Below are 288,358 nucleotides of genomic sequence, written 5' to 3'. Positions count from 1 at the left end.
ATAGAGTAAGGTGTCTCATATTTATATAAATTAGTGACCCTCTTCTTGTGTTGTCACACTCAGTCTCTCCAGCCTGTGCAATACAGATGGAGATCTTGCACACCCCTGCACTCAGACTCAGTCTGCAGTGACTTGAGTGTTTCCATAGGACACGATGAAATACAAGAGTGGTTCATTACCTCACAATAATGTGAAGGTTAATGAGTGTCATCACTCTACCTGTACAATGTTCAGGTTTACAGATCAGTTTGAGTGCAAACCAGATATCACAGTCAATAGGAAGTGACCTTTCTCACCCTGTCTACCTGGTTATGTTGTCCATGTGATTCCCATTTTCATACTGCTAACGTTTTTACACTGGTCCTTGTTCTTATGATTAACACAACTTCTCTTTCTGCTGGAAATACAGATTTCTGCATCTGTTCTTAGCTGATCAACTTTGCTGCCTGTTTTCAGTTGAGTGTCGAAGATGAACGAGGGGCTGAGAAGCACCTCGGTGTCAGACACAATGGGATTAGGAAAAAAACACAATAGGAGTCAAAAAGGCAGGCTCATTCTGCAGCTGGGGGAGCAAGAGACAGTTCTTGGACTTCCACACAAATAATCTTCATTGGGATTTCTTGTGGTGGATAACCAGTAACAGAAATCTGTCACATAGACAAAAACTGTAACATAGAGTGCAATTTAAATCCTTAATGAAGCTACAGGGCAGCAGAGCTGTACCGACCTGCAGATGAATTGTACAGAACCCTCCCTTGGCCCCATCCTAAGCATTGAACAGCACATTTGCCCAGGTACTCCAGAGTAGCTTCCAACAGAAAACATTGTGCTACTTGAGTTATTGTTCATCTCTGCCTCCCTCCAGTAGCTAAAAGGAGAGGGTAAATCATGTTTAGCCTCTGTACCTGCCAAGCAGCACTACTGCTTTGGGAAGCTGCCTGTCGCCTCTCCTGTTAACGAGCACAGAACTCGGAGCTCCCGGCCCGGGAGCAGCAGCATCAGCACATCCCCGGTGCTCCTCCTGGTGTGATAGACACTGAAGTACCTGTTAAGTCTTGTGGCTGCATGCCAGCATCCAAACGCAGCAAGTTCACATTCTGTCAGAATACAGCTCTGACCAGAAACTAAATAACTGCGTGAGCTTTGAGAAATGAAAGAATGCAGGAGATGATATCAGCAATTTTCAGTACATTGAAAATAATAGAACTTTCAAGAAATTAAATTAGGAGGTTGCCCAGTTATTTAAGTTCTTTCTGCAGTCTGCCTAGAAAGGAACAGTGTCAATGGATCCTCATCCCAACAAGCTGTGAAGCAGCTGCTCCAGCCATGTAAAACTTCTTGCCCCTGGCAGCAGAGAAGGCTAACAAGGTTTTAATACAAGGATGATATAATACAAGGATAGCCAGTAGACTGAAAGAAGAAATCATAACCTTTCATTGAGTGTTTTGAATAAATTAGAAAGAGATCCTAAGAGATAAAAAATCCCAAGAGAGCTAAAAGGCTACTAGGGAGAGACCATAGTTCCTACATGAAGTTCTGAGACCAGATGTGATTAATTGTTTCACTGATGAGACACGTGTCTCATAAGTCATTTCTAGAAGGACTAAATGATCTATCTTCTTATGCGCATTTCTCCACTCTGTATTTACCTGTGATAATTTGGGGTTGCTGTGTGTAACCTTATAAGGTGCAAGCCAATGACTCCTCCTCTCTCTTTGATGAAAAATTACACCTCTGGAAAAAGACAATGAAGCAAAAAGAAAAAAACTGTATTAAAAAACAGGTTTATTTTTCCATGTTCCTGTTATTAAACATTAACTTTTCATTGCTTGAAAGCTTTACCCTAAAGTCTAGTAAATATAATCAAGCTCTAATTAAATGTTAATGTAGATTCAGTGTGTTAAAAATTCATAAGGAGTGAGCAGATGCTGTGTTTTAGTCAGCATGGTCAAATCGACAGGATCAGATCCCAGCTGTGGGAATCCTGTCACTTGACACAGCAGCAGAGCAGCTCCTGTTGGCTGTACATTCTGAGCCACTTCTGTGGGTGCCAGCTTAGGACAGAGGCAAAGGTACAGCCATCTCTGACCTACAGTCTGTGTTCAACCCACGCTGGAGTAGCTGGGCCATGCTATTGGTAACTGATGTAAGGGTGCAAAAAAGGAACTGACCATCTGCATCTACTGACACAACACAGACTCTCCTATCTAGACTATCTATGACTTTCTAGAAAGTCTCACTTTTGCATTTTAGTGATCAGTTTTAAGTTCCAATTCTGCACTGTGCTTCTACTTGACATAATGGTCATTATTTCCAATAACATTTGTATGAAAAAATCATTTCTCATTAAAAATTTTAATTTTGAAACTGTTAATAAATTATGGCTCTGGAGAAAGGTCAGGTTTTCTCTTTCATAAAACTACTGATGAAATGCCAATAAGATTACAAGATTAAGTTTTCACAAAAGCTTTTATTATTGCATTTGTCAGTTCTAAATGAAAATTAATATATTTTTCACTAATAGAAACTGACTAAACTATTACTTCCTCTATTATTGCTCATTTACCTATTATCTTGGTCTGATTGTTGTTCACAATTTAGGTTAGATATGTAACTGAATACCTTACTAGGCAGTGCCACCACATAGTCCTAAAATTTCTTCTATAACATCTTTTCCCACCTTCTTATAATTGGTACCTAGAACTGTGCCTGACCCTTTTGTGTGTGCTATGAAGTTGCAGGAAGTTTCCTTATTCCTTGCTGTGGTGAGCCTGCCCATGCACAAGACAAAGCACAGCTCTTCTGCAGCCATCACAGCCTGAATAATTAATTATCTTGGTGGGAATAACCCTGACAGCCATTTTGCTTGACTCATGACCTTGTGCTGTGTCTGCACAAAAGAAAAGTGTTACAACCAAGACTCTCTTTAAAGTTTTATGTTCTGCAACAGTGCTGAGTCAGGACGTGGTTACTATTGCAAATGTATGCTGTGTGCACATTTTTCCTACTGTTTTTGGTTCCATGATATAAAGAAAGGCAAAACCCAGCAGAAATTATGAAATAGCAATGTCTGTCACTATGGTTTTTCATAGAATCATAGACTACTTTGGATTGCAAGGGACCTTTAAAGGTCACTTAGTCATTAGTGGAAATATTTTCACAATCATTATACCTGCCTAAAAAAATGCTGAAAGTCATTATTTCTTTACATAAAATGAGTCAAGCAAGCGATTATTTCCACAGATGTTTTAAAAGTGTGTTGTCTCTGAGGGAAAGTTACTATATACAGTACTTTGATTAAACCTTAAGATGCTTTTTCTGAGATACTACTCATTATTTCTCTGAATTCCTTCTTTCCTTTATGTGCATATTCCTGAGTTTTACTAACACAATGTGAAATTTGTTGCAGACAGGCTTCTTTGACTTTTTTTTTTTTTTTTAATTAGTTTTTCTCCTATGGTTTTAATTTTGTTACAAGTAGAAATTGATTTTCCAGGTATTGTCAAATATCAATATGATGGAAGAAGGTAAAGGTTCTGGACAAGCTGGGCTAATTTTTGCTAATTGTGTTAATGCATAAGATTCAGTTTTCCTTAATTCTGGCATTGAAGATTCCCTGCACCAGTCATTACATGAGTGGGTGTACAGTACAGTAATGCATGTGTGTTTGGCATCTGGTGATCTTTCCTTGGGTGGTTGATTTACTTGCCAGGGAAGAAACAGGGAGTGGGGCTATATCTCCTGGGCTACCTCCAAGGGGAATATGCTGTTCTGTAAATATGTGAGCTAGAAAGCTGGTGGCAGAAGTAAAACACATCTATTGCAGACAGAGTGGAAAAAATAGGATTCTTTAAGCACATGAAAAGTTCATAAGAAATTGTGGGTCTTAAAGAAATTCTTATTGATGTGTTGTGTTGAAATGCCTCTCAAGGGATTTTCTCTAGATCTGCATTTGTATGAAAGTGCCTCAAATTTGTGTTTTCAAATATAAGTGGGTATCATGGAATCTACTTTGGTTCTATAATTCAATGCAATCTCCAACCCCTTAAAAAACTCCAACAAACCAAATCAAGCAAACAAAAACCCCACCCAAACCAACCAACCAAAAAGTAAAAGAGGAAGAAATCCTACCCCCTCTTCTTTCCACTGGAAGTAGGTAATGTTCTCTTTCCTTTTGCAACATAGGTTACCTGACTTCTGGATGAATCCATAGAAAGTCCCCATTCCATATTCTTTAAGTGTGAGCATTATAAAATAGCTCATGTTCTTACTGTTTCTTTTGCTTTTTTCTTCTGACAGGCACTGTGCCTGCAGATCCCAGATGTAAGAAAAGTTGCTTTAAAATCAACTTCTGATGGAAACAGAAGCCTGACTCTTCTCCAGCATCCACATTTTACTGGGCACAGAAACATCCTTGTGTTTCTAGGCCTGATTTTTGTAGGAAGCATTATTGTTGCCAAAAGTGAGAAAAAGATCTGACAAAGGCAGCCACACCTCACTTGAACTAGCTGGCCCATTTGTAAAAGGTTTTGGAGTTTGAGAGTGGTTTCTAAACAAGATGTCACCCAAGTATTCAGTGACGTGTTCAGTTCACCTTGAAACCCATATTTAGTTTTTGCAACACCAGTGCCTTTCAGTTAAAATTCCTGTCCAGATGATATGCTGAGAATATGTTAAATTCTATCACCATGTCTTTTGTAAAAAAGAGATCGCCAATCTTGTACATTTTAAAGTTCTATCAGATTTTCAGTTTTATTTAATCTTAATACTTAATTAATTCATAATCCAATTTTTGTTTTTAAAGCACAATAACACCATAACACCTTTTGGGAAACAGTATGGGCTGAAGTAGAACATATTAGCTTGATTTTTTTTTTCCATCTACTCAAAAGATTACGTAAATAAATATAAAAGAAAAGGATAAAATCAAATTAGAAACAAATGTAAGAGAACAACCAAATGAATAAATGAATGACAAAAATAACTTTGCAAATTGGGCTTTTATATTCTGAGATGCATTATTCTGATAGTAAAACTTACCCATTTTTAAAAAACACATTTTTGTTTCTCAAATACATGGTGAGAACAGAGATAGTTTCTTTTCTGTGGTCAATTGCAGTTCAAAGTCACTGAAAACGGTTGCAATCTCAGTGCTGTTTAAATCAGTGACAAAACCTCTTCAGTGATTTAGTTAGGTTATCTCTCTTAATGCATCTTGGAACAGAGGTGTGTTTATAATGCAGCAGTTTCTCTGCAAGCACATTTTTACAGTCACATGCATTAGATTCGTATGTGTGGTTTCCACAAAGCTGAAATCTTCCAAACAACTTTGCACCTTCTTTATTTTAAAACTTGGATGGGGGGAGGGGGTGTTGGCTTGTTTTTTACTAATTCTTTCAGTGCATTTCAGGGCTCATTTACATATATACAGTCTTTCCTTTGGAGATCTATCTACTTACAGGCATAGGTTTATGCTATGTAGTAGGACATTCAAATGCAGGAATGCTTTGTTTCCTGCTGTATACAATATCGAATGAAAATTGTTGAAGTCACAGCAAAACCAAGTTGAATACAGGTTAAGGAGCATTTACCATCTTCAATATTTGTTTTGGAAGTGAGTTTCCTCAGCATTTTATTTTCTGCTGCACTACTAGCTGAAAGCAAGGAGCATCATCTCTCTGTCTCTTGTTCTCACTTTAACACTCCCCATGGGACACACCTTTTTGCAGGAGCAACATAAAAAGAGTGGTTATATCTCTTCATGAAGCTGGTTGCTAAAATCATTAGAATTATTGCAAGCTGGAGCAGAATCTGGTCCATGCAGTTGACTAGGCTTTCTCTTGTGCTTGACTTCAAGCACCAGGAAATAGAATTTGTGTATTCAAATGAGGAAAAGAGGGAAAGAAAATACTACAGGAAGAGATTTAAAAAAAAAAAAAAAAGAGTTGGATATGCCTGAAGTTGTTTGACATAGACAAAAAGTTTGGTGAGCAGATTTCCATGAAGAAGGCGGATTCCTGAAGTGCTTGAGTCTGACTGTATGCCGGGAACCACAGTATTGTTGTTTAATTCCTGCAAGTAAATGGACATGCTGCTCAAGTACCTGAGTGTGGCCTCTGATTTCTACTCCATTTCAAGATCATCAGCAAAACCCCACAAACTGATTTTCTTTACAAGTGGTTATCAATTTAGTGGCAAAAAGGAATGCAAAAGCCCTGGATTTTCAAAGACTAGAGGAGAGATTCCTTTGCTTCGTGATAGTGAGCTAATCCATAGCACTGCTGCTTTGATAACGACAACAAAAATGGACAAAAAAAAAGCACTTAGTACAAAAACTTGGATTTATATAAAGCTTTCTGTACAAATAATTATCTTGGAACACTTTATTCAAGAGTCAGAGAAAAACAAACATTGTCTTAGCTCAGGGGGAAAAGGTGTGATACTGACATAGACTTATAATATGAAAATAATTTGCTACACTTCATTATTTTCATAGGGGAAGAGAACAAGCAAAAACTGATGATGTTAGCAGCAAGCAATCACAGACAGGCTCCAAGGAATTTCTTGTTGCCTAAGCTGTTGTACAAAACATATTTTTGACTGTGATTATTTGCATCTATTTTACACTGGATACTCTTCTTACTTCTTTTCTTACCAGCTCTCCAGATTAAATTTAATTACAATACAAAGCAACTAGATTTGTGCCTAGAGTAGAAGTCAATAGACTGCAACAGCATTTAAGAGATTAATGTGCTCTGTGAGTTAAAAGTTCAACTTTCTAAATGAGGATTTCCATGAAATTACTTGTTGAAATTATCAGTCCAATGTACACAACAGCAAGGCTGGGTGTGCTCCCCTCATTAAAAGCAGCACATGTTGATATGGAATCAAGGGAAAATTTTTTTTTTTTTTTTTTTTTTTTTTTTTTTTTTTTTTTTTATGGTTGAGTCAATTTCTGGGACAAATGTGATGAAATGAACTGCTGGGACCAGCAACAGGATTAGGGTCAATGGACACAAACTGAAACACAGGAAGGTCCATGTGAATATGAGGACAAAATTCTTTGCTTTGCTTTGAGGGTGACAGAGCACTGGAACAGGCTGCCCAGAGAAATTATCTCTCCAGAAGGAGAGGAGTCTCCCTCTCTGAAGATATTGGAAATTCCCTGAATGTGACCCTGTGCTGCCCCATCTGGGTACATTTTCTTTAGCAGAAGGCTGAGCTAGATGATCTCCAGAGGTCCCTTCCAACATAACCATTCTGTGATTTTGTGATTTGCTCCTACCTTTGTTTGCATTGGTGATTTCTACAATGCCTGTTGAGTTGAGATTAGCTGTAGAGAGGAAAAAAAGTAAAAAATGCTAATTCTACTTATAACTTCTTATAAAAATCCATGTCTTTCCTGGTTTTACCTCTTATTCTATTGTTTTTTTTCTTTCCATGCCAGACTGCCTAAATTTTGAAGGTGATTCTGGTGAACATAGAAATTTCTAAAAGGTAGTTTTAATCTAGTACTATGTCTCAAAATAAGAAGCTAGACTGATAAGTGGGAAAATATATTTCACCTAATATCCTGGATATTACGAGTGGGCACTCTCAGGTGCCCAGTCTTCTTCCTTATAAATAGATTTTGTTGCAAAATTAGCTCTTTCTTGATTAGATGTAGTTTAGCTGCAAGCATACATGATATCTGAATAATAAACTGCCACAGTAAGCAATGCACTGTTTTATGGATATGTTCTCAAAATCTTGACCTATAAACCCCATTTGACCTCTCTAGCAGCCCATTTAGCAGTTGAATATTCTAGAATTCACTGGTTTTCCTCTAATTGTAAGGTGCTTTCAGGTCTGTTTTTCTTCCACATTGTGAAATGTAAATTTTCCTAAAAGAAAACTTTAATATAATTTTATTTGTAGTTTTCATATCCATGGTGAATCTTCTGCTTGCTTAGATACAGGTTGCTTTAGAACAGACAACCTTTGGATTATCTAGGTAAACCTAGGAATTTCCTAGTTTAAAATATCAGCACTTGTGGAAGGGGTTGTATTTTTCTTAGAAATTTTAATATGAAATTTTTAGGCCTGTGGAAGGGAGAGCATTGTTTTCCATGATTAACCACTGCTGTGCATTTCTTATCTCTCCCCATCCCATTCTCTTTAATTGTCCTTCTATAGGTGCTTGGATTCTCTGATTCCAGACTCCCAGTCACTCTTAGTCTGTTCATCTTAATTACCACACCGAGTATCAGAGCTTTGGCAAATTCCTTAGAGTCTGAGTCAAATCCTTTGTACTTCTTTCTGAGGGTATGTTTATGTGATGTCAGATGAGTGAGCTAGTTTGTTTAATGAAAATATCTCCTACAGTTGGAGATTTATGTTGCTCAGCTGAGACACTTTAACAGCATGTATATGTTCCTTTTCTGTTGTTATGACAGGCACAGTTGATTAGCTGAGCCCAGTTACATCTTTTGTATGCAAATTCTGGGATGGTAGGCACTCTCTTGTCAGCATTCTGATTTTCAAATCAGCCCAGAACAGTGCAAGGGTCTTCACATGTGAGCATTGTGTCTGGCTTGCTGTGCCACCAGCCCTCAGACAGCAAATATCTCCATGAACATCAATCATTTGCAACCTTTGTTTTTGCATCCACTAGGTTCTTCACTGCTTGAGGTTTGCATTAAGTTTTTTTTGACACAGTTGGAAATTTCATCTTCTTCCCAAACCTCGCAAGAATCTACATCATCTGTCATCTGTGGGGAGATAAATGATGGATAGCAATGGCTGATATTCCAACCAAATAAAGGGAAAAGGGCTGGCACTGAAATCAGACTGGGGGAAGGGGGGGAAGCAGGGAGGAGGGTGGAGGGTGGTTCTTTCATTTGTATTTTCTTTTACACAAACTTCTTGGCATTGGAAATGGCAATTGGCACTAATTACATCAGGAAACTAACAACCATTTCCCCAAGATGTATTTACTAAAGCATGATACTATCAAAGCTGCTCTTAACAGTTTTACAGTACAATAGAATCAAGTTTTGGTCTCTCACGTGCAATCAATATTCTTTTTGAGCTGACTGTTTTTTATTTCAAGAAATCAAATATAAAAATCTATACTACTTTCCCAAAGTTTTTCTTCTCCATTAAACTTTTCAATGTTAGAATTGAAAAATAGACGAAAGAACACTGATTGTAGGAAGCATTAACGTTTTAGGAACTCTAAATTCATTCTAGATTAACATTTATATTTTATCACACCTTTTAACACTGGATGTATTGAAACAGGAGGGCTTTTCAATTATTTAACCGAAAACATAGTCTACATAAAATTTCTAGTTCTGTAAAAATCATCTAAGGCAATCATCAGGAACTAGATTTTGGTGGTATTTGCAGTAGTGTACTACTTAAATAAATGGAATTATCTAGACTTGTAGTTCAGATGCAGTACAATTTGAAAGTATTTCAAAGCATAGACTTTTGTAGTTAATACAGGGGTTTTTATGGTAAAAGGATATTTTATTCTTAATTTTTTCTTAGATGTAGCAGTTTTTTCCACTTAATAAAAGACAAGAATAGCAATACTAATAGTAATATTAAAACAATTATATGATAAAAAGCTTCAATGACCCAATTCACCTTTACCATATGAAGACATCGACAGATATTTTCTTACTAGTTGTTAAAATAATTTCTTTAGGATACCCATGCAGTTTTATTATAATGTTCATCTGCTTTTGATGAGGCTTTCAGGAAAGACAAACCGTAGTTGTTACAAGAGTTAACATAAATATCCAAGTACAGTATTTTGTGTTGGACCCTCTCTGGAGCCCATGGGAAGATAGGAAGGTTGGGTGAAGCATGTGAAATCAACCAATGCTAAATAAATCACTGATAGAACTTCTGTCTGTGGGGCAAGAGAGGGTCTGAAAGAATGGATAGTCTGTTAAGGATGTTGGGTTCAGATTCTAGAAATAGGCCCACATGAGCAGAAGTAAAAGGCTTCTAAACCAGTTATTATGCTGTTGTTGTTATTGTTGCTGTTATGATGATGATGATGATGATGATGATGATGATGATGATGATGATGATATTGACAGGTTGAACAAGTTGAGATTGTCTATCTTGGAGAAGAGAAGGATGCATAGAAACCTCATAGCAACCTTCCAATATCTGAAGGGGGCTTGCAAGGAGGCTGGAGAGGGACTTCTCATAGGAACTGTAGTGATAGGACAAGAGGGAAGGACTTCAAACTGAGCCATGGTAGGTTTAGATTAGATGTTAGGATGGTGGGGCACAGGAGCAGTTGCCCAGAGGAGTTCTGTATGTCCCATCCCTGGCAGAGCTCAAGGCTGGATGGATGGAGTGTGGACAGCATGATCTAATGAGAGACATCCCTGCTGGGGATGAGGGGATTGGAAATAGATTTTTTTTAGGTTGCCTTTCAACACAACCCAACCACCATTCTCTGATTCTCTTATTATTATTAATTGCTGTTGTTGTCAGTAGTAGTAGTAGTAGTAGTAGTAGTAGTAGTAGCAGCAGTAGTAACACTATTACTACTACAACTACAACTGCTGCTACTACTAATTTTCCAGAAGCAAATGCATTAAAGAGACATATCCTTCTAGATACAAAATATTTGCTTTAAGAGGAATAACAAGAGTCTCATATATTTAGTAAAGCAGAGCAGATGTTCTTTTCCTTCCCCTTCTAAGGAGGGCAGGCAATTGCCCTCTTTTTATTATTTCAAAAGACTGATTAAGAAACTGGTTTTCTACCTGGTTTTGGCAGTCATTGTCTTGGCTGGCACAATGTCATAATTATGCTTCTATAAATCTTTATATTCCACCTCTTACGTCCTAGGTGAGGTGGCTATCCTGTCATAACTTGCATCTATCCAAACTTATTTTGAAGAAGAACATAAAAACACACCCATTAATTTTACATTAAACAGAAGCAGAAAATATGGTGAGAATTCATTACTGGTTTGTTTTTTTTTAAATCTATTAATGTCTTCCTACACTCTCATAGTACTCAACACACACTACTTTAATCAGCTTTAAATAAGCATCTATTCTATTGGAACAATAATTACATTTAAAGTTTTTTAATATCCCGGGTTACATATTTTCTGCTGCCTAATTATCTTCAGAGTTCATTATGTGCCTATATTGTTATCCAACAGAAGGATAGATTGTACCAAGCTGCTGCTTATGCTGGAGGGATTGAAGTAATTTCCACATACATTTTGAGGCAGTCTGATATGATCTGCTCTCGACAGCCAATATCTTCCTGCTGCATGTCCAACAAGAATTATTTTCCCCAAGATGGCTTATTAAAAAGGTGTATAGATGTGCCACTGAAGTTCTCAAATTTTCCCTGACAATATCTCTCTTTTTGTATTATTTTATTATTATCCCTCACTCAGGATTTCCTGGAATAAATTATTTGAGTCTCAATTAGTTGCTGCAAACGAGATTTGAAGCTATTAGCAAGCCCTTGGCAAATAGCTGAGCATTAGTATTTATTACAGACACAGATGCATGAGAAGTGCAATCAATTTTGTCTTTGCTGGATTTCAACTTCAGTGAATTGTTCATTGATTTTGGAATTTGAGAGGATTCTAGGAAACTATTAAACAAATGGGCAATTTTGGGAACCTTTTTATAAGGCATATGGTGACAGCCTAGACAATAGATGTCAAATCATTGACACAGAGATCCTTTTCAGCTTCACTTGGTGCACATGATCTTACACATCATAACGTGCTTGCCCATGATAAATTGTGTTCTTTAGGTAATTTCTCCTTCAGGTATGAATGGGAATTAAAAACCAAGATAAAAACATCTCGCGTATGGATTTTGTTTGTCAAAATTTTTCTCCCCCATTAATATGCTATTATATTTAAATTTTGTTATTTTAGTGTCGTGTGGTGACTTACCTGGTGCATTAGAATTCCAGAAATCAAATCAGTTTTAAAATAAATTCTTCTTCCTGTGTTTTGGACATGCAGTTATTTTCCCCTTTGTATCATGTATATGGAATTATTTGACAAGTTTCATGGGTTTACACAGTTAGTTTACCTAAGGCACATTCTCTGAGTTTTGTGTGGGACACATCATACAGTTTTGCTAACAAGGTGGAGATACACATTTTTGCATCAGATTGGATTTCCAAACCAGGAAAATGCTAAAGAGAAAGTTCCCCAAAAGAAAACTCCCAAAATGCATTGAAACGTATAAGTGTATAAACATCTTCTAGAAACTGTCTTTCAAGCACTTTGAAAATGTGACTCTGTCACATAATTATTCATCAAAGAGTTAGATTTTATTGTAGTCTATTCAATATTTGTTGTAGTGTCTCATTTAGAAGAGCATTAATTTTCTTTTCTATTGATATTGTCATTTTCATGGGCATGAAAGAGTGTGCGTATTGCTTCATAAAACTTTTTTTTTTTTTGCAACAGGGTAGGAAAATAAAGAGAAATCTTTTAAAACAGGATTAATTTTTCACTCCAGGATGCAGAATTTTTTTATCTCAAACTTTATGCTATCTTCTATTGTCAGCAGTGTGTATAAGCCTATTTTAAAAGCTTAATATATCTCATCAGTAAAAATTATGTCTTCAAATGCAAATCTATACATTTCTCCCAAGATAATGGTTCTTTTTTATTACCTCTGCACTCATCTATATAAATCTTAACATCATTTTCTTTTAAGAATGTAAGGTTGTTTTTTTTTCTCAAATATAAACTATAGGAAACAATATAATTGCAACACACAAAGCTTCTTCTTATGCCAACCATCATCTCCTATATCTTTTATTTTCTTATGGCATGGTTTTTGTTTAAAAATTAATTTTTGATGTTTTTTTCTTAAAATGGGCTCTTGCTGCTCTTGCTGCTTGAACTGAAACACTGAAATACAGGAGTATAGGCTGTCATTAATCTCAGGGATTCTTGTTCAGATGCTGTAATGCTTCTTTATCAAACACAAAGGTTTTGTGTTCACTGTGTGTTTTTCCCCTTAGTGCTAACCCACATTCAGACCAACCATATTTTTAGTGATTGTATGCTAGCTGAGCATTCCCTTTGCATTTAATTTTCTTAGTCTGATATGTCTTCAGAGAAAAATGGGTGTCAGATAGTAAATTCATCATCATTTCCTACCAATAACTCTTCATGGAATTTTAATTTTCTAAAGATGTGAAGACTTTTTTAATTAACAAATTTAATAGTTGCATTTGTGAATGTCTTTTTAAAATACAATCATTATCCCTAAATTGAAGTAAGCTTATGAGATTTTTGTACTATACTAAAGATAGTAAATAAATATTTTTATTCATGATCTGTTTAAATACCACTCTAAAATAGGAATCAGTTTTTCACTTATGTATTCAGTCTTAGCTTAGCAGGAGAAAAACACTGTGGGTTAATGAATAAGGAAAAGAAAAGCTATCCTGGTATATCTCCTCCTATTATACTATTAAGTAACATGATCCACAACTACCTCTTGAATCTGAATCTGCCTTGTTGTCAGAGGTGATAAATTCTTATACCACTTTTTTTACTTTATATAAAACTGCTACTGTACACTCATGTACTAGCACTGCCTGATATATAAAAATTTTTTAAAAGAAAAGTTTTAGGATTTTAAGCATCCCAGAAGACCTTTAATGTTTCCCTTTAATTATCTTTTCTTCTTTCAATTTGGTTGCTAGTCCTCCTTGCTGCCTGTGCCTGTTGTTCCTTGCAGAAGATACCATTTAGAGTTTTCAGGCTGTGATGCTACTGAAGTAGGACCTATTGCCAAGGAGAGATCCTATTCTGGGTTCATTTATCTCTTTAGGACCTTTTATCTCAAAGTGTAATTTCAGGCTATCAAGAATGTTTACCTATGAACAAAGTTGTGTGCTAGTTTTCTTTGTATCACAGGGCTATAACTTTATCATAAGGCTACAGATTTTATCATATCACTTGAATGGGAACATCAGCAATGGATTTTATTAAATTAGCTGAGTACTGCATTGACTGCTTTGTAATGTGGTGGAGGAAAAATCTTGAAAAATAACTGCTCCTTGAATTTACAATATAGCTTTTCATACCCTAATGACTCTCGTTAAAATATCATCCATGTTTTCAGAGCTGTGGAGGCAGGTAATATTCCTTTAAGGAAATGCTAGGTGATTTTTTTATCAAAAATTAGTTCTTTCCACTTTGTTGCAGTGTGTTTTGGGGTTTTTTATCTCAAATATTCACTTTCTGAGAATTCCTTACTTATTTTAATTGGGATTCCCTTTAGAATTAAATTGGGATTTGTCTGCTGCTATCCACATATTGCTTTTTAATAAGAAATAATATATCTATTTCCATCTGGTCTAATTGCTTCATGCAGGTGATTTCTACCTTTGGATTAGATATCTTTCTTTCTTTAATTCTAGTGAAACTGTGGCTCTTTTATAGTTTTTTCAGTTTCCTCTGTGGTTTGTACACATTTTTTTCCCCTTTGGCAGTTTCTGCAGAGCTCTGAGAAGTAGACCCTAGACCCACCCATGTGGCCTGTACAGGTGAGGGGAGCATCATTGTCAATGAATCTGAGAGTTTCTTTAGGCTGTTTCCAGCTTCAGCTAGTTTATCAAGTGCTTCTACCTTTCTCATTTTTTGTCAGTTCCCAGAAGATTTGCACCTTGGGTGCCATTGATTTTATTTTAGGTGCAGAATCTCTAATATCCATCTTTGTGACAGAAACTTGCCTGCTCAATGTCTAGATTTTTGTTGGTGGTGTTAGTTTTTTTGTATCAACATAACCCTAGAGACTTTTCCAGTTACTCCCTTCAATGCCCAAAGGGAATTCAGTTTCTTTTTTAAACAATAAGGTTCTTTATAGGAACAACATTCCATGCTTTGTCTCAGGGATCTCCAGAGACTTTTTGGTTTTGGGAGTCTCAGGTTTCCAAAGAACTAAACTGTGGATAGGGACACTGTTTCTCTGCCAAATATAGGATTATGTTATTCCTCCATTGCAGGGAATGAAGAGGAAGTAGACCAGTGGACCAAGGTAATCTCTCTAGGGCTTAGATCCTTTCACTGAATGGAGCAGCCTAGTTTAGCTCCAGATAAGTTAAATGACAGATGATTTTTAAAGTAATTTTTAGTTGTAAAAGGTCACATAATACAACATTGCTATTCCCATGATATCACTTGAGTCCCAAGAATTTAGTGGATAGAAGGAAGTGAAAATACTCTTGCTTCTACAGGAGGAAGTACTTCCTTGGTACTTTCCTGTATCAGATTTTTAATTATTTTCCAATTTTCTCATGGAGGAAAGTGTGTGTGCTTATTGACATTGCCTGGGCTATTCTTGTTTGAAATATCTGCTTCCACAGGCCAAGGGAAACAAGAGACCATTAGACCTGACAGGTCACGTGCTGGTGGGAAGTCTTGTTCTAAGGCTCACCAGCCACAGTTTCAGCAGTCATCCTATCTCAATTCCTAGTCCTCAGCAAAAACTGTGGGACACATCAGTGCCAACACCAGGGGATGCACCAAAGGAGGGCTGTTTTGCTCCTGTACCTGAAGATAAGTTTCAGTGAGCTCACTCAGGGAGAAAATGAGGACTAGTCCCTGTCCACACCTAATGCTGTTAGTTAAAGAAGTCTGATCGTCCCTGAATGAAAGGATGAAAATTGCTTTGCTTGAGGAAAAACAATATTGAATTCAATTGTGTAATACTGCACACCAAATTGACTACAACACTCCCTACAGTTAAGTCTGTAGTTCAGCTGTATAACAGCTGTATTACAGTTCAAGCAAGAGTTTACGAAGCCTTTTAAACAAGATAGAACATAGTGTGTTTGGTATTGTTATGGTGTTCCTATATAAAATAAAAATACCAATAAATAGAACCTGAGATTCAAAATTTATTTTGTCATTGGTTTCCTTCAGGAAAATCCGAGGTATTCCCAAGCCTGATCTACTGCAAGTCTCTTTACTTATTATTTTACAACAAAGAGGGGAAAACTATCAACAATTACATTAAATCCAGATGGTGAAATAGTAAATCAGGCTGATACACTCACTTAAAATACTAAATTTATAATAATTGAATGACACAGCTAAGTCAAATAAAGCAAGAAATATTGTTAATGGTGACAGAAATGAACACAATAAATTTTTTGAAAGTTAATATATTTTAGTGATATAAAGAAGACTATTAAATACATCTACTGAAATTTCCTTTAATTCATCATTAAGTAAATAATAAAGTGAAAAGAGAGTAAAACAGCTGTCGACTAACCTGATTTGGACTTAATTTATGAATAGAAACATGCCTTCTCATAAAGACAATTCTGTCTTGGGTACTGATATCCTCAGAGGACTGATCAGATGAATAACTTATGGCTAAGTCATGACTTTTAGTTTTACTGAAAAATTTCAGTAATAGTAATTAAAAAAAGTTTGACTCAGGACACAGGCAGTGTGAAAATGGCCAAAAGTAATCCTTACAGAAAATTAGAAATGATATCTTGCTTTGACTTTGAATTTTTAGCCACTTCGCTTCCATCCCAGCATGATGTCTGCATCTAAATCTATTGTTGTTTCAAAACCTGGGTTTTCTCAGGGTAACTACTACTGGAAAATCTAGAAGAGATCAAATTACCCAGTTTTAAGTAAGAAGCTCTCTCTCACTTGTCTCCAGTCCCCTAGTCTCAGTTCCTTAATTCTTTCCCTGCCCTTCTCTGTTCATATCTGATCATCCTGTGTTGTTAAATACTAATGCCTGCCTTGGAGGAAAACTGCCTGTTGGGTTGTGCAAACTGTGCTGCTAAAGAAGTTCGGGACCTCAGAGGATAGGATTGGCAGCACATATGGAATAGGCAGGGATAGGAATCATTTCTCTGACTTGGAACAAACTGACTTGTGCAGTGGATCACAGCCATGTGGTAATGTCAGCATCCATGACTGAGTGTGGTCTCTTCCCTCTCAACACACGGGTGAGATCTGGGTTAGGAACTTGGCAGTAGAGGCCTCAAGGAAAGTTGTGACAAGTGAATGTGAAACTTAATGGTTGAAGTCCTGGTTTCTGGGTGGAAAGAGATCGAAAGAAGCAGAGAGAATGGATGTTTGATTGTGGTGCAAAAGGACAAAAATATAGGGAGATACATTCAAAGATATAAGGAGATAAGGGGTTGTTTGGGAGATGAAGTTTTGTAACTGAAAATCATCCTCAGATTGCCCTTGTCACAGACAATCTGTGACTTACTAATACATTTTCTTTAAAAAAAAAAATCTAACCAGAAAACACCTTGTTTTTTTCCCACACCATCTACTGAACACCTTCTTTTACCTTAGGAGATTTTCATGTATCACTTTTCTCTCAATACCCTACTTCTCTTTCTATGGATGTGGAAATTTTTCACTCTTGTCCAAGGTTTTTCTGAGAACACATAATGAAAGAATAGATCTCTTGTTGCAGCTCTTTTTCTATTCCTATATACCCCAGAGGAGTTTTGCAGTGGAGAAACTGAGCTTACAAAAGACTAAGAATGCAAGCAAAAAAAATTCTTTAATAGAACTGAAAGTTATTAGAGAGACGTAGCTTTTCGTCATTAGAAGAGCACAACTTCTAACAAAGGATAGTTTGCCAAATTAATACTGTAGCTACTCACTTACTCCTTCAAATAATTATCCTTACAGATAATTATCAAGGAAATAAATTAGACTTTATTCCCTCTATAGGGAAGTCTGAAAGGAAGTGGTATTAAAGGGAGTGTGACATAGCAGATACTTCAACAAGTGCTCTGTAGTTAGAACCATGATTTCACATAGACTCAGTCTTACTCTCTGGCAGTTTAACAAGACTGTTCACTCTTCCTGAAGTAGCCATCTGATAGTTTTTCCTGTTGTATGCTGTATGCCAGATATCTGTTTTGCTTTCTGGGTAAAACTCATGTCAAACCTATGTTCATTCTTGCTTCTCTACTTTCAATATTAATCCAAGGATGAAATTTTAAAAGTTGCTTATTTTACTATTTAGAAAATTATGGGTAAGCATGAAATATATTTCATTACTTGAATATCTGCATCTTTGCCATCTGAAAAGAACACTTGTTCAATAAGAAATGCTTATGGCTGATTCTCAGAGGAAACATGGCTATAAAAGTGTAATAACATTTGGGCGCTTCAAGATTTTATCTACCTGAGATTTTCTCATTATATTACAGAACTAGATAGAGGTATAATATAATGCAGATATGACCTTTGTGTAAATGAGAAAACCTGAACTGAGCAACTTACTATATTCTATACCACAAACAGTAGTGCAAAACTAGAATATCCACTGTGTTAATTGTAGAAAAGAAAAGGAAAATACATAAATTTTGAACATCCTTTTGAACAACCTTTCCCCTTGGAATTTTTTCAAGACTTGCTTCCCCTCCTGGGATGTAGCATAGCAGTTATCTGACCATGCACACAATGGTTCCAAGGTGAAATTAACACAATATTCAAAATGAAAGAAAAGCTTTCCTAAATCTAATGTAAACTCCTGACAGGGTTAAGACTATTTGACTAACTGTGTGCTGTTGTAAAAGGCTTTATTGAGTGTTTAATGGTAGCAAAACTATTTTTTATGCAAGTGACTTCCCTGTAACAAGCAAGAAAAAACTCTTCTAACAGAATGGCACATAAGCCTTTATTTCCCAGTGGTTACTTCTGCTTTTATGCAAATGTTCTATTGAGTCAGTGGTTATCTAGATGGGTAAAACTGATGCACAAGAAAAGAATTATTTTTAAAAAAAATGAACATTTACTCAAGGGAAACATATTGCCTAAGATATTGCTTGCCAAGTTTTTAGTTCAGATCCTCTGCTAAAATAAAATAGCTCTCTAGATTTTTTTTTAATAGGAAAACAACAGTATAAATTTCCTTATCTTTTTTATGTTGTTAAGAATATAAACTATGATGATCGAGCCTTCATGGAATTTGACATCACTTTCATAGATACTATTCTGGTAGTGAGCAACCTAGTTTGTAGAAAATGTACGTCAATTTTTTTGGTTACTTGTATGTGTAGATACTACAATAAAGAAGTCAGACAATGTAAAGGACTTCAGGAAGTTCAACAAGAGGAAGGGCATAATTCTGCACTCAGGGATGAACAGCCCTATGCAGAAATATATGCTGAAGAGCACCCAGCTGGAAAGGATTTAGCAGAAAAGGACCTGGGGTCCTGGTGGCCATCAAGCTGAACATGAAACAGCACTTTGGAGAAAATAATACCAATATTGCCCTGGGGTGCATGAGGCAAAATATTGCCAGAAGGTTAAAGGACATGATCTTTCCCCTTTACTCAGCACTGCAAAGTTATATCTGGGATTCTGGGTCCAGTTTTGGGTTCCACAGTATTACAGAGATGTGGACATATTGGGGACACCCCAGCAAAGGGCCATGAAGATGCTGAAGGCACTGGGGTATCTCATCTGTGACAAAAGGTTAAGGAAGCTGGGACTGTTCAGCCTGGAGAACAGAAAGCTCACGAAGACCTTGTAAATGTGTATAAACACTTAAAAGGAGAGTGCAATGGCACAGAGATGGTGGAGACAGGGTCATTGCAGTGGTGCCAGTGACAAGACTAGAGCCAATGAGCACAAGCTGTAACGAAGCAGGCTCCTGCTGAACATCAGAATACATTTTTTTATAGAGAGGGCAACCAAGCCCTGACACAGGTTGCCCAGGGAAGTTCTGTAGTTACCATCCTTGGCAATATTCAAACACAACTGGAAATGGTCCTGCTTAACTAGAATGTTGAACTAGATGGCCTCCAGAGGCCCCTTGCAGCCTCATCTGTTCTGGAATTTTGTCAGTGCAGACATAAGGTTACATGAAGTTATATATATACACTCTCTGTGTCTGTACAAAGGGTATTTGTATTTCTGTATAACATATATTGATGAACCTACAGACAGCATTTTTCACAAAATGCAGTATAATGAACTACAAAGACATTTTAACTTATAATTAAATGCAATAACATTTACTGTGACAATACAGACGGCATTATTTGAGGTGGGGGTTTATTGACACATTTTCAGTGCTCTTTGAGGGGTTTTGTCTCCTGAAAATCTTATTAATTCATGACAGGGCCAGTATATTCATCCAGTTTTATCTCCAAGGAATAATATCGAGATGACTGGGAAATAATGTACTGGTCTGACAGAGACTAAGTACCTTGATATAGAGTTTGAATTCTTTGATGCAGTGAGATAAATTGCTGAGGTTTATTTCGACTTTAATGCTTTTTCATGATAGCACAAACAAGGTGACCATTAAAAATAAATAATTAACTAGATCAAACTGGTATTGACAAACTGAACTCCTTTTTGGCTGGATTAGAAACATTTTTATCTTTGTCTTTCTGTGCTGGCTATGTTACATTTCAGTGTGTATAATTTACATTTGAGGAGAAGGAAGAAGGTGTACAAGAATGTTTCATTTGTAATAGATACAAGATTTTTAAACCCAGCATAATTTAAAAACTTTCTGCTGTGTCTTGAAAGCAGGAAGAGCTTTTAATGTCTACGAAAAAATTTGTGTCACTGTCTCAATGTTACTATCTTCCTAAATGCTTCTCTGATCAGGATATTAAAATCAAAAGCATAATTCAAATAATTTAGCATAAAGTTTTCTGTCATTCATTATTTCTGCATCACTTTTTTGCCCTCTAACTTGTGATACAGTCACGATATCATTGAAGGTAATTTTTGTTGCTAGAATTTTAGTGTATTTAAGTGCAAATAGTGAATTTTAGTGCATATAAGTGAGGAGAGAAGGAAAATAAAATAAGCGGGCTTTAAACCATAGGGCTGAAGTTAAGAAAACAAGAACCTAGAATTGGATAGACAAGTGAATAGAAAAGTGCATTTTAAATGGATTATAATGAAAAGCAGACCCAGAAGGGCCAGAGCAACCAGCAGGTGCAGCCTGTAGAGGAGACAGTGCTGTGGTCTCCACTGCAGGAGAACCAGCACAGCATGTACAGACCAGCAATCATGTCCAGTGATTCCATTGTTTATGACTCATCCAAGCAAGGATGAGCAGCATCTGAAGGCAACCACAAAATAAACATCTTAAAGTTGTAATAGGCTGTCTTGTGCCATTTCTCCTCTTTGTTACCTTCTGTCATGTGTGTAGATTAATGTAAAGTTATTTCCTACTCTTGTTGGAGTCTTTTGCTATGATAATAAAGTATGAGAATTTGAATGTCTAGCGTGTCCTTGGAGTACAGGAGCATTTGACATTTTCTGTTTTAGTACCTAGTTCTGCCTTCCCCAGAAATGAGTGTGGCTATAAACGTTGATGAGTGGAGTGAGTAGCCAACCAAAATTAAGAACATCATAAAGGTCAAGGTAATTCACCACTACCATTCTCAATGTGCAGTATTCTAGCCACTAAACACTATCACAAACTCTCCAATACAGGAACACAAAGACTCACGTGTAGGGTGCAGAGCTTTGCTTTGGTTTGTTGGTATTTTTTCTAAAAAACATAGTGACAAAAACAACAAACAGAGGAAAAGCTTGACAAAGCACTTATAATGCATGTATACAAATTAATAATCTGTGCTGCAGATTAGCTTCCATCTTCTCTGCATCAGAAACTACTTTTGGAAAGGGGACATAACTGGATAAGGCCAATGGAAAACAAAATCTGTAAGACATAGGACTAATAAACCAAAACTTTTCTTCATAGTGTTTAATTTTAATATTGAGTGGCTTTTCTCATTTGATTGGGGTTTTTTTTATGGCTGGTTGCTTTTTTTCTTTAATCTTATTCACATCAAAATTTAAAATCGGCAATCAACTGTAATGGCATCATTCTAAAGACAAATGGAAATATGACATTTGTCAATCCAGCCCAAAATCGCTGCAAAGAATTTATGCATGTTCTCATAAAACACAGCTGTGATATTGCAGTAATTTGAGCCAAAAACAAACTGTAATTTTAATGACAAAATGCTTCTGTTGTGTAAAGTTTGCACAAAAACATGGTTATGTTTAGTATTTTGATCTCATCAAACTGGAGAAAACTGCCAGTGGACCCTGGGCATATGCTTCTATTATTAAATCTAATCTATTTGCACAGTAGCTGCACATCTCTTAGTTCACTGAGCACTGCAAAAATATAGGCACACATTTATTTGGAGCAGATTCTCATACAAGAAGAAAAAAAATAATCCACACATTGGACTGGCAAAAGCCCTTGAGTAAAAAGCGTTTCATTACAAATAAAAAGCTCAGTGTAGAGAGGACACATGTCGCTGCTGCTGCTCTGACATTTCCTTAAACAGGGATTCATGGCCACCATCTTCAAGGTGGCATGCTGTGCTCTCAGATTGCACAAAGAATAGGAAAATAAAGTCAGCCTATCTATGCTTTTCAATTAGATTTCCAGGTATTTCCAAAATACCTGTGCCAAACTGACTTCCTAAAAGAAAAATAATCAGATTTAATGGGAGTGTTAATGAAAATGGTGTCATTTTGAGTTGTGCTTACAAATAGGTTTTTTTTTTAAATCAAGAACTAAAATCTACTTATTTTTATTTTAAAAATGAAATATAATTGCTTATATTAGGTTATATATTAGATTATATTGTCCTTTTAACTTAGCAAAATTCTAATGAGGATACAGTAAGTAGGTGGATTTTGCTGAGACCTTCAATTTTAAAACAATCATATTTATTTAAGATTTCTTTTTGTACTTTTTTTGAAATCATGGAGGTTCAGTTCCAACTTTTATACAATCTTCATACTTTATTTTACTGAGTTATGTCAAAATTTCTGTGAAAGAATTAAAAATGCTACAGTGTTGTTAAAATGGATTTTGTTTTGTTGTGATTTGTTTTGCTACAAGTAAAATAAAACTCGTGTTGTCTATATAACTTAACCATGGAAGAAATAGAACAGGAAACAGTTCTGGGTGAGAAAATAAACACAAAATGAAGCCTAAATCCTACTCAACAGCAGATTCCCCTACCAATCAGATATAAATAAAAATACATTTTTAGATACAGTGTTTAATTGTGTTCTTCATTTTTCCTGTGTGTTTCTCTTCTTCCTCTGACTGAAATGTACCTTGCTTTGAGGACAACTTGACATCCTGTTCTTGTCATTTTTGTCATTTTTGCCTCACAGATAGTGGCTCCTGAAGGCAGATCCCATTGGTTACTGACCAAAAAGGAATGCAAATATTATTTGTCTCACTGGTAATAAATTGATTTTAGGATCAGCCGTGCCTTTATATCTAGATTAATTTTTCATTAATTGAATATCATTTCTTAAATAGAATTATATAGAAAAATTAGGATGAATCTTAAATCATCATGAATCTTAAATCATCCTTTCCCATTGTTGCCCTAGAACTGGCCTAGAAACATATTTAACTAATGTCTTAATACATCCTCACACTGACAGACTTTTTACCTTATACCATTAATACTCTTTACAGTACCCAGCTGGATGAGTTTCTCTGTACAAGATCCCTCAAGTAATTTGTGGAGGTGGAAGTTTTTAAGGACAACTTTAGATGCTTTAAGGAAAGTGGAAACATGGAAACCTTCTATCAATCCTTCTTGAAACTTCCATCTGTCCCACTGTCTTGAGGAAGATAACCCAGGTTCTGCCAAGAGGGTAGAGGACACATGGAGTTAGTCTGGGATTTGTGCTTCACTTAACAAGTATGTTTTAATGAACTTCAGAATTTTGATTCAGGACTGGTGGCCTAGTGCCCTGTAACCTGAAAAGGGAAGGCAGAGTTGTTCTGGTGCTTCCTGAAGGTCTTGGTCTGGAGATACCCTAGTACCACACAACACAGATGGGTTTTTGGGTCATCAGAACTTAGCTGAGCTCAGATTTACTAGTAAATCCAGTAAAAAGTTCTTCACAGTGATAATGGTCAAAAACTGGAGAGACTGCATAAGGAGGAAGGGAATTTCCATCCTTGGAAATACCTACAATTCTTGGCCAAGGCCCTGAGCAGCCTCATGCAATTTCAAAGCTCACTCTGTATTGGGCAGGAGATCAGACTTGGTAGTTTCCCAGAGTTCATCCAAACCTATGCAATTCTATGATAGGATCCTGCAGACCCTTGAGCTCCAGAGATATCTTAGAAGAGTATGGGGGGAATTATACAGAAGGGGCCAATCTTGACTCATCTGCCATTGCCTTGTGCACTAAGAAGAAGTAGTCTACACTTGATAAAGGCTTCAGTATCTACTGATGCACAAGCTGCTGTAAAGACATAAAAATATTATTCATAATTGTCTGTTAATAATTCTTTGTTTAACCTGATACTTTTTGGTGGCAATAACTGAAGAACTAAAAAAAGTTAAGAGACTCAAGAATTTCATCTGTAACAGGATTTCAGTTGGCTTCAGAAAGAATTTCAAAGTGGCAATTCTTCTTTCTCAAAATTCTTTGATAAATACTGTACTAGACTCTTTTATACAAATCTCTCTATCTGCAGTGAGCATGGGACGAATGCTTTTTGCATATGACAAGAAAGGACTTTACTGTAGTAGTGAAGGGGTCACATTTCTTTTTCTGAAAGGAGGACATTTCATCACGTAGATTTTTAATACATCTTTTTCTTTTCACACCTTCACAGTCTCAAATAAAACTGGAGGAAAATTTAAGAATATATATTTCTGGTATTTTCTTGTAGCTCAGATGTTCAAATATGGTAACTGTACTTCTGAAGTAAGTGTAAATATAATTTTCTGCTTAAGATGCACAAAGGATTTGGGAAACAGGTATTCATAGATGGATTATTCTTTTTTTTTTTGTTTGTTTGTTTGAAATCCTAATAGCTTTTTGGATGCTAAAAAAAAAAGAAAATTCAAACTTTTAATACTATCTGTACTTACTGAAGGTTGCCATAATCTGCATTTTTCCTGCCTGTAATATGCTGTGCTTATCATAGTAACACAGTGATATTTAAGAATATTACCCTTGCCAAAATGTGGCTGAGCCTAGCTAAAAATGATTTCTTTGTTTTGCTGACATGAAAGGAAAAGAGAGGAAGTTGCAAGGGTCTGGGGATGGAATGGTGAAGTCTGGTGAGGCAGGACATGTTTCAGTAATTCTCTACCAGTTTTATTTGCATTACACTGTGATGTGTGCCCTGTAAGGAGGTGGGGAGCAATCTGATCTGGATGTATTACTAAAATATGTTTCTAAAGTAGCCTAGAAAGATTGACTGCACAGTGGAGGAGGAGCATGCTGCACAGAGAGGAAAGGCTCCCCTTATCCTCTGAGGTGGGTGTGGGAAGAGGGAGAAGGGGACCCTCCCTGTATCCCTTTAACTACATCTTGCTGTCCATAAAAACACCAAATCATAGTATTTGTCTTATTCTCTCTCCCCTACAAACCTAGACACTGAGAATAGGAGTAATTTCATCTAATTAGTTGTCTGAAAGTTCACATTTTAATCAATGTTATTACTTGCTATCCATGATTGAAAAAGCCTAGAGGAATAGAAGAGAGGACCTCCATTGTGCAATTATCCCCATCCCCTGGAGACCAATTCAGGCCACATAACACAAACATCTCTCTTAAAATGAGATGAATAAGTCTCCAGAGATGCCCTTATTTCTCTCCACTGACTGTAAAGGAAGCAGTAGACACCTAGCTCTGATAAGAGTGACTGGATGCCTAGACAGATTCATGTAAAATGGATTTCCTTCTAATTTTCTCATATTACTGACACTTACAAGTTAGGGTAATGAAATTAAATTCATATATTACTTTAATTTGCAGGCACAGAAGAAACATTCTTTTCAAAGCTACTATTAAAGGTGAGAATGTGTACTATAAAACTGTCTTCTAAAAACACAAACAATGATAACTTTAAGAAAACACAATTTAAAATACAACAGGGGTTTGTACTAATTTGGGTTTCACGAGAGGTAAAGTAAGTTCCTTTATTTCTCTTTGTCTAAGACCCCATTTACTTAACATCCAGTTTTTAGCAGAAATTATATTAAAAAGAGCAATAGAGATGATCAAGTATTTGGAATAGCTTATATACTGTGGGAGATGAGGATGACCAATACTCTTCAACCTGAAGGAGAAATATGAGGGAGAATAAAATAATTACAAGTATAAAAAGTAGGAAAAGAGAAATTGCACATTAAAATTTGTTTTGAAATTACTAAGAGGAATGAAACGATCATTAGGAGATAATTTTGAAACAGAAAAAAGGAATACCATTTAATAGCATCCTGTTTGAAACAGAGGACTTCTTTTCAGTGAGATGTTGCTAGTGACAGTAGTTTATGCAGACCCAGAAAGCATTTAGTTTTATCAAAGTATATCAGATATAGTTTCTTCAATAGCCCACAAAATAGCTCATTGTCAAAAACTTTCATGATATTTCAGGAAACATATCACAATATGCTTTTTCTATCGTGTGTATTTTCCTAAGATTCTTTACATAAAATATTCATAAAGAATTCATAAAGAATTCTAGATTGTCAACTGGATAGGTATGTAACACTTTGAATATGTTATAATTACAAACTTAAACAACCAGGTAAATTCACTGAAGCTGACAAAACATTTTGAAGACAAGTCTTACTCCTCTGGTATGAGGCATTTGACTATGGCTTGCAGTGAAAAAAAAAAAATCATTGATTTCTCTTTAATTTTGTTTATTTTCAAAATCGTATACTCAGAAAAGTCTTCAATTTCTTTCAAATCAGGCAACCTAGATAAATGTCCTATAAGTACCTTAACTTGCAGTTTTGTCACGAGTGTTTGCTCTTCCTTACTGTTTTATTTTTAATAAATATTGTCAGTTCGGCTCCCTGCCAACATGCTGTTAAAAACTCAATGTGACAACTGTGCTGCTAGCACGCTGGAAGCATGATAACTGGGATGTATTTAATGCCTGATTATAGACTTATGACAGAAAAAGGACAATTCTTTTCCAGTTTTCCAATATAGTATCGATATGGGAGGAAAAGCCTGGAAGACTGCTGCAATGGAATTGCACAGCTTTTGTCTTAATCTTTCACTGGTCCCACTGAAACCAAGCTTTTTTCAGCTTCAAACTACTCATCTGTAGTTCAATTTTTAATTTTTAATTTTAAATATTGCATGATATGTGGAAACACTAGCAATAGTGACAATCCACAATTATCGTTCAAAAAATTTCTTTGGGACTTTGACCAATGGATTTTGTGCTATTTGTTATGTTTGGGGTATTCTACTTACCACTGTAACTACAGAAAAGGGCAATTTTCAGTTTAGCAAGTCAGAAATTATTGAGGTTTTTCTCTTGTGTTCACCCCTAAAGCCTTCAATCAAATTCTCAACCTTCAATTTTATGTGGATGGAGCTTGAATTTTTAACTTGCTGTAGTTTTAAAAATTTCTTCCATTTTGATGCTGATGGACTGGGGGCATTTCAACAGCCCCCTCAAAGATTTTCACATGAAAAGAATATTTGCATTGGTCTTTAAACTATGGAAAAAAAATGTTGGAATATCATAGGCAATACAGCAAAACACATCAGTAAATAAAATAAATAAAATATCTTCTATATCAAAATCTACAGATTGGTCTGAAATAATCACTCCAGATCCTCTTTACTGTCACTTGAGGGAAGTATTCATGCCTGAGATTGGCTAACTGACATCTAAACAAATCAGAGTTATTGACTCCAAAGATTCTCTACTTCTCTCTCATTTCTCCAAAGAGACTCTCATGTGGATCAGATTTTTCTTTTGTGCTCATTGAATGTCTGGGAACACAATCCCATTTTTAAAATGCAGCAGCTAAATCAAAATAACCAAGCAGGTGCTGCTTTACCTGGTATGAGCACTACAGTGAGTGAGCATTTTGGTGTAAATCCCCTGAGCACTAGTTAAGAGATGCTTGCTCTACAGCAAATCCTTTATTTGTGAAAGTGAAAATTCTTCTAGTCCTTCTTCCTAGCCTGGAACTCTCCCAAATATTGAGTATCATTGCCAATAACACAGTTGAGTTTGAAACAATCTGTTCCTTGTGTAAATTGCAGCAAGCACTTTCTTCAGTGACCAGAGACAGTTTTAGTGACTGAAAGGTTGATATGTTTTGTTTTCTAGCTACACAGAAACCCCTAGAATACGCTCAATGTTTCCATAATGTTGAAACATTGGGAGAAACCAGCAAGCCTCTGACATTTTCTCACCTTTTCCTCTCAGGCAACTACACCTAGGATCAAACTGACTGCTTCTGTAAGGTGTAGGTTAACCTCTAAAATATTCCTGTGAACCCTTTGTCTTAACATTTTTTAACATGGTAATGATCAAAACAAATTGATTTTGTTTTTCAGATTGCTAAGAACCTCCCAACATTTTCTTCAGCATCAGTGTTGAATAAATCATTGTAATGTTCCCCTGCAGTGAATTGAAAATTAATTTACACAGTGAAGATGATCCTCCTAATAACAGGGTACATGGAATGGGGAAATTGGAAATCATTACCCAGCAAACATTATCTGTATTATTTTTGTAGCTGCTTTAGATTGTATTGTAATAGAAAATTAGGAGACTAGCTGTGAAGAAGTTTAAGAGGGTACCCTGAAGAGCTTCTGCTTTAAAATTGATTCTTTAAAAAAGCATTAAAAAGCTATTGGAATTGATTGCCTGCTAATATAAAGGAAAAACTCTTTGCCACCATTTGTGTTAAAAAAGAGCATCTTCATTCATGCATGTTATTAAAACTACTGGCCTGAAAGCCCCTGTAGAAAGATAAAGGATATGGATGGGATATTAAAACAGCAATCTTTACTTTATCTGGGATTTAAAGTTAATATGTCGCTTTTATTAATTCAGGAGGAGCTATTAGTTAGTATGTCAAATAAGGGATTTACAATTAAAATACTATAGAATAGAGGTATCTTTAGTAAACAGTGAACCAGGAATTCTTCATTAATCTTCCAAGCATGAGGTATACCCCTGCAAAGGATAAATCCTGCATTTACAGTTTTCTTTATTGCCTAGTTTGCTATGCAGAAACAATAAAAGCCAGAGCTGATAATACCCCTGATTATCTTCTGTAGCATCCACTGCTGTGGGGTAATAGTGAATCAGATCTTAGCCAGCCACCATATCTTGTTTCCAAAGACTCAATTGAGCAGCCTTTGGAAGATGTTGCTGTATGTAATTTGTTGGTACTATTTAAAAATTACATGGAAATATAATTTCTTTTCTTGACTTTGAACTACTCAGAGCTTTTCATGGTATTCTGATTTCTAACACATTTGGAACAAATTTCCCTTGTCTCTTTTAATTTGGGATAACAGGAACATTAAGGGGAAGTGAACATTGAGGAGGAAAAGTCTTTATAATGATCCTTTTAGATAAATAAATGGTATGAACTTTAAAGTAGCAATTTGCATGGGTGCATTCTTCAGTTTTGCTTTCATTTTAAAAGGGAAACAGAGATTATGTTGGAAGGAAGACCATTTTGGGAACTTTGTCAAACACAGTAATCAAGGTGAAGTCCCTGAGGTAAAGTTGAAAAGAAATGCAAGTTGATGAAACTATATTGATGAAACGATTGCAGATTCAGAGGCCAAGGGAATGGAAAGAGTGTCAAAGCATAATAGCAGTCAATATGAAGACTGAAAGAAATAGCCTGATCAGGAAAGTGACAAGCCAGACATAGTAGAAGAGCACCCAAGCACCCAGCTGATAACAGCAGCCAGTGTTAATTTATTTTGGATTTCAAATGTCTGAAGATAAAAAATAAAATAAATTAAAAATAAAAAAGTAGCACAACCCTGGTACAAATTAGGTCAAATAGAAATAAAGTGTGATGCAAACTGAATAAGGATATTGCCTGCTACATGGACATGATAGAAGGACAATAAATCTTTTTCTAATGTTCTGTATTGTTATGATGGGAATATAGATTTGTTTTCAACTCAGCCTAAGAACAAAGACTAATTGTTAAACTCCATAAAAGTTCAACCTCAATTAACATTAAGTGTTCTTAACTTTTGAAATATTTAACTGCTTTCATCTGCTATCAATAACCAAACTTTGTTAGCAAATACAGGTTACCTACAGTAGTCTTCACCTTCTGGTGTGTTTGTCATTCAGAAGTTTGGAGGATGATAATGAAGAAAATTTACCACATGTCTTTTGATAACAATCAAAATAAGAGAAAAAAAAAATACAAAAATTACAAATTTCCTAGGCAAATACGACGAGAATTTTAAGATATCATATTTCCCAAAAAATTTCCTTAACCTTCTATATTTTGCATTCAAAAGTCTGTTGTTTCAGATTTGATAACTTTAGAGTTGTGTTATCTACATGTACTGGTAATAGGTGAGTTAAAAAAATCCCTGCACAGAAAGACAACTACATGCATAAGTTTTCACATGGTAATGTGGGATGCAGATTTATAGCATTTTTGTTATTCTCTAACAACAGGCTGAGTGCTTGCTCTCACTCTGCAGTAAAAGTGGGACAGCTTATTCCTCACCGAACAAGAAAACTACCTACATTTACCATGGCATAAGTAAAGGCAGTTATTGCAGAGTGTCTGATATCATAAATTCAAACTATACCTTACACCCCATTAACCTGTTGAAAGACTGGGAGTCCTGCATGATAAGCACTGTAAGAACACACAGGAATAAGTTTCCTTTGTCAGACAGAACAAAGAATACAAATGACTCTCTGAATCATAGAAATCAGATGACTTGCTCAAGGACAAGATGTGAAATTGCAGACCTAGGACTTGAATATTTATCTTTGAAATTTCCCTCATAAGGCCATCCTTCCTAACCTCAGTAGTACAAATCCTCTTCTGGAAACAAAATTTGTATTCAAAAAATACACATATTCTTTTAATTCAGCACTTCAATAGCTCGCTGAAGTCACATCCCTACCTAGATCTAAAAAAGGAAGTGCAGTGTAGTCACCAAAGGGCCACTGTAGCAACCCTGTGGGATGTTCTCTTGCTCTGCTGCTCAACAAGACCCAAGAGATTCTTGGTTAGGTCCCAGATGGACAATTTACCTGAGGCTCTGCCCAGGAATGGGAAATTTATCCTTTTTTAAGGTTTTTTTGAGGCACAGGAATCTTAAGCTGGGCTAATGCACACATTTCAGCATGAAGTATTGCTCTACTGCATGCTGGGAAAAAATACCTCAAAGTTAAATAATTGCACATAAGAGCCCTTACATCAATGCATGACCTTTATGACAGAGATGGGTGATGATTTTCTGTTATGTTGTAGACTATAACAGTGATTTTACAGATTTATGCTCTCTTTCCTGTGTTGTACTATCTTATGGCTTCCTTGACATAGAGATAGACCTGGGTCTTCCTCTAGCAAAAAGACTTAATTCTACTTTTCTCCTTTTCTGTTTATATGGTTACACAATCTTCCTAATAGCAGCCTCTATTTTTATTGAAAATTGGCATGAAAGCCTAATTTCAGACATGTATTGGACATTCAATTGAAACTTCACTTTGGAACTACAGAACAAATCAGCATTCCCTTGTAATTAAAATAACAACCTAGTTCTGACTCTTGGCAGTTGTTAATGGCTATCTCTATTTTTCTTGTCTTTTTTCCCCTGCAGTTTCCATAGTGAAGCAGTGGTCACAACACACCTGGCAGCTTCAAATGTTCAGATGCCAAGTTTATCTTTCCGCTATTGGCATTAGTTTGTAAATCTAAAGTGATTTGAAGTGTGGATTGTGCCTAGAAAATATGTTCCAAGTGACAATTTTCAGAGAAGAGATGCTGAGCATCAACAATTAACCTCCCATTTGAAATTTATTTTGGGTGATCACAGGTATCATAATTAAAATTATAAACGAATTATGGCATTAAAAGAAGCTTTTTCTACTTGGAATTCATGAATGAAGGCTTTAATAGTTAATGTTGAATATTTAAGTTAATCTTCAACTGAGATTTTCATTCATCTCCCTTGGCAAGTGGTAAGGCCTCTGATCCCATCTCCACTGATGGTTAACAGATAGAAGTGGGCTAAAAGGTAATAAGATTTGTTTTTCTGGAGCCCTCAATTCCATCTAAAAGTGCCAGAAGGTACCCTCCTGACACCTTTGCAAGACAGACTGTATCATTTTCTCCCCAGTTTCCTGCAAAATAAATTGAGGATCAAAGAGGTTAAACTACTTGCCCATGGATTCATACAGAAGCCTGGGGCACAGCCAGGATTAGAATATGAACTTCCTCACTCCCACGCTCTGTTTTTCCACAAGACCATTCTACACTTGGTAAACATCAGATTTTTAACTCAGCCATGGAGAAAATACTGCAGTAAAGTGATTTGTGCCTTTCCATCGCTCAGTATGAGCAAGGAATCTCTTGAGCCAAAGAAATGGCAGTATTTTATAAGGAAACGATGCAAATCTTAAATGTTTCTGATATTCTTCAGTGTTCTGGGACTATCAAGTATTTATTTATAGGTCATATAAAATTATATATGTTGGATGATTAAATAATTGAAGAATTCATAAACTCCAAGAGTAGGGTTCACAGTGTCTAAAATGGCAATCAAAGTCTACACCTAAATTATTGCAAGATGGAAATATTAAGTCTAAAAATATTACTGTCTTTGATGTATGGCCTACTAGTGTCTGATATTTCCCTTTAATAAGTCAAAATATTATTTTTAAATTCACTCCCTCTTTTAAATTACATTTCTCCCTGTAAATTACAATATTGCATCTCTCTCCTTGTCAAGGTAGAAAGATGCTATGCATATCCTTTTTCTCAAATGGCATAAGAAAATTGTTTGGGTTTTTTTAAAATCTAATCTTGCCATCTAAACCAACATCAAAATCCAAGAGAACACAACATATATCCAGTGTGCTCCAGATTTGCCAAACTGCAAAATCAAACATTTGCTCTAGAAAAGAAAAGCCAAGTCATTCTTTTCATTAGAAAGTCAATATTTTATGGAAAATTGAGATGCTGAGAAATGCATTTCACAAATTCAACTTATTCGCCCCACCTTTTTCTTTTTTTTTTTTTTTTTTTTTTTTTTTTTTCTATATTTTATCTGAATTGCAATGAAACTAATCTGGATCCTAGTTCTGTACTGTCCTTTAGCTTTTTCTTTGTGAATTCAAAGAAATGAATGGCAGTGAGATGGTAAATTTTAAAACGTGGACATGCTAATAATTAAGAAAACCCACTAAAGAAAATATAAACACATGTTAGCAATTTGAATCTACAAATGATATTTAAGAAAGTGAAGGGCATATCACTTATTTTCGTTTTAAGCTCATTTTAAGTATCTTGCTTGTTCTCCAGTGGCTTCCTTTGCCAGTGGTTATTGTGAGTTACTGCAGCTTCATGCTGTGAGAGAAGTACTAAACCACAAACTGGGAACTTAATCCCAGGCATTCTGTTTCACTTATTCATCATTTTGGGGCATGGAGTAAAAATAATGAAGTACAGTGGAGAGGATATTTTTTGTCAGGCAAATAATGACCTACTCATGAATTCCCAGTAATATGCAAGTATTATTGCAAGAATGAAATTAAAGGTTTTAAAATAATTCTTAGTGGGGGATGCAAAATAATCAAAGGCATAAAATGTCACAAAACAATTGGCAGAACCTTACCAGAGAGATCATGAAAAACTGATTTGGTAATTTACCTTGGAAATGAAAGGAGTTTCTCTGAGATATTCTTTTAAGCATTTCATGTGATGTTTTGGAAGAACAAACTGGTTAGCATGGAGAAGTTTAGAACTAGCATAGAAGTTAAAGAGTATAAGAAAGGGAGAAAATAGTTAAAGATACTGAAGGAAGATTACCAGTAACAAATCAGTTCTGGAAACAATCTAATACTTCTTTCAGTGACCTTGTTGCAAAAAGATAGCTTGTTTTAATGTAATTTACTGATGTCATAACATTGGGAAAACACCCTCAATACAAAAGAGGTTTGGAAGACCTGATGACCTTAGAGACTTGCATAATAGTAATGAGATAAAAATTCAATCAAGCAAAAGGCAATGCTATACACTTAAGGGCTATCATTAAGAACTTATGTTATTAGCTCAAAAGATTAGAAAAGAAGAGAATCTGTGCTTACCAGTAATGCCTATGAGCCATAGTGATATTCTTGAAAAGGCAAAGGTAATTCATATTTATGTCAGGCAAGGCATTTCAAGAAGGAGCCATGGCAACTGAGTGTCTTTACACTAGGTACTTCTGGTTGCTTTTGGAGAACAATGAAATATTTGGGACCTCTCGGCAAAGACCAAGGGAAGCTCTAGGAGTATCAGAGCACCATGAGTCTTAGATGAATACAACTGGGTTGGTTTTGGGTAATCTAATGAAGCAGAGGCTAAATGATATTGAATTAGTATCTATAAATACAAAGACAGGGAAACACCAGGACAAGAAAGGATCTGTTTAGACTAAAGGGCAGCATTGGCACAAAATCAAATGGATAGAAAGTGACCATAAATAATTCTAGTGTGGAAATCAGAAAAAGGTTTCTAGTCATTAGGAGAAATATATTCCATGTAATATATTCCCAGTAGACTTTTTGCCTCCCCATCCATAAGTTTGTAGAAGGGATTGCAAAGAAAAAATATTTGTACCAGCAGAGATTGGAGCCCAAAGATCCAGGAGTTTCCATACTAGATTGAATGCCCATTCCTTTCTCACTAAATAAAGAAAACCTGCTGCACATGAAATGTCATACTACAAACCAAAATACATTGAATCTCTGTATTTGCTGATCAATGGGTCAAAATGTGAAGTGGAGGAACTAAATAAAAAACAAATTTTTTGCAAAAAGGTAAAGATGTCCAGCTGCAAAATGCTTTATTAAGTTCCCTCTTAATTAAAGAGATTGTGCAGAAAGGCAAATCCTGTTGTGTAACCTGTATAAAAAATACCCAATGATTTAAAGTTTCTATGTGACTCCTTTAAATTTTATTAGAGAGTTGTGCCAGCATGGAAAAGGATGCTGCCTGAACTTTTAGACCATTATTTATTTATTTGTACTTGGATTTATGTCAAAGCAAGACAGGATGAAGCACTAAACTTTTTACTGTAATGAACCTTGGCGTTTGACTTCCATTATAAACAATGTGAACTAAAAATGCCTGGAGGCACTATACCTTGTGCATCTGGCATTTATACAGCAGATTACCAGCACTCTTACTGACCTTGGCAGCTCTGCAGGGGACACACTGTATATTCATTGAGCTGAGTTGATTTAAAAAATCTCTTGTCAGTGCACATCCGTATCAGGGTGAAGCTCAGCTTCTCTCCATCATTGTGTCAAAGGGATTCATGTGATCTTCATCATGCTTTCAGCAAAGCACATTTGTGAAGGTATGAAATCAGATGGGGAGTGTATTTAAAAGCCCTCTGTTCCAAGCCTCTTAAGCTCTTACCTGTGTGTGTAACTCACTGTGTTCAGTGAAAAAAAAAATTTTTTTTGTAACATAACATTTGAGGGCCTTCAAGATCAGAGGGTATAAACATTAAGGGCCAAGATTTCTCTAGACTGTTTGCAATTGTGTGCAATAGCTGTACACAAGAAGCTTTCTACTTACATGTTCTGTGTAAAAGTCATCTCTGGCACTTCAAAGGAATAAAGTTTGAAAAGCAGGCCACTGTCATCAGACTTGCTGGATGGTAATCAAAGGCCAACTGACATGAAAGGTTTGGAAGAACAGATGTAGCACTCAAAAGCAAACAGAGACCGTGCTCACTTTCTTTGCTCACATTTAGCTGCACCTTTAGGAATCAAGTCTACAAAAATTTCTAGCACATCCGGGCCTTCCAATATCAGAAATACTTTAAAACCAGAGTCTGGGTTTTCCTGCAATGCACTACTTTACCTGAAGTTATAATAGTGGCAGCTGTAGCAATTCCTAGTCTCAATTTCCTCCACTTTTAAGTTCTACTTATAAGACGACTTCAAGTAATAAAAATAAAAAGAGTGAAAATAAATTCTTTGGCAATTCTTCTAGCAATTTATTTTGTGCATGTTTACTTCCAGTAAAGTTTTAAAATGGAAAATTGGTGGGTGCTTAGAACCCAAACCCTTTTGATTTCTGTGAAATAAAACACTTATTTCTCAAAAATAAAGGGCCAAAATTATGAATACTCTTCTAAGTATGAAAGAATGTATTTATGACCAATGAGTGTTATTACATATAAACACATTAATACGTATGTAAGCCATTTGATGTATATTAACCTTCAAAGATGCTCAGAAGATATTTTTCATTACACAGTGAAAGGAATATCTAATAGAAGTAGATGCTGTAACATAGCCTAACATAACATAAAATTTAGACATAATGGAATCTATAACACTTCTTTTGAATTTACCATTCTAGAAACAGACCTGACAATCATACATACTAAATTTCTGAAGAGCTTTTTTCATGAACTTAAAGAACAGAAGAATCTCTTTGCACAATAATCTTTTCTTTCATTGCATAATGCAAGAGTCCAAAGTGCTTGCTATGTCAGATATAGCTATCTAAAATGTGTTCTAAGCATGGCTGAAAGGATTGTATATACACATTTTGAAGTAGTACTTTAACTGAAGGATGCACACATTTTCTGAGAAGTATCTACCAAACAATTATTCTTACTTTTTTCTATTATTTTGTTCAAAATTTGTCATAGATACTTTGCCACAAGCAGAAATATGCCAACCCAACATTCTGCAGCTTTATTCTTGTAGTAGAAAAATGAAAACTAATCTCTCTTCCAGTCCCAACAATACTAACAAGAGAAAAAAATGAGAAAATGTTGGCTTTTCATTTACGAAATCATTTTCAGCAGTCAAAAATTGATCAAAATATTCCCTAAAACTAATTAACCAATTGAAATTAGAAGCAGCCCTCAGTATTTCACTTATTTAAGCAGGCTTTGTTCATTTGACATGTTTAATTTTGGCTGCCAAGCACAAAATGAGCTTCCTAGCCATTTAATTACCTGAAATTATGAGTATCTTCCTGATAGAGAATGCCAGTTAGATAGTCAGGGTAGACCTTCTGGCTTTTATTCCAGAGTTTTTATGTTGCTGATGTGGCATAAAGCTGACCCACTTGCTTCAGTTCCCAGTCTTCAGCCTTTCTAGAAAATATTCTTGAGGGGAGAAGCATAGGAGCAAAATGGGGATTGGAAAAGTAAAATCCGTGTGCAATGACGCATTTGATCCTTGCCCATGAGAAGTGTGTCCAAAATTGCAAGTTAGAGTATCCTAAAAACAATCTTAAACTAGGGAGCAGATTTTCTTCACTAAACAGGAATTATAAAATCATAAGGAAATGGCTGAGAGGCCCCCTCCCCCTAGACCCTCCTTCAGGTACTTTGAAAGAATTAATTCTCTGCTGACACCAGTATAAGCATTCAAAATATCAGATTTCCTACATATTGAAGAGCGTGAAAAAATGAATGCCTCTTTTTGAAAAAATTCTTTCCCATTTAATGACAACAAGAGAAGGTTATTTGAAAAAAACGTACATTTCTATTCTCCCTTTGCAGTAATATTTTCTACTAAGTTAACAGGTAAAACAGTCTCCTATTTTTCTGCTAGAACCAAACTTGTCATGCTTATTGACATGAAGGGATTAGAGTCTGGGTAGGGGAGGTATTGATGAGTAAACCAATGCCAATTAGCACTTATTTTAATGCTTAAAGGGCCTGCAGAGGAAACGAGGCATACCTTACTGTGTTGGTACTGCAACAGCTCCTCCAGGTCACACACTGAGGCAGCATCCTATATAAAATGCAAAAACAAATAAAGAGACATTGTTTCCCTCGGTCCTGTTTTTTTCAAATACAATGTTAGTTATTGGAAGTACATTTAAACAGTTTCATTTATCTCTCCAACCTATTAAATTTCAAGAGATGCTTATTCATTTCTCCTACATATTTCTGAGTGTATTCACTCTAGGTGCTCTGAACTTGAACATTTTTGCAAGTTCAGAATGCCTGCCTCGTGCAACTTGATATGCAATTAATCACACTGGACTAGGGTTATATGTTTAACACTTTGTCTGTATTTTGCAAAAAATCATGCTCTCCAGAGGTTGCTCCATTTACAGGGTAGTAATGTATATACGGAACTTTCCATCAGGAAACATGTTTGAGCAGATATAAATTGCTTTACAGCATTTCATTGGCTTCAGAATACAGAAAAAAAAAATTCCAGCCAAACAACAAAAAGGCCCACAAATTTTTTTCCACTAATGAAATAGAGTAACTTGCTTTATAGAAGTTTTTAAGGGGGAAAAATTAATGAATAAGTGCTAAAATATATTCATGGTTAAGCTCTGATTTAGTTTAGCATGGCTGACACGTGATATACATTCACAGCAGGAATAAAAGAGAAAATATAATGAATATTAGCAGGAAAAAATCAGCAAGTGAAACCCTTGAAGATTATTCCTTTTTTCTACAGAAAATCCAAGCACCAGCTTCTGCTCAGAAGAAGCTCTGCATCAAATCAGGGTGAAGATACCATTCAATGCTCTGCCATAGCAGACACTCTGCATGGGATTCAGCTGAACAAAAAGACTTAGTCACACAAAAAAAATAGTCATATCTGTGCTGAAAATCCTATCTTTTTGAACTAAACAGCTACATTTGGTCAGATGAATCATGCAATAAAAATGCCTTTCTCTCTCCACTGTGCTGCTCTCTCCCAGAGTTTATGCAGATGTCCATGCCGTACACTTTGACATTTCTGTGATAAGAATCCCATCCTAGTTACCACCTCAGACGAGTGGCTGAGCTCATCTGCAGATGCTTGCAATGCCTTCTGACCCTGCTGGTAATCCAGCTCTGTATTCTTGAGCAGCTGTGCACAAAAAACTCTCTGATGTCCAGCCTGAGCCCATGGGTACTGTAGCTGCCCTGTCTCTACTGTCAGGCAATTTCTGTAGGACTCAATGAGTCCATGTGGGAAGAGCACTTACTGACTGGATAATGGTACACCATCTCCAGTATAGAAGAATAAGAAAAATTACAAGTTAAGATCTTCAGGAAAAACAGAAAAGGGAATCCAGTAAAAAAATAAAATCACATCTAAAACACTCAGAAAATGCTTCAGCTCAGTCCATAGCAAATAACTGAAAATTACATTGTAAGGTGAAAAACTATAAATAATTTTGGTGACTTTTATAAACCACAGACATTCTTTTTCATACTCTAAACAGAAATCGTCACAAGGCTGACATATACAATCCTTCTGTGGGTGCCCTGAGCCCTCACTAGTCACCATATCTCTATAGGTATGAACTACACTTCTCATGTTCTCCTATGAACTCAAGAGGATGTGTTCAAAATGATACTGCTCAGCCTGGTTTTTAAATTATTTTACACATACTTCACTTAATCTTCTTCCTCTCTCATTCCTCACAGAAATGGATAAAAGTGATAAATTGACCTTTTTCTTTGACTCAAATGTAGGAACTCCCTGATACCGCTGATGCAGCCCTTTGTCTTCTCTCCTGTTTTCAGTTCCACTTGCACTATGGACACTAATTGAGATGGAAGAGCACAGCTGTTCATTAAAACACAATGTGTACAGCAACTAAGTCTCCTAAAGGAGTCATTCCTTCAATCTGTTCCAATATGTATTTCTCTTTATATGTTTATGTAAAAAAAAAAAAACAAAAAACAAAAAAGACTACTAGTCTAAAGGTACTACATTTTGCTAGAAGTATATTAATTTGTAATTTCCAACCCATAATTTCTATCCAAATGACACTGGAAGGTGCTGTCCTTGAAAACAACATCAATTCAGAGAGAAATATCGAGATAAATATGCTACAATATCTGCAAGTAGTTTATAAATCACACATGTATTTTGCTGGAGCAAAAGTATCTTCTCAAGAATGTCTTGCTTTGGCAGCACCAGCTGCAGCAACCCAAACCAGAGGGGCAGAGGGGAAATAAGAACTACTAACCATTGTTTCCCCCAACCAGTCCCCCAGACTTCAAGAGTTTTTAGCTCAAGACATTTTCTGAATCATAGAGTTGTTTTGTCTGTTTAGTGGCCTACAATGGATATTTCTTAACATTTTCCAGTGTTCCTTGAAACCATGCATCAGAACATTTCTTGGTGAGAAGCTTGTCAGGTCTGCTACCCAAAAATCACAAACTGTGAATGCACCATTTGGGAGGTAGAATCAGGACACAATAGTAAGGCAAAATTAACTAAGAGCCATCCATCTTTAATTCTCTCATCTTAATTTATCCAGAAAAAAATATTGAGACTTTTTGCAAAACAGTTGCACATTCAGATACAACCTATTTATGAAATATTTCTTTATTCTGCAGCAGTATATAGATTGCTGAAAATTTTCTATCTCTAAATGGCTCTTTTGCATTACTGCTAATGGTCATTCTGTAAAGCTTTGTCCCATTTTTGTACAGATGTGATCATTTGATGTCAGGGTCAATGTCATTTGTCCAGAAATTTACAAGGCTGCCATCACTGTGTCACTTCTCAGTTTGTTTGCTTGGTTTTGGCAGAATACCACAGGAGGAACTTTAATTTTCCTGCCTCATCCCAGTAAACTACTTCCCAGATCCTTTCTCAAGACTTTTCCTCTGAGAGTATTTCTTTTCCTTTGAAGAGCAGCCAAATTGTGTTTTAACAATTTGTAAGCTGCATAAGGGGCAAGCTACCAAATCAAAGTTTTAGGCCTGGACTGTACCTTTTTTCAGATCAGCTTTGCTATTTGCTCAGATCTTTTTTCATTTTGAATCCTTTTGTCTGCAAGAGAATCTACAGCTTATAAATCACTTTTCAGAAATAACCACAGCAATATCTAAAAGAAAAGTAGAGAGCTTTGCATTTCAATTTTAAAAGGAATCATTTTCAGAAGGATACTATAAGAGCTAGTAGAAAAAATGATTAATCACTTCAAATTATTTTTTAAGAAGAACAACTTAATAAAGATTTTTTTTGAGAAATGATGAAAGCATAATGTTCTAATTTCCTGAATGAGTTGCAAATTGTCAACAGCTTTCATTTTAATAAACATTTTTTTTCCTCACATGAAGTTTATTTTAAGTCTCAGATGCCTAGGTTTCAAGGGCTATCGATATAGATAGTGCAAAGAAGGACACAGAGGCAGTGTCTTTGCATCTTAATTATAGCAACCCTATTCTTTCCAGCACTGAACCAAGCTACACCCAGAGGATGGGGAGATAAATGTGGGAGCTGTAAGCTTGACGTCTAATATCTGCTACTGAAGATTTGGGATTTGATTTAGTGCCTCTATTGGAAGGTTTGAAAAAAACAGGTCTTCCATCTTCTTTTAATAAATTCATTTTCAGACCTGCAATTTACCTTTTTGGCAGATTTACGATTCAGAACAATGGGCCTTTTTTTAGTTGGGTAATTTTTTTGGGCTGTTTCTGTTTTCTCTCACATTTACAAACAAAAAGAGTGTTTGCTAATTTGCAGAATAGGGAAGCAGGAGACACAAGTAGCTCCCTGGCTGGAGAAACTTTGCCTTGATTCCTGAGTGCAAAAAGGATGGGAGACCGACATTTATTGTTAGTGATAAAATGATACTTACAAATTACCAGGTCACATAATATTAGCTCCATATACACCTGCTATACTGGAATTTCTGAAAAGCAACAAATTCTGAGGTAATGTAATATAAATAACTGCTAGCAGAAGGGAAAAGGAATTTTCTTCAGGAAGGAAAAGAATACCGCAGAAATACAACTTTGTTTTTATTTCCTTTTAATCTTAGAATAAAAGGATGTGTGAGCAGGAAGAGAGGAAGTGGGTAGGAGGTGCTTAAAAGGACACGTACAAGCTCTGGGGTCAAGTGTTCCTGATGAATTTGAGACCAGACAAACTCAGGACACCAAGGTTTAGCCAAATTTGTAGAAGGCCAGGTGTGTATCACCATAAAACTGAAATAGGATCCTAGTAAATTAATCCTGCTATCTATGCAAATAAAAGTAAGTATTCTGTGCTCCAAGTTCCATTTATTTAGTAGGAAGCAACTGCTGGGAATGTCCCTTGGTGAGAAACCAACTTTTGGCTCCTTTTGGTCCTTGCTTGCACATAGATCTAGACAGGGTACCAGGTTGTGTGATGACAGACCACATGGAAGAGTGTGGTGGCTGCTATGGGCAAAGACAACAGGATTACATGTCCCCCTCCTCTTAGGGACTTTCTGAGCTTGTACCAAGAGCCCACTGGTGCTGCAGTGTGACCTTCCACTTCTGTTGGCCTCACTTTGCGTTTGGCCTCCTCACTGTGGATTCCACTGGGTAACTATGAGTGACTGTGAACTGGGTGATGAAACAAGCAAATGTACCATGCAAATAGCTACCAATACCAACAGTAAGATTATTTTAATAAGAAAAACTTAATAAACAATGGTTATTCCAATAAATCTTGTTTATGATCTCCTCCTCTGTCTCAATAACTTGTTGGGGGAAAAGGAGGTGACAATAGCAGCCTAACCCTTCTGCATACATGAACTTCATCCTGCTTGGTGGTTGTTTTGAGTAGCACATATACTGTAACTGCACAATCTCAAAAAAAGTTAAAATCTAACTCAGAAAATTAAAAACGGTGACAGAGCTTTTGGGTCAAACACAACAGTTTCTCTATTGTATTGACCTTTCACAAGTCTGCGTGCCTTGAACACTTGAGTCAATCAGTTTTTAAATAAATTTTTAATTGCTTTTAAATAATCTATGAAGGAGGAAGAAGATAATCTGTGTCCTATACAGATATAGATAGAATCATGCAATCTGTCCTCTGTTGACCAAGAGAAAATAAACTGCCGAGATAGATGCAGTGATTCTCTAGCTTGTATCACCATAAAACTGAAATAGCATCCTAGTAAATCAGTCCTGCTATCTATGCAAATCAAAGTAGATATTCTGTGCTCCAAGTTCCATTTATTTAGTAGGAAGCAGCTGCTGGAAATGTCCCTTGGTGAGAAACCAACTTTTGGCTCCTTTTGGTTCTTGCTTGCACATAGATCTAGACAGGGTCCCAGGGTGTGACTGCTCCATGTACACATACCTGCTCTGACTTCACTCTTTCTTGCTGTTAGTACTGCAGAGAGAATAAGTAGGACCATAGTATGACAGATGCTTACAGGCTTTTTCTTTAGGGAAAATATCTTCTATGCATCAGGACGTGTGACAGGAAAAAGATACGGTAAGTCTTCAGGTTGCTCATGGGTCAATAAAAAGAATGTGGTTTTATCTATATTATATCTTTATGTTCATTTATATGCTTTTCTGCAGATTGTAGGGAGAATTTTGGAATGCTGCTGTGTTGAGCTTTTTTAAAAGTAATTAAATGACAGCATTATTCGTGTAATAAAATGTTTGTATTCACTTGCTTCAAATTTCCTCTGAAGTTTACTACATTAAGGGAAGAACAGCTGCTTTTATATTTGCATTAAATTTTGTTGATTCATAGTAAGAATCAGGGTTGTATTCTTGTTCTCTTGATTCTTGCTGTCAACATCCTTTTCAGTAAATGAAAGTCCCATAGGGCATCTTTGCCTTTCCTTTTTACGCATTTGTCTAAATCCAGTAAGAATGGAAGAAACACTTAGGCTTTTAAAAGCAAAAAACTCACAAAAATAAATTAAAAAAAAAAAGAAAAACAAAAAAACAAAAACCCAAAACACCTCACTACAAACAGTATCATTAGGACAATTAAGGACTTATCCTCCACTCAGCATGCATACATTACTCTGATTAAAATTATCAGGAAATACAGGCTCATGGACTGGAGAATAGGTCCCTTAGCTCAGAAGAGAGCATTACTCTTGTATCTGAATGTGTCCTTTCAAAAAATGACCCTTAAGTTTATCCCACAGCAACTATTTTCCCTTTTACTGCATATCTGAAACTATTTTAGTTTGAAGTGCTGTCAGGAAACTAAAATCTTGTTATAGAATTCCCCACAGAGTTTGAACCACATGTTTAAAGAAGCACTTGATATTAATTGCAAGATATGTGGAAATAAATCCTGTGATATCCATCTCACAGATGGCAAGGGCCTATATGAATGTAACAGGGAACAGAGTCTATCCAATTTTTCTCCTTGATGCAATACCATACAAGAATGCTTTTGGAGAGAGAGAAAAAAGAAAAGGAAGAGGAATTGAAAGATCATTTTGTCCCCCTATTTTTTTTTTTTAATTCTTCATGACTAATGGTCTATGGAAAAATTCCATATATATACTCTGCAGTAATTATAACAAAAATGAAAATTTTTATATGCAGATATGGGATCTAGTTATAAAAAACAAACAGAAAACTCCAAACCAACAACCCAAACTGAGCCTCACAGAAGCTTTACAGAATCTTAATTCTGTTCCAATTTTCCACATTGTATAGGGGAGGAAACCTATTTTAGCAAGTCATTTACTGAAACAATCTCAAAACCTATTTCATTAACTTATGTTCCTCATATCAGCCAGCAAGGAAAATACCCAAGGTTTTGCTTTCTCAGCTCTTTTGATGGACAAAATATTATACCTCCCTCACAGATGTGCCATCGTGTGGAGCTGCTTTCAAAACAAGTTTAAAGATATGTTAGACTAGCAAGTAAATTCAATCACTCTGTTTAGCAAACAGATACTGAAGCACAATGTCTTTTTCCAGTAGAATTGAGACTTGTTTCTAACTTACTGTATAACTAACTTGAAGGCCACCAAGTCATTTCCTCCTGTGTATGCTAGAGATTGTCCATTGATTGGATACAGATACGCAATTCACTTGTGTATATACAGTTCAATATCTCTTTGATTCCTCTGTGTGAAGTCTCTTATCTCTTCACTAAAAGATAGATGTGTTTAATCCTGGTAGAATGTGTCTCTTGTAGAAAGTTTACTGAGAATGGAAAGTAATTAAATAATTGCTGTGTGGCCTAAGAAGGTTAATGCTCTTCATTATTCTTACAGAAAAAAAATCTACTTAGGTCAACTGGAGTATTTTAGTTGGCTTCACAGACTTTTATGGCTAAAATGAATCATTAAAGCTTCTACTCTGAATGCCTTCACATTACATTTCATCCAATTAGCTTTCCAGTGTGTTCACTAACCTGTTTTGGCTAAAGCTTATCTTTCAAAAAGGCATCCAACCTTGATTTTATAACCTTAGAAGTTGAAGGACTAGTCACATCGATACATGTGCTGTTTCAGAGATTAAAATCTGTGAGAAAATGATGTTTGCAAATTTAGGCTTTTCAAGCATAAATTCCCTTGAATTTATATTTCTAGAAACTGGCTAGTTTTTTTCTTATCATTGATGAGTTTTACCCTTTTAGCATCCATTATCTTCCTTGGAAATTTATTTGGGAAAACAGGCAATTTCTCAGTTCTCCTTTTAACAAACAAAACATCTTTCTTTGTCTTCATTAATCTCCAGTTAATTCTAGTCAATTTTCAGCTACCTTGAACTAGTTTCTCTAGTTTAGAATGTCTGTAAAAGACACAAAATACTTAATTCTTTTTCTTCCACAGTTTTTAACATAGATTTAGAAACCACAGCAAAAGAGCAAATTTCAGCTCACAGTTGCATACAGATGTAGAATTACCTAAATGTATCCAGAATATGCATCAGTCTTTTCTAATCTATAAATCTAAAATTAATTTTGGCCTTTTAATATAACACCACAAAGGACAGTTTCTTGTCTGCTATAATCACCTCTTGGAATTGTTACTTTCCAGAGCTGCAGCCCCTCATTCTGTACTCATAGTTACACACTTCAGTTTTACATAGGTGATATAAACCTATGCAAATGTGGTTCTAACTAATGGTACTGCTATGTATGTCAAGCTTTTTTCTACCACTCTTCAGCTGTCTGTCTCCTTCATTTAGTACTGCACAGGGTGCTAGTAAGGCACTAGTACCTAATACTAGCACCTAACACTAGCTCCTTTTCACTCTGCACAAAGTTAAATGGAATATAAGGACTAGTGACTGGCATGGGTGAGTTCCAAGCTAGTAAGCCTGTACATTTGAGTGAAAAGAGTAGGAAGTGCTGCAATAGAAGATATATTACATCATTCTCAAATGCAACTGTGCCAGCAACAGCAGCTGGGAAGAGTATGGGGTTCTAATTACAGATTGCATCAATCTCTGTGAACAGCAGCAAATCTCCTTCCTAAGTTTCAGGGTTGCAGCTTGCTTGGAGAGGCATAATGAGTTAGGATTAAATGTTCACTTACAATAGGATGACATTATAGGATGTAAGCAGATGTTGCATGTAAGAGCTTTAATGATGTATATTTCAGTGCACCAAAACTTCAAACTTCTAAAATTAAGTCTTTATAAACCCAACTCTAAGTGTAAGGATCCCTGCATTTATTTTGGGATGCAGAATCGGTGATTGGAAGGATGTTCTCCGTGCATGTTAAGTAAGATTATAAACCAGTTAGAAACTTCTTAAAAGAAATATTGGAAGAAGGAGAAAATAAATATTTAAATATGAAGAGAAATGGTGGCATTACAATGCTAGAAGTCAAAGATTACCAGAGAATATGAAGGAGCAAGCATGTTATCGTATTATGTCTCCCATCACAACATTAATCCCCAAAGATTCCAAATTAAGATAGCACTGTTCTAGTCACTTCAATTAAGACTGTTACTAACAATGCAACTGTAGTTTTGGGCCATTAATGAAATAATGTTATATAAATCTGACTTCAGAGTGAACATATTAAAGGCCAAGAGTTGTTTTCAACCCCATCTCCATTTTGTTTGCTTTTATTCCTGTTACTATGACTTCATCACTGGTGCTGGCTTCAGGGAAAAAAAAAAAAAAAAAAAAAATATATATATATATATATATATATATATATATCCTCCTTTATCAGGAAGACTATTAAGCAAAAAAGAGCCCACTGAAAACCCCTTTAAAGGTTGTATAAATGTCAGTAATAAGTGTTAGGTAGATTTCCTTTGCATCATCTGTACCATGAAACCAGATATGCTGATGCACTTGTTCTCCCCTCTCATGTTTAAACACCAACATCAAAGCAGAGGATTTTTCACGTGGGTGGAAGTCTTAGCAGAATTACAATAAATGGTGACAAGGGAATTATTGAGAAGCAGAAGACTACATATCTAGGCCAGGCTTCTGCTTCAAATAGATGACAAACCTGAGGCACTCCTACATCAGAAGATCATAAAGGTCAACACATCTGAGCTTCCACTGATCCCCAAGTTCTTCCAAGAGCATCCTCTCACAGAGGGACACATGGCTACACAGCACCACCCAGTAAAGAACATCTGAGACTTGGGGCTGCCTAAGTGGCCACTAAGTGTGGTCTTCACAATCAGGCAGCTACAACCAGACACTGACAAACCTTCTTCTTATGACAAGAAAAGATCTAGTGCAAGAGTATTGACAGTGTCAACTGCTGACAAAAACATTGTTTGGATTTTCCATAGAGGTAGCTCTAGAGGACAAATTAAATGCAAGACCTAGAAAGCCAAGATAATTCCCTATCTGCTGTTTGATGAAAAGGAGTTTAAAAGGGATCTGAAACCATTTTTATTTGATATTCTTAATCATTTCTCATAGAGCAGATATCTATGAGCAGAAAATAGCATCATGCTTAATACGTTTTTTTCATTACTAACAATAAAGAGAATCATGAATCTACAAAATTTTAAAATGGCAAGTAAAGCTTTGAAATATTTTTAATGGAACTACTTAGCTAAATTTTATGGTAAAACCCATGGTGCTCTATAGAAGCGTGTCTCAAAATAAAAGAAGTGCAGATAAATCATGAACACTATCAACAACTGCTACTTTCTTCAGCAATTACAGCGCTTCAGAACAGACTTTTGCTTCTACATTCCTCTTCTAGTGAGATAACATCCACATATTCATCCTTATGAATGAGCTGCCTTGAATACCATTCATGTCAATAAGGAGTTTTTAAGGAGTGTTGGTGTCAGGGAGCAGCAGGAGCTGCTCTGTGAAGGAGGATGAGCAGAGGGGGACTTTAGGACAGACTGAGTTCATTGACTGCATCACCCTGGAAGCAGCTGAGCAGGCCAGCAGGGCAGGGCTGTCACTGCAGTGCATCCTATCAACAGCCCAGTGGCAACAGGACAAACGGGAGGTGACAAGACAAGTCCAAGGTCAAGTCAGTGCAGGAAATTCAGCCAGCATCAGCTGGGGGCTAGGCACAGACACATCTACATTTTAGCTCAGCAGCAACTGCAGGCTGAGCTGAAATGAGGTGTCCAGGCCCAAGAGTGCAGTGTGGAAGAGCATCCCAGAGGGTCCCAGGTGAAGCTACTGAGAAACACTGTGAATGACTGGTGCCCTCGGGGCGTTGACACAGAGATCCTCTTTCCTTTTTGCTTTTTTTTTTTTTTTTTTTTTTTTTTTTTTTTTTTTAATGCTAAGTAAGCTGCTTCTGGCATGTACTTATAATTACTTTTCTTATATTTTGACTGACATGTACAGCTGTGCTCTTCAAGTACTTAAAATTCTTATTAACACGGGGTTTTTTCATTTCAAAAAGAGCAATATGCAATACCTATTCATAAATAAATATGAAATTGGGTCATATTAGTTCAGTGACAGCAGTTATTTGTGCTTCAAACCTTCCTTTACAAAATTAGCTGGAAAATAAAAAGGAAAATTCTCTCAATGGCTTCCTCTACAGAGGGTCAAGGGTTTCTTCAGCCACGCACAATAAAGACCAAATTACTGAGCCACAGAGTCTCCAGGAGCTACAAAAAGTCCAATGCTTTCTGAGAGATCCTCCCTCCCTGCTTTCCATTTGTATGCACACACCTGCTTCCAGCAGCATGGCTCCATCCCTACAGGCACTTCCCAGGCACAGTATGTTATTTTCATTGCTATGGCATGGAGAACTTGAATTTAACACAGAGATTACTTTTATTTAAACACTGCACAACTCAAGCAGTGAGAGTTTGGCTTCAACTGCAGACCAGAGCCTTGGGCTTCGAAAATAGAAGCCAGACTTTGTTCTCTGTAGCTGCAACCCACTTCCTGGCTGGAAAAGAGCAACTACTGCATGCAGAACCCGTGCAGAAGTTGTGCAGCTTCACAAGGATAGATTTTTATTGAGAAAAGTCACTGCATAGAAAAAATCCTACTATTACTGAGGTACTGAATAATCATGGTGAGCAAGGAGCAAGGACAATTAGCTAAATTTAGAGGACAGATTCAAATCTCTTCACCTTACATTGCCGATTATGTCTATTTTAGGACCATACTTGCCAACAGAGATATTTCCACAGATAAATTAGAGCACTAGTGGCCTCGAGGTGCTGAGTTTTTTGTCTGCTGTCCATACAAAAAGTCTAAGTGACTAAGAGGTCTATGCTAGGTGATTCAATCAGAGCTTAGAATAGTAACTGGTAGAAATATAATTTCTGGAAATCTTTCATTTTCTCCACCCATGTGTGCTGGGTGGTAGAATAAGGTACTCTTTCTTTGCTCATATTTCATCTGAATGAATGATTATTCTTTCCCCCATTCAGGCTGCTCAGGAGTTTGTCGTCTGACCAACACAGGTTTCTCTATGCCTGGAAACAGTACTAGGAAGAGATATAGCTGGTGGCATAGGGATCATTTTGATAGTCTAGCCCTCTTGTAAACCCAAGAGCTTGGAGAGATCTGAATTGTCTTGTATTTATTCTTCATTTTCTGTTTCCTCTGCACAGTAGTAACAAAATGCATAATACTGCCTTGAAAGAAAATTTTGGTTTTTTACTTCTTCTCCTAGACATGTAATTTATCTAAAAAACACTATTTTTCTTTGTTCTCCCTCTTAATTAGCCCTCTTGGAGTCTTATTTCCTATTTTGATTCATATGCATGCCCACCTTCCTTTGATGTCTTCTGCTCTGTGGTCACCTGTCTGGAAGAGCACTTTTCCCTGTGCCATTCATTAATTCTTGTCTCAGCAACCAGAATATGTCCCTTTATTTGTGTTTGCTTTGGCATGCTTGCTTTTTAGTTTTATATCTAAATGTTGTTTTTCTCCCTTCCTGTCTTTAAAGATTCAGTTGACACAGAGAAAGCACCACAAGTTTCATTATACCAGGTTTCTAACACTACTTTCAGATTATTTATGTCAGATCTTTTAAATCAGTTAATCCAATACCCCTCAAGTCAAGTAGGTTTACTGTGCTCCTGAAGAACTGATTTTATCATCTTGTCAGTGTTATAAATGCACTGTCTGGTTGTTCAGTCAACATCTCCATTAGAAATACTATTCTTATATCCCAATCATTTTAAATTACAATTGTACCAAAAGCTGGCCTATAAGTACTGGCCCACTTACACTGCTTTGTTCATATCTGAAAAGGAAAAACAAGGACCTTGTAAAAGCTCTTACTTTTCTGAATCTAAGCAAAAGACTGGCATGATAAAGGCCAGAGAAAAGCTGCTGCCTATGCTGCCTTCTTTTCCCATTCCAAGATAATATTGCTTCAAAAACCAAGTGCTGTTCTGATACTTCATCTTTAATTTAGACTACCCTAGAATTTGTCAGCTTAAACCAGAGACTTAGCACTATTTCTATGCAGCTTTTTTGTACTTAGCGACAGAGAATCCGTTCTGCTGTGGAGCAGTAAACAAGCTCACTGCAAGATGCCAATTGGGAATCACAATGGGAAATAACTGATCTCCTGTGTGATATTAGCTAAAACGGTGTGTCCTACAGCCAACCTTGAGACTTGCTAAAACATTGCTTTGTGAGAGATTAACTCACACTTAATACAGGATGTAACAAACACCATACATTATCAGATATGACAGAGGCATTTTTAAACAATTTTAGTTTGTTGAGAGGTGATTAAAGCTAGCAACCATATATATCTGTCAAGAGATGCTGTGTATTAATAGATCACATGTGCTTGTACATATGTGTGTATGAAGGTAAAATGAAGTTAAAAGCAACACGAAATCTTATTTCTACTTTTTTTTTTTTTTTTCTACCAATACTAAATACTGAAGTTGGTTATTTTAGGCAAAAAATACACAGGGTCAAATTCACCTGTTTTCTCAGGTGTCTATGGGGTGCTATATAGCTCATGGTGAAACAAAAGAACTGTAAATCTGAAATAGCTTGTAAAGGGGCAGTGGTGGTTGTGGTGGTGATGTTGAGTTTCTGAATATTTTGATTTAGAAAAATAGTCTAAGGCACTTAAAAAGTGCTGATGATATTTGCAAGTAACTTTAGTGAAACACTTTCATTACAGAGCAGTAAGATTGAAGAGGAGAAACTTTAGGAAAATCCATCTCTTTTACATCTATCAAATACTTGACTTGTCTCAAAAAAAATAACAGAAAGACACAAACCAAATCAAAACCACCCATGAGACTGTAATAAAAGCTCAGATCTAGGTCTTACTGGGGTTCTGATTTTATTTGGTGGCAAAAAAGTGTAAGATAGAGAACTTATTTTAAGATTAACAGCTAACAAACTAAGGATAATGCACCACCCTTGAGTTATTTTCAGCTTATTCAGGTCATGGAAAAGGTAAAAAGAAATTGTGACAAAGAGAAAATTATATAAAAGGGAATCATGACTCAGGATGCCTGAAAAATACCTTCTTCCTTTAAGCAGATTAGTTGGAACCACATGATTCAGAATCTAATGATTGTTCTTTTTGCAAGCAGATAAGGAAAAACTTGCTATTTTCAGTTGCTTAGTGCTAAAGTTATCCCAAATGTTCCTGCACAAAGCATGATTGTATTCAGTGTGAAAGAATAATGTACAGAAAATAAAGGAACTCCTACAGGGAGAAAATAAGAATTATCAACATTAGCAATCCAAGTCTCTCCCAATGTCCTATTTCACACAATCAGGGGGCTGTAACTGGAGACATATCAGCTTACACCAGTCAGCATTACTTCATTTTCTCTTGCTACCCTCTGGCTGAGAATTTCTGTCTTGTACTGTTCAAGTTGCTCTGCCACCTGTCAGTGTTATCTTGATAAGTACCTTTCCTCTCCCAGTTAAAATGCATGGTGGGTCATGCATATGAAAAGCATTTCTATTTCTTGCGGGTGATCAGAGCACACATTATGTCCTGGGGTTATCAAAAAGCCCCTATGAATATGTCCAGCTGCTCCATGGCTGAGGTGATGCTTAAAGCTGCACAGTATGGGTTTCAGTTATTGCTGTGTTAACTGTTTTCTTTGACTGGGAAACTTCTATCAGGGAAAGCTATTATCTGCCTTGCCTCCCGGACAACACCATGAAGCACATGATTCTTTGCTGCTATTTTTATAAAAGTCTTGCAACATTTTATTTACCTGCTTTTCCCTTTGTGTACATGGATAGATATAGATATACATTAAGTTCCCTCATTCATTCTTCAAGAGGAAAATTAACAATAGCAGTTACCCCCATTTCTTACTTAATTTTCCTTATAGGCCCAGATCCCCTTTTAAATAGCATATAAGCAAAATGTGCTATTTGAATACTGATAATGTATATCCCCAGACATCACTGTTACTTGAGGGGAAAAAATGATAACAGAAGTACTATTTCCAAGCAACAAATTCACGTGCAATATTCACTTTTCTGGTCCAGATAGTTTGGAGGCAACCTGTCCCCTAGACTTCAGTGATAGGTGGGATAGCAATGTCTGTGTAAGGTCACTAACTTTTACATGTCTTGAGAAAGGAAAAGGCAATATCTGTCAAGGTAAGAAAGTGAACATATGATGGAAAAACACCTCTCCTCTCCTCTCCTCTCCTCTCCTCTCCTCTCCTCTCCTCTCCTCTCCTCTCCTCTCCTCTCCTCTCCTCTCCTCTCCTCTCCTCTCCTCTCCTCTCCTCTCCTCTCCTCTCCTCTCCTCTCCTCTCCTCTCCTCTCCTCTCCTCTCCTCTCCTCTCCTCTCCTCTCCTCTCCTCTCTTGTTTTGGTGATGCTAGAGCCATATGAAACTGCTTCATGAAGTGCTTCATGCTGGACCTTCACAGTAATTTTGCCATTTGGGACTCAGATGTGTTTCAAGGAGATCTCAAAATACAGTAAATACCGACAGACTGTGATAATCTTATATTTTCTCTGTTTTGTGTCAGACACGATTCACTGTGTTGTAAGATGGGTAAGCTTATAAAAAAAAGGATATTTCCTCCACAATGCAGTTTTTTCAGGCTCTACATGTAGACTAATGGTAGGCAAGTGGGACAGCATGCCCCAAGGCCCTCCACTTGAAAGAATTAGAGTCCAAACTTCTTACAGTACAATATATCATCATATACATAAAATGATGAGAATATTTCATCATATATGTAAGATGTGCAGAGGCTACATAGCTGTGAATATGGTGAAGAAAGTAAAAACTAGGCCTGCAACTCTTGATCCTTTGTAAATCATTATCCCAATGGAAAGGCCTCACACAGGGGAAAACACATTCTCAAACTAAAGTCTGTGGAAAGAAGATTATGAGTCTAGGTCCCATTTAAACCAATTCAAACCAATAAACAAAAATGGAACAAAATTAAAACAAAATCCACAACAATCTATTATCGTGCATTGCATATTTGTAAGGGTCTGAGCAAGGGAACTCTGCCTAATTTCTGTAACTTCATCAGGAGTCAAGAATGAGTTCATTGCTATCTCTTGCATCTCCTATTCTGAAAAATGTGTGCTCCAGAAGAAATAGCCTAAGGAATTTGTATTCTATGCCCCTAATTTTCTAGAATATTAACAGTGAAGCCTAAAGCAACTTGGATCATATTATGAACTTGTTTAAAGTTAACCCAGGGCCCTAAGTGCCACCCAGAGGGGATTCTTTGAAGTCAGAAATTCTTGGCCAAAAATGCAGACTTACATTGTTCAAGCCAAGCAGTGTAGCAAAATGAGGTCAAATAATATGTACTGAGTTATTGACATTCCTGTGGTTTCATAGCCTAGCTGATAAAGTTTGTACATATTGTAGAGCTTTCCAATATCAATATGATTTTCTTTCAGATAAAGCTTGGATCAGAAGGGCAAAGGCTGTGTCCAACTTACTTTTGAACAAAACTGTCAATGTTTGCCCATGTGCAGGTTAAAAGCCTTGTAATAGTGTGCCAGGTGTGTGTGGGGGGGTTGTTTGTGTTTTTCTCTTCATTGTCTACAAGTCATATATTTCATAGGGAAGCTGCCTAAACTAAATCTGATATCCAGTATAACTTTGGTTTATTGCTGCTTTCTGATTCAAAGAATTTCTAACCCATGTGTTACTTTAGCTTTGGGCTTTCATAGTAAATATATTAGAACTTTTAATTTTTCTGAACTCTTGAATGCTTATATGAAAGCAAGAGGTGTTATCTCTTACAGGAAATAAAACATGAAAGTTCTTATGAGAGAACAAATCAGCAATCAAGTGCCAAGAGCTGAACCATAGGAAATGAAAGCCTCTTACATTTTAAGCAGTGTGGATGGAATCAAAAAAGATGAAAAATAAGACAGTGGAAAAATCCCACAAAAGAGAGAAGTCAAGGCAAGAGGCACATCCGATACGATCAGCAGCACAGTGCACTCATTATCTAACCAGGTATGTTTCACTGGAATCCCAAGTCGTTAGATGTGCAAATATTTTGCCTTTTGAAAAGCTCTGAATGATCTGATAACGGGCACATGGCAGGGTATAATTGTCTCTCGCTTTTTTCCTGGCTTGTTTCACTGAATGGCTCAGGACGAATCGCTTTTTACCCCTCACCATCATCTAAGTGTGAATAATTATAGCTATCCTACTTCACAAAGGTGGTATTAGGAACAATTTAATTGATGCCTGTGCAGTGCTTTTAGAAACTTGGGTGGGTAGATCAATGCCAAATTAGAGCAGGCAATTATATTCAGCCTGAGGGGGAGAAATCAATATCCATATGGCAAGGCAAGAGGAATACTTTCCTGAGCCTCTTTTAAATCCCCCTTACCCCACTCTTACATCCCTGTATTTTGTTTACTTTCTTGGAATTACTTCTGGACAGCACTGGAAAAGATGAGAGCACAGCTGGAATCCATGAGCCCATATCTGTGGAAAACCACAACCAAAATGAGAGTCTGGAACAGAGGAGAAACAGAAAAAAATGGTCAGAGCTGAGCTCTTCCATATTATGCAGATTATTTAGACTTCTCCACTTTTACACATACACTTGGACTTTTAATCAAGTTTTATCTTTTAGGGGAGTATTATAGTTCTAAGGGAAACTGAAAATGCTGACATTTTGTTTTTGCATTTTATAGCAAAATATTTTCTTTTCTGAATGACTGAATGACTGAAACTTGAACATATTTACATTCTGTAAAATTATTTCTTACATGAAATAATAACTAATTCATTGGTTTTATCTTAGGAAGTAAAAAAGGTTTCTTAAGATAATTTTTATTTCTAAATACTGAAATCCAACTAGTAAATATTTTCAAAATATTAGATTTATCTCAAAGCAATGCTGAAAATTGAAATATAGTTTTATAGTACTTTTCTCATGTATGATATGGGTAAAAATCCCAAGAGATAGTATGAAAAAGCACACTTTTTGCAAAAAGGAAATAGTATATAAAAGTGTGTGTTTATATATATATATACACATAAGTAAATCTGTTGCATTCATAGAACTTGGATCTTAATTTTGCTGTGATCTCTGCACCACTCCAAAGGGTTCAGAGAGTTCTGTTTTTCCAAGAGGTGAGAACTATTCTGGGGAGAGGGTGAGAAACAGCAAATGCAGTGATCCATAGTTATTAGTACAATTCCTTTGGGAGGAGGAAGGGAGGAGCTGGCAGCTGAAATTACTTTAGGCTGGCCCTGAAGCTTGAGCTTGCCTTCACTTCTCAGATCCAGGGCCAGAATTAAACAGCAGCTCAGATTTGGGCCTGGATAACACTCGATATGAATACAGGCAGATATATTCCAGGAAAATGCATATACACATGTGTGTTCACTTTGTGTTCCTGGGAACCACTAGGGAGGTTTTTGGATCAAGACAGGATTATATTTGAACACTGGTCTTTGTTTTTTCCTTCTGATTTTTGTTGTTAATAAAATATAAATGTATTAACACAATACAAATGTACAATGTTTTGCAAACTTGGTGCAAAAACACATTGAATTTCCACAAGCTTATAACGCTGGAAACTTTCAACAAAAAAGCATTTTTATCTGAAATCTTTCTCTTTTCTGTTGATGCTGCTGCTGGTTTTGGGGACTTACAATTAAAAGTTAAGTGGAAGTTTTTGTTTATTTTGCAATAGAATTCTTAAATATTTATGAAGGACCTTAAGTCTAACTAGCCTTGAGGAAATACAGATGAATTAATAATTTATGTGGTTGTTTTGCAGAAAATTAAAGGTTGGGAACAAGTGTTTAAAAATTAAATCATCCACAATATAAGAGAGCAGATGTTATTTTGTTAAAATCTTGCTAACAACAAAGTACTATGAGGTGTTATCTTCTCCTTGGTCCAAGTGAAATCTTAATGATTCATTACATTTGAGCAGATTCTAAAGCCTGAGGCTAGCTAATGTCAGAATAATGAAGAGGAACTTCAATTATGTAGCCCAGATTTTTTTATTTATTTTTGTTTTCTTTTATTGCTTGCAGTGAGAGAGTCTATCTCTGTATTGCATGGTGATTTGTAAGATGTTACACTCCCACAAAAATCACTGCATATTTCATTAGTAATCCTACAATGGAATCTCCAGCAACTAAAATGTGTGTGCATCTACCTGTGTAAATAATAATAATAATAACAGTCATCAGTGTCATTATAATGAGATTTTAGATGGAAAAGAGATGCTGAAATTGCATAGCTTAATAACTTGAAGATTCTTACTCTTTTTATCCCAAATTACTTAATTTTTCTTCTTTCTTTTTTATAAATGAAAGCTGTCTCTTACTCTCACTTACTCTGGACAGTATAGTTAGCCAATTTCTGGTCAGCATTATAAGTCATACACATTCTATAAAGAGTTTTCTTCTTGTCCTTGATAAGTTAAAGCCAAGCATGCAGCCTTTTGGAGCCACATTTTTACAATAAAATTTTCTTTAGAAGTATATTACCTAGATCCTAAACACCAGTTGTTAGTCCTACTTCTGGATCTGTTTGCAGTGCAAGGCTTCTACTAAGATCAAGGCAAATCCTTCAAAACAAGCCAACCAACCAATAAAAAAAAGGTATCAGATCAGAACTTGGACAAAGACTCATTCTATTAATACAAATTCTGAGAGGTCTGTATGTGCAGAAATGTAAACCAGGATCTGGAAAATTCATGCATTAGTTTCTCCTCTCATTTCCTTGCTGGTCTGAGTGTGAGTGCAACTGCATATATAAAACTCAGTCATTTTGGCAATGTAAAGACATAAGCATATCAATCTGTAACCACAACTGGAAATATAAAAGAGATTTCTTTACCCTTCAAAGATCTGTACAGCAGAGCAGATGAGAGAATTTTTTGCTTAGATTCCATCTAATAAGAACCCAAAGGATTTCAATGCTATTAAAAATGTAAGTTGAGGCAAATTCAATTTAAATAAAAAGTATATGTAGGAAAAATATAGTCATAAAGGGGTGCTCTTTCAAGATACTCTGTGAAGATTTAGCAATGTGATTCTTGAGATGCAAATAAAGACAGAACAGCTAAAAATTTGTACATTGCTTGACAACATAATTCAGCTCTGGAGTTGCATATTTTTTGCTCAGAGGAAGGCAAGTATTGGCAATTCATCTGCACTGGTGCTAAATTATGGTTGGTATAGATATATAAGACTGTAATTGCACAGTAATAATAAATGAGAAACTTTCACAAAAAATACATACATAGCAGTTCATAGACTCAGTCAGCTCAGTTTTCCATCTAAATGTTCATCTTCAATCAGCATTGCAAAAATCAATCTCTCTTTCATTTTTTTATTTTTCCTGTTCTGAGGTGCTGTTTATGAGACTGACTATTCCTAGTAATTTCAGAGGAAGCTAGGTTTGCCTAACACATATCTAAATAAAATGGCAGCACTCTGAATGAATGGAAGTATTTGAAATTAGAGTTACTTTTTGAAATATTAAATGTATGGGACATAATGAGTGGATTGATTTTGTAGCATTAGACATTTGCATGCCTTGATTTTTTAGTTATATGTTTCCATATATGTAATATTTCCATTTTAAAGTGTTCTTTCCTCCAACCAAATGAATGTCCTGTTCCAACTACTGGGGTTATTTTCCTCATTTATTGTGTCAGTACTAATCAAAACAGCCAAAACATAAATCTAGTGCTTAGTTCTTAAGGGTTCATTGCCAACTATTTTGTTCTTGCTTTCCAGACACAAAACTTAAGGATGTGGTCAAGTTCTAGGGGTTTCTTGCATGATGCAGAGTACTTGTGTGGCAAGAAGTAGTAATGCAAAGGTAAAATATCAAAAATGTTGAGACTTTGAAACAGCTGGTTTGGCATGCTGTGTGATATGGCTGAAAGCCAGAATTATAGCACACAAAATCATCAGTGGTCTGAAATAAGTTCTTGTTTACTGGTGATTGAGTGGGGAAAACAAAGAAAATCTTTTGTTATTTGTCATGGAACACAGGAGAATATCTAGCATGCCTCAGAATATCTGGCAGCTCATAGCCAGCATGCCTCACACACTGAAGTTCAAGAGACCAATTTGTATTCAGTTCATTACTCAAAAGAATCTGAAATTAAAATCTCTACATTCTTCTTTCTTGATAAAATTTCTCTGAAATCTTTCTATGAAATATTTTAGTTGCAATTAAACATCATCTCATAACAAGGTAAAAATACTTTTGGACAAAGACTGTTAGCTACTATATAGCTAAGTACTATCAAATTTTATGCCACTGCACCTCCTAAACAGAGTAGATTTCAAGTTGTTCAGATGTCTGAAGCTCTGCTGACACCAGTAAAACAAACCCCCTTATGACTGATTCAGTTGAAATTCTGACCCAAAAGATGTAAGAAAACTGTCAAGTGTTAAATGAAGATAACTTAAAATTGTATTGCTCAAAACCCTCTTGTTATCTAGAAACCAAAAGTAACAAATAAAAATATTTTGAGAACCTGATAATGTATCTGACACTTCTTCCAATTTCCAAATGATCTGGAATTCACAAACAGCTGGTTTGTATAATATCTACAAGCATTGCAGATTAGATGCAAGCTATCTCTTTCAACAGGACTAGCCAATCTGAAAGTGCATTCTCCTTTACATTTTAGCAGTCATGTCTCATTACACAGCTAATGTTCTATTACTCTGTCTAATGTAACATGACATGACTGGTAAAATTCGAGGAAGCAGACAATTTTTCATATTAGAAATCCCCTCTTCCTCTCTCTGAACTGGTTGTTGATTCCATTTTGAATTCACCACACCACAATCTTGCCTAAATCACTAATATGGGAGAACTGTAGATCTTAGCAGCTATCTTACCACCAGAGGAATGAAAAGCCAAACTTGAACAGCTTGGCATGTCATTAAAAAAAAAAAAAAAAAAAAAAAGAAAAAATCATGACATATGATGTTTGTTTCTTTGAGTTTGCTTTGAAAGCCTGTTTTGGTTGAATACAAGGTTTTTCTCTTCTGTTTATGTATTCAACTACCCACACATGCAAAATATGATCAGGTTGTAGTTTTTTAATTAAGAAAAACATCACTTAGATAGATATTAAATAAAATATATTGCAAAGTTTGATAATTTTTTTAAAGCTGAGTACTTAGGATTGAGAGCAGATGGAAATATCTTAGTCCTGCACATATTTTATGTATATAATCCTCAGAAAAAGTGCAATTCCCATTAATTTTGGTGAGTGGTATGTTTCAGTAATGATTTTGTACTGTAAGGAACAAATACTCCTTTGGCACATCTGCCTGGAGTTTGAGAAGGGCTGTGTCCCAGCCTGAATGGCAGCTACACCATAATCCTCATGTGCACAGATTTGATTCTACCTGTTGGCCTCGGCAGAGCCAAGGTGGATACAAGATGTTATTGCAGTTTTATCTTTGGGACCAATACATAGACTCAGGACTATGGGATATCCATGCTCCCTGAGTTCTATGTGAGGACAGCATTTAGGAAATAAAACCTCAAAATTTATGTCTGAACCCAACTAATTTGGATATGACAAATGTTTTTGAAACAGTGAAACACAGCATGATCCTTCTTTTAGGAACATGAAAAAATAACCAGATTTGTGTAGAACATTGCTAATCACAACAATCATTACTTAACACCTCAGGTCATTTTTATAATCTCAGAAGTGACCAGGTCTGACCAAGTCATATATAATAATAGGAGAAGGATTACAGGACCAGGGATGCAAATAAGGCTAGTAAGAAGTAGCAGAAGTCTTAAAAAAACCAAGTTGTCCCAAGTTTATGGCAGTCAGGTTGGCTAGATCTCATGAATTTTAGTCTCTGTAATCAGTGACACCAGCATCTCTACTTGTACATTGCTGGAAACAAAATCTGTTAATGATATTGTTTAACAAAGCCCTATCACAGAAAAAAAAAAAAAAAGGCTCTAAATAAACAAGTTTCTGCTCTACTTTGATGTCAAGTGCTTCTTTCTTTCTCTACTTGTTCTATTAGCCAAACAGACTTTAGAGACAAATTCCCTATCTTGGAAGTAGTTGGGTTAGGTATGAATTGGGCAAAAGTATTTTGTATGATAGAACTCATCTGTGATGCTTCAAAGATGCACAGTCATGAAGGAGGACTGCAACAGCTGTGCCTTTTTCTACTGAGATTTTGAAAAGCTTCTGAAAATTAGAAGAGGAAATATAGCAAAAGAATTCTTTTTTGTTCAATGGCTTTAGATACATTTTATTATTTTTGATAGCCATAATAACGTTTTCTTAATTTAAGTGTACATAATCTATATATAGCATATTTATACTTGGCACCAGAAAATCATTAATGGTATTTTTAAATAAAAAAATCTGCTATAAAAATTAATTTTGATATGTGGACCTTTTATAAAGAAAGGCTGTTATTCAGTTTAAAAAGAGGAACATTTCATGCTGTAGTACTAAATATTATAAATGTAATGTATTGCAAAACCCAGAAGATTACAAATTTTTATAAAGTGTCAAGTTAAATAGTGACCAAAATTATTACTTGATGTATTTTATTTAGGAAAAAAAAAAGGGATTTAATATGAAGAATAAATCTCATACATGTAAGTTGGTGGCTTTTTTCAGTTGCAGAGCCATTTTGAAAGACTGGAATTAAAGAATACTCTTGAATTTTGCCCCAGTGAAAATAAAATAGATTTTACTGCAAACTTTTCACTCAGGAAAACTAAATCTTTTATCTACATATTTTTTTTATCTTTTTGAAATAAAAGAGATAATGCAGGAGAGTGACAGAACTTAGTTTTTCTTAGTCATACTGCTAATGAAAAAAAATAATGGAAATGAAAGATAGAGAGCTGTACATTAAGCGTATGCCATAATGGATTAAGCTTTCTTTATGTAACCACTAAGATATTTGATTTTTTTTGCATTTCTGAAAACTGTAGATTAGAGCTTATCAAAAGTGTATTGGCACTCCACCTGTCTTTTTTCTGGACATTTTAATTTTTAGCTTTCCCAGCTTTCTCTAGACATCTTTTTTTATTATTTAAATATTTTAAAATAAAGCATGAAAATGAAATATCTCTATGCCAGAATCCAACAAATAAAGTATTTCAGCTCCTTTTTATTTAATTCTCAACTCATAAAATTAATATAACATGGGGTTTTGTGAATAAAAAGCTGGACATGAGCCAACAGTGTGGTCTCACAGCTCAGAAGGCCAAGTACATCCTGGACTGCATCAAAAGAGGAGTGGCCAGCAGGTGGAGGGACATTCATAGGTGGGAGGGATTCTCCTCACCTACCCTGCCCTCTTGAAACCCCACCTGGAATGCTGCATCCAGCTCTGGAGTCCCTAGCACAAGGAAATGGACCTGTCAGAATCCAGAGGAGGCCACAAGGATCTCAGAGGGCTGGAGCACCTGTCCTATAAAGACAGGCTGAGAGAGCTGGGCTCGTTCAGCCTGGAGAAGGGAAGGTGCTGGGGAGACCTCCAGTACCTTAAGGGGGCTTATAAAAAGGAGGAAGAGGGACTTTTTTTTAGGCAGATAGTGAGAAGACAAGGTGCAAAGGTTTTAAAATGAAAGATCAGGTGTTAGGAGGAAATTCTTTAGTGTGAGCATGGTGAGATACTGGAACATTTTGGGGGTGCCCCATCTAGAGAAGCTGGGGATGCCCCATCACTGGCAGCATTTGAGGCCAGGTTGGAGGAGGTCCTGAGCAATCTCATCTAGTGAATTTCCACAGCAAGAGGCTTGGAAGTAGATAATCTTTAAGGTCCCTCCCAGTCCTATCCATTCTGTGATTCTATAATATGCACTCAGAATACAGTATTTACTGTGTAATGCATCTGTCTGGCAGAGTAGACACTAAAAATATAGACAGTCCCTGAGACATCCATTCTCAAAAACTTAATCTTTACAAATGCCTATAAAATGAGTTTACATAAACAGAGACATAAATATTGTATTGCTCTTGAAACAAAGTGGTTTAGATTAACAGTTTTCAGGTGTTTTTGATTAGCAGCATGATCTCATAGGGAGCTTTTTAAAAAAGGGAGAAGGACTTTAACAAACTATTCAGCTTAACTACTACCCAAAGAAGAACTACCTGCAACTAAAAATATTTTTCTCCACACATCTCCAAATTTCAGTGAAAGAAATTGCCTAATCTTCACAAGAAATCTGTGTCCGTACATAACCACCATAACTACACCTTTTCTCTTACAGGCTGTAAGCTTTACAAAAGAAACAGTTCCTTGCAGAAGAGAAAAAGAAGGGGAAAATTGTCTTTTGAAAATGTGTGTTTAGGGGAATGAAAAGCAATAGCCTAAGTGTTATCTGCTGTGGATTCCATCAGGAAGAAAAGTGTTTTCTTCTTCTGAAAGGCAGAGATTTGCCATTTATTGAGAGAAACATTTTTTATTCTGCATTTTCCCTGAAATATTATCCTTAAAATAGACCATATTTCTGGTAGTCATCTCCTTTTCTATATCTCAAATGTACTAGGTTCCTAGCTATAAGTACATATGTGCATATATGTGTCTGTATGTACACACACACACACACACACACACATTCCAATCTCATACATATTTTAACTCTATTGAAGAACATACTTTTGCTATCATGTCAGTGTGCCAGCTGAATCGGTATCCTTTTTTACTTTGCTGCCAGGACTATTACAATGAAATTGTCTCCACTTTTGATCTCATATTATGACGATTCCCGAATCTCTGACAACTCAAGGCATTATGATATACTCTTCTTGCACTCTTAAAGCAGACACAGAGAGCAGAGTTCTCTGTAGAGCATAAGTAAAGATTTATAGACATGCTGAAAGAACACTTTCCCTGCTGCCTTCTTAAAATAATTATGACTTTCCATGAATCTCTTTATAAATCAAGTGTAGAATGACAAAAGCATAAGGAAGTAAGCCACAAAAATACCATTTACAATAAGCTCGAGTGGACTTATTTAAGCAGCATATCACTTCCTTGGTGAAAACTGTATACAATTATTTCAAGAAGACATATATGCCATAATATGAAAAATAAGAATTTATTGTGCCTGCCACTATGTTTCAAAAGCTTGCTTTCTGCCTTGATTTTTGTGTTACTAAAATACTTTCATATTATGGTACTAAATATAAAAGGAATGAACAGATATGTACTGAAAGACACACAAAAGGACACTATATGACACAAAATAAACATAATAGATTGACCATTTCTAAAAGTAATGAAGAGATATTATTATTTAGAATGAAAGTAAGCATCCTTGAAATTTTACTGAATTCAGGCTGCAAGAGAAAACTCAGATTTGTTTGATCTAGCAGCGGCAGCTACCTGACCTTATCAATAGGTGGGGTTAGGTATCTGCTCTGTGTTCAAGGGTATCAGTGGCATTCTACACTGCTGTTTCTGCCTGAGTTTCATATTTGTTGCAGATGTTGAAGCATATTTTCTTTTTCCAGGGTCAGGTTTAAATGAGGGAGTTGGTATTTTTTGTTTGGACTCAGATGTTTATTAGTTCTTATTTATATTACAGTCTCAAAAATTGGGAGTTCTACAGCACTTCAAGCTAGCAGACTAAAAATGGAGCTCTATCTCTCTCTCAAGAGGGCCTTTTAAGGGTAAACTGCCCAATTATGAAATGCTACCTAAATTATTTTTACTTTTAACCCAATAATCAACCACCGGTGACTTGCAATGTGGACTTTTCTACCCAATCACACAATATCACCTAGATCCATGAAGAAAAAGCTGAAGAAGAAGGACAAACCTCCACCCTCAAACCTTCATTTCACTTTATGTATATTACTGTATTCTAAAACCTTAAACTCTAAATTTTCCACCATGTGATATTACACACTTCTGTTCAAACTACATACCCATGATCCTAGTTATATCGTTCAATTTTGGAAGCCTTCTCCACAGCCTCAGGTCAAATGCAGTGTTCTCCTGGGTGTCAGTGCCTGTTAGTACAGAAAGTCTAAAATTCTCTGTGGTCAGGGTCCCAACAGCAGCAGCAGCACATGCTGCTGAATTAATGCCCTTTGTGCTTTGTGCTAATTACACAGAATGAACCCATTCAGTATTAGTTGTGAATTTGTTTAAAAACCACCCTTATCCATATAGATGGCAAATGCAGAATTTTGGTCCCAGGTGCTCTCTGGCAGCCTCTCTCAGCTTAGCAGTGCCTTGTCAGGCTGTACAACCCTCCTCACTGCTCAGGTGCCTCAGCTCACCACCTCAGCCCTCACCCAGGGCTGACAGGCAGGGTTCCCTCTCAGCCTCACAAGCGCTGGACAGCACACACAACCCTCTCCAACAACAGGGTTTTTCCATTCAGTGCAGGGCACCCTACTTGTGAGGTGTCATCAGCAGCCCTTCCAAAGGAGCTGCCTTGGCTCACAGCCATCCATAACCACTTCCCTCAGCACTCACATCTCCCTGGCTGTGTGCCTCCACAGGGGCAGGTAGGCTGGGTTATCCCATTCTCCTCGGGTTTGTAACCTCCATTTTCCTGACCTTCAAACACTGGCTTGACCTCAAATGCTGTCTGTGGTTTCGTGGCATGAATCTGATACCTGCATTTTAGAGATTGCTAAAGCCATTCAGACACACTCCTGCTGTTATGTAGCAGTACATTCACTTTAATATACTCAGATCCAGTAAAAATCATTAAATGTAGGCACTAAAAGATGATATGGACACGCAAAAGAAGTGAATAAGAACAAGTGATCTAAGGGATTTTTGTTATTAAATTGCATTAAGCCAAAATATATCAATTTGTGTGATGACTTCAAATAAAGTTATAACATAAATCCTAAAGATTTATGAACTACAGAGGGTCAGCACTCAAAACACAGTTCTTATAGCAGACATGAATGACAAAGCACTTTAAATATAGGACTCTGAACAGTAAAATAGAAAAAGATTGTTTTTTGCAAAGAAAGCTAAATAACTCCCAGAAGAAAACAGGGGTTCTAGACCTAATAAATTACTTTATTTTTGCTAAACCAAACCTTCCACACTCTGATAAACTTCTATGCCAGCGGGTCTTGGTGGATAGTAAAGCTTTTTAACAGCTTGATTCCTTGAGAAGAAGTAATTTTATTCCATAAAATAAAGCATTTCAGGTGTTTATGTACTTTGCAAGACAGGAGTCCGGATAGCTATTTAAATCCTGTGTAAGTTTCTGCATGCTGGGAGTAAAAAAGAAAGTATTTAAATGACATTTGGTTTGCAAGTGTTGTCATGTTAGCTTCAATTTCATTTAAGCTAACTAGTCTGTGAAGTAGTAGTGCCCTATAAACCTTACAATTATGGGAGTCTTTAAATAAGATAAAGCAGAGGGAAGAAACATGATGGAAAAGAAAATGCTTTCAGATTTTCAGAAAGGATCTTTCAGGCTGTTAGCAAGACCTGTGAACACATCTGTTTAGATTAAGGCAGCAATGAAAGTTGGGCTCTTAGGCTTGTAATGTTGTCACTGCAATACAGATGCTCCTCCCTTGTCAGTGAAGAAAATCATAGCTAGAAATAAACTGAAAGAATAAAACTCCTGAATCTGGGGCAAAAATTCTCCATAAAAGCAATAGATTAATAATGCTTCATTCATCCTACCAAAATTTCTCTCAACAACAAAGTGGCCTAAGAGGATTGTAGATTCAGTGGCTCTTCTGTGAGCTCACTAAGCCATAGGTAGGAGTGTTTTCTGAAGTCCCAGTGCCCTTTACAAAAACCTTTGCTTAGGTAAAGAACAAAACTGACCAACCATGCAAGAACCAATTTTGTTTTCTTATTCCTTGACATACAAAGAAAAGCAAGGAAAAAGATTGAAACATATGGAAATGCTGGCATGCAGAGGTATATAAACTGCAGATGAGCAGGACATTTAATTTATTTGTTGGGTTTTTTTTAATATTGCATTTATTTCAAAGTTTATAGAGATTTAGCTTTATTGCATTGTGTATGACAATTTTCCCTTCCAGTTGGGCATAACCACAATAAAAATCGTGCCATGTTTTATAAAATCAAATATGAAAATGTTATATTTAATACTACTAACTGGGCTTTAACTATTGGAATCTTCCCTATATTTTGACTTTCTTTCTACTTGGCTTGCTGGTAAAAGATAAATATCAAGTATCTGTAACTGCATATAACATGGAAAAATTGTGCTTTCTTCTTCTCTGTTTTATTAATATGAACCTGCTTTTTTTTTTTTTTTTTTTTTTTTTTTTTTTTTTTTTTTTTTTTTACTGAAAGAGCAACGCTAATGGCTGTCACTTTTCTTTACAACAGCTAACATGGCAAATTATGGAGTTTCATAGTGAGTTTCCAGATAGGAATTAAAGTAAGCAAGGCTAAATTCATATCCATTTTATTTTTATCAAATTCAGTGAAGACTTGATGTATTTTAATATGTGTTTACAAATATGTGTGAATATTTTATATGCAAATTGAGAACAGTGAACAGTCTAGATATATTATCAACAAAGTATCATTATATACTATTATATTACACAGAATATATTATTGTTAAATATATTTTAGGTATGGATATTTCAGCATACCAGTCTTCAATTTGTAATGACAGCAAAAAATCCAATTCTATGGGATAGAAGAAAAGCTCAAGACAAAGTCTTTGTATAATTTTTTCACCTTTTAGAAGAAAAAAAAATATTTTTCTCAATGTTTTCAAACATCAGAAAATCTCCTTTTTAAATGTAGGCTCTTTAACACTTTATTCCAAAGTGCATTTTCTGTTGCTCTTCATATTACACTCTCAACATATGACACATGGCTTTTGTGTAATTAAATGTGTTACTCTTGATGCTCATACAGAAAATATTCACATTTTAATGGGAAGCACTGTGTGGATGAAAAAGAAAAGACCTTTTTGTCATCCCTCATTATGTCAATTCACCCTAATAAATTAACAGGGAAGAAATATTCTCCCTATTTCCACAGCACATTCTATAGCTCTTCCCCTTCAGAGCATTGAGACCAATCTCTGTGTGGAAATAGTGCAGGACTACTAAAAAAGCACTTTGCAATCTGGTGTCTGAATTTCTTTCTTGTAAACTCTGTTTGGCACTGGATTAATATCTAATTTTGCTCTGACAAGAATAAGCAAAGCTTATGCCTGCTAAAAGGCTTATTTAGGCTGAATATGAGAACATTTGTTTCTCTGTGGGAAATTTATATATATATATATATATAAAGCTAAAAAAGAGAGCTTGGGCTGTGGAAAAAAGACAACACTTGAAGATTTGGTAATGCTGGCTGTTCACAAGCTGTGTGTAAAAGAAATTATAAAAAGTACATGAATGTTTTAATAATCCATCTCACACTATGCAGTATATATGAACAGTCAAAAATGAAATAGAGATGTATGAATTATGTTGGCAGAAAACATAATGGAAAAGGGTAGCAAACAATATATACTCTTTATTATATGAAAAGTGCCTTAACTATCACTGCTAATTTATTTTGATTCTAATGCAACCAGCGAGAAAATCACCCAGGGGTTTCAGTGAAAGAACTTGGGGTCACCTAACTCATTGAAGAGTTCAGCTCAAAAGTTAAGTTTTTGAGAAAGCCACAGTCATTCACAGACAGGAAACTAGAAAGGATCACCTTGATTTAATAAAATATCACATATTGTTAAGTATTTACCTCTTCTAGCATCAAAGTAGTAGAGTATTGTATGAATATTTAAACAGCCACAAATAGGTTTGGTGACTTTTCTGTTGGGGACTTTTTTCAAGCAGCTGAAAATGCATTCTCATGGCAATAAAAAAAAAAATTTAACAACCATTCCTTCTCTCCTAAGGAACTATTATGAGACCTTTTTTTCCTTATCCACATATTTATTTGACAAGATAACATTTTTTCCTTCAGACATTGTACTGGATTTTTCTATTAAGTCATTGGCTAGATATATTTGATATTGTACCCCATGGCATACCATTAATATATCTGGAAAAAGTATTCAAATTAAGATAGAAATTGTAAAATTGGCAAAGATGTATTTTTCAGGGATAGCAGCATACAAAGGTTTCAGAAAATATTATCAAGGTGGATCCTAGTTGAGTTCTGCAGAATGCACTTCAGGAACTCATCTGATTTATTGCTTTCAATCAGACACAGGTTTAGATCCATAATGATAAACCATGCATGTGGAAGGTAGGACAGAGGAGATCAGAAATGAATACCAAAAGATGTGGATGAGCAGAAACAGGAGTAGATTGAAATGCAAAGTCATGCACATGGAGCTAATAATAAAAAGTTCTCTGGTATGCTGAAGGCTTATCAGATAGGAATGTTTTGTAGAAATGGGATGTGACAGTCAGTTTCTTAATGAATGAACTGACAGGGTGATGCAGCATAAAATTCTCAAACAGAAACTGAAAACATGTTGCAAAAGGTGAATCTGTCAGAGACAGGCAAGCCCTGGTATCATTGCACTAGGCCCAGGTTAAACATTTACTGCAATACTGCATTGAGACTTCTAGTCAGCAAGGTAACCTTGAGAGAGAAAACGTAGAGAGAAGATTATGGAGGAACACAAGAGAAAAGGATCAGTTTTAAGGATGACCCTGAAATTGGTTTTCTGGTAGGAAAATACATAGGAAAAATGAAGCAGATAGGGAGGTGATTGAGATCCATAAATATGCCAGTGAATAAAGACTAAAGAGCTCATTAAACCATAGTACTGAAAAAGAGAACATTCTAGGTGGACATAAATGTGATGAAGTGGAATTTGAAAAAGTTCCTAGCCATTACACCTAGCAAATTTTACAGTGTTTTTTTCAATTATATTACATAGGAAGGAAATTTTTGAAAGAAATATTTGTAGCCTCTTATGAATGGGATTATTTGGCATATGCTGGAGCAAAGAGGGAAATAGGATACACGACACATGTCCCTTCCACTCTCACCAGTAAAATTTCAGGTGCATCAGTGCTTCTAAGTGACTCTCAAAGTGTAATATATGGTTTCATAATACCTAAATATACTGACACTGAACACATGTATTTATTGATGTGTAACTCATGAAAAAAAATTGAATAAAATGGAAGATCAGATTACTAAAGCTGGACCTGGAAGATTAAAATTAATTTGTACATCAGCTTCTAAATATGGAATCTAGAAGGACTTTTTCCACTTTAGATGATGTCACCTGCAGTACAGTTGCCACTAATCTCTATCTAGTTTAGCCAGCTACGTGTGTCATGAAATGTAAATTTACTAAGCATGTGATTATAAGTGTTTGGATTTGTTCCCAAAAAAATCTGTTAAATATGTCAGCAAATGTAAACAGTCACGCTCACAGGCAGCACTTGAAATACATTATTCAACACATACTTGTATATATTTACTGTGTTTTTTCCCAAAAACTTAGAGTCTGCTTTAAAGAAATTCAGCGATTTCCATTGTCCAAAGTTTGTTGTGGATCAACAGTTCAAGGAGGAAAACACGTCAGCAAGGAGAGAGTGCCGAGATGTGCATGATGGATTTTCTGAATTCTGTGGAGAAGAGCAGAGGCCTCATCTCTGCAGCACCTCTCCACTGTGAATGAGATGTGTGGATTCAAGTAGGCACCTGGATCAGTCAGAGTTGAGTAGCAGTCTGTAGTTTGTCTTCAAAACTAACTTAGAAAACTGCTGATGATTGCAGACATGGTGAAAAAAACAAGGCTTTCAACTTTATTCTCCACAAGTCTGACCTTAACTAACCTGGTTTTGGATTACAGACTAATCAGATGGGTTTTTATCTAGCAAAGCAATTCCTTGCCAAAAAGATCTTAGCCAAAAAGATATCAATTCAGAGGGGATAGTCACTGGGTGATTGTTACAAAATCTCATACAAATAGAAGTTCCCACATGTGGGTTTTAGTAAAGATATTGACACACACACATACACCTGTGGCCAACAGCCCCCCCCTCCAACCCCATCCTTCCTATTGAATATCAATCAATCCTTGTTAAGGTAAAGGGATTTGGTTTCCAGGTTCCTTCAAAAATGAGTATGAAAACAACTGTCACATTTTATGTCCCATTTAAATTCCCTGAAAACATAATTCAGCAAGAGAATTTTCTTATTGTGGACAATAAAGAAAGAAATAGACAATTTTACTTTTTCTTCAATGTTTGTTCCAAACCAGAAAAGAGGAAAGGTTATCCTGGCATTGCTGCTGTTAGAAAACGTTGAAAGAGAAGGAAGTGCTTCCAGCCCCCATCAATTCTGAGCAATTTCCCTCTCCTCTAGTTCTGCTTGGATCCTTTCTCCTCCTAAAAGTGCAATATCTTAAGTGTTCAAAAAAATGAGATGACAGCACCAAAAGTGAAGTAGGCTGTCAATTTCAAAGCTGGTAAATTTACAGGCACTTCTAGACAGTAGACAAACTTTTCCAGTTTGGCTCAAAAATAAATGTTCAGTGAACTTTTCAGTAGCAGGTTATTCTGGGATTTAAGGTTTCACTATGCTTGAAGAACCTACACTCACTTATTACCTCAGTCTAATGCATAAGTGGGTTCCAGGGTAGCTTGGACAAAAATTGTGAAAATATCTCTTTTTTTTTCCTGGAGGGTCTCTCATCATTGCCTCTGGGAACAAAGTGGGATGAGTTTAAAAACAATGCTGTCATCTTTGTTCTTGCTGCCTTTTATTACCATTGTTATTTTTAGCACATATACAGTGAAAGAAGTATCAGTATGCATTTCAATTAATGTTTCATTCTTTAACCATTTGAATGATGGCATGAGAAGCGGGATATTATCACCCTGCAGTGCTATAAAACTCTAGTGATAAGCTAGAAAATTCACTAAAAATTATCTGGTCATCTGCTTCTCAAAAGTTATGAGTGTTTTGGTTTTGAATGGCCTACTTCAAAGCCTGTGTCTCATTTGTAGAAGTGCTCCCCTCTCAGCTGAAGCAAGCACACAATAACCTTTCAAAGAGTAAAATGAAAATTCTTAGATAATTTACATTTACACTCAAAAGTGGTGGATATTCATTCTTTAAATGGTTATGTCTCAGTTTCATCTCTGCAGTGGGAATGGTGGCAGCACTGCAAAGTAAATTAATTTGTGAGGTATGTAGATGTCATATTGACTGGTTTCAGAAAAAATCTTCTGAAAAGGCAATAAATACATTTTCCCAATAGAGTTTAAATAAATTGGTAAAAAGTGTCTGATTTGCCCAAAAGTCAATGAAAATAAAATAAAGCATTATACACCTGCTTAGCCATTAAGCAGGACTCATCTTTTCAGTGATATACAGTGTTGATGAAAGAATAAACAGTTTATGTTTTTGCAATTTTAAACTGTGTTATAATGTATATCCACAAATAGGGAAGAAGTTGAGTAGAGTTAGTGAAGGCTTAGTTCTAATGCTGCCTAACACATGACAGCAGCATTTTACTGGAATAAGAATTAAGGGATTTCCTTCTTCCCTTTCATTTTCCTTCTTCTCTTTCTCTTCCTCTCCATTTTTTGTCTCTTTTCTATTCTCCAAAGAAGAATGAGCTCAATTATCTTAAAAAGTGCTCTGACACCAACAAGATTGACCATTGAAACTGGGAAGTTGGACCTGCAGGTAAGTTTCTGCCTGTAGAGCTACTGACAGTGGCAACAGATGGTCACACCTTGTGTGGAGCAGCACCAGAGGAGAGTGAGGAGCACACTTTGCCAACAGGTTTCACAGATATTTATTGATAGCAGTGAAATGCTAAGGTTTGGGATGATTGGTTCATTTCCAAGATCTGCATGGCAGTATGATCCAGTGCTACAGACTTTTCTGTCTCTTTTTCTGCTTTTATGTCTTATTCCAGCTCTCTCTCTCTCTTCCCCCACTTCTGTGACTTCATTCACATCTTCACATCTTCGCTGGCTTTTTTCCACCTGACTTTTTCACTTAGCCAGCTATGGTCTTCAGTATTTTGATTTCTCCTTTTTCCCTTATCAGCATATCCAGAATTATAAGCTTCTCACATAGTTCTCCCATATGACTGCCACACAGTCAGATCCCTTGTCTCTTCTCATACTCCTTTTCTGCACCTAGCAGTTAGTCATCTGGATTCAGTCTCTTCTTTACCACTTCCTCACAGGTGTCAGAACTTTCTCCCATACCTTTAACAATTAAATCTCTGTCACTTCATCCTTGCCAGCTTTCCAGTCTCAAGAAATCCAGAGAAGACTTCTAGCATTCTGGCAACACTGGAACAGCCTACTTTTCAGTCCATCTTGGGCTCTAAACAAAACAAAGAGCAGAGGAAGAACAGAACCTCTAGCCTAAGAGCAACAGCATTGGGAGAGCCAATTCCAGGCCATTTCTGAACATACCTGGGTGGAGAACAGCTAAACATACACATTAAATTGCATAACCCTAACAAACTGCTAATTCATCTGTGCCAACTAAGCTTCCAAATGTTCATGAACTGGAAAAATGTAAATGAATTTTCACGGAGATACCAAGTCATCCTCAACTAAACCCTACCAACTGTGTCTTCTCCGTTATCTGAAGGTGCTAGAGTTATTAAAAAAAAAATAGACCTTAAAATTAATATATTAGCAAGAAATATAAAAAAATATTGTCCCTCAATCTCATTCTCAGATATAGCTGAGCCATTTTGGTTGGGTATGATAAAACTTGCAGCCTGAGACAGAACTTCCACACACTGAATTTCAGGCTGAATCACTGAAGTTTTTCAAACTTACAGTAAGCTGAAAGAAGTATAAGTGTCAAGAAGAAACATGGAGTGGACAGCAAAATAGTTGAGAATTATTCCTCTTATGTGCAAACCTCAGCTTTTTTCTCAATACTTATCTGAATGGAAAACAGGAGTCAGTAGGGCTTGTATGTTAGTTTTTAACTGAACAAAGTAAAAAAAAAACATCATAAATCCGTGTGAAAATGGCAAAAACTAGCGTGGCTGCCCAATGACCAAATAGCTCTGCACATATCCATAGATCTTCCATTAAAATTAATGCTATGTCTTTGCATATAATCTTTTTTTCTTCCTAAAGGGATCATGCATGGACATTTGAAGGAAGAATTTGATTCTAAGCCTAGTAGTATCTTTGAATTTTTTTCCCCCAAAATGAAAGTCTCTCCTTAACATGCTGGTCACATTCCCCTACAATTTTAAATAAGCTGCCTCTCAGCCTATTATTGTTTAGTATGTTTTCCTATATATTCAGAAAGAGTTTTCAAAACTCTCAGGTGCTGAAGATAAGCCTGCAAAGCAAAGCTTCAACAAAATAAAGAAGGAGATTGTATAAATTCTGAAATATATCAAGGTTAGATTACCTTTGTTGCTTTGTATATCTAAGATTTGAATCGATTTTTCTGGTATGAAAACAAAGGGGGGAAGGGGACTTCTGATGTAATGCTTTGCAGAAACCAGAAAAGTCAATAATATGCAGACAGCTCAAACATATAGTATTTACTGATTCAGTGAAGCATGATTTTAATGGGTTATGAAGGCAAATTCCAACCTAATGGATGTAAATTTGTTATAATTTTTAAGAAATCTATTATTTTAATGCACAAGTTTACATAATCCTATGAGATTCTTAAACACCTTAAGTATTTAAAAAGTTCTTAAAAAGCACATTTTTTTTTTCCAAGAAGTAAGTCAGTCTGCCATAAGTTAAAAAAAAAAAAAAAAGAGTTGGCATATGAGATGCTTCACATGGAACAGAATGCAAGTTTTAAAATTTGGGAGACAATTACATAAAATATACATTTATGACAGACCAGATGTTTAAAAAGTAAAGAAACACTGTAGTTCAGTTTCCAGAACTATTAGTGAAACTTGAATTTTAAACTAAAATCTTGGTTCCATAGTGTTATATATAGAAGAGTAGACATCCTGCACCAATCTGCGACATTTTCTCTGACATTTTGACTTTCCTAGGAAATACTCTTGAGTGTCAAAACCTCACTTGGTTTCAAGTTGTTAGTGAGATTGCAAACCAATGCAGTCATACAGCAAGTGTAATAAAGGCTGGGCATTTAATCTTACCATTTTTATCTAATTTTGCAGAGAACAAGTTTTATTTTTTATTATCAATGCCTGCTTGTAGTAAATGGTGCATACTTCTTCAAGTTAGAGTACTGAAAATGAAGCTGTTGGATAATAGGTTCTGTAGTAGAAAAATATACAAAAGAAACAAATAGAACTTTATTAAAGTATAAAATTATGGGTACCAAATGCCAGTTACTTTTATACCATACGAAAGGTGGGAATTTTGGATAGACAGAAACCTCACAATTTTACATCAGCTAATGTCAATGTGATTATCCTACACAATATATGCAAAGATGGATCAGTGTGTGTGACACCTTATACCTCTCCCCTGCTACAGTGGCTCTTAAGTAAGGAGAAAACATTGGATTTAGTGAAGAGAACAGAGAAAAAGAGCAAACAGCTAAAATATATTTGCTTTCAACCATCTGACATATTATCTACAGTAGCAATAATCATTCATTAATTTTTGGACTAATTATCTTCCTGCAATAGGTGGAAATATAGCCTAAATTTAACCCTACAGTGTAGATTTATATTTTTTTTCCATCTCTAACATCTGCTCTTGAAGCCAGGAAGTCTCATACACTCAAAATTTTATGCTAATGTCACTTATTAATTTTATTACTGATCTTAACAAAAATGGGATCAATACTATATTTTCTTGGATTAAATAGCCAGTAAAGAAAGAGTTTTGGGCCTTTCCCTTCTTGGGCTAGGATGGAATGATGCCAGCTGACTAAGTCTGAGGAGCTTGTTAGGGTGACAAAAAAAACAGCACTAAAACTTTTCCTCCACTAGAACTCACAGGGTCAGTCCTATGAACTTAGATCCTTTATCATTTCCCAGAATCCCATGTTTGGTTTTTTTGAGAGGACTTTTCCTAAACCACAAAAGATTTATAAACAATGTGTGGAGGTCTTGAGAGGGTGCAGGTGTTATCTTACACTCTTCATTTCTAAGAGCAGTAGGATGTGTTTGACAGCACAGCCTGACCATGGCAAGAGGATTATTCCAGGTCCTCTTTCCCGTTGCCTCCTCCACATAAGACTGTTTGTTTACAGGCCCAGCTACCTCTGTAACATACAAGCTTCTTGAATTCACTGTTGTCACCAGCTAGCCCTTCTCCCCATCCCCACCACAGTTCCCATTGTTTTTCCCCAGATCCTCTTGTGATCAGTCATCCCTTTTGCACACACTATCTATGCTTCACTCCCTGAAACATAGTTTGACCTAGCAGTGACAGATTCAACCTCTCTGAATGTAGACTTTCCAAAACAAATATTTTGGACCACAGACTAATATCCTGCACAACAAAGACAAACACAGAAAACATTGTATGCTTCCTTTTATTTTTTTTCCACCCCACAGATGTATTTCTACTTCCTAAGTTGTTAGTGTAAAAAATAAGGCGCAAGGCACAACTTTCATATTCTTTCTGTATCAGTGCTTCTATGACTTCTCCTCCAAGTGGTAGCACTTTTTTATAGCACTTGGCAGGAGGTTGAGAGCTGTGTTTTTAGCTTTGCCTCATTTTTATTTTAATCTTCAAATGATTTTCAAAAATGTTATTTATATAAAAGTTATATATAGAGTATGTATACTTGCACAAACATTTATGTATGAATATATAGCTTTACACAGAATGTTTTTGAATAAAAGGGCATATATTTGTATACACATTTATAACACATGAAAGGGAGAAAAAGGCCCTATATATCCTCTTTTTATACCTTTCCTTTGATTACATAGGGTTTTGATTGGTTTCTCTCTATAAAAAGGACTGGAACTAAAACTTTGAATTCTAGACAGTCTAAGTAGTATTTAATCCTGTGGTAAAGGGAAAATTATGCAAAATCCTTCTTATAAAATAAGAATTTTAAATATGCCTCTCCCCACCTTTATACATATTGCCTTAAGCATAGTACAATGTTTTTGCCCATAAAATGAACATAAAGTAGCTAAAAACTCACAGCATTATTTCTTTCTCATAATTTTTATTGTTGATACTCTGTTTTTAATTGCAACATAGGAGAGGGGAGTTTACTATGAAAAGAAAATGGCTTGTCTTTAAAATGTAAGAATTTAATCGTGTGCTATTGTTGCCTGCCAACAATGAGCTAAAGAGGTTAATGGATCATAGGTCTGGCAAACAGCCACGCTGCCTCCGGCTCGATACATTTAACTGCATAATCTGGGTTAAGATTTGGTGCTATTTTTTAAATCAGGGCATGAACCGTTGATAAATAAAAGGTTTTATCCAATCCTTTTTGTTGTTGTTGTTGTTGTTGTTGTTTTTAATTTTTATTTTTTTTCCCGAAGACAGAGCCACTTAGACTGATCTCGAAAGGCAGGATGAGCGATGAGAAGCGGGCGGGGACACCCCTTGCTCCCCGGTGTGCCCCGGGATAGGGCGCTGCCCCTTAGCAGCCGCCGGGCACTCCCTGGCATCCCTCCGGCCGGGCATCAGCGCCTGCTCCCCCCAATTCTCCCGGGCTGCCAAACTCGAGGGCCCAAAACCTCAGAGGAGCGCTCCCATGGGTCCTCTACAAACACCCCTTTCCCCAGGAAATTCCATTTGGAACTCCGAAACCACCACTTGCAGCCACGCCTCCATCAAAGGAGTCGGGTGGACGGAGTGTGATTGATTTGGTTTCGTGGATTATTTTTTTTTTTTTTAAAGAAAGACAGACCACAGAAAAAGTATATAGCTCCACCTCTCCCATCCTGCATGTTCCTCGGGTACACTGTTGGAGGAGCCAGGCAGCAGCGGCAGCGTTATAATGCAAATCACTAAGCGAGCAACTTTCAATGCTGTTGAGGCTATTTTTGATTTCTCTCCCTAGAACGGGCTTTTTTTAGTGTGCGTGTTGCTTCCCCCACCCCCCCCCCCTTTCCATTTGAGTCTTATACTCATGCCCTCCATCCCTTCTCCGCTCGCTCCCCTCTCCTCCCCAGAACATCCAGCAGCCGTGATGCAGTCCTCGGTGCTCTCCAGCGGGTCACTCCGCTCGGGCAGGGGGTGAGCAGCCGGGCGAGGGAGGATGCGCTGGGGCACCGCACCGCTGTGCTTCATTCCTCCGCCGCCGCTCCTGGGCCCGCCGGCAGCTCTCGGGGGCAGCCGGCTTCCCCCCTGCGCCCCTCGCTTCTCCCCTCCAGCCGCGTCCCAGCGCCACCCCGATGCCTGGGGGAGCCCGTTCGCTTCCCGTGGAGCATCCGGAGCCGGCGGAGGGCCCTGCCCGGCTCTTCCCGCGGCCGCAGGGCGAGCCGGCGGCACCTGCCCGCGTTGCCCGCCTTAGCGGACTGGGAGAGAGAGAGAGAGGGAGGGAAAAAGGGAGGGAAGGAGGGAGGGAGGGAAGGAAAGAGGGAGGCTCCTCCGTGCGCGGGGAGCGGCTCCGGCTCTCAGCCGGGCGCTACCGGCAGCGGCAGCTCCTGCCGTGCTGCACCGCGGGCGGTGACGGCTCCCGGCGCGGCGGGACCGCAGCTCCCGGGCGGGGGGCTCAAGCCTCGGCCGGGAAGTAGAGACAGAGTTGTGCGGTTTTTTCTTCTCTTTCCTAGTGACTGGGCTTTTTTTATAGCCATTATTTTTAATCCCTCCCCCCGCTCCCCCCATTCGCCCGGCGGTGCGTGTGGCGGCGGGGAGGATGCGCGCCTCCCCCGGGCCGATCCGCGGCAGCTCCCGCCGCGGCTGCGGGGCGCTGGGGGCCGCGGGGCCGGGGGCGCGCTGGGCCGCACCTGGCGGCGCTGCCATGCGCGGGCTGCGCCCCCTGATCTCCGCCGCTTCCCGCCGCCCTTCCGTGCCCGAGTCTCCCTTCGCCCGTGTCCAGCACCGCGCACACACGCACACGCCGGCACGCACGGAGGCACTCACTCACTGACTCTGCCGAGCTGCCCAGGCTGCCGAACAGCACAGCGCAGCGTAGCGCAGCCCGCCTGGAGCCCCCTCCCTCCCTTCTCCATCCCTCCTTCAATCCCTCCCTCCCTCTCTCCTCCTCCTCCCTCGCTCCCGCCCGCCGCTCTGAAGGATGCCCGGTAAGTAGCGACGAGGACCGGCACCTCTGCCGGTGCGTGATGTGAGGGGTGAGGGACTGCCTATACCGCTGCCGCCCGCCGGGGGGGCCGGGGCGGGGGGGCGAGGGGAGGGGAGGTGACAGCGATCCGAGGCAGGAGGCGGCGGGGCTCGCCGTGTGCTCCTCAGAAGGACTTTTGGCTGCGCGGCCGGGGCTTGGATGTGGGCGCCGAGGGACGGGGTCTGTGCACCGCAGCGGGCACCGGCCGGGGCGGGGGCGCTTCGCCTGCGCTGCGGGCTGCTGCCTGCAGCACCGCGGTGAGTACGGGGCTCCGCGCCTCGCCGGGGTCCCCCGGGTGCGGGTAAGGTGCGGAGGGTGCCCTGCCGCGCTTGGGGCTCCCTCCTTGGCGGCTCTGCTCCGCGCCGTGCTGGGACCCGCACGCCCCGGGTACTGTCCGCTGCTACTCCTCGGTTTTGGCCGCGTCCCCAGGGGCTGCCAGCGCGGTCCGGTGATTCGGGAGCCGCGGTGTCACCGGTCGGACACGGGGACGGGGCGCCTCACCTGCGGAGAGGAGCGGCCAGGTGCTGCGCGCCGGGACACGGGAGCAGAGCGGAGCCCCGCACCGCAGCGAGAGGGTGCCTGCGGCTCCCTGCCCGCTCCCCGTCCTGCAGCTCTGCCCTCCTGCGCTGCACAGGGTCCGCCGGGAAAGCGCTTGTCCCTCAGGGAAGCGTAATGTTTGTCAAATGTTTGCTATCAATTAGCGGGTGGCTCCGCTCAGCTCGGGTCTGCGCACGGCTAACTCCGCTTAGGCACGGGCTCAGCTCCGGCTACCAAATGCCAGGAGCACCGTGCAAGGGGCTTTTTGTTCTCTTAGTCTGCCTGATGCGATTGTGGGAAACACATATGAAAGCTCACAGTTGCTGGCGATTTTTAAGTGGACTTTGGTAAATCAATGAAGTCTTTTTTCTTACTTTTACTGTGTGTACTTCGACAATGATCTATTTTTACTGTGTTTTTCATCCTGGGTATGATAACTTTGCCATTGAAGTCAATGGCAAAACTCCCAACTGACTTCAGAGGAAGGCAATTATGGTCAATACGGATTGAAAGGCACTGGGCAGAAGATAGATGGCACAGTGAAAGAGATGTATAAAAGAAACTTCGTCTTAAGAGCTAGCTCTCTAACCTAAGAGTTAGGGTTTTAGCAGCACAGTGTTCGAAATGTCTTCTAGATTTTCGTTGCCACTTTGAACTGGAGAATATTGGAATGATTTCTTGATGTCTTGGAAATAAAGTGGGGACCATCGTTTTACCCACAGACATTGCAACATATTACTTAGTAACTTTTTCCAGTATATCTTTTTTCTCACTAAAAAGTTGGAAACAGTTGGAGACAATTAGACGGGCTCTCATTGACTTCAGTGGCTTGTGGATCAGGCCCAGAAAGGCTCAATAAAAAAGTAACAAGAGAATTTTAGTCATGTTTATAAGGGAAGGTGTTGCATAAGCATTTAACTCATGAACACCCTCCCTCTAGAGAGGAGAAAAATCTAAATGTACATTAATTTTTTATCCCATTTTATCCAACTCTTTCACAGCACAGTTACAAATAAGAAAGAATGCTTCTGATTAATAATTAAAATGCCCATATTCGTATGGATTACAATGAAGATTTTATGCAAAAAAATTTCCATTAGCAAATGGAAGTTCTAGTTCACAGAACATCCTCTGTTCTGTGCAGTATTTAGATTGGGAGCAGTCAGATATATAATGAAGCACCAAATGGCAAAAGATAGACTTATTCTTGTAACCTGACTAACCACTTTCAACTGCTTGGAATGCCCTAAAAAAAAGAAGTGTGATTTTTAATTTTTTAATTTTTTTTTTTCCAAATCTGAGTGTTGAAAGAACCCCCAAGCCCCGCCCCCCCCCCCCCCCCCCCCGTCATGCTGAATTTGGTCAAAAACTTATCAAGTATCAGAAATATGCCTATACTCATGAAAGATGTGACTATTACATTGATAGGTGTGTTGGGGTGGCACTGGCTGGATGCCAGGATCTCACCAAAACTGTGTTATCACTCTCCTCCTCAGCTAAACAGGGAAGAGAAAATGTAACAAAAAGCTTATGGGTTGAGATAAGGACAGGAGAATCACTCAGCAGTTACTGTCACATGCGAAACAGACTAATCTTGGGGAAATTTGTTTAATTTATTACCAGAGTAGGAAAACAATAAATAAAAGCTAAATCTCAAGCATCTACCCTTTTCCTTTCAACCTACTCTCTCCCCCCTCCATTTTTCTTCCCAGGCTCAACTTGACACCCTTATTATCTACCTCCTTCCTGACAGTGCTTCTAGGAGACAGAGAATGAGGACTGTGGCCAGTTCATCCCATGTTGTCTCTGCTGCTCTTTCCTCCTCAGGAGGAGGACTCCTCATGCTCCTCTCCTGCTTTGGTGTGTTGTTCATCCCATGGGAGATGGTCTGCCATGAACTTTTCCAACAAGTCCTCCCATGGGCTGCAGCTCTTAATGAGCTGCTCCATGGGGCACCTTCCACAAGGTGCACTCCTTTAGGTGCAGGCTGTTCCAATGTGGGTCTCTCACAGTGCAGTACTCCAGAATAGGGTCCTCCCTCCACGGGGTCACAGGTCCTGTCAAAAGCCTACTCCAGCATGAGTTCCCAAGGGGTCACAGCCTCCTCTGAACATCCACCTGCTGTGGCAAAGGCTCCTCCTTGGGCTGCAGGGGGATCTCTGCTCTCCCATGGACCTCCATGGGTTGCAGGGGGACATCCTGCCTCACCATGGTCTGCACAGGGGCTGCAGGGGGATCTCTGCTCTACCATGGACCTCCATGGGCTGCAGGGGGACATCCTGCCTCACCATGGTCTGCACAGGGGCTGCAGAGGGATCTCTGCTCTGGCACCTGGAGCACCTCCTCCCTCCCATCTGCACTGCTCTTGGTGTCTGCAGAGCTATTGCTCTCACATACTCTCAGTTTCTGCTGAGTCCACTCTGACTGCAGTTTCTATTGCTCACTCCCCTCTCTGGCTGCACTTTCTGCTCGGGGTCTTTTCTTCCCCTCTTAAATCTGTTGTGCCAGAGGTGCTGCTACCACTGCTGATGGTGCTCAGCCTTGGTCAGTGGCAGGTCTGTCTTGGAGCTGGCTGGCATTGCCTCTGTTGGACACAGGGACAGAAGCTTCTGGCAGCTTCTCACAGAAGGCATCCTTGTAACCCCCACCACTAACAAAACACAATACAAGAAGAAAAAAACCTTTCTGAGTTATGGTCCAATAATGATGTTTCCCTTTCAAGCACAACTTTCTGTTAATAGGCAAATACGAAAAGTTTGAAGTGCTGCATCTCTTGTTCAGCTTTTTGCAGGCATCTGGTGGAATTGTCATTGTAGTGAACTGAATGTGTCACTAATACTTAACTGTGAAAAGATTAAGATGTTCATGTTACAGCGGGGAAAAAAACCCTGCAAAATGGACAAATGCTTCACTGATTATCTCTTCTCTCCTTGCAAATCCATAGGCAAGACAGACACCTCCTTCTTAAAATGCCATATTGTAGGTTTCTTTCTAATTTTCCTGTGAATTCAAATGTTTCTTTTATCATGTGCCATATATGGAAGTAAAGGGTACATATTTTATGGGACTTTAAATGGAGTAAAATTTTGTTTGAGCTACTTTGTTGCTTCCTCTATTATCCACTCTATCTTCTGTTTGCTAACACATTGTAATTCCACAACATATTTTTCTTGACAATACTTCTATTTCAAGTCAAATGTGAAAAATATGGTAATTACTTTAATATTAAAAGGTTTGGATTTTTTTTTTATTGGAAGATATGGCAGGGTGTGGTGATGCTGCTTTTTTTTAAGATCCAAAGCAATGCTCTTTTCTTTCTTTAATTAAGAGAGTCAGCAGTTCTAAAAATGAACATATTACTTGAAAAAATATTTGTGTTTGTCCGAGAGCCATTGTTTGGAAATCTATGGGGTTTTTTTCATTTTGATATTTTAGTACTTCTCCTTCAAAGATGTGTATGAAGATTCAGACAGATCTTGTGGACAACATCTCCAAAACAGAAATTTAGGTTTTTTAGGCTTACCTGTAACTGTAGAGTATATAAGATCTGAGTGTTTAAGGCAGAGTTGAATGAAGCCAGATAATGAAGTACCAGGAAACTCCAGAACATGACTCTGAGTAACCATTACTCACTTTTAGCAGCTTTATAAACCTCATCCTGTTTTGAGGAGTAAGTGCTGTTCATCTTTATTCAGATGAATATTTCAAGACTATTTTTGCTGTCCCTTGCCTGACTCAGAAACATGTTTATGCCCTTGTATTGCTGTGGTTGTTAAGTGAATGGTAGCAAGCATTTACAGGTCTCTTGGTATTTGAATCTAGGAAGCAACATCACTGGGACTCTTGAAAGTCACCTGAATTTTGTCATTACTACACTTCTAAGAATATTTTCAAAATAAATTTTATTATTTGTTAGTCTCAGAACACATTCACCGGATAATTTATTTAGGACTGTATTCTTCTATCTAACAATTTAAGAACAAAAGCCTCCACTGTAGCTCAAATCATTCAAAATATTGGTTTTAGGTTATACATTGTACATATGGAACCTGGCATGTAAAGCAGATGGTATGTAAAATTATGCATAGCATGTCTGGAGAGCCATACAATATCTAAATGCAGTGCAACAGAACAAGGAAAGAGTGTCACGTGCAACTCAAAATATCAATCACTGGACTATGTCTAGTCTCAACTGTGCTTTGCTTTCTCCTGTGTGTGTATTTTTGTGTGTGTGTGTGTGTGTCTTCAATTTTCTCTTACTGCAACTTGATAATATGATCTTCCTTAGAAAAACATGCAGACTGACATGATATGCTGCTGGCTAAATGAAATAAAAAGATGGATATACAAGAAAAACTAGCTTAGTTCAGTTTAGGTGCAGAATACAAATGCATAGAATTTTAAAATAATTTGAAAAAATCAAGAACAGAAATTTCAATCTTTTGAGGCAAATGGCCAGACATCACTTACTACCAAGACTGTTTTTCTCTTTTATTTATGTTCTTGGTTTGCCCAACACAGCAATAGCACTTAACAGTACTTCTATCCTGTTGCATAAGAACTGTGTTATCTCCACACTCTCTCTCTCTCAAGTATGACAAGTTTGTAAGCACAGGTTTTTTTTTCCTGAACAAACAAGCATTACTGTGCATTGTTAACACAATCAGATGAAATGGTAATTGCAGAAAGATTCACATCAGCAAAACCCTTAAATAAATATTATTCTTTAAGCATGTGCTGACCTCAAGGGGACCTAATCACATTTTGTTGAACAAAGATGCTTTGGTGATCAAGGACCATGAAAGGTAATAATTTTCTCAAGTTTATTCAAATGTAAATCTGTGGTTATAAAATTTTGTCAGCACCAGACAACTTTAAATTTAATTTTCAGGGGAAAAAGGTTTAAATATTTCTACTTTTTCTTTTAATATTTTGTATACTTTAGAAGTATTGGAAGCAATCAACTGTTTTAAAATGGGTTGCACAGCTGTAGTCCTTCAAATTTCTAGTCAAAATCAACTTTTGTAGATAAGATATGAAGGATGAAGTTCATAATGAAGGACTACTGCAAAGTGAACTTTACATATAATAATGAACTAACATTGCACAGGGTAGACTTTAATAGCCAATTCTGTAAGATTCAGACATTTTTTAAGGAGACAAATTGAAGGAATGTCTCCATGGTTAAACTGTTGAATATTCCCAAACAAAGGATTTTTATGGTGCCTGAGTTGATATACAATGTTTCACTCTACAAAATTAGTAAATAAATAAATAGGTAATTCCTTTAGTTTTTGTTCACCAACCTTCTCAGTCCTTATGCATTTTATTTGTTGCAACAGTGTTGCTTGAGAAAATACAGCTTTGTGTCTGGGGGACCAAAGGAACACATTTGTCCTCATACATTACAGAACAGTGTCTAACAATTTATTTCTCTTTTGGAAATGAAAGAACTTTTATCCATTCAAATCACTGTAATACAATCTTGTATTATAATGGCTTGAACAATCTTGACTGCACACAGTTGCTGGAGTCTCCAAAGGACTGTCATAAATAAAGCTATTAGACTGTATTATAGCAGACACATATTCAGAGTCTACCAAGGGATGACAGGATTCTACATTACAGCAGCAAATGGTAAAAATTGTCTGTGATTTACCAAAACTTATTGGTAAAAGGACTTAATAAACTGATTTATCATACATATATATGTGCTATTTTTCTTTTAAAGTATGCAAATGAAACATTAATATTAATGGATTAATCCTATGTAGAATTAAGTGAAAAATGAGACGACAAATAAGGGATTTGTCCTCCACAACAAGTGTTAGAGCTTGCTCAGCAGTGTGTAAACTTTCTGCAGTAAGTGATGGACATTCAACCTACATCAAAACCTCCCTTTGCAACCTGACATTGCTGCTGTGATGGCAGCCTTAGAAAACTGGTATCTCATGAGAGATAAGTCAGTTCACATCAATGGATGTGGATTTACACTGCATCCTGAAACCTTAGCAGACAGGTTTGTTTTTATTTTTCCTCTTACTGTTATAGAAGGCATGAATTTTCCCAGGTATGAAGACAAAAATGAGTTTGGCAAAACCCTGAATGAACTTAGAAACAAATTTGGAAGTGGAGGAGATATATCAAAATGAAGTAAAAATATATTTAAGTATGTGCTGTGTTGGTGGTTTGTTTTTTTCAAGAGAAGGAAAAGTGCACTCTTTTGTGAAAGATCCCTAAGACAGAAAAAAAGTGCAACTGAGGTTAAAAATAAAATTATGAAAGTTGAGTTACCTAACATGTTCTGGCCATGGGAGAAGTAACTAAAGCTGACATAACGACAGGATGGGAGCCTCAAAAGAAGACTAAAGCCAGAAAATAACCATTTCCCATGTTGGAAAACCAGATGGCCCTAACAGATTTTGTGTGCATTTGTATACACATTTATCTGTGTGTATACATGTGCATACATATATACTTTTTTAAATATCCAAATCTGTGTGATGCCCTACTTTGATACTGGCTGATTTCTTCATCTCAGCAGGGATTTGCTGGTTCTTCTTTCTGTCTGACCATGAAGTTACAGAGAAAGATTTGATAACACAGTAAATAGCTGAGAGTAGTTAAATTGTTTCCTGAAGGTAAAACAGTCAGGTCCAATGGGTCCCCTGCAGAATGTTTGAATGTTTTAAACCCAAGGCTATAAATAAGAAGCAGAACAAAAAAATACCCCAAAACCCACAAAAACAATAAAAACCACAAAAACAATCAACAACAAAAAAACAAACCAGACAACAAACAACCAAGCAAGAAACCAACCAAAAAAAAAACCCAAAAAAGTAATCAAATCCTGGAAAAGGAGAAAACAAAATGAATCTTTACTTCTGAAGCCAATGTTACATTTTGTCTTGAAAGACATGAATCTGAATGATATTTTGCCAACTACAAGCTAGTGTCACCAACAATCACAGTCGAGATCTTCCTGTTTAGACTTGAAAAATCAACTACAGTCTTACACTGGAGAAATAAAAAATATTTTCTGTGAATGCATTGTGGAGCTTTTAGGGAAACTGAAGACGACAGTGGAGCAGAGGAGTATTTAATACAGCATTTTATTTAATATAGCAAATAGATATATAATTTTTTATTATAAAATTTTGATGCTAAAAAGACTGTTGAATGGATTGAGTGGAGCTAACTTTGGCATGATGTCTGAAGAAAGATCTGAGGAAAAATATTTTAGATAATTTGCTGCTGCATGTCCTCACCTTTGTAAGTGTCGTGTAAGTATAAATAATGTCAGAAGTGGCAGCAAATCCTTCCTCTTTATAATTTCACATTCCTGCCTCTTGTAAAAGGATTAATCTCAAATCTAAAGTAAACCAGATTTGCAGCAGGAAAAAGTCTGCTGAGGTAGAATCTATCAGTATAGTCAAACAACATGTCTTTATTTGTCTTCTGGTGGAAAATTACATTCCTGAGTGGTGATGCACAATCTCTATAAAATAATCTATTATAATCTTTTTGGCAAATATTTCTGAAAAAGAAAATATGACTGATAAGCTTTTTACCAACCACAGAGTTTCACTCAGAAGCAGAAAAGATTTGAGGAGAACGAGTGAAAAATTTGTCATGGTGTTAGAAGTACTCAGTTTGCATATGGAAAAATTCTGGTTACCACTGACATTGCTAGCCACTCTTTCAGCATGCTGTATTCAGTGATTCCTGAGCTAAAAATGAAGTTCATTTCCTTCAGGTATGAGGAAAAACATGGGCTTCAAAAAGTCAAACTGTGCAACTGCAGAAAATGGAGCTCAGGACTTCGTTCCAATGTGCCTAAAAACATATTTCATTTCTCTGCTTGCTTTCCCAGCAGTTCCTTCAGGACTGCTCCCTGGCTGCTGGAGAATAGATTTAGGTGACTGTGGAGCAGCAGCTCTTTCCTCCCTTATATTGGACCTACAGTGTTGTAGCTGCCCTTGCTTCCCTCCTGGTGGCAAACAAAGGGACTATTTATGGTGCAGATGCCTCAGAAAGGTTTTTGTACATCTCCACCTTACACAACTTAATAGCAAGAAACAACAAAGGATGAATTTCATGACAGAAGCTTTACTTGTGAGCATTATCCTTGAACAGAAATTATTTTAACAAAAATAGATTGAAAAGATTTATATGTCATTAGAATTTGTCATCTTTCTTCTTCTGTAACAAAGCAAACTAGACAATTTTGCTTTGTTTGTTTCAGAAACAGGGTATATAAGGGTTTTTTTAATGGTAGTGCATAATTTTTCTTTTGTTTTCCACTACTCTTTTTTTGTGGAAGCAAGAAAGTATTTCAATGGGAAAAAGAGGAGAAAGATAAGAAAGGGATAAAAGTATTTTCTAAACTTTCTAACAATTTCTCTTTTACACAAAGCAAATATATCTGAATAATGCCTCTTTGTCATTTATCACCTTGAAAGAATCTTAAAAGAATTAAATTTAAAAAATCAATTTTTCAAATGTCACTTCAGAATGGATCAAAACTTTTTATCACAAAAGTCTTATCTTTGATGATATCCAGTCAGGTATCAAGTAAAACTTGAAGCTGGTTCAAATTTCTTAGAAATTTAGGTTCTCCTCACATATAAGTTAATTTAAAATTAAGCTGTCTGTAGAAAAGATATATTTTCATACATTTTCTGTGAACTGTGATAATATAATAATTAAAAGATATATTTTTTCATTTTTTTTAATCTGTAAGGTGATTTTCTTGTAAAAATAAGAAAAAAATAAAAAATGAAAGTCTCCAAAATATTGACACAAAGTCCTTGATCTGTCCCTAATAATTTTTTTTCTTCCGAGACTTTGAAGATTTTAAACTTACGTTTTTAACTTTAGAAAAAATCATTTGAAAAGCTCCAAACATTTTTTCCTGATGAGGAGAATAATACCTGGCTCATTTCCAAGCAGAGACAACATTGTGTAGATTATGGTTTTAGGCTAATGGATAAAGCAGAGTTATTAGCAAAGCAACCAGGTGATTTCTTTGAAAGGCAGTGGAGATTGCTCAGTGGAGGTTGATTATTTTATTCTTGAATGCAGCTAATACATTGAGGAAGATTTTAGGTGAGAAGAGAAAGAAAGAGGAAAGGAATTGTCTCTGCCATAACTAAAGACAGCAGTGAGGGGAGATTAAGTGTGTCATGCCCTACAGCTGAACAACATATAGGCTCAGGATGTGTGTTTAAAATGTGGGTAAAAGCTTAGTGCACAGCTGGGAAGATCTGCTTTACTCAGGGTGGTGTTTGAGTGCCTGGATTGCTGTTTGTGTGAGCTGACAGGTGTCAGTAAGTGGTGTTTGTGGAGGGACAGCTGCCTCCAGACTGGGCTGTGTCACACCAGAGCACTGGGTCAGTGTGGAAAGCACAGCATGGACAGGCAGTGCCAATCCCAGCACGCTGCTAGGCAGGAGCTGGCCACTCACATCTGGTATCCCCCAGGGACACAGCAGAACAGATTTGTCAGGGTTTGTCTCCTTTATTCCAGTAATTAGGAGAGATTAATTGGGAATGTTTACTGTTGGGAGACTAATTGGGAATGTTTGTTGTTTACATGTTTGTTTGTTTGTTTGTTTTTTCTATTACAGCTGCATTTCTGCTCCTTGTCTGTAATTTTTATGAATAAATTGAATGATGCAAGGCCTCCCTCTAGCCTGGAGGCCAGCTAAGCACAGCTACTTCCATATGGTTAAGCTCCCTTAGCCTCCCAAGCACAGGCTGCATCTAGCTGCCTCTTGGGAAAAGCCCCAAAGCAGGGCTCGTGCCCTGGCTGTGCATGGGAAACCCTTGGGAGACAGCTGGCCAAGCAGCCAAGATCAAAAGAGTGTCAGGGCCTGCCCTGACATTTTATGTTCTAGGAAAAAAAAAAATAGTTCCAGGGCATGAATTCATGCCCTACTATCATTTAACTCTCTTCCATAGATGTAAGCTTAATATTATTTAGGTCAGTGTGATTCCAAACACACTGATGTTGTTTATTCACTTTACTTGTTGGGAATTAACTCAGTTGATTTAAATGGTGCTAATACACCACAGCATGATATTTTTACAAATAGCATAAGAGGAGCTTAATATTTGTAACCAGTCATTAGCTGTGGAATATGTAATAACATTCTGAAAGCAGGGGAAGATTTAAATGTGGTAAAATGTTTTAGAAAATGGTGGCTACTCTTCTCTGTCCTTTTCTGTATTACTAATAGTTACATTTCTTATCAAATGCTAGGCTTATTTTATCCAAAAATTGTTGTTATAGGAAAACTATTAGCTATTTACAGTCTATTTGTTTTCAGAAATTTTTATAGTATTGAAAAATCTGGTTTTTTAAGGTACAAAAAAGGGAGAGTACTTTTAATGCATCTTTTAAAAGATGCATTACTAATTTTTGCCAAGAAGGCAAACAGTCTCAAAAATCCTTATTGACTGAGTATCAGTATTCTCTGTTTCAAGAAAACAAAAATAATGACAAATTTTTTAGGGTGAGTTCTCAGAAATCAAACTCCTTTAATCTTTAAAATATACACCTTTTAGCTAGCTGGAAATTATGCTTACACAGGGTATTTGGATGCAATTTTAATATGTAGTTGAATGACAGTGATCTAATTACATAAAAATAATATTTAATTTAGTTGCGGGGGAAAATACATTTAATTTATAGTGACTCTTGTAACAAATTTTTATTTCTTGATATTTGCCATCACTGTGCACCTTTTGCGATCTCTAAAAGTCATCTTTTCTGATCTTTCTTTATCTTTTCTTGGTGAGCTTTTGCGGGGTTTTATTATTCTTTCACTGATGCAGGATAGCACAACTTCAAAAGCAGTGAATATTAATCTGGGTGTGGATACATTGAAATGATGCCTAGAAGAGACTCTGCTTCTTGGCATAGTCCTGCAATATCAATTTTGTGGTTCATGAGTTGCATATGTAAATTACAGTGCTCTTGGGGGAGAGTTACCTATCAGAGAGATAATAATTGGCTATCAATGGTGAAATTAATTGCCTCCAAACGCTGCGACCCCAGGTGTGTGATATGACTGAATCTCAGGGGCAAGGTCATGAGGTCCCAGTGCCTTCTCTGGACATTACTTCCAGTTAGGGTTTCAGTAAGCTGCATTTAATACCTCTGGAGATTTCAAATTAGGAGAAAGAACAAATCTTAATATTTTAGCAATTTCTCTAAGAGGTGCTTTTAGTGCAATTTCAAGGAGTCTGATTTAATTTTTGCATAGGCACATATATAATGAACTTGATGTAACCAACTTTGAAAAAAAAAAACCCCTGCATCTGAATCTGATAAATAGACAATAGTCAAATATCAGTTTCATTATTCAGCAGGAGCTATTAGGCTTGACCAACAAAGAGGTGAAGACTTCTAGAAAATTGAAACTTAACGAAGCATACCAGGATTTTTAGCTTAGCTTAGTTTGGAAGCTGAGATGATATATAAGTCACTTACTTTGTTTAGTGAAATCACTGAGTTCCCTAAAATTCTTCATGCTTGGAAAATTCTGTGTAGCTTGCAACTCCATAAATATATTTAGAAACAGTAGGGTAGGAGCAGATATTGAAAGATCCCTTGCAAAAATTTGAGAGAGGTACTGTATGTTTATTCATTATATATATTTGGATATTGATTTCTAATTTATACTTTAATATATATTGTACATACTCTCACCTAAATAGAAAGGATTTTTTTCTCCCAGTTATTATGGCATATAATGGTTAAGGAGATCTGAAAGTGTTCTAAAAAGTTTAAGTTATTTTTCACTGATACTTAAAAAGGAATAGTTAAGTAAGTAGATCTAAAGCCAGCCTGGAGCTTCTTTGGTGTGTGTCTGAAGCATGTCTACTAACTACAACTGCAATTCATGATCTAAAGAGCATCCTGCTCCTTGCATCCTGCTGTAATGCCTCTGGTGCCTCTGCCTTTATCTCTTCCTTCCCTTCAGTTTGGTCTGCAGGGATGATAGCTCTCAGTTGATGAATACAACTCATGCAGTCCAGAAAAAGAGGGATTCATACCAAGCAGTTGCTAATGCGTAGTGAACTAGTAGCCAGCCTCAACTCTGAGTCAGACAAAGAATTTACCATAACTTTGAGACTTCTTGAGGTTTCTTTCTTGCAAAGGTGAGGCTTTTTCCTCCAACCTGTTTCTTGGAAAAAGCTCCAAATTAAGATCCAGCTTTGCAAATCACTTTGCAGATTGCTTTGATATCAAAACAAAACATTGTATTTTTCTGCAATAAATTGTCTATTAAATATTTCAGTCCATTTGACAAAGGTACTTTGAACAGATGTTCGGCTGAAACATTCAGGGAGAAAGATCATGACACATTTGGTGACAATGTGGTACTGGTGCCAACAGCTTCCTATAAGCTGTGAAAAAACCAGATGTTACTCTGGCCAAAATTGTGCCTTCCTCTTGACTGCTTTCAGCAGGGTGCAGGCCTGGCTGTGACCCCCACTCCCTGAGCTAACCTTGAAGCTGCTGTTGCAGTGATGGAGACCTCTCAATTAGCCTGATCCTGCAACTGTTTGACACATGGTACAGCAGAATTGTCCTTGCCTGAGTGTGGCAGCTGCGCCTCCAAAGTGATACTGTCCCCTTATAACTCAAAGTGTAACTCTGTCATACAGACACTTAGTGCAGAATGGCTCTTAAAAGGCATTTTAATCTGCTGGCATTTTAGTTCGTAGGCCTCTGGGGTCAGGTTGAAAAATTACACTAATGCTGAACTTACTCTGATATTCTGGGCAGCCTTCTGAATTTTAAATAACTATCCTCAGAAGGCTACCCTTTTCAAAAATTATCTTAAAGACTGCACACAGAATTTTAAGCTAAGTTCAGTTACCACATATGTAGACTGCATTTTATAAAAATGTAGGGTAAGAATCTCTGAATTTATGGATACCAGCAGTTATTTTAGTTTTCATTATCAGAGTATCTGTTCCTACAGTGCTAACTATATGAGTTCTGTGTTACACTAATTGTTAATATTTGCATCTGAATTAACTGTTCTGCATTGCTGGTTTTGTCGCTGACTGCCTATTCAAATATGTGGGATTATTTTGAAGCCTATATAGGAACTGATTCTTTTATAGTCTGGAAATAGGCAAGGCAAAAGATGCACATCTATCTTTCCAACCAATGGCTCTTATTAATCCATTTCCTTACATGTATATATAGAAAAAAATTAAATTACCACCTCTTTGCCTTTGGAAATATTTATGCAAGTATTTAATATTTTTCTTATTCAGCGTTTGTTGCTTCTCCCAGTGATCTGCTTGGATTGTTACTGACTCTCATCATACCCCCCAGCCTGTGTTTTATAGCTTCTTCTTCTGCTGTGCCCTCTTCTATTGCAAAATTGATTAGTTGAGTTTGTACAGCTCAACCCATTGGGCTCCTCTTCTGGTCCTCCACCACCCATCTCCTCTGATCTGACCCTGCCCTCAGACTCTTTCCAGAGTGCAGATTGCAGTGGGCATCTAGCCATGGAATGGGACCAGATTTTGGGCACAAAATGAACCCCACTGCTTCCAGGCAGGGACTGACACCCGCTAGCCATCTGTTCTGCCTGATTGTTAGGGGTAAGGGCTACCCAGAGGTAGATTTTAGCAAGGCCTTGAGCAGGTGTACCTTTCTGATTTATCTGAACCCTCTCTTGCTTGCAGCCTCAAAGACATGCTAAGTGTTCTATACTCTCAGTACTGAAATCAGACTTTGAAAAGCTGTAAACATTTCCCATTTCACAGCGTATCTTCTTACTCAGCTTGACTGGAGCTGTTCTCCTTTGGGAGGAGGTCTTTCTGAGCCAGAGGGAAAGGAAGGATGAGCTCAATATATTCCTTGTTCTACCAGCTGCCACCAAACATATTCATCTTCCCTCCAAGGAACTGTGAGTCCAGATCCATTCACACTGTGCACCCTGATGAGACAGAGTGACATCTTCCATGATAGGTGATGAGGCTGTGGTTCCAACCTCAGGGTTTTTTTAGGCTTTTTTTTTCTTTTTTTGTCACATCTAATGAAGAATGCCAAAGCAGATGTGTTTCACTGTTGTACTTTCAGGACAGAGTGAAATTAAAAACCTAGGATGGCAGCTGCAGTGAACTCTTGTAGCATGCTGGACACCTGGACTGCGAGGAAAAGTAATTCTTTGGCTGCTCCAATAAGTCACAGTCTTTTCTGAGTGCTCCAGCAAGCTCTAGGAAGAAGGTTTAGCAACTTCTCATCTACACTGTTTTGGAGAAGCCTTGTTCACTCTGCCATGTGTCCAGCCTTTTGCTAGTTAGCAAAGAGTTTCTAGAATGCTACTTCAGCTCCTTTTAAGATTGTATATCTTATTTTTAGATTGACAGCAAACTGTGCCTGGCAGTGACATCTGCAAGCTATTCTTTCTGGGGCTGAATGGTGGCTTTTGTGTTAGATGTGTGATGCATAAACACACCAGTTCTGCTCTTTGAGTGGAAGGAGGGCACAGTTTGCTTCAGAGGGTTTATTTTATCCTTGTCCTAGTCTAACATCATTGCCTCCACATGAACTGGGTGACTCTGATTGTTAGTTGAGGTAGGCAATGGTTCTGAGTCTGCACTGGAGCCTTTAGGTACAAATATATCCCAAATAATACAGGTAATAAAATAATGATAATGCTTCATATTATTTACAAAAAAAAACCAAAAAAAAAACCAAAAAAAAAAAAACAGGAGGAAATAAACCATTATTTTAGTAAACAAATTGTTCTGTTAATGCCTAAAAGCATACAGATGTGTAGAAGTATAAAAGATGTAAAAATATATCACAAAATCCCTATCTTTTGATGCTTTGCAAGACTTCTTTTTCCAAAGTTTTGGTTGTGGTCCTTAGGAGGACAGAGTTCTGTAAAAATATTCTGCCTGATTAGTAGTTCGTTTTCTCATTTTGGGAAAATCTTTGCTGAAAAATAAAAAAACCCATAACATCAAAATGTAATTTCATCACCCTTCACTTCCTCTTGGGAATTACAGCTACCCCTCTTTTTGTGAACTGCAATTGTGATTTTTATCCAACAGATTCAGGTCTTGAATAACGAAATATTGTATTATTTGCTTTCATAATGCTAGTGGACCACGTCAATTTTTCATTTATATGAGGAATGACCTATGCTTTCTTATCCTTTCCTCTCTCCCAGAATTTGACACAGAATTTCAATGTTACAGGAAGAAAATAACATTACATCTACGCAAAAATAATTCACTTCATCATATATCATTCTTAGCAGCATCACACTTTCACCTTTTTCAAAATTAAAAGATGAATTAATAAATTGGTGTTTGTTCCAATGATAATGGAAAACTATGACTACTTAAACAGGCTCATGCCCTCCCTGTAATTGAAATTTGCAAATATTAATGAGATTATACCAGTGTTCTGTCAATAAATATTATCAACTGAGTTCATTTGTGTGGAGGTCTTGGGATCTCTGCAGAGTGATTTTGCACTGACACTCTAAAGGTTTCATATTAGACCTAACAGATCATGACCACCTTTTTTAATTAACTCAAGTCCTCTCAAACTTTCTATAACATGTCAAGGGGTATAAAGTATACATCTCTTGCACGTGTAAGCAGACAGGAGGAATGCACACTGATGTGATGGCTGCTTATGAAGACTTACAACTATTTGGAGATGTACAGCTGCATCCCTAGCAGAAAGTAACCAAGTGACAGATAATCTAGATCTGTCCCAGGTGTAACTTGTCCCTGAATGAAGAGATATCTCTCCTGGCCAAAAAACATACAGCACTGGCTCTGAGAGACATAGCTCTGAGCTCCTACCTCACTATTAGGTGGCAGCTTTGTTTGTAGTTAACAAACTCTCTAGTTATTGTAGGGAAAAGCTGCTGGAGGAAGCTGAATCCTTTTTGCACAGGGCCTGGCACAGCCAAAGCTGAAGGCATGTATGTACACAGAGAGCAGGAACAGTGCCTGTGACAGCTCCACTGGGTGTCTCCTGCCATACAGAAATCACCACTGGGCAAGTTCTAACTTCCTGAGGTATGTTTCATAACCCTGAGGAGTAGAAACATGGCTTTCAAGGGATTATAATTTCTGAAAATGTCCCTGAACAGAAATTTCCAGAATCAGCCTACTTGGGAAGGTCAAGGAAAACAGTTTCTCTTTTTATCACTGAAGAAAACTCCACATGCAAATCATTAAAAAGCAAAGTGATTGAATATTTTTGATGCCTATGAAAACTGAAATTTCAGAGCAGAAAAACTGAAAAAGATGCATCCAAAATTGTCACACAAATGTATTTTCCTTAAAATGCATTTGTTCATTCCAGTGATGCCTGACTAAGCTCCAGCTTTTCAAAAAGTATATAGTGAAAAGATTTTTTTTTTCTGAAATTATTTATAAATGTAGCTCTCTCTGTACTTTTGTAATAGTTTGGAATATCCTGGGCATTCAAAGAAATGAAAGAGATCACTTATCCTCTGTATTTGGCATGAAGGGTGTCTTAATGCACGTTTCAGCTTTTCATTGTAGAAGAATGCTATCCTGTGGATTGCTTACAGAAAATGGGAGAGGCTATATCTGGTACAGGCAGTCAAATGACATTGTGTAGTACACAGTCAGCATATTTCAAACTAAGAAATCCTTTTTTCTTTTGTTACCTTCAAGTTTTCCTTGGAAACATTGCCAAATAACCGTGGAAAGATCCTACTAAAAGTACAACTAGTGAGAGAAACCTTAAACTGTTATTGTGCAAAACTGTAAACTTAATAAAAATAACTTATTGCAAGTATTGCCTCCCAATTTTCTGTGTTATGTGTTTTGAAAAAGGTCAGACTGAATTATCATATTTTTCCTCCTGACCTTAAAGTCTGTGTCAGCATGTTTTATTTTTTATTCGAACCTGGCACAGCATTTCTCTGGTGATTTTCTGAAGGTTCTATCTTTTATTTTAAAATAAAAGTAGAAAATCAAGGTGGGGGTGAGGGCCAGGTGGAGGAGAGAAGCATAAATCTCTGGCTGTGACCATCAAAAAGAAAACTTTAAAATACACTCAAAGAGTTAAGATTTTGCCTTTTTTTTCTTTATTTTTTTTTTTTTTTCCCTTTTTTGAAGAGAAAGTGACTGGCACTTGAATTTTCTATTTTATATAATTTCATTTTAGGTGTGAATAGTATATTGCAAAGCTCTTTGTATATACACAGGGCCTGAGTCTGCCTTTGTGCTGTGAAAGAATTTCAGTCCATTTCATACTTCCTTGAATGCCACCACAAAACTAAACCACCCCATTTTTTCCCAGTTAATTAAGAAAAACCTTCTATGCTGTAGGAGACTTTCTGAAAAAACATGACTTGAAGATAATTTAAATAAGGAGAGATGCCAAAACTAATCAGTATCCCATCATTCAAACACTTTTCCTAGTGATAGAAATTCATAAAATCATGGCATGACTTTCAGTATCATCTCTGAATTTCTTTCACACCGAGGATATTTCCCTTGTAAAATAATGTAATTTTGCAAAACTGTATCTATGACTCCATAGTATGTGAGTTCAGAAACTAATACTAGAAAAATAATCTTTGCTGCATTCATTTCAGAGAAATAAGTATGTTATTGATAAATAAAATATATCAAAAAGTTATTGCAGAAACCATTACAGTTGATTTATCTGCCATATTACAGAACTTCCTGGTTTTTTATAAATTTTAGATTTTAATTTAATTATTCTACAGATTACCAAATCCTATCACAGAGTTCAATGTAGGATATGAACAGGGTGAAGGGCAAAGCTCTCCAAACTGAATGTGCACAAGGTGCTTTTCACTGTGAACTTATAAAAATACCTCCTCTTATTTTTTTTTTTTTAATTTGTCATGCAGAAAGTTATCAAATCTGTGAATTTCATAGGAGCATATCCATTGGCTGAGCCAGTGTGAATATTCTTGCATGAGATTAAATGCTTAGACTCATATTTCAGCCTTTTAATTTCTTTACATATATAAACCAGGTCATGCACATGTATATATTCTATTTCAACAGAATTTTCAAAATGTATTGAACTATTGCTACTTTAACATTTAATATTAGTTTACACACACACACACACACACACACACACACACACACATATGTATATGTATGTATATATATTTATTTATTAATTTATTTCTCTTTAGGCATTTCCAGTTTATAAATTGGAATAAAATTTTTTACACTTATCTATCAATACAGTTCATTATTTTTTACATTCCTGTAGATTGTGAATTTGAGCAAATCAGGCTTTCATCTATCTGAGTTATTGGATTTACCTTCCTTTTGTATATCTAGGCATTTTCATTTTTCAAAATACCGTGTTTACAACTATTTATAAGGAGAAAAAAGATACCTAATAGAAGTGAAAGTGTTCAAATATTCAGTAGAAAAGATCACTGCTCTACTAGCAGGACAGAGATGTCTGTACTAGAAACAGCCAACATCTGTAATTTTTTTTAATATGATTGAAACCACAGGCTTCTCTCTTGTAAGACATACACTATTTCATAAAACTTTCTCGTCTTTAGTTCTTACATCTGCCAGTAACTGAAACAATTTTATTGGAAATTATCCATAATAAAATTAAATTATTATGATTTTCAAAATAATGAACTTGCTTTTCAGGATATTCTTTCACAACATGAGCTTTAAGAAATATTTTAAAAGAAAACAAGAAGAAACCTCCTCAAGTTTTGCTATATCCCCCCAAAGAACTCTTAAGGTATTTCCTCTATTTAAAATAAGAGAACAAGCTGTTTGCCTTTTCCATTATAGTGGGTATTCCACAGTATTTGCTTGTTGCATTGTGGGCAAAAAGGAGAATGCTGCAGATCCCATTCCCAGTGTGGTCCCATCAGCAGTCTATTGCTCTCACTAAACCTCTGCGATGCTTTTGGAAGACCTTGAGATCTAAAGATTTGATCTATCATATAAACAGCTAAATGCAGCATCCATGGCAGTAATTCCATATAGAAGTAAAGGTGAAGTCTAGGGCAAAATGTATAAGCTACTTTATCAGATTTTGGAACAATCTGAACATTTGTGGTCAGGTGGACACCTGTGGTGGGCACCTTCCTGTGTGGCATTAATGTGAACATGTATAGTCAGGGAAAAGTGTGGAAGGGCTCTGAGGATGCCAGAAAAAGGCCAGAATTTCAACTCAAAGGAAAAGTAGTGATTCTTTTCATTAAAAATATCTTGTATGGCTGGCTGGACCTGTAGGTGCCAACTGACTAAGCATAATTTACCAAGCAGAATTTGGGTCTGGATTGAAAGAGAGGCAGAGGAAAAGAAAGCAGATCTGCAGTCTGGTAGTGATGGCTGCATCATTTTTGCTACTTTCTCAAAAGAACCTGTGGCATAAGAGGGAGGGAGTTTTAATGTGTAACCAAGAGAGCCCACTTCTAGAGTGTAATATCCCCTACACCAGTAAGTAAGCTAAGTGAGGATGGGGCCTCTCTCTGACCACTGTCCTGTGATCTGAGATTGATCCCACCTGGGGTGAAAACATGGGGAGACATCAGGCTCTCCGTGGTGACAACTCTCCTGTATGTGATGCAGGGTGTGTCATGAGCAGGGCTCCCAGCATGACTGCAGTGTAGGAATCCCTTTGAGATGCTCAGGTTGGACAAATTTTCAACAGCTGCCTTGGTAGCTAATTAGCCCTATCCAGGCTTTGATATTTGGTTCAGTCAGTACACGATGAAATGATTTATTTACATATTTTCCACCTGTTGCCTGTTTTTCTATCATCCCAGGGTTTATGAAAGTGTAATATAGTGCCAAGGTTTCCTGCAGTAATAGTGTGTTTAAGCCAGTACTATTTAAGGGACTCCAATTTTATAGTACTAAGATCCAAACCAGACCACTCCTAATTTTTAATTTTTTAACTCTATTACATTTTCATCTTGCTTTTTCATGAGTTTTCTTTCCTGGGAGGAATTCAGAGAAGTCCAGTGCAATAGCAGAAGAAATGAAAGTACATCATCCTAATGGAAGTGATTTTTTTCTTTCAGTTGATATTGAATGAGATATCCTGCCTTTGTTAAAAAAAAAAAAAAAAAAAAAAAATAAAGAAAAAGGAAATAAAAGGACTAGGAAACTTAATATGTTTCTTATTCTTACAGTGTCATTTATACTAGATTGTTAATCTGATTGTAACATCAGGAAAAGGTCACTACAACCAAGAGCCCTGTTTCATCCTTCCTTGCTTTGCAAACTTTTGTACTTAAATTTCCTTTGCATATTTATAACCCTTCTGCTATTGTACACAAGTAACTGATATTTCTGCTAAATCTTGGCAGTAGATAAATTTGCATAGTGAGTTGGTACTTGAGTTTGTGAAGGAAAAATAAGAAGCAGGAAAGGACAGGAAATTGCTTTTGTGATATGTTAAAGTACTCTAAAATGATCCAAAACCAAACCATCCCCACAATGTGGAGCTTTCTTACAGCTACACACTGTGTCACTTGACATGTCAGTGGGCTGTAATTTACCACAGAAGTGCATTCTGTTAGGCATTAACTAATAAAAATCCATAAAATATACTTTCTTCCCTTTTCTGATTTTCTTCACCCTCCACAATAATTTTGGACTTCATTGTTTCATGTCTGCATAGAGGGCTGATGGTTATGTCGCTGGGAAGGAACTAAATCCCTGCTTGTCCCTCCAGATGAATGCTGGATCTCTTCAGTATTTGGCAGATTTCTGCACAGTTGATAATGTCATCTGCCACTGCCCCTGTGATGGACTGCAGCCTGCAAAGTGACTGCCACCATTATGTTGGCATGCTCACCCCTTCTGGCGTGGCAGGTGTGCACTAGCTGCCTTCAAGGAAGGGAAGCTGATAACTGTTTAAGCTCAGAAGCTAGCGTGGAGAGTCTCCTCCTGGCCAAACGCTGAGGGCAGACGTAACTGCAGGGCAGCACAGGTCCCCCAGCCCTACAGCAGGGAATAACTTATCCCCCCAACACCAGCAGCACATCTTCAGAGGGTGACTGCAGAACCTCGCCTGCTGTGGGTCTGTAGCAGCCCAGAATAGCCCATTTCCTTGGAATTGTTAGCATCTTCTGGGTGGGGATGGCTGTCTTTGCTTGTCTGCTCTAGCAAATCCCAAACACCTCTTTTCTCTTTAGCTGTCAAGTCCTTCCCACCTGTAAGATGATGGTGTGATGAGAGATGTGTGGCTTTGCACTATAAACCAAACAAGAAAAGCAAGAGAGCTATTTAGCCAGAGAATCCCTAGGATGTTCCAAGTTTATGTTAGAGTTTTTTAACAAGAGTGGCTAATTTCTTACCTGGTTTTTTAATTTTATGATGTCTATAGTTGAACATAGTTCACCAATAAACCCATTAGTTGACATTAAATCCCTAAATATCCCTTTAACAATTTCATTTGTGTATAGATTCTCTTAGAAACAGACAGAAGGATTTTTCAGACATTAAGTATTAATTTTGTAATTCACATGTAACTTTCCATAATCATGTAAATGTAAGTTCTAATTAACAGTGTAAAAATCAAATTATTCTGTTAATCCGTGACATACCATTAAATGTGATATTTTAACCATGATGAACTATAATTATATGAAATATAATTAGATCAAAATAATGTCCAGAACATTTGGTATAAAAAGAAAAATATATGGCTGTGTACATAGGCACCATTATGATAAATTTATTACAAAAAAATCCAAAAACTAGTTTGTTCTAAGCTGGTTTAGTGGTCTTGTTCAGAACATGGCAGGAGCAATTTAAAAGGTTTATCAGTTTTATCCACAATATACATAATGAAACTGTCAAACTGAATCATTAGTATACTAATTTTGGCTCTCTTAATAGTCCTTTTTGTATTGTATATTCTTACACAATCTTACAATGATGGGGAATGTATATAATTGTTGGGTGCACTAACAGCTTGTCTATATAAAAGGAGAACAATTTTAAAAATAACCACTGCTTTCAGATGTGCAGTTTGAGAAACCTTAGTCATCCAAAATAAGAAGAAATTAAAATCCAGGATTATGATGTCAAACCAGCAACTTACCTTTTTACTAAGCTGTAAAGTAAGTAAGCAGCCATATAACAAATGGCAAATTCTTAAAATTACCAGGAAAGTTTTGAAACCAAGAGATTAAATGTTAGGAAACGTCACAACCAGAGCACTTTGTTTTCAGCCCTCTTATAAGGGTGCATTATGATTCAGACTTCAATAACATGAGTGTACAGTAGTTTTTCTGAAGGGATCTTGACTCATCTGGTATGATGATTAGAATGGGCTCTCTAGTGAGTAGTGCTTCAATTATTTTTTTCTTTTTTTCCTTTGTATTGTTTACCAAGTCAGCCTATGCCTTGTTCACTTCACGCTATAATGGTCTTATTTTGAAGATAGAAATCCTGACTTTCTCACTGGATTTTTTCAGTGTTCATTGTTGAGATTTGCAAAAGTCACTGATGTAATTATTAATTTTCATATATCCTAAAGAGTAAACAGGTTATCATTAGTATAATTTTTGCAGTTCAGAATTTAAGTTCAGCTAAATGTTAGGACATGAATTAATTTTTTCTATTCAGCTTGAAATTCTATATACTATAAATATACTATAAATATACTATAAAGATATGAAGGCCTCAAAGAGAAAATGAAGGAACAAAGTAGAGAGGATACCTGGTTTCTTTCATATGTATTAAAAAAATCCTGAAGGAACAGTCCAGCTGTGCAAATGTTCATTTCCAGAAGTGTTCATTTCCAGAATATGACTCATTCAAGCAAATTTTTCACTTTTAAAGCCAGAACCAAAGAACTAATATTCTTAAAAAAAAAAAAAAAAAAAAAAAAAAACTTACTAACCAAACAAACAAAAAATAACAAAACAAAATAAAATATTGAGAATTCCACTTTTTGAAGTATGGGATTCTGGGATGGGGGGAGTTTGCGTACATGTGTATGTGAGGAGAGTGCAATGGTACCTCTCTAATCTGTGAGGGAGCAAAATACCCAGAAAATGAGAGCAGATGGGACCATGGTTGGGTGATATGATAACACTAGAATGGCCCAACTTTTTAAATGTAGATTGGCTTATTTATTTGTGGGGTTTTTTGGTTGCTTTTCAGTTTTTATTGCACTTCTATAAACGTCCATAAAAATGCTAACAAATAACAGATGTAGAGGTCTATCTAAGATTTATATTGAAGAATTGTTATCACTTCAAAATGCTTGGAATTCAAATGACAGGCCCTTTTTTCTCTGCATTTGAATGGCGTATTTCATCAATAAGCTACATGTATGTAGTGGATGTTTGCAATAATTATTTGTGATTCTCTTGTTTCCATGCATCTCATATTAGAAATAGCTACTCTATAGGGTTTTTTCCCTACCAGAAGTTCTTTGTTTGAAAAGTCTTTTGTTTTATCAATTACAATATCAAATTCCAATTATTACTAAATTTGGATGCAATTAAAGAATTTTCAAAAAATCCAATATCTTTGGGTACGATTATATCTAGTAGTTCATCTCTGTGGTTTGGTTTAGTTTGGTTTGGTTTGGTTTGGTTTGGTTTGGTTTGGTTTTGTTTGGTTTAGTTTTGGTTTGGTTTGGTTTGGTTTGGTTTGGTTTGGTTTGGGTTTGGTTTGGGTTTTGGTTTGGTTTTGGTTTGGTTTAGTTTTGGTTTGGTTTGGTTTGGTTTGGTTTTGTTTGGTTTAGTTTTGGTTTGGTTTGGTTTGGTTTGGTTTGGTTTGGTTTGGTTTGGTTTGGTTTTGGTTTGGTTTAGTTTTGGTTTGGTTTGGTTTGGTTCCCCACCACCATCCCCAAAAGGAACTAAAGAAATTAAGTCCCCATGTGGCACTTTGTTTTGTATTCATATGGGCGTTCTTTTACAAGATCCTCAGCTGTTAGTGTCTTAGGAAAAATATGCTTTGCTACTTTTTACAAGAACAGGGATGTTAAACTCTGGTGTCTTGGCCATGTTCCAGTTTGGCTAATTAATATTCCACATAGTGTTTCTAAAATTTCAAATTAAAAGATTGGTTTTTAATTTAGACTAGTAGCAAATAGAGTATCATATACATATTGCTCTGCAGAAAAGGCTGCATTTCTTACTGCAATTTAGTATCAAGAACCATCATCAACTCTGAGGAAAAATAGTTGTGGGAATGTTAGTATGCTCCAAGAAACTAACTTACCTGTTGCAGGATATCAGGTCTTTGACTGTAAATTCTAAATCATGCAAAAAAACAAGTTTAAATGAGTCATGTGTGGTACATATGGTACAGTAACATGACAATATCATCGCATAAAGATGAACAAAAATGGGTTTGAAGATTCCTGTGACCTTACTGACCCCTAGGAGGACAGAAGTAATCAGTGTCCTTGGGAACAGATGTGCCCAGGGTTGTTAAGTGGTGCTCTTGACTTGGGGGGAGATGGGGTGATGCACACACTTGCCTTTCTATTGAATGTCACAGCTGGCCTGGGCAGATCAGAGCATCTGGTGCTCCCCCTGAAACGCTGCTCTGCAGTCCCCTTACCACAAGCTCTGTGTTCTGCTTGATTCCCACACCTGTCACTTGCATAATAGAACTGAGAATGACCCCAGTGCAATACAGAGACTAAATTATGCAATCTGTAACAGCAAATTTACAGTTTCAAGATCCAACCATATAATTGTATAAATGGAGATGGATCTAAAAATACAGTAATGCAGCTGTGTTTCATCTTGTGTTTTAGGAGACAACAAAGGATGAGTCTGCCCTTAATGAACCAGTTCTCTCTTTTCCCACTCTCTTTTTATCTTTCAGCTATAAGTACTCAGCAATCCCACCATAAAAGATGTAGAAGATCAATGTTGTATTTGATTAATATCCAAAGTTGTTGAGTTTTTTCCACTGGTATAAGTAAGATGAAGGAAGTAGTGGAAGGACTCAAGGAGCTTTATCCAAAGAATTCTTGTGATGTGATTTTTAAAGGTGTTTCTGATATATTTTGGTGTTGTAAAATGCTAACCTGAGGACATGCCATACATTTCTGAATTACACAGTAACCCACATCAAGGTAACTAGGATCAAGTTGAAATCTGATACTGAAGACTACTGGCTTCTGAATTTGGGATGGGCTTTGGCTGGGAGATTTCAGATGGTGATCTCTTTAGGACACCTGGTTCTTCCACCTTATTATGTTACATGCTTCATAGAGGTAACTGTAGATTTCCTTGTCATACTTGAGCCAGAACCATCAATCATCCCATATTAATGTAAAAAATATTCCTGTTAACTTGGGCTGCCAACCCATTGGCACCTGAATTTTCAGAGCTTTTGATACAGTCATTTTATCTGAGCCAGTCTCCAAATGGCAAGGGCTAGTCTTAAATCAAACTCACATAACCCTGGGGAAACTGAGTGCCTCACCTGCTTTAGCACAATGACATGGCTTGGTCCTTGTCTGTCACCTCCACTTTAAAGAACACTGAAAAGACACTGATTTGAGGAGTGAATCTCACTGGAAAAAAGAGTTTGAAGACAGCCTTGTGAGAAAAAAGGATAAGATAAGAAAGGAAGGAGGCCATTTTACGTCTGGGCAGCACAGCTTTGCCATGAGCGAATTGCTTCTCTATTTGGAGAAAGAAATAAGGCAGAAAATAAAAATACTTGGGTAAAATAACACTTTTTTGGACTGGTAGTGGTCTTTTGAGCAGGTGTAAAAACCTGATGGTGGAGGAAGAGCAGAGATCCTGATGCCACATTATACTGCAGCTGGCTCCTGTCCTAGCCTGCAGCAAGGCACGAGTATCAGCAGGATCAGTGAGGAAAGGAGTGACCACTGCTCCTACATATTATCTCCCCAAACCCCAATGACTCTTGTCAGAAAGTTTTAAGAGCATCATGATTCCTGATGATACTGTGCCTTTTTTAATATCAGAGTTTTGAGACTTCCAGGTGCATTGCCCTGTAGTTATTACCCACTGGTAATAACTGCTTGGACGTCATCAAAGGGATGACGTCTGCAAGTCACCAAAACAATATTCAGGCTCAGAAATAAAAGAAACCAAAGTATATTACTACAACATGTTGTCCTTTGGAAGGGTTATTTATTCAGTGCAAGTGTCACAGACCTCTGTCTCTCTCTGCACTCACTCTGCCAGGATAGCAAGAGAGAGAACAATATATTCTTCCAGTGTAGACATAACTACCTTGTGTCATCAAGTCCCCATATTGTTACTGAGTCTCTTGAAAACTCCAGCCTCTTGGCACTGGCTATTACTGGGAAGAGTCTGGTGGGTGGGTGCTGGAGCCCTTCTGTGGAACGTGGTGCACAGGGAAGCTGGAATATTGCCAGTGTGGTGGCTGCATGGGAGCCCATCTTTTGGGTCACAGAGCCAAACTGACATCAGAAATAATCTACCCCAGCAGGGCTCTGCCTCTGGAGTCAGACTGTGCCAGAGTCTCTGGTGGGTCTGGAGACAGATGCACAATTTAAGGATGGCTGTCACAAGGGATGAGGTTCAAAAGGACTGGTTGCAATGCTCTGACACAGCTCACTCCTCTCCTTTTTGTTTGGGAGAGTATAATTATCTGGGTCACACGTTACCATCATGTAGAGGAAATGTGCTGTGACAGTTAGATTTTTTCTGTTGTATACCTTATTTATCTGACCCTATTTAGAGTTTTGACCATTTTTCCTTTCATTTTTAGTTCTTTTCTCTTGATCTAGAGGTTATTGTAGGTGAATGGTAGTGCTATGGGTCAGGCTATCTTTTCCAGGTAAGAACAGAAAAGGACAGACAATCAATATTTTTTATGTGCCATAGCTATTAATTTATAACTGTAGCACGAATTCATTTCAAATAGCCTTTTTAAAGTTTACAGTAATAGAAATGCTTGTAAATGAACACCAAAAAAGGTAATTCTCTAGAAATTTTATGGTCTAACTTCACTCCTGTGACATCCCATACCATTGCCCCGATTTCTAAAATACATGAAGTTATGTTCATTAAGAGAAAACAGATGTACTCATTGTCAATGAGGCAAATGATCTTAAAGTAGAGAAAAAGCAGGTTTTCAAACCATAAGGACCCACATAAAAGTTTTTTTTTTTTCATAATGAAAGTATCATGGGCTAATGTCTTATGAAAATGTAGTAAAAAATCAATAAAGTATGTCTACAGTTTTGAAAGTTTCATAAAGTAATTCACATTCTTTTTTATAAGATGCTAACTCTAAGAATTTTGCAAGTTACTTTAATGATAATTGTGATCATTGTATTCCATTATGTATTCAGAAACAGTAGTGGAATTTTGTATTAGTTTGAATAACTGAAAGCTGGAAGAGGCATTTATGCAGTCCACAAATGCATTATGAAAGTACTTAATCTGAGGCAAACACAATTGTATATGCTTTTATTATGTACTCTTTTAGATTTAGGTATAAGAGAGTATCTCACAGAACATTTTAAGATATTAGACAAAATTGAATATATTGCCTTAGTTCATTTTAATTTTAAGTAGTGGTAGGGATTTTTTAAGAAAATGCATTGAGGGTTCTCTTTAAAAATTGCTGGATCTTTTTAGTAAGAAAAGTTTTGCCAGTGAATGCAGGAACTGTTATGAGGTGGTACATTAAGCTACAGCTTCTTTTAGCAAATAGCTATTTTCTGAATGGCAATTTATTTTTTCCCTCTGAGTTTGCTTAATGATGTTATTCATAGAGTGATAATTTGTCTCAGTGTGGGTCTGCCTGCTCCAGGGGAACTCAGCAGGGGCTGGGAGCTGCTGCCTCTCTCAGGTCACTCCACTGTGAGGCAGCAGCTTGTATGCCTATGGAAACTCATGAACATCCAAACCCTCCCCAAAGGAATATCCCCCCTCAATTCCTGTTTTGTTCCTTGCTTGATTGTTTTTTATTTCAATACCAGGTAGCATCTTGAAACAGCACAAAAGAAATTCGAAAAAAGCTTCTACACATGGGTGTCTCCAGTCAAATATGGATTTTTATAAGGGGAGAGATTGTTTTCTGGCTTTTATGAGTGCAATAAGTAGTTTTTTGACACTTCAATGCAAATCTGACAACAGATAACTAAAATATGAAGGAAGAAGATATTTTTATGACAAAGGTGTGTAGTGTAGAGGCCCAGTAGGCTGTTTCATTACAAGGTGCCAGTCCAAAAGTCAGAAGGGATTATGTTCTTTATTGAACCAAGGAAGTCTGATTTTTGACCACAAAATAAAACAAACAAGGAAATTAATAAATACATAGCTTTCAATATCTCTTGACATGTCTCTTCAATGTCTGGTTTGTGCACCTGGAGGCAGTGATCACATGTATGTGACAACTTCTTAATGCTGACAAAAATATTACTTGACGTGTTATGGCCAAACACGTCTTCACATCTACAATTACACTTCATTTCTCTGATTTTTAACCCTTGGAGCTTTATTTTTAGTGGCCATTATTTAAAAAAAAAAAAAAGAAGTATGTTTTCACTGTTTTATCAATTCTAGTTATAAGAAGAATAAGAGATAAGTATTTTCCTTTGACATTATAGAATAATTTGTATGTGGCTCAGTGGTTTATCCTGTAAAGTGGACATTGTAATATGATCATTGATTTTTTTCTAATGACTTTGAAGAGCCCACAAACATAATACTTTATTAGGAGGATGTCCTGGTTTTGCCTGGGATAGAGATAATCTTCTTCTTAGGTAGGGTGCTGAGTTTTGGATTCAGTATGAGAATAATGTTTATAAAACACTGATGCTTTGCTTGTTGCTCAGTTGTGCTTATCCTAGGTCAAGGACTTTCCCCATGCTCTCTCAGTGAGCAGGTATAAGAAGCCAGAAGAGAGCATGGACAGGACAGCTGAGTTGAACAGGCCAAAGGGATATTTCACACCACAGAACATCCTGATCAGTGTATAAACTGGAGGGACTTGTCCAGGAGCCAGTGATCACTGCTCCAGTTGAGCCTTAGTCAGCCTTAGTCAGTGGGTGGTGAGAAATTATTGGTATTAGAGTTATTATATTTTATTTTGTTTCAGTTATTAAACTGTTTTTACCCCAACCCACAAGTTTTACCTTTTTTTTCTGACTCTTCTCCACATCCCACCTTGTGGCAGGACATAAATGACTGTGGTACTTAGCTGATGGTTGGGTTTAAAGCATGACAGAGGAGCTGCAAGAAGATGTGAAATGTAAAACTGAACAGCCTTGGGAGAAGTAAAATTGTCCCTCAATTTATTCTGCCTTGCATGGCCCTTTGGAATTTATCATCTCTGTGTATAATCCTCCTTCTTTTACTCTGTCATCTTTAAATAATATCTCTGTTTACTGAGTGAAATCTTCAACAGCACAGTATTAGTACAGAGAAGTGTGCAACTGTCTTAGCAAGGCCTTAATTAATTTCTTTTTTTAAATTATACTTTGGCATCATCATTCCTTTGGATTTCCTAGAGTACAGACAGCTTCCAATTTAGGAGGAAATAGCCTAGACATCCATAGAGATAGAAGGAGGGGAACTGGATCATGGACAGTTTTTTGACAGCAAAGATTTAGGAGAAATCCTGAACCTGTGGGTTTGCTTGCAGTTGCTCCACTAAGATGAATGGGAGACATATAGGTTCAGTGAGTTTGAAAATGAGGTTATATAATCTCTGCAGGGGTCCTTGCTTTTGTTTGTGCTCTCGTCCCCAGTGCCAAGCAGGAGCCACATGTGTCAAAGAGATTATAGTTTCCTCCTAATGCTTTGTGTCTTCCACCCTTTCTTATCTTGAAATTGGAGTTCACCCATTGCCTTGGACTGGATTCTTCATGCACTGTGTTGATTATACAGCTACATTTAGACAGAAAGAAATACATCTTTTGGGGGAGAAGGGTGACAGGAGAGTGAACTATAGCTTGTTCTGTTCAGCACTGAGGTTGTCTATAGTGTTATTCAATATAGTGCAATTTCTTGTAGAATCATAGAAGGCTGCAGTTTTTCCTTAACTTCCTATGTAAGAAACAAAATGCCAAATTACATTATTTCTAGCATAGAATTGTTGGGAAAGGTGCTTTTTCTTTTCATTTATTGGTTTAGTCAAAAGCATTTCTGCAATAATTAATAATTGAGACTCATTTTAACTTGGTGCTTAAAACTGATTGTTAATTTCTCTTTATCACAATAATTACTCAAAAGAATGAAAATTTCACATTGCATCTTCCAGCTCATTATAGACCAAGGATATATGGATGAATGGATGCGTTTGTTACTTCTGGAAAATGAAATTCTTATAAAAATTATTTCAGTGCAGTTGTGTAAAATGAAATTTAACAGTGGTAGTCCAATAAAAAAGCTTTAATATTTAAACAAAACCACATGTGAATAGTTAAAATCTAGAATTATCTTTTCTCTGGTACTACTGTAGACTAATTTAGGGAATATGGAGTGAGTTGGTCTCCATTTTCTTCCCTACCAGAATTATTTACTTAAGTTCCAGTCAATTACATCTATGCAATGTCATTGCAGGCTTTAAAAGACAGTGGGGTTGCCTAGAATTATCTTAGGGTTTAATTTTGCCTTTGGAATCTCTATTACCAGTGATGGTGTGTGAAGAGGAAAGAGCACAGCTTGGTTTTCAGAAGCCAGGGTAAGTTTGTTTGGCTGGCACTTAGGAGCAATAACATGCAAAGCCTTTGTAAGCTGGTCACAGACAATGTGCAAATCCCTAGAAAACAATAAAATATATTTAATACATTTTAGAATCTAACCCTGCTTTACTTGTAGGTACTGCAAAATTTGTGTTGTGAAGTGACTCTAAAATATTTATTTACATGCCTTAAGCTAAAAAAGTTTATGGCTAAAAAGAGCAAGATCATATTAAACAAAACAATGGGTTCCAAGTATTCCATCTTTCCTCACTGAACTCAGCAGTAAGATCTTTTCCAATAACTGAATCCACAATGAATAATTGGTGACAGATTTTTTCTAACAAAAGATGAAATAATTTTCCTAAGAAAATTATAAGTCCCTAAAATAAAGCTGAAGATTTACTCTACTTATGTTGGATCAGTGTATTTTATGTGCACTTAAATAAACTCCCTAATTACTGAGAGGACACTGCAGGTGATAGTGATGATAGGTGTGGCATAATTGGACCCTCATGAATCCTCTTAAAAAAAGTTGGTCTACTGTCCTGCAAACGAAATGCCAAAGAGTTTGGGTTGCCACCAGTCTTTGAAGAAATGTCTTAACTGCACAGTGTAATTAACATTTGTAAAGATAAATATGCTAAAGCTTTCCTCTTGATATTGCTCTAAAGATTTAACAGTAGATTTGTCCTAAGGAAACCCTGAGCCAGGGCAGAAAAATAAGAGTCCTCTTCAAACTCTGTTGGTTTGTAAAGCACTTACACTTGTGACTTCTTCATGTTTTGCCCCTAACTGATGTGAGTACTGTGAACTGATCAGCATCTCCTTTCTATTTCAGGGACTTTGCAGTCCACTCATCAGTTTTTGTGTTCTTATCCCTATAGACACTGATCTCACTTTGCTTTTCATTGCTTCCCACCCCAGGCTCATTTTTCAACATTTGATGTGATTCATCTTTTTTTTCCCCAAGTTTTCTTTCCCTATACTAATATTCCCAATGTCTCTGCTATCCTGACACCAAGATTTGTCACACCTCTTCTCATGTACCTACAGCTTTGGGTCCCCATGGCCAGCCTGGGGACTGTTTTCCTTACTTCCATGGAAGCTGCAATTTCTAATAGTGCCTGAAAGTTACTCTCTTCCCTCATGGCTCTTGCACTTTCCAGCCCCTCTTTCCTTTTCTTTTAAAACTTATTTTTGCCTCTGAGAGATGTATAATTTAGAGCATCAGCCACAAAAAGTCTGCCAGGATGATGGTTAGACCCAAGATGAAAGTAGTTTTGCTGCAAGGTATTAGTTACCAGTTCTATTCTTGGAGCTGCAGGGAGTTGGAAAGGTGCTTCTAGCTGCTTAGGTAAAAAGTGGCAAACACTTGAAATTTTTTATGGTTTTACTTTTTTCTTCTGAAGGATCATTAAATTTTTGCCCACTGATTCTGGAATTTGAAACAGGGATCACATGGGATGTGCAAAAGTGCATGGACAAAGAAATGTATTAAGGTCAATCAGATTTCTTATAACCATAGTGGGCCAGTAAACAAAAGTAAATGTTCCTGTTTGCCTTCCTCCATTCATAAGTAAGCAGATGAGTAAAGAAATAGGATGTCATTTTACATAGTTCTTAGAGGTAATTATGGTTATCCACTGAGGCTTAGTTCTCACCAATGGATTTATGAAGCATGCTCAGATTATCTTCTTGCTTTGCATGACCAAATGTCTTTTTTCTTTTTTTTTTTTTGTTGTTTTTTATCTTTCCATGGTTATAAATAGTAAGATTGAAATTGATTTATCATAACTTTCAACATCTACAGTATTTCAGTTAGATGGTCTTTAGAGTTGAAGAAAAGAAAGATGCATTTTTGGGGTATGATTCATTTGATCCTTTTCAGATGTCTACTTCAGGAGTGGATGAAGTATACTAAAGAAGTGCCTCCACTACAAACCCAGAGGAACTAGGTCAAATATGAAACTCCCATTATAGTCTTTGCACTTACTTAAATTAGGAATTTCATCTTGGTCGCTAGAACCGAATAATGAAATCCACTTCTGTATGGAGATCATATGCAAGTAATCTCTATCATGTAACCCTTCAAACATGTCTAGTCCAATACCCCTGCCATGGGCAGGAGCATCTTTCACTAGTTTAGATTGCTCAACTCCTCATCCAATCTGACTTGAATACTTTCAGGGATGGAACATCCAGTTTCTCTGAACAACACGTTTCGGTGTCTCATTGTAAAGAAATTTCTTCCTTACACTCAATCTAAATCTATACTCTTTCCATTTAAAATCATTGTGTGCTGTCATGACAGGCCTTATTTAAAAGTTTTTCTCTTTCTTATAAGCTATCTTTAAATATTGAAAGGCCATAATAAGGTCTCCCTGGAGCTTTCTCTTCTCCAGGCTGAACTCCAGCTCTCTCACTTTTGTCTTCCTAGAAGTTCTCCAGCCCTCTGATCATCTTCATGGCCTCCTCTGGACTGACTCCAACAGGTTCACATCCTTCCTATGTTGGGGGCTCCAGAGCTGGACACAGCACTCCCAATGGGATTTCATGAGAGCAAATTAGAGGAGGAGAATCACTTTCCTCAGCCTGTAGGTCACGCTTCATATGCAGCCTATTTAGCTTTCTTGTCAATGATGAACATTAGTCTTTGTGTCTTTTCCCACAAATGAACTCTATTTTCAGTGACAGCATATGATTGTCTAGGGGAAAAATGTTAGAAAAAGAATAAAGGATGAAGTAGTAGGAATCCTCCAAAATCCAAAATATTATATATAATGATACCTTAAAAATAAAATATAATACAATAAATCCAAAATAATTTCCAATATATCTTACTAAAACTAGCAGAACTTTAAAAAAAAATTGTCTATGACAGTTTCTTTACTTAGACCATGTTTGCCCTTAAAACAATTTGCTGACATAGCTGGGCTAGGAAGAAGTGAGATGTTTTTACCATGCTGAATGACATAAGTATGATAGCAACTTCCTGGACATAGAAATGTTTCTTAAAGAGCAAAAGAAGCCAATTTGCAAGTACAGCTTATTCTATTCCTGGAATGAAACTCGTTTTGCTCTTGCTCTATCTCCATGATCAGGATTTGCCAATATAAACAAATGTTAGGATCTGATTATTAAGAAATGCCTCTGCCTGAATTAAGGTGCAAAGGAGAACATATGCCAAAATCAATAGTACAGATTTTATTTGACAGTAAATGTGAGGTAGAGAGAGAGATCAAAATAGGAAGGAGGTGTGGAGGAGAGTGAGAAAAAGACTGAGAGAGAGAGAGAGAGAGATTAGCAAAGATATCACCATGACACGGATTCTAATGGAGTCCCACTGGTGCTCTTCTTTTGGTCTTCTTGGTGGTGGAGGTCCTGATTGTTCTTCTGGAAGTACTGCTGTATGCATCTCAATCCTCAGGTGTCCAAGGGGTGTTCGCTGAAGTTCCCACAACTTGGGCTGGCATGGGCGGAAGCAGAAATTTCCTTTCTCACAGCTCCTCACAGTGGGAATTTTTGTCCAGATGCAAATCAAATCTTTACCTCCATTAGACCTGGAATTGGCTCCTTCCTGCTGTGCCATCTGCACTTTGTCTAAAGTTCTGTTATAGTAGCTTATCCTGTGGGGGGAGTGTTTTGGGACATTCAACTTTGCTCTTTAGGCTCTTTAGGCCCTCACAACACTGTATAATGCTTTTCCAGCAAACCCTTATAAATCTAGTGAATATCTTCTGCCTTTCAGAACCATCAATCCTCAAATTCTTGCTTTTGATATCCTTATGAATCAGCTCCAATGAAAAACCTCTTTCTTAATTGACTTCATTAAAATATCTCCATGTCATATTTGGTACAAGTTAGTTTGACCTTTTGTTGAGCACCTTTTCTGCTGTACAGCCAATTTATACTGGTGTCTTGAGTGGTCACTTATCAGATTTGTATTCAATAAAGATGTGCCCTATAGCTGAATGTGCCAAAATGTTACAACTTCCTCACTTCATTTCTGCCAAACAGTATGAAGATTACTTAGTAATCTTTGGCATATTGTGTTTTGTCACTATGCACGACCTGAATGTATCCAGACATATGTTATACAGAGCCTTTGTCTCTTCCTTTTCAGTGGGTGGGAGAAAGTCAATTACTTATCAAGAAACTGATATGTTTAATTCTTGAGAGTATTTAGTTAGAGAAGATAGAAGAATATGCATATTCAAGACATCCTTTTTGTGCTATCCAGGCAATACCTGTTTCCATAATCTTCTGAAAAGTTCACAGAAATTATTGCTAGCATTGAGAGAGGAGCGTGCACACTGATTTGTGCACTGGAAAAGAGTAGGTCAGCACCCCTCACAGCAGCACCTCTCCCACATAATTTTGAGTACATCATCTTTTGCTGGAGTCAGAGCACAGCTGGGTTGTTAAACAACATGGTCTTGCCAGTTTAGGGAAAGTAAACTAGTATAAGCAAAGACAGGGTTTTGAATTATCTAAATCTACAGCTCTAAATTCAATTTGTAAATTATCACATTTTAATAACTTCAAATCAGGTTGAGTCTTTTTTATTGTTATTGCTCAATTTAAACAGGCAACATGAAATTACAAGGAAAAAAGCCCAGAACCATTTTTAATGAGAACATTCATATGAGGCACTATACCAATATGACTTATAAATAAAAACATCTGTGTCCAGACAAGCCCCTTAAGACAAGGAATATTTTATAGTTTACCAAGTCATCCCTCCTCTTCTGAGTGTGTGAAAGCTGTGCTGCTGTGCTTGGGGGGATTCTGATTTATACCCTGTGTTAGCACAAAGCCCATTGGAGGGGTGGTTGCACCAGAATTTCCTGTGCATGAAGCTGTCCCAATGGCTACCTTTATTCTATAAACCAAAAAATATCTCTGACAGTAAAACAGCTTCTAACTCATTTATAGGCTGCCTTGGAAAAAGAGAAAGCCTGTTTCCTGCTGCTTGGACACTCTCTTCCAGCAGATTACACTGTCTCCCCAGTTACTCCAGTGTGACCATTTTATTATTCTTTACACCTATAAAAATGATCCAGGCTAAAGTCAGAGCAAGGGACAGTTTTGTGTGACAGAAACATGATACTGTTCCATCTGAACTGAGATTTTCCTCGGGTTCAGCACTGCAAACCCAGTGTGATGAGAGTGCCACCTAGTAAAAAACAAATAAGATCTCAGTCAGTTGTGTCTAATAGATATTTTTATGAGAGATGTGAGAAAATCTCATCTTCTGCCAAGCCCTTAATGGTGTTTGCTCTTACTACTAAATCTTGCAATATTCCTTTGGGAGGTTTCTAATACATAACAGACAAAAAATCACACATATTATGCTGGAGATTCCTCATAACTTGCCTGCCCTGTTCTTTTACCTTATGAGTTATCTCAAAGTTAACTCTTTCAATAGATAGGGGAGTATGAGGTGAAACAAATTTATTACACTGTTATGATGTTAGGTTATTGATGGCTGTCAAGTGCTGTGCAATTTAGGTCAAAGAGTGTAATCCACACTCTTAAGTGGTGCAAGCCATGGTCTGAAGAGAGAAGTTCCTGCATGTATTGAAGGTTTCTTTAGGCAGTGAAAGTGGTGGGGGCTAGAGATATGCTATGCCACTTATGCTGATTCAAATGGAAGGTTTAATTACCTCTAATTTTGTTATATTGCAGTACAGCAATGGAAAGAAGTATCTGTTGCTTTGCTGTTGTCTGGCAGAGCTGAGGAACTGACCAAAACAAGATAAGTTATTGCAAACAAGGTTCTGTCTGGCACCTGGGGCTATTTAATTAGCCAGAGACTGAACTCTAATGAGAACAAATCACTAGAGGAGACATTTTTTCTTGTTTCTTTCTGAGCAAGGATAAAGTGAAAAGTTAAATGAGGTAAAAGTTCAGATAAGAGCTCATGATTTTTCCATAAGAATAGGAATTTTTTTTTTTTGCTTTCTTTCTTTCTTTTTCTGCTGTCTCTGCGCTGAAACCTTTGGACCAGAAGGAAATGAGCTGACAGCTGTGTTCTTCCTCACGCAGGGGTGAACACTTTGCAGCACTCACTGCTCCACACTTGTCACTGCCCTGCTGAGCAGCGTGGGTGTGAGAAGCCCCTCCCCAGCTTCCAGCACAGAGTGAAACAGGCTACTGAAACAGTTTAAACTGCTAGCCTGAACTAAGCTGATTTTATTGTATTCTATTAGGAAGTGATTGTATAAACTGGGCAGCTGGCTCTGCAGGGGGATCAGACTTTCCAACTTTTCACCAAAGTTGAAAAATCAGCAAAAAGGAACAGGATGTTTGGGTGTCTCTTCAGAGGCCATCAGCTGATTTTTTCCCAAGTATGCTTCAAGACTGAGTTGTGGACTAGTTCAGTATCCTTTGGCTAGTGCTTAGCAAACACGACAGACCCTAAATATGCATTAGCAGAAGAGTGAGTATGACAGGCAGCCAGTTGTTTTGGGAAGTATTAAATAAGGGCTAATTCAAGGCATGAGCAAACTGATCGTCAGTCAGAGGAACAGGTAGAGCAGACTCCCACAGCTCCTCTCAGTTAGATTTCTAACCTGAGTCACCAACACAGGCAACCACTTACCTGGGAATCCCAGTGAATCTGACAATCATTATTACTGCTCTTTTTTGTGGGAGAATATTATAGAAGGAGTGGGGCTGAAATGTCTTGGCAGCAGAGATCAGATGCTGGTTAAGCTGAATTTAGGACTATGTTGGTTTTGAGCTTGTTCTGTCTGCTGTAAATGCTCTTCTCTTTGATGGCAATCAAATGTTCACACTGATATTAACATGTCCACTATTAAATTACTTACAATTGACACACTTATTTTCTGAAAAGATCCAAATGTATCACTGAATGATTGCTCTTTACAGCTGTTGTACACACAGAAATGAAATAGTTGGTGAGACTGCTCTTTCTCTATTCATTTCCTTTCATAAAACACTAAAGTATTTGGAAAAAATTGCAGATTTGTTCCCCTTTCTGAATTCACTTCTTATTTGGACAGCAGTTTAAATTACCAAAAATAGGAACAAAATAGCTTGCAAAATACTGATGTAATAATAACAATGCATTTTTCAACCACTGTCTCAGTATAAATAATTCTATGAAATACTGAGTAAGCACATACAATGAGTCCAACAGTGAGTAGAAAAACCTACAGCTACTTTAGCTGCACATCCACTGTGTACATCCTAGACACATCAGTTAGGTTAAAAAGTGCATTTTGGATAATTTCTTCTCCAATACATACCTGCAAATCAGTTTTACAAAAGACCTCTAAGTCCAAGCCAGCATGACTTCAAAATCTATCTTTGTATAACTTTCATCTTTAAAATAAGATTTCAGTGCTGATGGCCAAGAAGTTTCCTTCTTGGAGCATCAGAAATCATTCAGCTCCTCTGCAAGTTCAAGAACTTCAGACTTAGCTCACTTCTTTGGAGACAAAAAAATGCTGTCATTCCCTCAATGTGCTTAACGAAAAAATACATTCTCTGTGAAAAAAGCTAAAAGATTGATCTGGAGTTGTGCTTCTGGACTTACTGTACCTGAGTAAGTTTTCCTTATGCCTTAAGAATTATTTGACCCCAAGTGATTAGATACAGTTTGGCTTACTTTTCCATTTCAGAACTTTAGCCAGATGAGAAAAGCAGCCTTACTGTTAGACAAGGACTAGACCACTTACACTGATGAATTACTTAATTAGATCTTTATAGCAAGTATATATTTGTAATATAGTTGTTTTGATGGATAAAATTCCCATAAAAGGCTACTTATTTCTTAAATATTTAAATTATAAACACATTTGTATCAATGTTCAGACCTGGAAGTTTGATCCAGCATTCTGGGCCTGAATTTCAAGTGCAAACAATATTTAGTTATTCTAATATTCGTCTAACATTTCATTAATTAGATTTTTACATAAGGAACAAATGCAAGAAAAGTATTTGTCTGAAACAGGCCAGCCTTCTTTCCCTTGTATCTGCAATTATCAGCTGAGAATCTTTTCAGTCTGGATGGCATGCAGTGCGCTAGTTATTCACTGCTTGAGATTGGAGCTTAGTTCTGACTGAAACCATGAATAAAATTGGCTTAATTTATTTTGATTGTAGTAAGTATTTATCTGTATGACAAGCCTATCAAAGACGTAGGCATAATTTACAACATTTCCCAAGGTAGCACTTGTAAAACAACAAAGGTGTTGATAGACCCATTTTATGCTTTTTGGCAGGCTTTTGTGAGGAAACTTGCCATGTTGTGTCTGCATTATGTTGTTCTCACATCCAGTTAATGGTTTTCCTACCACTGCAACAGGAGACCTAAGAACTCCTTAAAAATCTCCAAAATCACTAGAAGTCCAAATTTAAACAGAATGTTTAACTGGAAATATGGAAGGTCAAGGAAATAAACTTTTTTTTCTTTTCAATAACAATTTAAAATTAACTAGAGGAACTTACATACAGACTCCAGTACATTTTTTTTCCAAGTTTGTATTTTTTTTTTCTCTTTATATTATTGTGGTCTCTTATATATTTTTTATTCTTGTCGTCATTATTGACAACTGCATTTTGCTACCATAGTGAAGTGTCCCATGGAGACGTTAAGAAATTAAGCTTCTTTTGGCAGATTCTCTAGTCTCAGTTTTCGAATTTGAATTTGAGTCATAACAATAATTTTAACAATATCTCATATTAAAGGAATTCCACAAACTTGAGACACACAAAAATCTTCCAGCTTGAAAACAAACTAATTTGCCTTTTGATAGTGTGAGTCAGCAGCACTTCAGGTATTGATTCCAAACAACACAGGCATTGGAGGCATATGATGACCCAGTTTTAAAATGCATATTGTTGATTAGAATAGTAATTTAATTTTGGTGGTAGAGTGAACAACACTGGACCACGTCCAGGCCCTTAAAACAGTTAATGGCTGCCCTTCTCCAACAGATGGCCACTGTGTTTGTTTTATGGGATGGTCTGGGTCCATGCAGCTTTCTGTATCACCATCTTATTACAACTAGTTGTGTTGCAATTGGAAGAATCACTTCCACAAGCAGATGACATGATGGTATAATTTATACAAATACCAGCATGCAGTCAAACCACTGATGAAAGTAATGAAAGGATTAATTTCTAGTGCTTTAAAGAAAGTGTTGGAGTCAAAGAGGGGAGGTTATTACCAGTTGCTCATTCACTGATGGACTAATTTTTTTTGTATTATAATAAATTTGGTAATTTTTGATAGAAAAAAAGTCATAATACATGCTTACTACTATTTATCTTAATGGTACTGCGACATTAGATTGCAGCATGAATGAAAAGCTGATGTGTTTCAATGCCTTGGCAGCTTGCAGTGACCTTCAGGAGAAATGAAATGCTCTGTTAGCTGAGGAAACAATTGAGCTGAAACCAGTCAGGCGCAGTAAACTCAGAGATAGTCTTTCCAAATTAAAAGCTGTTACTAGCAGCTCAAAACAAGGCAAAGAGTCAGAATATAACATCTTGCTGGAAGGTGATTTCATGCTCAGATTAAAGGGGGAGGAAGAAAAAAAGGCAAAGTTCAGATCTAAAGGAATTCCCATTAACTTGAAGAATTTGGAGATTAGAATGAACATTAATATCCAAAGGTAGCTGATGTATGAACATGCTGTAGAAGCCATAATCTGTTGAAAATCACTGAGATAAATTTAGGCTACTGACCTTTTAGTGCATTAGGGCATGAAATAAATCACTGGCTGCAAGTAGTAAATTTTCTACAATCTAAATGCTTTCCAAGTACTTCTAGCTGTAGAATTTTGCAGTCAAGAGCTCTACATATCAGGAATAACCTTTTAATATTTCAATTATGCCTGAGTATTCCTGACCCAATCCTGCATTGTTGCATACCCCAAATTTTTGATAATACCAATGAGTATTTCAGACAGTGGGGAAGAATAAAGCTTTAAATCAGTCAGCAGTGTCCTCATAAGTTAATGGTTATTTACATACTGATAAAGAGTTTGGCTTAATCGCTAATAAATTTCCACTGATTTCAGCTACAGGGCTTAGAAATATACTCAGTATTAAAATTCACTTCATTGGATCCCTTTCTTTACTGGATCTGTGCTGCTTTACAGGTGAGGAGCCTCAAGAGGTGAGCCCATACTGTGGGAGCTGAAAGTTCCAGTCCATGCTTCAAACATAACAGTGTTTCAGGAGCAAGTGTTGTAGTCCTGATTATTGTGCCCAGCTGAAAATGAAGTTTTCCTTTTGTCTGTTCTAACAACACCATTGTAAGAAGTCTCCTGAACTGCAAACAGTATTGTCACCTCCTTTCTGTCCATTCCAGATCCTTCACTTTAATAGTTTTAAAGAAAAAGTGTCTTGATGACTTATGTTGGGAGTAAAAAATTACATCTTCTGCTCTTCTGCATTTTCCTGACTCTTATGTCACCTACACTTTTCTCTTTGCAGAAAAAATAATCCACACAGCACACATCTATCTGTAAATGTCAAAGTGAATTCCTCAAGGTGTCAAGTTTTTTCCCTTGATAATTGAGTTGGGTAGAGCATTGACTGGGGAAGCATGGGCTTTTTCTGGGGACCTTAGAAACCACTGTTCCCTTGGAAACTCAGAGGAATTATTGGGTTCAGAACTTTCAATATAAGATTTTGGAAGAGATAAAGCCAAGTGCTGTCTCACTGCAGCTTGACATAATGTTGGTTTTATTTTGCTTGGTCTCATCACAGTACCCCTCTCTTTGTGAGGGGTACTGGAAAACTGTATGGAAGGAAAAAAATTTGCAGTGTCAGCTGAAGCTCAAAGCTCATTTGCTTCACCAGGTCAGCTGTGGCTCCCACCTTGGCTGGGGCAGTGAATAGTTCCTCTTCTCTTACTACTGACAAAGGTTTTAGGAGGGTGGTGATGAGCTTTTAGTAAAACTAATTGATTTATGGAGTGTTATTCAGGGAAGGATCCTGTATGTTAAAGATTTCAACAAATATCTGCAATTAGATAATTATCAGATCATTTTTTAGGTTGGATTTTTTTTCTTTTTAATATCCAAGGGATCTATCCAGTCATTCCTGATTTCCAGTGTTACACACTTAGTGCATTTTCCCTTCCCTGAAATGACTGTTCAAAGCATAAGCTTTTATACTGCTCAGGGGAATACTGCTCCCCAGACAGCTTTCTTGTGAGACTTTCAGAGAATAGCATGGAGGAAGTTATTTCCTGCACAAATTTCTTAGCAAACCCAGAGAGCTGAAAATTCCAGGCTTCCTTCAGTTCTGAGGTCATACAAGCATCTAAAGAGACTAGAGAGGTCAGGCATCATGTATTGGTTGCTCCTTAAAATGAGTGCATACATACATAAATACATAAACACATACATAAATATATATATATATAAAGCTACTCAGGTTAACAACAATAATGGTAATAGGAATAGACACATCTGCCTTTCAATCTGCCCTTAATTTCTGATAACCTTGCAGTTGAGTAACCATCTTCTACTGTACCTATTGTCATCCAGACCTCTTTAAGTTTACACTAAGATGACATCCAATGAAGGGTTCTTTACTCCACAACATCAATTCAGAAAAAAGAAGCTAAAGAAAAAAGCAACACTTTTATGTCTCTTTTTTTAAATTGAATTCTGTTACTACTTCTCAAATTTACAAAATCTATTTATAAAGCTCTTATATTTGGCCTTTCTTCAGTGTTTGTCTTACTCTATGTCCACAGAAGTTTGGAATCTAAAGCCATAATGCAGCTGCCCTTTCAGCACATTGCTGGAGTTCAGAGCTCTGTACAGCTTACTTGGCTCTCTGCACAATGCCCTGTTTGGCAAAGGTACTCAGATAGAATATTCTATTTATATGGTGTTCTCAGAGTTTGGTGTGCTACAGAGTGGGAGGATCAGGAGCATGCTATTACAATAGCTGACCTTGCATTGCATGAATCAAGGCAATGAATAAGTTACTAGAATTGTAAGGTGTGCAGAAATGGCAACACAAAAGAGGAGAGGGAAAGCTAAAAACAGAAAGAGGCAATGAAAACACAGAAGCTGAAGAGCATCCTCATCAACAGCAATCACCAAATATGTATATACCTTTTATTTCAAGCTAATTTTCACAAGGATAAAGAGTTTTTTCATCTCAGCCTCCTTTGTTACTGATTTTTTTTTGTTTCCAGTACTCTTCACATCTTATGTTTTTCTTCTTTATTTTTAATCTTCCTACTCCTCCGCTTTGGGGATATTTTGAAATGATGTGTAACATAATCCTTTCATGTTTGACTGCCCAGCTTGGTAAATTGTTCAACTATCAAAACTTTATCTAAGTTTGAGATTACCAGGTATCAATTTTAGGTGAGTATAACATTCCAGGAAAGCAAGGGATTTATCTGCAATTTTTCAGAAACTTATGTTTCCTTATCTAGCAATGAGTGAGAGACAAAGGACTGATTGCTGTTTAGGGGGTCATGTGCTAGTCTTACTGGGGAAAATATTTATGCTTATAAAGACATCATAAACAGGAGGCTTGGTAGTCAGTATATTATTTATTGGATAACAAATCACTACTAAGCATATAAGGTTTGCAATAGAAAAAGACACATCACTCTTTGTGTTATTTAGTTTCTCTTAAGCAATTTTGCAGGTATTCTTTTTAAAAACAGAGGATACAGCCAATAGAAGAAGGCCACAAACTGCAACAGAGGTCAATACAAACTGAAAATCGGCTAAAAGTTCGAAAGAATATTTGTCCAAACAAATTGTATCAAGAATTCATAATTTTTTCTGACATCGAAAATGTCAAAACTGCACAGCAGCTGGAAGAGCACAACCTGAATAATGACTCTGATTTTTCTGTATGTCCAGATAGACAAAGCCCAAAAAGTCCAAATTTTGTGTAGTCCAGAACAAAGGCCTTTTAAAATTAATATCTTAATATGTGCCAGTTTGGATAAAGATAAATTTATGTATATAAGCTTCAAGGGATTGAAAATCTTCATGTAGATGTTTCTGCTACATAAAGTATACTACAACATTATAAAGAGGAACACCACTAACACAATCTTGAATCATTTTATAAAGAGGAACAGCACTAACACAAATGCTGATGCAGTCTTTGTTCTTGCCCATGTACAGTAAGTGAATGACATGAAGGGTGTAGTCCACACTCCAAGGGGACATCAAATGCATACAGTATGCCTTTGAAATACTTGCTTTATTTATTGATGAAAATGCATTATTTTTATAACAGTGTTTATTAATTTAAATAGAAGTGCTTCCATGTATGCATTGCAAGGGTCCTCTTGAAATCACAGCAGAGGCTGCTGCATACTCCATTATTTAAACCTGCTCTACTTTTGCTTTGGGCTCTTTGTTGTCTTCCATGAATTCTTTCCCTGTCTACCATCTGTTGTATTCACTTTCTTTTCTGGAGGAGACTTATCCATTTGCTCTTACTGATCTGGAAATGAGGAATCAGTAGTGCAAATTCAAAAGGCTCTATTAAAATCAAGGCACTTTGTCTCACTGTATTGACTGTACACTGCGATTTGCTCTGCAATGTAAAGCATGGCTGGGCCCATTTAGCACTGAGAAGGGAAACAGGAGATTCCAGTTTTAATACAAGCCAAGAAATTATGGTGAAACAGTTGGCAGAAGTCAATCTACAAAAACTGGAGGAGCAGAAAGGCTTAATTTAGTCCTTTTGTCACTATAAAAAAACACAGTGGGATTCCAAGAAAAAACAGCCACCTTCAGCCAAGACCAATCTTTCATTTTAGAAGAAGAGAAAGAGAACAAGAAGAAAGTACCTACTTCTGTCAGCCAGAACTCTTTCTGAAAACTTCACAAGTGCTTCCTGGAGCCACTTGTACCTATTGCTCTCCTCAGTGAGCCTTCTTTCCCATGCTGATAGTCTTTCTAGTCACTCTTTGAAGCTCAAATGTGACCTTTGAAGCTCTAGCTCACGACAGCAGAGGGCTAATTTGTTTATTTTTAATTTCCAGTTCTTTAAGCTCTGTCTCTGTTTTAGACGCAGTACTTAAAAACCTACATTTCCCTGAATCCAAAATGAGCAGTGGGAAGCATCCAAAAGGGTTCTAAATATGAAAAGAAAATTGAATTCATCATTTAGTTGCACTAATTAAAGTTTTTTATTTGTTCAAGTGCCTTCATTGTTTATTTTAATATCAATATTTTATTAGACATTGAGAAAAGAAACCGCAGTTCTTAGAAAAATGCAAATCCACTTTTGTTGCTTTAAATAAAAATGCAAATTCCTTCTTCCCACTTATCTCTTCAAAAAGAGAACACAGCAAAAAAAAGGAAAGAAAAAATTCTTTCTACGACTACCATTTCCTTCTGTGTCCTTGGCCACACAGTAAAGTTATGTAGGTACAAACCAGAAACATGAATTAACATTACCTTGGTGAATAGGTGAAAATATTGTGGATATTGTTTTCATCTTAGCTGTGTATTTTATGATACAGCAGGGGCCAGATTTATGAATGAAGTCACCCTTTCGCTGATATAAAATGATGGACATATGAACACAGACAGAGGTCAAGGCATAAACTAAATCACTTCACTTTAACTTCATTAAAAAAAAATTCTTATATTAACCCTCATTTCAGGCAGTGTGGGTGCCCACCTCTTCATGAAGCTGCTTTATAACTCTAAAGAATTTAAAGCTCTTCAGGGAAAGGATGTCATCCCTTGTCAGGAATTAATGTATTCATATGCTTGAAGCATAAAGGACATATCTACAGTGCAGCCACAGAGACAATTTCAGTGTACCATGTGGGCACAGATCTAGGGTTAAACTTTATAGACTACTACTAAATTGTATGTAATGGCAACATAAACCTTGGGAGAGGGTAATTTACCCTAGTTGTGTGAAGCATTTAGGCATACTCTATTTTAATGTCCGTGCAGGTGCCTATCTCAATATAACTCTCAGCTTTGACATATTAGCCAGTGACCAGGTGACAATATGTTACCAGGCATCAGTGGCTCCATGATAACAGTGCATTGTGCATGCTCCATTTCCCCATGATAAATGGGAGGTGTTTGATATGGGTAACCCTCCTTAAGGAGAGTAAGCTTCTTGACATGTACCGAGGATGCTGCTGCTGCTGCTGCAGAGTAAGAGAATGCGTAGGAACATGGGAGCAGCTCATTCCCAGGACTTCATTTCTGTGTTAAAGATTTATGTGAGATTTAAATCCAATTTAAGTTAAATCAGTGCAGTTCCGCCCTGCAGGTGGAACGTTAAGATTGCTGCATTAGTGCACACTAAAATCTGTATTGGTGCAATCTATGATTTAAGCAGTCACCCAGTGGTAAGTACACATGGGCATATATTAGTTCTGTCCCACCTGGCAAGGGAGTAAGTCACACCAGTCTAAGGCCAAATTTACATTGCAGGCTGTATTGGCATATGTATATTAGCCAAAATCCTGTCTGTGCACACTCTGGTAGACACAACTGTAATAGTGAAGGCACCTGAAAGTATGTAAAAAAGGCATTAAGTTAAGAATGTAAAGATTTTTTTCAGCAGTAATCTACATTTGAAGTTGTTGCTCCTCTGGTCATTCCAGATATAACTTCTTTGATCAAAACAGTATAAAAGGCAGAAGTTTTAATTAAAAAGTCAACAAAAACTATTTTGACAGTATATGTTATTCTGTTCAAGGAGATGGCTTAAGTTGTACCTGCAAAGAAAGATATTTTATCAGAGTGGTCTATTTCTGTACTACAAATGAGTGGCTGGTGTAATTCTATCAGTGCAGCTGTTATCACCAAACCTGCTAAGTGCAGCCAGGCTCTCAAGATAACTTATTTATCATAGGAAGAGGAAATATGTTCTGGAGTAAAGTATACTCTCTGTAATACAGTTTTCCTGATTTAAATTTCCTTGTCAAGAGAAGTATTTTGCTTGTCATATTCTACCACAAACAACTCTTATATTAGTTCTGACCTTAAAAAACTTTTTACTGTGTAAAAAGTCTTATCAGGTCTTACAGCAACATATCGCTTTCACTAAAAAAGTTAAAGTAATAGCTGCAGTGTCTATATAAAGTTCGATGATAAAAAAAGTTCTAAAAAAAAATGTTCTATTAAAAAAATCAGTCTAGGGCCAATATTTAGGCTCCAAAACTTTTTTCTTTGGAAGTTGTAACTGGTTGCTTGTTTTTTTTTTTTACATAAGCACTTAGCTTTCAGATATGGTTAATTTGTGATGCCCTATAGGTTTTCTTTGTAGCTTTTTTTTAACTGGAATAAATAAAGATTTTATTTTGACTGCACCTCTGCTTTCTTTGCCGGAGGTCATATCACTCTGCTGCATCCTGAGAATCCCAAATTTATATTCAAATTCTGTACAACATAAGTTTCACATAGCTATATTGACAGATACAGTTACCATACAGATAAAAGTCAAAAATTAGTTGAGTTTTTTAAGTTTGGTTTGGTTTGGTTTGGTTTGGTTTGGTTTGGTTTGGTTTGGTTTGGTTTGGTTTGGGGGATTTTTTTTAACAGAATAATCTACAGGCTTAATTTAATAATGACAATTGAAGAAAATGCTCAAAGTAAACCTATCTCTTCAGACATGGCTGTTTTGGGGTTTTAGCAATTCCCTTAACTACACTCTATATTTCTTCTTCATTTCTATTCAGAATTTATCAGCTATTGCTTTCAGCATTCTCAGGAATCTTGTCCTTCACTGTTTTTGCCTTAGATGAGGTGTCTCAGACTAAGCTAAAAGTGTTATTATTACACATAATTTTACTCAGTTTTTCTGAATGACAAGCTACTTTATCTCACATTTATCAAAAGAGAGATATTGTCTGTCTTCACAAAGAGTCAGGACCTCATAGTTACTGTATCATGTTGAAAATGAACCTCCAATACAAAGATTCCCTCATCTTGGCATTGCTAATACATACCTGAAATGCATTTATAATCAACTACATAACATTGAAGAGTTACTGTATTCTCATGTGCATCCCACATCTCAGAAAACTTACACACCAACAAAAGCAGGGGCAATTTGATGCTTACCTTTGCATAACCTGTAAAAAATTAGAAGTGTAGCAGGGGTACTTTTCAGAAAGAGGCAGAACTCAGTAGCAGTCATCTTCTCCAACTATAAATCCAGATGTATGAAGATGCTGTGACTTGGCAGCCACCTTTGTTTGAGTATTTGGTGATACAGATAGGCAGCACTCACATGGTGCTAGCGGGATCACAAGAGAAGTAAATTTAATATTTTTTATAGATACTTAAACTTTTCTGAAGAACTTTTCATAGACAGTAGCATTTTTTGAACAGCTAGTCTTTATATGAGTTTTCTATTGAGTAGGCAGCTTTTTCTCCTGGAGAAAAGTATAGAAAATATGAAAAAATGAGTTCACTGACAGCTGTCCAGAATCCTTTAGTTCAAGGAGGAAAAAATAGCAAGCTTAAAACTTATATGAGAATTGTGTCCTTTTTAATTCAGATTCCATAGAATTAGCGGCAGCATATATTATATGAACACAGTTAAGAGTAAAACATAATCTCTTATCTCTTAAAAATGTTTTTAACAGTCCAGACAGATTAATGGTATCAGTTTCCCTCAGCTATTTTGGTTCAACGAAATGATTAACTTGTTTTTGGTCATACAAGTAAATTTTATACTAATGGCAATGTAGAAACAAAAATGCCCTGTAATTACGGGGCTCTATGACATCAGTATTGTAAAAAGCCAAGATGCCACTAATAGAAAGAATGTTGGCAGACTACATTAGCTAAGAAAAACCCTGATTTTATCTGAAGACACCATCTATAAGATCAGCCTTTGGGGTCCTCCTAGGCCAACATCTCCCAGTTGAGACTGAAGACAAGTCTGACAATGTAATGACAGTACAGCTCAATCAAAACAAGGAATTCTGTGAACTGCAAAACTGAAGATATTGCATGAAGATCTGTTATCAGATAACTAGATTTGTAGCAAAAGCTGTATGCATATTGCAGTCATCATTAAGGTATGCTTAATGTAAAGGAATACCTTTTTAGAGAGTTCTAGTTATTGTGAGCTGCATATTATTTGAATAAACTAGCTAATGCAAATTGTTTCTGACACTGCAGGCAGTTTTTAATGTACCTCCCTACTCTACTGTAAAGTTCACCTTGTTCAGTGAGTTCAAGGAAGACACTGGGGGGCAAACCAAATGTTTAATAGGCTAAAGAAGAGAGTGCTTCCTCATGGGTACAACCCATGCAGCATGAAGCACAGAAATTAGCTTGTAGATGAGTTCAAGAACACCCTCATGTTCTGAGCCTGAGCAAGCCCCACTTGTTTCTTCCTATAACAAGGACCTGTCACTACACTGGCAGTGCAGCTGCTGTCACACACAATGCACTTGGCAGGGCAGCCTCACCTGAACTTCTCAAAAACCACAGGAGAGTGTCCAACAATAAATTGGTTTGATTTTGTGGCTACTTTATTTCTGATGTATGCCAGCCAAAGATCCCTGTAGTTCTTCTACGAGTCAATCTTTTAATTACTAGTTAAGATTTTGATGATACCACTTTGCACAATGGCCACTGCACACAATGAGTCCCCATTTCTATGATCATATCCTAAAATAACTTCAATATTTAAGGTCTAGTCTGTTACTTGGCTTTTCTCTTTGCTTAAAAATACTTTTTAGAATGAGGATGATTATTTGTGGAGTCATTGGAAAACACCCAATATTGGAAATGTGGTTTTTTGAATGAAGGAGAGGGATTTAATCAGGATATAGAAGCAGTCTTTTTTGAGATATGACTTTGACATGTAATTTGTCCTGTCATTAAAATCTGAAGGAGAGAGTAGAAGCATATTTATGTCAGATATGTAAGTTATTTCACTTTGACAAAACTACCAACTCTAGCATTGACACCAACAGTCATAGTGTAAAGGAACATGGACATACAAATATACACACCCAACACACCTCTACTGTGGGAGTGATATTCCAGGAAATGCCATAACTAAGGTGTTTATAACATCTTCTTGCAGTTCCCCAAGGTGTGTATCAGGACACATGGATCACACAGTTCAGCCTAATTTCTATGCAAGGCACAGAAGTCCACCATACACAGCTCATGGTGTCCTCATAGTCCAGTATGCCTTTATCCAGGACTCTGTAAAGCTATTTTTATTTTGAATATAACAGTGTGTTTTTTCTTGTGTTTTTCCCTACTCAGATATTCATTACCATTTTGCCTGAGTGATTTGCAAATATTAATAGTTCTTCTTCACAAACACCTCTAAAATATGAAGTATTAGTTCCAATTTAAATTATACATAGGGGGATTAAAATTAAAATTGTCCACTGATTTAGGAAGTCGTGTTTGAGATGTTGAAAAAATAGAACTTTTGCAAAATTATACAGCAGTTTGATTAATCAAAACTCAACATTTTTTGCACCTGCTACTGTTGGAATTTCTGCAAATCTGACACCGGGATAATGTGAGCAAGGAAAAAATGAGCAAAGATTAATCTGATTAAAACAACTCTCAGACATTCACATACAAATTCTGTGACTTAATCATATCTCCAGCATGGCTTTGCCATTAAAATATGTTCTATTCCAGTTCTGGAATAATTTACTTTATCCCTAAGCATCTTCCATCCTCCATTGCAAAATCTAACCTGCTAAGTACATTGATTTCTTTTTTTCCCCATGAAAATATTTGTTTTCATGTGAGAAAAAGTAAAAGAAACATCTTTGGCACTAAGTTCATATCTGTACTATATTTGGGGACGTTGCTCCCAAAGCCCTGGGGACTCTAAAATCCAAATACTTATTTTTCCCCACAGGCATTCATTATTTACTTTCTACTTGTTTGTTTAGTGTTTATTTTAACATTGGTGTTTCCCAAGCCTCTTTCTTTGAAAAGACTGGAATTTACTGAAATGTTTCATTCTGAGACAAATACTTAGGATAATCACTCTAAGCCCCTATTATTCAAATCTGTGGAGGTTGCAAACAACAGAAGTTAAGATTTTTCGATGAAAAGTATTAGACAACTTTACATTTTCTGTTATTGAAGCAAATTTCTGACTATGACCTGATTAATAGCTGTAGAGTTAATAAGTATGCAGAAGACATAAAAGGAATCGATCAGCTCTCTGTGGAATCTTTTGAACGGCTTAGTAGCTTTGGCACAAATTTATTTTATGCTGTTGCTTTTTAAAATGCTGTACACACAAGAGAAGACTGGAGAAATAATCCTGTTCCACTTATAATTTTTTAAATTTTCTTTCTCTATTTATATGGGAAAAAGTCCAGACTTATAAAGTTGACTGATTTGACATTCATATATGACTCTTAAACACCTAGCAGTCCTGAAACTGTGTTTTAACAATTCAAAGCAGCCTGAAGTGACCAGATTGGTTTTACTTGTATACTAACCATAGAATCATAGAGTATCTCAAGTAGGAAGGGATCCAGCTAGGATCATGGAGTCCAACTAACTGTTCCTCAAAGGACTACCTAAAACTAAACCATATAAATAACAGAATCCTGAAGATGTTCCTTGAACTCTGACCAGCTTGTGCTGTGACTTTTCTGGGGAGCCTGCTCCAGTGACTGACCAGCCTCTCAGTGAAAAACCTTTTTCTCATGTCCAAACTGAACATCCCCTGATGCACCATCATTCTATTTCCAAATGGCTAAATAACTTCTGTTTAAAAATATATATATTTGAGTACCTAATTATTTGATCTCTAGGGAAAAAAAACTAACTGGAAAAGGTTTAACTTTTGCAACAAGTCATTCTCATCTGCTTCCTAATCTCCTACATGGCAGCTGTGAAAGGTGGAGTGTACATCCAAATTAGCTCAAACCTCTCTAGATGAAACACTGAAATGTCTGACTGTCCTATCCTATGGTGTTCATTTTGAGTATTTCAAATACGGATATCTTTGAGTCTCCAAAGTGCCTTGATTTTTCAAGAACTGCCTGTCTCCACTTTGAGCCTGTAATTCAGCTCCAAGCCATCTGGAATGAGCATCCAGTATCACACCTAACAACTGCAGTGCACTCAGCTCTGTAAAGATGCTGTTTGACAGCCTATAGCGAATCGCCTGCTTAATTACTGTGAGTTTCTACAATTCAATACTGCTGATGTTGACAAGCCAAGTGCACACAAATGTGGATATTCAAGTTCGAAACATTTTCGATTCTTTTACTTTAAGTAGCTCTTGCTTAATGGCTTTTTTATCCTTTTGCTAAAAGGAATCTTCATGGAGATACAGGATCCATGAAAAGATGCAACATTCTAAAACATTTTTGCTACTTCCGACAAAACTACATTAAAATAAGTTTTTTAAAATTTTGAAGATATGCTGTGAGTATAGATATAACCAGACATTTGCAGTATTTCAGAACAACCCACCAACTAGTAGAAAACCAAGATATAGTACCCAAACTCCCAAGCTCAGATAAGCCATGCACATTCTGACAGGTTCATGTCTAATCTGTTCTTAGAAACCTTCACCAAAGAGGACTACACAACCTCCCTAAGTGTTCTAATCTGCTGCCTGTCTACACCATTCACAGGTCTAAACTAATGCCTGAATTAAGTCTCTAGTTTCTTCATGCTCCTATTCTGTCAGGAGCACATTATGTGTGAGATGTCTCCCTCCCTCCCCACAAGTGGCCATACATTCCTGCCTCCCTTTGAGCCCTGACATTTATTTATGCCCATTCTGCAGTTTTTTGCTCTGACTATAAATCAGACTGATGAAATGGCATGTTTTTATTTAAAGACTAGACTTTTTTTTTTTTTTTTTTTTGAGTGCTTCATTTTGCAAGTCCAGTTTAGAGGTCAGCTGTGTGAAGAGCTAAATCAGCATAACTGAGAGGAGACAAATCTCCTAAGGGGGAACTAGAATGAATGGCTAAATGTAGAGAAGATGAATAGTGTTTGGGCTGTTAAAAATGGCATAGTTAATGTTAAACCACAGTCTGCAGGTCATCATCACAGGATCAGCTCCTTACTCGCTTTCCTGTTCCCAGTGGGTTCCTGATCAGTAGTAGAACCTAAAATAGGAAGTAGTCAGGAGGTTATATTATAATGGATGAAAGATGCAAAAAGATGATGGAGCTCAACCAGTGTGACCACATGGATATCACAAAAGGTGTGGTTCCCAAAAAATTTGCTTGCTCTGTTTTCCCTCTCTTTTTTCCAGCCTCATTTACTCCTTCCCTCTTTTTTCACTTATCTTGCCCCCTCCCTTGGATGAATTCTATTGTGCCTCCAGCCTCCCAGTAACCTGGTAAAAATGCAGTTGCCCCTTTTTCTGGGATGATGGGCTGCCCTGGTTCAGCAAACTGTCAGATGAGCAGCAACAGCTGAATCTGTGCTTAGATGAGGGCAGGAGAAGGAAACTGCACTGTCACTGTGTGTGGCTGTCCCATCAGAGGGGTTTTAAAGTCCCTTACACCATAGGAAATAACAAGGTGTTCTTCATTCCTTGTGCTAAACCACGTGCCAAGAATGGTGTCCTGTCTGCATGGCTTCTCACCAGCAAAACCAGGATTTGGAAAGCTGTGGCTGCTGGGGTTGCAGTCTAGTTCAGTCATGCTCCATTCTCATTTGTTTGATTAGACCCATTGAATTCAAGTAAGCTCTGCACAGTTAATAAGTATTCACACTGGAAAAAAAAAGACTCTCTAAAGGGTCATTATTTTAATCAATAGAACGAACTTCATTTTCCTTAAGTCTAACAGAAACAAACTGACAGCCAAACAGGCAAAAACAAAATACAGTCCAAGAAAAATCAGAACATAAGAAATATACAGCAGTGTTTGAAAAAAATATGGGCAAACCTTGCCTTATTTCTTTCCCTGAAGGCAGTGACAGATTTGAGTGTGATCCCAAGTCCGTCCCTGAGATAAAGTTCAGCATACCCTCAGTTGTCCACTCGGGGTCTTGGTAGATGGGCAGCCTCCCTCATCCTTTAGACCTGTTTAGAGAGAGGAGAACCAGCACAAGTCATCAGGAAAGGACAAGTGCCGAGAGGAAAACCTCAATCAGAGGGCCATTAAAGCATCTTACTGTAAGAATGCCTCAGCAAGCTAGACCTGGGCTTTGATGCTGGAGCTTTTATACAGTTTGTTGTGCTAAAAATAGAAGTAATTTGCAGACACCAACATTGGAAATCCTTCTTTCCCCTGAATTCCATTTTTAAGTGTTCTTTTCTTCACTAGAACTTGAAAGATTTTTTCATATATTCCTAAATATCTTCAACCATTACCTTTGTCCAGGTGTTTAGATCATTTAATTTTAACCAAAACAAAACAAATACATATACCAGAGGATACATATAATTTTATGTCAGATATAATCTTGCATGAATGATTAATGAAGTGCTCTTTTCTTCTTACTATTTAGCTCCGTGTTGGCAGCCTCAACAGCAAAAGATTACGGTCATTATTTATGTGGCTGATATTTCACATTTGTTTTCGAGCTTGGGAAAAGTGGATTGTACGTTTGAAAAACAATAGCTGGCTATAGTTACTGATTTACTATTTCTTCCCTTTGAACTTTTTGTTAAAATTAAATTGGTGTTATGGCTTGCTTATCCTATAGAGTTATTGTGTTATATAAGACTAGTTAGAGACTTATAAGACTATAAGACTAATCTTATATACAATAAGATTTTTTTAAAAGTATAGATTGTTGAAATATTGATTGTGTAGATATTTTTGCTGAATTTATAAAAAAAGGAATCTGTACTTGCATTGTATTTTTCTATGGTAGTATTGCATTATGTAGTAAGAAAAAAAATCAGTTTAAAATCCAGTTGAATATTCTATACCATTATTTCTAGTGGACATATACTGAAACAAACATAATATTTCTGTAGTGAAGAATTGCTCATTTAACATCCCTCTGTCAGCTTATAACTTTCAGGGAAAAAGTCCACTTCTGCTTAGGATTGTCATATTGTTCCGACTAAATTAAAAGTTTGAATGTTACCCTTGAAGCAACAAATTGCTCCAATGACTTAATTATTATTATATGTCTTAAAGCATTAATCAATGCAAGAACATTCCTGAGAAATGTTCTTGTTTTTAATGACTATCCATAAATTTTGAAGGTTTTTGCCTCAATGCAAGTGTATGTCACTGTCACTTTTTCAAACCACCCTTCATGGCATGTTTGAAGAGAAATGATACTTTCAGTGTTGCAGAATAGTAAGATCCCTTCTTAGTTGCTGCAATGGGGATGTTGAAACAAGCACAGAAGTCGACTGCAGTCATTGTAATTGCTTGCTAATAAAAGTGTATTCCTAGTTAATCTGCATGACCAAAGAATATTGATAGATTGTCTCTTATCTTACATTTTATACTGTAAAATACCAATCGTGACAGTATGAATTTCCTTAGATATTGAACAGATATGCAACACATGCCTTTTCTTAGTTAAGTCAGTTTTCTGGAGTCTGAGTGTTTATCAGTATACAAAAGGTTGGCTAAAATATTTTTTCTTTATTTTGCAGTCTAATCTGACTGGGTTCTTCTTAATGCAGGACTGGTTTATCCAAAGTTTGAGGTAGGAACTAGAGTTTGTAGAGGGACTTTAGAATCATACTCTACTCCTTTAATATTTTTTTTAATCTGTATCTGGAAGAAGTTTTTGAACCTTCCTTTTTAAGTCTAATCTAATGCTAATTATTCTGAGCCTGCAAAAAGAACAATAACAAAGTATTTGTCATTTTCAGCCCCCAGCATGATATACAGCAGTTATTGTTTTGGGTACAGTGAACACTTTTAAAAGCTGATTCATGCAGTGTTTAGCATATCTTTTTAGACTGCTCTTTTGAATGTCAATTAGATTGAACCAGAAAATTTAACAGCAATAGCTAAGTGTAAGAAAGGATTTAAGTGTATTATTTATATCTTATGTCAACATGTCATTGCACATGTATGAAAGAGAGAAGAGGATGAAGGTTAAAGAGAAGCATGATTTGTAATTACCTACTGAATTTTAGTAAGAAATAAGACTAGAAAACTAAATAAACTAGAAAGCTGCACCACCACAGAGAGTCTTCAATAATTTAGGTATTCATGAAAACTGACAAAAGGTGTGCTGCTTATAATTTAAACACAGGTTGATCCTTGCTATTTTAAACTGAAAGCCAAAAGGAGTTCTGAATGGAAAAAACAAAGTAACAAAGCAGAAGACCTTGAAACAGGATAGGAAACTGGAGAAAACACAGTCAATTTCGTACTATTTATTCCATTTTAGTTTAATACTTCTTGTAATAGCACAGAGAGAAGTTGCTGCTTACAAAGGAGTCCACTTCACATTACCCATTACAAGATCTGCAACGAGACTGCTATGCTAGATGAGAGAAGAACACCTTTCTGTGGTTAAGATCCATCCTCAAGAAATTCTTGGTCTGTTTCTTCTGAATTTAACTCAGGGAAGTTTCCTGATGTCAATCACTGCATTGCACACAGTTGTTGACAAAGTCATAGCAAACTCTACCAGCAGTGGGGTTGGGATAAGATTCTGATGAAAAGTACCCTGTAACTTGTCAGATACTCTCTCTGGTATCCAAATTTTCAGCGTTGTCTCAAGATAAAGACTCATGTGGAGAAAGATACAATTTTTAAAGGCAAAAAATTTAATTTGAATCAAGTGCATGCTTGAATTTACTCATTCAAACTGGTTGATGTCCTTGGTCTTTACAAATATTTTACAATATAGATGAAATTGAACAAACAAACAAAAAACACAGTCAAACAAAAGAAAAAAAAACCGACCTCACAGTAGTCTGAAAATTAGGAGTACAAGTAAGAATATCTAGAAAATTAAGAAATCTAAGAGTTTTTTCTGGTTCTGGTCATTAGTAATACCCAGAGTTTCACAAATAACTTATTATTTAATTGTCTTAAAATTTTAGGTATACTGTATCTAACATCACAAATGTACTGATGAACCAGCTTCTGAACTCAGTATTTCTCCTTCAAACCAATACAAGACTTTAGAATTTAGTCTATGTTTTATAAAGAAAGAACATCTTTTAAGTGATAATTGTTTTGTTAGATGTAGACATTTTGTTAGGGGATGGATAAATCACATTAAAAACACCAAAACTTGCAACGTTTCCTGGAAATTCTCATCATAATTTATGATGACCATACTGCACGTGTTAGTTTTAGAATGTGCATATACTTTGGCATTTCAAAAAATCAATACTTAACCTAGTAACACTAATTATTTTTTTATTGATGATCTGATGACTACTCAGTTGATTTTGGATCTTCCGATAAAATATATTGTTGGGATTATTTCAGAGTTCAGAAGACTGTGAGAATGCCAAAAACCACAAATATAATCAATTTTAAAGGTCATAAAATGATGTAAAAGTGGCTGAGATGGTTGTCTATATGAGAGCATTCTAACTATAGAGTATATTAAAAACAAACAACCAGGAATTGCATTTCATCTTGTCTCAGAAATCAAATAGTGCAGCAGGGCAGAAAACTAAAATGTTTTCTGAGAGAAGTTAACTAATGGAAATAACCTGTAAGGGAAAGTCACGAGCTTCCACATTAAGAGGAATAAAAACTTAAATATGTCAAAAATATGTGAAAGTCAACAGATAATCTAACAATATGTAGACACCTGCAGACTGGATGTGTCCTGGAAAGAAGTGTGTGGCTGCACAGAGGGTGTTACTCAGGGGACTTCATTTTGCCTTGTTTGAGTTTCCCAAGTCCCAAGAGAAGTGGGGCAGGGAAGAAAAAGAAATAAGAACATTTTTACAAAGCTTGTGAAAAGAGGTTTACAGGTTAAAGGACAGAGAGGCCTGAGGAATGGAAGATTAAGATAAAAACTAAACACGAAAGAATGCATTCATAAGAGGAGCATGAAGGATGATAATAGCTCAGTCTACTGAAAATCAAAGATACATAAAAATATACCAGGGCAAATAACACTATATATAGTATTATATATATATATATATATGAATAATAATAAATAAAAATAGCTAGAAGTCACATTAAAGGAACAAAATATGATGTCATTTATGCAAGAGAGACATAGCAATTACATCTTTAAATTCAAATTGCATAAATACTGCAATAAAAGATATGCTTGTCCAAATACAGACAGTGGAACAAGGGATATATTTTTTGTCTCATACATCACATTTTGACTTCAGGCTTAGATCTCTAGTAGACTGTAGACTCAATACAGACCAGATGGATAAAACTTTTTGAGAGTATTTTTTATAATATTTGGCCGAATCCCCCACTGGCTGTTGAGTGTTTTGACTGTGGGTAGAGAGTGCTGCAGGGATATGATGTCCAGCAGTTTCTAAGAATGTGTCTGTGTGAAGACTTCAGTACAAAACTTCAAGAAAATATTTGAGGGAGATGATTTTCTGTACAGACTCCAGCCAACAGAAAGATATTCACTGGTACTGTGAGAGCTGAAGGCAACATGAATGAGAATGACAGTGAACTGACAGAGTTCTCAGCTTTTCAGAAAAGAGCCCAGAGAACAGAATAACAAACAACAAATGAGCAGGCAGGGAGCAAACACTGAGATTTGAGAAGGAAGCTTAAGGGGAAAGGAGGTAGGTGGAACAGGCAGCTTTCAACAAGTAATCTAAAAAGTATAGGTTCAAATTGCTCCACTCTTATAGAAAAAGAGCAAGGGACTAGTATGGCTAAATCCAAGGCTGTTTAATGACTGCCAGATAAACAGAAAAATTAAGGAAAAAGACAAACAAATTGGATTGACATGAACAAAATGTAGGAGCAAAGCAAAGACCACAGAGACTCTGCACACAGAGCTAGGAACAACACAAAAGCCTCTTTCTCTCAGGAAAAAAAAAAGTGTATTTGTAATAAAGTTGACAAGCAAAAGCTGAACTTAAAAAGGAGAGAAAATTTACTAGTAGGTAGTTCTTGGAAGTCCAAATAGTACAATATTGTCACAAATATATTGACTAATAGGATATCAGTCTGATAACAGAAAAATGATTTATTTAATTTTGTCATTATGGAACAGTAGGGCCTATAAAAAACAGAAATGCTTTAGTGAAGTTCATCACATGATGTTTTAAAAAATGAGGTTTTTTTCCTTAAAAATCATAATAAAGTTACAATAAATATATAAGCACATTGAGATATTTCGGCTTGCCTTTAATTGGAGGATATAAAACAAATACTTTGCAAATACAATATTAAAAAAATTAATTATATCTAAATTCATGTCAGACTTTTTAAAAATCTAGATAAAATCAGTTTGAGTATCATTTACATAATTTCAGAAGCTGTCTGTTTAAAATTGAGGGAAGAGAATAAATGTTCATTTGCTTTGTCATACATATATGGATGTCTGTGAATATGTAACCGAAGAGAATTGCATTCCTTCAAAACACCTGAAATAAAATTGGAAACTTCTGTCTCCTTTAATCAGGCTGATCTCATCAAACAAGCTAGGCATACTTAGAATTGGATGCATTGGTGTGAAATTTTGTGGTGCTTGTGTATACTTGCTAAGCATTACTGGAACAGAGTAATACAAAATATTGAATTCATTTTTCTTAGGAATAGCTGCACCACCACTTTTCCTGTCTAGTATCAAAGATATCTGCTTCCATGTGGGACTTGTCTAAAAGAATATAGTTCCAAACTCAGGTGGTTTATAATAAGTTTCACAGCAAAATCACTCAATCTCCCTTTTTTTTTTGTGAATCAGATTCACATCCCATTCTCCAGAGATTAGATGCAAATAATTTAAATCAAGTTTTTTCAGACTTTATACCCCTATTGGACCATGTAATTAATTTGTTGTAGATGCAGTAAAAGTCCAGTGACATCAAAGTCTTACAAAGTTCTCCCACTCCTTTTTTTCAGCCTGATCTCTAAAGTAATTTTTATAATATCTTGGTATCTCTGATGCCATGAAATGCAAGTCAGAATAATAAGTTGAGACAATGTATTGGTGGCAGCAGAAAATTTCTTTCATTTTCTGAAAGATAACTCTGTTTGGGATGACTCATTGGAGGTTTACTTTTTAAAAAAATTACTTTACCTTTAGAATCATTGCAGGAATGATTATAGCAATCGTTAGCAAAAATTGGCACGGAAACAAAAGTGGAATGCATTTTTATGTATTTGTCAGTTGTATACTCATTAGCAATCTGTATTTACTCTACCACTACCTCCTAGTCAAACTCATAACAAACATTAAAATAATCAAGAAATTAAATGAAAAAGTCAAAATTCACAGTGGCAGGTGAAACACAGATTGTTCTGTGTTGTGGTTATATCACAAGGACTAAGAGGGGAAAATGGAGCAGAAAAGTAAGGTAAATCCCATGAGGAAACATCTGACTTTCCTGTTCAATCTGTACACTTGTTAGAACTTATTTAATTTCCTATATATAATAAATGAGATTTAAATTATATTATCTATAGCCTAAAGCAATAAGCATTTATTTTAGTTTGTAAAAGGGTAAACTATATTTTGCTGTCTGATTAGTACTGCATTATCTCATTTTTTGGCAAGTATTGACTAAAGGAAGAATTCTGTCTTCTTCCATTCTTCTACAACATTATTCTCCTCTGACAGGAACACAGATAAAAGAATATTAAACTTTCAATATTTTATTTAAAGTCCACTGCATGGTCAAAATGCAATCTATGGGGCAGAATATACATTTCAGTTTTCTGGTTGTATCTGGAAAATTACCCATTGATATGTTTGGCAATTTAGTTTCTACAAGACACCTACAATTACACAAACAAAGCCTTTTCTGTAACTGTTTCTAGATTCAAAGCATACTCATGGAAATTACTTGGGCAGGTTTTTCTTTTATATGGAATACAAAGCAATAAAATAATTGTAGTAAGGAATCACTTATTCTGAAGCAAATTGTATTTTTCTTCCAGTGAAAGCGAGTGAACAATGCATTGCAGAGATTGTTGTAGGTCCTTGATTTCTACTAAAACCATGAACAACAGTTGGTGCTCTCTATGAATAGTGATCTCTACTACTCTGATCAATTTTTTATTTTTTTTTTACTAATCATTGAGGGAATGGAAATCCAAAGCTTTTAGGTATTCAGATTTTTTTTTGTAGTTTTGTAATTGTAATTACCTCTAGCCATCTGACCACCCCAAACCATAGAAAGAGTCTTGCCCTATTGGTGTTTTAATGCAGATAGATTATCCAGTCACATTTAGTGGGAAAACAATGTTCAAAGTTTTCCACATTAAATAATTAGCAGTTTTCAATCATATCAGAATGTGACACTTAAAATAAATTTTGTTGGAGTCTACATTCCAAGAGCTCTATTTGCTAGTATGTTTATTTTTTTTATATTGAATTTTAGGTGTGGTGAGATCCATTGGATAAGTGAAAACCTCACATCTTAGAAAGGCATCAAACCAGAGAATACTGAATAAGGCATAAATTAAGGGGTCAAATGTTACTGATGCTGGTCTGCATATCAGTCTCTAAAAGGAGAAAGTAGTTCCTTATTTCATTTGAAATTATGCTTAAAGCAGCTTGGAAAAGATTAAAAAGAGAAGTGTTGTATTTTGAAATGCTATTGGAAATACTTCACCTATTAATAGAACATGTGCTTACTATTAAAACAACCAAAATTGTAAAATAGAATTACCAAACAAAATCAACCAACCAGAAACACAAACGAACAAACAAAAGCCAAACAAAGGGGGGTGGGGGGGTGAGTGGAGATAGTCAACAAAACACCAAAGTCCTGGACCTTGCACTAGAGAATCTCGGATTTCCACACATTTTACTGAGGGCTCAAAGATCCCCAGTGCTGTAAAGCCTAGAGTGCCATAGATAGTGTGTTCAGCCCAGCCAGTTTCTGTTTTCCTAGCTTTCCCTTCTGCTGTTTTAAAGAAGACCGTGCACGGAGTGTTTATATACAACAACACTAATTACTAATTTGAAGTTAAAAACAAATCTCCCCAGTATAAATTATCTCTGGCCAAAGCTTGCAACATCTCAAAAATGATCTTACAAACCCATGCCCTACCCTAGTGATTATGTAATATGCATCTGTGCAAACCTTTAACAAGGTTTCAGAGTCAGGAGACTATAGATACTGAATCAAATTTCTGTGGATTCTCCCTGGGGTCAGTGACAAACCAGCAGCTGTGTTTCCATCGATATAGTCCGTCTGTTGCTGATGCAAAAAAAAAACAAGTTTGAATTCTTGTGACTCAGCTCAGGCGAGACAGTAGGGTGGGTGGGTGACTGGGTTTACAGATTTTAGACCAGGTGTGTTGTTGTCAGATAAGCAGAATGGAAAATGCTGATGCTTAATTGCTGTCTACTTGCATTGAGAGGGATGACACAGTAGAACGAGGAACAAAGGCTTACAAGGTAAGTAATCCTGTTTAAATTGTTCTATAATATAACAACATTGTCTTGAGATTAGAAAGTTTGTAAAATAGGCTAGATTTGTGCTATCTTATGAAATCTTTCTATTAGCTAAAGCAGCAACTAATTTTTATACTGTTTTCTGCAATGTGATTGTATTTTTAATGGTGTCCAGGTAAAGACTAATGCAGTAAAAATTTTCACTGGCAATGGTAATGAGATTCATTGATATCTCTTTTTTCTTCTGTGGGAAGCAAACCAGTGGGAGCCTTCAAAAATCCAGTTTAGTTGTCCAATTCTCAAGGGCCACCTCCAGCTTTAATAATTTATATCAGTGCAAAGAGTAGCCTGTTGGAGTCAAGGTACTTTACTTTCCATTCTTTTCCCTGTCCTTTGAGCAGCTGCCTGCTGGGAGATGTCAGGAGGGGTGCTTGTTCCCTGACACTTTCCTGTAGCAGTGACCTTTATGCATGGAGAGCCCAGAGTGATTCTAGTAATGCTAAAAGACTCCAACAAAGGAAATAATATTATAAATAGTCTTATGATGATATTTATCATACCTCAGATGGCTGTGAAACCTTCAAAACACAATGCATTTCTTAAATATGCCATTTCACGTTACAGATATCTTAGTGCAAGGGTTTGTTTTTTAGAAACAACCTCCTCTATAAAGCCAGTCTAAAGCCTCTTGAACTAGACAGCTTCAAAGACTTGAAATGAGAAGTTCAATGAGCTTCTGATCAGGTTATGAATTTCACCCTGCTTTTCACTGTTGACTAGCATGTGGTCTACCTGCTGGTCTACAAGCCACAGGTTTGTAAACATTTGTGTCTAAACCAGAGGCATTTCTGACCTGACTAGATCACTCTCATTGTGAATTTAACAAAGTTAAAAGATTTATAAAGAAATATATTTGTTTAAGTAATTAAGTATATTTAAAGTTGAGAAGGCAATTGCACAGGCCATCTCCACATTGAACAGATTGGCTTGGTAGAATTGTTCTTTGTCTGCCATAAGTTGTGTGTCTGATCATATTTTCACAATTTAAAAAGCTGCACAATTTTGTGGGGTAAAAAACCAAAACTGAATAGTAAGTCCAAGACTGAGCAGTTCTAAATACAAATACTGCTGACATATAGCTCAGTTTTAACTGAATCACACTGTCCTAGATCTACTCACAAGTTATAGAGAAAAAGACAGTTTGCCTAGATCTAAATAATAAAGACATTAGAAGCTCAAATGCATCTCTTAAATTAGCAGCCAGTGCATTTTTTAACTGTCATTATTGTGAGTTCGCTTTAGGATTTGCCCCATAATATTCAGGAAATGGCATTCATAACTTGCTTTAGTTTCAAAATGATCTCACAAATACGTGATTTCACATAGGCTGTGTTTTGGCAGCCTTGTCTCAAGGTGACAAAGGCACAGATAACAGAAGCAGTACTGCCATCTGAAAGAAATGTTTTTATATCACTATATAGAGGTGGAAGAACTCAATGTTACTTAGATATTACACTTAAGAACACCTAAGAGAAATGAAGAAATCTTTTTATTTACTTAGCCTTATGTGGCATGTGCAGGTGTGGTGCAATCTGTATTTCCAATTTGTTTCTTTATTAATATCAGTGCTCATCCAAGTTCCAGTGCCATATGAGTATCCTGAACATCTTACTGACATTACATTTCCTTTTCCCTATCCCTTTGAGAAACCTCATGACACATATGGTGGATAAGAAAGCAATTTATTGTACAATTAATAATCCTCAGTTGTTTTAATGTCTAACCTTTCACATTCTTTAAAACATAGGTATATCTCAAAGGATTTCAACATCCACCTTTTTTCAACTTTCACACCAAAGCTAAAAAAGCAGCTAAGCAAACTCAGTAATAGACATCTTTTTACCCTCCCTTTGAAGCAACAGCCCCTCCATAAGCAAAAATCTGACTAGAGGGCAAGCTGGAAGGTGGGAAGATATTTACTCAGCCATATCTAATGAACCCAGAAGGGGCATCCTAAAATTCAGTCTCTGGCACTTAAAAGATTGGTCCTGGGTTATTTTTGAGGATGGTCAGCAGTGTGCTGCTTGAGTCAGCCCTGTGCTGTTGCAGCAATGAAGGCTAAACTCAATTGCCAAGTTATTTGCAGTCATTCAAGTAAAGTAACTGCAACCCTCATGTTGGTACTTGAGAGACTTTACATGGAGAAAGGTATCCAGTTTTAGGCCCACAATACATGAAAGATGTTGACATGGTGGGGCAAGTCCAGAGGATGGCCACAAAAATGATAAAGGGGATGAGGCACATGAAGTGTATGGAAAAGCTGATACAAGGAAAGGTGGAGCCAGGCTCCTCTGAAAGATGCAAAGCAAAAGGGCATGAGTTATAATAATTGATATTTCAGTTAAATACTGTGAAAACCATTTTTTGATTCTTTCACAGTAAGAAGGGTCAAGCCCATTGAGAGACTGCCCAGGGAAGCTGGGAGAGGATTCTTCTCTGATGATATTTAAAACTTGACACCATATTACCCTCAGTAACATGATCTAAATTTAAAGTAAGATCTAAATCTAGCAGTAGCCCTGCCTTGAGCAGGGAGTCAAACCAGGTGACCTCTATAGGTCTTTTTAAATCTAAGCTGTTTTATGATTCCAGTAAAAGCCTACATGCTTCCCAACTTCATAACCTTCCCCTACCAGCACACTCAAATCTTTCTTCTCTGTTGAGTTACAAAGAGCTCTTTGTTTCCTATGCCAATAACTCAGAGCAGTCAAAAGTTTTGAATTTTGTCTCTCTAAAAAAAAAATACACTAATTACTTTCTTTACTACCTATGGATTTACTAAAACACATACAAATTTGAAATTCTCCGTCATCCTGTCAATGAAAGTGTCTACAAGCTATATTCAATTTGTTTCCAGATACTCTCTTTGATTCCAGACAAGCCAGCTACCCAGGCTGCCTTTTTGACCTAATTATGTGCTCTAAAATCCAGAGTGCATCTTTTTCTAAAGCACACTTGATGTGATATGGATTTATTATCTGCTCCACATACAGAACAGCAGGAAATCAATGGGCACACAACTTATTCATCTTCCAAGAGCTGATAATAAAAACAAAAAAAATCAAACTACTGACCATACATTCATATTTACTCTCCAAAATGCAGTATGTACAGTGTGGAAGATTAATAGAAGGGGAATGAAAGTTGTTTGTAAATTTTGAAGGCAAATCATCTGCTAGTATAAATTATTTAAACGTTCTCAAAGTCAACAGAGCTATGAAACTTTATAGCAGCTACAAACCTGTCCTTTACAAGTCTTAATATTCCACATTCTAGTTAGATTTTGAAGCAAAAGACTTTAATAATCTCCTTTAGAGCTCAGCCAAAGCTCACCAAGGTCAATGAAAACGTTCCCAGCAAAGTCAAGGGAATTTTGATCACAACTATTACAATTTAAGTTGTTTGCTTTGCAATGTCTACCTTAGTCCTGTCAAAATGACTTTATTTATCTGTGGGGAAAAAAAATTGAGAAACTCTGGGATATCCAGTGAGATTATTTGAATATATATTAATGAATTAACCTTAAGATTGCTTCAAATGCCTTTTCAATCCAAAGAAAGAAATGTCATTAACCAAGTTTGATGCCTTCTGGACAACATTTTTATGAAAGATACCTCTTTTTCCACTTTTGGCTACTTTATGCCAATCTCTCATTCTTTCTCTCTCCCCTCACTCTGTTTTTAACGTTTACACATACACACATGCCTGCTTCCATCTCAGTTTGTTCAATTAAACAATTCTGATGGATAACCCAGAAAAGTGCTACATTGGTGACTGAGAGGCAGTCTCTCACTCAAAGCAGTGTCTCAGAGAGCAATAAAATGTTCTGTTACATAAACCAGAAAATTTTGTATATGGTTAATGGGAGAAACACACCATCAAAAATCTGTATCTCCTTTGTCTTGCCACAGCAGACAGATCTAAAAACCTATCTCGTTCTTTTATTTGTTTCCCTAGAGAGTCAAACTTGAACAGCTTCCCACACAGCCATAAGAGAAGAAAGAAATGGATTGGAGGAGAGGGAGTATTTTGGGGTTTGGCGTTTTTTTTCAAAACCAATTACCCTTTTGATCATATTTTAAAATGTTAAGTAATAGAACTGCCACATTTGGATATGATGCCACATAGAAACTGCTCACACAGACCCTTATTTGCCACTAAAATACAAACATTTGACACTAATTTCAGATTAAGTATCTGAGTCGTGAAAGAGTTAGAATTAATGCTCAATTGCTGTGCTGTGCTGATATGTAACTGTTAAGAGAATAATAGTCACTTAAAATAGCATGAAGGAGAAGCCAACACTTGTTTTAAAAAATGTTTTTTGCTACTCAGTTCTCTATCATTATTCATGCAAATCTTACATTAATGAAGGCATTTTTTAAACTTCAAAAGTGTTTTTTTCTAAAGAAGACCTTTTTAAACTTAATTCAAAAAGAACGTTTGAGGTTTTAAATTTCAATGGGACTGTTGTCAAGGACTAATGTCTGCAGTATTGGGGTGACAGTTTATTAGTCCCTGATGTAGGGCTGTGAAAGAAGTCTTTTGGCTGCTATACTTCTTCCTGCTAGTAAAATTCCACAACAATAGATAAAAAGCATCTTTTTTAACATTATTAACATTTTTAGTCATTTGTGTTGCCCATATTTCTCTGGTATTGCACCACAGTCTTGAATTATGATGCAGGTCTACAATGAACACCTATTTTCATAGGTATTATTGGAATCCTTGCTAGTATCAATAAGCATTTAAATTATCAAATTAATTAAAGTAATTTAATTTAATTAATTTTTAAAATACTCATTCAGGATATTTATTCAGGGTAGGTTTTTCAGGTGAAAAACAAGGAAGTAACAGCTTTAGCTTTTTTAAAAATTTTCCTTGATTTAAATTTTTCAAGTAGCACACAGATTCTTCAGGTATAATTTCAGCTAGATTTTGTTCATGGAGAATCGTGTAGGGACATTTGATCCAGTCTGTTATCAGTATTCAGTACTTCCAGTGGAAGAAAATGTTCATTTTAACTGACTTGATCTTTTTGTTAGGAGAGTTCGATATCCTGAATTTGTGGGGATTGAGCTGTGGTTATAATGTTGGTTTTTTTCAGCAGATTAGGACAGATTGAGATGGATTCCCTTTAAAGGGCTTTAAACTCAGTTTTCTCTCCTAGAAGAGCAACAGAAATGGGATGATGCTGAGTGACTGGTGTTTCAGTGGATAACATTTTAGGTTTAAAAATGAGCAAATAGGTGAACTCACTATTTTCCAGTTGTGGCAAAGCCTGCCTCGTGCAGGAGCACAGCAACAAAGAGAGTTACAGGTCTGATTTGTACACATTGATCCAGAGAAAGATTTGAATCCGACTATTAAAACTAATGCCAGCTGTCTGCAGCACCCCTGGGACATATATGCCAGATGGAGTTTGCCAGAACAGTATAACCATGTCCCATCCCTGCCAATATGTTCCTTTACACCAGTGGGACCTGGGGAAAGCACTTGAGCTAACTATGACACAGGGGAACTCCTTGGCTAGGGCTTTCCGCTTTCTTTGTCCAGAAGATTCAATGGAAAAACAAGTGAGGGGGAAAAAAAACAAGCAGTGACTCCATCTTATCAGTTATTGTAGCTTTTCAGTATGTTTTCTTTGTGTTGTTTGTTTTGCCACTATGGGCTCAGTACCACAGCCTGTTATCTGATTGCTGCTTAAATCCTTTATGAGAGATTTTTCTGAGGACGGATTTCTGAATTCCAAAATGGTTGCGCTTGAATTGAACTTGATTTCCAATTCATCAAGCAGTGGGTTGTACAAATCCACTGCTAAATATGACCATTCTCTACTCATTTCCACTTGCATGAACTGCACTAATCCTGTTTTAAAGGTAGTGGAGCTCTTCTGCAAGCTGAAGGGCCGGGGACATCCAAGTCTCTTTAATCTCTTAACCAGTGATGGGCTAGGACCATACTGGTGGTCGTTTCATCTGATTTAATAGAGGCAGCTTTTAACACAGCCAGACCTAAATCAGTGGTTTAAATGCTACAGACAAGCTCTTTTCTACTCTGTCCTTCTGGGACCTTGGCTTTCCCTATTTCTAGAAGGGTTTTTCTAAGTTTCCAGCTATTTAAAAAGCACAGATGTTGTTTCTTCTCTTCCCTGTCACTGGTGCGTGGAAAGTGGAAATCTAACAGTGAGTTATTATGCTAAAAAATTCTGCTGTCTGCTTCTCAGGTGCACATCACAAAAAGACTAATTTATATGGATTTTCCTGTTTGTTATCAGAGGCAAAATAAGACTCTGATATTCAGGTATGTAAGTGGTTTTTTTTAAATTTTCTTTTCTCTTCTTTCCTATATTGTGTACAGGGAGAAAGAAGGATTGTTACAATACTTTACAGCTATAAGAAAAGATATGTTATGATGCCCTGATTGTAAGCCAGTAATTTAAAGAAGTCTATAAATTTGCTTTTGAATAGGGAATTTATGTGTCTTGGGAATTAACTGTACACAGGTGACATGATGCTTTGTACTGCAATACAGAGCATCATGTCACCTGTGGTACAGTTAACATCACTAGCTATTTTCACATCACTTAGGACATCTGTGGTGCACAGTCAAAACTGTTTTTTATGTTACCCTTAAGTTTACTGCGTTGCTGTTTTCTCATCTACTTTTAAAATACATATACTTACAACACACACCTTCTGTGTTACCAATGTTTTTTCCATTTTCTGGAGCCCTCCAGAAATTATCCCAAAAAATCAGGAGCTGTTTATAACACTCCTGTGCATGTGTGATGAAGGCTATAATAACAGGGCTTCTAACAGGTGTGTTTGTGCAGGAGGTTAGAACAGCAAACAGCAATGAATTTCCAGCAAGTGTGTCCAATGTATGAACTGTTGATTGGTGAAGCTCCCTTCACCCTTCGTTACTGTGAGCAGGGCTGGAAACCGTGAAGAGGAGAGACCTCTGTGAGAAGAACATGTCCCCACTGCTCTATTCATGGTGAAAACAAAACTGGGAGCTACTGGCTCAGACCACTACATAGGACATACATACTGGAATCCTGGAGATCTGCAGTCATGCACTGACCCCCAGGTAGCAAGGAATTGTCATAGGTGGTGCACTTGTGTGTTTACCTGCTCCTGTGCATTTTCCTATTGGTGTGAAAGGCTCTGCTGAAGTTCTACTCTCTCAGAACAAGCCCAGCTGCTGTTTCAAGGCAAGAGGCTGCATAATACACTCACTCCCTGCTGCAGGCTCCTTTCAGCTGATCAGTCATTACTGCAAGCACACAGCTAGTGTCTCTCACCCCAACACAACCAACTTTCCTTCCTTCTTGTAAAGGAAATTGAGTGATCCCAGTGTCAAATATTGCAGTCTATTGTGGTGAGCAAATTTTGCTCACTGTTGTTTTTGGTTTTTTCCCTTGCCTGCCCTCCTAGCCCCTGAATGGTAAGCTACTGGTGAGCGATCTGGACTGTCTGGCTCTCTGCAGGCTATTTCCTTTTGCTTCACTTTTCATTTTGAAAAATATGCAAACTTCCATCTGTTTCTTTAATACAATCCTTCTGAGATCTATGTATGCATGAGCTGTTTGTGCTGAAGAGGCAGGTTTCTTAAGACCGTATCATTTTACGTGAATGCATTTTGACATTGGTTTTCTGCTTTCACGTACTCATCCTACCTGCATATTGTGTTTTGGGTGCCACTCAGAGAGTAATCATTAAACTTCTATAGTGCTTGCAATGCAATTGGACACCAATGTTAAGTACAAGCAGTGGCAAAGCTAATCAACAGTAAAATCTCAGGTTTCTGTTTTTAGCCAGGGTGTATGTGCCTCTGCTGTACAGCAGATGTTTCTGCCTTTGAGGCAATTTCAATGCTGAGCTATTTTAAAGACAGATTATTCTACATGAACAAGTAAATTCATAATTAATTCTGCTTTCAACTTTTAAAGATTTTTTTTTTTTTTTTTTTTGCCACTGAGGGAAAAAATGGAACTGCCTAAAATGAAAGCTCTGAGAGTTTATATAATACTTGTTCCATCAGATGGTGTTCCAGTGACAAAGGATAATTCGTTCTGACCAGGGATGGCTTTGATTCATACCTAACACTGAGAGGTAGGATGTGAGTCAGATGACTAAAGGCTGTCATTATATAACTGAAGAGATGCATGTAAACTAGACCCCATTAGAGCACGTTGCCTCAAAATTCTTACCTCTCTCTAAGACAAGTGATGTTGAAAGCACTTTTCTGCCTCCTGTCTTCCCATACAAATTGCATTTAATAATTAAACCTGGGACAAAATTCTTTTAGTTTGGAGACAACAACTAAGCAACCTCTCCTCAGAATTGTCTGCAAATTTATTGCAGTTTCTGGGTACCTTCTTTAGGGTAAGAGAGGTCATTTTCCTGAGTAAGAAATAAACAGTGTTAGCATTGTTTATTTATAAAGTTTATTCCTAATGTTTATTTATAATATTTTTATTTGTAATGTTTATTTATATTTGTTTATTTGTTTATTTATTTATACTTTATTGTATGCACTGGTATGTTTCTTGGAGGAATATTTTTATGTCTTCTTGTGATGTATATGGAAGGTGCTGTGGTGATTTTTTATGGTACTTCCTTGTTCTGGCATCCTGGAAGGAATTTGGGGGAAATTTGAATTACAAAAGGTGTTTTCAGTGCTGTGTCCTTGCTGCAAAATGAGACAGGTGTTGTTCCAAATAGAACTCTTTAGTTTTTAGGCAGTCGTGTTTAGTCACCCAGATAGCAAAGGCTTAAACATCAGTAAAATTGGATGTTTCAGTGGATAATATTTTAGGTTCCAGACAGATAAAAATGGATGGAAAAAGCCACAAAGGAAAGTGCAGACTGAGCTGCTCTTTCAGCAAAAGCTGCTGAGATTCATCAGCACCAGGTGAGCTGAGATGTCTCTATGGCTCTGTTCAGGGCTGTACAGCAGGAGTGGTACAGCTGCCCTGGAATGGCACAGGGAGATGTGGGGCAGTTGCCCTCTGCATCCTGCCCTAGTGACTCAGCCACATTTCTCTCCCAGAGGATGTGACCCATAGGTCTTAACTGATGTATCTGAGTGGAGCACAAGGACACTACTCAAATATTCCTTTGATGTGAGATGCTCTGTTCCCATTCTTACAGCTCTTGCACCTTTGACTTTACCTTTTCCTTTACCTCTTCAATGGCTGTAGTTTTTGTGAATGTTTATGTGTGTGTGTGTGTGTGTGTGTGTTTCAAAATGTTGTGATTATGGTTGCTTTCCTTTCAAGGGTTGTTGGTGTTCAGACTGTAGTGCTTTGGAAAAAAAAATATAACTTAAAAGTTATCAGAAAACTTTTAATTTGAAGAATGTGATCTTGCAGATACAACTCTAAATGGGGCAAAGTAAGTTTTGGGTCTTGGAATTGCTTCTTTTTTCATCACATTGATGGAAGAGCCTCTGGTGCTGTACAGTGTTAGCAATCAACCCTTAGGGAAGAAAGGAAAAATCATTAATTCTGACAGCAGAAGCAGTGGCTCTGAATGGCCTTATGGATTTCAATTTCTTTTTCTCATTCCAATGTGTATATTTGTAGTGCATATTCTTGATAATTTCTGTTTTGAAGTTCATATGCAGCTTCAGACAATACAACAACATCCCCCAAACATCTCTCTCTTGCTAAAAGTTTCTTTGGTTAATATATTATTTTAATTGTTTATAGTTTTCCAAAATTTCTATCTTCCATAAGGGAGGCAAAGTGTAAGATTTTTGGGCTCTTTAGTTCCACTCCATTTATGTAGGTACAGGTTCCTTTTTCAAATACTTATATCCTTATCTTCTGTAAATACTAAGGCAATGTTGGTCCTAACAGATAGAAAAAAAAAATATATATATATACCAAATAATTTAAGACACAGCTTTGGAATTTTGGTGCCACTGTTTCCCTCCAGAGTGCCATCCTTCTTGTAGAATAGAAATTAGCATGTAAGGGGAAGATGGGGATGGTGCAATAAAGAAGCAGGATTGGTTTTGGAAAGCAAAAACTCTGTGTCACTTGGCTAAAACAGGAAGTGACAATCAACCATATTTTATTATATATACATGGAAGATAACAGCTTGCAAATGCTGTGTTCACATAACCCCCAGTCAATGAATGACTCAATGTCAAAGAGTGTTTTTCATTTTAAAAATGAAATGTTTCAGACACAGAAAAATTCCTGGAGGCACCCATTCATGCTAACCAAACTTGTAGACCAAAATAAATGGATTTTAGTCCTTAACAGGAGAGAAAGATAAAAAATGTGTGGCAATGGCAGGTTCCTTCACTTTCCCTCCCCTTGTAAGAAGCAGCTTTTGCTTTCAGTCGCCTTTATTAATTTTGTGTTGAACTAAGTATACTGTCAAATTTTTTGTCCAGATTGCTCAAAACAGTATTTGGCCAAGCTGACAGCAATTACAAAAGCCTTTATTTGAGCCCAAATTATCTTTTCATAACTGCTCAAGTGTCTCAGAGAATATGAAACAAAACTGAATAGATTGCATTTTTACAACTATTAATGAACCTTCTTTCTATGTATATAAACTGTCAAAAATGCTAAAACAGTATATAACAATCTCTTGCCTATTTAATATTTCTTAACATTGCCAGATACCATCAGTTTTTGACAATCATTCATGTTATGTCAGTTTTAATACTGTTGAACATGGTACATATTTCCCTTGGCTTTAACTGACATTTACTATTTATGTGAAGTGAGTTTTCTTTAATATAAATGAAGGATACTTTTTCCTTATACACTTTGTAACTTTTTTTTCCAGACACATGCTATATTGTAACCTTGATTAATTTTAGTTCTTGACTTGTTCACTAATTACTTTTTGAACAACTTGAATAAATTAATATGTGGCTGAGTTGTGTTTTAGCTAAGAAGAATCTAAATCAGTACATACAAAAGACAGACCAATTCCCAATTCCATAAAGCCCTTATTTTTCAAGCCTTAAGTCCTACTTGCTTCCTATTCGTTCTTGTTCTCTTCTCTGCTTTACACCAGGTATCAAATTTAGCAAAACTACAAGCATGTGCTTAATCTTTGCTGTTCAAAAATCACAATCTAAAAATAAGTCAAAACAAGCCAACAGCTCTTGCACTTGTTTTTATTTACCTTCTGGTTTTATATTGTCTGATAATATTTTCAAAATTTAGCACAGATATTGAGGCCAGAAGTGTGCCTAACAATTATAACTCAACAATTAAGTAAAAATAACTCCTAGAAGCTAGTTCTTTAAGAAAAGCACATTAGGACACTCACAAAAATTATGAGCACTCTCAACATTGGGTTGTCTCAAATAAACTACTTAATGCTCAATTATGGATTACATCTAATAGCAAAATGAGTAAGCAAATGTTTTAACGGACTACTTCTGCCAGGCTAGCTTTTCCCTAGGCTTCTCTTAGGCTGAATATGAATCAGCTCTGCTCCAGAAACTACATAACTATGTCTGTGTGTTCCTAATTTGCTCTGCTGTGTCTCACTTACTGTCTGCCTGGTTTGGAAGGCTGGTGGGTCAGAATGCCTTAACAGGAGACTTTTGTGTTTTGGGTACTTAAACTGGAACCTTTTTGCAGTTCAGATTTCTTTCTTATTCTTTTAAAGATGTAATGTTTTTCATTACAAACTGTACCCTCTACTGTAGTGGATATCTTTGCAGTAGTGATTGCTTTGAATAAGCTTCATTTTCATTAGACAATGGGTAACAATTCACTATTCTGAGGAGTCTCACTAACAGTTAATATTTTATAAATACTTGGCCATTATGTATTGCAGCATGCTATTTTAAAAGCAGCTCTTATTCTATCATTCTTATGGGAGAACAGGGAGAATAAAAGGTAATTGTGTGATGCTTCACAAATCTGTATTTAAAGTGATTAAAAATTGGGATGATGCTCTCATTGTGAATCTTCTTAGTGATGACAATTGATAACAAAAATACACAAAGAAATTGAATTAAGTATTGCACTTTTTTAATATCTTTTTTTTCAATTGTATAAATAATAGCTTCATTTTCTTTTTTAATTTATTTCTTTTTCATATTCCATTTAATTGCCTTCATATTGATCAAAGCAGCTTGTGAGACTTGAGTTACAACTACTGAACTAGAAAGTTTACTTCTCACAGTTCCAATTCTTCTCTGATTATGGTCTATTAATGTTACCACATACTTAGAAGTGCTTGTGAGGCAGAGGCTTACTTCTGAACAGAAGCTGTAGGAAATATTGGAAAGACTGAGCATGAACAATTAAGTTATTCTACCAGCATCAGCTGTAATCCTGTTGCTACTGTGTATTGCTCACAGTCTTCAGGACTCTGCACATAAGCAAAGTATTTAAAAGTCAGATGTTAGGAAAGGGCTTCTGCCAGCTCCCTCCATCTTAGCACTGCCTGAGGGTGGGATTTGTTTGACCTAACTCCAGCTGCCAGAAAATTAGGTGTTTAAAAGATATCAGTCACCTATTCTGGCACAAAGGAGACAGATTTACGTGCACAGAGATTTATCAGCAGGCTCCATAGCTGGTGGCATGTATGGGCAGTCAAAGTAGCTTTTGGGCAAAGATAAAAACAGGAGAGAGAGAAAAGGGAAAATGAAAAGTTGCCCTGGTGGCCATCAGGGGGGAGAAGTGACAAGATCCACAGCTGAGCACCCTCAGGTCCTGCTTCCAATCAGCATCAGGTGTTTTACATGCACACAAACTTCAGTAGTACCTGTACAGATGTCTTCAAGACATGCTCAAGCTGTCAGCTTTTATGGGCACAATGCTGTTAATTGGGAGCAGGTGCTGCAACCAATTAAGCTGTCTGTATGCATTCCATTTGGTCCACTGAGTAACCAAAATGTCGGGAAAGGATGGAGGAAGGATGACTCTCACAATGGTGATGGTCATTCCCACAAGAACAAGAAAATATTGTCATAAGAAAATGCAGAAACACTTGTGACTTCACAACTGAGCTTCAAGTGAAAGACAGGCTGTAGAATTGCAAGTAGAAAGCCCTTTGTGATAGAGAACAATTGTGTAACACTACCTTGGGAATGGATGGATCACACCAGGGAAATGCATCTCTCCACTGGCTGCAGAGGGATTCCTATTGAAGTTTGTTGTTTGGCTTTTTGTTAATATGAGTTGAATCCTACTCCATATACACACATTGACAGCATGATACTTTTAATATGAAGTTCCTTATTTGCCTTCAGGAATCCTCATGGACCGTGCTCTTGGTAATACTATATTTTTCTTGGTTATACTTATATCTATCTTTAGCTTAGCAGCTTTTAGTAGAATACTTCTATTTATATAAAAATGACATATTCTCTTAGCAACTGACACTCTTCTAAAATGATCTGAGAAAATGGTCTTGTTCACACTCAGCAGTTGCAGCACTTCAACTGTGCCAGGAAGCCAAAAAAGTCCAGTATGCAATAACTGAAAATTATGTCTAAATATTTCAGCAGCTCATGTTGTTATGTCATCAGTTATATCTAGCTTATCCAGGCTTATTCCCATAGGGTTTAATGAACTGCATAGAGTGGTAGTACTTCAGACCCATTAGCAGCTGGAGATGTAGAACAATTTCAGTAGAAGGAATCCCTTCCATCACAGAAATAGTTACACAGGCACAATATGTCATGTAGAGCAAGGCTAAGAAACCATTGTACAATGATTTACTGGCTACAGCACTGGTTTTTTATTCTCTTTTCTGCTTTCTACCACCTGCTGTATCCAGTTTTTAAGCTAGACTCTTTTTTTGACGGAGCATCATTCATGCAGATCACTGTCCTGTTAAGGTTATTTTGATATATTTCCTTTGTGTGACTTCCTCTGTGAAGATCAGGCTCTTCACCCAAGTCTACAAGGTTGAAGAACTGCCTGCTGTTTTGACTATGATCTCTAGTTCATGAGTGAAAGGACTAGTAGGAGTAAAACTAGTCCCTGGGCTCTTTGACACATAGTACCTCAAGTAGAGTGAGCTGGCTTACCTGATCCCAGCTCTTGTACTGCTCATCTGGGCCTCATTCAAAGTGGCCACTCTCATCTTTTGATGGGTGTATTAATCTGTAGTTTATAGCACCCAGCACAAATTTACAAACACACACATGCAGTTGCACCCAGGAGTTAAACTCTGACTCTCAGACTGACATAATCAGTGATCCAAATATCAATTGTGGGATCCAGCAGCAGCTTCTCTTCCCAAGGAGTATAGATGCTATTTCTATCAACAATGAGTTATTTGTATTGGTGACCAGCAGTGAGCTTGGCTGGTTTGTGTGAAATGTGTAGATAACACCTTAATTGGTCATGTAGTAGCACCTTTTAAAATATTTTTGTTAAATTGTTCTGTTTTGCAGGTATAAGTATTTAACAGAATAATAATTTCTGACAGCTTAACTAAGTTTGAAAGCATCAAGCATTGGCACTCAGATAATGACACTGGCAGGAATGTTTTTACTGCATTAGATGCCAATTAAATTACTGATTTCATAATTATAAATCAGCATGTTACAGTGGATAATTAATGTTGTCACACTCAAGCTGAGATACTTTATATAAGCATAACCCTTTCCTCTGTTGATTTGCTTATTCAGGAAACAGAAAATATTGCATATAATTTTTAATCTTTTAATACATATATTTTAGGATTCCTTCTCCTGCCTGCAGCCATAGCAGCATTCTGTGCTCTAGAATGGTTTAATTTAATGAGTGTGGACAATGTTCAGAAGGGACACAATGCCCTCCAGGAAGAGAATTTTATATAAAATTTAGGCTAGTTTGGTGGGCAAAAGAAGAAAAACAAAGCACTTAAAAATAATTGCCAGGTATAGCATTTTACCAGTAAGAAAACCTGCTTAAAAAAACAAGTTGTTTGGAAACTCACAATAAGAAGGATTTGGTGCAGGTTTGTTTGCTAGTGTGGAGTTGCTGTAAATTTTAAAAGAGATCATAGAGAGGTAGTACTAGAATAAGATCTTCAGTTCTATAACTAAAAAGTTCCCTTGATCTTTTAGGCTCTTTAAACTTAGTTGTGGTCAAGGTGGTTCATTTTAAATTGATAAGTCACAATAATAAATGTATAGAGAAACTGAAGAAAAAACACAGGGCAGACTATAGATTAAAACACTATTGCCCACCTTGAGGGGAAAATAGAGTCTGATTTTCTCAAAAAAAAAAAAAAAGAAAAACCAGTGATAGTTGACCATGTATCAGCACAATAATTCTACTTTTAACCATGGACTTTTTCTACTGATTTGTGCTAGGAATTGGGAAGCCAAATCTCAAGGCCATTCCCATCTTCAAGGAGTTTAAAATCACAGCTGCCTTTATCAGGAGAGCAAGGCAGGCTACTGGAGCTGGACTACTATTTTCCAGCTCTCTCTTCCAATTGGGCCACACTAAAACCAGGAATGCAGAAGTGATGGGACCAAAAATACAAACACAAGACACCAATTTCTGCTTAAAAATGGAAGACACTGTTGCTATCAACTAGACATGGGGTTTCATCTTCTGCTTTCAGAATTCTTTGTGCTTCTGTTATGTTGAAAAGAGACCACAGTTTCTTTCAGCATGGTCATAAAAAAGAGTAGCCCTAAGATGGGCCTTTCCTCAGATGCACATTCTAATTTGTAAGGAGATCAGGCCTGCATGGGAGACAAATATAATCAAAAGTTACTTTATGATTGTCTTCACCATCTACAGCTTCTAATGCCATCACTCTGCAGCATACCTGTCAGTGTGCTTTCCTTTTTAAGCTCTTTGATTTATTTGGTTTTCTTTCTTTGCCAAATCACAAAATTCTGGTCATAGAGTAGAACTGCTTTCCTGACTGCTCCATAGGATCTTGTAAACATTGGGTTTGATTGTGGAGCCAAGAGACTGCCCAATGTACATGACAGAGCAGAGTGGCACCTGCTGACCCAATAATTCATATTTACACTGAAAAGGATCAAAGGAAATACTTTATGATTTTATAGAACTAAAAAGACATTATTTTCTCATTTCATGGCTTTCTGAAAATAGTGTATTAATTTAAAGAGGTAAAAAATGAAAACTAGTCTATTTTAATCTAATTGTTCAGGATTAAAGTAGAGAAAATGTTATTCACTGTTAAATGTCTTTATCTTATAGTAGAAAGATAATTGTGATGCTTTTATGAGTAGACAGGAATGGTACAATGACTGGTTAATCCCAGTTTTCTGCATACATAGACATTCTCTATTTTTGACATCAATACAGTTTTCAAACATTTACTTGAAAGAGTTAGTCCTGGGTTGGGTTTTTCGTGCCATTAGTACTTTTGTAATCCACAACTTTTAAAATTGAAAACTAAGCCTAGTTTTGATTACCCAGACAAAGGCAGCACTCTCTTTATAAATATGTATATACCCCCAAGTTAATCAGCTCACTGCTCTGGAATTAGCTGACTTGTTTGCCTTGGTGTGTCGCCAATTAGCAGGAACCCAGGGCTACTGTCAGTTGACAGCTGGAAAGAGATCCCAAGTTCTGCAGCATACGGTTTGCTATGTTGTACAAAACCCTGAGCTCACGCTATTAATGCTTTAATTTGCTTATTAGAACCTTCGTCAGCAATCTGTCTGCTACCTTCTAATGAGCAAAATCCACCTCTAGAACCGTGCAAGGAGCTGATTTCCTCAACATAATGCTCTTCTGATGTTTGAAAAAGCAGCTTTTTGCTTGGTGTTATTAAAAGGAGCTGTTGAATAGAAAAACAAAGCAGGAAAAGTCACAAGAGATAAACAGAATGGGGGAAGAAGAGTGAAGGTAGTTTTTTGTTCAGGAAATTGCCTGATTCAGAATTATTTCCAAATAACCTTTAAAAGATAATTAGATGTTTGTCGATGGGACTCTAGCTGTAAAATAAAAATACACACTTTAAGAACTAAATGTTTATTATTATTTAATAATAATAATAACAATAACAACAAATAGTTGGATTCAAATAGTTTTTCAATAAATGATTGTGAATAGTTGACTTTTTTCTAGCATAGAATACATATGCACAAATACAGTCTACTGACATAACAGGTACAATATAGAGAAAACAGTTTACTTTTTTAAGATTTAGAATAAATCATAGTTGTTTTCTAAGTCTGTTTATTCTTGAAAAGTGGGGTAAATAAAACACAATCACCCTAGACAAGAGGATCAGAAAGTTAAGTCCTACAGTAGTGAGCAACACTAAAGTTATTTACTTTACATCTTTAACTTCATTCTTCTTTATGAAAGAATATATTCTAGAGATCATATCCTATATATCCTTATATATATTTAGAGAGAGAATACAATTCTCCTTACATTTCACATATGATCTATGAGAGCAGTGCTGATGTAGCATACCCCTGAAGTCCCTGCCACAACTTGGGAATGAGCAGCCAGTCAGAATCTATGACACAGGATGTGGCTGGAGTCATGACTTCTGTGAGAATTACACACAAACAACTCAAGATTAGTATTGATCTATTTTTGCATTATTTACAGTTACCCTTGAGTCCATATGCATGGTTTTGATGGTGCTTAGCTGCATTAGGATTCAAGCTAAATATCACATTAGAAGCCCCCACCCCAGGGAGAAAAGCTTTCTGAGTACAGTATAATGGAAAACACATATCTGCAGAGTGCTAAAGAGGACTACATAGCCTCCTGTGCTGGCTGCTAGAGAGATTAACACATGACTCTGCACAGTATTACATATTTGTTGGTAAGGTAGAAGTAATATATGTAGCTAAGGGACTAAAATGAAAATTGCCACATTTCCTCCTTTCTTTGGAGAAGTTTCATCAGTGAATGAAAACATCAGGAAAATGATAATAGAAATGAAGAAAGCTTCTTTCCACAGAAAAATTCAAAAACAAAATTTTGACAGGAGTGAAATGACCTTGTTTGTTTAATAAGCTTAAATATGCTCCTGCTGGCAGTGCTCCTATCTGTTGAAGGACAGATAACAATCCTGCTTCTTATGTCAGCTTTTACAATCACTGTCACAGAGCTTGTCCTGTACTGTCTATGGGAGCAGCAGCAGGGAAAAGTGCAGAGTAGAAATCAGTGTTATTTATGAAGAAAGAGATTTTATTGTGAGTTAGAGCATTTGAAATGTACATATCCCTCATCTGGGTTCTGGCAGTCTGAGCAGATCTACAAGTGGAACTGCTGAGCCAGCATTATCACTGGTAAAGCTACACAGACAGATCTGCAGTGCTAGAAAAAATGTTACCTGTCTTGTCCATGGGAGTGGCTATCAGCCAGTGATCCACAGAGAAAAGGGTTGTGTGTAGCACCAGTTTAAAGTGTTAACATTGGTGTCAGCCAATTTTGATGGGGCAACAGAAGATGTGGGGCTGGTACCAGAGTGTACCACTTTTTTCCAGATTTGGTCTGTTTTCCTGTATGTCAGCTGAAAGGATAGCAGTCAGCAGAACAGCCATAATAATGTTCTCCCTTACCTGTGATAATTTTCTTTCTCAGGGCTTTAGAGGGCAATACCTGTTGCAGTATCTCTAAGAGCAACTCCAGTTTCCTAGTGAGTTTAATACCTTGAGTAATAGATACAGGAAAATGTCAAGTTCCTTACTGCATAAGAGCACAGGACTTGCTAGTGTAGGATCCATTAATATTTTTTAATTCTTCTTCAGAAACCACAGCAATAGGACAAGGAATAAAGAATTCACACTGAAATAGGGAAAATTTAGGTAGGTATGCAGAATTGTGAGGTGGGTGAGGCACTGGAATAGTTTGTCCAGAGAAGTTGTAGATGACCCATCCCTGGCAGCATTCAAGGCCAGGCTGGACAGGGTATTTAGCAACCTGGTCAAGTAGGATGTGTCCCTGTCCATGGCAGGTGGTTTGGAGCTAGATGACTTTTAAGGTTCCTCCCAACCTAAATCATTCAATGATTTTCTAAAAATGATTGTTGCTGAACAAATACACATAATAGAAAAAGTGAAATCGATAACTATCATGGTTTAGGAATAGTGTTATCCAATTTAGTGCTTCTGCTAAGACCACTCTTCTGCTTGTTCCTCCCTGCTCCCCTTAGCTGGAGGCACAAGAGGCAAACATCATAGGTTGACATATCCTAGGGAGCTACTAGCAGGAATTTACAGGAGTCAAAAGCATCACCAGTGGTGAAAAAACCCCAAAACTCTCCATTGTTACTTGGCCAGTTCTAGTGTTGCTTTTTGAAGATTTCCTGCAAGACTTTGCGTGGTATCAAAGCCAAAAGGAAATAGTTCTTGTCCCTTAGGGCTCATAGAGTATTTGTTTTTTTACCAGAGCCAAAAGAAATTATTAATAAAACTACTTCTTAAACAGAAATCATTACATGTCAATTTCTGAGAAGTGCTATGTTACTGAGATACACTGGTGGAGGAAATAACTCCATTAAACATACGGAAAATAATGTTTTATTCTAAATAAGCTTGTCTTGTACAAAAAAAAATGTCCATTTTAAAAATTTCCTAACTCTTCATAAGCTTTTGTCACATTTTGTGAGGTTTCACTGTTCTCTGACCTGCAAATCTTCAGCTCTTCGACTTCAAAGAAGTTGGATGTCATTTCATCCAGGACTTGAGTAGCAAGTGTTCAGGGGGAAAAGTGTGCCTGGTGTCTATTCCTGGAATAGAGGAAGTAGAGGAAGGAAAGGAGAACCACAATAGGAAAGACAGTCAAAAAATGAGAGTCTATCCTTCTCTTTGGATGAATTCTGATCCCAGGTGAAGGTCAATAAAGGAGAAAAAAGCTGTGGAATTTGTATGTGATGGTGATCCCTTTGACTGGAGATAATTTGGAGGACGTGAGCCTGAACAGCACCTTTGTGCCTAAACAAACAGGTTCTGCTAAGAAAGCCTGAGAGCATGGCCAGGGTTATGCTGCTCCTTCAGCTCAAATGTTTCTCCATTGTGTTGCCCAACACATACAGCTCCAAATTTCTCTTCAGCTGGAAAATAAAGCAAAGGAGATTTCTGACTGCACCATCTGCTCAGACCAGTCCCTTTCTGCAGACTTCCTGCAGGTTTTCCTTCCTGGAAGTCACATCAGGGTCTTGCTGGTTGCTCTTGAAGAGATATGACAGTTGTCAATCAGTTAAAAATCCTTAGAACATCACAGAAGGATGATGAAAGACAAAGTCCAACCATTATCAGCACTGCCTATGTAAGCCAGGAGAGCTGAGAGTGCTTTCTGCTGACCCAACTGTTCTGCAAGGCAGAAAGTCTGACAGATTTCACAGAAAGCCCTCACCCACCTCCCAGAGCACATGTTCACCATCAGCATTCATGTCTGTATGCACTCCCTGAATGTGATGTGAAACCTCAGCTGAGGTTCAGCCTTCTCATCAACAGGAGCAGTCACACTGCTGAGAAATCAGAAAGGTCTAGCTGGACATGGTGGGAATATGTGTCTCACAGATTTAGGAAACTCATTCTTTGGATAGGAGAACCAAGAAAACTGCTTGTAAAAGCTGATAAAATTGAGAGTTAATTTCAGTTCAAAATTATGCTATAGTGACATAAAATTTGGGGCAGAAATTGTTGTAAAATCCATTTTAACACCCCAGCCTATGCAGATATTGGTTTCATTCTCTGTTTTCTGATCTCAATGCTTTTTTCTAGACTCTTTTGTGTTTGATCACACCTTGTTAACTTTTTTTCCCCTTCTTCCTCAGTGCTCACTCCCTTGTGGGTTCATTGTAGCTCTTTTTCATATGACTGAGCTTTGCACACATCTGTGCACAGTGCAGGAGCTTCTTGGTATGGTTATTGGCCAAAGACTGTATTCACACAGCTAAATCTTTGACTCTAAACAGTTTTCTTACCAGTGGGGAGTGCTAAATATCTAAAAATCTAGATCTTTTTCTCTGTTTACTCCTTGAAGCTTTGCATAAGAATTATTTCACATATTCTTAAAATGGATGTCACAGATCTCAGTGAAATTGGGAGAACTCACAGCTACTAATCAACAGTTCGAGTATTTTTTGTACTGAAATTAATTTACAATTACACACATGTGCAGAAACAGCATAAATTTTTAGTAAGTGATATTTTTTCCTAGGAATAGGTCAAAGATGCAAAACACCCAAAAAGTATACTTGTATCCCTTCAGACCTGGCTTTCTATACAGTATTTATTGTTTTCTAAATATGCAATAACACTTGCCAAGTATTGCATAAGAAGACATGAGGGATGCTAAAGATATGTCAAAAAAATCTTTCACTGAGGTATTTCTTAAATTAATCTTTGAGCTCTAAGCTTAAAGCTTGGTAAGGCATCTCAGTTTAAGGAGGTGCCTTATTTAGGAAATGGACTCCCTTGTGTTAGATGATCAGCTGTCATCATAGATTTTGAGGTTTTACACTTATCATATTCCAAGCTCCATGGAAATTCTTTGAAGAATTCATCTTAATATGCCTTCAGATTGCATTGAAAACCTATAATGTTGTCTTGTGTCTTTAAAAGCCATTGGGTTATGGATTGTTTTCTATGCATTTTTGATAAAGTGGCCCAGAACAAGGAAAATAAGTAGTTATTTGTCAACTAATCTCATGAAATTTGTATTGACTATTTAACTGCTTGCTTTGTAGAGCTAACCAACATCATGTAAAAATTCCCAGCAGATCCATGAATAAGAAATAGTTTTGTCTAATACTTCTGCAAAGCTTCTACACTTTTTATGAGAAAATAGATCCTGGTTTATTCAATGGTAAATGGTAAAAATGTCATTGCTTAGTTTGATCATTCAGTTTTTTCCCTAATGTGATTGTCATATTAGAAAAACCAAACTTGCAAAGCTGAATGTTTCTAGCAGCTGCTCTTGGAACCGAGGCTCCCTTGGGACAGTGGGGAGGAAATCCTCAGTGTCCTGCACGCAGCCATAGATGCACCTGCTAAATCAGCTGTGCTCCCCTGCTCCAACAATAGTGTGTCTGTTCCATGAGCTCTGCTCCATGCCACCCAGCCTCTTTGGACCCTCATCTCCTCTTTAAAATATGAATAAATCAGTTTGGTGCAGCCTGAGTGCAGGACAAAGCAGAATATTGCATATGGGTACAGATCACACCATTTGTCTGGTTTATCTACACCAGTTGCATTTCCCTTCACCATGGGAAGCTTGATGTGCTGTATCCCTGCAGCTCACCCATCCCACACAAAAGTGTGTTTTCTTCCTGATGAAAAAAGCTGAAATAACTAGACTGATGTTTCTCTACTGTTTATTCCCCTTCTGAAAATATGAAAGCATGCTCTGAGAAAATAATGAAAGATTAGATAAAGTAAAAGAGATACTATGAAACTACCACCAATATATATATATATATATGTATACACATATATGTATATTTAAACAATAGAGTGGATGCTAATCTTTCAACCAATCAAAATGTTGGGCTGCTTTTCATTTTCATATTTTCTCAAATATTCATAGCTACTTTAAAGAAAAAGAGAACAATTATATTTCTTTTGAGGGCATGTACAATAGGGCACTAGAATATGAAAACTAGTTTTCTGTGTTGTGTAATCCTATTCTGATAGGGGGAAAAAAAGATAAAAGAAGTTAAATGGTTTGGGGTTTAGTTTGGGGATTTTTAAACCTATGATTCACTGAAGAATGTCTTACAAAATCTTGTATTACTTGTTACAGCAGTTTTTTATGATGATTCATAGCTGTGACAATTCAGCCTATTGATATCAAAACCACTTTGTGCAAGTGCTCTCTGCTCCTTTGTTCCACTGACAATATGCAAAAGCCCTTCTTATATCGCTTTGGATGTTCCACTATTTGAAATTTCTATCTTCAGTCAACTGTTTAATCAATATATTTTATAAAACAACAAAGTTTAAAGATTGTTTTCTGCTGTACCAGGCATCACTAGCATAAGGAATGACAGTTGTTTTGTAGGTTTAAGTTTAAAACAGTGGTTTTACCAGCTGTTGGGGAAAACTGCAATTACATTTCCTTTGTGTTTACTTTCTGGATAGGTTACAAAATTACTGTAATTATGTAGAATAGAACGTGATGATTATATGGTTGGCTTTTTGCATTTCAAAACTATAAAGATATTATAACAACATCACCTGTTGAGTTGCTCTCACAGGAAAGTGAAAGGTACAAGTTTCCTTTTGGCCTCAAATCAAGCTGTTTGTGGTATATTGCAGGTCAACCTGTGGAGGTTGTAACCACTGCAGTAAGTCCCCCAGAACAGCTTTGGAATATGTCATCCCTGAATAAAAGGTATTCAATTTGCAAACAACCTTGGAAACATTGAAATGAGGGTGAATCTGTTTATCTGGCCTGGCAACCAACATCTCATTCAAATCTCGTTCCCAGCTAGACTTTGATCACTGAAAAATTAGAACAAGCACCTTCTTTGTACTATTGATAAAGAAAGAAAACCATGTGAGCAAAATGGGTATGTTTTTAACTGCTGTCTGGACAGGTAAATTATTTTTTCTTGCATAGATTACTTCTATAGGTTACCTTCTTGGATAACAAGAGTTTTGTATCTGACACTGGTCACGGAATATTTTTAATGAAAGAACTCGATGACCTGACCATGATGTGGGTTCCAGTTCTATTGAGGTGTAAGAATAAAAGGATTTCTTTAAATAGGCATAGTCCTGACTCTCATCTTTGGCATATTCCCAGCTTCTAAACCAAACAAAGCAAGTACTTCTGACAAGTGGCAGGAAAGTACACTGGGTGCCTGGGGCTTTGCTCTCTTTTTTGGGGAGAATAAGTGTCCTACTTAAAATTGCTGCAACCTAAGGAGCCTCACTGTGCATAACTTTTGAATTCTGGATGGGGTAGTATCAAATAAGTCATCCAACAAGTGCTTTTGGCAGGGAAGGGTAGGAAATGGAAACCAAAAGGAAATTTCAGAAATGGGTATCTTTAAAAGGGTTTGGGTTTTTGCTTGTTTTGTTTTTTGTTTGGTCTTTTTTTTTTTTTTTTTTGTAAATGGAAGCCTTGTTTGAAACCTTTTTTCTTCTCTCTTATCAGCTTAGCTTTCCCTGTAAACGTAGAGTCTAAAACTTAACTGCGAAAAATATAGCAAAGCTTCTTTACTAATGTCAAGATAATCTTTGAAACATAAAACCCAGAGGATAACAGTATGAATGCTACCTCTAAAACTGGGTCACTCATCACTCTTCTTAAGAAAAGTTATACTTCCGTTCTTACATTTTATCAGAAAAAAAAATACTACTTTGATAGGACTAAAAAATGCTGCTAAAACAGTAAGATATATTTAAAATTATTTTTATTATTGCAATCTATCTTGTTTCTCAGAAGTTTTCTTCAGAATTTTTGAGGGATTACCCAACTAGACCCTTCTCTATTACTCTTTCTTCTTAAATGCTATATCTTTATTTGTATGTGCAGTCCTAAAACTACCTAACTTGTTTCCCAGTTTTTAGTCAACTGAAAACTTTTCCAGAATACATTCTGTGTTGCCCTTTCTTCATCTCTATGACAGTAATTATCTCAGTCTATACTAAGACTGAAACACAGTGGTGAATTTCTTATGCCCTCCTTTTGCTTGCAATGTGGTTGGCTCTGGATGAGGATGTTGAATGTATTTAATGCTAATTCAGCACTTCTGCTCCCTTGGAGAAAAGCTAAATAAAGTTTGAAAGTGGGGGGTGGGAAGGCATATCTTAGGTGAATGAATGCAGCATTTTTTGTGGTCAGCCCTCATTAGTGGAAATCAATGTATCATCATTGACTTCTATGGAGGTATGGCAAATGACATCAGCTCAGAGCCTATATGCAGTGAGGATATTTGCATTTGTTGAAGCTTTCTGTTGAAGTTGAGATCTATAAAGCTTTCATATGGAACAGATTTGTTGCACTGGGAGTTCTTAAGGCTTTCTCTTTACAGCATTTGGAATTTTCTGGTTTTCATACTTTAGACAGTGCTATCATATTTCTTGTTTTGCTGGGATTTCCTAATTAGCAATGCTGAGCAGGAATTGTTTGAAATGCAGTGTGAATTGCTGTATCTTTGTCCATATTGCACATTTTAAAATTAATCTGTTTCATCAGAAATGTGTCTGTAGAAATTAAATGACCACAGCTGCTACACCTGGGTTCTTGAACCTGAAAGTTTGTCTACACAAGTTCTCATTTGAGAGATATAGTTCATTTGCATATACATATTTGCAAATAGGATTATTCTTTTGACTTTCAGCAAAACTAGTTTGAAAAGTTTAAATTTTCTTTCCCAAAATAGTAAGATAAAATTTTGCATAAATTGTTTGTTTGTTTGTTTTGACTATGTGTAATTTTAAGCTTATTTTATGACAAAATGAGTCACCACAAGACCTACAACTGGTAGGCAAGCTCAGCTTGAGAAAGAGAATTGGAGGTTATATGCATGCTGTGAGAGCAATAAGCCCAAGGGCAAAGCCTTCTGCTCTGGAGAAATGAGGGTTAGGTCCTTTGAACCATCTGTCTCACAGGCCTCCAGAGAAGACTATAAAAAAAGGAGTAAGCACTAACTGGACATAGATCTTCTCAGATACTGATTTAAGGATGATTCTCTCTTTGTAGCCCTGGAAGTATTCCTTCTAAATGGAATAAACTTGGTAGATAAAACCCCTTCTTCAGACATGTATCAGTCCCTACCTGTAATGATATCATACCTGTTTAGGGCAGGGTGTAGAGAATGTGGCTGAAAATGTGTCTGTATGCTTAATTCAACTCTGCCTGGTGCCTTTTTTATGCCTTGATGTTGATTTCTTAAGAAAACTAGAGGTAGAAGTGGAAGATTTATGGACATCAGAAGTCACTTCAGCCTGAGAGCAAGGAGGTGTAAGGTGCTGAGCTGACATCAGCATTTTGGAAAACCCACACCACTATTTCCATTTTCTGGCATCCAACTGCCTCTGACATCCATTTCAGTCTCTGCTGCTGTATGCAGAGAGGTTTCAGAGAATGGCCATTGATTATCTTTTTGGGTGACATGCTGAGCCAGATCCACCCAATGTGCCACTTAACCACAGCTGTTGTGCAAAATTAAGGGGGAATTGTAAGAGAGCTCCATGTCCATAAACACCTGCTTTGGAAAGGTGCTGTTTTGCTGATGAGTATTTTAATTTGTGGTGTTTTCAGTGTTGCCAGTGTACTTTAAGCACAGTGTATTTTGTTGGAGTTTTGTAAAGTCCGGAGTCAAGGGAGCACATAAGAACCTCAGTTTTCATTGAGGAATTAATTGAAATAGACCTCAAGTTATAGGAAAAGTAAAACCTAGAATGCATGCCCTAATTGGACAGGGAAGACCACCATAAAAGAATAGAAAATAATGCCTCTTTTATCAGATAAGGGGGCAAATCCTCTATTTATATTTTAATTCAAAAGGAGTTTATCAGGTGCAAAAGATTTTTTTACTACAACATTGTGAGAACTCCTAAGAAAAATTGTTTTTCTGCATGTCTTTAAAGCTCATGGGTTGAGTAATACACAGGTGGAGCTAAATCAATGCTCTTCATGTCCAGCTTGTTATGACAAGATGAAAAGCTAACAGAGCCTCTGCTTAACTATTTGAACCCCATTTGCAAGCTCCCTATGCAAAGTATTCAGATTAATGTTAGTGGAAGTTCTGACTGAGAAAGGCCTAGCAGGTCTCCTTTAAGTCTGCTTGGCTGCATCATGTAACTCATAGTTTCAGATTAATTAGGAGATGCTAGAGCTGTAAACTAGTGCTGAAAGAGAAGATGTACTAGCCAAGACTTGTGGCTAAACAAACTTTCTGTGCATTCACAGAACCTCTGTCACTCCTCTCCACAGCCTGCTGAAACATTATCACAAGTAGCATTATTTCAGTATGTTTACATATTGGGCAGTTTCTGCTCATTTCAAGGTCTTGTGTTATTCTTACCACTCTGGTGCCTGAATACCCTAAGGATGCACACTTAATTTCCAAAAGTGGTGTGCATGAGAAGTAAAGCAGTTATTCACTAATGTTATTTGGCTTCTAAAAAGCCAATAAATTTTTCAGATAGCACTAATCTTGATATGTTAAATATAAATAGTGGAAGATATTCACCAATGTGAAAAGAAAGTCTTTTGAAGCATTCTTCTTTGTTTCTCAATGAAGCACTTGCTTGCCTATCCTCGTCAGTCTTCATTTATCAAATCTCTTTTTGAGTTGTTTTCCCTAGCCTTCCTATTTGCTCAGCTGATGAAACTGCACAAGCCAAAGACTGCAATTCTTGATGGTCTGTTCTAGAGGTTCTGCTGGTTTTTGCTAAAACTGGAAAACACTTGTGCATAGAAATAACATGAGCTTATACTATTTTCATTTCAGTTGCTTTCTCAATTTTTAATGAAAGCTGCCTCACTTTTTTTGAGGAAAGATTTTTTTTCAGGCCTGATTATTTTTTAAGCAGTATTGGATAATGAATATTGTGTGCACATGTAAAACTCTATATCAGAGATATATTGCTGGATTGATACTGCTCTCATTCTTCCAGGTAATCACAAAAAAGCAGCAGTTCACCTTAGAGCAGGCTGAAATTATATTTTTCCTTTCTTTTTTTCCTATGAGAAAGGATGGTATATTGAAACTGTCTGAGCAGTACTTTTTTTTTTTGGTAGTCTTAAGTAAAGAAAATATGACCATGGGGAGGAACTATCTTATCCCAGTAGACATGATGCCAATCTCTTTTGTGCCAAAGTAAATCAAGAATAATTTTACCAATGTCAGTACAGCCACATCAGTGCAATTCTAGTGGGAATATGGAATATGGCACAGTATCTCTGTAAAGAATAATGAAAAATTGCAGTGGGAATTGTTGTGCCTGTGTATCTCTGCAGGAAATCAGTGGAATTTGGTATTTTAGAAGGTTGAATAAAAGAAACTTCTAGTTTAAATTAATCAGGCCTGAGTTAATTAATCTGACATGTGACAGGAGAACACTGTGAAACTTTAACTGTGTCATCTGAGACTGGACTGAATATCTCTCCTCTGTAAAGGAAAAACATACTTCAAATCTGCTGTTAATATGATAATGGTTGACAGAATTTGGGCAGGATGGGGACTGATATAAAAGCGGATTGGAAATAAAGACTGCTGCTCTATCTCAAATGTGGCTGTTACATGGTTCAGAGCAACTCTTTCTGTGTGTGTTAATGACAGAAACCAGGAAACAGCAAGATAATTTTGTTAGCACAGGCAGGTTTTTGGGTTTTTCGTGGCTGACACTGTCTTCACTCAAAGTACAGAACCAATTTCTGAAGAAGTGTCCATTTACACTGCTTACACGAGTGACTGGGTAGTGACAGGCTGCTTTTTGAGCCTGTACAGAGAGACACACAATGAATCCACACCCAGCGTGCTGCCTCGTGCACCTGGCAGCTGTCCCTCTGTGCCTGTGGAAAACTCCCATTTCCACACCAGCTGCAGGTGTCACAGGGGGCTGCTGATTCTGCAGGAGAGAGAAGGGGTCCAGAGCAAGGTATGAGATCAAAGGATGCTGCCTTTGAGGAGGGGGTTGAATCAGACACCAGGATGTTCAGTGCACCATTACATTGTTTTCACTGCCTGGAAACATATTAAAACCCTTCACATTGAGAAGATGTGAAGCTCCTATAAACACAGATTAAATAAATAAGCTGTGCAGTCAGAGAAATTAGAACTGAAAAGTATTAATTAATCTAATTTATATGCTCATCAGCTTTGGGAGTGAAACTGATCAAGGGGAGACATTTAACTGATTTTACAACTGGCCTGTATTTCATCCCCAAAAGAACCTACTTTAATGGACAAACATACTGAAAAGATAAGTTTGCATTCAGGTTATATTTACTGCTCTCTTCAATCTGTGCATCTTTGTAAGTCAGCTCAGGTCTGAAGTCACGTTTGTGTGGGACTGTACTTCCTCTGGAAAGTTGATGAGGCTGAGACTCTTTGGTCTTGTGCATAAAATCTGATTTGGGATTCTAAGATCTTTCCTCTGAGCAATGCCTAGCATTTTTGTGGGAAGCAGCATTTGATCTGCCAGGAGAGCCAGGACTTCTGCTCACAGGGTCACCTGGGGGCAAGAGGCTTCAGGGTGCCTCAGGTCCAACTCTCACTGAAAACAGCCACACAGCAAGCACCTCAATGTCATCCAAATGCCTCTCATCCTTCCACCATGGACCTTTGAGGAGAGCCTTTTAGGAAGTTTTTCCATCTTCTCCACACCCTCCTCTCAGGTGGCTGCAGACCACAGCCAAGTCTCTCATTAGCCTTTCTTTCTTGAGCTGAACAAACCCAGTTCCCTCATCTTCTCCTTGTATCTCATAGGCTGCAGTAATGGGTATTCCTGTGGATTTCCTTGTCTCTGTTTAAAATCCTGGATAACTGAAATATTTGGAAGCTGCAGTTGAGAGGGCAGGGAACATGACCAAAAATATAACTGTCCTCCCACTGCCTAACACCAAAATAAAGAAGAGCTTGCCTGTGAACTCATGGATTAGGAAAGACAGTACCCAGGAGAGAAGAATCCCTTAAGATGGTTTTTCAGCTTTTCACTTACAGATTATATCAGGTATTGGATGGTGAGGTGTAGTAAGTAGCTGTGAAGAGATGAAACAGCTGATACTAATAAATACACACATTTGGAATGTAAAAAAATCCATAGCAGTAATCATAATAGATGCTGATTTTACCCACTTTCTTTTGCCCAAAAATAATTTGTGTTATGAATACATGTATTTAAATATATTTGGACATTAAAAAAACATATATTATGAGAAATAAATTCATAACAAATGTCTTCTTTTTAGATATGGGTACCTTAACTGCATTCATGAAATCCTTGGACAGGGTTGTCAGTTTGCAGCGTGCTGATGAGCATGTGTGAGTCCCCCTGGCCCCTGTCATTTTCTCACTGTCACACAAAGCTGTTGAGGGTCACAATGCGTTGTAGCCTTCCCTTCCCCGTGAGCACAGTATACCCCTGCTGCCAGGGCTGTGATATGAGTGCTGTCATAGCTCCATCCTCTCCCTGTGCCCTTTTGCACTGTGCCTCATGCAAGTGTGATGAAAGGCATCTTTCTGCACCCAGGCAGGGATGCTGGGCCATTGGCTGCTCCTTTTTCTGACTCGCAGAAAAAACAGGTTTCCTGCTAAGAAAATTCACATTGGCCTCGTGTCTGCAAGGGGGTCTCTCCCCAAGTGGAAATTCATTATTTATTCCCTCCAAGAACAAGTGATTTCCTTACAAAGCTGACCTATTTCTGCAGATCATGCGACAGAGTTTCTGCTGCTGTAGCTGTCTGTACAGTTGTGCTAATGTGCTGGATTTACATCAGTAAAGCAGCTACTCTTGTCACAGGTAGCAATTTGTACTGAATAATTGCTGCAGAGCTCACACACAAGAACCCATGTAAAGTGTATATTGTACATATTTACTGTACATATGAAATATGGTGGGTTATAAGAAAATACATGGCCTTTTGAGGTACTTTGAACAGTACTCAGGTATAAATGAGATTTTGTGTGCTGAACATACCCCTGTTCCAGGGTACTTCAACAATATTTGTTCAAGATTAATTTATTCTTGTTTTTCTTATTAAATATTTATTGCAGCACAGCCTTGTTATTTAAGACTACTGCCTCAAGAGACTTGCTGCACATTTCACACCTTTTTTTTAAATGTAATTTTAGTCTGATAATTTTTTTGACTTGTTATAAATTTCTTAGTGTAGACTCACTGCACTAGGTTTACACCATAGTAACACATTACTCAGTGTAGAATGCTGATCTCACCTTCTGCCTGACAGTTAAATAGAGGAAAAAGAGGAGATTTGTGCTTATTTTGAAATGTGGACACACTAGCACAGTGTTTACCAACTTTTATTACCTTGATGCAAATATTCTCAGCCATGTTTTATCACACTGAAAATTAGGTTCAAAAGAAAAAATAGATCTTTTTTAAAATGTGGGTTGCTAGTACTCAGCTTTTTGGTTGCAAATCATTGAGATGCTTGAAATTCATTCTACAAGGCAACCAAAACTGGAATTAGTCTGGAACTGAAAAGCTGGTGATGAATGCAGTGGTGTGCTGGCCATTGCGACTTCCACGGCTTCACACATCTCTAAAGCATTTTGAATAACAGCTGAAAAGGTAATATGTGGCATGTCAAAATTTGCAAGGATAGAGGGTTTATTCCCTGAGGGTAAGTACACTTCATATTTATGCAGCAGGTGGGAAAAGCAACCTGTAGAAATTCCTCCCAGATTCCATCAAGAGCTCCTGGACTATGTGTGGTCATCTCTGGAAGACTGTGCTGCAGGCTACCCAACACTGCTGCCCCAAGGCTGCCTGTCAGAAAGATTTATCCCAGATACACAAACATTGGAAGCTCTGGCTTCTTAGACGCTGGGGCAGTCTGATTATCAGGGTTGAACTGGTGCCACAGGCTCAGAAATTTGGGGGTCTTCTGAAAATTATTTTTATGGAGCAGAGGGAAGTCAGAGGAAGCCTGAAAATGAAAATATGTATAAGTGAAGGATAATTGATTTTATTTTCTTTTTCTTTGTCTCTAGTCACACAATTATGGCTCTCTGTACCTATTTTCATTACATTATGGTAAATTCATTATTCTTGTAGGGACCTACTCTGATGAATTGAACCTTCCAGAGTAGCTTTGACACTTTGAGAGCTAATACCTTCTGTCTAACTCTGTAGAAATGTTAAATATGATTCAGCTCTCATGGTTTAATCTAACTCCATTTTATTTTTCATTGAAATGGAGATGGTATGGGCATGTGGCCAGATTCTGTGTATTATTTGAGGAAGAGTAACAGTCATGTGTATAAAGAGAAAGTCACTTACAATGTCCAAGTATTTAGCTGTTTGCTGTCTTTCTAAACTAGAAAAAAAACATTAAAAAAAACCCCAAATAATTGAAAATTTCTTTTTAAATTCTTCCCTTGCAGTATCAGGAGACTTGTCATCTGTTTTTATAATATTTCTTGCAGGATGTTTCATTTTTAAAAAATCCACTGTAGCTAACAGATTCAGCAAAGGGAATCTGTAAACCAACTCAAGTTCATTATTTAAAATAAATAAACATAATCTTCAGCAACTCATATTTTTGGTGTGGACAAAGATTCTAGTCTTAGGTAGAGTGGATAAACACACACTGAAAATGGGTAGTCACTAAATGAGACACTCTAGTGTTCTTATTACCACAAACAGAAACACTTAAATTAGAAATCAGAAAAAAATTATTATGTTTTCCCATTTAATTTGATTTTTCACTTCATATGTATTTGCTTAAACTGTTTACAATAAATAAATTGATGATATTTGTGATCATTTATATATAATTACATATATTGATGTTCACACATATTCCACATTGAATTGTGGCTTTTACTGGTAGATCTGTCATTCTTGAAATTTATTGTATATAATTAAGGAGTCTTCATCAGATAATGCAAGATAAATTCCATATAAGTTTGAAAACAATCTATTCTTTGTAGAATATATGTGTTCATTTAAACTGAACAGTATCCATTTTATTAATAAGTCTAGATACTGTCAACACATTATTGAACTAGTCTCCTCAAGCGTGATGGGAAACCAGTCCTTTCTGCAAATACAGAATGCCTGTAAAATGATAGAACTTTTAACAACATTATTCTTAGGGAGCTTCACTACTGCCCTGGAAAAAATTAAGTCATTTAATTCATTCAATACACCTAGGAAAGAGGGAAAATATTTATATGCAGCCTTTCTCCAAATGTTTTCAAATCTCCCTTTTTTTCTCTGAAACCCCAAAAGTAGTGATAATTGCCATGCACAGCACTTAGAATGCATTTTATTTTCCTTGTGAACAGCTCAGCTGAAAATCCTATAACTCAGAGCATGACTTATTTGTGATACATTAGGAGCCCTTGAGAGCTCTCTCTTAAAGGATTTATCATTTTTGCTTCCCTCACTGTCTGTGTCACACATACGAGTGATAACAAACACTCTTTGGATCTAATGCTACAATCTATATCTCTAAGTATCACTGGCATCAAAGAATCAGACCATTATGGTTTTCAAAGTCTCATTCACACAACTAAGAGACAAGTTCATTGTCTTTTTCATGTGACTATTAATCTCCCCCCAGGGAGAGCCTGTACGTTCACAGAGGCATTTTCTAGGGTTTGTTTGTTTGTTTGCTTTCCAGAGCCAACTTATTAGCTCTCAAAGATGCTGTACATGATACTGGCATGATTTCTCAGAGCAGCAGTTGAGATGCTTTATTAGTTATTTCAGCTGAACATTTACTCTCTGAAACTGAGCTATCAAAAGAGGGCTTTTGGGACACTATCAATTCGGTCTAATGTATGAGCTCAAATTATTATATCATTATAATATGCTGCTTGGTGACTTTTGCCATTGATTTGCCTACCTTTTTTAAATTGCTCAATCAGAAGCCATTTATCTGATAAATTATTAATGAATAAATGTTTGTGATGGAAAAAAACAAAATACTTAGCGTTGCAAATCATGTATCCTACAGGCAACAGCAGTCAGAAGTAAACTGCTCTTGAGCCAAGTAAGTGGTTTATGCAATGTAGATGGAAATTATGTGTTGAAATAAACACTTCATTGCAAGGAAAGGATGGCTGCTATTCTCCTAGACTTTTACAAGATTTTTGTACATTTCTACATTCTTTCATTGGTGCAAAATTTAGTTTCCAGAGTGCAAAGGCATCTGCACTTTTTAGACTCCACCCATACTGTCAAGGTGCTCAAACTGGTCATTCTTTGCAATACCTTCGTAGAAAACTTTTCATTTAATGTTGATCGTCTACTCACAAGTACTTTTTCCCAGCTAAGAGAATAATTGCAGAGTTAATGTCTTTTGGCAGGTCACATTGGCATTGATGATTTTGAAGGCTTAACTGCACTGCAAATTCCTTGGGACTTGATTTCCTTTGAATGAAAGTAAATATGTTCATGCCCAAAGCTAGAAATTGTAGCATGGGGTTTGCAATTAAATACCATATTCGTGTTTGTCTCTGTGACCCACTTCTTCAACATGGAGGCATAGTTAGATTATTTTAAAGAAACCCCAAATTAAAAAAAACACAGAAAATAGAAGAAAGACAGGATCAACTAAACAATTCTCACTAAATGCTGTTGTCATTTTCTCCAGATGTGTCTGGCATTGTTCTCAGTATAAAAGCAGTTTTTCCAGTGATTTAAAAAATGGCTGTAAAATACATTTCTGGCCAATATCAAGAGGGAAATGTAGCAGAGTAGCAGTAGCATGTGCAATATATTACCCCTTTCCAGTAAATATCTAACATTCTTTTTCCTGTAGCCCACTTGAAATACATGTAATTAAACATTTTCTGTCATTAGGAATGACTTTTGTTTGGGGCTTAGTATTGTTGTAATTTTCTTTACCTCTTCCCCTTCCTCTCTAGCCTGTGCTCCAGATTCCAGGTTGCCAATGTTTACAAGACACAAAACTTCCAGAAACATGAGCTGGCATGTACTACCTTTTGGGGCCCTACTGCAAAAAATTTCTTTTCATTCTTAAACAGGCAAACTGAGTTTTTGGCTTCTTTCTGTTCTTTGGTTTGGCTTGTTGGATTGTTTGTTTGGGTTTTTTTTCAAATAAAAGCAGCAAGTGTCTTCTCTTTTTGTACAGGCTCAGCGAGTTGTACACTAGTTCAGCAGAGATGTCTGATCTTTCCATCTGCATACCTGGAGATGCTTTATTCCCTGAATGGTCTTTTCAGTAACCACTGAAGACTTTATTGGGACTGAACACTGGAACAGATGAGTTAAATCCTTCTGCAATGTTCTTCATCAAACGTGGATATACTGGACTTTCTGGATGTGCCTAAGGACACAAAGGTTAGTGTCTTCCTCAGAAGCCTCAGGTTTCAGGAGTGTTTCATCTAATCTTTAGCACCAGGGACTATATTTCTATTTGCTGCTTGAACAGGGGCACAGCTGAACAAAAGGGTGATTACCACAACACATATATAGCTCAGATCTTGTGCTTAGTGAGCTCGGGCAACCTGAAGCCTCCTAAAAGACTAGCTGGCCACCAAGAGAAAGCTCTGGCCATGCTCTGAGTTGATTGCCATTAGGCATTTTTGTGGTATTTCCTCTTGACTTGTGTTTAGTGCATTTCAACAACTCTCACTTGATCTACAGCAGGTAAAAACTGGACAGTATTCTACTTCGTTCATGAGATGGTTCTTGTTCACAGTCAGTGGGGATCAGTGTTTGTTCAACTGTGTTGATTGTTCTGGATGGCATTCACAAAGACATTCACAGCATGTTGGAAAACACTAATGGCAGCAATTCATTGTCTTAAAACTGTGAGATTTTAATAAATTGCTTTTTCTTCCCTTTGGTTTCTCTTAAAATATTATAGTATCTGCTGATATTATCCTGACACTACTTTTCCACCTCAGGAAATCAACCTTGACCAGAACAATTCACTGACATAATTTTTCTATGGTATGATTGAAAACATAGAAGAAATAATTTTGTAAGCAGATATGTGCTCAGAAAGGTGGTAGAATGTGTGTGGGCATATGTGCTCATCAAGTCATGTCTCAGACACATAACTGACAAGGAAAGTAGCAAGATCATAAGGATACATCAGGATTTTCAGCACTAATCATAACATTATAAAAAGCCACAATGTTTATAATGATGTGGATAATGCTGTGAGCAGTAGAGAAGAAAAGTGAACAATCATGTAACCTTGATTTTATTCTATGATTGCCATCTGTTTTTCATCTTTTGCAGAACATTCTTCAGGAATAATGCTCTATCTGTGCTTGGGGGAAGAGGGGAAGAGTTCTTTTCGGTTTCATTCTGTCAACATCTTATTTCATATAGACATTTTTAAAAAATAGTTTTGCAACTAGTTTTTCTTATTAAGCCTCTCCTATTAAATCTATTAAAATTTGCTAAAATAATTTCAGGAAACCTATTGGCTAAAGCAGATGGAGTTCAAACATGACATATTTAGAACTATATGACTTGAGTTCTGCTTTTTTTTTTTTTTTTTGGTGGAGGAATTCTAGTGCTATCATCTGAATAATAGCTTTCTAAACAATCTTCTGTCTGCTACTCTAGCTGGCATCTGAGTTTGTATTCTGAACACCAACTCCCTGTATAAAATAAACAAAATATTAAAATATCATCCTTCATCAAAAATAATCATTTGCCTATTGGTGCCAAATATCTACTCCAGATAGGAGGAGAAAAAATGAACAAACAAACAAAAATGAATACAGTTTTGTTTTATCTAAGTTCTCTTGAAGTTACAGAGAATCTTTGTAACAGATTTCAGTAGGAACAAGAACATGAATATAAAAATACAGACTCCATTTGAAAGCAGAAGGTTAGAGGGGTGGCAAGATTGTGCAAAATTTTCTGTGTGGAGGAAAACTGTGTTAGTTCTGCGAGGTGCCCTCAATGTGATACCTAAATATATTCCAAGAAGGTAAAATTCATATAAGAGCATATGTTGTAGCTTTAATATGTGAATTTTTTAAATAATATTACATCTTTTATACCTCTGTGTGTGTGTGTGTATTCTATGAGGTGAATGAATAACTCAATTGCAGAGCTAAAATGTCAAATGTGTTGTAAACTCCACCTTCCTGCACCGTGTGTATATTTGTACTTGGGAGGTTTGTGTAATATGTGTGTGGACTGATAAATAAACATAAAGGATAGGATTATGGCTTCGGCTAGCTCAGCTTAGTTGTTGATAGAACCTTGCTGTTTTAGGACAGATACTGCTGGAGATAGGAACATAGAATAGTTCAGGTTGGAAGGGATCTTACACATCAGCTTTTTACAACCTCCCTGCCATGGGCAGGGACACCTCTCTCTAGATCAGGTTGCCAAAGCCTCATCCAGCCTGGCCTTGAACATTGCCAGGGCATCCACAACTTCTCTGGGCGACCTCTGCCACCACTTCAACAGTCTCTGAATAAAGAATTTCTACCCAATGTCTAATCTAAACTTACCCTCTTTTGGGTTAAAGCCATTGCCCCTTGTCACATCATTATCTGCCATATAAAAAGTCCCTCTTCCTCCTTTTTATAAACCCCCTTAAAGCACTGGAAAGCTGCTGTAAGTTCTCCCAGAAGCCTTCTCTTCTCCAGGATGAACAGCACAAGTTCTCTTAGCCTGTCTTCATAGGGGAGGTGCTCCATCCCTCCAGTCACCTTTGTGGCTCTCCTCTGGACCTACTCCAACAGGTCCATATCTTTCTTGTGCTGAGGACTCTGGAGCTGGATGCAGCTTCAGGTGGGGCTTCACAAGGGCAGAGCTGAGGAGCAGAACCAGCTCCCCTGACCTGCTGGACATTTCTCTTTTGAAGCAGTCCAGGGATGTGTTTGGCCTTCTGAGCAGTGAGAACACACTTCTGGCTCATGTCCAGTTTTTCCTCCATGACAGCCCCCTTGTCCTTCTCCACAGGGCTGCTTCAATGAGTTTGTCTCCCAGTATTCATATCCAGAATTGCCCCAGCTTAGGTGCAACCTGCTCTTGGACTTTTTGTGCTTCTTGAGGTTAAGTATCCTCCACACCTTTCACTTTGTTTACAGTGTTGCAACTAAAGCAAACATTCTTTAATACCAATATATAAATTTGGATGTAAAATGATGTAAAAAAATGTCTTTCATGTTCTTTTTTTTTTTTAATTTTGTGGTTAATGCTTTAAAAAAATGTTACAAACATTATTTGATAGATTGGAGAACAAGCTGTCTTTGACAGGTAATAGACATGTTCATTTAAACAGTGTAAATCAAAATTAATAAGTTAAATTATCTGACTGGCTGCAAAACCAGTGGAGTTCCACCTGTCCAAATTTTCCATGGCTAATTGTTGTTGCTGGCTGAATTTTGTCAAACTTGCAGCTAGATTTATATGCAAGGCCTGCAAAAGATTAGGCAACAAAAGTAAGAAATTACCCCGATGTAAGTGAATAAATGATGGTTATACTGAATTGAGTACCTATATTGTGAGTTTAATGAAGGAAAACAAAACCAAAACAAAAACCCCAAAACCAAAACAAAAACCCCCAAACCAAACAAAAACATAAACAAAAAAACAAACAACCCCCCCCCCCCCAAAAAAAAAACCAAAAAGAAACAAACAAACAAAGAGGCTTGTGAACTGGAAACATTTGGCATAACCTGAGATTTAAAACTGGTCCTGGAGATTTTGTGCTAAATCTACAGTATACAGACTATGTCCTGAAGGTTACAACTTCCTTCCAGAGGCTGGGAGGAGAGTCCCTGAAACAGGAAGGACTGAATTCTGCCCTTCCATGTCCTAGAAGGTTGAATTAATGTGTGGAAACAAAAATGTCTTCTGTCAAATATATTTTGTAAAAATAAAAATCCACCAGAAGTGATCTATCCACCATTTCAGAAGTAGGTCAGAGCTGTGAATCTTAATCTAAAGCAGCAAGACTGAAATTCAGCATAAGGTCCCTTAAGATCCAGAAAAACAGGTTGTGTTTAAGATATGTCTATACCCTTGTCATCACCTTTGCCTGTCTCCTTGGTCCTCCTGAGAACCTCCTTTCACAAGAAAGAAACCTCATCTTCCTGTCAACCATTACTTCTTATCAGAAAACATAAAACTACATACATCTATCTATAACAGCATGGCATGAGTTTGACCCCTGGCTCCTGCTCATCCATCCCATCTATTCACATGTTTGCTTGGGTTTGCCCCACAGTCCCTCTCAATGCATGGTAGATTTCAGGGAGCAGGTAGGGATGTTTCCAAGAAGCAGGTAAGGATACAGACACCTTTTTGGGGGGTAGAGAGGCAGGGTCACCCACACTCTGGGCAAGAGAATTAATCCTGGTTTGTTCAACTTGGAAACACTCACAAAGCCAAGGTCCCCCCTGACTCCAGTGGGAGCACAGACATCTTTCATTGCAAATGTTTTCACTGCTCAGCAATTAAAGGACAGAGAATTAGAGGAGGATAAGCTGAGACACCTCCTCTTCCATTTTGAACTCTTAGAGAGGATGTAATGAAAGTATTTACAGTATGTAATGCTTTCACACAGTAGAGAACAACTGCTCAAACCACTACAGTGGCCTCTAATCCTTATCTCCAGGGCCTTTTTTATTTTTCTTTCTTTTGTGTCATTTCTGGCTTTAATGAGATAAAGAACTCACATGAATGAAGTTAGGTTTACCATGCTACTCTTGTGGCAGAAGTTTATCCCCTGTGTCTTCTTGTAAACTCATGGTCTTTTGCTCTCTTTTGTATAGCCTTTTCTGGAAACTTTCAATATGAATTTATCTTGTTAACATCTTAGGCCTTGCATCTATTAGCTGATTCTGATATCTGTCATAAAATTTTATACCATACAAATTAAGAAACTTGTAAACATGGATTTTTTTCAGTTAAAAAATGGTGAGAGAGATATTAGGACAAGCTTTAATAATATAATAAATTAATAAATAAAGCATTAACCCATAAATTCTAGGCACTTTGTCCCTTCTATTAAAATGTGAATATCAAACAATTTTTACAAGAGGTAGGGAAGGATTTATGACTTTCCCGCTATTGATAATTTAATTCATGTAAGATTTAAAAAATATTTGATTTAAGCAAATGTGAGCATTTTTACTTACTTGGAAAAAAAGGCATTTTAAACAGCAGGATGTAATTTCAGACTATTTGCAGTCAAGAGGCTTCTGCTGAGCAAAATATTCATTCAATTTAGGAATGCAGATTATAATAATTTTCCTATCTCCTTCACAGCAGGATTCCTGCCATCGTTTTGCAAACCCACAGGTTGCAGTATTGAATGAGTAGCTAACTTCAGTTTCAGGTAACACATGCTTTAAATGTATTCTCATTAGCTCAACTTAGTTATAATGCAAAGCTGCTTAGTTTCACCAAGTGAAATGGGATACACTTAAATTGCCTCATCTAATATAATACTCCTTAATACATGCAAAGTGGTTTATGATGGCAAAGCTTGTAGAGCATGAAAATCGGCAGGGAAAGTAAGGTTTTCTGGCTAAAATTGTCAAAAAGGAGTCCTATTTGATATAATTTCTTCTTAAAGAGGTTAAGAACGAGGAAAGACAGATTGGAGTAAGAAATAATCAGTCTAGAAAAATGTATATTTAGCACATTAACCTTTTTAATATATCATCTCTACCAAACAAGAAAATTATCAACTGAAGCTTTCCTTCTGTAATATCTTTGCACTGTAAAATTATATGTAAAATACACAGTGCCCAAAATGTATTGCAGTAAGAAACAATATTCTCCATTCTATCTATTTTATGCAGGGAGTTTTATATTGTGCACCATGTTTCCATTTGCTGGTATTACAGCAACGTCGAGCTTGGTGTGGCTGTACAAATTTGCAAGGATTTTTAATTTCAGACAGGGCTGAGGAATTACTTTTCTCTCTCCCACATTTAAATGCTAAGTGAATATACCCCAATCTTGCATACTTTGCAGATACAAAATCTGCTTTCAATAGGACCCCAGGAAAACTGGTAACATCTTTTTTTTTTTTTCCCAATATCTTGCACCTGCAGTCTGGCCATAGAAGTATAAATCCTTTCCTTACATCCCTTTCCAATACTTCCAGAAAACTCCAGAGAGGGGCTAAGCTGCTACAGGCTTTGCAGATGACACCCAAGTGTATATCTCACTTTCTACAGATGTAACCAGAGCCATCACAAAGATGTTGCGTTGCCTAGAGGAAAATGGCTCCTGGAGAAGAGCATCTGGCTGAGAATGAATTTGGGTGAGATCCAGACAATACTGGTTGAAAGACAGAAATTATCCAGACAGTCAGTTGAGCAAGATTCCTATGTTCATGCCTTAAGCATTAGTTTGCAATGAGGCTGTTCATATCCTTGGAAAACGGCAGGATGAGCACATTGCTCAGCTGTGGCCCCAGAGAACGAACCAAGAACTCTTCACAGTCCAGTTAAAAGCATCTGCAAGGCAGGTTTTTTTCAGTCTGTGTTAGTTTTCACTTTGCTTACAATATGAGGCAGCAAGAACAACAAAATCTAGAAAATGCTCACATGCCTCCAAGAAAAAGGCCCAGCCACAAAAACCTCTGCTTCATTTCTCAGGGGTTTGTTTGACTCTTCACAGTAAGAGAACATTGCTCCCACAGTGCAGTGTCTCCTATTTGCTCCAGGATAGAAAACACTAGTCTTGTTCTCAAAGGTACAACCATTTTGGGTCTCTTGATATCCACAATTGCTTTTCTATTTTCTGCAAATGGATAGCTTCTACATGAAACAATCTGAAACTTTCTGAGCAAAGAGGGTTCCAGAGAGAGCCTTAATGATTCTCTTCTGGTTCTACAGTGGGCTTTTAGGGTCTGCACATACTGAAGAGGCCTTTCAGCAAAGAATTTGACTTCCAGAGGTTCTGTAAGTCTGCTAAAATTAAGACTTCTACTCTTGGTGGGAAAAAGGTTAAAGACAAGTGATTTAAAGTGTCCTTCATCGGGGATGTTTCAGGATACAACAGCGTCTAGCAAATACCTGGCAAGTAGAGGTGAAAACCTACGTGAAAATTGTAAACAATGAAAACATGAAAACACACAATTGGAGAAACCACACACAATACTCTTGGAGAATCTGAAATCCAATTTTAGGATGGAACAGGTCTTTGAATCTGGTCCCAAACACTGATGAAAAGGTATGAGTATCTTTATGGAGGAAAAGTAACTGTAAAACTGTTGGCATTGACTGTAAAACCCTTGAACCTTCTACCTGGAAGGATTATCTTCTTTTATTCAGTTTCATCAACAGGGAGCAGAAAAAGGCATCCTAGAGTCTTTTTCCCGAGGAAAAGGAAACACTTATACCAACTTTCTTGGCATAAGCAGTCACTACGGTTTAGTCCTCTAGATTTTCTGAGGTCACATCATGACCAAGTAAGTTGTGCTCCTCTAGATATTTCCACTGTATTTCTTCCAGTTCACATTCAAGAGTAAGCAAGAGTAAAATAACAATACAGCTCTTCAGCTTTTTGCTTTTCTTACTGGGTGATCGCATAGTTTTGGGTTTTGCAGATGTCTGTCAGAAATTTCTGTCTCAAAAGCAAAGATGTATTCAAGTCAATTCAGAGATTATTCAAGTCATTCTGGTAATTTTCCATGTATGTTTTGTGCATATGAACTGGAGCATTGATCTTGATTGATTAATCTTTGGGCCTCATAAGGAAAGTACATTCCTAGAACATTTTCCTCCTGGTAATGCCTTGCTTGTAGTCTCTAGCTGGCTCACCAGCTGTGCTGCTTATCACAGCTTCATTCACTTTATGAAAACTCTTTAAAATGTTCTCCATTAAAAACCGTGTAGAAAACTCAGTGCATGCCTGTGAGACACATCTAGGAACATGTGTTATTGGGAGGAATAAAATAAAAAATGCAAATCTACTATTCAATTGGTATGTGCACAACCATTCTGTACTTATTGCCATCATGAATAAAGCATTTGTTTTGCTAAATTGTATGTATACTCCTAGAGAGGTACTCAAAGACAGATCTTGTTAGAGAAGGCATGGAAATGCAGAATTTCTCCTGTTTCAGTGTTCAAATCATAAGGTATAAACATAAATCCTGACTACAGTCTGACCAACTGAAAGGGCACATGGGACTCCACTAGAAATCTGGGAATTTCTTTTCCATGATCATTTGTATAACCCAGCTCCTCTAAGGAATGAACAGCCAGCCAATCCATGTCACAGTCTAGTGATGCTGTCCCTCCCAAAATGCCCTGTCACTGCAAGAAGTCCCAGCAGAGAGAGGGCAGTGAACACTCCAAAATACTTTCCTGACCAGCCTCTGCCTCATGGAGCCTTTGCAAATCAGAAGCTGCAGTGTGAACATTTTGCTCTCGAGGGGATATAATGAATGCTGACATGCTTTGATCTGCTAGGAGACTCGTAGGAAATCCTGCCATAAAAATACTGGGTTCCCTGGGGACTTTCTGCTTGTTGATTTGGTTGGTGCTTTTTTCTATATTTCAAACAGTTATTTGAAAGCTTAAATCCTCCTTCCTTCCCTATAAGAGAGTTACCAACCCAATTGCAAGATGTGTATACTAAGGTTTGCCAAATGCTTTCTGTTTCCTTCTTCATTGTTCTGATAGATAAGGGCATTTTCTCTCCTTTATTCGTCTGTTGGTACCTTGATGAAAATCAAGAAAACTACTGTTTTAATGGGCTTGACAAAGTGATTCCTGCTTTAAGAGCTTTTACCTCAAATACCTCTTAATATTTCAAATATTCCACAACTACTTACACATTGTTTACAAAAATTTAATCACGTTTCTTTTAACTTACTAATGCAAAGGGTAAAAAAAAAACTAAATAGTTTTCTTTTCCATATTGTTTTTGATTTATAGTTCTAGCTAACTTTTATGTTTTGTAGCACAAATACTATTCTCTGATTTTTCCTCTTTGCAGGTTAATGTGCATCAAAATGAGGTAGTAATGCTATTTTCTTTCCATAAAGCCATTCCTTTTACAGCTATATGAATTGTGTGATTCCATCACATGGTAAAATATCCATATATCTATGTGACTATCTGTTGGAATTTCTTTGAAAGTGTCAGCTATACCCTCATGAAACCAAAATGTTTGCCATAAACCAAACTCGGATGTTTGCTATTTTAATATCTTGTGGATGTAGCATTCTAAAACCATGCAAATTCATACAACGGATAGAACTTTCTGATGTGATTTTGTTGTCCAATGTTTTTTAACACTAAGTTATTCCTAAATTATCTCCTTAAGAATAAAAGTCAATGTTCTCATATATGCTTCAGGATTATTGACATGGTCCTAGAAGGATGCAAATACCTGAAATATAATACAAGCAGAATCTGAATAGAGAAACCCACCATTTGAAGATTCACAAGCATCTTAGCTTGCAAGAAAGCTTACCACTTTAATCCTGTCATCACCCAACTCAGAAGCATTGCTATATTGGCTGTGTTTTGTATCCAGCTAATTCTTGCATTCTACAGGCAGCTCAGATATCACAAGACAGGTATCTTTAAAAACTTGGATTCTGCTTTGTTTGGACAGTGAGGGTTTCCTAGTCATTTTTAGATTCTCACCTGAGAGTATGGGCAAGTTTTTCTTGGTTTGAGTACTTAGACTTTAATTAGGAAAAAAGTTGAACAGAAACTGAATTCTAAAATCTATGTCTCATTTTCAATCCACACCCAAGTCTGCTTCCCAACACCAAGTCAGCAGAGATTGTGAATCCAATGGATAATATATAGAGAGTATATTCACTAAAATACTTCAGTTTTCACTGACTTGTGCTCATGCATTTGCATTCTTATGTTATCTTGAATAGAAATGATGTTCAGTGGCAAAGGGAAGAAAATCATGGAAAATAAATGGGCCATGCATTTTATCCACTCCTACTTACTGTTCCATATCAAAAATGCTTATTTACTATTTCAGATCTCTGAACATCTTAAATCTGTGGATGTTTAGAAGCAAAGCTTTTCCACTTTTGAAAAATTTGAAATGTCACAGGAAAATCATCCCATTTGTTACTCAGATTAAAAGATTTGGTACTTTTCAATTTCATGTTCTAAAAATGGCATGGATCTGAAGTTAATTTTTTTCATATCTTCTCTTAAAAAAACCCTCCAAACAACTGGAAAAATTGCCTGACTTAAATAGCTATTCCTTTCCTCACACATATCAGACATTTTACATCATTTTCAGAAGTTATTATAGCTTCCTACAATCCTCTTATTCTCAGTAACTCTTGGAACCTGGCAGCTCAATCAGGTGTAAAAAATAATCTAATTTTCATGAGCACACTAAATATGTTGGAAGTTGGGTTTTCAGTAAACAGATGATATCAAATATTCTTTTTTTTTTTTTTTTAATCAATATTCATTCCAAGATAGTTGCACTAGCTACAAATCGCAGTGAACTAACATAGAGAACTGGAGCATTTTTGTGCTTATACAAACTGTGCTGGAGACTTGAAGACATGCATTTGGAATCTTTGTCCCTGTTTCTGAATATCATGACTCTTTATTTAGAATATGACTATATCTCAAACTAAAAATAAAATAAGGAAACATTTTCCCATCTCTTTTTTTTCTCCTCACAAATTGCGTAGATCTCACAGGCCCAAACTTAAATTGTACAATCTGTTCCTTGGCCCCATTGGAGGGACTGAGGAGTTTTCCTGCCTACAAGCATAAGCATGTAGCAGAAGCCTCTAAATTGAGAACTTGCTCATTTTAAGCTGGTTCAGTAATCAGAAGCCCAGATCTGAATCACATTCTGGAAACATTTGTGTCTTGGCACTGATTACAGGGAGAGTTTAAGGTGACTTCAGCTCCCAACTTAGGCATTTAGCTGAGAAAGTCATCACGATGGAGTGTGAATCCAGACCCCAATGCTGCCACATTCCCAATCCAGATTCCACACGAAACCAGGTTGTAGCCAAGGGGATGGGAGCTGTGTATTTGACCCCAAGCACACAGATACTCTCCTCAGACCCTGATTCAAAACTTGCCAGAATGTTTAACCTTGGAAATATAAGGACATATGGAAATATTGACACAGCCTTGAGAGCTGTAGCTCAAACGTGTCTGCAGTAAAATGTATTATGCTTGTAGCTTTGACACAGGAATGGGATGCTGCATAACTCAATGAGTACAAGAGGTCTTTTCCTTTGAAACTCCAGACAGCAATGTTCCATCTCTGCAAAGCTTAACAATATATAAATAGCTCTTTGTCATTTTCACGGACTCTTGTTTACAAACCCCTCAATCCCACTGAGTGCAAATAAAAATTGACAGGTAACACTGTAATTGAAGGTGCATGTGTATACACTGCAGTGCTTGTTTATATGTGCAGTGTTGTGTTGGGCTGTGCCAAACACAATGGAAAAAATGGAACCATGGCAGTCATTTTAACAAGTTATTTGGCTGCATGTATGATATTACCTACTTCTGGGTCTCGTGAATGCATTCAGCTTTACTTGTTAACCAGCAAAACATTATTTATTAATGACTTCTTCATGCTTTATTAAGCCTAATGTCAAAACACCTCTGTGGGACTCTAGCATGTTCTCGCTTGTATTAAACCTGTCTAAAGAAAATGAAAAATTATGCGTCAAAGGTGCAGATAAAACCCAGTAGATATCTGTTCAATTTCTCTTGATCCTGGCAGATGATGTTTCTGAATATTTGTGAAAGCACAGGGCTTGATTGTATGCTGGCTTAAATTGAGGCATTCTGCAATCTCAGATGTGTGTAATTAGGGTGCCTTAGAAACCTAACAGGGCTACTGTGGTCTCCAAATCTGAGCAGAGTGCTCAGATGCCAAAAACTGACAAGTTCACCGTAGAAGTAGAATTCTTGCTTTTCCTATGGACTGAAGTTCCATATCACAGGGAAAGGCTACTTCATGGACTTCATGGGAACGTTAAAATTAAGCAAAGTAGGAACAGGTTGAATTATCTGTGACTTCTGTGGTTTGAGATGGCTGGTATGGCTCAGGAAGCAAATACTGCAGTTCAACAAACTTTTTCATCCTTGATCTGACAGAACATCTTGCTCGCTAACACTGACATGAGATTCAAACCCAGCATTCATATTGAAATCCACCTATAAGAACATCCTAGAACATATTTCATGGTTGTTCTACATGTGTTGGTATTTAACATTGATTAAACAAAATCAGCTTTTAGACCACAGAAATATAGACAGAATAAACTTATGATTTTATATAGTTGAAAAAATCAAAGAAAGTCAGCATGTTCATCAATTTTTATGTGAAAGATAAAAGCTTTATCCTTCAGAAAAAGTTCCTAGTTTTTTCACATCTTACATTTGAGAAGGAGCCTCTTGTACATGTCATTTATAGATTTTGGTTAACAGACTTAGTAATGGCCAATCAGAATTGCCTGAGTTATGGAAATAAGCAGAAGTCACATTAAAAAGAATGAAAAAGTGAGAACTTTTAAGAATTAGAGGTCAGTTCCTTTTATGAAACCACAATATTTAACAACAGTTGTGTGACATCACACAACAGTTTAGCTGTTGAAATCTAAAGTTTTGCACAGTAGAAATGCCATTTTGTTTTTACTGAAGACAGGGGTTCATCATAGGTTTTGCTGGAGAGCACAAATAAGGTGTAGAGCCTTAATTTTACTCTCAACAAACCCTGGCCTATGTTTATGTATCAGATAAAGGTAGCAAAATTTGACCAAAAATATTGGGTCACTTTCCAACTCCAGCAACAGAAATCTATGTAGAAAAATTGCTGGAGGGAGTTGTAGATAGATGATTTGGACACTGCATAATCACTACTGCTTTATTTCCTACTTTCTGTTTGTAATTACTACCAGTTATGAATATTTAATGTGAGCTTGTTTTGTGCTTTTCCTTTTTCTTTCATCTTGCTACTTTCATCATCTTTCAAAACATCTGAGAGATCAATGTAAGGCAATGGGATGGTTGGGGAATGTACCATATCGTTACCATATCACAGCAAACATAAATAATTGGGAGGACAGATCCTCAGCTGGTGCCTGTGAGCAGAGCTGACCCAATTTTGGTAGAAGCTGTCCAGTTACAGGCTGTCATGCAGAGACCTCTTGGCATAGAGGTTTTAGTAACATAAACTGAAGAGTGCCAGGCTTCCCTGCTGGAGTGCTTTGTCCCCTTTTCTGCCAAGTAGACACTGGAGCCTGGTTTGTCTCTCTCCAAGTGGGTGCCTCATCATCAGAGAAAGAGTCCTGCCTGTCTGGTGCATGGTTTTTGTCTGGCACTAGCTATAAAGCTGTGAAATAAGCCAGGGATAGTAGAATAGGGCTCTGCTCTTTCTCCTCTGGTTATCTTTTGTGATAAATAATTGATCTCGCTAGAGATGTTAGCCTGTAAATCCCAACAGGAAGGAAGCACCCCTGCTAGCCCAGGAAAAAATTCTGAAATCACACAGAGACAGGATCAAAATTTAAGTCACGTCCTTTCCACTGGTGTTTCCTAATATTTAGCTTGGTTAACTGCAGAGGGTTTCTCTTTCAGGGCGTGGGGCTTTTTCCCCTATGTTATTCAGCCACTGTCGTTACTACAGATTTTCCTCTTCCCAGCCTTCCAGTGCATTGCCCATGCTACATGCAGAACACAGTGTGTAGGTGATGGAGGGGTGTAAACTGTGCACTGTAGTGCTCTGCCCAGCTGTCTGCTCTAGATCCAGCTCAAGAAGCCTTGCACTGCCTAAAGGCCAAAGAAAACAAGTAATCTGCCTTTCTAAGAAGTACAAGGCAATGCAGGCTGGTCATCAATGCCATGGCACTTGGGCATGTTGCAGGTACTGTCTCAATGGCTATTTGTTACTTTTACACTGCTGTTTGTGTGTTTTCAGAGGTTTTTGCTAATAAAAAAGTGGAACTAGAAGATGTCACATTTATGTATTTGGTTACTTTTTCTTTTAGCATAAAAAAGATGTCAATAAAATTTCATTTGTTTTAGAGCCAGGTAAACATTATTCACCACTAAGACTAACTACAGTCCAGAAACTCAGCAGTAACTCATTTTAAACCAAAGGAAAGCTGTTGAGAGCTTGCCAGGTCCCTCTAGATTACAAGGGAATCAAGCAAGTCTGTATTGTACAGATTTCCCAGGAGGACACAATTAAAAATCATCCTGTTCAGGAACTACTTTATATGCTTTTGTTTTTAATAAAGCCCTTTGAGACCAGCAGTGGTGTAATATTCATACTGCTTTTGGTCTGTGTATGGTCTTCATGATGCTCCTTGTCAATCTACCACACTTTCTTCTCAAGGGTTTGCTGTTTAATGAGGAGCTCAGGATTAGATGGAAGGTCACCCACTCTTTACACAGATTCAGTACAAGCTCAGTTTCATTTATTTTCTTTCCAGAAGTGCAATTTCAGATGATTGCTGTGATGTGGTGACATTACCATTCCCATGAATGCACCATTTCTTCAGAACACAAGTTGTCTGTTTGCACTTGTACTGGTTCACACTGTGGCATTCACCCCTCCCTGAGGACAGCAGAGCTGTGACAAGCTTCACTGGCCCCACCCAGGAGCTGGCTTTGGTACACACTGTGCCTGGTGCACTGTCACATCACCTGAGCTGTGCATTTGGGGAGCTCACAGGCAATAGTGAGGCACGTTTCCTCCTGCAGCACTGCTCAGAGGAACTTGCCAAGGATGGAACCATCAGCTGGGACAGGACTCTGGTGAAATTTGGGTTCAGCCCACCCCTGTGAACTCAGGAAGCCAAGGACACAAAATTCCTCAGGTCAAATCAATGCGGTTACCGGCAGTTTTGCTGTGGAAAAGAAGGAAAATATGCTCAAAGAGTTGGGTTCTGTGCTTTGTCTTCAAGGCAATTTCACTTAATAATGTAATTTTTACCCTTTGTTTTGCACATGTGCCTCCCATCACTATAGCACACAGTGGAATAGAACCTACTGCATATGAAGTAATGAGAAGGGAGACTAATGCAAAATTAATGTTTTAGTGATTGGACTTTCACTTCACTTTGCTTATGTTTTGGGGGGAAAACGTTTGTGGAAAGCTCTTCTGTATCCTCAATTACTGCTGCTCCAGGCTATTTCTGCTGTTGTAGCAGTTCTGATAAACCTACAGAAGAGAATCACTTTTCTGTTGACAGCACATTTGCTGGTATTTCTGCAGCAGTTCAGTAATGTCTTTATTGTGTAATGTTGTATTTTAATAGTCAATTAAAATTCTCATTGAATTGACAAAATGGACTTAATTTCTGAAGACTATTTTGCTAAAAGTACACATGAGACTGTTCTGATAATCAGTGCTATGACACTATTCAAACTTACTCAGAAGCCTCACTTTATCACAATAGGAAAAGTAGTGAGGCAAGAGAAAATGTAAATACATTCCTTCATAAAGAAGTCTGGTTTTGAATTGAATCTCATTTCTGTCATGACCATGTGTCCTCTCTTTTCCCTTCAACTCCACCAGCATGTCTCTTCTGCCTTTGTTCATTTTCCCACCTTCTTTCTGTATTGCCTTTTTCTCTTTTTTCTGTCTCATTTTCATGTTCTCTATTAATAACAAATGGTGCAATGACTTTGTGATGAGGATAAAAAGATGATGAATAGTCCAGTAGTCAGATTTCAGAAGCTTCACAAAGGGTTTGTGTGAATTCTGTTTTGTTTTGTTTTGTTTTGTTTTGTTTATGCCTTTCATAATAAATGTGTTTACAGCCTGCAGGTTAAAATGAATGAAACAAAGAATATCTAAGACAAGCTCTGTATGAGTAAGTACACTACTAACAGGCAGCAAGGCTTGCAAACACAAGTCATTCCCACTCACTCATTGCTCACTTCTGCCATCCCTACAATGTTCTCTTCAGTCCCATGATACCTGATGGGTATCTTAACACCTCAGCTGCTGGAACCCCTTAGTGCATGAAGAACTATTCTTCCATTCAGCATTTCTCAGTTCTCCCAGTTTCCAGACACCGTCAGCAGATATTCATTTGGCACTTTCATGATGATTTCCTCAGGATCTTACCCCATACAAAGAGGCAACAAGCTTATTTAGTGTAGTGCACTGGCAGATGTGTTGTGGGATCATGTTCATAATATTTAGAACTATTGCAATTGCTCTACAGAGGAAGCTTGTTTCAGCTTCCACAGTCAAACACTGCAAGCAAGGCAAATGACAGAACTTGGGAAAAGCCATAAATAGGAAGCTCACAATTCAAGATACAAACAAATCCATAGGGTTACTGTTTGAGAGAATAATAATAATAATTTTAGCCTTTTGGAAAGGCAAGGACAGACAACAACACTTCATTGCAAACAACATTTCAGTATTCCTCACTCTATTTCCTCTGGCCTTTTTTGTTTTTCCACTATACTGGGCAAATAAAAGTGAATTGGAACTTTCAAAGTACTTCTGTGACTCTACAGATGTGTTATTAATGTGGATTTTTCAAGGCACAAAAGGACTGTGATTAAATTATATGAAAAAAATACAGTGGGCATCTGCTTGCAGGTCATTCTTATTGTTTACTGCAGATGGAGAAGAATCATTTTGAACAAAGATGAACATTTGAAGAGCACACAAACAAGCTTTTACAAGGAATAAAATCTGGGGCATGATGGGCTGGGAAGAGTGAAAGGGGTAGATTTTAAAAATTGAAAAAGTAGTAAGGGCCATGAGAATTGTCAGAGTGAGGCAAGGGCTTGCTGGAGGCAGATGTATGGGTCAGTAGCAGAAGGAGAATCAGCAAGAGTTAAAACTGGCTTTTCTTTTATTTCAGCATTTCTTTGTACTTGAATCATTCATTCCACCTACTGAAATATTTGCTTCTTCTTCCCTGGTGGGAAGGTCTGGTCTGGTTTGGTGCACAGTCTGGTTTCAAGTGCATGCATAGAACAAGGAGAAAAGACTGATGGCAATGGAGACCTGATCCTTGTCTGCAGTGTCCTGGAGGTGCTGCTGTGTGCTCCCCTGCACCTCTCAGCACTCCCACACATAGGGGAGAACACTACAGCACCCTTTTACCTACAGGCTGAGCTCCCTGCCATGAAAAGCAAGGGTGCATAGAGAAAGGACAGGTTTTTGTCCTGAAATGTGGCCAAGGTAAGCACCCAGGGACTAGGGTAGCCTATTTAAGCATTCACTTCTCTTATTTGCATGTGTTATATCACGGTATTTAGTTCATGATAACATATAGGTTTTTTCAGACCTCTGCTTCGTTCACTGCACAAGGAAGGACTGTGCACTGAGAACAAACCAGCAAAACACAGAAGAAATGTGCTAATGTCTGTAAGATGCCTATCTTGTGTAGTAAAAAATGGAAGTTATGTCAGTTAAGGCAGAAAAATGCAGAAAGAAAAAATTAAAACACCTGAGACTGCTAATGTAGATACAGCAATTTTATAACACTTACTGCCCACCAGCTGTTCATTACTGTGCTTTAGCTGAAGGTTTCTGCCTTCACAACTGAGTTGCATTCACAGTTAACAGCTTAAAACAAGCCCACTGGCTTTGTGCTGAAGCTGACTCAATCTCCTGGTGAGGGCATTAAAACAAGGTGGCTGTGGATGTTACAACAGCAAGAGAGGCTTCTTAAATTGCTTCAACTCACTCCAAAGAAGACCTACATAGAGAGAAAACTCTCTTGGCCTCTGCCACAGACTTCCTGGTAATGGTGGGAAGACAACTAAAATTTTTTCACAGTTGTCCCCTAAGTGCGTTTTACTCCCAGTTCGTTCCATTTGGCCAAGCAAAAGGAAATATTTGGGGTCTATTGGCAGAAAAAGTGAACAACTCCCAACTGTAGTTGAAGGCCCTGGGCAGCTTTCCCCAGGCATGCCATTGGAAAGAGGTCAGGTTAAAGGCTTCTCAGACTGACCTTCAAGTTCACTGTTGTGTTTGACAATTCATCTTTAGCACCTGTGGTCAGTTCCCTGCCTTGTGGGGGGACACTAGCAATACTCTCATCTCACACAGGCATTGTTAAGATACATTTTTTAGGCTTTAAAAAGAACGTCACTAGAGAAAGCCTTCATTTGAGGAAGCTGTCATTCCTATTAGAGGTAGAAAGTGAAATTCAGCCCATCTGTTGTGTACCGCTGTCCGATTTCAGCTTTTTCTCTCATACTTGTAAAATTCTTGAATGTGACAAAAAATATGACAATTTTTTTTTAAAGTTGCTCTTCAGAGCATGTGGCAAATGATTCTTGGATATCCTTTTCACACTTTCAATGTGTGAGTGAAAGGATGTATGAAGAGACTTGTCTGCCTTTTCTTTCCATTTTTTTTTTCTTCATTCGAGCGTGTAATGCCTCCTTTCCCAATATTACCCAGTGCTTTTCTGCATGTGCCCTGTTGTCTGCACTGGTTAGCTTTACTCTGTCAACTCAAAGGAGTGTTGATTAGAAACCTGGTATGGTTCTAACAAGCTGTATCTAATGTGTTGATTTCAGTCCACAAGACAAGTTTTCTCGGTACTATTTAAGTTGTTAGTGTAATAAAATGCATGGTTGATTTATTTTTTGGAAATTTGCCTTACATCATCACTAGGTGTAAGAATTGTTTGCATTCCTATGATGCAATCATCAAACAATGAAGAAAGCAAGACCCACCAGCTCAGTTTTCTACTTGGGTGCTGCTTAATAGTGACACTGCATTTGTGATGAAGAAGCAGCAGTTTGAAATATCCCCCACTGATAGTGCCAGAAGAAAGTTGGAAAATCTCCAAAACTCTCTCATTTGAAAAACATTGCTGAATTTCTTTGTGAATATATGAATATACATATCTTGCTTATTTGAGCATTGAAGTTTGGGGGTTTTTTCTCACTTGACTGTATTTTCTACTTGTGGTACATATTGGTTCAGAAAGAGATTAAAACTTACCTCATGTATCAAGGAAGGTGAGAGGTGGAAATTTTTTAAAAATTAGGAATTTATATTTTTTATCTGTGATCCATTTGGCAAATAAGGGAGAAGTTGGAGAAGTCATACACTCCATATTAAGCACAACTGAATTGTCATTAATGGAATTGTTCCAGAACTGAAGGATACTGCTTAGAAACATTAGGACACTGATTAGAAAACAGAGTAACTAGTCAGTAAAATCAAAAGGCCTGATTTCTACAAGAATTGCAGACCCTTTTGTGTGAACAGAAACAAGAACAAGCTAGGAAACATGCTACTGTGTGTGGTCACACGTAAAGGAATGACTATACTCTTCTTTTTTTGGTGACATTCTGTATCTTTTTTTCTGATGTTGGTGAGCAAACCACAGAGATACCTCAGGCTTAGAGAAGGAAATATTCACCTCCCAGATCCAGCAGCCAAGGAGGCAGGTACCCCCAGAGCAGTGGCTGACCTGGCCTCACCCCTGTGACTTATTTTCAACCTTTGTCACTGCTCAGGAAGGACAATCATAACCAAAATTACAGAAAGACATAGAAGGAAGGAAGCTTGAAGCCAATGATGAATTCATGGATGGTTGAATGGAGAAAGGCTTCCTCTTTTTCCTCCACTGCTGAGCTGTCAGTCTGCTAAAACAAATTAGAAAGTGAAAGTTATGGCCTGTGTGAAGCCAAGAGAAGGCACTACACTAGAAAAGCAATTGCAAACCCAGGTGAACTGGATGCAAATTTAACAATGTTATTATTGCTCAACAAGGAGGATTTCTCAGGGAAAAAAGGCAATAAGCATGGAAATATCCTTGGGCAAGTGTTAGTCTCTAGTGTGACCTGAGCAAACTCAGTTTTATTGTGAGCCATGTTAACACGGAGCTGAGCCTATAAGACTTGTAATAGTAACAAAAAAGCAATTTATGCAAAATGGGGGCAATCTTCATCTCATAGTATCTAGAGAATATGCAGTTCTATAGGTGATTATTTTAAAGAAAAAAAAGGACAAAAGGAAAAAAGGTTTGCATAAGTTATTTAAAAGCTTTTTAGTACACTGTGACTGGGAAAGTATTAAGAAAACTAGAAAGGGTATGGCACTTGAGGAAAAGGCAAGGCATTGTGGGAATACAGTGTGCTATAAAGCAGGACTCATTCATGTAATTATTACAGAGACACTGTAGTCATACAGTAGTTAAAAATTATGCCATGATTCCCCAAAATAAAAAAATTGAACCTCTCTTCTTGAAGACAAGTCTTTACCTTTTCTACTTGGTGTTTTTATTGAAACCACAATAAATCTAAACATATAAAGAAATTAATAACTATTTCTAAAATGCTGTGACACTGTTCTGGATTTGTTCTGTCTTGAGTTTGTTGTCTTTGTTGCTTTTTTTTTTCTAATTCATAACATCTTCAAAATTATTTAATCTAGGCATTTCAAGTATAACCACTTCTAACAGAGTTGCACACTGCTACCTTTACATATATTAATCAAAATTGAAAGACATATAGCTTTACACTTTAGAAAGCAGTCAGTAATTCACTCTGAGTAGTCCATTTGATATGCATAGAAAGAAAACACAAAGTATTAAATCAGCATTTAATATCAGATTTCCTTAAGTGTGTAAAATTGGGTACCTGACATCATTAATCAAATTTGGTATATTAGGTCATAAATATTTACATTTCTTTTTAAAGTAATAAACATTCACATTTGCTGTTACTATATAAAATATTAATTATGGTAGAGATTTTCAAAATAACTGAATGAAAATGGATGCCTTGGGTTAAATCAGCCTAGTTATGAAAGGTAGAAACAATAAAGGATTTTGAATGGATTTCAGAAAGTAGTCATGGGGACTTCCACATGAATGCTTTTTTTAAAAACAGAAGTCCACATTCATATTGCCACTTCTGAGGTGCTGAAAGCCTTTAATCACTTGTTGTTTATTTCAGGTTTTAAAATTCGTTATCCATTTTTTATGTTTCTGCAGAGGCACCAAAGGATTTTGGCCTAAGGGAATTGAAAAATTTCCTCTAATCAGGAAGAACCACCAAACCACACTATTACTTTGCTATTGCCACAAAACAGTTAGCAGACTCTTAAAAACATTAAAGTTAAAAAAGTCAACCTTTAGATCTGAAATAAATCTTTCAAACTTATTAGTAAGATCAGACCTAATGGATACACACTGGTTATTGGTATGGGCCTCAATAACTCTGAGTCATTTTCTCAGCTTTGGTTTCTCAGTCCCAGGGTCGTGGGACTCTCCATCCCATGAGCCAGACCCTAACCCCGGGCTGTGGCTGGGGTTTTGCACCTACCCTTGCTTGGTGTTTCCTTCTGTTTTGCTCAGGCAAAAGGGGTACCAAGTGTGTGGTATGAAGGGGGGAGCAAAAGGGTGTGAAAAACACCTGCAGGTATCAAGGCAAAGTCTGCTGTCCTCAGTTCATGCCCATGCAGAAGAAGTTTTGGTCCCTGTAAAACCAGGGACTGGAGGATCATCTGCTGTATTTCAGCACTGACAAAACAACCATCACATTTTAACTAACCCTCAGATTTATGCCTGATTAGCAAGACATTGCTGATGATTAAATACTTTCAGAATATATATGTAATCAATTTTTCACCCAAATTTGATAGTTTGCAAAGTGGTAATTGGATAATGTTAGGAATGTTCCTTCAAGCCACTGCTATCATGAATTAAATAGTAGCAGCGTTTTTCAAAGTTTGCTCCTTTTTAAAAGATTTTTTTTTCAGTCTAAAATATTTATTCTAGATTTCAGTTTTAGAACAAGAAAAAATTATTTCTGCAACTAAGTAGTTTATAGTCTCCTTTAATGTATTCAATCTCTGTCATTATATTGTCCTTGAAACTATTTTCTGTCACTGTCAAACATGATAGCCTCAGGACAGAAATGAAAGTGAGATAATATATCTCTATGAGCTTTTCTGGTGAAATGTTTTTAAAAGTTTTCAAAAGCAGCCATTTGGATTTAAGCATAAGATGAAAGAACAACGAAACTAGGAGATTAAAGGAACAAAAGCAATTATTTTAAATGTTATTATTCTAGCATTCCAATATTAATCCTTGAACACCGTTATAATTGTACCAAATGACATATATAATAAGAGAAAAATTATTTTATGTTAGTTCTTCTATTCCTCAGAGAAGAATAATGTCTTCCATTGGTATCTTTTCTCATAATTAGGATTCCTAAAAATGTGTCACTGTGACATTTTCCTAAATATGATCTTAATAAGAGGCTAAACTTCAATGTTTCATAAGATTATCCAACCAATTCCTAAAAACATATAATACGTTCATTTTCAGAAACCAGTGTAAGTTCAATGTGTGTTGTTTTTCCATTTCAGAGATAACCTAGATAAAACAAGAAAATCCAAAAAGTAAGACTTTCATTGTTGCAATAGTGTGGGAGGAAGAGTGAGGGGCAGAGATTAGAAGATTTATGCTGTGTGTGTTACAGGATTTATCATTTATTTCTCATATGCTAGCGTTTTAAGAGCTTTGGTTTTTGTTGGGGTTTTTTTACTCTTTTTAAACACTATTACATTTTCTAGACTGGAATGCTTGTCATTTAAGCTTTGAATTTCCCCAGACTGACACCCTTAGAGGTAGATTGACTGGCTGACTCAGGGAAGCCATCACTTATGTTTCAGGAAATGTGATTCAGTCTTCCTTGCATCGGTCTGTGTTGCAATGTTTTCTTTACACAACATTACTCTTCTATGTTTCTTTGCCTTTTTATTCTCTCCTTTCTCAGAACTAGCTACTTCATCAAAGTACAGCTTGCAAAAAAGAAAATAAGCTGGTTCAATAGTCAGTGAGGATATTCACAGGTTTTACTGCTTTAATTCACCTCAAGTTAGCCATGGCCTTTTTTAATCCTTGTTTTGGTAGCATTGCTGATGAGCCAGACATTAATATCTGACAATTGGTTCATATTAGATTGGCACATTTGTGTGTAGGATCTGAGAGCACAAGTCCTCATCTCCACCCCTGGGACACAGCAGTCATTTTGTGCAAACAGGGTGGAAGACCCTGGTTATTTTGTTGATCTTATCACATTATGTTTTCCTCATTCAAATGAAAGTTTGCTATGCAGTGCTTCCCTTAAATTACTACTTAAGCCACTTAACAATTTCCCTGCCAGTGATTGTTATCATTACAGAACAAGAACGCTGGTGGGATTCAATCTTTTCCTGAAGAATACTGGTTGGGTAATGTGAAACAGAAGAAAGCAGTTCAGCTTACCTGCTCTCCTACAGAATACACATGAAGGGATATTATATGAGTGTGTATACATGATCATCCCTTTAAAGACAAGGAAATTCTAATGGTACTCAATATTTTTCAGCCATAGCTGGTTTGCTTGCCTTGCAGAAACACATGGACACACAAACATCTACATTGACCCTTATGTAATTGCAGGCATTTCCATATTCATGCACAGACATGTATTTTTTAACATATTCACAAAAAAATGTAACTGCAAGTGCATATGGTTAAAATTGCAAATAACTGCCATATTAATAAAGTGATTGAAAAGACCTAAAATGTAATCTTGAAAGTAATTACATGCAGTTTTACATTATGTGTGCATGCCTTTTTCAACATTTCTATACTGTCAAAAGATTTTATAAATCATAAAATAATAGAATGGTTTGGGTTGGGTTGGAGGAACCCTTAAATACCAACTAGTTCCAAGTGCACTGCCATGAGCAGGGACACTGGCATGAATCCTAAACATTTTCATATCAAAACCCCACAGAGTTATGTAAATAAAATATTTCTCATAAATACTAACTAGTATTTCTTAACATTCTTTTCCTAGTTAAATGAGTAGTTATTCCAGCATTATTTAAAAACATGCTTCAAAGAGGAAAAAAAAATCAGGAAATCTTTTAGGAAGTGTCTAGTAAATGTGGTTAGTTCAATATTTGGGCTCCCACTGGGCAGATGCTGCCTTTTAGAGACACCAGTGACTTGTGCCTGACCTCAGCAGTGCTGGGGGTGCTTTGTGTCTGTGGGAGGAGCAAGGGAGAGGCCATGGAGCAGGAATGTGCTTGTAAGAGGTTTAGAAAGTGCCAGCAGATGGCATGCACGTGGGGTTTGCATGAGGGGTGGTGGAGAGGAGAGTTTTGAAACAACAAAACTTCCTTGAGTGTCCCAGATGACTTACTGTGAGCTGCTTTTGAACATGACTGTAAATATCAAGACTTCTGAAGAGGTTATGCTAGGTAAGGAAAAAGTAAAAGAACCCCAAACTAATGAATATATTTACAAAAAGATTTGCCTGAGTCATTAAAAAAATATATCTCTGCAATTCTCAGAAAGCTCAGTTCCTATTACAGATACAGATTAAGGATTCTATTTGTATGCACTTTTTGATCTGCACACTTGTCTTTGTTGCAATTTTTTAAAAACACATTAAAAACATCCGCATTGCAAAAAAGGTTTAAAAGGAGCTTGTCTTCTGAAAGATGCTTGTTCCATTGATGTTTGAGTTTGCACAGAAGTAGTTATAAAAACTGCATCTCTGATCACTGGGAAATGGGTTCTAGTCAAAGGCACCAACTGTCCTGACAGTGCAATGAGATGTCTTGCTCTCTGTCACTGCCAGACTCAGCTACAGAAGCAGCATAATTATATGAGTAGCAACAATTCCCCTTATCTAATATGAACACTTGCTGCTGTTAACTGCATTTCAATGTGCTAAAGAAGAAATAGAGAATTTAAACTTATGCTGAGGTTGTTGGGTCATTTAATCCAAGGGAGGTTGTTTTCCTATTGGGTTTATGGTGGATTGTTTTTGTTTGTTTTGTTGAGGTTTGTTGGTTTTTTTTTTTCAATTCTATGCATTTGAAAATCTGCCAGCCAGCCCAGGTGCAGGTGGTGATTGCAGAGCCAGGAGATCCTGCTGCCCAGGGCATGTCTCCTGGCCTCCTCTGCGCACTCTTTGCTTCCCTGAAAGTAAAATTTCTGTTCTGCCTGACTCCTCATGCCACTGCCATTGCCATGACCTGACTGTGTCATTTGAGAACTAATTTTTTCAAATAAATCCAGCAGAAAATTCTCCATTTCTGTCTTTCACTGTCCCATAAGTAGATTTCCCAAGTGTACATGTTATCAACAGATCAGTCCAGATATCCTCATGCTATTCATAAAGACAACCAGCTAGCACTTCACAATTCCTGATCTGAAGGTTATTAACATGAAGGAAGGTTCTTCTAGAGAAAACTCTGAATGGTATATGAGGCAACCAGAATAATCCTTTTCTAAATGACCAAACCCGTGAAGCTATACAGATATTAAAGTCAAAACAGCAAAGTAGTTGTAATGATATTAAGAATCAGAGAGCTTTGGATATTAAAATATTTAGCTGGTTCAGCCTGACTACAGTTACTTCCAAAGCATCTCACAGAATCACTGAAGCAACAAAGGCATCTGGAGAAGACAAAAAAGAAATGTATTTGAGTTAGAGTAGGGGGAACTGGAGAAAATACAGCTAAGAATGATGAATCAAAATTTTTTGTATATTGAACGACCTAATTACAGTGATTATGGTTTTTGTCATTGGCAGAGTTGATGAATATTTTCTGGATCAAATGGAAATTTCCATCCCACAGTCATTGTAGTTGTCTAATATTGCTGTGTGTTAGTATCGTAGAGGACCATGATAGTATCAGCTATAAACAGATTACTGTAGACAATCACCAGCCAAAAACAACAAAGAGGCCAGATTACATCGAGGTCTTTTGATCATCAAAGCTTTAATATGCTTTATAAGCTGTTTCATAAATTATGAATGTGAAATAGTTGTGGCAATAAGATCAAGGCTTACATATTGTTGTCATAATTATTTCAAAATTAAATATAAGTAAGCATATTTAAAATTAAATAATAGTATTTATTATATATAATGCCCAATGAGCCAAACACAAAGAAATATCTAGGAGGAGATTTATCATCTGTAGGTCACTTGTATTCTATTTGTAATGAGTTCTTTCCTGCACTAAAGAGAAAAGCTAAAACAATTTCATAAAAGTGTCATCTAGTAACAGATAACCCTTTCTTTGGAATTATTTCTAATTTGTTGCAGAACTTCAGAAGGAAATATGACAGCACCAGGATTTATTTTTCCGTTTTTGTTTCACACATGCTGATTTACATATTTTGCTAGTCTTGTTGAAATAGCACACCATCTTCTGAGAACTGAAGAGACTTCATTAGCAGCAACGAGACCAGCAGTTCAAATTAGAATATATAAAATCCCTTATTATTTCACATTATCACAAAATAGGCATCTTTGTCTCTATAAATAACTAAAAAGCATCAAGATTTGAATACTCATTATCTGTACCTGGACTTTTAAAGAAGAATAAGAAAATAGAGATCAATTTTTAATGCCCTGCCAAAGAAATTCAAGTGAAGGTTCAATGAAGTTAATCATTCTTTCCACAATAATGAGAAATTTATACTCAAATCATCTACATTTGATACACTTTATATTCAGCAATGTCATTTAAATGTTAAAACTACAAGAATTATGGGACCTCTCAAGCTAATATTGATCTAATGGCTTCAGCTTAATGACAGTGTCAATTACTTTATATATATATATAATATGAGAAATTAAGGAACAGCTTACCTGTGTAAACTTTAGACTATTTAAGAAAATTAGTTTAAGTGTTATTTTAAAATTGTCTACAATTTTCTTTCTATTTTTATGGTTGCAGCTATTGTTCCTTTCCCAGTTGTTTCCTTTTATAGGATACTGTAACTTACCAATCCCTGACAGTACAATATCTGCACGGTTCCATTCACATTCAACCCCTGAAAATGCTTATGCTTGTTATTTTCTTGCAGAAAAGAGAAAGAACCCTGGTGTTCTGCTCATTGTTTGCACTGTGTAATTTTATCTCTTCATTAAATATGTCCTTGCTACTTTATGTCAGGCCTTTGCCAAATAAAATTACCTTTGGGTGTAGATCACATCCCAGTTTCTCACAGTTAGGGAATAGTCAGGCAGTGGTCCAATAAACTCACATTAATCACTTCAGGTACCTAAAACTACACTATGCAGACTCTGGATGAAACCTGGCTCAATGAAGCACAGGTAAAAGGTGTGCCAAATGTCTGCCTGAGCACCCCACTACTGCTTGGAGGCATTTGTCTCCTGCTTTCTCAGCACCTTCCTGAATGCTCCACAAGGCAGGTCAGGTATTGCTCAGACAGCGCCCAGACTATTACAGGTACCAGAGAAAAATCTCTAGCAGACCAACTACAGAAAACAGGGGTTTAATTTCCAGATGTTCATTACAACAAAGCAAAAATGTTTTGATTGACCCCAGGCTGTTCCCTTGGGGGCAGAAAAGTTCTGAACATTTTCTTGCCAACACTCTGAGAGTAGTGTCTAAAACCAGCCCTCTAGGCTGCAGCTGCTTTAAATTGATTACACATTAATTAGCAAAATACTTGTAAAGTAATGTCAATCCTGAATGGAAGGACAGTTCAACAGAAATCTTTTTTACAAGCCCAAATTGAATCTCAGTATTTTCCAACAAAATTCAGAACAGAAATAAAAATGTTTCCTTATTGGCGTGTGACAAATTTTTCATTGTGAAGGTCTGAAGACTTTTCCATTGTGGAAGTGGTGGAAAGGCACCTCCATAACTCTGTGATGCTCTGGAAGATTTCTCATAGTGGTTCACAGAGTTCCCCAACTATTACTCTCAGTGGCCCTTTATATCAATTTCTATCTTCTTCTATTGAGTTTCAGTGTGCCCTGGGAGTGACTCCAGAGCCGATGTGTCCACATCTTGTCCAAAACTTCTTCCTTCATGACTGTCATTAAGTTCCTTCAGATTTAAAATATTACATTTTTTAATGAGAACCACTGAAGGACAACACCCAGCCTGTCTTCACATCCTGGAAAATGATGATTGAAAAGAAAATACACATCACAGTCTATGAGATACTTATGGACATTTAAAGATGTTATGCATGGAAATGTGTGCCCCTCTTGATGTAAGGGGCTGTGCTGTCTCTTCCACCTCATGTGTGGGAACATGCTGGATCTGACAACAGGATGAAAGAAGGCAATATGGGGAAGATATGGAGCTGGCTTTGTATTTCTGCTGTCACTGGCTTTTCTCTACACAGACATGCATATTTCTTTTAAAACCCCACAGCTCTTGTCTCCCTGTGATGCATTACCCTCCATTTCATCAGTACTGGAAGAACAGTTCTAGCCAAAATAAAAATGCCAAGGCACTGAGAAATGTCACAAACATGAGACCTTTCTCTACAGGACACATTCTAAAATTTGTTCCCAAAACATGTCAGGGCAATAAGAGAAGATGCCTTGCAAAACACAGTCAGGCAGAGCATACATGTGATGACACCTTTGAAAGGACAACTTAGCTACTTAAATGCTGAAGTCCTTACAATCCCAGATAACAGGAATTGCTGCAAGCATCCAACTCTGTGTATTGCTAAGACCCTCAGCACTACCTTCTACTACCACTTGCTAGTCAACCAAACAGGTTGTCTCTCACCTTCTCCTCTCTACCCCTGCATGAGTTAGAAAAAAACCAAGCATTACTGCAGCTGGTCTTTGCTTCCAGTCTTCTAATGAGCTTTCAGTTCCTTTGAAAGGCACCTGCTGCATATGTTACAACGTTATGCTGAGATTCATAATTATGTCTTCCTATTGGAAAAAAAAAAACACAAGTAAATATGGTAAATGCTGGATGAATTTAATGTGTTGCATAATGCAAAGCACTACAAGAATAATCTCCTGGGAGATTCCCCTGTGAGGAAAACAATCCTGAGAGATATGATACAGCAGTAAGCCTTACTGGAGAAACCTAACAGCACTTACACAAGAGATTAAGAGTTAAGTCTTCATTAAGGACTGAGGAATCCTGCCTATATTGAAAAATGTCCTTGTTACCTTAAAAAAAACATCACTGTAATCACTGCAGGTGGGGGAATGGGCTTGCTTGGACATAAACTTTTCTCTAGCTGATGACTCAAATGATAACATGTAGGTTTGTTGATGACTGGCCTGAAATCAGGGAGTAGGGTACAAATAAATTATTTTATCCTGTCCTCAAGGGAGTTGGGCTCAAACCCATACAGCAAGGATCAGGTTTCTTTTATCCAATTAAAATGGGTTTCTTTTCTTTCTAAGTTGTTACAGAAGTCACTCTTTTAAAGCAAATATTTCATTTATATCCATTTATTTACTCATTGAGTTATAAATAAGAGGAGCTGTTGTCCTGGAGTTCATAGTGAGAGGTGTCTCCTGAAAGCAACGTCTCAGGTACTGAGTGTCAGTACTCTGTGCACCAGGGATTTGGCAGCAAAGTTATCATTTGTCTTAAAAATTACTGTAAGAGAGTTTCATGCTTCTCCGAACCAAGGTTCTAGAGAATAACTGATAATCCAATCCAATCCAAAGGGGATTGTTCATCTATCATATAAAACCCAAAGAAACTGATGCTGTCTTTTGTTACATAAAAGTGTAGGCTTGGCAAAATGACAACAAGAATGCTGTAATCAAAGACAACCTACATGATCTTTTATTTTCTTTTTTTTTTCATACAGATTAAGCCAAAATAGTGAAGGAAAGGATGGCAATGATTTCTAATTCTAGTGGTCATGGTACCATCTATTTCACTTATAAAATTAAGTTATATATATTTACTCCTTAAAAATAACTCAGACCCCATTGCAGTGGAAAACAAAGTATTTTTCATGGTAGACCAGCAACTGTACTTTCTGCTAACACATGTAAGTTAGTATCTCCTCAGTTAAAATTTTTTTAGCGAGTGAGTAATACATGACATATTTAAAGGGCAGCAAGTACTACTGAATCTGTAGTGATAGTCTGTGACAGTGATAGTGTCTTCTACCCAGACTGTGCTAGTGTCTTCAATAATATATTATTCAAAAAATTGCCCTAATCTATGGAACGTGTACTTGTGTTCTTTTATTGTGCTGTTTTGCTTACTATGTTGTAGTAGAAATAGAATACATAAATCAATCTCTGACACTACCTTTTTAATGAGTTTATGATTAGACACACCCAGAAATGGTTTTACAATCCTTATTTTCCGTGAGTGAAGCCTCATGGATGAGTAACCAGGGAATATCACTTCAGCTTCACCATAGAAAGTGTGGGTGAATCTTTTGAAGAGTAGCAGCAAGTGCAGTGGTGCTGACCAAATGTATGTTATACATGCCATTTTCTGTGGAAGGATGTGGCTGCTCATTCAAAGCTTAACACAGTTCACCTCCTTTTGCAGCAGGTTTTTCCCCTTACCATTCTATCAGTCCTGAAAAATCTTGTCTAGCCAGTCTCATTTTCATTGATATTGTTTCAAAATTCTGCCCAGTCTTCATTTGCGTGTCATATCCTACCTAACACCTTGTGTGCTCCTTGCCACAGACTGACCTTTATTTCAGATCTTGCCTTTCCACTGGAGATGCTACAGTGTTCCAGACTCAGATTTTGTTAGTTCTTATGTCAAACAATGCTGAGAATTTACTGCTTCATTGATAGTTTCTTTTTTACGTGTACCTTGCACAATAGCTCACTAATTCAGGGATATCAGAAACACATACATCAGCCTTGCAAGAAGTTTTGTGTTCTCCCAAACACTCAGTTGCACTGTATCATTCTTCTCACACCATTAAGTGCATTGAATTTCTTTTAAGCCTGAAAGCTTCTCCTAGCTATATCAGCTGGTTGAAAAAAAAAAAAAATAATAATCTTACACTCCCTAAAAGCCTCCTCTAGTCTTCAATCAGCAATGTTAACTATGCCAGGGATTTTTTTGATGAACCTTTTAAATTTAAAAGCTTTGGGAAGACATATGTACTAATTTAAATAGATGCTACATTATTACAGTTTACAAGTTGTGTGTCTTTCCCTCCCTCTGAGACTAGCATTTTTCCTCCTATTTTTAGTGACACTTTTGGAGAAGGAAGAGCCTTCAAAATGTCCATAACATTCTAACTTCTTCCTGTGGTCAGAGTAATGAGTGCTGAGAGAGACAAATTACAGCAGAAGTGATCATTTTTATCAGTGGTGCAATTTCATCTCTCCTACATACATTGGATTTTGTTTTCCTGGCATTTTCTCACTCTGTCTTTTAATGTCCCATTATCTTCCACTGGGAATTCCGTATTTTTTCAGTGTAGTATATTAAGTGCTGCAGAAAGAAAAAATATATATTCCATTACATTACAAATTCACCCCCTTTCAATCTCAGGGAATGTCATTTTCATAACATTTCAACACTTTCAACCTACAAGTATGCTAAGTGCATTTTGTTTGGGAGGTTTCTTATATATATTTATTTTTTAGATTAAAAAAAAAAAAAAAAAAAAAAAAAGAGGAGAGAAGGAAATGCTGCTTCATGCAATATGGCCTGTGAAGCTGAACTGTTGTCATAGCTGGTATCTCATTTTAACTTTGCAGGTCTTGATGAAAAAGGATCTGAGTTCAGGCAGTTATTGAGCGTATGCTCCAGTGACTGCCAGATTGATGCTTCTGTCATATAAGAATGTGACAATAGTTGCTATGGGTTTCCTGATTCGGTTAATTAGATTTTTCCCTGTATAATTAGCACATCTTTAGACTGAACTTCAAACTATGTCACCAATTTATTTTAAAATTAGAGAAAGTGTTGGAGAGGATTTTTTTCCTCTCGTTTCTTGTAAATGTCTGTGCTAAGACCCAGTAGGAATATCACAGAGCAAAATTGTTAAGAGGTCAGTATGTGATGTGGAAACGGGCTGTTTGACCTAGTTTTGGCTGTGGCTCAGACATCTGAGCTCAGTGAAGAGCGGCTGTGAGGAGAATCTCTCTTTGTTTCATTTCTCAGGATTGCAGTGAAGCTAGTGGGAAAGAGTGGGGTAGCTTTGCAATTATATGGAACAGCTATTCAGTTCCAGAGGTCATAGCAGACACAGAAGTATTATCATAGCACAAGGAGGACAGGCTCACTGCACAGGGAGGGAAGGAGGAAAGCAGCACTGCAGAGTAAAGAAAGGTATGTACACAGTATGAAACATTCTAAGTCATCTAATTCATATAGGCAACCACAGGAGCTCAAAAGCCTTTGCTTTGTCCAGTAAAGTTTCTATACTTTCATGGGCTCTTACAGAACTATTGTAAAACTATCAAAAGTTCAATTTAAAGAAGCACTGTGTTCATTCTACACATTATTACACTGTTACCACAGGAAAACTGTAGGGAATATTTGCCTGAGGTGGCATAGTTAAGCTGGAGTTCACTCCATAAATTCTCAAACCTTTATTTCTAATTATTTTTAACATAAGGTCTGTTGCTGCTTTAAAGTTAAAGAGGGTAACGTATGCAAAGAGAAATTTCTCATTTTAAAAGGCTTCTGAAAAACATGTCAGCAGTTTGCATTAGGTGAAGCTTTACTCTGTGCACTGCAGCAGCTCCTGAAAGATTTCTGATAGGCTGGGCACACCAATACAGAATTGTTTAAAAGCATATTAGTGTGAGGATACATTTCAGTGAAGTAGGAAGGGGACAGTGCAAAGGGTATAATGGGATTTAGACACCCCAGTTGTCACCATGCATGACATGAACCTAAACACATCAAGGGTTGGAGCATCCTTCATGTGCTGAGCATGTCTGCAGAAGGGCAGTGAAGCTGAAGGGTCAGGAGCACAAGTGTTACGAGGAGCAGCTGAGGGAACGAGGATTGTTCAGCCTGGAGAAAGGAGGCTCAGGGGAGACCTCCCTCCCTGAAAAGAAGTTGTAGAGAGGTGGGGTCAGCCTCTTCTCCCGGGTAACTAGGAACAGGACATGGCCTCAGGTTGTACCAGGGAAGGTTTAGGTTGGATATTTGGAACCATTACTTCACCAAAAGGGTGGCCAGTCATTGGAACCAGATTTCTAGGGAAGTGGTGGAATAACCATCCCTGGAAATGTTCAAATGTTGTGTGGGTGTGGCTCTTGGACATATGGTTGGGTGGTAAACCTGGCAGTGATGGGGAGATGGTTGGACTCAGTAATCCTAGAGGTGTTTTCTCTCCCCAAACCTAAACACTTTCACAATTCTATGATCCTTGGTGCTCTCTCTGGCACCATGGCATCCATGGGCTTGCTGGTGTCCATGCAGCAGGTGCTGTCTGCACTGTGCCACACATTGAGCATCCTCACACTCTTCCTCTTTCCCTGACTTTCCAAAAATACAGATTGAGCATGATTTCTCTGCCTTTATGGCAGTACAAGTTCTGGTAAGCAGCACTGAAGACAGTGCTCTGTTACACACCACCAGTCCAGACTTTCCAGTGGGAAGTGACAGGGAGCTCTGCTTGACTGCAGATATCACAAAAAGGCCAGGACATAAATCTTGCCTACACCTTTTTTAATGTGAATTAATGTTTGTTACAGCTTCCATATTGTCATCCAAAGGGATGACAATAGAGGCAATACAGAACTTCCTGTCATTTCAAGACACAGGATTTTTTTATAGCCATTCCTTCTCTCTCAGAGAACAAAAGCACTAAAATCACTGTTGTAGCACAGTATTATGCTACAAGTGGCTGCTTTTATAAACCTTACTGACTAAACTTTAATTAATCCAAAGCTATGACTTCAAAGCAGAACCACTGGAACTAACAATGCTTATGTAAACACAGGTGGTCTTGAGAAAAAAATTGCAAGAGATTTTGTGAATGGCAAAAGGTAGAGACTTAGGATGTCTTATTTTCCTTTAAATAGCTGTTTTGCATGTGTGCCTTGAAACATACTGATATCTTCCATTCTCATGTTGTTAATTTAGTTTCGTTGCACATACTTCTCTGTAATGGGGAGAAACTTGTGTTATCCCTTACTCCTATGAACTACAACTTCCAATTATGTTCTTCTGCTATTTAGTTCCCAAGAATACCTTCAAAGTTTGATAATAATTTATGTTGTGACTATTAAGTCACTTTTATAGGATCCAACATAACCAGAGCCTGTATGCGTGGAGCCTGAAGACTATTTTGGGTTTTTGTGAAGGCCATTTGATATCTGCCTTCTTTATGGTTGACCTTGAAGGGGAGTTCAGTTTGGTAATTTATGGCAAACAGCATCCAGGAAGACCCATTTGCAAGATTCACTGTCACTTAGTGCTAAACGATCGCTCCTGACTCTGAAGACAATCTGAGTCCCTGACAGGGCAATCCCATAAAAAATATTGCTTGGCCACCCAGGTGTCTTTTCCAATTATCTGGAGTAGAAATTAATACTTTTAAAAGCTGCTAGTTTTTGAAAGGTTATTCCAATTTATTCCAGTAGTTTCTTTTACACATTATGATAAATTGGTTTATTACACCGTTATTTTCAATGTCAGCTTTTTAGAAGATTGAATCATAATGTTGAAACATAAGAATGAATGGCAAACATATTATTTTTTTGAGTAATATATTCCCTCTAAAAAAATTTTGCTCTGTTTTTAATAACAGGTAATTTTATTATTGTATTGCTTAATGCTGTTTCCCCACAATATTTATTCTATGTATTAAGGACTGGAGGACTTTCTCTCCAGTTGTCAGTGACAGCTTGGACAGGACACAAAATCTATGGAAGAACAATAATCCAAATTGTGAACTGTGCTTTTAAGTGTAAGAATGCATGATTTCTCAGGATCAGTTTAATATATATAGCAGCTCCAGGGAGAATAAATGGTTAGGCTCACTTTAGTGGGCTTCTAAATTTAGAAGCAAGTTTTTTTAATGCCATGTTTTCTACTTTGATTTTTTTCTTTCAGTGATAATCTCTGGGTGCTATTTTTTCCCCAAATCCTCTCCAACGGATCTATAAAAGGATTGTAATTAGCATTTTAATGGGAATAGTTGAATCTCACTGTTTCCCTACAGCGAGCACATTCCTATTTATGTAGAGCTCAGCAATACTCAAAGACATAAGAAATTCATCGGGGGTTTTTTTCTTGTTTTTTTCTTTTTTTTTTTTTTTTTGTTTTTTTTGTTTTGTTTTGTTTTGTTTTGTTTTGTTTTGTTTTGGAAGCTGGGAGAGGATGAGATGTAGTGGGGGAGGAGAAGAAACAAAGCTAAAATCCTCATCCTTTTAGACACTGTATCTGCTTGTAGAACACTTTCTTTCTCCAGCATGAATTACAAATTTTTTGGCTCTCTATCATCAGTTCTGCAGGTGGCTGAATACTTTGAACTCCTATTGACTTCTTTCACAGCACAATAAAGTTTCCATCCTGAGGTGCACAGCAATGCCCCATGTATTTTTTAATTGGAACAATTATCTCAGAATGGTTCAGTACAAAGTACTATTTCAAAAAGACAATTTCCTGTAGGTAAATGGTGTCAATTTCAAAAGTAGTAGGTTACTGCTAATGAGTGTCTGACACTATTTTTCAAACAGGCACATGTACAGATAAAGATTTGGATCTCAGCCCAAATGTTTAGAGAGTAAGACACCTACGGCTCAAACAGTCAGATAATGGCATCAGAAATAATCTTACCTCAAACCCAGAACTTCTTTCCCTTCATGACCAGAAATTTCTGTTGGCTGTGAGTAGGGAAACCTGAGCATCTCATAGATGTTGCATTCTCCATGTCCACAGGCTGATTTCCATGACAGTGTGGAGGGTAAAGCCCTGATGAATTTATCTTCTGTGTGATATGGAGAAATTGAGTCTGCAATATGCAATTTTTGGATTCCTGCATCACATCTTAGTCATAGGCCCTATATAAGCACTAGTTTACAAATGGAATGGTTTCATGGTTGAGAAATAGGTCCTACTGCAGGAGAGCAGGCATGACTCCTGCTGTAGCTGGGATGAGTTGGTGGCACTGTTTGTGTGACATTGTGGATCCCACGTGCCCACAGGGAGGTGTGTGCCCCAGCTTTGTCCAGGAGCTCACGGGTGTGCTGCCCTTCCACCTCCACAAGATTCACATGCAGCCTTTGTGAACGCTCTCAGAAGGCTGCTGAGCACTGCTGAGCTTGTCTGCACTTCAAGGTTCCTGGCTTTAGCAGACCACAAATCAGCAAATCTGTAGCTATGTTGACTAGTCTGCTCATTCTTAAAAGTAAATGCTTTCTGGCTTAGAATCCCTAGAAATGTTGGTGGGTAAGGGTTAGGAAAGATGTTTTTCCCCAGTCCTACAATATTTTTCCCACTTTATCATATTAATATCAATGAAAAGGTCATATACCTGAAATTCAAATCCATGGAGGAGTGATGTCCAGATATTTCTTGTTAAAACACCAATAATAAATAACTTTATATACATAGCAGCTTCTTGTTTTCCTGAATAATGAGATTTATCTCCCATCACAATAAATATTGAAGATAGCTTTAAATTGGTCAGAATTAATCTTTCTGGTCAATAAATCTTGATATTTCCCTCCACAGAGATCAATACCTGTTTAATATATCAGATTACTGAATGAGATTAATAAATGTGGCTCTACATGAAGACTCTCATAAATGGAGAGCAGTGTAAGTCTAAGAGGCTTCACAAAGGCTCATAACATACTATATGGACTTTTCCAGTTGAATGTTAAGAAACTGCTGAACTGTGCATTAAATAAATTACAGTATTGCTCAAAGAGTTACAGTAAGGTCTATTAAGTACTTATTTAAAGACTTGGCAACAGTGAACAATAATAAATAATTCAAGTAGCACCTCTAATCTTGTTTTCTTTCTCCTTAATTGGTTTTACAGCATTGTTTTGACATTTACCCTTGAATTTAAAAAAAAAAATACTCAGAAAGAAGAAAATGCATGCTGTGCACTAATCCAGCTGTCAATTGAGTACTTACATATTGATGCATCAGAATAGCACAGGAGCTCCACTCTGTCTTCAGAGCTGGGGAAAGCCCATTGCTGGTGTGCAGTCATATGGGCATCTGGGATTGCAGAAAAACTGAGTTTAAGAACTCTGTGCTTGTGCAAATGTGAATGTATAAACACAAAATTATTTTTAAAATATAGAGATATTTCATCACCATCTCAGGGAGACTCCAGATGCACAAGAAACCATGTCTGATCTATCACCCAGGGAGGCATCTAAATGCCAAACATTTGCCAAGAAGGACAGATGGATCCAGAAGAGCTCAACAGCTGGAAAACTCAAGTAAAGGACAGCCAACAATTTTGCTGTTCAGATTTTCCCAGCCTATTGGGAACTCTGGAGTGATTCTAGCCTTCAGGTTTTCAATTTGAAAGGACTGTGTCAAATCATATTTCAAGTCAGCTTTTAGAACTGGAGAAATTGTTGTTTTAGTTTTAATTAAATTCACAGAATATAGGAAATAGTTTGGTTTCTGAAGAAGTTTTTCAAAATTTTTTATCTAAAGTATTTTGTATTGACTGACTATTTAATTTAAATTTTTTGAGTTTATAGACAGGATTTCTTTTTCTTTCTTTTTTTTCAGAAGAGAAAAAGAAATAGGAAAATAAAAGCCATATGTTTTCCTTTCCATGAGTTTTAATTTTGCTACATAATTTTTTTTGATGGTATATGAGTTTGTACATCTGAGGACATAAAAGATAAATAAAAACATACATAGGCTTATGAGAAATGAGATTATACTGTCCTTTTTTGAGCAGTGTATGAATCTATTCAAAGAATACATTTAGTGAACCCCCAATTGGTAAAATACGGCACATACTGCATTTAGATATCATATTGACACCTCTTGGAACTTCAGATGGAAGTATTAACACTTTTGTCATGTGCATATCACCTCCATGCATATTCATACTGAAACTTCTATGCATAGTAAATAATTTTTTTCTGTTACAGGCACAGTAAGGGTTTCTATGTGCATCCACTGTTTAAAAATTCCATTTCCCAACACATCCGTCTCTTTCTTTTCTTCTAAAAAACATGGAGGTTTTTTTGAAAACATCTTTCTTACTATCTACTAAAATACAAAAGTTCAAAACAAAGACACCATTAATCAATGTAAAACTGAAGAATATATTTTTCTTACTCAGAGAAATGTAGAAATACTCTTCTTACTCTTACTTATTTTAATTGGATGTAATTAAAAAAAAAAGTTCCCTCTGTACTTGGGCCATCAAGGTGTTCTCAGAGTGCAGAAATCCTGCCATACCTCCTTATAAAAATATTCTACTGAGTGGTGGAAAAGTGCAGTAAAGTTAATAAAATCCCTTCTGACAGTAATGAATTTTCTCTCTTCATTGTGATATGTGGTTGAGGTGACTTGTATTCACACTTCCCCAATAAGTCCAGACAATAAAGTTTAAACTCAGTGCTCTTATTTCTCATTCAATTTCCTGCATTTATCTATAATAAACATTTCTGTGAATTTTAATTCATTCACCTATATCTGTTATAGTTAATATTTGACTAACCATGAAACTTGAACAAATCTAATTTGCTTTGTCTGTGTTTTGAGCCAGGTTTCTAGCCATTCTCTATTAGGATAAAGAAGCTTTTACCTAATATTTAACTGTTCTCAAGCAAAAAGAGAGCCAGCTGCATTGCTTTGCTGAAAGCCTATCAAGTGGGCTGGGTTAAGTCTCTTCAGTCTCCTTACTCCATTCCCACACCAAAAAAGAGAAACATTTCACATTGAGTGCTTAGACCTTGTTGTGAGCTCAGGTAACAAAACCCCATTACACCACTAGTATTTGTAATAGTGTTATGGCCCCCACAGGACTGACATCTCCTGGAACTGGGAGTCAAGCCTGAATTAGTCAGTTTCCCATTAAAGTCTTCTCTCTACTGAGAAAGGCAACCTTCCACAAGTGGGAAGTGTGACCTCTGTGAAAATGATGCCACAGGCTGAGGTGAACTGCCTGGAGCATTCCTGTTACTCTCCACTGAGAGAGCCCTTACAGCTTACTTACATTTGAAACCTAGGAAAGCAATCAAATAGCTAAATACATGTCCTTAGGGCATTTTGTGGTGCCCCAGAGAAATGCAGCTCTGGAAGGTGGGAGTTGTGCATCAGTCCTGTGTCAAAGCATCATGTGTATATCTTGAATTACCACAGAGCATCTCAATTGGTACTAAATGCCTGTGCTAGGTACCCATATTGCTTTCACTTTTTATGGCACTGCAGTGGAAAGAAATTTTTCCTCCTCCCCATGTGCTACACTCTGGATCTCATGCAGAACTGAAATGTTACAGCCTTTGGATGAGAGATGTCTTGAGAACATGTTTACATTGCAAAGGAACACTTCTTAGAAATTGAAAATATTGTTCTTTCAAATAATAAGTATTTTTATCAACACTTATAAGTTTATGTATACTAGTACATCACTGGTATTTAATTTGTCTTAAGTAACAAACTTGTTAATGACTGAAGCAATAACTTTGTGGGTTGCATTCTTAAAATAATTATTCTGGTCTGGTTTTATTTTCTTTCTTTTTAAGGACATATTCTGTCTGCAGATACATGACTTGTTTTCTAAAAGAGTTTTTCCTCCAAAAGTAAAGAAAACCACATAATATTCATCTAATTGTGCACTTACTAATGAGTGTCAAAGGAAAACAAATAATTTGGGAAAAATGAGATGACATGTTTGTAGTTTGGCCATATCTTTTATCATCTTAATGTCATAAAATTGTAGGCTGACCTTGAATTGACCATGCATTTTACAAGCTCAGATGAGCAGTCACACAAGCAGACCAGCTACCACTCAAGAGAGCAAAAGCAGTCAGCTAACCAGTCACCTAAATCCAAGAATAGATCAATCATAAACTTAGAGTTTTTGCATACAGCTTTGAAATAAATCCCTACAGTGGTCTCTCTTTGCAGCTGAATTCCACATGCTCCATGGTTTGGGCAACTGTTTCCTTTGAATTTTCATTTGCCAATCTAAGTTCAGTTTTCACATCCTTAGCAATACAGGGTTTGGGATGCTCATTCTCTAAGATGGCCTAATTCAGCTCCCAGTAAAATCAAGAGCTTTCCCTCTTGGCTTAAGTGAAATCTGAGTTATATACTACACACAGAACAGCTGTGCAGGATTAGCTCAAAAGTGCATTTTCTCCAGCATCCCATTTCTAACAAGAATAAATAAAATGTACTTATGGAAGAAGTCATAGAAACAGGGCAAATACAGAATGATACTTTAACTTGTACCCTTGCTACTCCCAGCAATTTGCATCTCAGAGACTTTGTGAGTTGTATGTTGCAATCACTTCACTGTGTTTAATAGCCTTTAATGGATCTTTCATTGAAAGTCTTCAATCTGCTATTGAATCCACTTATACTTTTGACTTTCACAAAGAGTTCCACAACTGAATTATGCCTTATTTGAAAAAGTACTTCCTTTTGTTTATTTTGAACCACTAATAATAATCTCATTTGGTTCTGCCTAGTTCTTATATCATGAAAAATAATGAATAATCAGTCTCATGTTCAGCATCTATGTGCAATTTGCAATTTTATAGACTTAAATCATATTTTCCTTCTACCAATATTCTTTTTTCAACCTGAAGAGTTCCAGTTTATGTAATTACCTTTCACAGGAAAGGCATTGTCCAGCTTATTTGAAACACCTGTAATTCTACTTGGTCTCATTTGAAGTGACACAAGAACTATTTGCAGAATTTAAGAAGCAGATACACTAGGAATACACACAGTGGCACACAGTTTCCTCTGTTATTATCCCATTTTTCCTACCATTTATTTGCTATTTCAACTGCCCTGAGCACTAAGATAATGCTGACACTTGTCACACAGCTGTTGGCACCCATTTCTTTTGTTGAGCAAGAGCTGATTTTCATGACTATGCTTTAGTGTAAATTACACACATAATACAAATGCATTAGTTTGCCTTTTTAACCACTGAATTTTGCCTGCCACCTCATTTTCCTGTCATTTGGTACAATGAAATTCATATAATCATAGAATCATTGGATCATAGAATGGTTTGGAAGGGACCTTGAAGATCACCTGGTTCCAGCACCCCTGCCATGGGCATCTACAGCTTCTGCTGGACTAGCTTGATCAAAAATTCCTTCTGCAGGGGGGTTTTTTGGATTAACGTGAAATTTCTGTGATACCAACAGTTTCACTTCTCAATCTCATAATGCAACACAGTTTCTAAGTCAGTTTTGTCTGTGTGTAATGACAAATCAGAATAAAGACTACTCAGAGAGACTGATGGTTTATAAAACATTTTCTTTAGAAAGAACAGGAATTTTGATGTAGTAATGGAGCTGTAGCTTTACAGTGTTCTATCTTCCCACCTATCTGTAATGGGTTTCTGTGTGAATTCCAAATCCTCAAAGTTTCCTTTCTCTGACACCTCCTCACCTGTTCCCTCACCCCAGGCAGATTATATCCTTCACATTATTAATTTGGGATTAAACCAGTGTTAATTTCTTTCAGTGGCAATTGTGGGCATTCAGGGGTGATGCCCTTCAGTCACTCCAGCCAGTCTTGTGCCAATCCTTCCAAGTGGCCACAGTCCCACTATCCAGTGAAGCTGGACTCTGTTCACTGCACTCACCATGAAAATTTTATTGCCTCTGAGAGCCCTATCAGTACTGCCAGCAGAGCTTGTCTGGGCAAGGGTGGCACATTTTGGGGGTTGTGCAAAACTGTTTCTAGTAATACACTTGAACAAAAGTACGAAAAGATACATAAAAAAAAAAATAAAACCAAAACCAAAAAACAGCAAGAGAGTTAGTGCACCTTATGCAATACTTGGTGAAAAACATGGCTGTATTAAGGGCATCCCTGCAGGATCTGGAGTTAAAACACTATCTAGCACTCTTTAATCAAAAGCCATGTGGACTTTTTGGATGCTCTCTTCCATCATTGCTGTGATTAACATCATCTGTTCTTTCTGGCAAGTAAACAGATAGCTAAAACATGGTCAGATACTCTTGCCTGAAATGTGAAAAATATGCTGTGCCAGCAGATGAGAAACACCTCTTTCTCAGGATCCACCAAAGTCAAAAACTTGTGAGGAATTTTTTGGTTTATTTGGCATGGGAAATTTGGGAGGTACACTTCTTCAGTAAAAAGCTGTACTGTATGTGAGTATGTCTCCTGAATAAGAGCTGATACCAAACACAACAGGCTATTTGATTTACTTCCTAAGATTAATGAAATCTGCTTTTTAACCCCTTCTTCTTTGAAGACAAGGTGATTTACTTAAATATGCTGTCCATATTTGTCTGTCAGGCTCTTATGCCTTCCTTGTAGGTACAAGAAGCAGCAGCTGCAAAAATAATGAAAGTAAAAATGTTTCAAGCTGTTAAAACTGTAATGGACCTTACATTTAGGAACAGTGTTCATTAAAGGCTTCCACATATTTTTTCCTGTTAGAAATACTTAATTTGCTAAGAACTGGAAACTGTATTTTTTCATTTAATTTTTCATGTAAAATATGAAACACAACTAACATTAGATGCCAATGAAAAGAATTGTCATTTTCTTGATAGTATGAACTATGATATGTGTGAGTTCGTGTTTTAAAAAATAATATTTTCTTTCAAAAGGCTTTTATATTTAAAAATGTGTACATTAAGATATCCTCCCAAAAATATTGGTTGCTCACTTGTTGACTCTCATTTCAAAAAAACAAGGTCACAGTTCTTATCCAGTTTGTTTTACAGTCTAGATCACAGACATCAACTTTCCGTGGAAGAAAAGTTACCTAAAGATTGTAGCTTATCTAATACCTTTTGCTGGCAATGAATTATATAGACCTCTGATTTAATCCACCTTGGCAATTTCTATGACCCTGTGTTTCTTCTAATCTCTTCAATGTACCTTCATATCAATAGAAGCCCTGAGAGTGGTGTCAAGAAAAGCAAATTTGTATTTGTAGGATATCTAGCTAACATAGGAACAATGAAAGGTGAAGGAAAAATGTTTCTTATTTTAGATGTGTTGATGTGCTGCCCACAACGAGAACACATTAACAGCATAGTTAAAAATCCTCACTTAATTACTCTGCCTTCACAGGTGTTTTTGCAGGTGCTGTCACAGCAATCCTTCCAGATATCCTTTCAGATAACCTTCCGTCTTATAAAAGCTTTTTCTTGAAAGCAAATATTTGAATAATTTTCTTTCTCAGAAATCCTACATTGAGTTAAATGACTTTGCTCAATGCCATGAGGGATCAAAAAAAAAAAAAAAAAAAAAAAAAGAAACTACTCTGATTCATGCTAAGAGAAAGGACTTTGTGCTAAGGGGTGAAGTCATGAAAATACTCCAACATAAGTAAAATATGATGCACATAAACAAGAGGAATTTCCTTTGTAATGAGGGAAGGGACTCAGCTTTCACTACCCATACAAGTACAAAGACCTATTAATATGTAGAGCACACACAAAATATAGTAGTAAGGAGGGGAAGAGATTTTAAGAGAAAATACTAATCTAAAAACTGCTATTGACAGCTGTCAAGATTATATTGTGGCATAAAATTTGGTAAGAGCTTTCAGATTGAAATTTTGAACTTCATATTTGGGAAAATGGCAAACAATAAAAAAATAACATAATGGGTTTTTTCCAGTCAGGAAAAAAAAAAATCAATATCTCTTCAGTGTATTTTCAACAGAATTTTTCAATCTTCCATGTGATTGTCCCATCTTTTTCAAATCTTGTCGGTGATCTGCATATTAGAGTTGTCCCCAAGATGTCTGAAGTCAGGCTAAAACCAAATTAATAGTTTGCACACCTATAATGATTTTTACTTTCAAAAAGCAGGTAGCCATTGTCACTTAAACCAACTTAAAAATTTAATATGCTTAGAGCAGAGATGTGTTTTGCTAGCAAAAAAAAAAATTATTTAATATTTCCTCAAATGCAATCAGGAAGAGATGGTGATGATGATGAGACAATGCTCCTTTGTTGCCTATCCCTTTATGTTTGCAAGTCACCTTGCATCAGTTGGATAAAACACTGCATGAAATAACTCCTAGACATATACTAGGAAACTGGTAACACAGTTTATTTTCATTTTATGAGCATGCTAGCACTCAATTCAGGTCATCTGGGCATACATATTTCTTTCATACTCACTTTTCCACTTACTATCCTTGCTGGTTACTACAGTCCATTTCTTTGTATCATAATTTCTCCATGCTATTTCCAATTTTATTCTATTTTGAGGCTCAGTTCAATGCTGGTTCTCATTTTCTGAAACAGCTGAATTTTTTTTATTATGAAATATCCATGCCCGAAAGTGAGGCTGAGAAAGGCAACAGAAAGACATCTCAAGCCTGCCTATTCAAAATCTAGGAGAGCTTGAAGCCACAAAAACATCCTCTGCTGTTAGAAGATATCAGGAAATTTTTAGTTGGATCAGCAATTTCCACCTCACCTCTGAGTCCTTCCTTTCTAGTGGAGCAGGGGATGTGCCTAAAGAGGCAAGAACAGAGGATCCTGTTCAGGTGGCAAAATTATGCATCAATTGGATGAAAGACCCAATAACAACCCATTCATTTAATTGCCTAAAATATGCCAGGATTTCACTCAAAATCATCTCAGGCTTGTGATGCTAAATTGTTTTTATTCATAGTGAGTTCAAAGGGAGCTAATGACTCAGCCCCTTCTACAAGTGAACATTAACAAACAAGATGGCCAGGCAGAGACAGGACCAAAGGGAGAAATCCTTATGGACAAGAGGTCTGGCTCGCTGGAGATAAAAGGGTTTGTTTCAGGGTTGGCAGCCTGGAAAACAGCTGTTAGGGAAAGCTGAAAACTCCTTTGTCAGCACATTTGCCAACAGGCTGGCTGTGCAACTTGAGGTAAATTTACCTTCACCAGCAGTTGTCCCAGCTGCTGAGGGCTGTCTTCAGGTGCTTTGGATCCTGATGCACAAGGCTCCAGTTCCCAAAACAGAAGAAAGGACAAAAACAATCCAGCCTCTTATCCCCAGCACCACCTTGGACCACTTTCTGTGAAAACCCACAGCAGCAGGCAGGTGGGGCACAGACCAGGTCCCTTGTCCTGAGCTGGGCAGTGTGTTTCCTCATCATCCTGCTCTGTGCTAGAGCATCATCATCATCCCTTTCCACAGCACAGCCACCTGCCACAGACCTCCTGGGTGACATCTGGGGCAGTGCTCTGCAGGTATGTGTGACCTGGCTTGGGACAGACACGCCAGGCTCCACTCCTGGGTGTCATCAGAGAGAGCATTTCACAGGTGTGACATTTTGTGCCAATCAAATTTGCTGGATTCATTTCTCTGGTTATCTCAGATTTTTTTTTCCTGGTAACTATCTGAAGTGAAGGTAATTTTTGTTCTGGCAAACATCAAATATCTTTCTTTTGGAGAACAAAAAAACCCTCAGATGACTTATTTTAGATTTGTGTGTTTTCCATAAGTTGAAAGTTTGAAAAATATTTAGAGGCTTAAATCCCCAAATGATCTGTCTTATCACTCCACTGTAAAAGGCAGTTTGAAACAGAGTTTCATATATTATTTAAAGCCTTGTAGATTTGTTATTTCCTGACGGCCATTCTAATTTCATGAAGCGGTTCCGTGTGCTAGAATTTTCTCAGCAAAGCTGTCTTGAAGATTAGGTTAAAAATAACAAATATACCATGAAAATAGTAAAAATGTCACAAATCAGTAAAGGAAACTCAGAGAATTTTTGAATGTTAAAAGCAATATGGAGGACTGGTGCAGTAAAGAAGAGATATTTTAATTTTCAGAGAACTCAAAAATGGTTTTCACTGGTTTGGGTTACTGGTAACATCCTTAAATGAGTGCCTTGTCTATCAAGTGTTATTTTTTAAATTTTCCTCAGGTATACCAGTAAAATGGTCCTAAAAATCTCTACACAACCTCTTTTTGTAAATAATCTAATGAGAAACATCAGAGTTATAGCCCAGATTTCCATGACTGCAATTGCTTTTCTGTTAATGAAGAATCTTAGATCCCCCAGAAGAATACTGTGGAAGTGGAGGAGGTTTCCCTTGGCCTTGCAGCAGCACAGCACTCTGTGGGAGGACTCTGACACATCACTGCTGCACCAGGGCATCCTGACCATGATGAGTGGCACATTGCATGAAATGATGCAGATAACCACAGCTACAGGTTGCTCTGTCCAGTGTTGTTCCTTGTCTGAGATTCTGGTCCCGTAAACAGGGAATTTGTTTCATGGAAAGTCCCATGCTGGAGTCTTTATAGGAGATAGGCTTGCCTTGTGTGAATGAAAATAATATGTCCTCCATTTATAAGCAGGGCATCATATACCCTGACTAACAATTAAAGAATTACCAGAACCAATGAAGGCATCCAGAAATCATGCTGCCCAATGTACTTCAACCTCAGGGTTAAAAATTATTTTCAAAATTAAAGAAAATAAAAATGCACGAAAACTTCACCTTGATGCAAGACAAGTGAAAGGCACTACTCCTCAGGCCACTGCTGGCCACAAGTGTCACCATCTTGGAAAAACAGAGGTGCAACCAGTGTGGCTACAATCCCCTCTGACACCAGAGGAGCACAGCCAAGGACTCCCTGCAGAGATCAGGAGTAGTTAATGGTGTAAAGGGGAGCTTCCCAACATTATCCCTGCTGCTGCTCACTATGCCAGTGCTCTTCCTTCCTTCTAAGGCTTTCTTTCTGGTCCATACACAGAAGAAATGCAGATGTCTCTTGTGAGGGGGTGGAAGGCACTGCTTTCCAAAGCTACAGAAGTTAAGGCAACTGCAATAATGCATTTGACTCATCTTTTACTTGGCATTGAGTCAGCATCTTAGAGCAAAGGAGGGATTGCATGCTTCAAGGTCACACACAACCAGTGACAATCAGCCTTACAGGAAAAAGAAGCAGGAGCAGCTTATTTCAGTCACTCTAGTAAAATCATTATAGAAAATGGTTACCCAGGACTAAAGGGATTCTGAACTCTGATCCATAACCAAACTGATGTCATGCAGCAGGAGGAGGCTGAAAGCTGGTGTGTGCCCCTCCACACTGTGCCTGACTCTTGCTCTCACTGACATGACTTGCTTGAATGAAACAATCAGTGCTGTCCTGTGGATGCCAGCCAGGTCTTCACCAGACTGGTGTCAGATGGTATCAGCTGTGTTAATGTAGGAGAGAAAGGGATCTCTCACTGTTTGTTGCCAGCATGCTACTCTCAGGCTTGCCTTGGTGAGGATGTTGTGCTGTGGATGGGAGAAGTCTTATGGCTTTCCTGCTTAATTCCTATGTCCTATGGAAGTGGACATTAGCTAGGCAAGGGTCAGATAGGGGCAGCCCATTCCCACTATAGACTGAATGGAAAGCAAGGACATTTTGTTTGCACATATCTTGACTTTCTGTAAACCAGTTGTTGATTTTCTTAATTTTTTAATAGCTCTTAGAATTTTTCTGCCTTTGGGACTAAATTTACTTTTTCTTGAAAACTGGTCTCCCACTTCAGCTACTATCTGGAGGGTTAGGAGTGATGATGAATTATAAAATTGCCATTAAAGAAAGATTACTATGCATTTGCTTTCTTTTTTGTTCATATCCATACCTGAACATTTATTTCTCTTGCTGCTATTCATTGGAAGAATTTTTAAAAGACCTGCCACTAATGAGAAATTTCATATATTAACTCCCAAGCTGATGTAGTAGCACACAACAGACATCTAGCTTAGTTTTATGCAAGGCAACTGGAGTTCCACGGAACAATTTCAGCATCCTACAGGGAAAATCAGGCACTCAACATATTTAGAGTTTGCTGGAAATTTTTCAACTGAAAAGATTTTCAATATAAACCAGGAGCATTATTGATGAAAATGTGATTACAAGCTACATTATGAACTGCCTCTTGATATGATTGTTTATTTGGTTTTGCTGGTACCTATCCAGCTGGCTAGAGAAAAATAATTGTCTTCCAGGTTTTCTTTCTATATTTTTTAGTCAGTTTTCTGATGGAAAATGTTGAGGGAGGAAATGGCAACAATGCAAAACAAAGCAGCATTTTTCAAAATACTGTTTGTTTAGAAAAAAATGTCCATTTCTCACTCCTTGAAATCTTAACAGCTCTAATTCTTATGTATACGTAAAAGAAAGAGAAGAATCATTGCACTAACTTGTCCCCTTAAGCAGAAATCTTGCCCATATGTCTTGCCTGCCCATGGCTGCTAGCTATTTTTCATCACATTTTGCCCATTTACATCCTTTCTCCACCCCTTCCATAGCCCATGCCATTTGCAGAACACTTGCAGGTGCAGTTTTTCCCTGGCATTCCCTGGGCTGCTCCTGCACTGGGTGACTGTTTAATGCAGTGTTGGCAGAGCTCCACGTGGAGCAGTCGCCAAGACTTCCCCTCTCTCCCCCTTGGTGTATGAGTGAGTGCAAAATAAACTCTGCAGAAATTCACATTCAGGCTTACATGGACTGAGCAGGGAGTTTTGATGGACTGACCAAACTTATCAGAAGTTTTCACTTTTCTTTCAGCCATGGGGAGAACGGTTGTCACATCTTCAGAGTAAACTCTGTATATGAAAAGATCTGCAGACAGTTAATGAAAGTCACAGGAGCAGCTCAACTGTGCTGTTAGGTCCAGAGCATGAGAGATCATATATCACTGTAACCTACCTAACCTTCCCTGTACTAAATGACAAACTGCTGCAAATAGCCTTTGGGTCAGGTCTCACATTCACTAAAATACTTGTCCTTCAGCTGAGGACTCTGTTGAACTCATATATCACACAGCATCTTAAATCACACAGACTTGCATAAATGCTAAATACTAATTAAGATTGAAAAAATTACTGAAAGATAAAGTCCATGAAACAGGTCAAATCAAGACTTAGTTATATTTAGAATTTATCATTTTTGATGACCTCAGAAAGATAGAAGACTGTAATTTTTTATGTGTTTATTAAGTTGTTACTGTACTTTGTGCTGCAACTCATATCACCCTCCAAAGCCATTCAGATTACAGCTCATGCTCAGCCAGAAAAGGATTTCCAGTTGGGTACTTCAAGAAGCAGGATGTGGCAGCCTTGTTGAGCTCACAGGGGCTTGGCTGGTGCTAAGTTTTTCAGGACGTGTCTGCTGATTAATGGATCCTAAGAAGCAGTTCTCAAAAGGTTTTATTTGAAAGATTTTATTTCACAGAGCATTGTTTGTTGGGGAAATGTTATTTGAAACCTTTCAAGGACTGGTCTTAAAACACATTTTGAAATAAAATAGGGACAACACAATGCAATAATGAATTTTAAGCATTTCTTCATGCATGCTAAATGCTTTCTGAGCAGTGTTTCTGCCCTGAGGAATGAGCATGTTAAGAAAAAACAGCTAAATAGTCAGCAGACACTGAAGAAAGGGAAAACAACAGACAATTTATATATCAAATCAGTCATTTCCTTGAAAGTACCACAGCAGCAGTGTTGGGATTTTTTATGTGACAGAAGGCAGGAAGGTAGCAGATATGCTCAGGGAGGTCAGTCAGTGAATATAGAGCTTTTAGGTGATGGAGAAGCTGACAAAGTGGCTGATTTGATGTGAATTGAATTGCACTGAGGTTTTCAGAACTGAGTAGCACAACTTCGTGTAGGGCACACAGTATAAATAATGAAAAAGAGAAGGAGACATCCTACTGAGTCATATGTTTTGAGATAAGATATGAGTTGCTGGCAGGGACATGCAGGACCTATTCTGAGCACAGCTGCAGAGGAGAGGACTCAGAAGAGAGAGGTAACAGGGAGGAGAGAAGGAGATACAGTGCAGGAGGTCAGGAGGAGTCACACACACATGACAAGCATTTGTCTTCTGCACTTCAAAATATGACGTTAGCACAGTAGTTATATTTGATAATAACAGTATAAACAAGTTTGTTCCAGCCCTCTCTCCATTCCTAGAAATCAAACACAAAGGGTGGCATAGCAATACCTCTGTCATTTCCCCTTTTGCACCTGGGCTGTTGCAAGTGTGTTCTTACTGCTGGGCTCTCACTCAGCAGCCCCAGTATGCAGAGGTGTGGAGCTGAGCTATGGCCCCTGCTCCACTGCCTGCAGCTCTGGGTTAGTCCCTAGAAAACTGTTACCAGCTGGTGGAATTTAAAGAAGGTCCAAAGCTGCTTTGAATTACACCCCAGCTGTGATTAATGTAGGAATGTAGTGGGAACTGAGCTTCTGTGAAAACTGCATGTCAAGGTTGCACAAGACAAGGAAAGAAAGAGCCTGACATATTTGCTTTAAAAGTCACAATATATCTGAAGATTTTAAAATTAACATTTAAAAGGAATTCAGACAAAATTGTGATTGTTAGGTGTTTGATACATCTTCTGATTAGTCTTTGTTGAAATTATCTGTGCTGAAGAATAATTATCTATGCACAATTCCCTGCATTAGCATTATAACCTAATCACATCTCTATAGCTTTCTGTGACTTTTTAAATTGGTTCTGTAATAGCCTCAGTGTAAAAAACAGTAACCTGAAGTGATTAGTCATTCATTATTTCCCCTGTCCCTGACTCAAAAGAAAAGAGATGAGCTAATCAAATCCAAGACACAGTCTTGTAGATAGAAGTACCAGAAGCTGCTTTTAGGGGGCAGAAAATAATTTCAACTCTTTCCCCAAATGAATGCACAAAGTTTGATGTGGAGTTATTACAATATCTTCCTTGAAACCACTCTGGGTTTATTTGCATCAGAGAATTCTTATAACTGTGTGTAAGACAATATCTTGTTTTGTGTCAAAGACTTATGTAACAAAAAGGAGAAATATACTCCTTTTATGTCCAGCACTACCTTATGGACAGAAAACTTTTCTCTAGATTAATAAATATTAAAAACACAATTCCAATCAAACCATACTTATGAAAGTACCATATGTAGAAGTTATAACTTACAGCTAACTATTATGGTTTACAGTCTGGAGTAAGATTAACTGGCACTGTCTTATAAATCTTAAAATCATAAGGGCTAAACAGTTTTGCATCTTGACACAGAAAAACAGAGATTGTATACAAGGTGTATTGTTTAATATTCTTAATTTAATATACAATTCTATACATATTTATATAAAATATGTAAAAATTATAACAAAAGTGTAAAAAAGGTGTAACAAAAGTGAACAAAATATCCTATATGGCTTTATGATTTCTGTAGATTCTGACAATATAGTTTTATGTTAAGCATTATTTAAAGGCTTAAATAAATGCACAAGTGACCACTATTAGAAGAACTCAAGCCCCATGAGGAATGGCTGAGGGAGCTGGGGTTTTTCAGCCTGGAGAAAGGGGGACTCAGGGGTGACCTTATCACTCTCTATAACTTCCTGAAAGGTGGTTGTGGCCAGGTGGGGCTTGGGCTCTTTCTTCAGGCAGCAACTGAAAGAACCAGAGGACACAGCTGCACCCAGGGAAATATAAGTTGGATATTAGGAAAAAGTTTTTCATGGACATGGTGGAGTCACCATCCCTGGATGTGTTTGCAAAAAGACTGGATGTGACACTTGGTGCCATGGTCTAGCTGAGGTGACAGGACATGGGCTGGACTCCATGATCTTGGAGGTCTCTTTCAGCCCAGTGATTCTGTGACTCTGTGAAGACAATATTGTTAAAAATACAGATGTCACTATTTAATTTAGTATGCATGTCACCAATGCACTCAGTTAAACACATCTTTTCATGTTAATCACTGTACATAGCTAGAAAAAGGCCCTAACTTGAACAGTTTGAATCTAATTGAAATGAAGAAAGAACATATTTTAAGACATGGAGCTGGGCACAGATATTTTTAAACGCTTTGCTGTCAGCAAATAGTCATTAGGTGAAAGGTAAACTCGCTTGGACATTTAGAGTCCTAATGAAGTATCCTAAATTCAGTGGCCGTCCTTCTCTGCTAATGTCCATCCTGTTTTTTTATCCTCTTTTTATCTTATTTTATCCCTCTCTGTACTTCTTTTTTTTCCAGCCAGAGTATATAATGGTCAAAGATTAATAATAATGGTCAAACCAGAGGTGCCAGAGGATAGAACTTGCACTAGCAAGCTGATGATGTCAGGTGCTATTACCAATTGATTTACTTAAAATTGCAGATCTAGCAGCAGAAAACTAAGAGGGAACTTATCTCTCCCTGAGTCATCCTCAAAAGATGTAACAACAAGCCCATAGCATCAATCTGACTCGTGTTACATGGAGGCTGAAGTGCTCTTGCTCAGCATTGTCGTGACCCCAGTGCTCTGCAGGTTTGTATTTTGTGGGATGCCTTGTAATGATCTACTCTATCTCCCATCCTGCAGTCTCTCAGATGTGCACTGGGAAGGTAACCTTGGGCACCAGCACCAAGGAAGAAGATTTAAAGCACCACCACAAGCCTTTCACAGTCCTACACAGCTCAATAGCATCCTTCTGACCCTAGATTTGCTAGGACTCAGCATGGTCAGCCAGAATATCTAGTTAGGTCACAAAAACCACTATTTTTTGAAAAGTCTTGGAAAAAAATTGGCTTTCTATCAGTTTTGAGCTTATCTTTTGGACAACACATCAATACTGTTTGCAAGCTGTGCTCTATGGTCATTAAAGCTGGTCAATTGGCTGCTGATACATTGACTAGGGTGTTTTTTTCATTCTGTTTCTCCTCCTTAATCACATGGATCTAGGAAATTAGGATTTATAAAATAAATTAGTTACTTAATATGCACTGTAAAAAGATGAAGGTGGGATAGAGAGAGAAAAATCAGCTCTTACTGAGACAAACATCAATTTTATGCTTGTACAGCCAGCAGGTATAATTCAAATGGAGCTGAAACTTGAAGAATATTTTTTATGCTAAATTTTGGCAATAAGGACCTTATTTCCTATCTATGTTTTTCCCAAATATTCTGCTCCACACAAATAGTCACAGTTCTACCAGATCAGAACAAACTTTCCTTGTTCTGTAATTAAAACACCTCTTTTTTCTCTCTTGTCTGCACATTAATTGTCATTTCAAGTAGTGACATTTGGCATTTTTGGAAGGTAGAGCCTACAGCATGTAAATTTTTTACTGTGATTTAGATATTCAATTAGTATAAGCACATGTATTGGGAAGTACAGAGCAAAACAATTATTGGGGGAGAGCAGAAGAGAAAAGGTAAGCAGTGAGTATGTCATGACTGATAGGAGAATAAAAAATACCTGTCTTTTAATTGTGTTAGCAGAAGGTAATTTTGTGACTTTATTTTATAATAATTATATATATATTTTATTTTTTTAATGGTTTACCATTTTAAATGACGTGAGAGATTGAGAGGAAAATAGCACACGTTGAAATATTTGAGCATGAATATGAAATAGTAATAGAGTATCTCCAGAATTTAATAGAAGCAGATATAATTTTTCAAACAAATATTTTTAAGATATATACAAATTTTTCTTTATATATGTTTGTATATATGTACATGTATGATGTCCTCTGTGACCTCCCTACTTTTCACAGAGAAAAATCTGGGAATTTGATGCATTACAAATCCTAATATCATCCACCCAACACACACTAATTTATCACAACATTTTTCCTAGAAAATGGCTGTCTTCCAAAAATTTGGAGCTATGGGCTACGTTCTGCCTGTGTATTTCAGTTTCCTTTAAGGTGGGCTGCAAGGCAAGCACAGCCTGGGACTCAGTGAGATCCTAGCAATAGCAGGATGGGGGGATCACTTGCTTTCATGGAGAGTGACAGAAACTTTAAGAAAGGACAGTAGAAATTGTAGATACCTGATTTCTTCAGAGGAAATTTCCAAATTCTGACCCCAGTTACAGGAGCTTGATGGGAAAACAGGAATTTCAGGCTCTGTTGTAGAAAAATAGCATGGTAAGCCTGCTTGGAGGAGTTGTTGCCCTTGTGACAGGTAAAAGAAGGGAGCACCCTTGTGCACCAAGGGCAAAACAAAGTAGGAAAGTACAGAGCACAATGTACTGCTGGTGGAGCTGCTTTTGCTGCCTCCAGTACCCACTCTCTGCTTGAGAGAAAGGGGGATTCCTGCTATGGCAGTGCTGGCAATGCCCTGGCCATGCAGCTGGAGCACATCTGGGCACCCATGCAACAGCCTTCACCCAGCAGCCTCTGCTGCAGCTTGTCCTGACAGCCCCACACCCCCCAGTCCCTTCTAGGTATCTCTGGTATCCTCAGCATGGTAAGATCAGTTTGTGAGGTTTACTGTCACTGTGGAGGGAATGATCCTTCACTTAGACCATTCCACAGACAAGGATCGCATCTTGCTAGGACAAGAGAAAATGACCTTCAGTTGTGCCAGGGGTGGTTTAGATTGGATATGATGGAAAATCCTTTGTGGGAAAGGCTGTCAAGCATTGGAACAGGCTTCCCAAAGAGCTGGCAGCGTCATCTAAAAGATGTGTAGAGATGGCACTTAGGGACACGGCTTAGTGGTGGACTTGGCAGTGCTGCACTGACAGCTGGGCTCCAGATCTTAAGTCTCCTCCAACATAAGTTGTTCAATAACTCTGTGATTCCTTGATTCTATATTTTCTACAACAGGGCTACATTCACACAACTCTGTAAATAGTTACTCATCGTACTGATGACAAAAAAATCTTTGCCTGAAATTATCAGTAGCTGCTTGAACAGTGCCAATGGCAGATACAACAGAAATTGTACAAGAACTAGGGTATACCTAGTAAAACAATTGTTTTATAAGCATGTTACTTTTTAAAATTATCCATCTCTGGATTGTGGCAGCAGCAAGAACTGAACAATGACAGGTAATATTTACACAAATGCACCTTCCTCTGGAACAGCTGGGGAAATCTCCTGATTAGAGATTTTTGAAACTAAATTGGACACTTCATCAAAAAGTGATAGGAGAAAGCCTATGTGGAAAAAACACAAGATAACACATCACTTTAATCTTTCCTTCCTAGAGTATGACTCAATTGAATTAAATCTATCCTGGACTTTCACAAATCTATTTCCTAAAGGAATATATTTGATGATCCTCAACAAGTTAAAGACAGGAGAAATTTTATTTCAGTTTTGCAGTAGTACTGCAAAATCACAGCCTTGGGTTTTTTTTCAAAAGGATGTATTTTATGCATATTTATGCTTATATGATGAATGATGTCCATACACTAAGCAACCATCTGTGTAAAAGTTAGTGTCAGCCAATACAATATGAATCATTCACTAAATCAATTTCAAAAAGTGATAAAAGAGTTGTAGTACCTGGTAATCATTATGTAACCTCTCCAGGTAAGAAATGAGTGGAGATTTTCATGCAGAGCCCATTTCTTTTTCTTACTTCCACCTGTCCCATCCCCTAGACAATCTGATCTCAGTACAGGTCCAAGGTGTTTAGCTCATTTTAAATCCTCTCTCAGGATCACAAACACCAAGGGCTGCATCCACACCAGTAAGACCAGGATAGAGGCTAAAACACTCTCCTGTGGCTGTTCACTAACAGAGGGCATTCTCCCTGACCTGCACTTAGGTTCATGCCACCTAGAACTCCCTAAGTCAATGTTCCAGCACTGTTCAGGAGGTTGTAAGTAAAATAGCTGTGGTCACCCTCTTTTAAAGGGCATTTAGCCTTCTGGTTGCAAACTTCTTTTAAGGTCAGAGAGCAGGCTATGGATTTCTTAATTTACCATTCACAATGAAGTGTTGGATACTGCAATAGCAATGACACTTCACGACTTTAACACCTCTGGGCACCGTGTGCATTCTGCCTTTTAGTGTTAACACATGGCAGAATATCAGCCTTTAGCATGAAGAAATTGTGCCTCCAGTGACACATGTGGCTGTGTGTGTGACTGCAGTGGGTATGTACTGGGACAAATGTTTATGTAAAACAAGCAAGTGTATGCACCTTTTAGTGGAAAATCCATCTCCCTTAAATTGTATCTCCAGAGGGCTATTTAAAATGGGTTTTAGTAGCAAAAAGATGCAAAATTGTTCTCAGTAATTCTTTGTGGTAGGAAAATTGTTCTCCTAATCTCATACTCCTGAGAAGCATAAAGGAAATAAAGTTATTGATATTAGTTCCTGGACTCTGAAGTAATGCCATTGCAATTTTGTCACTATACTACAGAGACTTGTTCATCAGCATTAGACTTTTAATTGTTGCAAACCAATACAGAATTCAGTTAATTTTAAAACCTCCCTTTCTGCATAAAAGTAGTTTTGGATATTACCTCAATATGTTTCCCTCATAGATGTTTACATTGCTGGGTATGTATGCTGGGATGTTTGTCATCCTTATTTTGCATTGTAAGTTTTACTTGAGATCCAAGGACTCAGATATCACAGTAGGCTGTGCAACAGTCACTGGTACCTTTGCAAGTCCTTACCTATTTATGTCCCTGCCTGTAACACTCATGCTTGCCACTGTGTTCCTGGGCCAGGATTATAAATATAAATAGGCAGGCACTTGTACACTGATGCTGTGCCAGCCTGGCTGGGGAGGAACAAGTGGCAGACACCAGTGATGAGAACTGGACACCCAGGCCAACAAAACTGTCAAATGTCCAACGTTTGCTAAAGTGCCCGTGGCCTCACACAAAGCCTTCCAGTTTCTAACACCAATATAACACAAAATTTGAAAGATGAGATTTGTTTAGTGGAGGTAAAGAATGGAAAAAGGGACATTCCCCAATTACTTTACTTCTAGCTGTATCTTGATTGCCCTTGCATTCTATGGTCTCAGGTTTACGGTTGTTGCAATTCTGAACTTCAGACAAATCCAAAATGGAGAATGAGACATGAGCAGGATTTTGTCCTGGGTTCTCTGATGTTCCCTCTGAGGCTAGAATTTCTCAGCTCTGTGGGGGTTTCATTTCAATCCACATCCACATTTGTGCTGAAATTAGTCTGGTTGAGGCAGGGGAATGCTTTTTCAGTTGCATTTCACCACTAATGAATACAAAACCCGATCTGATTAATAACCAGTGTGTTGCAAGCCCCAGTCGACTTAGGAATAAATGATTAGCCAATGGATCTTGCTGTCAAAAGGAATGATTGAGGACACAAACTGAATAGAATTAAATTTGACACCAGAACTTTAAATAATGAAAGCAGAAAAGTGCCATATCCTGAGAACAACCCAATCACTGACTGAGAGAGTCAGGAACAAATTTCCCCATTAAGCAAGTTCATCAACAAATGATGATTATATTTCACCATGTTGTTTCTTACTCATTTTGTGCCATTCAGTTCCAAGGAGAGGGAGAAGTAGGGAGAAGGAAGGAGCCAGCAGACCTTGGTCTCCCATGGAAACTGCTAGGAAAAATTTACTCAGATTCTCTCAGTATAAAGGGAAAGAACGGTCCTGAGAAAACGGGCCTGACCCTATGTTAGCAGAGTTAGCAGTGGGTCAGGAACACCTTATAAAGGGACAATGGCATCAGGGAGAAGGATGCACCAAGGACAGATTTTATTGAGCACTTCAGACATTGGTCCAAACTTGGGCTGAATTTCCAACCTGCCCAGAGGATAACTCTAGCCTGACCACAGAAAGAAAGCCACTACCTAGGCAAGCTGTGAGCTTGGCTTGTTCATTAGTTCCTAATAGCAATTTCTGGGATTTTTAACAATGTAATTTTGATAATCCTAATTCAGGTGTACCTGCAGGGATTTGTTGCTTAACAGTTCTGAAACCTTTCTGCATGTAAACAGGTGTAAAAAAATAATACTCAGAAAACCAATTGATTTTTTTTTTTTTTTGTCACATCAACCTTTCTCTAATTTCAGAAAATGTTATATGAAAAATCAGGACAATTTATAATGGAGTATTGTATTGGAAATCAGCCTAAGTATGGTATTGGGTCTGATCTTTTGCAAATATTGGACCAAATACTTCAAGACAAATGTTTTACATTAGCATTAATTAGCAACCCATTCAAAGAGTTATGCCATGCACAGAAATCACTTGCCTCCATGAATGATCATAAGGTGTCAAAAAAATTTAATACTTAAATCCTGGAAGTAAATCCTAGAATTTCATCCCCAAAAGAGAATTATTTTTGCAGATTGCATGCCAAGCTTTTTCTGAGTTATTATCACAGATGGTGAAAAATTCCCATGGCCTTATCCTCATGTTCTTTTTCTTTCCAAATGGAGTCCTTTGTGAAATACCAGTGTGATTGCATATGTTTGAACTCTGGCTGTCCACTTAAACGTATGCTGCACTTCAGTGGTGTGGTCTCTGGGAAGGAGTGCTAGGCTCTGTTGCAGGAGGGTTAGAGCAATTTATTTTCACCCCAAGGCCACAGAAACCCTGCCTAGCATTATCTCTGCTAGACTATACCCTAAACTGGAACAGTCAGAGCTGAGTCACAGTCTGTCACGCTGTTCTTAATCCAACAGAGATGTAAGATTCACAAAGGCAACTCTAGTTTCTCTCTATCCTCTACACCCAGCTCCACCACTTCTCTCAGCTCTCCCCAGTGATTTTTCAGCCCCAGAGTGATGGATTTTCTCACAGATCTAGTGGAAAGTGAGGAATGGTTAACTCTGTGATCTCTTGGTCATTGGACTGATGGATGAACTCAGACAAGATGCTTCAACTCCATCTCCCTTCCACCTATTTCCCCTATGCAATGGGGAAATGATAAAGGTGAGGTCTTCTCTCCTGGTGAAAGGTCTGCCATGGTAGTTCAGTAATTAGGATGAACCTATTTAATTGACAGGAAAGTCAGATTAAGGTTATTCAAGTGACCCTTCCTCTTAGACCTCAGATTTTCTTATGATTATCTCAACTACTATATAGTTCCCATTTTGACTTGGTACAGTAGATATTCAGAATAAATTTGGAAAGTACATAGTATCAGGCACCTACAAAAGAAATCAGGAGCTGCAAGTGTCATTACGGTGGGTGTGAAATTTTATATCTGCTACAAGTTTGGGGGTGAAGGCACCACCTACATTTTGTAGCCACGTAGCCAGTGAATTTTAGATGTAGGGGCAGCTGGGCAGCCTGGCTGCAGCTTTTCTGGTGTGCACACTGCTTGTCATCTGATAGGCACGAGCTGCCTTCCCAGCAGTCCTGCCCTCATCCTCCAGCCTCCTGCTGCTCCCTGGAGCTGGCTGCTGTGGCGTGCACTGCCTGCACTCACAGCTCCTGGGGGACAGCCCATCACTCCACACAGGGCCATTTACCTCCCTTCCCACTGGTGGAGCAGTGTACATCAGCTGGAGCATGCTGCTGGACTTGGCACCTAATGGGCTTTCTGGTGAGTAGTGATACATGCCTTGTGTATCTGGTACTGGTACATGGAGTACAAACCGCAATGAAATTAATCTGTTCCACAAGAAATACAGTTTTATGCTTCCTAATTGAGTAATTAATTTAGTTGTGCCTACTATTTCACAAATGTCAGGGGATAAAGTTGAGAACAAGTGGTTGCTGTACTTGCATCAGGAACTGAGGGCTAAAGAGTTATGCAAAACTGGTAGTATACAGAATTGATTTCCAGATTAATGTTTAGATGGATTTGAATAGAGAGTTAATTTTACTTTTTCATTTACTGATTCAATTTGAATCCCCTCCCAACAGAATTAGAACACAGATTTAAAGTCTTGTCTTTTTTTGATTGATCTCTCTGAGTGTCCTTGAAAGCCCTTCTTTATTTTGACTTTGTACTCTTTTCCCCTGGGAAATACATATTGTCCTGTAACTCTAAACTAGTAAGAGACAAGAGTCAAGAAAACTTGGATGCTTAAATCAAAATTGATTTGCACAACTAAGATGACAGCTATTTCATACAGGTGTGGGCCAGTCTATGGAAATTTTGAAAAATTTATAGTCTAATTATTAATATTCTAAAATATTCTGTGTGTTTCATCTAAATGATACTAATTTTATCCTCTGAAAATAGTCTTGAATAAACTTTAGTTCAGTCATAGAAAAGAAACCAATGTTTTTGCTTAATAAAGTGATAACAAATGTGATGTTTAGTGGAAGTGATAGCAAAATCACTTAGTGGAAAGCAGAAAGTGATAATAAAAGTGATGTGTAGTATGAGCATGTACTCATTTTCTATACATTATTTTAATATTACGTGTATCTATGTGTGTAGAAAATTAAAGCTCCATACCAGAGAAGCCCAGAGAAGAGGAGACAACATTTTGCTTGGTGTTACATCAGTTCCACACTGCTGAGGAATCCATTTTATTTAGGGAGAATCCCCATGGAAGCAATGAAGGCAGTCAATGAGATGCTTTACCCAAGTGGGAAGACTCTGATCATGCATGTCTAAAATGTGCCATAGAAAAGACATGATTGCCCATTTTATGGCATGTTGGACTTCACACAGAGTCTGCTTCTGGCAAAGAACATTTCTAAGGAATCACATCCAATAAATGAATCCTCCAGGCTCTTGTTTTCAATGCTGTGTGCATTTCTTTGGTGTGAAAACTTCTGTGGAGGTTTCATGAGCTAAAAATTCTCTGAGGTGGTGTGCTCAGACTCTAGGCAAAAAGCTGATAATGTTGTATCTCCTGGGCATCTGTACCCCCTCTCTTCTATATTCAAAAATCAATATGTGATGATATGGTTTTAGAAGGCCCACTGTAGGCAAGTGGCTGTTAAAATGACATTAATGGTGCCTTAGGCAAATTGGTATTTGCTAAGCATATGGATAGTATTATTAGCATGACATATGCCTGTCATCTGAGTATAGACATTAGTATATCTGAGGCAAATGGGTCAGTTCTCTGGTGAAATATATAGAGAGTTAAACTGAACCTAAATAATTGCTGAACCCACAACAACTGGGAGAAACTGCTTGGTCCCTTCACCTTCCACATAACCCTGAGATTGAAGGAAAAGCTGCAGTTAGCTAAGGGGGCCTACAGAACCAAAGGTGCTGAGGGTGCCTTCATCACACAAATAAAAACATGGGACAGCATCGCCCCTGCGGTGTGATAAAGTGCCCAATATGTGTGTGTCAGTGGCTCCACAGGCTGTGTTCTGTGTGTTTGGAAACTAAATCTTTCTTCCTCCTATTGACTTCTTGCCCTCTGGTACATTGAGTTGGCTGCTTGAGATGCTTTCACTAAGTACAAAGTCAATTGACTGTAAGTAGTGATGAAGAAAATTAATATTACAGTTCAAGCTCCTCTGATCAGTCACAGAAAGAGCAGTCAAATAAACCCAACTTCATTTCAGAGAATCACACACTGTTAATGGTGGAGAGTCTGCTTGGAGCCCAAAGGGGAAAAACAAGCCACTTGAGGCAAATCTCTCTTCTTTTACATAGAACAAACTAGTTGAGCAGTGTTAAAAGCTGCTTATTGATTTGTGCCCAGTCTGAAAGCCATGCAGTGATGTAAATGAAAATGTGTCAAGAGTCAATATTGATTTTTTTTCTTTTTCTTCTTCTCTTTTTTTTTAAAGCAAGGCCACCCCACTTGGGAAATGCTGTTAGCTATACCACTAGGCTTGTCTGTAAGTGAAGTAAGATCCTTTTCCACAAGACTACATATGTCCAGACATCAAATTTACTTCTTTTACTGAGGAAATATGGACAGCATGCTGAGAGCAGCTATGTTGAGAAAACATGGTTTTTTGACAAAATTGTTAGGTGAAGAAAAAGAAATAACAAAGAAGAAATCAAATCTTATAGAAGATAAATTTACTGGGCTGAGCTTGCAGTCTAATACTTACACAGTAGACCAATTTTTTGTTTTAAATCTTTTCTTGCAATAGATTTGTGTAGCAATAAAAATTATACTCAGCGAGATCCAAGGACAAGGAAAGGGTGGAAAGGGAATCCTGTTGTCCCCAGAGGGGTGTGGATTCAGCTGGAGGAAACCTGGCAAGAGTTTCCTTTTAGAAGGAGGGTGTTTGCACATAAAAGACTGACAAGAGTGTCTCTTTCAAGCGAAGGCTTGCAGAAGAGAGATGGGTGATCCCTGAAGGGTGATCCAAATTCATTATTTGTTGACTTCACACCATGCTTAGTGAGGGATATACAAAGCAGCTTAGGAAAATACAGCCAACAGTCGCCTGTTTTCTCCCTTGAAGAATCAGATGTAAACTGTAATAACTGCTGTGCTCAAAATCAATGCTGTAGCTATTTTTATTAGATTAGAAACTGCAACCAGGCTCTTTTAAGTAAAATTTCTACCTTGTTAACTCTTAGCAAGTAATATTCTTCCAGGTCTTTGACAAAAGCTCCTTCTCTGTAGCCAAGATAATATTTTTTCAATCTGTGCCACAGAATCTGGCAACTAATTGCTTACACCTCAATTAGAGGTGACAAGAGGATGTGGCAGAGAGCCCATTGCAGCTCTGATCTTCTAAGAATGAACAGCTATCCACAAGGGAGGGTCATATTTAGTGTGGAGTCAGGCTTGTGAGATTCTTTTTAACTTTATTGGCACTTTTAAGGGTTTTGGATATTTCCACAGCTCCTACAGACAGAAGAAACATGTTTCCTTTATGGCAGTGGCTCTCTTCTCTTTATTCATCCGTCTCTGCTTTCCTCTTTCCATGAAAGACAAACATTTCTCCTGTCTCTCTATCTACCCACAGGACATCACCAACTCAACTATAGTCTTCCTGGGGTGACAAAAGAGCTATTTCAAACTAAAAATAAATAAACAGAAATTAAATTCTAACTTGGAGAAAAAAACCAAACTAAGTATCACAGTGGCAAAATGCCAGCCTTCCAGCTACTGGCAGAAAAAGGTGCCCCAAACTAACTGGTGGCAAATGAAAAGTGCCACTCCAAACATATTAAAAAAAAAAGTGTGTGGAAATGTTCCTATCAATTTCATGTTGCTGAGGATCAGATGATTAAAATAGAAGTTCATTTTTAAGACTCCAGCAAATTGAATTTGGGTTTCTATTAAAGGTTGCAACTGTTATAAATGTTATAAATGGATGGCTGGGCTGATGAACTGAAAGTTGTTCAGTGAGAGATGTACACTTGGCTCACACTTTATTTTTCATCATCTCAGTCAGGTTTTTGATCCTTTTATTTGCTTTTTTCTTTTTTTTTTTTTTTTTAACATTTTGTTGTCAAAGAGAATGAGAACCATAATGCAGTGATTTTTTTCTTTGTTTTTTTAAGAAACACAAGGGTAATAACATCCTCTGTATAAACTAGATGTAATCTGTCACAAATGTGGAAAGTAAGGCAATACTGATGTTGTCCATGCATTCTGCCTGCTTTGTCAGGCAGCTTGCTTTCAATTTTTTGTTATAACCATTCAGATTTATTATTATTAAAGTTCAGGCAGAGGGAGACAGAAAAACACATAAAACTATTCCACTGCTCTGCTATGTTTTGTACATAATGTGCAGAGATAGTCACTCAGTGGAATTCCATAATAGAGGAAACTAACAAGAAATATGAAAAGCAAAAGACTTACAAAATTGATGCATTTTATCAATGTTTTAAAAATGTACAAATGGGAGTGATCTGACATTAACTACTTTCTAAACATTGTACTTGTGTCACAATAATGTTCTCTGTGAAGATGATTTTTTTTTGTCAACACCACAATTTCCAGCGCTGTCTCACACTTTTCTATTCTGGGCACAACAACTGAATACGAGTGTCTTCAGACAAATTTGGAAACACCTACTTCTGTAAATCTTAAGAATTAAACAGGAGGGCGGGCTGTAAGTTGGACCCTCTTAGGTGCTCTGGCATTTGGAAGATAGGTACTGACATGCAGAGGGTTTAGATATCATCTCCTGGACCCTGGTGTAGTGGTCCACCTTGGAATTTTGCAGGAATCACCTGAACTAAAAAGGAATGAAATGAATGGGAATGAACCATCTGGCTCTGGCCAGGCAAACACCTTCTTTCTCTTGATATCCTTGACTGCAAATCCTGCCTTAAAAATTGGTGCCAAGCCTTATTTCTGTTTTTATGAAAGAATCAGACACAACATTATTTCACTTTTTTATTTGATATTTATTTCATTCATTCATTTACCCAATATGAATAGAGGCTTGTGATTAATTGTTTGTCCTGGAGCAAGGACTTGAATCTTGATAATCTCTCTGAGTGACCTACTTGTTGGCAGTAATTAACCACAGCCTTAGACATGTTCTGAGGACACCTCTTTGAACCAGCATGACTAGAAAAATGGGTAGAGAGTTGCCTTGTTTGAGAATTCAGCTTTAGGAACTGGGAATATTTGATTTGTGCTAGGACTCACCTGAGCTGCCACCACTCTTATTTAAGCCTGCCCAAAGACTGCCTGTCACAGTTCTGCCATCTCCTCCAGCCCATGGGAAGAGAAGCCAGTCTAACACCAGGACAGCCTACAAAAGTTGTGACTGAGTTCTGCCTGAGCTTTCTGAGATGCTATTTGGCTTTTTGGGGTATTTGTCAAGATAGTGACCACATGATGACCCAACAGACACCGAGTACCAGAGGCTGCCCCAATGCAGACACAAGCAGCAGCAAACAAGGGAAGATCTCTTTTCCAGCAGGTCCTGCTGGTTTACCCAACCAGTCACCTGGAAGGTGAGGGCTCACATGCTTCACCAGGCAGGGCAGAGGGAGGAACTCTGAGCAGTTGCTGGTTTAAACAAGTAGTCTTTGAAGCAAAGAGCAGAAAACAGTCTTCTTTCCCAGCTGAGTGCCCTAATTTCTGCCCTATGGTCGTGCTCTGTCCTGCTTTCTGGTCCAAGGAATCCTTAATTATTTAATATAAAACAAAAGAGCTTTCTCAGGAGCAGCACAAAGTGCTCTGTCCATCTCTCTGTCTCTGGAATATGCATGTGAATACATAAAGGCTCCAGCACACAGATGAAGAGGTTGCAATTCTCTTGGGAGGTGAGATATGTGAGTTTGAATCCTCTTAGGCTGGAGGGCAAGGGAGGATTAATTTTGTTTTGTTCATAGCCTTATACTAGAGGAGGATTTCAATTGGGGTCTTGAAGGAGAGTTAGTAGAGTGACCTTGGGAATGTCTGTGTCTGGTAGCATTTTGTTAAATGCTAAATTGTTTAACAGGAGAGAGGATGATAAGTAGGGGGAAAGAGGCAAATCAATTTATCTCAAAACTGTATTGGTTAAATTAATCATTTAAATGATCCCATCTAGGGGCTTTATAAAATGAACACTTTTATATGTAAGCTGCACGTCTTTTTTCACAGATTAAATGCTTTGAAGTCAGTGTAAGGATATGTTCCATTTCTCAGCACAGGACACAGAGGGTAGACATGATAATAGCTCATCTGTTTTTTTTTATTTTTGGATGAATCTTTTCAAAATATTTTCAATATTTAAAATAAAAGAAGAAATAATAGTATGGATTAAATAGTAGCTGTCCATTTTCTCTGAAAATCTCTGTGGCAAACAATATAAATAAATCTGCTGTTTAATATTTTCTTTGTTTCTTCAGGTGATACATTCAGGGGTAAATTCAGAGGGTAAAAGAAGAGTCTTTGCATGAGTTTCAGAAAATAATATATGACTCATATTTTGGAGAAAAGACAAAGAGGGGTAAAAACGTTACCCATTTTCATCTCTCTAACCCAACATTTTTAACCTTCTTTGACACTTTCAAGGAGATGCTTCTGTCCTCTCAAATTCAACACAAACTCCTTAGCCATGTACCTGGAAGAGGGAAGAGTCTGAGTCTCATTGCTTCAGGAGTGTGATAGAGTTGGGAGAGGGAAAAGAAATCTTGTGTCTTGTTTGGAAGAACAGAGACAGACACATGGAAGCAAATATTGTATGAATAGGATGATACATCATACATTCAAAAGCCTTTAAAAATCTAACTCTCCTTCCTTTTCCCTCTACCCACCCCATGAAATTATTCTGGCTTTGCTCCCATCTCTCTCCCTTTTTGTTCAGTGGCACAGAGTGTGTGACCCTGAGAGGTATCAGCTGACATTTCCTTTCCTGCCTAACTCAGATCGGGAGAAGGAACAGTTCGAAAAGTAATGGTTATGAAATGGATTTTTAATGTAAGCTCAGTACTTTTTGTGAGTGTTCATGACAAAATAATTTAACCTGCCTGATTACTTAGAAACAAGAGCAAATAAATGTGGGCTGGAAACAAGTTAAAATGTGATTTCTAATTTATTGTAGTGCTTAGGAGCATATTTTAACTCAATTTGCCACACTCTCCATGATTACTGTTACTTGTCAGTGAGAAAAACTCTCTGCAGTGAAATATCTGGATCCTTGCCCTTAAATAAAACAGTATTTTTTATGTCTTCTAATCAAGGATATTGTTTACAGGGCAGATAACTGTTAAGTCTTCTTTCCATTATTGACTACATGATTTGTTTCCTTTTGCAACTGCATTTAGATGTGCTGAAACCTCTTGACTGTTTCTCATCTTCTCAGTGCCTTTCCAATACGTGGTTGCAGCTCAGTTATAGCAAAAGAGCTGAGTTCATACTCAAGCTACTGGTCACTTATTCCAAATAGCTGTGGCAGTTATTTTTGCTGTTTGTTTTCTATTCTGTGACAGAGCATCTGAACATGCTTAGGGAATAGTGCATTGTTGGATGCTGGTATAAAGACTTCATCAGCCTAATGGAACAATTACCTCAACCATTCTGCTGCTCTTGATCTGCAGAATTTTGCTTTAAGATTAGAGTGATAAGGTGAAGATTAACACCTCTGGGTCAGTGGGGCTGATGAGACATGATTTATTAATCCTCAAAGAAAACCTTAATTGGACACTGGAGTACTCTCTTCTTCATTGTTAAACTCTGCCAATTCCCTGGATAGTTAGGGGAGATGGTGAGGATGATAGACTTATTGTAATTAGATGAACCAAAACTAAAGTAATGATTTTTTCCCCTGGGAACACCATGTGTTATTTTTTTCCAAATAAATCAGTGCTGATATTTATGAACACCTGAGAAACATCCCCTACACATGGTCATTGACTACCCAAACATGACTTACAAAAGGAAGCTGCAGAACAGGATTCATAAGAATCCTTTGATTTAGAGGAACTGTCTTAAATCCTGGCCTTCAGAGCAAAGAGAATTTACTGTGCAAGCTGGTTAATGATCAGGTTGATTTATCCTTTTTTTTTAACCTGCCATTACTCATTCTTTCATCATGTTCTTTCCATTAAGAGGCACTGATTTATAGGAGGAAGCACTCCTCTAAGGAGTTTGGTAGGTTTTGAAACTAAGTCTCTGAAATACTTTTTTTTCCCAAAGAAATGCCTTTTTGCAGACAGTATGATAAATAGGTTCATTATAATGCAGCTGAAGACAGGAGAAAAGTCCATAGGCATACAATTCTAGCTGCTGTACCTCAGGCTCAGGAAACTGAGCTTTGTGACTTGAGGATTCATTAAGACTCTTGATGCAGTGCAACCCTGATGAAATAAGTTAGCAGTCTCATTAGGGGGTTGGAGCAATCATTTGGAAAAAAGCCTCCTTTGCTACATTTGTTTACTGTGTCACAGGAAGCATGTCCTCAGTCAACTGGGATAATCATTGTCAGAGTTTTACATAGCTACAAAGCAAGCTAATAAGCCAGATTGTCGAATTATGTCAATCATGTCTAAACATCAACAAACAAATTGCTCTATGCAGATGGGAAATTTCTGAGAAAGCTTAAATATTCAGTTCAGTGGGAACAGTGCACACTGCGAGGTCATGGTTTAAGACTAATATCTGGAGGAAAGTGACTTTCCAGAATGTGGCTCTGAAGCAAACTTTTTGTCTCTATGAAACTATTTGGTGAGTCTTTTGACACTTAGGGCAATGACTGAAGAGATATTCATTAAGCATTGCATCCTGCTTTTCCAGCCCCAACACTGCACTCACCACATTATCACACTGCTATATTAGCTGTCTTCTTCTTGCCCTTGCTGAAGTCCTTAGGTTTTATTGCAGCTTCACACTCAGACTGACTTCCCAAGGCTCTAGCCAAAGCAGAGATGAGAGCTGAGAAGAGGAGTCAGAAGTTTTTCTGCTCTAAAAGAAGAAAATTTTATGTATTCCTATTCATCCTCATTGGAGTTTGGAGTCAACTTTTAGCCCAGCAATCCTGATGTCAGCTTTCTGAGTGTCAAGTGCTTTTGGCACTTGTCATCTTTGCACCAGACACCACTCTAGGGGGGAAAGGCCCTGTTTGTGGCTGGTAGCTGCTGAGTGCTTGTGTGATTTCACCCCTGCCCAGGGTGATACCTAAGGGACAAAAGAATGAACGGTTTAAAAATGCTATAAAGCTTTCAGAGTGCTTAAATAGACTGAAGTGAAGATTGCACCAAGCAAGTAAGATAAAAAGTAAGAAGTTAATCTGTAGAAAGAGCAAAAGATCTATTAAATTAATCAATAGGTCTTTTACAGTGGCAAATATGATTTAGTTAAAGAAAACAGAGAGAGTGCAAGAAGAATATAATGAGTTTTCTACTTCTCCTAAAAGCAAGGATGGAGAAGAGCAGTTATTGACTGACAGGTATACTCTTCAGAGAGGAAAATCACATTCTGGAGGGTGGGTCTTGGAGCTGCACTGAAGTTACAGGATGTCTGCACTGCAGTGTCCCTCAGTAGCATGGCCTTCCACTCACAGCAGAGAGTGGTGACCTGGTTAGGAACATGGAACATAACACAGCAAAGCCAGTTTCTGTCCTTCCTCCTATTTAGAAGGAAGTAGCAAGAAGGAGATATACATTGATCCTGCAGCAACTTTAACTGTACTTTCGCAACATGAAGAATAATGATAGGGAAATATAATGTGCATTGTAGAAAGGGACACCTGTCCAGGGTCTCAGGTAATGTGACCTCTCTGTTATTGTACATACCCATGTAAGACACTCTTTCCATTAGCTAAGTTCCAAAGGGTTTGATATTGGTTCTGCCCCAGACATAAATTTGATTTTTTCAGTCTCAATGAAATATAGACTTGTTTGTTTGGGGCTTCTTTACTAATATAATGTGTCTTTAACCAAAATCTTTGTGTTCTGGTACTGAACCCCTTCATTTTTATGGTTATTCCACATTGATGAATGATTGGCTCAAAATTGACCTGTTTTTCCAAAGGCTCACTCAGGGACATGTTTGCCTCCATTGCTGTTGTATGTCATATTGTATTGACTTCCTCTGATCTATGATCATTATCATTTGGGATTCCTTCATCCATCCTTCATAATACAGAGTGCTTAGTTCACATTACATCCTTTCCTTACTAACCTCTTTTTGAAATACTGTCATAACCTACCCAGAGTCCAGGAATCTGAAGACTTAAACTTTTGTAATCATTTTCCCTGGTAGCATTAAAGATTTAACTCCAATAACAATAGTTATACTATTGTAACTTCCCAAGAGTTTAAATGTCACAGTCTGAATCAAGGTGCTCCATAGAATGCCCCTCCTTCTAATTCTGAATGTTCATGGCCAATTGCAGGTAACTGTTAGTCAACAACAATTCCCTGAAAGCTGGGTGAGAGGAAAGCCAGAAGTACTAAATTAAACTATAACACACAGAAGGGATGGTGTTGAACAAACTCAACTATATCGTGCCCCATTTGGTTGGAGTGCTGAGATTATTGGTTTAAAACTTCACCAACTCTCTCAGCTCTTTAGCACCCATAAATGTTATGTTGGAGCCTGATTCTCAAAGAGAGGGAACCAGGGAAAACTTAATCTGCCATTATGAAGAGAGGTGATGATATCTTCTTTTCTCAGTGTGAAGCAGCCTTGGCTGAGCAGGAATTTAGGAGGCCCATGGGGTCTGTATGTGCTAGCAGGCACAGAGGTTCATTTTAACTTCATCTGGCCTTCTGGGAGAGAATAAATACAAAGAGCATCTTTCTTTCCACATAACTTCATAATAAACTTCCAGAGGAACATGAGCTTGACAAACCTCACTGTAAGATTTTAATTAAAATAGATCTTCTATTTAAAAAGTCAATTTCACTTAAAAAAAAGAAACCTTCTCAGTTCCACTTGAATCTCAGCCCCTTAAAAGACAAGCTTCAGTAAGCTGTTGAATCTTGTGAAAAAAACATACACAACGCAACTGATTGATTTTAAAATGCAATCAATTAGAAATCACAGCTGACTTATTTGATTGGAACTTAATTTGGTCTGGAATGGGTTTGTGTCCTTGCCTAGTATTAATTAGCAGTAATAATGGTATTGTTCTTCTATGGGAATTTGAAACAGATCTGCCTTCCTATAAGGCAGATGGTTGGTACAGCTCAAAGCACTGAGTCACAGCAGAGGTCTCAGCTCCATTACTCCTGTTAGCTGGCAAGGGAAGCCTTTGGTGGAAGAAAATGGTTATTCTGAACAAAATAAGAGTTTTTTGGTGGAATAAGTTTGTCTTTTCAAAGTTGCAACCTGAGAGATATTTACAGGCAGGAGAGGCTGCAGCATTCTCACAGCATTGCAGCTATCATTGCAGCTGGGGCACTGCAGGGAAATGTGTAGGAATGCACCAAGACAGTGGCTAGAGCCTGCTCTGGAATTCTAGGTGCTAAATTGGTGTCAAATGTCTGATCCACATTTCTATCTGAAGCATTAAGCCAGACCTTCCTTGGCTGAAAGCAAACTCAATTGCATTATCTTCTGTTTGTTCAAGGGATAAGCCCAGCTGCTGTTCTTGTTGTGTAACATTTATATCTTTACAGAGGATGCAATAACAGATACAACATTTGCAGAGGCTCCATGTGCTAGGGCTGGGCCCTTCAGTGACCTTGGGAGGAGCAGGATGCTCAGCCCTGTGCAGAGCCATCTCTCACTGACCAGAGACAGCTGGAGGGTTGGCTTAATTTTTCTTTCTTTTACATTTACACTGCAGACTAGCTGCTAGTCATTTTTCAGTATTTCATTATTATTCAGCTTACAGACTTAATTTCAAAGCAAGTATTTGTTATTTTCATAGATGGACAAAAACTGTTAACATTCCTAGAGATAAAAGAGGGTTTTTTGTTGTTTTGTTTGGTTTGGTTTTGTTTTTGTTTTGACTGGTGCATCAAAGGCTACAAACACATTCATACATCTGGTTTCTCCAACAGACCTTGCTAGAGCTGTGATTATTAAGGATAAGGAGTGTGAATGTACATGGAGTGCTGGTATCTTTTTAGTCAGCCCTGTTCTTCACACAGCAGTGTGAATAAAGCCTGAAGCTGGGCACTGTGCAAACTGATGTGGAATGGCACCTTTTGGGGTAAGTTAGGCAGAAGGAGGCTTAGTGCCAGTTTTAATGAAGGACTAGCCTAAGGGTCCATGCAGAACTCCATGACCTGCAGATATCAATAGCACAGGGAGCTCCTAGGGATCTCAAGGTGGGCAGGTGCAGGGAAACACCCTCTCACTGGGTCTTACCAGCTGTATGGCTTGTCCCTGGTGGCCCAGGAGTGTGGGTGGATTGGGCAGGAATCTCACACCTTCTCCATAGCACAGCCTTCCTACCAACAAGAAACTGGGGGGAAGCAGAGAGCAGCAGGGAGCAGTCACCCCATAGCAGGGAATCAGCAGGACACCTGCACTTGCCTAAGCACCTTGCTCCAGGAGTCACAGCAGGACCATGGGAATGGCTCCTCTGATATGGGGTATTGGATAAGCCTCCTGCTGCTGATACTATTTTGGTCTGTTTTCTGCAGGTAGATTTAGGAGGTGATAGCACTGAACAGACACCTGTCAGAGACAAAAAAATAGAGCTCCTACAAACACAAAGGGGAAGGACAAAATGGAAAAAAAGGTTCTCTGCACAGATTAAACTTCAACTCCACGGTACCTTTTTTACCTACTACATACATGTGTTTTCTGGAACAGAATTCAGTGACTTCCTTACCTCACCCAATACAAAGACCATCTGTCAGGCAACCATTAAATAGACAGCATTAGGACCATTAACTTGGAGGTAAGAGGTGCTTTATCTCATTGCACACTCTCCAGAAGTCTGGTTCTGTTGATAATAACAATATGGACACTGACATCATTGCACCTGCTTGGATTCTTAGTTGTGATCTGTACCATAGAACTACTAAATACATTAAATTTAATCAAACACAGAAAGTAAAAGTGCCTGCCATTCTCAAGAATGAGAATTGCCCAAAAGAGTAGTACGGGACATTAGTGTATGAATGCACACAAACCCCACAAATATAGCTAGAAAAAAATAAGTGGTTAGTTAGCAGCAGGAAGTACTTCTCGTGAGAGAAGTATTTTCAAAGACTGAAGGATTAAAGTGAACCTGCAGATAGAGCAGAAATTTCAAAGATATCGATTAATCCACAGCTGACATTAGCAAAATAGCATAATATTGTTTCCTTATTCTAGGCTGTGATCTTGTATTTGCAGAAAATGGGGCCTGTTGCAGAGATGCCAGGAGGCAAATTGCTTGCCTGAGAGGCTGTCAGCACAGAGCTGTGGCACTGCCATCCATGCTCCATCCTGACAGGGGACTCATGTGCCACTGCCTGAAGCACAGGCAGCTCCATCACAGTGTCTCCCAGCCAGCTGTTCAGCATGGCTACCACCTCACAAACTGGGACTAGTGACCAGATATCACCAGGTCTTCTTTGCATAGGGTGAGCCACAGCTGGACAGAAATGACCACGAGCCCACTCCCACTGGGACATCCTCATTTTTTACAAGAGGGCTTCAGTCAAGGAGCCCTGAGAAGGGGCAGGAAAGGGATGCACTGCAGTGGTGATTTCCAGCAGAGGTAAAATTATTTTGGACTGGTGTAATTGAGTCTGCTCTTGCATCAAACAGTGAGCATAAAATTTTCCACCAGGCTAAGCCATGATCAGGCTCCAGTGCATTATCACATTCTTTTACGTGTAAAGCTACCTATATAAATTGCTAAATGGAAATTCCTGGTAGTCTGCTTCCTGGTAATTATATCAGCAGAGCAGAGTGAGAGATGGCAGGAAAGAATGTAAGTGTGTTATGAGAATAACATGGGAAGAAGTCAATCATAACAAACATTTGCTTAAGAATATATTGTACATTTGGGTGTGGAAAGGGACTAGTCTGTTTTACACATGGTAAGGGGAAGCAATTGAGAAGGTGTTCCATTCAGATGTTATTGCAACTGGGAAGTTATGAGACAGCCTCAAAAATTAACTTGAACATAACAGACTTAAAATATATATATATAAAAGATCCTTCTCTGAATTTAACCAGCAAAGCAAATAATTCACCAAGTTCTAATGGTGAATTTATTATGTTGAAGAATTTATTTTGTATTCCTTTTTTCCATGAGATAGAAAGACAGAAATAGAGACAGAGAGACAGAGAAGAAAACAGAAATATTTCTTAAATTAACTTTATTTACATCCTTTTGTGAAATGGCAGAATGAAAACAGTAATTAGGACTCAAGGTGAAAATGAAATTCTGTACACATCTCAGTCCTTCCCACATCATTTTGCAGATTGAGAACTGAATAGAGGAAGAACAAACTGATTTCTTTTAAGTTTAGTTATTGCAAATGCAAAATTAATATCATTCTGCAGATATAGTGCCAGAGGACAACATGAGCTAACAAAATAATGGTAGTCCAGATAAATAATTTATGCACCATATCAAAAACTGAATGAGATAAAGACATAGAGAACACATGTGAAAATTTGAAAATTGCTCAAAGCTCTTCCTCCAGTGTCTCCCAGGAGAATGAGTATGGAGCAGTAATAAACTCTGTGACTGTGTATAATTCATAAACTTTCCCTCATTTTTTGAATTTCAGTGCTTACAGTTTATAGCTAACAAAGGAACAGAGTGGAAAAATCCTGGTGAGAGTTGAGAGGAGAACATAAACCAGCTGATTCCTCCACTTAGTCTATTCATAAAGGGCATCTGTTCTCATCCCAAACTGCACATATATTTGCCATTAAACTTAGTACATTGAGAACAGGGAAAAAAAAGCCTTCTACTCACATCCTTATGTCTACTTTATATTTATATTTTTATGACTGCTATTGCAATGTGAGATTATGACACAAAAAGCCATTTCCAGGTGATTTGTATTAAAATTATTCTGTTGTGGCTGTTGGTTAATGTTCAGACTGGATTTCTTAGGGATTCATTCAATGGCAGCAGAGCAAACTCAGAGCAAACCAGTGAATGCTATCAGAAGGCAGTGGGGTGTTACAGGATGAATTACATAAAATGAAACCTCCCCCATCCACAGCCACATTGGAAAGATTGGAAAGATGTTTCTAAGTTAAAGAAATCTAAAAATTACATTCAGATAAGATTTGCCTTTAAATTATTTTGATGGTCACAACCATGAGAAGTTGCATTCTGAAGAGACATGGTGGGCAAGAGGGTTGTTTTCAACTCTGCACGTCAGCAATTTGTAGCATATTTTCTGGCAAAGCACAATTCAGCTACACAACCAACTTTTTTTCTATAAGATTCCTCGGAGTTTCAATTTTTTAATGAAAAACAGAGGACAGTTTCTTGTGGCTTCTCCTACTCTGTGTACACAAGCAGAGCCCAGCACAGCTCCCAGCTGCATGACAAGATTCGAGCTGCTGGGAGTTGAGAGGGCCCCAGCCCCTGCTCACCTGTCAGAGCAAGCAGCCCCTGGCCTGAGCATCACACAGAAGCTGTGGAACACCCAAGCAGGAATTTCCATGCAGCTTCCCACCATTCCAAACACGTAGAGAAACCACACAGCACTCTCAGGGCACCTCTGCACATCTGTTCTCATGGGTGGGTAAAGGAGAAAGAAGGTCACTACTACCAGCAAGCTTCAGCAGTGACTGAGGGACAGCTGCCCTTTGGTGATCCCCTGTGCTCCAAGCCCAACAAAAGGGATCCATTCTCCCAGCTCCTCCCAGCCTCTGAGAGCCTGTTGAGTGTTATGTGAATATTGTTTACTTCATTAATTTCCTCCTGCCATCAATTGATGAATAAATTATTCATCAGTAAATTTATAAATTATTCTACCAGTTCTATTGATGATTGAATAATATTGGCCAAATAAATTATTCACTCTACTTTTCCCCCAACAAATGACAAATAAATTATTTGTGAGTATTGTTTTCTTCATTATTAGATCAACTCTTCCATCTGTTGAGACATCCATAAAATGTCAGTCACTCTGATAGCTATACAATTTGTAAGCAGGACTCTTCAGGAACTATATTTTCACAGACAAACAGAACTAGTTTATTGTATACAATTATATGGTAGTTGCTTTAAATATAATGTCCTTTAGAGCATGAGGAAGTGTTTTTTATGTTTCACAGCCAAGTAATCAAACTGCTGAGATATTCTGGGATTAATTCTCACCCAACCAAGATATTTTTGAATTGTGAAGCTTATTTTACCATTTTCCCTGACTTAATAGTCAGGCTTGAGGCTGCAGCCATCCCTTGATCCTGAAAGGTATCAGGCTGTAAGTTCTGTGAATGAGCATCAGGAGCAAAGCCAAACCAGAGATACCTTGACTAATTACCATTACAAATGTGAACTGCATAGGCCAGTTATTTCAAGTTCCTGGATAAATTACATGAGTTTTCCATCTAGTTAGATTCATGCCTTCTGTCTTTTTCACTGATTTGCCAGTAACTATGTGGCAAACAAATGACAGCCTCTTCTAGTTGCAGCATTTCTAGCATATTTTACCATGCAGGCAAAATATGTCTACATCCAAAAATATGGACAGTCCATGTAGTTTTGATGGGTTGGGGAAAAAAATTAAAATTAATTTTTAAAAATACATTCTAGGAAAGTGATACTAAGTCACAAGCACCCACAAAGAAAGGTTTGGATCTTTATTCCATGAAGCCCAAGTTAGATTAAGTTCACCAAGATAATCAAGCTGCATTAGCATGAAATCAAGGTGAGGATCATGAATAGTTACACTGAAAAGTATTCTCTAAGAAGTGGCTCAGAAAGAGACAGAGAGAGAAGGCATCTCATGCCAGCAGAGGAGCAGCCCTTCAACAATTTTCCAGGTGTGAGTGCCAGTGAAGATCAGAAGCACTCATGCTGGCATTTGCTTGAGTCTGAGACCTACCAGTAAAGTACGTGTGAAGACGTTTTAGTTGCCTTTTTATATTCTGGTTTTTTTAGAATTTAAAACCATGAAGCAAGCATATTTGCCAGGCTGAGTACATGTGAGAGATGAGCAGAGACCCAAGCTCCAGCTCAGGCTGCCCAAGGGGAGGAAGATGAATGAATGGGCTGTGCCAGAACAAGAGTACTGTGCAGTGACCAGAGAGTTCATTTATGGGGAGCTCTCCAGCACCGGGCAGCTCTGTAACACCACAACACTGTAACAGCTGTGTCCTCTTGTTTCTCCTTTCTTTTCCTCCCAAATGAGGTCTGTGATCAGTCACTCAGGTCAATACTGCAGTGTGGTGTTGGCCCTTAGAACACGTGCACAGCAGAAATCACAGCTCTTTCATTTTCAGAGAAAGCTGTTAATAGGTCTGCCTCTCCCACTGAGGCACACTAACAAGTTCTTGTCTAAACTGTCATTAATGTTTTCACTTAGATTTCCACATTAAAATTGGCAGCATTTCTAAGGGAAGTATTGTGGTCAGGACTTCCAGGAGAAGCACTGAGACTTTGTATTCTGAAAAATAACTTTACGATCTCTGGGGTCAAGGTTTAAAATTCCATTTCTCCCTGTTCTCCCAGCACAAGCCCCGTGGGATATCCAGACACAGAAATATACAGAAAGGTATGGCAGAGAAAATGGTGGGAAGGTGGTAAAATTGTGCCTGGAGAGAAGTGGTGTATTCAGAGAGCTGAAGTGGAAGAATGCCCTTTGCAGCACTGTTCAGAATGGATATGAATGAAGCACAGTCACATTGTTCAAGGGCAGAGGAAAGACCACTGCAGCAGTTGGGATAAAATGGTGGAGGGAGCACATGGGAAAAACTTAGACTTATGTCTAATGGACATGTGTGCAATGGACTGAATCTTTGGGACAATTATGATAAAGAAGTTATGAAATTCAGCCTGAGATTACAGAGAGCAGTCTGAGCTGATCATGTTTCAGATTAGGGGTCTGAGTAAAAGACAGAGATGCTACCAACCAGAACAAATGTAAGTGCTCCATGTTAGACAGTGTGATGTCTTTTCATCAGCGACAGGGTAGCTCAGAATATGAGTTTGGATAAGAGAAAATAGGTGAGTAAGTGCACTACATAAAGATATGAGCTGCACAGAGGCATGGGGGGTACTCCCATACAATGGTATTTTTTCTCAGTGGGTAGTAAAAGTGAGGAGCAAAAACCTACCAAGATGGGTTTACTGTAATTGCAGTGTGATGTCAAAATATATTCACAACACAGCAAGATTTTGCTGTTAGTTTTCCCATCAATGCTTTTGACTCCTAGTAATGTCCAGAATTTAGTTCAGTTTTGCTACTTTTCTGAAGGGAAATCACCAGAAAACAGAGCTCCAAGAAGCTGCAGAAGGCCACATAGATTTTGCCTTATATCTAAGAGTAATTTAATTTAAATTATCTGCCAGCTTCAATTAATTAAGGAACACTCAAACAGCCTTTCATATGTCTTTTTTCAGATGTGATATTATTTGGGAAATGGTAGTTTTTCCAAGAAAAAAAAAAAAGCAGCAATAGTCTGTGGACATGATTCTAAGTAGCAGAAAAGAACACTTCAAATGTACTAGTATGTGACAAAAGGTAACTTTATTTCACTCTAAATCATATTAATCAATCCTGTCTGCCTTCTTATCCTGCTCAATGCAATGAAACTGCTCATGATGAAGACTGCACCCTAAATGAAGGATGAAATAAGAAAGCTTTGGATATCTACCTGCTTATCTTTTTCTCAGAAGACTCATAATCTTCTTTAAGTCTTTCCCAGAGCTGAAAAGCAAACTGCTTATTCCTAACGTGATGTTACTCTTGGCCTTCCTTTGTGATTTCTCTTCTGACTTTTGTAGTCATTGCTTCCCTCTTCCATGTCACTGATTTTTTTTCCTCAACTTCCTTTTTCCTGTATTATTGTTATATATATACCTGAGTTTTTGGTTGCAGTTGTTTTAGTGCTAGATGGAAGAAACAAGGCTGTCTTTTAAAGACTGTGAAATTATTATCTATTATAATCTCTCTATAACCATAAATGCACTTCCACAGGTTTTCTTTCTTAGTGCCATCAGCTCCACAATTCCTGAGAAACGGAGCAGCCAAGGAAGGTGATCATTTCAGGAAGGTGATCATTTAGAAGAAAAGGAGGAAAGTAGCTGGGGAAGTGCCATTAACCCACAGAAAAGGGCCAACCCTATCAGATTAATCTCATGCTCTATGAAGAGCAGTGTAGGGTAATATACTCAGGATGCTGGCAAGGAGACAGGCATCTGTATTTTGGACTAATGAAATCCTATTAAGATCTATGTGCTTGGAAATGTTCCTGGAGCAGTGTAGCTGAGCGTGGATCAGGGCAGCCCAGTCATCACTCAGCAGAACGCCTGCCTCCAGGGCTCAGATGCAATAAGGCAGTTTTCCTAAGCAGATGTGCCTGAGACCTCGGGGGCATCAAAGCCCTGAGATTCCTAACTACCCTGACAATCTGGCAGCAGATCTGTTTGGCACAGGGCACCACAAAGTCAATAGCAGGCTTTTGAGTTGTTTCTCTCTTCCCAACACCATATTGCTCAATGTCTTTCAGTGAGATGGAAAAAAAAAAAAAAAAAAAAAGAAAAGAAAAGAAGGAAGGGTCAGGCTGAGAATGGAATGTGATAAAGAGCTGGTTATAGCCTTCTGTACTGTTGTCACTTGACACAGCAGCTTCCTAGAGATAGCAGAATTATGGGTAGGTGAGTCTTCAGTGTGTCTGGAATGAAATGTCCTGTGGGCAGTGAATTAAATAAATAGTCATTATCACTCTGTAGACTCCAGAGAACACAGATATCTGACTATACCACCCAAGCCAGCCCCAATGGGGGGATTATGAGTCACAAATATTCTTTCAGAACTGATAGTGTGCTAAATTCTCAGAAATGAACACGTGTTTTCTTATCTAGTATCCATATACAGATGCTGATTTTGTGGGTGGTCTCAGAGTCTAGCAGCTTTTCTGGAGAAAGGCTTTTACCTTATAAAAAGAACTGACTTCAAGGGCAGCTTAAAGACAGTCCTAAATCTCAAAACTCTACAATAGCAGACAAAAAAAATGGGTAGTTTTAGGTTATTGTCACATCTGTCACATAACACTATAGGAAATCTCTGTGTTGGAGTTTATCTGCATTATTTATTGTTTCCCATCAGATTTGCTGACATTTTCTTCTCTGCTCTTTCAGTCAATATGAGTCATGAGGAGAAAAGGACAGGTCTAGTACACAGGGATACTTGCATGAATCTGTGAACTTATTCCATGTTATATTTCCTTCTTTTCTTCCTTTGAAACCTGAATTGAGCAAGTGTGCACTAATCTTACTTTATCCTATCTCAATCTTGTGCTATAGAGAAAAAAAATAAAAACTGTAATTATTCAAGAGAATTTCTTTTTTATATTGAAATATGAACCATTAAGAAAAAAAATTAAAAATCCAAGTTCTTTTTCTGCAGGGTCAGCATTTATCATTCCCTAAAAATATGGTATTTTCAAATCTTTCCGTTCCCATTATCCATTTCATTTTGCTGTATAAAAAAAGGAAAGAATTTTGTCTCAGACTATTCAATGCTATTAGGAATGAAAAATCCTTTTTCTAATGAAAAATCATGTTCTGCTTTATCATGAACATTCTAGTTCTTTAATACTGTTCATGTGGTGCAACAGTTCTGCTGCAATTAAGGAAGCCAGCGAAGCACAGGCTGCTGGTGAAAAAGTACAGCAGCATTGTATCTTTTCCTTGCCACTAGCACAGACCTTCCTCAGCAGTGAGACAGAAAAAAGGGAGTGGGGAGGACCTGGAGGAGAAGCAGGAACAGTAACATGATTGACTATTGCAGGCAGACCACGACTAAGATCATGAGCTGATGATAATGCACACTATTTGAGGCATAAATTCCCTCCTTTCCCAAACACCATGTGATTTTATACCCCAGGAAAAGTCTAGAGATGCTTGATTTGTATGAATTTTAGTGGCAGTGAAAAATGGAATAAGCTGTTGTTAACATTCAAGAGACATAATGCAAACATGCCCAGTGATAAGTTCCTTGACTGGTTTCCTATTGCTGTATTTAAATCCCATATAAACTCAAAGATCTTTCTGCAGTGTATGACAACAAGTATTTGTTGGTCAACAGATGACCCCTGCTGGTGTGAAAAATAAAGAAAGAAACACATAGAGCAATGAATTCTAACAAAATCACCTCCTATTTATTATTTTTCCAGTCTCCTTTGTGCATATTTGCCTTTAGTTTGTATGTCATTTTGATTAATCACATAACTCTACCAAGACTGTATCTCTTCAGTCTGTTTGCCAAAAGAAAGGATATTGTTGTTATTTCTTATACTTGCATCCATAACCAACCACATGCTATTCATTTTTCTATAGCATCTTCTCATCTCTACTCCGTGTGTCCAAAAATTTCCCTTTGATCAGTTGCAAACAAGTTCCTGGTGAGCTTCTTGATTCGTTATCTGTTTATTTGGAATAAGCAATTATAGCAGCAAATTCTCTTTTCTGTGCTTCTCCACAATTCAGATTTTTATCAGTAAAGTCATCATTACTAGTATCCTTCTTTTCCTGTTTTCTCCTACTCATTTGGCTTTGACCTAACTTGAACCAAAAATTAACTTTTACAACAGTTCACAAAAAATTTACATTATTTGTCTGGCATATCCACTATCTGCCTTTATCCATGATCCCTTCATGTTGTCAGGAACAGTCCATCTATTTTTCAGTTGGTATTATCATCAGAGTTCTACACAGTTGTACTGTCTTCTCTTGGCAATTCACTCAGTAACCTTAATCCTCTCACCAGCAAAATGGGAATGTAGGGAAAGGGGTAAATGAGGCATTCACATCAATACACTGGTAAGGCTACTTTCTCATGTTTCTTATTGAACTGTACCAGTTCAGATCAGATGTACCTCTGAAATCACAAAGCACAATTTACTTTTAATTTAGATACTTTACAAATCACCTTTTAAAGTATACGTGATGTTGTGCACATTTCTAGAAATCATGCATTCAGTAATTTGTGCTGCTTTTTTTGCGTTTTGACTCTCTCAGATAGCCAGGAATGAACTTTATTGTATGCATATTTAAATAAATTATCCGAGACAAGTATTTCTAATGTAAGCTCACTGAGCTGTGCAACAGTGTGCTGTCATCTCTTTAGGTGGGAGGTTCCACATCCTGCATTCAGCTGCTGGGAAAGTTCTGCCTGCAGCTTTCTAACCCAACCCTCCTCCCACTGGTCAGCAGCTTTTGTGACAGTTCAGCTCTTGTCTCTAACAGAGAGCAAAATTTTTTAAAAGTACCCTTATTTGCCTCAAATAACTGCTAAAAATCTTGTCACTTTGAATTACATTTTATCTTGCCTTCCAGCTTCTTGTAAAGTTTAAAAGTATGTGTTCCTTACAGAAAACTTTGTGCACCTGATAATGCATCCCAGAATTTTAATTTCTTCCTTTTCATTTCTTCTTCCATTTCATTTAAGTGTTGCCATGTTAGTCTCCAGCAACATTTTTGCCTTAGGGACCTTCACCTTAATCACATTCTGGTTGTACTAACTCTGTGTCCTAAATAGAAATGTTTTTTCAGTTGTCTCCTCTGGCACACAGAGTTGTCTCAGTACATTCATTGCAAGGTGTAGCCTTTTCTGGAGTCAAGATAATATTTTTCTATGGTTTTATTCAGGAAAAAATTAGCAACTATGGAAAGTTTTATTGAGACCACATATCTGGAAAAAAACTCCTTCCATGGCCTTTAAATTAGATGTTAAAAGTGAAGAAAAATTAAACAAACAAATAAATAATGTAATCTTTACATTTCCAGTGTGTGCTTAATACTTGTCATTCTATGGAAAAATTTTCTGCACTTAGGTACATGCAAGCATAAAACTGGAATGGGTTTGGGTTTGAGCTTTTTTTGGTTGGTTGATTTGCTTGATTTGTTTTGTGTTTGTTTTGTGGTTTGTTTAGTTGGTTGCTTTTTTTGTATTGACTCTCATTTCGAACACTGATATTGAGGATATGAGGCCTTGTGGAATCTATTTCTGGCACCAGTCATTAATTTGATTTTGTTGCAGCCTGATGACATTCACAGCCTCACTAAGGCTTGCAGGCAGGACTGAAGTGGGGTCCAAGAGCCTGTATAAAGGAGAACTCCTGGAAACCACTTTAGTTTAATGTATAGAGAGCTGCATATGTACATGTTTTCTGAGAGACAAAGTTCAGATGCAATTGTTGTGGCACTGAAGTGAAACCTTCATTTAGAGGGAGCAGCACTGAAAGATTTAAAACTGGTGCCCATGAAAATTTATCCTCTTCTTCGTGTCCTTCTCTTTCATCTTTTTAAATTAAATAGCAAAAAGAGTAATTAGCAGTAACTGTTGACACAGAGGTGTAGCATCTGTACATTTTCCTTAATAGTTCAGCTTTGGCTACATATTTTCTGGCTTTCTTGATGCATAGGATTCCTCATTCACGTATGATTTTTCTGGGGGAAAAAAATATATTACAAAAAAACAAAAGTTTACCATGTAGTTAAAGCACTAGAAAGGGGTTCAGACTGAATCTCACTGGTGCTACAAGTTTTCTCTGTGACCTTGAGCAAATCACTTAATCTCTCTCTGCCTCTGCTCCTCATCTATTTTTAAGAGGATGGTAATTCTTCTGTCTCTGTATTTACATTGCAAACTTTTTTTACTCTGTGTTTTGCATTATTCTTGTTGCAATAAAGATGTTCTCTAAGAATTCTTATTATAGAATTGCTTTTATCTACTTAGAAAGCAATATGTTGTGTATGATTAGTTATCCTGCACGATAGGTTATCCTGGGGTGTGACCTGGCTGTATAAGGAGTTATTATTATTGCACTGGAAGTGTTTTAGAGACCAGGTCAGACTGAGCCATTCAGCATTGCATGGCTCTTTTATCAAGAGATGGTGAGCTGAAATTAGACAGCTTTCTCTACAGCAGTAAAATACATGTTCTTCAGAATGGCTATTCAACCACGCTTGAAGAAAACCAGTTTGGAATGACCTTTAAACACAGCCAGCACTGGGGCGGGCAGGCTACCTGAGTGCTGCCTCCTGGGAATGGTTTCCAGCTCGTATTATCTCCCTGGCTGTCTCCTGGATTCTTAAGAGAGCTTTCTGGGCCAAAAATTTAACAACATGGGCAGGACAAAGAAATGTTTTCAGGTTGTGTTTAGCAGTGGCCAGTCAAACCTTGCACTCTCACCAGCAATTCTGCCTCTGTATATAGCTTCCTGCTTATAATAATCTATCCCAGTCTTGCTTTATGTAAATCCTGAGGGTGAAAAAGAAGAAAATGTGCTGCAAAAGAAGCTTTGCTGTAGTGAAACTTAAGGAACTTGACATCAAAAATTGTTCAAAATAAGTCCAGCCAAAATTTGGGAAAAAAAGTTTCCCTTCAAACTGTTCCATAATATTGCAAACATTCCCTGACAGAGGGAGTGAGAATTTGGATCAGCATTTCAGGCAATTACTGTTTTTGTTTATGATTTTTTATCAAGTGAATCCATTTGGTGATGAAAGCATTCCTTTAGGTAAGTAGGTAGACAGTATGACTTTACCCCTCCTGAGCCAGTGAAAGGATTGGAACTTAATTCTCCTGCATATCTACAAGACAGCTCAGAACTGGTACAGAATGAAGAACCATGTCATTTTTGTGCTCTGAAAGGAGGAGCTGATCTTTCACCTCAGTTCATGTAAGAACATATTAGGAATTCAGGTCTGAGTCTCCTAAAGAGATCTGCAGTCCAGAACACAAGTGTAATGTTTGAGCAAGAGTCAAACTAAAGACAGATTTACTCAGCTCTTCTTTCTGCTTTGGCTAGGAGCCTCCTGGTTAAAACCTCTTGGCACAATGTCATGTCAATTTACTCCTGACTGCCTCGTAACTATAGCATTTGAAACAATGCTCAAGCATGGGATTTAGATGTACATCAGAAAAAGAAATTTAAATATGTGCTTTGGTATTGCTAAAATCTGGAGATGTTGCATGCTTGTTTCAAGTTTATGTCCCATCAGGTCTTGAGGTGACAGTCAAGGCTGGTGTCATGCAGGTGAGAAGCTTAAGTGGTTCTCCACAGACCAGACCAGACTGATGCTCACCACAGACACACATGATAGAATACACAGATGCTGAAAAATCATTATTGTGCCCACCTCAGCTACCTTCTTCTCAGGTCTGTCATAATTCACTTGCTGGCATGGATCAGGACATCTTTTTAGATTTCCTCTAGCATATACACTAATAATCATAGAGACAGAGATGCAGGACCTGCAAGCCTAACTCCTGGTTAATGCAGCCTTACTTGACATCAGGGCATTTAAATCTCTGTTGAAATCTAAATCTGTCTGGTTCTGAAAGGCTTAAAATCCAAACATATTTACCTAAAAAGTTATCCTATTACCATATGAGGTACAGTCAAGACCTACCTTGTGGCTATCCAAATGCACTATTAATGGAGGATGCAGCTGAACTGTCACTTCCAGAATTATCATCCTACCCCAGATACATTGCCATGTGGAACTTAAAAGCAGTAGAAGAAGGAAAAAAAATTAACTACTTATTTTGCAGTTTTGCAAAGATTTTGCAAGTGTGGCTTAATCACTGCAACACCTGATTAAACATTGCCCTTCATATTGCTTTCTGATGAGTGTTTTATGTGTCCTTGTCTCTGCAGACTGAAGAAGTCCTGAAGATTGATGGAGGGCCATGCTATTCAAACAGCAGGCGTTGCTGAGACAGAAGCTCTTTGTGCTAGGCAGCCTTGCTATTGGAAGTCTCCTATATCTAGTTGCCAGAGTTGGGAGTTTGGATAGGTAAGTCATTAAGTAGCTGTTCTCTTATTTATAATGGGCTAAGATTGTCTGAGTTTTTGCTTCAAGGGTCTGATTTCTTTCACTCTTTGTTTTTTAGTTTGCTTTTTTTTAAATTTAGAGTCTACTTTTATAAGGAAGACAGAAAGACTGGCTATTTTAATACTGATTTTCATTATTTATTCCTACCCTTTGGAGAAGAGAGTAGGAAAAATAGTCACAGTCATCCCTGTCAAAGTTTTTCTGTCTGTCCATTTGTATTCTGAGCGTACTGACACTTGTTTTCAGAGAAGAAATAAACCAGCATCCAGTAAAAATATCATTACAGTAGCTCATTTTGCCTGTGTACATCTGTGTGTTGACCTCTAGTTTCAGCCAAACAGTTATGATGTATTTATACATCTCCTTTTCTAAATTTGTGAGCAAGCAATTAATGTGCTACTGTGGTAGTTAAAATTAAGTATGAGCCTGCAGAGCAGCTCGTCAAGTTTTGAATACTATTTTATTTAAAAGATTGCTTCAGGGTTTGAGAATTTTAACTATGTTAATTAGCTGGTATTTTCTGTAGCTGAATGTGCTAAATAAGTGGGTTCTCTCTGCAAATGATTTCCTGGAGAGTAGTAGAAAACACAGCAGAGAAAATCAAAGAGTGTTTGGCACTTCTGACCAGGCTAAGTTTTGACTGGTTTCTGACAGTGCAACAGTCGTGCCACCTGCACTGACACTGCTGTTCCTGTCAGCTCTGAAATGGCCTGGGATTGCTGTGGTAGGTGCTACACAAAGGCACAGCACATTTGGGAGGGAAAAAAAAAAAAAAAAAAACATTAAAAAATAGCTGTTTCAAAAGAATGAATGAAAAAACCTACAAGATTTCCAGAAGCTGGTAGACAGTTTGCAAGTGTTAAAGCTATACTGTAGTCCTTCTTGTCCTTCTTTTAAATGATGCAACATATCAGTTGGTTTCAAAATTGCTACATGATGCTGTATGACTTGGAAAATTAAAACATAGCTACCTGCTGTCCATTGCTAGGTAACACTGGGCTCCATTGGTGGTCACTGGGTGCTTTCTCCTACTCCTCTAATCCACTCCAGAAGAAGGAGACCTTGTACTCAGCTAGGACCAAACATATTGCAAATTAAGCCCTGTAACTTTTATCTTCTTTCCCCTGGTAGTCAAACTATCTCTGATGCTTCAGAAGTAGAAACTTCACTGAGACTAATGTGATGTTGCAAATGGAGGCAGAAATCCTTACTGGTCCCTGCAAAAGTATATTTTATCTTCGGAGGCATGAAATCTAATTAACCTTCTTCTATTATCTATGCTTGCACATCTACAGAATTTACTGATAGCTATAAAATTATCTTGCCACAGTATTTGACTCGCTGACCTCCTGTGGCAATGAATTCTGCTGGTTTCATATACAGTCTTGCCAATGGCAGTAAAATTCAGTTTTGTTCTTTTGCTTTACCCAGTGTGAAGCATCTTACACTGCTAAAAAGCAGTCCTGTGTATGGACCTGTTATAAAATAGAGAAAGAAAGAAGTACTAGAAAGGACAAGACACAGATTAATTAACTGGAAATATTCTTCTGCCTCATCACTGTTGAATCTCTCAGTGAAAGGATGCTGAGTGGCTTCAACAGACTTTGGAATAACTAATTGTTCAGGAAGAAATCCAGATTCATTTATGCTTAATTTATGCTGATCTAATTTGAACAAGAGAGCTGGAGATGGCTCATGTTTAATAGCCTCAGATTGGGCTCTCCAATGGCAGTGTCTTGAGTTTCCTTAGGCCCAAAGGGAAATTACCACTAGTTTATCTGATTCATTCAGTCATAAAATCTGATAAGATGAGCACTTTCCTCCAGGGGAGGCCACCTTCCTTCAGCTCCTGAGCACATGGATCTGCCGCATATGTGGAACTCAAATAGATTCTGTGGCAATTTTGAGAATATCTGCATTAGCCTTTGAGTTACCTGACTCCCTGATTGGCAGTACTGGCAGCCTCCACACCTGATTTCCATGCTCCAAACTACTCCTGCTGGAACCAGGCTTATAATATTTTGCTGCTGTGACACCTCCATTGTAAGAAAATTAGCAAGTATTCTGGATCAGGTGAGACAGCTCATTAAGATTGCCCAGACCTACTTCAGCTGTTTTGAAACTTTTCAGAAATTCAGCTCCCTGAGACAAATTGTTTTATAGTGGGTTTTCTCAAGAGTAATTGTAGAGTTTTAGTGTAGCAGCTTGAGAAATTGCCTGCTTTGGAAGAGCAACTCAGTGATATAATAAGTGCCATATTCTCTTAGCAAAGAACTGTTATTTAATGGAAAAATTACTCAGACAATCAAGAATATTAGTATGTTGCAACATAAGAGTAAATAGTTACATCTTGGATTAAACTCTATGAGTATCTGCGCTTTACTCACTGCTGCCAAGATCTTTTGAGAGTTACTTTTTTATTGTTTAGAGAGAGTAGAATCAGGGGGAAAGACTGAAAAAGAACCTCTGAAATATAAAGGAAGGACTTCTAACAGCATCCAATCTTTTCCCTTAGGCTAGAGGATATCTTGAGTATTTATTTATTTTTGAAAGAAACCACCCTGTTTGACAAGCTGTTGTGTTACACTGAAGGCAGTGCTAACTGTCTTTTTGAGCAAGAGATAAAATTAGTTGAGATGGGTCTGGAACTGCTGTTGTGGAATCCTCTCTGCTTGAAAACAAATAACAAATACGCAGAAGGAGAGGAGAGGGAAGAGAACAGAAACTGCAATTGCAGCTTCTGTTTCTTATGCTTTTTACTACCACCTCACTAATGCATTAAGACTCTCATCAGCCACACCACAGTCTGACCAAATTGTAGCATTGTTAAGATATTTCTTCCTTTTTTTTTTTCCTAATATGGGCAGGTTTACTTCAGCATTTCAATGATTCAATCTTTGTCACCAATTCAGGCTTTTTCAGTAGATGGCAGAGACCAAAGGGTTGGAAGAAGCTCGAAACTTGAGGAGAGAAATAACAGGGACTCATTTTTCATCACATTTTCTAATTAGTCTGCAGGATTTAGCTAGAGCTCATGTGAACACAGCAATGTCATATGGATTGTTTCTTTGGCTCTGTCTGGACAGGCTATATCTCTCAGCATCTGGATAATCAAGGAAACAGCTAACAGGTCAGCCAGGGGGATCAAACTTACTTTGTCCCAACCATCCATTGCCCTAGAATCAGTGTCAAATTGGAGACCCCAACAAGCAGTGATGGATGGAAAACCTGCAAAGAAATAAATAATTATGTCCTGAAAGCAGGGTTTGAATAACATATAGTAAATGAGTGAGGGACCACATGCTGAGAAACTAGAATAAATACTGAATACCTAAACAGCTATTAATGAGCATTGCCCATCTGGTATTCTGGCTAAGGCAGGGGTCCTGTGAAAAATAATAGCACGAGGCTATGTAATTTAAGAACTGTATCATAATATATGAGCACAGCAAGCTCACACTAAAATTGCCTAGACAACCTTTGTTCTTACATATCCTTAATTTTGGAGAGCATGGCTCCACAAAATTAGTACTAATATTTTTGTAGGACCTTGGAAGGTCTCTGTACACACCAGTTTAATCTTCAGTGAAATATTTGCCTCTGTAATGTCTAAAGTGCTTATTTGAGAGTGGAGATATGAGTTTGTTTAAGGTTCTGTAGAAGTAAAGTTTTCACATTTTTCTTACTGAACCACTTTTTGGATCCAGTGGTATCAGATAGAAGAACGAAGAATTAGAAAGTGGAAAAGAGGGGATATAATTGTAGCTGAATACAAAAGAATAGTACAAAAATGCAGAAATTATAAAACACAAAATAAAGTTCACTGGGAGGATACAAGAGCAATTATAAGAAAGTAATTGATGTAACAATGTAATAAATGTATTTTTAAAAACTCTTCTTGCCATTCTTTTAGTACCATGATAATCTTATCTGAATCAAAACCTTAGACTTTCTGGTTCTGACTGGCAGAGAAACACTGGGCATATTGTAAAGAGGAGGAGAAATATTGAAAGGTGATGCTTAGAAAGCTGATTTTCATCCCTTTTCCTCCTCTTCACTAAAAAAGCTATCTCTGGATAAACACAATGGAGAGCACAGGAAAGACTTCAGGCTAGAATAAGAAAAGTTGTGTGAAAGAGATCACTTAAATGAACTGAATTTTCAGAACAAAATGTCCAAATATAATTCATCTCAGAATGCTTTAAGAACTGCCAAACCCATCACAAAATAATGAGGAATGTGGAAATTTAGGCGAGGTTCAAGGAGACCCCAGAACAGTAATCATAGCTCCAATGCTGGCAAGGGACAGACAGTTAGGAATTTCCCAGCTAAATCAGAGCAAAAAACCAGATTAATAATAAAAAACCTACAAATTATTGAACGACTGGCAGAATAAAATAGAAGCTGAAAGATTGGCATATCACATTACATTCGAAAACATTCCCAAGAGCAGGATTTCCTTATACATAAAACTTGTCTTGAGAGATACCCTCTTTTTACAAGTACCTCTTACTTTTCTTGCAGACTGCAGCCCCTCTGCCCCATCGATGGTCGTTTTGGACCCCGTGGCCAGGACGAAATCCCGCTGCGAGCCCTGCAGTTCAAGCGAGGTCTGCTCCATGAATTTCGAAAGGGCAATGCCACCAAGGAACAAATTCGACTGCACAATCTGGTTCAGCAGCTTCCCAAGGCCATTATCATCGGGGTGCGGAAAGGAGGCACCCGAGCACTACTGGAGATGCTGAACCTTCACCCTGCAGTGGTCAAAGCTTCTCAAGAGATTCACTTCTTTGACAATGATGAAAACTATGCCAAGGGGATTGAGTGGTACCGGAAAAAAATGCCTTTTTCTTACCCTCATCAAATAACGATTGAGAAAAGCCCTGCGTATTTTATCACTGAGGAAGTACCTGAAAGGATTTACAAAATGAACTCATCTATCAAATTATTGATCATTGTCAGGGAACCTACCACAAGAGCTATTTCTGATTACACTCAGGTGCTGGAAGGCAAGGAAAGAAAGAACAAAACTTACTACAAATTTGAGAAGCTGGCTATTGATCCTAATACCTGCGAAGTGAACACTAAGTATAAGGCAGTGAGAACCAGCATCTACACAAAACATCTGGAGAGGTGGCTGAAATATTTCCCAATTGAGCAGTTTCACATCGTGGACGGAGACCGGCTCATCACAGAACCACTGCCAGAGCTCCAGCTGGTTGAGAAGTTCCTAAATCTTCCTCCGAGGATAAGTCAGTACAATTTATACTTCAATGCCACCAGAGGGTTTTACTGCTTGCGATTTAACATTGTCTTTAACAAGTGCCTGGCGGGTAGCAAGGGACGCATCCATCCCGAGGTGGATACCTCTGTCATTACCAAATTGCGCAAGTTCTTCCATCCTTTTAATCAAAAATTTTACCAGATCACGGGGAGGACATTTAACTGGCCCTAAACTAAACTTCATACAACACTTTCTGTTGCACCTGAGGCATGCAATAGGATGTCTCTGCTGAAATATGCACTTTTCATAGATACAGCTAGCAAAGTAACTTTTTTCATGCATATGTGTACATAATGCAGTGTGTGACCAAATATATGGTGGGATCGATTTTTTCTACAGAGTAGTAACTAACACAAATTTACTGTCAATATAGTTGCATCTTTTAAGATATAATAATAAAGGGAAAGGAGGAAAGTATTTAGGGAAACCTAGTCAGACACTGTTAAAAGGGTCAGTGTTCCTCTTGCTTAGTGAAGTGTTTATGTGACATACTTATTGATCTAAGCAGAACATTAGTTTATGCCATAAAAATCCTTGTCAAAAGTCTGTAAAGCTGTGAGAAAGCATAGTCTTGAGGCTATATTTGGTATGTGTATTGCTAAAGGAATACTGACACTTTAAACACAGTGCTGAATTTTTACAATGAGAGTGAATAGTACTATTTTCTTATTATTTTAAATGAATATCTTATCTCATACAAACTACATTGTTTTAGAGTTCCTGTGGTGAGTTTGCACTATTGTTTTATTGTATGGACCATAGTGTCACTTGTAGCATGTCAATCATGTGTCAAGAAAAGGTCAAATAATTTTTTCTTCTATACTTGTGTGTCGACAAAGCTAAACATGGTGTACATAGTGTACAATGTTTGTAAATACTGGTTTCACACTAAGTAATTCTATTTTGTAAACTGAATATGGCTATTTAATTTATTGTGAAAATTAAATTTATTGTGGTATTTAAAAATGGAATGGATTAAAATTACCTATATGTGCAATGGCTTTTCACCTTTGCTTGATGTGTGTCAGTGTGGTCCCTTAGCTTAGACATATCATATGCATGTGTGAGAGAGATTTGCTCAGGTAAGCTTGGTTTATAGACAGTTGAGAAAACTGGTACATGTGGGGAAGCAGGGTTTATCAAAGCACTCATTCTTCTAGGAATCTGATGTAATGCTCACCTCAAAGAACATTGTTGCTGTTCTGTTGTGGCACTTTGCTAGAATCAATGCAGTTGCCCATCAGGCTAAAGCATGACTGTAAAAGCCTGCTGTAACCAGGTATATCAAAAGAGCAGAGCCCTCATTAAAACAAACAAAAAAAACCAAAAAAAACAGAGAGATGAACAAAATTAAAAGAAAAGTTTTAGTGATTTCATCACCAAAAGATGGTGATGCTTCAGAAATCATAGAAAACAGTGGTGATTCCTTTGCTTTCATCTGGTAATGCATGCATCTGCTCTGAAGAAAACAACCACAATATTTTTATTACTGGAATAAACATATAGCTCAAGTTTCCATTCAATAAGTGACAAGAAATTAGTTCAGGAAATTAATATTTTCATGCATTATATGTTGCATGTCTCTTAAATATTCATAAGGAAAAACAAGAAAGCAAATGAAAAAGTATTTTAAAACAATGAAAAAATAAATAAATAAGTGAAGTAAAAAAAAAATTCCAACCACTATAAAACCCCCATCTAGAGACTGATGGAGACAGAAATTTTGGAAGGTGTCCAGAACATCTGAATATCCTGGGCTATGGAAGCTGAGTGGCTGGTAGCTCAGATTATAAGATCAAGTGTTCCCCATGGGCTGTTTATTTTGTTCAGCGATTTGAAAGCATTGGTTTTTCTAAATAAGTGGTTTTTAAAACTCTTCTGAGAGACTGCTTCTTGTCTTGCTGTATCTTTAATCATATGTGGTAACACTGTGAGCAATGTGCCCTTTCTTCATGCTGCATCGGAGCCATGCCAGCACAACACGGCAGAGCATATGTGAAATTCTCTGCAGCAGCTACAATATAACTCACTGTTTTCCTGTGTAAGAGCCATTTATCTTGCCTACTTCCAGACAAAAAGACAGATATTTAACTTACCTAATAGTGTTCAACAGGGAGTTTTTATCCAATTTAACCTTTTCATGGTCTTCAGGTGGGCAGATTGATTCCAGGCAGCTTTGGATGATACTTTGGGTGATACTTCATAGAGTCCTTGCTACAAACTGACTGAGGGCTGAGGTGTATTTTCAAATTAGTTAGGTCAAAGTTACCTCCAAGCACACGATATGCATTTGAAAATAACATCTCTCTGTATTTGATCAGAAGAGCCACAGAGACTGTGATCTACCAGGAGCAACTATGCACATTCCTGTTAAAGTCAGCTGGCTTAACTCCAGCTTATCATTTGCAATTTTGGAGAGACGTGGATAAATTTAGGCTATATCTCTGACAAATCTGGTTCAAAAATTCACAGAATAGTCAGGAACAGCAAGGGAAGAAAAAGGGTTCAAAGGCATTATAATGTATATTAAGAAGACTAAAAGAGCAGGAGACTGATTCACTTTCACTAAGCCTTCAATGCTATGTCTTCAAGTCTATTTGACACAACCCAGTGAAGAGAAAATTTCAAAACTGATTAATAATAAGTAGATGCAACACATCATCCCAAGCATTCTCCTAGGTTAATGGGGATTTTGCCTCAGTGTTCATAACCAATTTGTGAAGTCCTGACCTTGTGGTATTTTCCTCTTCAGGAGAAATTTCTGAATAATTCACTTCAACCTCTTTGCTTTGCTTCCCAAATACTGAGTGAATCACTTCTATTCAAATTGATCATGAGTGCTCAGACAGGGAAGAGCAATCTTATCTTGAGATTATGATTTCAGAGTGATGCACAGCTATATGAAGTTGTAGCTGTTAACTTGTGGCATTTAAGTTCTCTGAAGACATTGCATCTCGCCTACTTTCTGTACTCTAAAATTACAGACTCACAGTTCTCATAAATGTTTGGATTAAAACAGCTAATATTTCCATGTATTTCTTACCAGATTTTCCAAGATGTTATTTAAAATACATAGGACAACAATTTGCATTATAAAGGATTATTAGAGAATAATTTGAAATTGTATTTTCAGAAATTAATACATAGGTAAATAAAGGACTGATATTTGGAGATCAGAGATTTATTTACCATTAACCCACTATACTGCATTTTCTTCAGGAAAGTGGCATAGATATGATGGAAATGCATATACCCTATGTTAATGGATTTTTCCCTCTTTTGCCACAATCTCTAAGAATAAGAGAGACACACTATTTTTGCAACATATTCCATTATAATAGTCCAAGATATTTAAAAGGCAATGGCCACAAGCTAAAAGCACAGGACTACCATCTGAACATCAAGAAACATTTGTTTACTGTGCAGGTAAGGCACTGGCATGGGCTGGCCAGAGAAGCTGCAGATTTTCCATCATTGGAGATGTTTAAAAGCCCTTTGCACATTGTCCTGGGCTGCTGGTTTGGGGTGTCTCTGCTTGAGCAGCAGGGGTTGGATTTCCCTTCCAACCTCAACTATGATGTGACTCTGTGAAAAATCTTTCTATACCACTTAGTTCTTATTAAGTACTGCCCATTGGTTCAGTGTGGTACACACGACAGAGAAAGTGGAACCCCAGTGTCACAAGCCAGCCCAGCCACCGTTCAAACCCAGGGTATGGAAGCACTACCAGACACATATTTACTCCATGGATAGCTGATCTAATTCATGCTGGTAGCCTGTTCAACTTACTGGAACCCTGTGATAGCAGAGATCTTTCATTAATGACAGTCCTACGGATCACTGCTGCTGGTTTTAGTACAGACTGAGAGAACTACAGAGACCAGGAAGCTCACAAAGGACCCTTCTTCATGAAGTGGAGGTCAGGAGCTGAATGTTACAGGGAGTGGTATGTTTGCTTTTGTTTAAAATGGGATAAAATGCTGTTTCTTTCCTGTGTAAAAATTACTTTAGAAACCAGGTGTGTAGAAGGAGTCTACAATCCCGTGGCAGAATTAGTCAACCCAGTTCATGCCTGCCAAGGTCCTAGTCTCTGTCCTCATACAATTAAAATCTGATAGTAAGTATAAAGATATGGTAACAGAAGTTTTATCTTCCTTTCTAACCCACACAAAATGCTATGGATTGTCTAACTAGTTTCTTGAAAAAATACTTGCCACACTGTTTTATACTTATTGAAGATCCCTGAGCGAGCTTGGTCTTCAGATTTGTAAGACTGTAGAAGCAGAATAAATAATGTTAAATTTCACTTTAGAATTCAATAATGTAGATCCAATGAGTCTCAGATTGCATCATAAAGACTTAATTTTGTTACTGAAGGCTCATGCATGTTAGTGAAACAGGGATGTGCCCAGACTAACTATCATCAGTACCGATAAGTTGATTTTTCCTTTGTTTGTGAGTTTCTTTGAAGAGATACTTTACATGTGATATTGCATAGCACTCTTCTACCAGCTGACCAGCTCTGGCAAATCTGTTCTTTAAAGACTGACTTACCTTCTGACAACTTTGAGACAGACATAATAAAACATCTTCAGAACCACCAACTATCCCCAACCGCATTTACATTTAGAGAGAAAGGATTTTCAGTCCTTTCGGCAATAGTGCGCTGATGAAAGAGTCAAGCCCTTAGAGAACATCCATGTGTTATCAATCTGGATACCAGCCTTTTTCCCAGGGCTTGAATTGACAAGTGCAAGGAAAGCACAGAAAAGACTAGAATGCCATCGTCCATCTGCTGCACCGTGCTTAGCATATGGTAAATAAGATTACCTGCTGTTCTGAGATTCTTATTAAAACTGGCAGTAGCAGGGAATGACTTTAGGAGCTGATGGTGACCAAGCTACTGGACTCTTTTTAGTTTATGTCTAGCTGACTTTCAGTCCAGCTTTGACTCCATTCAACTTCTTATTAGTTTCAAAGCTTTTTTTCATGGCACATAGTGATCCACAGCTCTCCCTGAATTGTATGTCTTGTGAGACAGAAAGAAATACCAGCACATGCTATCATTGTCTTTGCCACTGTGACCACAGAGAAGGGGTGTGGTACAAGGAATTTGATTCTATTGATGTCCTTATGATTCTTACATGATTCCCTAACAACCTCCAAAATACTTTTCCCTCAGCAGCAGTGTTCACTACTTTGGAATATTAATGCTTCTGTGAAAGTGTCCTGATTATTGATCAGGATATGAAACATCTATATTTTGAACAGATTGCAGTCCTTTGATACAGTACATATGCAGTACACATACAGCAAAACATAGGATATGACAAGGAAACAATGCTGCTTCAAACCATCTGATGTTATGCCTCAGGCTGATTAAATAGACAAAAGGAAACACGACAGAATCATGCACATCTTACTCCTGGTCTTAATTGCAAACAACTGTTTTGTAATGTATGAGTTCTTTGCCATCCAATTCCTTGGCTGATTTTCTTCTGATGAAAGAATTTCCACTTCATTGAACTGTGAAGTCTTCGTTTCCATTTCAAACCCATGGAGACATAAGAATTAATTTACAATTCCCTACTATATGAAAAAAAATGTTATACACATTTCATAAGAGGTGGAACTAAAAGCAGTACTGTTACTAACTTCATCTTCAGAAAATTACTCCAGTTGTTGCAAGCTTCTCAGTAAAGCTCCACTAGCAATACAGCTTTATAAGAATAGAAAAAAAAAATCCTTTTTACTTTGGATGACTGTGTAACTGCACAGTGCAAAGATGCAGCCCAAATCTATAAGGCTGGTGAAGTGAAACCACCATTTATCTTAAAAACTCTGCATTTGGTATGCATTGAAACAGCCAGCCTCCACCAAGGAGATGAAGGAAATAACAATTCTTTTTTTTTTTCTTTTCTTTTCTTTTTTGTTTTTTTTTTTTAAGTGAATGGTAAGGCTGGTCTTCCAAGACATAGCCACAAGTAATTATCATTTCCACCAGTAGTAATTAGCAATGCATATCCCATACAATGGGCAACTACTGTCACACCTTCAGGCTCATTTGCTCTGAAGTGCCCCGAGAATTAACTGGAGAAGGAAAATCCACTCAGGGCTAATCAGGTAAAAAGTTTGACTGCATTTCTGTCCTGGGCTCTAAAGTTGGAACCTTTATGCAAGTGGTCTGCCCTGGCACAGTGTCCTGCCTTTCTATCCACTGATGACAAAAGGGGAACAACCAGAGGTGTTATACAGATTCGTTTATATTCGACATCCAACAGAATTTCCTTTGCAAAGCCACACAGGCTTTTTTTTTAAATGTTGACAATTGAAGATTGAAGTTGAGTATTTCATAGCTGTCATGTTCATTTTCACTTTTGACACTTAGATATTAAAAGAAATCCAGAATATAACTATGCAGACCTTCTCAAGGCTTGGAGCTACCTAAAAATTCATATTTCTATTTTTAATCCATTCTAGTGGATTAGAATAACAATTGCACAAAATACTAAGTTACTTTATAAATAAAAGTAGTGGTAATGCGTTCTTATGTTGCCATAGCAAAGAGTAAAAATAATTAGGAGTAGATTAAAATGGCAGGTACCTTCTTTTCCTGGATGTTCCTAAGCAGAAAGCCCAAAAGTGCACTGAGTTACACCTAAAGGCTCTTGCTGCTTGCACCCTAATTAGGATATTCTTTGAACACAGGAGACAAGCATTCAAGTTTCCCAAAGCTGAGGAAACTCAAATGTAAGGTAGGCATTTTGCAAAACAGCCAGAACAGTGGCAAATCAAGGTGGTATGCTATGACTTTTTGCTAGGCTTGTTTAACAGCAGCTGATCTTGTACAGCCTACTCAGGAAGCCAAATGGATGGATGCCACAAAGTCTTGGAGAGGTAAGAGGCTAAACTCATGTATCTGCCATGATTGATTGTCTGTATTGGTTGCTGAAGGCTCTTAGAAGGTACTATACTTACTCATGATAGAAATAGCCTATAATAACAGCTATTCCTGTGCTACAAAATCTGTGAGATGGTTAAAAAGTTTAGACATTGCACAAACTTACCCCACTTACCCCAAATGTCTTGGAGTGACACCCCAGAACTTGCAAATTTCACATGTGAAACCATGCTCTAGGTCTGCAAGTTAGCAGCCACCTTAAAACCATCACTGCCACTGTTTCCTGCACAAAGGTGAGACCAGGCCCTCTGCAGTATTTCATCTCTGAATAGTGAATTACACTGTAGGTGTTCATATGGCATAGGGAAACCTAAGCACTCTAACTAGTTTGGTCAAGAGCTTGGGTGCTGGAATTGCTCTATTAGCCACCAAGCAATCATCAAACCTAATAATGCATTGTGAAAACAACATTAGACTTCTTTTGAGTAACACTGGGGATCTCATTTCACTTCCCTTATGTTGCTTTAATAGTTACAATTCAACACCTCTGCTATCCTTTTAACTTGTACAGCTCTCTGTGTAATCAAGCTGAAGGTTTAGTAGCACTTGGTATTCAATTAATTTCAGTTTTCCAGCCGCAGCTTTTTGTAAGTGCATTCTGAGAACCTAGAAGGAGGTAATTTCTCCCACATAAATGAAAGTCAAGCCCAGAACAGAATCAGACCTCACAAAAATAAACCTTCACTGCCCTTAATTTAAGAGATGACATCTGCCACATGTATAGCCAAATCAGTGGGAAATAGCTCTGTTAAAGTAAATTTTGTGATCCTGTATCCTGAGGAAAATTTCACGTGTAGAAAAGAGGGGACCATGACAGTGGCTGGAGCCACTGCCCAAAATAACATATCCTGAAAAGCAGGCCAAGGCTGTGCAGTAAATATACTTTTTCTGTACTGATTTAGGTCCTAGCTGGGATATCCAGTGTATCCCCTCAAATTTTCTCCTTGGGAAAAGTCCTTTGGTGTTGAGCTGCCATGCCCTGAGTATTGACAGGTAATTAACAGAAACCCCTCTGGGGGACTGACACAGCACCTGTGGGAGCACCTGTGCAGCCATTCTCCTCCTCCTCTGCCTAATCTACCCCATCACCTTCCCACTCTGGCTCCCACACCATTAGACTCCCCATAATCTCTACAAAAAGGAAACACAAAATCAGAATAATGACTAACCCGATGTCTCTGTGTGGATGACTGTAGATGGTGCTGACTTGTACCAAAGAGATGAAAGCAGGGAAGCTCCTGAGCCAAGAAGCAGCCTCAGTGCAGCTCTGGGGGTTGGTCTGCACTCCCCAGCTAGCAGAGAAGCTTCATTTTCCTGCAGGAATCAAAATCTGCAGAGCTGGGAGATCAAGGGAAAAGAGGCTTGTTTGCTGATGCACTTTGGCCCATCACTCAGTAAAGAACTGTGATTCCTGGGGGCACTGCTCTCATCTTCTTCTTAGGGATATAAGGCAAGTCTCTCCCTTGCTACATAACCTTTCTGTATATGTACATGCAGAGCAAGCCTTTTTCTAAGTCTTTCAGATATACCTGGGAGACAGACACTGGCATGAGTCTTTTCTGTCTCACCTCAAGGCTGCTTAAATCTCTTGCTTTGATAAGAGTTTGTTTGTTCACATATATTGTTGTGGCTTTACAGCAAAGAAAGGACTTTGTGACTTTTGTGTGCTGGGCAGAGCAGTAGTTATGGACTTGCTAGGACTTCTCACATGAGAAAAATCTTGCCCTTTTCTTGGTTTCTTGCTGGATGAGTTACCAAATTTCCAGGGAATCAGAAAAGGCAGTTCTGTATTTCAAGCCAAAGGTACAATGACTGACAAAGTTTGCCACCCTCCTAATCAAAGCATAGGAGAAATTAACCACTTAAAATGGAGCTTGTTCCCGTTGTCAGCTCAAGGTTTCAAGTGAAGGAAGATGTCCCCACACATTTTGAGCTATTGTAAAGCAGGGATGGCCAAGCTGTGATTCCTGACCTACATGAATTTTACTCAGGTATGGTTAATGTATGCCTTTCAGCCAAGGATTATGTTATTTCTCCAACACAGGGAAGTTGTCAGACTGCAGGAGGCAATGGAGGCTGCAAAAGTTGTGGGTGAGAAATTTTATGTGTGGAGCTAACCAACTTGAATTGTCGAAATGAATCATTGCTATAATCCTGTAACTTGTATTTTGGAAGGAAAAACAGCTTCTGTCTCTCAGAATAAAAGCCACTTCAAAATAAAAAATAAAAAAAAAATAAAGAGGAAACCTGGAAAAAAAATATAAGTAGTAGAAAAAAGGCACTATTTTTTTGAGAGGGAAGAATACATAGAAGCCAGCATGGATGTAATTTGGCAAGAAATAGTAAAAAAAGCCTATGGCTGTAAATATGAAAAAAATATATTTATTATAGGAAGAGACAATAAAACAAATCAATTTACATATGTCAGAGTACAGTGTATGAACTGGATATTAGTAAAAGTAATAAAGGTCAGACAAAGTATTTAAGTGGAATCAAAAAGGCTTTTTAGAGATATATGGGAGAAATGAAACAACAGAGAAAATAACATAAGTAAATAAGAATGACTTACCTGAAGTGGACTTGTTCAGTTTAATACTGGATTTTTTATTTTTTTTTTCAATTTTCCCTCTATAAGTCATAGAGGATCATTTCAAAGGATCTGATCCACATCAGCTGACTGCTGATATGAGAGCTGGGCTTTCTACCCTGTTCTCAGCAATTTCCAAGCAATCTTGTCCTCAGCCTATCTTCAACAGAGAGACCAAAAAAGCACTTTCCACAGAAACTGGATACTTAGGTTTGAATTTCCTCAGCTTTTGGAATCTGGAATGCACCTGCAGAAGTCATAATCAGGGTTTTATGGAAAAGGTGACTGTGGCCAAGCTGAACAAGAGTCTCTCTGGAACAGCCTTTGCCTCTCACTTCTGTCTTTTGAAAGTGCTGCTAAGGTGGGTTCATTACTTGGTCACTTTGAGCTGTTACAAAGGTGCAGTCCCAATCCTGAATGCAGCTGTAATTCTAAGAATAAAAACAACAAAAACAGTAATAATGATAATAATGAGAATGTAAGAGCTGGATTATCCAACAGAGCTGGTGGAGAGATCTCTCTGCTCATTACTCAGAAGAAGAGGTGTCAGTTTTCTATTCAAAGGCCAGAGTCATAACTAAAATGGCAATCTATACAGATATAATATGAGTAGCACTGCAGCTTATCATTTTGTCCAAGGGCATTTCTGCTGTAAAGCTCATAAAATTGAACATAACTGCTGTGGTGCATCTTTTTAATATGATATCTTAAATACACAATTATTTAATAATTAATTTCATTTTTAAATACAGAAAGTTCAATGGCTCAAAGATATTTAATATTTTATCAACACTGATGATCATAAAAGTCTTTCCCCAGCCATTTCCAGATAACATAAAAATTGGTGAGAGAATAAATAATCAGAAAGTCAGCTACTGCTGCCCAATGATTGTATTTTATTGTCATTTTGACCAAAAATACATCACTGGTTTATTGAACTTGACACAAAAAAAAGATCAAGATCAGCTTCTGTGCAGAATTGCTCCATCAGTGTCAAGACCATTTAGATTATGTCTCCTTCAGTTTCACCATCCCTCCTTCCAACTTTGTTATATGATTCTGAGCAAGTCTCTTCTGTATTACCTGCAGGATGAGTTATAAGGATGCAGGGTAGTTTTCATAGCTGTCTGGGGGTTCCTATATTTCTGTTCTTTTGCAAATGTCTTCAGCATATGAGCTATTCCATTATGCACAGCAGTTAGGCTGACAAGGTTAGGATTTCCAAACTTCTGGCAGTTCAGCTGGCTTAAGCTCAACAGCTTCACTTGGGATGCTGAATATCTGGAACTCCCAGCCCAAGATCCTTTTATCATGGATAAGTCAAAATTGTTTGTACTGGATTTAAATTTCCAGAAGAATAAAAAGTGCACATGTTCTAGGAGAACAAGGTCACCTATTTCACGAAAAAGCTCAGAACCTATCCCACAGAGCACAACACAGTGATTTGTTTGACAGCACTGTTGGCTGCTGTGAATAGCACCAAATAGCCAAGAGTAGAGTGAATTTCGCTGCAATAAGTTACAATAACTGCAGGACAAAGCAGGACAAGAGGAGAAAGGCTGATCTAGTCTTCATACCACTTTTAAATCCTTTGCTTTTCAGCTGATTCATGTGATAGAACCTCAAACTCCTATTACAGTAAAATGAGCCAGGAATAAGGGTATGTTCTGTCACAGCCAAGGTTTCTAGAGGTAACAGTAGTAACTGTCTGGTGAAAATTTTACTGGTAGTTTTATAAAAGAGATCAACGTTCAACATGATGACGGAGAATGGAGCAGTTTAATGTCATAATTAAGACAAAATCCTATGAGTATTAGAGAGATTATAGAACAATTAGCCAAACTTCTTTTTCAGTAAAGCATTAGATACCCTTTTTTTAGAGATCAGATGGGAACACTTTAAAATGAAGGAAAATGTCTTGATGTAAAGGTAGTCAACCTTCCTGAATGAAGCATAATCATGTCTTACTTAGAAAGGTAATAAGGCATTTGACTTCCATTAATCTTCAGTAGATCAAAAGGAGATCTAGATAGCATAATAAAACTTCACTGACTGCAAAACAAAGTTTTTCACAATGGTTATAAAGAGTAATGAGTTGTAAGAAAAGTAAAAGAAAATTTTCTGGTATTTATGTACTATAACATTTTAACAACAATAATACTTCTATGAATATCCATATGTGTTTGCCTGTTTAAGGTTAAAAAACTAACTGTTCCAAGAAACTGATATTCATGCCAGTCTATAAATTGCAAAGTAAAACATAGGAAGATTATTTTTACAAGTGGTACCACCACTTTCAAGAATGTATTTTACAATGTAGAGAAAACACCAACAAAAATCTCTAAAGAAGCAGCAAATCAGCAGATGAAGAAGCAGCTGAAAAGCAAATATTTATGAAAGAACTCACAAATACAGATTTATGCTTCAAACCTTAGGCATTCCATCTAGAAATTACTGACTTTTAAAAAACATACATAATCTGAAAAAAAAAGAAATGCTCATTTTACTATTAGAGCTCTCTCTGAAAATTCAGGTACTATGGGTTGAATTTCTGGCTCTGCCTCACTCTCCCTGTATGACCTTTGGCAGGTCACTTATGTCTCAGTTTCTTCTCAATAAAGTGGGAATCAAGTTTCTGTGCTGTGTAGAGGTTATACCAGGTAAATTCATTAATATCTGAGCCTCACAATGTACAGCAGTAAGGAGAAAATAAATTAGACATAATCAGAGAAGTTGGTGGCTAGAAAAATTTGTGTTAGTGTTACACAAAAACAATTTCATAAATACGTTTTATGTTTTTTCCCTTGACATTTAGAGTTGATGGACTTTTACTAAAATCCAAAATGTCTTCCAGCTTCAGTCTGATAAGGCAGCAGATGCCAAATGAGAGAAGGCACCTTTTCTGCACCCTTGCTGCATTAGGTAATTATGTGCAAAACAACTTAGATGTGCAGTCCCCAAAATTCAAACCGTTGCCTCTATCAAATTCTTGAGCTACTCATAGAAGCAGTGAGAGTGTGTTGAATGTATTCACAGTGAAGTATGCCTTGCCTCCTCAATGAAATTGTGTGAGTGTGTGTCTCTACAAGAGTGTGTGCCTTCATTCCCGTGTGAATCTATAGATAATTTTTTCTTCAAGAAATTGGTTGATAAAGCAGTAACAGAAAGCTCATTTGTGTAAATTAATTGGAGCCAGCTGGTGAAATATAAACTGGAAAGTTCATAAGGTCAAACAGACATATGGTTGGAATGCCAAAATGTCACATTAGGTCAGAAAGTGTCACTACAAAAAGAAAGAAACAGGAGAATTTATACTTTACAAAAGGTCTAGGAAAGAGATCACTGATGTGGATGATGAATGGTGCTGAATCCAGTTGGCATCCAGTCACATCCATCCCAGTGGTGTCTCCCAGGGATCAACTCAGTCCCCTTCAATACCAATGATCTGGATGAGGGGATTTAGCCTACCATTTGCAAATTTGCAGATGATGCCAACTTGGGCTGGGATGCTGGATGGTAGGAAGGCTGTGCAGAGAGACATGGACAGGCTGGATTGGTGGGTTTGAGACCAACAACATGAGGTTCAACAAGAGAAATTTCATAATTTCAAATTTCATACATAATCCCAGTTCTAAAGGCTGAGAGAAGATTGGCTGGAAAGCTGCCCTGTGGCAAAGGATCCGGGAGTGTTGGTCAACATCTGGCCAAGTATATGCCACCAATGTTCCCAGATGGCCAAGAAAGCCAATAGCATCTAGGCCTTTGTCAAAAATAATGTCATCAGAAGGGCCAGAGAAGTGATTTTCCCTCTCTACTCGACACTGGTGAGGCCAGATAAATCTTATGTTCAGTTCTGAGCCACTCACTACAAGGACATCAAGATGTTCTAGCAAGTCCAGACAAGAGCAATGGGGCTGGTGAAGGGTCTGGAGCACAAGTCCTGTGAGGAGCAGCTGAGGGAGCTGGGGCTGTTTAGCCTGGAGAAAAGGAGGCTCAGGGGTGAAGTTATTACTTCCCAAACTGTCTGAAAGGAGGCTGTAGCCAGTTGGAGGTGGATATCTTCTCCCAGGTAGTAAGTGTCAGGGCAAGAGGACACTGCCTCAAGCTGCATCAGGAAAGGTTTAGGCTGGACATTAGGAAGATTTTCTTCATAGAAAAAATGAGTAAACATTGGAATGGGCTGCCAGGGAGGTGGTGGAGTTACTGTTCCTGGAAGTGTTTAAGGAAAGACTGGATGTGGCATTTGGGGCCATGGTCTAGTTGACATAGTGGTGTTTGGTCACAAATTGGACTTGAATTTCTCAGAGGTGTTTTCCAACCTAAGTGATTATGTGATTCTGTGATCTTTGAGCATCATGTTAATAGCTAATTCTGAAGATTGGCAGTAGTCATAAGACAAGGACAAAGACCTCAAATATTTTTAGAAACCTCCTGTGATGTGACCAGTGCATACTTTCATGAAGAAACTACTAATCCACAGAAGCAATATAAATTTATATCCTCAATAAAAATATATATTTAACTTTTTCATATTTACACATTTAAATTTATTTGGACAGTGTGCCTAATGAACCATACATCTACAGAGATAAAGAAAAAATAAGCTGTGTTTGTTGCCTTTTCTTTCTGTTTAATTTATGTTTGTCTGCAAATTATTCTAGATTCCCAGTTTCTAGGTTTATTGTTTATTTTTGCATTTTACATACATACAAGAATTCATGGTCCAGAGATTTTTACTAACTGAAGTGGAAACTGTTCACAGGGACATTTTGCATCAAAGTCAGTGAAATGCAAGGAGCCAGGGCCACTTTGGGACTGAAGGTGCTCAAAGGTTCACACTGGTGGGGTTATAAAGGTATAATTACACAGAACCAAGGAAATTAAGTTAAAAAATCTTGTCCATGCTACACATGTGCTGTAGGACAAAAGCTCACAGATTTCTGAATGCTGAAGCCAGCCCTACCAGTGTGAGCACTTAGCATTATGATGTTATTCTATGCTCCAGCCTTCACTGCAGACCACCAGGACCAGACTAGATACAGCTTTGCATTGCAAGAACTGTATGTAATGCTGTCATCACAGAATCATTTCATGTTTTTACTTAGGGAGAGTTGTCAGAAAAGTTTTTCATTCTGATACAGATGTGGAAAGAAATGTCCTAAGCAGGCCCAGTATAACTGCTCCCAAGGGCATGTCAAGATTTTTCATTAAAGCTGAATGCTTCCAATGCAGATCATGTTAATTTTCCAATAATCTGCACAAGACACATTCAGGATTTTGAAGCTGGAGAAGACTAACTTGGCATTTTTTAGAGCCCGGTAGTCAAATGAAGAGTCTCATTGGTTCATGGATGAGGAACACGAAAAAAGTTTAGGCTACTGACAATGAAGTCTTCAGAAGATGCATCACACATCTACTTAAGACATTAGTTACAGAAGAAGCAGGCCATGCAATTCATCATTTCTGTGTTGTTTGTCAGGGAAAAAACTGATGCCAGGAAGTACTGATGAATGAGGAAAAGCAGTATAAAGGGAAGAAAACAGAAAAAGTCATATGAGAAAAAGATGAAAAGCAGCCAATGCAGACTAAGTACCTTTTAGACCATGCTGCTAGAACTCCTTATGGCAAGGAACAAATCTGTTGCAACAAGCAGTCTCCAGATTTCTTTAGTGGTATTTATTGGTATGTACTGGTATGTATTGGTATACATAAATATATGTATAATACAGGGTATGAAGCATACAGAAAAGCTACAATATGCTAAAGATAAGATGTATGTCACATACACAAATAAAAACACTCAGCCTTTTTTTTTTGAGGTCTAAGCCAAATATATTCCCCCTTCACTATTGCTAGCTGTAACTTGGCCACTTTATTTTCCCTAAGAGATGAAGTAGGGAGGTCTCAGTCTTCTCCCACATTCCAAGAATGAGAGTGTCTATTGGCCATGATCACAGGTAACACCAGAAGCATCATCATAATTAAGAGTAGCTTAATATAAAACAGATGGCAGAGCTAATGAAAGGAGATGCTTTGGAGATAAAAAAAACAAGAATCATTTGGAGGAGCCATCCTGTGCTGAAAAACTGGGATAAGCAGCAACAAGACTACCTTTATTCAGCACAAGGCATATTCATATTTGCACTGGATCATGAGCATCAACACTTTACTGAGTCACAAAAAAGGTGTAGAAACATTCTTCTGTTTATTACTCAACACAAACACCAAGCTGAGATAGAGAACAGGATGGAACCATAAAATTTCTATGGAAATCTGTCTCCAAGATCTTAATTTCACTTAATGTTGTGCTGCCTCTCTTCTTGTTAGCACTGCCAATATCCATCATACTCAGGGTGTATGCTGAGCCTTAGCTGCAGAGGTACAGCTGGCAGCACTGACTGCCACCAGGAGTCACTTTCTGAAAGGAAATGGCTCTATTCAAAGCACTTGCAGGACCTCAACATCCACCACTGCCACCATCATAGCAGATGATAAACTCTTCCTCAGGCAGCAGCTTCTGCTCCTGCTGAGCAGTGGTTGGCAGGAGCTGATGCCTTGGAGTGAACTGCAGGTGCCCAGAGATGAAATTCTTGTTGTAGCAGGGAGCAGCTTGCTCAGCCATGAGCTCTGTTAATCCTGTAGGAGCTAGAAACTACCAAGCAAATGAAAACAGAAAAAATACAGCATATTGAGATTATAATAAAGTAAGTCAATTTTCTTGCTTTTACTCATGTAGAAATAATTATATCTTACAGAAAAAAAGATTCCTTTCTTTCCAGCCGTACTGAAGGTCATTGAAGCCTAAAGCCTGCCTAAAACAACATTATAGAAACCACGTGACTAACAAAGACCATGCAATTATTTAAGTAGTTTCTGGTTTTGTTGTATTGCAGAGGATACAGAGTCAAGTCAATGGTATGTTGATTCATGGCTTTCTTATCAAAATACTAGGATTTTTTGGTATTTTGAAATAAAGGATAACAAGATCCTTTAGCTCCCAGTGTTTAGCAGCTTAGCCTGTTCCTAAGCATAATAGGCAAAATTGATGCCCAGGTACACTTGCAAGGGCAATCTATTTCCATTTCAAAGGCAGTAAGGTTTTAATCATGTAGCTGTTCACTCACAGAGTGTAATTATAATTCCATGTTAAAACGAATCTCTAAGTAGAAAAACAAAACAAACTCAAGGGGAGGGGAGGGGGGCAGGCACAGAGGGGGGAAGGGGATGATCTGTTTCAGTAAAAGAGAAACGTGTTCCAGGAAGAAAAATTACAGCTGGAAGATTCTACCTTACTATGAGAACTTCTGAACCTGCAGTTCAAAATGCAGTTCATTCTACCTTCAAAATGACTGGGGCTATACTCCATACAGAATTTGTAGCACTTTTTTACCATTTTTTTCAAAGGTTGGGATGAAGAACTCATCCCAAATTATAAAATATTTAATTCATTTCTCTTTGCATGTCATAAAAATAAATATTTTTTTATATTTAACTTACTGAAAACTTTTATTCCCCAGAGAGCAACTGGGAACTCGCTGAAAAGTAGTACATTCACTCTGGGCTGAGAGAGGCTGAGATATTCCATGTACATGAGCATGAGCTGTGAGTACAGAAGAATGTTTTGTTCCCCTGAAGATGGCCTAGAAATTTTGGTTACAAATCTTTACTGTGTACTAATTGAAGGGGGACAGCTGGAAAAGCAGTGTATCAGCTAGAAAATTAAACCTGTTACAAACAAATGAGAGATTCATTCCTTCAATTGGCTTATTAGCATCTTTAGAAAATATTCCTTTACTTTGTAAGGCTGAGGGGTTTTTTCAGTGGATTTCACCTTGCATCGTTTTCATTAACTGGAGCTCCCCCTCAAGGAATACAATGGGAAACTACTTTTGCAATACAAGATACAGATTTCTCATTTTGACTAGAAGAATCACTATATCCTAGTCCTCAAAATCTTAGATCTTTTATTCAGACTATTCCCTCACTTACTGCTGTTATATATTTTGCAAAGCAATTTCATGTAAAAGTGAGACTGTCCTTAAATAAAGAAACATAGGCCAGAAAAAGACTAGAAAATTGATTTGAGTGACTGGGGATTTAAGTATGATTTTATTCAGTTCTAATTCTTGTACCATAAAATACCTGATACCCACACTCTGCAGTGGTACAAAAAGCCTGTGTTTTGTTTCAGCTCTGTCCCTCATCACAACTTAAATGAGACCTGCTAGAGCACCTCTGCAGCAGCCCCATTGCCCACTGCCAGCCAAGCACCACATCCAGAAGAGATGATGGGCCAGAAAATACCCAGTGTCAAAACAAGGGGACACAGGAGAACAAGTTGTCCACACTCTGTCATGGAGGTCTAGGCCATGGTGTCCAAAATCCATGGAAGGAACTGTTCCAAGACATGACAACCCTTAACTTTAAATTTTGCATTTCTTCAACCTTACTTCTCTGATATAGGTATTTTTCAGTATAAATAAGGAAGCCCAAATCAAATAAAAATAGCAGTATGTATACCACACAAAACACAGCACATCACTATTTTGGTGTGGAGAAGAATGAGTCATATATGACAAATGTCAGTCACCTGCCTGAATTCATTTTGCAGCATCATTAATAGTGTGATGATACCCAGACAGGGAGGGCTCAGGGAAGGGAGTGAATGCTCAGTACCAAACAGTTGTCACTAAGTAGGTGAGCATGAGTGAGAACACCATCATCAGGAATGGGACTTGACTTTGTTCCCTTCTCAGTGCCTCCAGTATCCCCAATTGTCACAGGACAAGTCACATAGCTATAAAATTTTCCTAAACAGAAAAAGATGTAGGTGACTCTTAGGATTTGGCCAAGATGCCCTGTGCAATAATTTCAGTGGCATTAGAGCTTTCTCTGTCCACATTCAGTCAAACTGAGATGTATAACTAAAAATTTGATCTGGCTAAAAAGATTATCCTAAATAAAAGAACATTCCTGTTGACTAAATACTAGCAGTTCATGATAATTTCCACCTTTTTTCATTGAGTAAAAACAGTAGTGGCTGTGCCACTCCTATAGGCTCCACTCTCCATATTTTCACATTATTTACTCTTTGATTTTTGGCAATTAGTAAGATACTTAATGAATCCAACCCTCCCAGGGATGGTTACCTGGTTTTGTTAATATTGAAATTTTTGGTTTTCTTTGCTTTTTTTCTTTTTTTTTTAATTTATAGTTTTTTTATTTTTTCTTAAACCATACATAGGCTGGTTCTCTGCAATCACTTTGCAGAGAAGAGGGGAACAGAGGGAGAGATGCTGGCTGAATGTTTGCTGACTATGATCATAGCTAATAAAGCTTATGTCTGACATGTGTATTATTATAGTACCCTAGATCTATGTCAGCAACTTCAGAAATACCAGTTTTAAGGTTCTTCAGAGACCTGGTCCTACTCTTAGTACTCCATGGTACAGTTCAGCTCACTATGATTAGCTGTAAGAATCTGGTTTTAATTTTATTTCTTTCAGGAATGAACTCACAAAACTTTACCTGACACAGTACCTATCACTTGGTTTTCTTTCTAATGTGGTACAGTAGATAGAGAGCAAAATGACATACATTATTGGCCCCAGTAATGTCACTCCACCAAAGCCCTTAAAAGCTACAGTTTCATGCTATTTTTCTTGGCACAGTACTTAGATTTTGTATTTTATAGGCTCTCACAATTTTGCAGTAGACATACAGCCTTGCCCTGCACTGGTTGCTCAATTCTGAAACTTTGGAGTTGGGTACTGCCCTTTACTCCTTCAAAGCAGCTGGCATGAATGCTCAGTCATTCAGGAGCCTGGTTGCCAGAGATCTAATAGCAAATCTTTGTAAATTATACATATTTATTCAGCAGAAACTGCAAGGCAGACACATCCAGTGAAACCAGAGAGTTTTCTGGAACCAACTGTACCTGCCTACCTGTAAGTATGGTACAGCTGTAGAATCTGCTGAGAGAAAAGAGTGTTTTTTGCTCAATTTAAAAAGAAAACATGAGTTTTCTGTTTGAAAGCGAAATAAGTTGCAGCTAAATGGACAGAAGGGATTTAATTGACTCAATTATGTCAAATTTAGTTAATTATTGTTCAGCTGGTGCAAACAAAGCTACTCTTCTATGCTATACAAAAAAAAATCTGCAGAACTGTAAGTAAATACTTATAATTCCTTACTCTCTCAATAATTACCTTAATGTTAATATGACTATCCATCAGAAACAAGTCTCAGGCTAGTTTGCAGCTGTAATAGCACCCCTTTTCTATAATCAAGTAGCACAAAAACCTCTTCTTCCCTGGTTCTCCAACAAATTTATGACTTTGAGGGGAAAGCAGAAACTATACTGCTCCACAGTTGATAGTCCTTTCCTGCCCATACACATTTACTGAGAAAAAAAATCAATGTTGCCTGTCTTTTCTATATGCTGTGGTCTCTGAGCTGTGACCTGGAACTCCAAATGTTTCAATCCACACAAGGAGACCTGGAGGGAAATGGTCAGCAGCCAGGCATATCTCTACTCACAGCCACATGAAGCCATAGTTTATACTTTGAAAACAGTTCAATTGCAGTAGGATTTTTTTTTAAATGTAAATTAAATCCCTCAAGTAAAGGGATCCATGTCTGATCTTAAAACTCTCTGACGTTAAGACTGTAGAAATCACACACACACAGCAGCACTCTATATTTTTTTTTCTAGAGAATATTTGGTTTGATTCTTCTTGCTGTACTGTTAGCTGACTAAACCCTCTCCTTCCTCACCTACACCTTCACTTCCATGGACATGAAACATGCAGACATTGCAGAGTTCAGTTACTCTATCATTACATTAAACCTCATAATTACTGCTGGTCTCTGATTTGTCACAAACAATGTGCAGCCAAGCAAATGCAAGCTTGTAACATCCAGGCTGCATCAGAAATTTCTATTTCTGCAAGAAGGAATAATTCTGTGTCCTGTGTCAGCTGGCTTTGTGGTTTGCAAAGGCTGTAGTATCATGGGCTGATTAGAAAGGAAATGTAGAATGCAGCAGATGCAATTGGTTTTGCTACTGCTCTCCCACCAAGGAAGGCACTTTCCATTTGTCTCTGTAATGAGACAATTCCACTGTACCTTTCCACTCACAGGTACATTAAGAAAGAATGTGTGCATGGGGGGGGGTCCCCACTGTGCAGTTACCCTGATGTTTTCAGGACTTTTCAAATGGCTTCTGCTGAATTAGATGCATAAATGAAGAACTAATCCTGCTGAATCAGGAAATGAGACAATGGGGAAACCCTGCATGATTCCCATTAACTTTATATTATAGTCTGCAAAGGCTACAGCTCTGAATATTTGATGCTTGTCTAAGTTCAACTGAAATCAAGGGGAATTTGGTGTACAAGTTCAAACAAACTGCATGGGGAATGTGGAGGACCCTGGCGACCAGGAAAAGAACATTTTCTATATGACTCAGGTATTTAGAGTCCGTATATCAGTGCTCTGAGTCTCATCTGTAAAAGAGGATTATTGAGGCTTCTGAGTAAGACTGAGAAAAAAATTTACAACCTTATCTCTCATATACCTTGTGCTTTGAGTGTTGTACCATTAAAATATAGAATCACAAGGAAAATGTTTCATTAATAGAGCAACAAAGTTCATTTTAACAGCAGTCCATATGCTCCAATATCACATATCCTTCCATAGTGGCATCAGCTTGTTTTGTTGAATAAATTGATTAATTAATCTAAGAGAGGCATCCCCATTATCTTCCATTCTCTTCACAAAAAAAAAGACCAATCATGATGTGCACTTATATTAAATTTTGCCTGTAAAATATTCTTGCTTGATATTGTAGGCATTTGCATTTTATATACTTCAGTTGCCATCTGCTAATGGCAATTTTATCATTCAATTAAATAAGACTAAAGAGATCAACATTTATGAAGATTAGAGAATTTTTTAATATAATGAATAATTTTGGTTTATTTCTGTGAACTGCTACTGCAGCCAGCAATAAAAAGGATAATCCATTAAAACTAGAGCACAATAATGAAAGCTGTTGTCAAGGTTCTGGCATAGTGGATGACCAGAGGGGATTGCAGATTCCCAGAGTGTTGACTTTCTCTACCCTTTACTAAGGAGTAATGTGTGAATCATTATGATATAGACAGATGGGACTACTCCAGAGAGACTGAGATTGCATGCTAACCTAGCAGAAGTTTCAGGAGGCATTCATAGCTTGGATGTTTCCACAATGTCTCCAGCAGGGCAGGAGGAACCTGGGTATAACCAAACTCTTTTACAGAGTGAAGGCTTTAGGTCCCAGCTCAAGTAACAATACTTCTTAGGGAGAGGATTTCAGGCCTGCTGAATAGTTCAGTCAGGTTGGCTCTACTACCAGTTAAAATACAAGCACTTGATACAAGCTTCTCTTAGTAAATATATGCTGAGATATGTTTTTAAGATTTTAATTTGATATTTTTCTCCACCTATAAAAGACAAAACATAATTTTTAAAGTTTAAAGCATATACTAGGTTTGATCCTGTTTTCTGAAGTATAGTCCAGATTTTTTCTGAAGTGTGATCAAAAACTATTTTCTTAGCAAATTAGAAACTAGCTTAATCCCAAAATACAGAGCTCAGTTGTCCCCCAGTAAATTCCAGAATGCCAAGGTCTGTATCTCCTTGCTCACATCTTCGGCACTGAACATCATTTATAATTCAAATCCTGGATCCAGGAAATGTAACAGACACACAGAAGCAGTAGTGTT

General features: G+C 37.4%; 1 protein-coding gene across 3 annotated transcripts; it reads left to right on the top strand.

The window, feature by feature from the left end:
- Positions 1-78,494: 78,494 nt before the first annotated feature.
- HS3ST5 (heparan sulfate-glucosamine 3-sulfotransferase 5) lies at positions 78,495-267,048 on the top strand. 3 transcript variants are annotated; one of them, XM_056487577.1, is made up of 4 exons: positions 78,495-78,687; positions 176,143-176,351; positions 260,582-260,720; positions 265,284-267,048. In XM_056487577.1, the coding sequence occupies exons 3-4, from the start codon at positions 260,614-260,616 to the stop codon at positions 266,212-266,214; spliced, it is 1,038 nt and encodes a 345-aa protein (XP_056343552.1). In that variant the 5' UTR covers positions 78,495-78,687; positions 176,143-176,351; positions 260,582-260,613; the 3' UTR covers positions 266,215-267,048. The 3 variants fall into 3 exon arrangements, with proteins under 3 accessions (XP_056343552.1, XP_056343554.1, XP_056343555.1); XM_056487579.1 differs by lacking the exon at positions 78,495-78,687 and adding an exon at positions 78,803-78,982 and having other exon boundaries at positions 265,284-267,044; XM_056487580.1 differs by lacking the exons at positions 78,495-78,687; positions 176,143-176,351 and adding an exon at positions 181,266-181,332.
- The last annotated feature ends 21,310 nt before the right edge of the window (positions 267,049-288,358 follow it).

Source organism: Oenanthe melanoleuca, chromosome 3 (assembly GCF_029582105.1).
Source record: "Oenanthe melanoleuca isolate GR-GAL-2019-014 chromosome 3, OMel1.0, whole genome shotgun sequence".
In the NCBI taxonomy this organism is placed as follows: Eukaryota; Metazoa; Chordata; class Aves; order Passeriformes; family Muscicapidae; genus Oenanthe; species Oenanthe melanoleuca.
The sequence above is the reverse complement of the archived record's forward strand: the minus strand, read 5'-3'. Positions and strand labels throughout refer to the sequence as shown.

What these genes read in the sequence shown, in the direction of transcription:
- HS3ST5 (XM_056487577.1), top strand. Translation starts at nt 260,614, where the DNA reads ATGCTATTCAAACAGCAGGCGTTGCTGAGACAGAAGCTCTTTGTGCTA. An exon ending in AGAGTTGGGAGTTTGGATAG is followed by an intron (nt 260,721 to 265,283) that starts GTAAGTCATTAA and finishes CTTTTCTTGCAG; the next exon opens with ACTGCAGCCCCTCTGCCCCA.